This window comes from Ciconia boyciana, chromosome 14, assembly GCF_034638445.1.
Source record: "Ciconia boyciana chromosome 14, ASM3463844v1, whole genome shotgun sequence".
NCBI classification, from domain to species: domain Eukaryota; kingdom Metazoa; phylum Chordata; class Aves; order Ciconiiformes; family Ciconiidae; genus Ciconia; species Ciconia boyciana.
In genome coordinates, this window is record NC_132947.1 from 5,681,275 (window position 1) to 5,941,512 (window position 260,238).

Here is a 260,238-nt window from a genome sequence, read left to right on the forward strand (position 1 = left end):
TTTTTGTTTTCCTTCTCATTATAATTTTGTTGTTGTTGTTCCAATTATTAAACTGTTCTTATCTCAACCCAGGAGTTTTCTTACTTTTGCCCTTCCAATTGTCTCCCCCATCCCACAGGGGGGGCAGGGTGAGCGAGCGGCTGCGTGGTACTTAATTGCCGACTGGGGCTAAACCACAACAATGTATATGTTTATTATTCATTGTAGGTTACCTATGTCAGAGATCAGATTGCCAATTACAATCCCTTTTATCCTTTCACTAGCAGAAGATGAGTATAGATCACTAGCATGTTGGAGGGGTAGCACTTTCCTGTGGTGTAAAATACTACAGTGACTATGTGCAGGGCCACTTAGGCTATACTTTCAGAAATTATTTAAACCGGTCTAAGATCATGCTGTTGTCGAAAGGACTGTTTGTGGCCGTATGTTCCTATCTCCTACATTTTCTGCTACTGAAGTCATGCAGCTGAGCAACCAGTAATATCAGTAAACCAGTCCAGCAGTAAGTCAGGTCTTTTTCGTAGGTTTAAGTTCCTGCCAAATTAACCAGGCTTAACTAGAGGACATAAAAAGGACCTTTATTTTTTTTATTTGGGAATGTCTCATTGCTTTTATGTTGAGTTTTATTTAATCTTTTTGAAGTACTGCAAAAAGGGCCTGAATGTATCCTTCTGATTTGTTTCCAGCAAGGAATTCCTGTCTGGATCACATTTTAACATGGAAGCAGGGGAACAATTTATTTTTGCAGAAATACATGCAAGGGGTGGGCAGCCCCTTGAGAGTGGTTGCTGCTGGGACGCAGGATCAGAGTAGGGATCTTGTCCTCCTTCATATGGCAGTGCTTAGAGATGTGGATACTTCGGGGTGAGTTTGCCTGTGAGGCGGCAAGTACGAGTCCTGTCCTTCTGATGGAGTAACAACCAACAGGTCTTTACGTGGAGAACCTCATGGAAATCTAGCCCCCTCTTGTGGTTTTTCCACACAGAAGGCATGAATCGATTCAACCTTATTTCTGAATAAAAATATATATACCTGCAACTTTTCTCTGAAAGTTGGAATGGTTACTGCTATTTCACCTCGTCTTAGGGGATGATAGGTGTTAGTCTCAGGATAGAAAATGACAATCCGTAAAAATTTTTATTTGCATTTCATATGCAACTTGACAGACATTTTCACCAGGACATGGGGGATTAGAGGAAAGGGATTTGTTGGCTATTTCTATAATCTGATTTTTCTTCAAATTGAGGGAGGAAGAGCCCTAAATACTAAAGAATAAAAAAACCCAAGAGGCTCTCCTGGTTGACTGATAAAGTATAGAAACAAATACAGGCATTTGGTTGTCTTACAGCGATCTGTGTTTTATTTGGGGTTGAACCAAACTGCATGATACTAACAAATACCCAGTCAGTGTTTGTTAGTGGATGAAGAACAAATGCACTGAACTTCGAAAACTGTTGAATGTCTAGCTAAAACCAAGCTATGATTCCAGTAGGCATTCTGGGGCGTACACAGCACTGGCTTAATGAGCCCTGACCACTTGTTCTTGCAACCTCACTGCCTCCCCTGCAATACTAGCATGGCCTTGCTGTGATTTTTCAGTTCCATTTATGGTTCACAGTGCAGAAAACAGAAATTCAGCTGCATTGTTGCCTCATAGTGCTCATCCTGGCCATGTGAACAGCTGTTCCAGTGCAACATGAGTAGCAGCTCAAGAATGGGAGTAATTGGCCTCAGATGGCATCCGTTCCCGCCAGCTTAAACAGCTTTGACAAAAGTTGAGAAATCAGTTGTATAGAGTGTAGTTTGACAGTGCAGCTACCTTGATTGAGGCAGGTAGCTTTAAGACAGCATTAGAACTCAGTGGTCTTAAATGCTGTTTGCTGCATTCCTGTCCCTTCCCTCTGCCCTGGGCCAAATGATGAGTCCAGACCTCAGCTGTGACAAGGAATTTGGGACTACATCACTTACGAAGAAGGAAGGTGAAAGGTTCTGGAGTGGGAAACCAGCTTGCTGAAGCAGCGGGAAGCAGCTGTTAGGAGTCAATATCAGCAGTGGAACTGCTAATGCCATTCAGAGGAGAAAAAACTGGTAAAGAATGCTGGTTATTTTGATAAAACCACATTTTCAGTATTGAAGAGGAAATATTTTTATTCCATCTATGTTTCTCTGAAGAGAGGAAGAGATGCACTGAAGCATCTGAATGCTAATCCATGATAAAATTTGCACTCTGTCCTGACCCAGTAAATGTATCATCATGTAAACTCATTTGCAACTAACACCATGTTTTCAGGATGTGACACACTGTGTAGTGGTGGCATTTCCCCATTAGCATCTCCTTTTGATACTAATCAGCAATCTGGAAGGATCAAAATTACTTGAACAAAACTCCTGTTAAAGTATGAGCACAAACTAGAGCAGTTAGTACTATCCTACATTGAGATACTGCTGTGCTTTCTTTCTGAAAAGAAGGGTATTTGCTTATTAAAAGTACAGTTTGAGGTGACCTTTTCATACAGAGGTGCAGAATGACTTGCAAGGCATTAACGAGCTGATTCTGGAAGCACTGAAAAGAGAGATTTGCTATCCAACAATGCTTTTTTAAGTACATACAGGAAAATACAGCCAAGTGCTAGCAGCCTCATATACTGAATTGACTGCTGATGGTGAAAGTATGTTTATAGATGGGGTAGTCATTAAGAATTGTATAATGAAAGTCATTGAAGAGGTATGTCTGGAAAAGAAAACATTGATAATGTCAGTTTTCTGCCAGTACAACTGCCAGACTGACAAAGAGAGTGGGAACTTGTTTTTCCAGCTCAAGAAAAGAGCAAGCCTTTGAATGGTTTTCATTAACACTACATGCGAATACTATTATTTCACACACATTAAAACTTCTAACTTCAGATCAAGGAACTGGTGCAGTATTATTGTAGCATTAGCTATATTGCAGAATATGTCAGGGGAAAAAATACACTACCAAATACATTTTTCTTAAGTGCATGAAACAGTAAACTTGCCTCAGTTGTAATTTGAAAACTGTGAAGTGTTGTGAGACACGAATCAGGGTAAGCAAGCAGAGCTCATATCCTGCCTATTGCAAGGAAGTGCAGCAGTTAAATACGAAGTTTTTCCCACTTACTCTTCACTGTATCGGTCATCTGCAATCTTACCACAGTAAAATTTGGTTGCGGTGATCCATTCTGAAAGCCACTTCTGACTTGCGTTCATTTCATTCAGAAGTGCAGCTTGAATCACTGCCATTGTCCTCAAACCCTTTTCAGTTTAGAATTTCGTGACGTTCTGTACTGCAGAGTGGTCTAGTTGATCTCTGGGATTAGGGCTTTGAACCAGGATGGTGTTTGCTTTTCTAAGTGTGACACAATAGCTAAAGCCATAATTGTCTAAGCCTGAGAGGGTTTGACAATCTGGGGTTTTGGTAGCCATTATGGAGTGCATGAATGATCTGGACCTAATGCTGGAGATAAAGTGACTTTTGGTTTGTGAGCTATTTTCTGACATTTATGCTTTTCAGTCAAAATGATGGATATTTTAAGAGGCTGGCTTAAAGGGGACAACTCACACCTCCCTGCTAGCAAACATGGGTCTGAAAATACAAAATCATAACGCCTTGTTCTGCAAATAAATTCACTGGCACCTCAGACCGCTTTCAGACACAATTCCAAGAGCAATTTCAAGTCTTTCTTAGTCATGCCAGGGAGACTGCTCTGCCAAAATCTATATGAAGCATATAATCACGAGGCCCATTTCATGCATCAGTTGCATTTTGTGGAGGCATAAGCAAACAGCCCCTGAAAGATACATATGAACTAAGTAATCTCACCACGGGTTTCCACAGATCTTTGTATTCTTTTGTAGATTTCCATTATGGTCCTTAGTGATCATCTTGGTAGTACCTGGGACTGGACAGGCCTAACTGAAAGAATGTTTTCTTTGATTTCATATTAGACAGACACTGTCAACATATAGGGGAAAAAATATTGAATTTTATAGTATTAAATTCTTGGTCATAAAAATTGACACAATATTCTCAAGATGCAACATCACCAACATAAAGAATTCTAATGTTTAAGATGTGCAACTTTTTCCTCTGCAGTTAAAAATGAACATTTTATTTTCCTAAAGTCTGGCTTTATTATTTATAATTTTATTATTCCTTTTAAAAGTCAGGTTTATAAGTATTTCAGCCCTTGAACAAAACTCCTGTTAAAATAAACTGAAGTTTGTATGAGCGAGAACTGTTGAGATCTAGCTCCTAATCTGCACTGTATGTTGGCATGTCTCCTTCTTGGAGATGTCACTTTGCTTTGCTTTCTAGTTAACATTCCTTTTACAGAAAAAACTGATGAGAGGCTACAGGTAGCCTAATGGATAGATGGGTATCTGCTGAATTGCCAATGTCTGTTTAAGGGCCACCATCTTCCACAACTATGTGTTGCATTCTGAGACCTCTCAAAATGCTTAGCATTTTTAACATCTTCTGCAAAATTCTCCAGTTGCAAAAATCACTCAGTGGGTATTAAGACTACAATGGATTTAGAACTGACTTGCAATCTTCCAGAAACACCTTTGTACACTATGATAGATTACTAGCATGTTAACAATGTTTAGGAGTAGTCCCATGAGGTGGAAGAGTGAGTGAGGCAAAATAAGAGCAAGATAGGTCCCTCCAGCAAAAATTTATTCTCTTAACAGCTCTCACTTAAGTATTTGGTACTGACAAAATCTGGTAGTTTATCATTAAATAGTAGCTTCTCTGTATAATGGCTTCTGTATTTGATGCTCAGTGTGAACAACAAGAATACACGGGAATATTCACTGAATCCGAGTCTTTCCACAGACTGGCTAGGATTTCTGGCACTGCAGAACAATGGTAGAAATTTCCCTGTGTGAAGTAACCCGTTTCTGGGAAATTTCCCTCTCAACCTTTTCCAGTGAGGCCATAACTGTGCAGTTATGAGTACACAACAGTCACTCACTGGTCGAGAGTTGGGTCCATGAAATGCTGTCCTGCTGTCTCCCTGTTTGGAAAAAATACAATTTCTACACAACTCAAGGCGCTTTCAATGTTGTTACCTTGAGAATTTTAGAAGAAAAGGCTTGATGATATGCCACGAAATGCACATGGGTTTGTTTTTGCTGTAACTTACTTCTTACTGCTTCATTAATCTTGGAAGTCACTTCTGTTTTATTCTAAGCATGAGTACGAGAAACAGTTGAGGACAGTTAGTTGAAAGCCTTTCATTCTGGAACAGCCTGCCTGTTACAGAACGTCTTTCTTAACATGGGGAAGAGAGAAGAGGCTGTTTTGTAACTGTTGGTTATAAGATAACTTCCAGGCAGTGTACGTATAAAACAAGTCGGCTAAGGACAGCAGTAAGCTGGCCCGGGTGCGTCACGGGTATGACTACTCGTGCATCCGTTATGTAACACTTCCATGTGTCCTGACTTTCATGCCGTTACACCAGTGACTGACAGGATCTCTGCGCCCTCTGGTGACCGACAACCCCGTAACGATTTACCCCGAAAACGGTAAATGGCGTCACGGTGCAATACGTGGTGCCCTCAGACAACGGTAACGTTGGCCCCTTTCACCGAAGGCAGTAAGACAAGTGCTCCTCAAGGTCTGGGTTAGTATAACACGCGGATTAAATTCAACTTTAACTGATTAAGCCTCACAAAAGCTAACCGGCCATATTTAAGAAATGAGGGTCTTGTAACACACTTGAGACGTTTTCAAACGTAACTAAGACTCCGTTCTTAGTTGACGGAAGCTACTTAGCGGCACTCTTTATCCACACCTCAGCTCACAGAAGGGAGGAACTCGAGAAACGTGACCGCTCTTGCCGTAACGCCACCCTTGAACGGCGCGGCTGGTGAGACAGGAGGGCCGCCGCCCTCAGGAGACACCGCCCCCGGCAGCGGAAGCGGCCCTGCCACGCGCCTCCCGGGCCGCCGTCGCGCGCAGGCGCAGTGAGCGCGGCCAGGCCGAGCCGGGTCATCAGGCAGGCGCGTGACACCCCCCGCCGCTCGGGCACGGCGGCCGAGGGCCCTCTGCGTGATTTTCACGCGATACGTGACCCCTGACGTCACCGCAGCGCCACGCGGCGATTGGAAGCCGGCGTTCCGCGCCCTAGGGCACTGTGGCGGCTCGCTCCTCGCTGCGCAGGCGCAGCGTCAACCGGCAGCAGCGCCTGGCTCCGCGGGTGCCGGAGCGGAGGGGTACCAGGAGAGCGCGGCGGCGGCGCCGCTCCCAGCCCCAGCCCCAGCCCCAGCCCCATCCCATCCCATCCCATCCCATCCCCGCCGCCATGAAGATCTGGACCTCGGAGCACATTTTCGAGTAAGTGCAGCGCGGGGGCGGCGGGAGGGGAGAAGCAGGGCTGGCCTCGGGGAAGGCGGCCGCTCCTCCGGCGGGCCGAGGGGGCTCCGCCGCCTCTGGGCCTCTGCCCCCCGGGCCGGTTCGGCGCCGCAGCCCTGCTCCGGCCGCCGCGACTCCCTTGCCTCCGTTGACCTTCCGCCTGCGCGTCCTTGCCGCCCTGGGGTCACTCGCCGTGGGCAGCCGGTCGCCGGGTGGCGGGGCGCGGCGGGCGCAGCTCCGAGGCGTGCGGCCGCGGCGGGCACAGTACCGAGCCGGCTGTCGGCTCTGAGGCCGCTCCGCCGGGGGGTGCAGCCCGGCTACCGGAGCGTGGGCGCCGCTGCCGCCGGCGGGGTGGGCAGTGTGTGCGGGTGACGGCCGTCAGCGGGGGGGTTTCTGAGGAGAAAGCTGGCGCAGCCGGCGAGACCGTGGAAGCTCCTTACAAACCAAAGCGGGAGGCGTACCGGCGTAGCGGGGTCCAGCGGCGGTGTTGGCCGCGGTGAGGATCGTCTTCACGCTGTCCTCGCCGTCCAGGTGTGGGGCTGGCCAACGCGTTGTGAGTTGCTTCGTGTTGTCAGGGCCCAAGTGCTCCACAACACCTATGTTGAAAAAGAATTCGAAGGAAATGCTAGTTAGAGGAAAGTGACAGCGTAATAAATTACTCTAGTATTGCCGAAACCTGAAAAAAATTGCAGTCTTTCAGCGTTATGTCACAGGGAAAACGTTCTTATCAAATTATAAGCCAGAAGGTAATTGAACTCAGGATTCCTGATTAATCAGGTGTATTGCACGCTTAACTTGCATTTGCCACTGTCCAGTCCACAAAATAGATGCCTTCCTCTAGGGAAGGGTATTTCCAGGGTTGAGAACTGGAAATTGAACTGCTTAAAAAATATAAATCGATTGATGTGTTGTGTTCAGTTTTAATAGAAATCCTGTTTAAAAAAGATGTACAACTTTGTGTCTTGATTCTGTTTTGGCAGTCACCCCTGGGAAACGGTAACGACAGCTGCCATGCAGAAATACCCAAACCCCATGAACCCCAGCGTGGTGGGAGTCGATGTCCTGGACAGGCACGTAGACGCTAGTGGGAAGTTGCACAGCCACAGACTCCTCAGTACAGAATGGGGAATACCCTCCATTGTGAAATCGGTACGTCTTGTATTGCAGAGCTTGAAAAGGATGGCGGAGGGAGGGGAATCAGGTGCTGTAATAGACGTGTATCATTTCATAACTTTAGTGGTGCAAAAATGTAAGCATTTATGCATCAGGAAAGCTCAATAGCAGTATGCATAGTGACTAACTGATAGCCAAAAATCGCCTAGATCTTAGATTGCTTCTGTCTTGAAAATGAGATCTACCTCAACTTAATAGTTTTATTTTAGGCTAAACCCTAATTCTGTTGTCTCAGTGTCTGTTCAATGCAATAACCACTACTTATGCATTTATAGGCACTAAAAAAATTGCAGTTGTTTAGCAGAATTAATTCCGTATATGTTTGCCTATCTTCTAGCTCATTGGCACATGCAGGACAAAGACGTATGTTCAGGAGCACTCTGTTGTTGACCCAGTGAAAAAAACAATGGAGCTTAAATCCAGTAATGTAAGTAGCTGTGTTTATGCAATTGAAATAGATTACAAATTATAATAATTCCTTGTAAATTTGAAGAGGAAAATAATCTTGAAAATGGCTTGAAAAATTGCATCAGAACAATACCAGTTAAAGGTTTAAGTAATGCGTTTATAGTTGGCCAGTTCTGTTTTTCAGAAAAGAGCTGCTAGGTTTCTGGAACTTGTCAGGACCAAAGCATCTGAACATACTGATGAGCAGGGTAGCAGTAGTTTGGGGCGGGGGGTGTTTAAAAAAAAATATAAAAGCCATTTGGTGTACACTGTCACCATTTCTTAATCATGTAACATTTTGCTCTCTCTACTACTCCATCCGTCTGATCCCACTGTTGAAACATTCTTGTAAATGTGGTAATGTATCTTGGTAAATGATCCAAAAACTTACAGAAAGAGAACTGCAAATGATGAACTTGGAGATTTCTCTGTCTTGTTCTACAACCCTAATACTTGCAGGAAAAGTATAATGTTTAAATCAGATATAAGCATTAGTTTTGAATCTGCAGTTGTATTTACTACATTCCTTTAATATTTTTATCAAGGGGTAATCTTGTCTTATATTCTACAGATTTCATTTACAAACCTAGTGTCAGTAGATGAGAGGCTTGTCTATAAACCACACCCTCACGAACCAGACAAGTAAGTACCTCTGTTCTGAGGTTGCCCTGGAGTAGTGCAGACTTTGGCTTTGAAAATTCCCATGGTTTCCCTTGAACAGAAGATGAGGTTTACATCCCCTTTGTTATGGTAACTTGTCTAAGAAAGAATTAAATAGACCGTCATTTTCTCCAGTGATGTTGCTTCTGCAGAGCACTATTGGGAAACTTAGTGTCATGCTATGACGGAGCCCAGTTTGGATGTGCTTTTCAGGGAGTTGTCCTGTGTCCCATCTGTAACTGAGTTTGCATACGTCTTCAGTTATCGGCTCCTTATTTCCAATCCCTTCATCAGCCTCAGCACAGAACCTGCACTAGAGGCACATTTATCTGCCTTTATAATTTTGGAGGTTTGGGATTTGGTGTTTGGTTGTCTGGGTTTTTTTAAGGTGACTTTAGAGCTTGCTGCATCGTATATACTCCTGGAACCAGTGATAATTCTGAAGGACCTTTCTAGGGATTCTAACATAAGAGGTTTTTTCTCTCATAACAGTCAGAAATGTTAAATCCCTGTTGTTGAAGGGGATGTCTTAATACTCTTTTCCCAGTATATCTTCACGCCAAATCTGCTGTTTCCACTCTTAACTTGCTGCTGCTAAAGATGGAAATAGTTGAGTGCCACAAAGGGACACTTGGACTTAGGGGGGACTCTTGGTTTTTATTTTAGGAGTAGAAGCATAAAGCAGTTAAGCACTGTGGAAGTGGGTTGTGCTTATGGGGCAAGAAGTTCTGTGTTATACAACAAAGCTGATGAGGGAATGTACTTGCTGGGGAGGAGCGAGTTTCTTTCAGTAATGCATTCTTTTTTTAAACTGCTCAGAATAATTCAGTTTCCTGCTCTCTTTCAGAACTGTTTTGACACAAGAAGCAATAATAGCTGTAAAAGGTGTCAGTCTCAGCAGTTACCTAGAAGGGCTAATGGCAAACACAATTTCCTCCAATGCTAATAAAGTAAGTATGACCCTTGTGTAAAATGTGTGACCACTGGCTAAATGACAAAGGGAATTAAAATCTCTATTTTACTTTTTGGCTTTGTCAACAATCTTGGGAAGGGTCCGCATAGTTCCACTGCCTTTACTGTAGAGACTGAATGCTCAGCTTGCTGAACTCTCTCTGTTTTTTTCCCCTTGTGAATGGAGATAATAAATTATTATTGTCAAAGCTCTCTGAAGCTTGACTGGAAAAACATCTCCACTCACTTAACAGTCTGGCGCTGTCACTCTTTTGCTGCCCTCTTGATGCCATCTATTAGTTTTTGCTATTGACAAAGGATATACATCACGACAGATCTGAAGTAGTTATGTGGGAGTAACAAAGTGGTGTTTTAGTTGAGAGTCCTCTGGGAATCCAAAGTTGTGTTGAGTTCAGCATCAAGAATGATAAAACAATCTGGATAAAAAGTCTTTTGTGGTTCATAATGTGAGCACCGCTGACATAAGGAATTTTTTCATGAAATGCAAGGCAGTACATGTTCCTGCAGTACTCTGGTTATTGAAGTAAAAAATATCAGAGGCACATGTATTTCTGTACCTTTTCTTCCTCTTTCAACTACTGTGTCTTCAGTCATTTTCAGTAAGGCAGGGTTTAACCTATTTACTTATTTGTTAAGATTTATACACTGAGAAACTTTTCTTTAACTGTAGGGCCGTGAAGCATTGGAATGGGTAATTAATAGACTGAATGCTGAAATTGAAGAGTTCACAGCTTCAGCAAGAGGAACCATGAGGAATCCAATGGCAGCAGCAGCATTTGTAGAGAAATGATAGTAAATATATGTGTATTACTAACGAGGTTTAACAATCTGAAGCTTCTCTCCAAACCTAAATACATGTATCCTTTGTTATTTAAAGGCATACCTGTGTGTTAGGCATGTTTCAAATTTAATTTGGAGAAAAGCTGAATTCTTACTAATGAGGCTGATGCGCAAAGCCTAGTTAATATATTGGTTCAGCTGGACCGAATTGCGGTTACAGATGAAGAAATAATTTTCAAGTATAGTTCCTGTATTTACATGAACACTAACTTATAATGTTTTCAGATATGAAATAGCCTCATTTAGCGATGAGGCTGCATATGGTGGAGGAGGCTGGCATGTTAGGTTAACTTCAGTGGAACTTTTATTTTTGTGTGACTTATGGACTACCTCTTTTGGGACCAAGCCCAAAATTAAGCAGAATGGTTTGTTCCAGCATTGTTCTGTTTGTTAATTTTTGATAGTTGTGTGATACAACTTGGTTTAATAGAAAGTTTATTACTTGACGCTTGAAATACAAAAGAATGTACAAAGTATTTTTTGATAAGCTTTTTAACTTGTTTGACTGGTTGAGCTAACATGGTACTCAAATTGTTTTTCAGTCAATATAGGTGAAACATACAAAGTGTCTCTTATCTACTAAGACCTAAATTCTATTCCTAAATGTGGCATTAATGAGCTGGGCGTGCAGTAACTTAAAATAAAATTTTATCTTAAACTTCTAGGATAAGTATCTCCATTTCTAAAAGCCCATTAAATAAAGGGGTACAATAAGCATAGAGCCTTAAAATCTTGCAAGCTGCTAGGGCATCTAAGAATAGTAGGTGTTCACTTCAAAATGTCAAAGAACCACTTAAAGGACTAAAAACCTTTGTGAAGTTGGCTAAAGAGATACCTAAACATAAGAGGAAGTGATATTAAAGAATGTTAACGATACACTCATTAACTTGATCATGCTCCAAAAATAACCTGTTACATCAACTGAATATTGTGTTGTCCTTTAATTTAAACATAGTGTTCTAAGTTCCAGAACGTCCTTTACCTTTTGAACTAATTTGCTCACAATACAAGGCTCTTTAAATGAAAACCTTGAGAATAAAAAGTTTTCTACAGTTTGTGTTTGTTTCTTGGTACTCACTGTAGATTCTTGGTACTGTCACCAGTCATTAGCTGTCGGAACCTAATGGTCAGACCTTGACATCCTTCCTCACATAGTGTACCAGTCTGCTGGTAGTCCTGTTGACTTCAGCAGAGGCTGGCTGTCCCATGAGGCTCCTTCAGTGTGAAGGAGAAATGGAAAGACACAGCCCTGAATTAGCTGATGCTTGTATTTTGGTGCCAGAGGCTTTTCCGGGAATTTTGATTCTAAGCTTACAAGTAATTTCAAGACTCTCTCTTAGCCTTTAAGAACTGTAATGTCACTTGTTCCACCACATTTTACGTTGCATGCCATTTCTGTTATATCAGAATTGCCTATTGACTAGTGTATGCTCTAGAGAGAACCAGAGCTTATTTTAAGTGGTAAACACATGGGAACACAATCTTCTGTAAGACTGGGGGGGGGGGGGGGGGCGGGGAACAGGTGTATATATATGTATTAAAAAAAATTAACTATTCTAAATATTTTTCTAAAAATAAATGGTTTGAGACTACCTTAATAAATTGAAATCATTGAGGTTTGCCATGCTTTTACAGGAGGTTATTACAACTGAAATAGCATTTCAATTTAAAAAGTGTATGTGAAACTTCTGCAAAACTGTACCATCATTTCTGATAAAAATGCAATGCTTGAAACTGATTTTAAATGTTTGTTTAGCCATTAGCATCACTTGGCATTTTAAAGTTGATTTTTTCTTTTCCTAATTTTTGTGCACTAATGACTGTATAGTATGAACTCACAGTTTGCCCTTGCACTGAAAAAATCTTCAATTTTTGCAAGCATTCAACAACTTCTTGAAAGGTCATGATTTTCTTTGTTCTATTTTATTTATGTGTCTGCATTCTCATTCTGTCAGAGAGTATGGCTTTCTGTATGTGGCACTTCTTAAATAAAATTTTATCTGAGTTCTGGCTAGTGCCTGAAACTTTCTGACCTATTTGGGTTTTTTTAACTGCTAGGTGAGTAACCTAACATGAGGAGGGTGAAGGTGAAGAAATATTCTGGAGTTAATAGCTTCTTTTATTGACATGCATATCCTAAGATGCACATTTACAGCTGCTGTGGTCTTTTTTGCTTCTTAATAACTGCTTTTCTGCAAATCTGACACATGAACTAGCAACCAGATTTCACAGTTTGCTAGATCCTGTGGAAAGATTTTCAGTCTACTTGGACTGAGCTTTGTATGCTACAATTTACCTGTCTCTGCACGTGGAATCTAATGCTTACTGTTGTTAAGAGCAGAAGAGAACAAAATGTTTGGGTCCATACAGTCATGTAACAGCTTGCCTGTTTACTCACGATAGGAGACTGCACCTAAAGAAGCTTTGCTTGATGGGGAGTGGGGACTGTGTGTGCAGCAATTACAAAGTATGTGCTGTCCCATCACAGAAGGAAGTAGATACCTGCCCTGTGCTCGGTATGCATACATACTCAGATGGTTTCTTCACTAGCCACTTCAGCAAGTCGTATGTTCCCTGTGGATCTACTTCACAGTGCCCTGCAGGGCTGTGTCATGGCTGGCAACGCTCTGATGAATGTAGGGTGCTATGGATGAATGCACCGGTACTGCAGTGAGCGTGACCTGAGGTAGTGCAGAGAAGCTGTGTGTTCTAGTGGTTAAAAGGAATGGAGGAGGTGGGTAAGAGAAAGGAGCTACAGCTGGAGGGACAAAACTAAAGGACCAGGAAGAAAGAAAAAAGAGAGAGGGGGAGGGGGATGGAAGGGGCAGAGGTGGAGGAATGTGATGTGAGCAAATCGGTGGTGCGGTCTGTGGTGGATTCCTACCTGCTTCAGCTTGCCTAAATTGATTCATGTCTTACCTTACCTGCAGATTTAGGCTTTTAAATCAGTAAAACTTCAAACTCACCCATATAACTTTGCTGAGAAATAGAACAGAAGCCAGTAAGCTTTGGATCCAAAGCTCAATGGCCTGGAGAATATTTTAAGATGGCACTGTTAAATCTTTTGTTCTCACTGCTCACCTTCTGAAGTTTTCAGTAATGAATCATTAGGTTTCCTTGTTGTTCATGGTCTTAATTATGACTTTCTCAGGTTCCTGTGACCCTTAAGTACTCCAACACAGTTACTAAGGATGTCTGCCAGGACATGCTACAAGTCTCCAAAGCATCCTTCTAAAGCAAGTTGCATCCAGAAATGCTATTACAGTTAATTTAAAACCACAAGTTTAAATTGCAGTAGCTGGAAGTTTGAGGTCTTGGCAAGCTTAATGCCCTCTTCTGTTGAGACTAAACACTTGCATCATCTGCTGGTTCTAATGGAAACACAGTGCTCTTGAATTCTCAGATATTTGTATGGACGTAGCCATAAGCCTATGGAACAATTCTGAATGAAACTGCTTACCTGATTTGTATCTAAAAGTTGAAACAAGGAATGCAAAAATTACTTTTCCTCAGGTTTAAGAATTGGCCATACCAGTGGTGGGATTTTGGTGTTAACTTAGTAAAGGTTTTTTTACTGTAAATTACACTCACCTTGTCCTTCGCTTCTTGATTTAAACACGCTTGAGATGGCTAAAGCAGCTGTATAATGGATTAACTTGCTTTACATTAACTGCAAGGCATTCTAAGACGAACAGCTCCATAGGGTTTTACATTTTTTCAATGGTGTGTAGTTGTCTAGCTTCCATGTACCCATCTGCACTATAAACTTGTTAAAGACTTGTGTTTGTGCACCTTGCTAATTGCCTACTACTCTTGTGTTCTGCAAGGTACTGCTTTTGACAATCTGAAATGATGAAAGCTGCTACCGTGGAAGAAAGCAAAATCCAAAATTCACTGTGACATTGAGACGACTTGTGTCTATATGAACACTAAAAAATACCACTTTCTTCAGTCAGCAGTAGAAATGAAGTACTTTTTAAAAGGCTTAATCTACCTGAGAAGTATTTCTTCTTGCTGACAATGGGTGTCAGCACCTGTTCAGTCATATACCAGTTAACTATAAATGTAAACTAGTTGTTTGTTTTGGAAAAAACTTTAACCACCATTTCCTACAACATTGCTGTCTATTGTGGTCTATATTTGCAGTTAAACTGTACAGTCTAGTATATTTCCAATAAACGTCATATACGGTAAAACTAAGCACCCAGTGCCTAGCCTAGCAACTGCAACCTTTCAAAGCCCCCTGGCATTGACAGATAGTTGGTTCAAAGGAAAGATCAGCATCCTGTTGAGGTTCACATTTATAGAGGGACTGAAGAGTGCTGGTAAAGAGAGCTTGTGTGAAAGCACCGAGTAATTTTAGAATCCTTCATTTCTCAAGGTGAAGGTTGTTCTTTCACTTGCACAGGACCTGTTCGTTTCTTTCTGAAATAATTTGATAGCTTTGCTTTATATGTTGCCATAAAATTGAATGGTGAGGTTACATGTTACAACTAAGCTGAACTAATTGCTTACCTTCAGTGAAAGGAAACAGTCCTGTGTCTGTCTGCCTGCCATCTTGTTCCTGGCTGTGCTGTCCTACTTCTTCCCTTGCACTGAAAACAGTGGTCTTCACACCCTTTGTTGAGCCAAAAAAACATGACTATAAGAAGTGAGATAATCTTTATGCAGCTAGCAGCAAGGTGAGACACACTGAAAGAGGAGAAATGGAGGATCTCCTTATCTATAGCAAGCTATTAGGTGGGCTGAAATTACATTGCCTCTGCAATGTGTATTACAATAATTTCATATTGCATCTGCTAGAAAGAGTATTTGATGCTGTAAACAATATATGTTATTATAACAGAAAAAAATTACAGTTTTGTAAAACAGTAACATTGTTAAGTTAAAGTCTTTCCTCTCGGACACACGTATCGCAAGAAGTTCAACAAAAGATGGCTTTTTTACATTTTGTTTCTTTCCAGAAAGGTTTGACAGTCCTTTAATCAAAAAGTTTAAAAACACTGAACTAAAAAAATAGATTATATATTATCTAGCTGAATATATCAGCTAGAATATAATAAAATGAACAACATATGTAGTAAATATTTTCCTAATTGTATACCCAATCCTTTTTACACCAAATTAAATGAAACAATTGCCCCTTCTGTGACCTTCAATATTACTAGAGCCTGTTCAACTTTGTGGATACTCTGGTAAGAAATCTGTTTTATAATATGGCAAGTAGCATCATTTGGGCGAGTACTTGTTAACGGGTTTTTTGAGACTACATAAATATTATTTACCTGTGAGATAACCGCTTTGGTTTATCTAGATTTAAACTCATTTACATATGGCAGCTGCAACAAAATCTAGTAGGTATGTTGTGAAATTGGGAGTAAGGAAGTGTGTATCGGAATCCATACTTGGAATTTATTTATATTTTATAGTTGTGTCATATTCTGAATAATCTAGCTGAAGTACTAGAAGCACTTAACCTTCTTAGCCTGATAGTCTATACAGTTTTATTTTATCTTTTTATAACTGCCAGTTTTGAGGGACATTCAGCAAGCTATGCAATGGCCCTGCTTTTCCTGTGAAAAAATAGATAGAACAAATGGAAGCAGGCACAGATGACGTTATTTCCCTATCTGCAAAGCGAGATGCAATAATGGCCCATATTTACCTAGGATCCTAAGTCTCCCTTGTCTTTCAAAGAAGCATAAGCACCTATGAGACTTGAAAATGTCTGAAAACAGGCTCCAGCCATTGATGCCACCTAGGTGTTTTTAAAACTTTTATTCGATATTATCATCAACTGTGAAGAGATTGTTTTACATTATCATGCTATTTTATCATCAAAACATTTAAAAAGTAACACAGCTAACAAAAGTTATTAAACACATTAAAATAGGAAGTAATGCACAAGATTCTTAAACTTGAGTGTACCTGAATTCTGCTCTGCAGATCCTGGGTCCCTCCAGAGACTATTTATGCTAGATTTTGTAGAATGGACAGCTGAGAACTTGGATGACATTGCAAAATTATTTTTACTTTGAATCCAGGTGTCCAAAAGTTAAAAATTAATGTCTTCATCTGCTTCACCAACTAACCTTCAAAATGTTGTCCTGTAATAGGAAACAGCACAGAACTGCAACTTTATTTTAAGATTAGAGCTGATTTCGGAGTATGTTTTCTGCTGGTGCTCTGTGCAGAGTGCTGTACTTAGACAAGAGGCGATTTAATAGGAGATGACCTGTATTGTCATCAGCATGGCATGATTTCCAGTAGCTGTAGAACAGATTAGGGTCATCAGCAGAGAACAGCAGAGCTTTACCAGCACAGCCCAATATGGCTTACACAGGCAGAGAAAGGAGATAAATCCACAGCTATCAAAGGTAGGAAGCATTATTACTGACCTGTACATTTTATACAATAGTGGCCATAATTCCATGTTTCTTGACAGTGTTATTTCACAGGAAAATGTGCAATAACTTTGCCATTTTAAATTAAGGCAGACGGAACACAGTGAAGGGATGATGGAATTTACAGTCTGTTACAAATCATGTTGATACTGGCTTTTTATCATATTGTAATTTGCCTTTTGTGTAACTATTTGTTCTCCCCTGTACAATGCACTTGAGAATCTTTTAAGAAAGATAAAGTCAGTCACAAAATTATAGTGTTGTTAGATAGCACGGGGGTTTTTTTAAGGGGTTAGTTATTTTTGTTGTTTTATTAAGAATATAGGTCAGCAAGTAAACTTGTAATTTCATCACAAATTATGCAGGTTAAGAAAAATTCATTTGTTTTGCCTTTTGATCTATAAACATTGTACTCTTGATAGAATTACAACCATGTTGCATGAGCTCTAAAATTACAGATGCATTATGAATAAATATTAAGTGTGTTCAAGAACTATTTCAGGTCTCATCATTGGTACATAAGCAGCTTTTTTTTAGTCTGGTAATTTTTGTGTTGTGCTAAATCCCCCAATTTTAATATTTGCATAGTAAGACATCATTCCTGTCAACTTCAGTCCATGTTCAGCAGACACCTGCTTCAGTTAAGAGGTGACCTCAGGGGGAGTTCCACCCATGGTGATTATGTTAAATCCATTATATATGCATCTGGACGTCAGTTGTGTAACAACACGGGGAAAGCTTGGGTGTATTCACCTGAGAAGCTGTAGCGTCCTGTATGTGTGTATCTTTCACTTTCTTGGTCCATAAAATATTTTTGTGATGACTCTCTGAAAAACTTTACATGCGTTCCTGTGCCTACATCTGGAAAGACAACAGCAGGTTTCAACTACTCTCTGCTTTGCAGCACAGTCTTGAGACGAGAGAGGGCAGCTGTAGATCAGCCTCTTGATCTACTCATACTATAATTAGATGCACCTTTATGAACTGAAATATAAGCTGTTCTGTTCCCTTTTTAATCAGATGTCTGCCTTCTATCAGAACTTCTCTTTAGAATATTTTTATTAAACAATTCAAACTAACCACAAATTAAAAATTACTGTTATTACAGTACAGGTTTTATGTCCAGAGCAACAAATTAAAAGTAATAAAATAAGATCTCTCTGTATCCGAAAAACAAGTAGAACTGATGTTGCTGAAATGTGTATTTCTTAGTGACAGAATCAGTCTAGCATAGTGCTAGCTTCCAAAAATAAATCCTGCATATGCTGCAGAGAAAAATACTGTTTTCTTTGCCATTTTTGTTAGCATCATCAGGAAGATCCACATTTTTTAGTTAGATGCTATGAATCAAAAGGAAATAATCCCTCATACCTTTATAGTCAGGGGCCCAGTTTGACTTGTAGTTGCCATTTACAACCGTGTATTTTTTTAAAATTTCTCTCCATAATCAGTAAGCAGCCTAGTATCTGAATATCCTACGGTATCTGGACAAGAAGAACAAAAACATTTTAATTTCCATTCTATTACATAACTATTATTTTATTCCAGACCTTCAGGACAAGGAGATGGCATTTGACAGGAGGGTATTGTTTGTCAGGCTAGCATAGATGCTAAAATCTGGTTGAACAAGGAGAGACATGCCAGGACAGAAGAAAGTCTGCTACCGTACATATTATTCTGTATTTGTACTTCTGTACTGGTCCTCTGTGAAGGAGCAATATTCTAAATAAGTCTGTAAGCTCTTATTACTAGAGTTTTCTGCACCATAAGAGAAACCGCTAAGAGACATAAAGATTAAAATGGTATGCTTAGTTATTTTCCAAAGTAGTATTATTCCGGTTCATTATGTCCTTTTGTTTTGTTTTGGTGTGTTATTAGGGATCTTTAGCTTAAAATAGTTCTGATTTAACACCAGTCATGTTGTGGATTTACTTGGCTTTTCAGTGTCGTCTCTTCATCTACCTGGACCTACTTGGTCTCACTTTTTTGGCCTCCCTGGACCCCTCCAGTGTCAAGACTTCAGCCTCCTTGGAACTCTTTAAAATCCCCTTTTCAGATTCTTTGGATTTATCCAGTCTGAGCTCTTCATCCTCTGTGGAATTCTCCAGTCTCACTTCTTCATCTTCTCTGGACCTTTCAAGTCTCACATCTTCAGCCTCTTCGGACTTCTCCAGTACCTCCTCTTCAATCTCCTTAGAGCTCTCCAGTCTCACCTCTTCAGATTCCTGGGAGCACTCCAGTTTCACCTCTTCGATTTCACTGGACCTATCAAGTCTCACTTCATCAGGCTCTCTGGATCTCTCTGGCGACAGTTCTTCAATCTCCTTAGATCTCTCAAGTCTCACCTCTACACCCTCCCCAGATTTCTCCAGTCCTCCTTCTTCACCCTCTCTAGACCTCTCCAGTCTCACTTCTTCACCCTCCCTAGATGTTTCCAGTCACACCTCCTCAGCTTCCTTGGACTTGTCCTGTACAATCCCTCCATCCTCACTAGGTGTCTCAGAGCACACCTCCTCAACCTCTTCAGAATCACTAGATCTCACCGATTTTAACTATTTCATGTTTCAGGGCTCCTCTGAATTATCCTCATCAACCTCCGAGGATGTTTCTAATCTCATCTCTACACCCTTTCTGGATGTCTCCAATCTCACCTTTCAGGATGCTTCTTCCCTCACTTCCTCAGTTTCTTTGGACATTTCTAATCTCACATCTCTAGTTCCCCCAGACCTATCCACCCTCACATTTCTGGATGTTGCTAATTGCACTGCTTCAGCTTCTCTTGATCTCTGCATCTAACCCTCTTAACATACCCCTTTTTCTCTCTGCAACCTCTCTATACCTTTCTAAACTTTCCTCCTTTATGCGCTCTTTCCTAAGTTCTGAAACTTCTTATCTAAGGAAAGTTTACACTTTACAAATACATCCTAGCATCTAAACAGAACTGGGCATGAAAACAGGTCGTACAAATCTATAATGGTGCCTTGTTTACAGCTGCATAAACATCAATATATATTCTGGAATTTTTGTGGAGCACAATTTCTGTCACTAATCTAATTTTCATTCTGTCTCAGCATGGTACCTCTCCCAAAGGTCCACCTTTTTTAATTCATGCTGAATTTTTATCTTTCAAGATCAACAAATAGTAAACAGAGCTAAATGTGCAAATAATTGCACCCAAGTTGTATATCTCCATTATGGATTTAAATCTGAGTACATTGCACAGAATTGCTGGCAGAAGCATTTCACGTGGAGTTACAGAGAGAGAAGATGTGGTGGGAAAAGAAAACTGGAAAAAAAAGAGCAGGTGAGAGACAGGGGGTAGGGAGAGGAATCAGAGAAGGTATGGGGCGGGAACAGAGGAACAGGTAGCTGGAAGAAAGATGTCCACCTCTGCTAGTATAATTATTTTCTGCCAAGACATATTTGCAGCCTGGGCTGCCCATGAGGCTTTAAATAACCTTATTGATAATTATTTTACCTATCAAATGATCAGATGTTACCACTAAAACAGCATTTGTATATAACATCCCTTTATCAATATATGTAAGTAGTGCAGTTACTTGTGTGGCATCAAATATGTTGCATAGAGAGAGGGGCTTCCTTAAATCTTTGGTGCTTTCTTGTATCTTTTTCTTATCATTGTTATAGTTGGGTTTTTAGAAAACAAGTGTGTTTTGTTTCACTATCATATCACTGGCACCCTTTCTGTGTTAAAAACGCTGCCTGTCATAACAAGCATTTTTTAATTGATTTAATTTTTACAAGTTGGAAAGCTTTGCTCCAATATGCCATGTATGTCTCAAAATTAGGACAAAAATGGCTCGCACAAAAAATAAATAAGGAAATAAATGCATGAAATAAGAATTATTTTCTGCCTCATTTATACTAGTTATTTCTTTAAAATTAAGTAGGAAAGATTGTAATACATGGATTTTAGAAATGAGTCCCAAATTCAATGGAAGCAAAGTTGTTTAGCAGTTATTAAAAAAAATTCACAAGTTGTTGATCCAGATGGAAGGACCTAGTGTAATGTAGCATCCCAAAGTGTCCACTTTCAAAATGTCATCACAACTGGCACTAACTAGAGTTGTCTTCAGTAATCTCAGTAGAGGTATTAAGTAGGCAAATTAAGGTCAGGAAATTCTTTGCATCTTCCCACTCTTTCTTCCTGGTTGGTGTTCCTACTAATTACACTAACAGGCAGTCTTCTCTTACTGTCATATGCTATCCTGGAGACAGACTCTGACATATCTGGTGAACAATTGCTCTGTTTGTTCTGGTGGATCTATACTGACATTATGACGTGTGGATTGTTAATTGCAATGGCTCTGGACTAAGTGAGATCTCTAATAAAGCTGAAAAATTACTCTGTGCTTTAAAAAATGTACTGTAAGTGAAAACATCACTGTGTAGTGATGTGAAATCACTGTGTGATTTCCAGGGATTTGCACTTCAGCAGATACCAAAATTGGCAGGAAGTCACAAGGCCTCTGTGCAAAGAGGACCAAAGTCACCAGCGTTTCCTCAAGGCCTGTACAGCTTCTGGAGGATTCTTACACATTTTGTGATGTGGTTTGGCTCTGGACGGAAGGAATAGAGACAAGAGGTATACATACTTAAATGCAAGGATTTTAATAAAAACCCAATCCATAATCTCCTTAAATCCTTAGTCCTAATTATCTAAATTAACATTAGATTAGGACCAAATTGATTCCTTATCAAACATGATTCGAGTCTTCTCATAACTTTTTGCTTATATATGGAAAATTGTCGATTTTTCCATCAAGTGTTGACAGATGATGATAGCTTCTAGTTTGCTAGGTTGTCTTTTATCAATCTGTTTAAAGCAAATGACTGAATATATTTCAGGTGTACGCATAAACGGTCTTACATCCAAAAGAATCCCATGCCAAGGCATCATGTCTGATGGGCTAAAATTCTGAATATGGCACAGCTTGGCCACACGTAGATTAAAACTCCGAACTGAAGACAGCCTATGTTATAAAAATCATTGGCTCCACATGCTTGTAAATAGTTTTCTTCTTTACAGTCTTAGCTAGAAAAAGCTAAGAACTGATGGCATAGATGGGCAACGACAACTGATTTAGCTGGGAAAAAACATGCTTTTAACCACTTTCTTGGATACTTAGATTACAACAGTACTACTTTACAATGAGTTAATACATACCTAACGTGTTATATAACTAGCCATTAGCTTCATAGAAGAGTCAGGCTTTAATTTCTGTTCTTTAGGTAATTGACGTGTAGTGTTTGTGTTTCTGGCAAATTCCCGGCTCTGAATGACAGGAGACCCCCCCACACACACACACGCTCTTTTGGACCCCCGAGGCCGGTCCCAGCTGGCCACACCTGGAGGCAGAGCTGAAGCCTTCCCAAACAGGGAAGGCCCCAAACTGCTCCCGAACAGTTCCTACCGGGGGGGGGGGGGCGGGACACGACACGACTGGGAGAAACATGTCGCTGTAGTGTGGTGCTGCCCATATCCCTGTGCCCGCGGGAAGACAGCACCCCGGCCCCGCTGGCCGCCTCCAGCTTCCCCGCCGCGGGCCAGCGCTGAGCTCCCGCAACGCAGGGGAAGGCGCCGGTCCGCGGCGGGGGCTCCTCAAGAGGAACGGCCGGGAGTCGCGTGCCTTATTCTGCTCTCTGATTGGTCGCTGCCAGAGGAGAGCGCTTGTGACTGGAGGGGCGACTGGGTAGTTGCTATTGGTCAGCCTCCCTGAGGTAACTCGGATTTCGATTGGCGGAGGGATCATTCTTGCTTGTTGATTGGCTAGGACGCAGCGCTGCGATCTTTCCCCTTCCGGTGGGCGCTGACCTTGCCCGGAGCGGAGCCGCCTGTTCGCCCCCGTGTCCCTCGGACCCGCTGCCCGCAGCCATGGTGGCGTACTGGCGGCAGGCCGGGCTCAGGTACCCGCCTGGCGGCGACAAGGCTCTTCTCGCGACTTGCTTGCGATAGCTGTAACGGCCGGAGGCGTGGGCCTCGCAGGGAGAGCTGGGGGGGTCACAGGGGCGCCTCTGGAGTGGCTCAGAAGCTTTTGGGGCGCGTTTGATTCTCACCTTCGTTTTCTCCCCCCTTTTCTCCCTGTCTTTAGTTACATCCGGTATTCGCAGATCTGTGCCCAGGTTGTTAGAGCGGCAATGAAGCCTCAGTACAAAGCAGAGGCAGAGAGGGCAGCAATGGCCAATGTGAAAACTGTGAAACCCAAGAAGGAATAAAACGTAAGTTAATTGAATGGGCGGGGGTGCCTTATTGTAGCTTTTTGTACGAGGAGTGTTGGCTTCCCAGTGTGAGTCGGGTTAATGACAGTCTGTAACTGCTTGGCTGATTTCGTGCTATATGTGGAAAATCGGCTCTGATTTTCGTGTGTGAAACTGGAACGGATTGCTGGCTGGTTTAGTGCAACTGTGCGCAGATGTCTCTGCATCCTGGTGATGTGTGGGATAGGAAACTGCGTAATCTCATCAGTTCAGTAAAAGGAGATATTTTCTCTATCAAGCTCTGCTTTGAACCATTTGGGGTTTGGTCAAAGTTGTTAGGGACTTACACAAAACAGCTGAGTTCTGCAGTGATGTTCATGGGTTTCCTGTCTCTTACTTTAATAAGCCAAGAGACAGCCTCTCTGAACTACTGTTTCTCGTAATCAGCAGACTTATTTGTGTAAGGGTTATCTACTATCTGTGAAAGACAGAAGCTACTTGTACCTTTATTTGTGACATTGCATACATCATGAGCAGCTGAAATCTCTTCCGTTCTAAGTACAACAGCTTCTATTCCTGATCTGAGATTAAACAGTATTACCTTTTGTTTGAAGTGTGCCTTGTACATATTCTTGAATCGAATAACTTGTATTTTAAATCTCTCATAGGAACTGATCTGTGGTGAATACTCTTAACAGCAAACTGCAAAGCTGTAGGCAAGCTCAAGACTCTGCAATATAATGTCATCACAGTAACTGTAAAACTTGCCTCTGTATGTAAATCAGCATGCTAATAAATGTAATTTCTGCTAAACAAATGAATGTGTGGAAAGTGTCGTTCCTCTTGAAACAAAGTACTCCATTTTGCAGAGACATTTATCTGTTCACTTAAAACAGAAGACTTGTTTTTATCACGGTCTGCCATTTGGTGTCCTGGTTTTGGCTGGGATAGAGTTAATTTTCTTCCTAGTAGCTGGTATAGTGCGGTGCTTTGGATTTTAGTATGAGAATAATATTGATAACACGCTGATGTTTTGGCTGTCGCTAAGTGGTATTTACATTGGTCAAGGACTTTTTTTTTCTTCAGCTCCCCATGCTCTGCCAGGTGCCCAAGAAATGGGAGGGGGCACAGCCAGGACAGTTGATCCAAACTGACCAAAGGGCTATTCCATACCATATGATGTCATGCCCAGTATATAAACTGGGGGCGTTGGCCGGGGGATAGCGATCGCTGCTCGGGGACTGGCTGGGCGTCGGTCGGCAGGTGGTGAGCGGTTGTATAATTTTTATTTTTTTTCCTTTTTTCCCTCCCTTGGGTTTTGTTCCTCTCTCTCTCCCGTTGTTTTCCTTCTCATTATAATTCATTATTATTATTATTATTTTGTTCCAATTATTAAACTGTTCTTATCTCAACCCATGAGTTTTCTTACTTTTGCTCTTCCGATTCCCCCATCCCACCGGGGGGGAAGTGAGCATGGTGCTTAGCTGCCGGCTGGGGCTAAACCATGACAATATGTTTATTTTTAAGGCAAATAATGTTTATTTTTAAATGTTTATTTTTAAGGACTGTACTCTAATCACTCTTGTTGGATTTCATGCTGATATTTCAGGTACATCAATGAGTGAGCGATTTAAGTGTTGTTTAAAACTTTTTTGCCTACTTACTTCATTTCAATGATTAGTGATTACTTTGGAAAAAATTTTCTTCACTAAAGTCAACAGAGAATGGAGGCATATAATTTTGATAATTAAAAATGCTTCTGTCAGTTCTCTCTGCTGGAAGTGGTACGCTGTTGACTTTAAAATTCTCTGTCGTCAGGGTGTTCATCTTCCATTTGTGCTTAGAACGAAACTAACTCAGTGAAAATCAATTTGATGAGGCTTAGTGTTAAGACTAAACTGGAAGCAGGATATTTTGCCATGGATGTGCTGCAGGGGATCTAATCTCCAAAGCTGTCTGGAACACTGAGCAGTGCAGCAGGAGTTGGGGACCTGGCTTCCTGTATGAGGTGGGGGAGGAGGTGTAGAAATCCCTGGACTGTACTCTGGTCACTCAACTATTGGTTGTCCTTGTTACCACCTTGTCACTTTACTGGGAGGGAGAGGGACATGCATTCACTGGGAAAGAGTGACACTCCATCAGAATTGTTTAGATGGGAAAAGACCTTTAAGATCATCGAGTCCAACATTAACCTAGCACTGCCAAGTCCACCACTACACCATGTCCCTAAGCACCACATCTACACAGCTTTTCAATACCTCCAGGGATGGGGACTCAACCACTTCCCTGGGCAGCCTGGTCCAATGCTTGACAACCCTTTCGGTGAAGAAATTGTTCCTAATATCCAATCTAAACCTCCCCTGGCACAACCTGAGGCTGTTTCCTCTCATCCTATTGTTTGTTACTTGGGAGAAGAGACCGACACCTACCTGCCCTGTAAACCCATGCTGACGGGGCCTGGTGACCTGGTTGTCCTGTTTGTCCATTAGATCTTGGCTGGGGTGGGGGGAAGTTGTACTTTCAGCTGTGTTGGTTTGGGGGAGTGTTTGCATGTTCCTGCTGCTGTGTGTCTTCACAGCAAGGCTAACATTGTCCCACTCCACAGGAAGGCATACAGCATGCTTACAGAATGGGCTTCAGGTTTGTGTTCACCTAGACACTTCTGCTGTTGACTCAAACATGAGGCATTACTTTCTTCACTGTATAATAATAAACTCTTCTAAGAGCATAATAAAACAAGCTCAATTTTTTTAATGTAAAGTTAGTCCTTACAAGAATAAACTATGATTTTTGTCTATCAAATGTTTCAAGTACTAAAGTATTTCATAGAATGGTATATACTTTTTATTTTAACAAATACTATAAATACAGTCTTAAGTAGATGGCTGTGAATGGCAAGAAACTTTTCCTGAAGGGAAGATATGTTTTTGATGTAGTGATTGCCATTGAACTTGTATCTAACTAGCTGCAAACCATTCCATCCATTTTGCTGTACTGAATGATAGGAAGAAAATTTACAGTAGTTAGTACATGGGGAAAAAAAAAATACCACACCAGAACTTTTACACAGTGTTCACAACTTTGTCTGCTAATATGACGCAAGCTATAGTTTGAAATAGAAGCAAACCACACTGATAATGAATACAAGCTCTGCAATAATATATGCCAGCAACGTGATAAAAGTATTACAGTACTTACTTTAAAAAAAGTAAGAATGTACATGTTCAGTCTTTTGCCCCATGTTGTTTCCCCTCCCCTCCCCCTGCAACTTAAGGTACTGAACTTGTCTGCACATCTAGATCAGTCTGTGGAGTGTGTAATAAAATAGATACTGCCTGTATAGGCCTTACAGATGTGCACGTGTTCCTAAAACAGTAGCAAGTTCACAAACAAAACATGAACTGTGTTCACCTGAGAATAAATAAATCTGATCAGTTGATAGCATATTTTGCTGTTGCTTATGATCCTGATACATACACACAGGCTTTATATTACATTCAGTGTCTGGTGATAATATTCTAAAAGTGAATAAATTTACGAGAAAGGCTGTTATGAGACAAGTTGTCTTCATAGTGGCTCTTTTTTGGGAGAGATTCAGTGTCAACAGTTGTTTAGGAGAGTAAAGCATAGCTGCTATTAATTTCAAAAGCATTGTATTGTAATATTGGATATATTTTGGCCAGATGCAGAGAAAAAATTCTTAAGAAAGGTGTTACTGTCGGTATGCAGATGATGGCTACTGCTTTTTTCTTTAGTGAGTGTCAACAGGCTTATTTGGAGATTGTTTTGGTATTACCATTGTTTTTACAGTGCTTCCTTTTCTGGGCTGGCTTCCACTTCTACCTCTTCATATTCCTCAACATCTGCAGTGGCATCCTGGTACTGTTGGTACTCGGACACAAGGTCATTGGTGTTACCTTCTGCTTCAGAAAACTCCATCTCATCCATACCTTCACCGGTATACCAATGGAGAAATGCTTTTCTTCTGAACATAGCTGAGAACTGCTCAGAAACCCTGATGAAGAGCTCCTGAATGGCTGTGTTATTGCCAATAAAGGTAGCTGCCATCTTCAGTCCTCGTGGTGGTATGTCACACACAGCCACTTTGACATTATTAGGGATCCACTCCACAAAGTAGGAACTATTCTTGGTCTGGACAGCCAGCAACTGCTCATCCACTTCTCTGGTAGACATTCGGCCTCTGAAGATGCATGCCACAGTCAAGTAACGTCCACGACGAGGGTCGCAGGCTGCCATCATGTTGCGTGCATCAAACATTTGTTGAGTAAGCTCTGGCACTGAGAGGGCTCTGTACTGTTGGCTACCTCGAGCTGTCAGTGGAGCAAAGCCTGGCATAAAGAAATGCAGGCGAGGAAAGGGCACCATGTTAACAGCCAGCTTCCTCAGATCTGCATTCAGTTGACCAGGAAAACGGAGTGAGGTTGTGACGCCGCTCATCGTTAGGGACACTAAGTGGTTGAGGTCACCATAGGTGGGATTGGTGAGCTTTAAAGTTCTGAAACATATATCATATAGAGCTTCATTGTCAATGCAAAAAGTTTCATCTGTATTCTCTATTAGTTGATGGATGGAGAGGATGGCATTATACGGCTCTACGACCGTGTCGGATACTTTGGGTGAAGGCACAACACTGAAAGTGTTCATAATCCTGTCGGGATATTCTTCTCTGATTTTGTTGATGAGGAGCGTGCCCATACCTGAGCCTGTACCACCACCAAGCGAATGGATGAGCTGGAAACCCTGAAGGCAGTCACAGCTCTCACACTCATTCCTGACCACATCCATGACGTTTTCAATCAGTTCAGCGCCTTCTGTGTAATGGCCCTTAGCCCAGTTGTTTCCAGCACCTGAATTACCTGTAAACAGAATTACAGAAAGAACAGCCACAAAGTTAACAACAGAATTTTTAAAGGCTACAAAAATAAGATTTAAAAGGCCGTTTTGGGACAGTTGACTCTAGTTAGTTTGCTGACAGCATGCTGTACATACCATGAATAAAATTGTCAGGTCGAAAGAGTGGGCCTATTTTGCTAGACCGTACACTGTCCATCGTACCAGGTTCCAGGTCCACCAAGATGGAACGGGGCACGTATTTATGGGCTAGGACAAGAGAAAATGAATGCGAACAATTACTGTTAGAAGTCGAAGAGACAGGCTTATAATCTACTCTGAAAAATCCAACCCACCTACAGCGATTTGGGGATATCTCTTTTTTTAATTACTTATTTTAACCTTCATGTTGGCTCTGCAAATTGCTCTGCCAACACCCTAAGAGTGCTGAGCACTTACAGTAAGCCTCGTTGAAGTACACGTTAATTCGCTCAAGCTGCAGTGATGCATCCCCACGGTAGTTTCCAGCGATGTCAATCCCATGTTCATCACTTATCACCTCCCAGAACTGAAAAGGGGAAGAGGTTCAATACACTCACAAAGATTTATTTTTTTCAGCACAATGTGTTCAGCATCAGCTCTGCTGTGCTCACGTCTGACTGCACATAAAGTGGGAACTGTGCCTGCAGTGGGGGATGTTTTGCCATTTACATATTAGATCAGAGCAGGGATCCTCCTCTCCCCCCTCCCCAAATAAGTTCAAGGGAAAAGTTTAGTAGACCATTTATGCTGCTTATCTATCACCCATGCACTAATAGGTGGAGGCACTCAATTTGTTTCCTTTATAGTAAAGGAAAATTTATATTAGTTTAAATAACACAGATACTAGTTGGTATGAGCTTAACAAAAAAGTCGGGGGTGGACTGGGGAGGGTTGCTTTGAGGCCTGTCATGCTATGGCAAAGCTGGCTCAGACGAATTTGTATGTGCGCAATGCTTTCCACAAACAGATGTTGGTCTTAAATGTCCTATCTTGACATTCATATGGATGTCGTGTACTGGGGCTCTTATCTAGGCAGCAGCCACAGCAGTGTTAATGTAGGCACACCCACCCACTATAATGACCAGGCTATTTTAATTTTAAAGGTCTTCTGGTTTAGCATCCAGTCTTATTTTGAGTGTACAAATACACCATTGCCCACACGTGCATGGTGGTTTTGTGTGTGTGTGTGTGTGTGAGCTTTTCTACAGGTCTTATTAGATATAAGCGTTTCCAGGTCAAAGCCAACAGAAAAAAATACAAACCTTCCAACTATCACACTGGCTGCATTCAAACTATCTAGGTGTAACATGACATTCCCTGGCCATCCACAGCTTCATGTTCCAATAAAAGGAATTAAGGTGAGATTTGTGGGAGCAAGAAATGGAGGAAGAAACAATGGAACAATCCTTCAGCTATTGTGTGTCCTCAAAGACCTCCCAGACCCAAATTAACCCAGGTACTTCTTTTTGACAACTTCCTACTAATTAATAATAAAAAAAAAGATGGGCATCACACAGCAAAAAGCAATGTTTGTTTGTTTGTTTTCTCCTAGCACACAAAGTCAGCAATGAGCTTTACTTCTCTCTAAGTAACAGCATGGCAGTGTGTGAACTACACGAAAGTACTCCAAATGACATGACTACCTCTCGCAGGAGGCCAGTTAGGCAGGAATCCTTAACTGCGCTTTGTGCCACTTTTAGAAAAACTTAATTGGTCACTGATAGCACAGGTCATTCTGTTGACTAATACAGTCCCACAGCAATGATTGTAGTGTGGCAGAGTTACTGCTGTATGGCTGAACTAAAGCACTGGCATCACAACTTCACAGCCCTGGAATTACCGGCTCCTTCACTTGTCCCAGGATTTTGCAGTCTCGATTAGTGCCCCTGGGAATGTAAGGCTCAGCAGGAATGCCCTGGAGCACTTGTAATCACTGTGCCATAGTTCTTGCAGATGTTTCATTCTTTGACAGTCTTAACATTAACCTTTGCATGAGGAGCAAGCCCATCTTATGACTTTCACATCAAAATACTCATTTGGCTGCTAACGTGCCCTGCGTCCTACCATTGAGTTAACAAAGTAATTGTTCCCCCCGAAAGTCCCCATCTGTTAACGATGTTTGACCTGCTACCACTGATAGCACTTACTGCTAATGACCAGTATTGAAAAGAGACCTTACCTTAGCTCCAATTTGGTTCCCACACTGGCCAATCTGAAGATGCACAATTTCACGCATTTTTGTGTAGCTTAGACCTGTTGGTGGCTACAACCTAACACAGGTTTTCTAGTTGCAGTACCCAGAACAAGCCCTCTTTCGGCTGCTGTATCAGCTACACCCAGTGCAGTTGGCCCAAGGGGCCTTTTTATACCAGTGGGACTGTCACTCAGCCAGCAAGGGGAGTAGCCAGCTCCTCAGGCTGCTCATCAAAGTGTTCCACACGGAGGCAAAGTACCTACTCGCTGCCTGTGTACAGGGTACAAGAGCACAGGTATATTACTGAGCGGCTTGGGAAAGAAAATTGTCACGCGTGCCCCTTACAATTAATTCCAGTTCGCTGTGCAGCAAACAGTGTGATTCATGAATATCTGTGCACATTGTATTTGTGTTTGTTTCATTATTTTATACATAATATATGTACTAATATATATGTATATAGAGAGACTATAGGCAAAAATGAGCTATCTTAATTTATTAAGTACATATGCTTCTGCCACATAATGTAAATGTTAACATCATATGAGTCCTACAGGACAACATCCATAATAAAAGCAATAACAACTTCTGAGCAGTAGCTTCCTATAATCACAACATTCAGCGCACTGCCAGGCCAACTTGCAGTTCCCTAATAAGCGTCAGTCTCAGTGTCCAACTGCATGAAGGAGGGGGACAGGATCAATAACAAAAAAATACTTTGTAAAACATAAATATAACACTGCAGTCTCAGTGATATATGTTCCTTAAACATTTAATAAGGATCCATCCATTTCAGCCAATCTAAAATCGGAATCAACTTGTGACTTAACTTGCACAGGTGCTCGCTCTCTCTTCTCTCTTTCTCTCTCTTCCTTTCCTGCCATTAAGAAATACAGTATTTCTTATATTTCTTATTTTCTTATATCTGAGATGTAGTATTACATAACTTGCCAGGAAAAATGCTAGAGGTGAAAACCCAGTTCCACAGAAGTTAACTATAATGTTCACTGTGTGAAATGTTTCATTGCATTAAAGGAAACGATGCAAGGCTGAGCAAAACATGACACAGTCATGTTGCCTGCTGATAAACAGGACTGATATCACTGAGCAACAGAAACCCAGAATGGACTGTCTTCTGGAAGCTTATAGTGGTTTTATTACATATCAGACGACTGCCAGTGCTTTGCAAGTGTTCCTTTTAAGGATAGGAAAAGGAACTATAATTAGGAAAGCACCTTAAGTTATTTCATATAAAAAGATGACAGTGGAAGGACTTGACTCATTGAAAGTAACTACTTTACCACTTTATGGGTTGTTAGAGATAAGGAATGTCTGAGCTTCCATATTGTTCCAAAAGAAAAATCAGCTTATTCCAGACTTGCCCACTACAGATGACTTCCACTTCTTCCACCAGCCAATGGAGGAACAGACCACTGCTCCTAAGACAACATTTAGCACCAGAAGTGCTTTGCAAAAAAGTAGCTAGCAAACATTCTGTCATCCTCTGCCAAGCTGTGAGCCATCCTCAGTAGGGAGGAATAAAAGCAAGACTTTAAAGTCAGGTGGATTAATTTTGTTTCCTTAAAACACAATAGTTTTATCATTTTCCAAAAAATAAGTATTCCCTAAATGGTTTAGTTTACTCAGCAAGACAACATAACAGTTATGTTCCATTGCCACATTGTAGTTACTTTCTACAATAGCAGTGGACATCTACAATTTCCTAAGAGAAAATTCTGGAAAAGTTATTTGGACATTTACTTTGAAAGCAAATTTCATTTTATTCATGCACATTTCATATTTGTTTTCTTCAACCATGCTTAGCTAAAAGTAATAGTGCAATTCTGAGTTGTATATTCAACTGCTGCATTCTGAATAGGAGCTGCATTGACACAATGTGTCAGAGAGCTACTGACACTAAATAAATACTACTTAAAATATGCAATGTTTTAATCTACAATAGCCACAATTTATGAAGAGGCTGAAGACGCTAATTCACTGTCCAAAAAATTTGGCAAAATAATTTCAGCAATAAATATACTCACTGAGAGCATCTCGCAAGCAAAGAAAAAAAAAAAGGGAAGTGAAAGAAATATGCAATCACTTAACATCATTGGTTTTTCTCTTGCTAAAAATAGCTCCCTGGAATCATGCGCCTCCTCTGAAGCACTTCCTTATAGAGTCTTAAAAATGATGGCACATGCACAAAGTACCTGAGGTGCCTTGTGAAGCAGAGGTGGTTTCGTGCCTCTTTTCCCTTTCCTCCCCAACTGCATTTCTGTGAACCTCCAGGTCTTTATACCAAACCTGGTACATGACAAGCCTGTTTCTCTGTAGATTTTGTTTGCAGGCCTGTCATTCCTCAGCCCTGAGAAACCTCAAGCCTGTTAACTGCCCCAGCGCGCTTCCCAGGCACAGCCAGTGAACATGTGCTGTTGCAGATTAGCGGTGCGAACGTCAGCAGAGAAAGAGGAGATGGTGGCGGAAGGGTTGGCTTCGAGGGACTTTTGGCACTGCGGAGATTAGGAGCAGCCTGGCGCTGGGCACTGCTATTACCAGCCCATCCTGCAGTGTCTATTATCAGGCTGCCCACTGCTCCCATTGCCTTCAGAGTGGGCCCTAGATACCAAAGCCCTGGTGATGGGCATAAGACCACAAACCAGCCAGGTTTTTTTGGTTGCTAAGGGGTTTTTTGTTTCTGTTTTTCTTGGTTGTTGTTTTTTTTTAATGCCACCACAGTACCCACAAGCAGCAAATACGCATGTGCAGGGAGATGTTCTGGGACACTTTTCTTTTTAAAATATGGTTTGCTTGAAAGGAACTAACTTTTCACAGTAGCAGAGAAGATTGTTGAGAAGGCAGCCTATTCAAATTGAGATAAGCCTGGCTACAGGCCACCAGGTAATTTTAGAGAGAGCTGTGAATGGCTACAAGACGAGCTGACGCTAGTCTCAACTAATCTGGGCTAGCTACATCAGCCTTAGGAATGCTACCAAAAAACGTTGCGTTCAACAGGCAGTAAAGACTACCTACTTCACATTTTCCTTTCAGTTAGTAAGAAAAACTATTTAAAGACTGCCTCCCTCTGGCAGTGCTCCAAAGGCCATAAGGCAGGACTGCCCACTGTAGGGTATCATCAGCGTAGTGAGCCCGTATGTTTAAACAAATAAGTGTTGGTACAATGGGAGTGGACAACCAAGCAGTTCGTTACCTTCCCCACGCTGCAGATCTATGACCCGGCGCAAACTTGGGGCTTGCGGCATGTGAATTCATCTGCTGGGTAGTGCCCTTACTTGGGCCCTCCTGCCACAACCGCAGTTACTGTTGAGCTTGGATCATTCGATGAATTGCCAAGAAGGTCAGCTGCACGGTAGTCGGGGTCAGCTCTTGCTCTGCTGTTCCTTTTGTTGCATTGGTTCTCAGTGCCTCAGTTTCTCTGTTCATAATGTGGAGCTAATAAACCTCATGCCTTTTATAAAAAGTGCTGAGAGCGAAGGAAGGAAGGCTACGAGGGAAGAACTGGCTGTGGTTTACTAAACCTGTTTACCAAACATGAAAGCTCCAGCCAACGTACGGAAAAGAGACTGGTAGTCTGCTCACACAGATACTTAAACCTTCTGCAGGAAAATCAGGAAACTATTTTTACAGGTGACTAAATCCTGTAGCAGATAACAAAGAATCTTCAAATGTCCTGACCCCTAAAGAATAGCCTAAAAAACGGACACAGGCCTGTATTCCTTTGTGAATTGTACCATAAAAGGGCTCGAGAAATTCAAAACTTGAGACTAGCAAAAAACCCCAACCAAACAAAAAAGCCAGCCTGCCTGCTTTATACAATGACACAGTCGCTGGGCGCAGTCTTGTGCAATGCTGATGTGTTAGGCCAAAGGTAGAGAAACCCGTCACCCAGCCACACAGGGTCTGCATCTGTCCCAGGTACAAGTCCCCTTGTCACAAACCCTGTGTTGACCGCAACTGCATATACTGAATCATCACAATACTTTAATAGCTTTTCCTCTTCCTTTTTTTTTTTTTTTGGGGGGTGGGGGGCGGGGCGATGTGTGTGATCAAAATTGCTTCATTTTCGAGCGTGTGAGATGGAGACTTCCCCTGGGGACACCCGCACCCCCCGCAGTGCACCCCGCCGGCGGCTGCCCGTGGCGTGGGTGCTGCAGCTTTCACGGCCCCAGAGCAGGGAGCGCGGACGCAGCGATTTCAGGTCTCTCACTACCTTCGCTCCTTATCCCCTAAGAAATTAATTAGATACCATTAGGAAGGACTTAGCGACGTACACGCTGTACGTGGCGTTACTAAGTCCAGCTTCCATCAGACGCACGTCGATAAACACGAAATAAGGAACTCAAGGGAGGCTCCGCATCCGCCGCAGGTGAGCACCCACCGCCCCGCCGGGCCGTGCCGGCTCTGACCGGGCCGGGCCGGGCCGGGCCCCTCCCAGCGCCCCGGCCGCTCCGCCCGCCGGCACCGCCCACGGCCCGCGGCCGCCCGCCCCTCCGGGGTCTCCCCGCTGCCCTCAAACGCCGGGGCCGCGGCGCGGAGGAGGTGCTGCCGCTCACAGCATGGCCGGGCCGTCCCAGCGCCTCGCGTCCCTCCTGCTGCTGCTCTGGGGCTGCCTCTGCGCGCCCGCCCGCGCCGGCCTTTACTTCAGGGAAGGGCAGCACTGCTACAAGCCGGCTCCGCGCAAGGCTCCCGGGCTGAGGTGAGGTTCGCCCCCGCCTCCCCGTCCCTCACGGGTCTGCCGCCTCCCCCGGGCCCCTCCAAGCGGCGGCCGGGAGGGGAGCCCGGGGCCGCCCCGGGAAGGGGCCGGGCCAGGCCCAGCCGCAGCGCCCGGCTGCACGGGGGGCTTTGCAAACCCGGCATCGCCCGGTCTCGGGGCGGGCTCTCCGGGGCAGGCGGCCCTGACCCCCCGCTGCCCGGGCGGGGCTCGGGGGGATCCTCGGGGCAGCCCTGGACCCGCGGGGCTCGGGGGGCTCCCGGGGGGGATCGGCGGGGGGGGATGGGGATGGGGCGCAGGGGCGGTCATGGGACCGCGCGGGCAGGGACCGGTCACGCTGCCCGCTGTCACGTGACCGTGCGGCTCGCCGGACTCGCAGCCTCGTTACGAAACTCCGTGAAAACTGGTTTTTAAAAAAAAAAAAAATCCCCTCATTTGCCTGCCAATGCAGGCAAGGGAGGTAGCTCTTCTCTCTGCCTCCACGCAGGACCTACCCCCGCCCGCACGAGTACCTGGACGTCTCCGCGCTACCCCAGAGCTGGGACTGGAGGAACGTCAACGGCGTCAATTATGCCAGCACCACTCGGAACCAGCACATCCCCCAGTACTGCGGGTCCTGCTGGGCCCACGGCAGCACCAGCGCTCTAGCAGGTACGCTGTGCTTGGGGCTGCTGCTGCCTGCCCGCCCGCCAAGCCGTCGCCCCCAGTGATGTATAGTTTTTGGGAAGCAAAGGAAGTTTATCTTCAGCTTACAAAATAGCTGGTATAAAGAAGAGGTGCCAAATTACTGCAGTGACTAATGCAGCAAAAACCGAGGCTGAGACGCCTGTGAATGCACCAGGAATAGTGGGAATTCCCAAGCTGGCAGCTGAAGGTTTCAATAGAGAAAGCAATCGGTGAGACTGTCCCCACCCTCACAAAATTGTGCGAGGGGGGAACACTGGCACGGTTAAAAAGCCGTTTGCAGAAGGAATATGTTCACAGCTCCTGCCAAACTGCTGTAGGGCCTGGAGTAAGAGGTGGGTTTTCTGCCCCTCTTCTTGGAGGCATGGTGATGGTAGCAGCAGATGCAAAAGCAGTTACCGCATCTCCTTCCCTTTTTTGGTACCTCAGCCTGCTGCACTACATCTACAGCAGTGAGGCGCTGCTCCAGTGATGCCTGGATATGAGGAAATGAAAGAAGCTGCCTCTCGTGGGAAGGGCCTGCAGGGTATTAGCTTCATGAGCCCTGTCATTCAAATGAGCTGACTAGCACAGCAGACAGACAAATCTAGTTTCAGCAGATATCTATCAGCCTTTTTCTGGGGAAAAGGGAAGTAGGGGTTTGCTTCAGTTGGAGAAATATTTTCTCTAGAGAGAATACATGATCTGCATGCAACAGTAACGTGCTGCAGAAGTACTGTTTGCATAGGGAGGCTGCAAGAGGATTAACTATGAAGGAGAAATAGAGGGAATTGTGCAGAAATGGGAGGACAATGCAGGTGAGAGCAGACAGCAGGAATTGCAAAGGACCTGTTCTTTAAGCAGTACAAGAATGCAGACACGTATGAAACCTGCCATGATGTAGTGAAGTGCTAGGACAGAAAATATAGCAACTTCTTAACTCTAACTTTAGCTAAAACTTAATTGTGTATGTAGGTAGGCCAGTATTGCATCTTTATAAGTATAAAAGGTTGATTTTAAAAATCAGGATATTTTTTCTTAACTGCTGTGAATAGTTACAGCATTCATTCCTTTTCTTCTTGCTGGAAGACTAAACTGGGATAACACCTCCCAGTTCTGTCACACATAGTTGAATGCTGTTTGTACTAACAGGATTAAAAGTACTACAGTGGCATCAGTTAAGACCATTAATGCACTGTGAGAAGCAGTTTACAAATACTTATCAGGAAGCTTTTCTGCCAAGTAAGCTAGTTGTTTCTGACCAAGTAAGGCAGCAGGGTGGCAGTGCCTGTCTGAGATAGCAAGATAACAGTGAGATGTTGACATAACAGCGAGGATGTACTTCTGAAAGCTTTTCCTTGCTTTAAGGTTGTGAAGACTATCTCTCAGAGCCAGAGACCGGGCTTTGTGGGCTCATGACTCCCTGCGTGGGTTTATGCATAAATCTTTACTCCTGGAAAAGAGGCTAGTGAGAGCTGGTTTTACGGTGTGTATTTGAAAACTCCTTGCTGTCAAAGCCAGGAACAGATCTGGAACTTTTCAGAAGCTGTGACTTGAATTAAAAGAGGTCTAGGGCACTTCAAGGCTTTAAACAGATCTTACTCATCTGCATATTTTTTGCTGAGTTTTTAATGGAAAAAAATTCTAATGGAAACCCACAATAATAAGTCAGCCTGCTGGTTTGAGTTGGGTGATGCTATGTGCCTCACTGACAGCAGAGGCTTTTCCAACCACAAGTACTGTTACCTGCAAACAGTTACAGGTTCAATGAAGGAGACACAGTTTTAACACTAGTTGCAATGTGTAACCACCCACATATTCCACTAATGAAAACCAGTTTCTTATCCTTGCAGATCGAATCAACATAAAGAGAAAAGGTGCATGGCCTTCTGCCTACCTCTCTGTTCAGAACGTGATTGATTGTGCTGATGCAGGATCCTGTGAAGGTGGAGACCACTCAGGTGTTTGGAAGTATGCCCATGACCATGGCATTCCAGACGAGACCTGCAACAACTACCAAGCTAAGGATCAAAGTATGATGCCTATTTGCTTTGCCATAAGGCTTCATCCCAGATTTAGCAGATTTTAATATTAAAAAAAGATAATTTTGTTGGGTTTTCAGTGTAAGGCAGTATTTCCTGCCTTTCAGTGTTTGACTGACAGAACAGGTTTTCTTTACAGGCCTGTGTGTGTCTTCTTACTCTAGCCAGGCAGCATAGCATTAAATCATGCCCAGACAAGTTTGCACAGCTAAATAGTTTAAACTTAATCTCTTATGTCTGTGATATACAATCTCTAATGTACTGAAATATTTACAAGTGTCACCTCAAGCTAAACAAAGGAGAAGTGTAACCTTTGTCTGGTCATGTATGACTGGAATAGTTTCGGTATCTCTAGAGAAGCACATCTGAAACATTTCCTCATCAAAGCACTTATGCCTATGAAGTAAAGAATAGTAACTAGTGATTGTAGAGGCTTTAAATGTGGTTTCCAGAAAGGAATTTAGTTCACCAGAGACAGTATGTATAAGTAATTAACTTATTTGAGGCAGATATTAATAACTTAAAAGGAAAAAAGCTTAGTGCAATATCATTAATTCACTTGAAGAAAAGCATTCTCTTGCAGTGACAATCTCACTTTTGGTTTGTAGAGTGTAAGAAGTTTAACCAGTGTGGAACTTGTGTCACTTTTGGAGAATGCCATGTGATAAAGAACTACACTCTCTGGAAAGTTGCTGACTATGGGTCTGTCAGTGGAAGAGAAAAAATGATGGCAGAAATCTATACTAATGGACCAATTAGGTAAAAAAAAAAAATCTTGAATGGTAAAAAAATGTTTATTTACTAGTAATATTAGGATTGAAATACTTAAAACTCATTCTAATGACTGACGTATACTTCTCCACTCTAGCATATGTTAGCAGCTCTGCACTAATTGCAGACTTCAGCTTGTTTGTAGATAAATTGAGCTCTGAAGTCAAAATGCAAGAAAAACAATTGTTTTTAGCCAGGCCCCTGCCCTGATCCCCTTGTATCAAAATGCTTTCTCTGTTTTATTACAGCTGTGGTATAATGGCTACTGAAAAGTTGGATGCTTACACTGGAGGACTTTATACAGAGTACAACCCCTCACCTGTGGTAAATCACATTGTATCTGTGGCTGGCTGGGGTGTAGATAATGGAACGGAATACTGGATTGTTCGTAACTCGTGGGGTGAACCCTGGGTAAGGAAACATGAGAACAAACACATTTGTAGAATGACTTTAGAGGAAAGTTGGGGTTTTTCACTTGCAAACAGGAAGCTGTAAAGCTAACCTGTGGATAGGAAAAGTAAAACTTTCTTTGAACTTGACTAGCAATCAAAAAATGAAACCTAACTAATCTGAAGACAAGGATATTCAGCCAAAGTTACTTGAGTCATGTCAACCCCATCCCAAACGCTACCCTTCTGTGGACATGCAGCTCCTGTGATGGGCAACTGTAAATTACAGAATCACAGAATCGTATAGGTTGGAAAAGACCTTTAAGATCATTGAGTCCAACTGTTAACCTAACACTACCAAGACCACCACTACACCATGTCCCTAAGCACCACATCTACACGTCTTCTAAATACCTCCAGGGATGGGGACTCAACCACTTCCCTGGGCAGCCTGGTCCGATGGTTGATAACCCTTTCGGTGAAGAAATTGTTCCTAATATCCAATCTAAACCTCCCCTGGCACAACTTGAGGCCACTTCCTCTTGTCCTATCACTAGTTACCTGGGAGAAGAGACTGAACCCCGCCTCTCTACAACCTCCTTTCAGGGAGTTGTAGAGAGCAATAAAGTCTCCCCTGAGCCTCCTTTTCTCCAAACTCCAGTTCCCTCAGCTGCTCCTCATAAGACTTATGCTCTAGACCCTTCACCAGCTTCGTTGGCCTCCTTTGGACACGCAAAGCTGTTACTGTTAGCTGTAGGCAAAAATCAAGTCACATAACTGGAATAGATGAGCAGGGTGTAAATTCACCAGAGCAGACTGCCCCTTTAAACAAAGTTGCCCTGTGAACCCAGTGTTATACTTCATCTTGAGTGAATTCCTAGATTTGCTTAAATCATTCACATTTGGAAGACAGAACAGACTCACTAGCATACATTTTCTGTAGCTATGTTTTCTAATTCACAATGCAAATTAATTCTTTACAGGGTGAAAGAGGGTGGCTGAGAATTGTGACAAGCGCATATAAAGGTGGAAGAGGAACAGAGTACAATCTTGCCATTGAAGAGGACTGTGCATATGGAGATGTTGTACTGCCTTGATTCTATATTGTACACCTGTCTGTTGAGGAACTACTTTGGAAGTTTCCCAGAACAACCTTTCTCTGTTTAAAGAATAGTAGTCTAAAACTCTTTCACAGTTCAACACCATGAGGCAGTTCTGCAAAATTAGCCCAGATAGTAATACACAGTATCTTCAAAGTAAAATAAATACAGAACTGCCTCTAGATAATTATTTCCAACTTTAAAAAAAAGTAAATTTACCCACGAAAAAGTTGTATGCCTTGATGCACAGTATTTAAATTGTATTGACTTAGTCAAAGAAACTGTATATGTAAGTCTCTGTATTTTTTTTACATACAAATTATGTAGACATACTGGGAAGGAAAAAGTATACTCAATATTTGGGTCAATATTAAATTTTCTGACAGTACTGAGCAAATACCATCTCACAATGATGCAGATGAAAAAACAAAGCTAAGTCTAGACATGATATATTCAGAAACTAAATCCTGTTGTTTCCTTGGTCTCACACTGAAAGAGTGTTGTGGGAAGTCTTGTATAATGCAGTTGCTTTTATCCAACCAAGATGATGTAACAGGAGTTACTTTGATCTAAAGACAAAGTCTAAACACTTCTTAGTTATTTAAGTATCCTTTCTTTGCTCAAATTCCTTGCTTTAATAGGTGATTGGCTCTGCCATTTTTCTCCTAAGGAGGCAAAGTATGAATTGCCACAGGCGAGAACTCTTCACTACTTTGAAGGAAGGCAGCAGATTCTCTTCCTCAAAACTGAGCCAGTAACTAAGTGGCAAATCAGTGCCATATCAAGTGTTACTAACTGGCACAGTTAATTGCATTTAATAAATGGACATTTTTCTCTTACATGACTGTATGTGTATTATAAGAGCTTATTAATACATGTTTTCAGACATCTCCTATGGTTGTGCCTAACAAGCAGTCTCACATGGCAGACTAGCTTACCCAGGACAGTACTGCTTTTAGTGGACTTTTTCTTGTGAAAGGGTTGGTCAACAACACAGTCTACACAGCAACTATGATGGTTCAAACCACAACTCAAGTTAAATTACACCACCTCTACCCCCACTGGAGATTAAGATACAAGCCTCAAGGAAGCATCCAATTTCAACAAGCAAGGGAGAGAAGAGACATTCAGATGTTGTAGAACAGCGCTTTTAAATGTCAGTCTCCAAAATCTACCATAAATCAAACCAAACTGTGAATTACACCTCACTCAAACCTGTAAGTTAAAGCTTTCTAGTGGTACAGAGGAGGAAAAAAAGTCTTTCCAGAAACTCTCTATCATCTGCTACCTCTCGGTAGTTTCTGCAACTTACTTTGGTTTTATCTGTGAAAGGAAAAAGTCTGCTCCTACTCAGAAGATGTTATGTTTGGCAGAATGGTGCAGATCCATAAAAGAGTAAGACTGCTAGTTTCTAGGCTGAAGTTGAGGTGGTTGTGCTATTCTGATAATTTAGATTTCAAACAGAACAATTTTTAGTATTGTGACAATGAGCACATGTTTTAGACCTGAGGTTAGGCCATATTCCAGTAGGCTAGGAGACTTCAGAGAGTGACTTTCCTGGTTGATGTGGGCCTAATTTTGGGCCTACATACAAGAATCATACTCTGATCATTAGATATTTCTCTCTCACCCACCATTCACCTCTTAAGCAAGAAAGACAATAATACACATTTAAATCTAGGCAAAAGACAGAATTCCATCTGTCTCCTTGGCTTTGCTTAACCATAGCAAAATGACTCCATAGGGCCAACAAGGATTAATTCTGCCAAGCTGCAGTGTCTGCTGTAACTTAAAGTTCCATTGAGATGTGAACATGGTAGTATAACAGTACTGATCACAGAATCATGGAAGTTTTAACTCGTTAAAAATCATCTATGTGGATAAGTACAGAGGAACTCAAGCAGTTAGAGGAAGTGATACCAAGCTTGAACACAGGAAAGTAAAAGCATACTTTGTTTGAACAGCTGGCAAATTTTCAATGGACACAGAAACAAGCTGCTCTTGATTATCACTAACAGATGATACGTGAGGCAGGGCTGCATCCTAAAATGAAGCTCTATAGGGTGAATTGTTTCTGTAGTTAATTCCACAAAGAAAGGAAGTTGGGGGCTACAAAAAGCCAAACATGTAAGCTAATTCTACTTAAAATATTATGAAAAGTAGGTCTCATGTAGTTTAAATGGTGAGAGTTAGCTGGAACGATAGTGCATCTTCTAGTCAAAGATACACAAAGAAGTTCAGAACAGCTTGTGCAGAAGCCAGTTCTGCCCTTTTCAGGCTGTGCTTTTAAGTTGATTAGAGCACTGCAAGTGTTGTTAGGGTAAGCTCAGTCACTGTGGACTATGTACATGAGGCACTGGCTGAGGAAAGGGAAGATGCACTCCTTTTTAAAAGGAGTTAAGAATCTATACAATTGGCTGCTGTCTCCAGAATGCTCATGGTAGCTTAGAGTTCCCATTCATGAATCACTGACAACAGAGAAGAACAAAGTGATTTCCTTTTTAAATTTACATCCAGTTGGACTTAAAATGTCACTGTTTTAGAAAGCAGGTTCTTCAGAAAACAGATGTGCTTGGAAAAGCACAATGGGCTTGTCTATGCCCCCCACTTTCAAACAAACAGAACTTGCCTGTACAAAAAGAAATTCAGCCCAATGAACAGAAAGAAAGGGTGGTCTTAATGAAACTTTGAAAGAAATCGCTGGAAAAGAAAAAAACCTTTATTTAAAGGTAAATTATAACCTTGGGTGTATCCCCCACTGTTTGGCATCAACCAGGACAGAGTAGAGATAAGTATAAAAAACAAGCCACAACAAGCAGTAATGAAATTTCTGCACACATTCATATTTTTTGGACAGCAGTAGAATTCTGACATGGTAATGAAACTTACCAGTAACATTTGATGCATCTATTTAACAAAAATAGATTCTGAAAGATAACACACTCACATAGGATTCATCTGTTAATACAAAACTAACCTTGAATGTTACAACTCTACTTGTGTTACACAAACCTTTTTTTTCATAGCAGTAAATATGTAGGCTATTTAGAATTCTAATATAATGCAAAGGTGAGAAAGAGGCATTGTGGCTTCTCTGCAGCACAGAGCTAATCACACAGATTCCTTTTTTACAACTCGCAATATCAAAAACTAGAGCATTCAAGATTTAGTCTTCAGAGAACTATCTGCAAAGTGTTTTTAGCAAGAACTACCTTCCCCGTTCTTCAGGTTTTGTATATTACACAAAGAATCAGTGACAAATTCTGCAAGTAACCAAAATAACATTCTTTGAAATAAATCTGTTTCTCTCCTGCTAGCTGCTTCAGAAGATTCAGATTTATACTGATTTGTGTAACAACAGAAAATCCTTCAGTATTACGCCATTTTCCAAAGTACATTAACAGTCCTCTGATATGAAGCTCAAGGTCACCATGCAAGTCCTTCAGCCCTTTCTTCCTTGTTTTGGGTTTGTTGGTTTGTTTTCTGTGGGGTTTTTTTTGCTGCTGTGTTGCCCAGTTATAGAACGTTACTGGTGGAGAGCATGACAAAGTAGTGATCATGTGCTCTGCATTCTTGATATTTTCCGCTGCTTAGTTCATCATAATAAAGTTAGATTTGCAATGAGCTTAAAAGAAGAAAAAAAAAAAAAAAGTGTTCAGTACATTACTCTGATATCTGTTTGCATGTGGATTTCTGCATTATGTAAATAATTAGGATTTTAGGGTCTGGACAGATGTTTTTGTTTTAGGATAGGAGTGTATTATGACAGACTACTTCCCTTCCTATCCTTTCCTTACTACAGCGCTAGCTCTCAAAAAGCAGTATGTACCTCCAAGTTCCTTACTGCTAAGCAGAGACTCTTGATTAAAGGAAAATTGCTAAACACAGGCCCCTAAAAGGGAAGTTATCTGTGAAAATATCTGGCAGGCGTTCCTATTTTTAGCAATCCTCCTCCTAAACATTATTTGCAAATCATAACAAATGCAAAAGGAAGCAGCTACGTAACAAATAAATGCGACTTACCTATAAACTCAGTGACAGGATCATGTTCGCCTTCTGTTTTAATAGTACCTGCAATACTTTCATTCTCCAAGATTGGAAGAAAAAGCTGTACAAAGTCTGAGGTATATGGAGGAGCAATCACATCCAGCACCTGAAACAGCAGACAAAAATGGATTATTCTTCCAGTTAGAGGGGCAGTAGGAACAATATGTAATTCACAATACTATTTTTGAAAGCATACAAGTAGTTGCACTTAAGACCTCTTGTTCTCCATACAAGTAATTAATTATGTATCCTTGTGGTACTCTACCCAGTACCTTAATGCTTTCAGAAGTCAGGAGTCCGTAGGACTAAGTCACATCCTAGCGAATACTGATATTGCATACATTGCTCAAAATTTGATCTCATATCTTAAAATATTTTTGAATCTGAGGCAAGTTGATTCAATATCCAAACACATACAACTGGTATTAAAGTTTATTTCTATATGTTAATAATTTTTGCTGCTGACCTCTGTAACAAAGTATCTGATGAGAGAGATATCTGTATCTAGCTTCTCCAGGCATTTGCGGATATAGCTGACAACAGGCAGGACATATCCTCGACTCAGTAAGTGCACCATTCTATCCAAGAGAGTCTTCTTCAATTCCAGCTGATGGTGAGGGCCAGGGGGATGGAGAAGAAACCAACATATTAGAATATCCTCTTGAAAGTATGCATTTTTTATTGCTCATTCTTATTGATTCAATATCTGCTATATTACTTTTTAACTATGACTATATTCCTAAATTAAACTCTTAAAACTCCTGTGACAGCAAAAGCTGTTATCTTGACTAAGCGTAACGAATATGAAACAACACAAATACTGAATCCTTCGAGAATCACCTGCTCCATTACATCAAGCTGTGAATGTTCTGTTTCAAAGAGCTTGACAAGAAGTTGTAGAACTTGCGGATGAAGCAGCTGATGGCATGTACTGATCTGCAAACGAGACAAGAAAGTTAGATCCTCAGAACTTCAATTTAAAAACCAGTGCACCAGTCTTTATTAGGCAAGTTTACACTGGTGTTCAGTGCCAGACGTAAATTCTTTTGGAAAAGTATTCCACCGTTTCTTTCTTTGATGTAAAGTGTAAATAATGTAAATAGTGTAAATAATGCTGAGATGACAAAACCAAATCATTAACTCTGAACAGAAACAGATTCATCTCTGTATGTTTACTGACTTACTGTAAATGATACGCATTGTCCTGGTTTCAGCTGGGATAGAGTTAATTTTCTTCCTAGTAGCTGGTACAGTGCTGTGCTTTGGATTTAGGATGAGAATAATGTTGATAACACACTCATGTTTTGGTTGTTGCTAAGCAGTGCTTACACCAGTCAAGGACTTTTCAGCTTCCCGTGCTCTGCCGGGTGCACAAGACGCTGGGAGGGGACACAGCCAGGACAGCTGATCCAAACTGGCCAAAGGGCTATTCCATACCATAGGGCGTCATGCTCAGTATAGAAACTGGGGGAGTTGGCCAGGGGGCACCGATCGGTGCTCAGGGACGGGCTGGGCGTTGGTCAGTAGGTGGTGAGCGGCTGCATCACTTGCTTTCTTTTGTTTTTCCATAGGTTTTGTTCCTCTCTCTCTCTCCCCCTGCCTTGTTATTTTCCTTTTCATTACAATTTATTATTATTATTTTATTTTAATTATTAAGCTGTTCTTATCTCAGCCCGCAAGTTTTCTTACTTGTGCTTTTCAGATTCTCTCCCCCATTCTACTGCAGGGGAAGGGAGAGTGAGTGAGCACAGCTGCGTGGTGCTTGGTTGCCGACTGAAGCTAAATCACAACAGCATCCACTGAACTGGATGTACTTCCAGTTACAAGCGTCAAAAGTGTTTTTACTCTCCAGCAAGATTTTATATACGCTTTTACCTCATCCAATAATGCCAGATGAACCGGAGTGTGATCAGTCTGCAGCTGGAAGTATCGTGGTTCTGACACTGTCCAATCCACCCACTTTAATACACCCATTGCCACCACTGGGAACCTACAGGAGAAGAGATCACTTTAGCATAGGAACATCAAAACAAAACACCCAAAAAACCCCAAAGAACCCCAAACCAAAACAAAAAACTCCCAGTAAATTAAAAAAAAATAATAATCTTTCAGTATATTCTAATGGTTGCTAGTTTCAGTTCAACTTACAGCAGAATTAATAAAGCTCAAAAAGTTTTGTTTGAAAAGTTGCTAGCACATCAAGGAGAGGGGGGAGAAGAAAAAAAAAAAAAAAGATAGGCCAGGAGAAAATTATTTGTACAGACACTCCCTTCTCAGCACAAAATGCAAAAAATACACAACAAAATTCATGTACACTCCAAGCTTATTCCAGTTTATTCAATGTCTGCTATTTCATAGTTTTAAGAGGAAAAGAAAGGACACATCTATTGCTAGGAAAGCTTTATTACGAAGACAAAGTAATGTCATCTTTTTCCAGTGGCAGAGAAAAGCATATTCTGTGACACAAGGACAAATTGCCAGTGAAAGCCAGAATTTATGTCCTCATGAGAGAGATTCCAAAAAGTCAGAGGTACAGTTTTGAAAGCTGCTTTCAGACCACATCTTCACGTATTCTACAATGAGAATGTTCTCACAGAGTAGCCTACAAAGGCATTTCCCTTTAGCAGTACTGCCTTTCCTAAATACTTTCTAATACAGATAATAAATATATATAAATACTAATACTTTCCTTCCAACAACTGAAGCTTGGGACCAGTCTCTCCGCTCACCTGATGCACTGATAAAGAGTGCTCAGTTCTGCAACCAACTCTGATGCTCCTTTGTTCTCATTGCAACACAGATTGTGAACAGTTTCAATGGCTTTTGAAGTTGACTTGAGTTCATCCTTGTTTATGCTGACTCTCTTGTTCTGAAAAATTGCAAAGTTTGAATGCACGAGTCATGAATATACAGGATGCCTTTGGTTATTTAAGGAAAGGAATTGTAACCTGCGATAAGCCTAAGATTACATCATGTTTCTCAAAATTTAGTTCTTCTGAAACTTGCATTTGAGTCTAGGTATTGATGAGCTGAAGTACAAGGACGCTTGCTTTATTTAATTCCCTAAGAATTACTTTATCCACTTCATAGAATTAAACTCCTCTTCCTCTGAAAAAGCACATACGGTCTTGTAGCAGAGAACTGCTACTGATGACCTTTGGGGGGAGGCAAAAATACTCAGGGCACTCAGACTTTTATAGTACTATTTGATCATCAGTGATCTTCAGGATCTACATTTTTTAGTCATTTCAGTTGAAGCCAGAAACATTTCATATTAAAATAAGTAAATCAAGCTGAATACATTATTTAAACTGAGTAACTTCATGACCATACGTTTTCTTCAGCACAGTCAGGCCACTGTAGGTAAAAGTAATGTAATTCACAGAACTGAACATTACCTTTTTCCACATCTCTACTACACTAGCTGCATATGCCAGTATGTGAATATATTTATGTTTGTGGTCCTGGTTGATCTTAGCACCTGGCTTAAACAATGACTGCATGAAGAGGTCTAGAAAGGCAGGTACTCGAATCTGTGAAGAAAATGAATGGTTTATTAGAGCCTGGGAATGATGAGAGGTGACTAAAAATGTTATTTTTGCATCTGATATACCTTGCATAGAATGAGATATAACACATTCCCCCTTGGGAGTAGATTAGATAGCCATCTTTATCTCCTATTGAGGAGTTCCTTAATTAATTATACGTAAAAAGAGAACTTGAAGTGATTAAAAAAAAAAAATCAATCCACAAGCTAATGCAAAATAGAATGCAAGTAGTAGTTTCACATTTAGACATTAATTACAGAGGGATGAGTCTGAGTGCTAACTTCTATTTTATGTCACTACAACACTTAGGACAGCAAGACCTCCTATTTCTGAGTGTTCTACTATATTTCTGAGTGTTCTATTTCTACTATAATAGAAGTAAGTTTCAGAGGTTTTAAAAAGATAACTACTAACCAGTTCTACTGGAGGCGGGTCCATGCTTGTAAACATTTTGAACAAGACAGTGATATCTGCTGGATTCAGAGCTCCTTTGGACAACATCGCACCAAGAGCCTGACATGCTCGAGGATAGGAGGCTGCAGTACCCAATGCTAAAGTGATCTGACTAGCATCATGGCCTCTAGAAGAAGAGCAAACATACAGAGCAACTTATTTTCTTAATTCGGACTTTTTAGTTTTAGCCTCACTGAGTCAACAGGCCACATCCTATGGAATATAATGCCTCAGGGCAGAACCCCTTATCCTGGGTAATTATAGAAATAGGCCTGTATTTCCGTTGTTTGTTTCTAAAACGTTCGTAGAATAATGAAAATACATATTTTTAATAGACAGAAACTTCAATTCTTCGCTCTTCTTATTTCAGGTCTCCCAGTACAGGACATTGAACTTTTCTGTTGTTCTATGAATTAAAGCTTACTACAAGAACTGCTCTGTTGCAGCTAAGAATTCTCCTTTTACTGGTACAAGGTAATCAAGAATAAGCAAAAAGACAGCAGTTTACAAATTTCAGTGACTTACATTTCACTAATAATGTAACTCCCACTTACTTCTCATGAGCATATCGCTGAACCTCCTGAGCAATCCGTCTGACAGCTGATCCTCCTTGCTCTTCTTGAGCCAATATGGACATCATAGACTGAGCAAAAAGGTAAGTGTGTTCTCCATGGCACACCATCTTCTGTGAAAGCACACATCAAAAAATCTTACCAGTCAACAAGAAACACGCAAGTATGCTTCCGTGATTACATTGCCATAATAGCAAAGATTTCACTGAAATCTGCTAATCAAAAGAAACAAAACCAAAAACGACTAACCAAGAAAACCAAAAACCCAACAGCCAAGATGAAAGTACAGAAAAGCATAGTATCACTATGCATTGATACCATGCAAGAGGAAATGGCTAAATTGAGAACTTCATATCTTAAATGCCAAAACTGAGAGCAAATTCTATCCTACTTACACTCAGTACTTTCTCTGCAATATTTTAAAAGTAAGAGAAGTACAAAGCCATCAAAAAATCATTATTTCACAACACAGAACATATGCTGGGTTGATTCAGATGGCAACTTTCACACTGACGTGTATGATAAAAGAATTCTTTTAATTTGCCAGGGGACTGACTAGACAGATCTTCAGATCTTGCATTAAGTGTGAAAGACAACGGTTCTACCTTCACCTTTTTACAATCCATTTAATAAATATAAGAAGCGTCACGTAAGCAACCCAAGGAATTCTTGGTCACAGAGTGATCAAAAAAGCATAAATTTCTACTTTTGAACTCAGATATACCTTCTCTTGACAATATTTTGTAAGACTTGATAAGATTCTCTACAATCCCGCAATGATTTGTATATCCTAACTGGAAAGGAAAACACTATTTTCTTTCCACATAAAAAGGAAAAAAAAACCAAACTTACAGCAAACTCAGGGAGGTTTTTTTCAAGGTTTTCTTCTCCTCCATCTAAAATTGTTGCCAGAGATGTACGCAGGACTCTGGAAAATACTTCTAGTTGCTGACATGCTGTTGAAACACTGGTTATTTCCCCTTGATATCCAGCATCAGATATAAGCTATAAAAACAAAAACATCATAGAAAACTTGTATTATTTACATTTATATTTCAGATATCCTAACAAGTCTAGAAGAACACACAGAACGTAAGATTTGCCTCTGCATACACTTACTGGAATTCATGTTCATCTTTTAGCCTACAGAAAAGGAAACCAATAAAGATGTAGCAAAAAAAGTAAACCATAATAAAAGTAAACCAGATATATGAATACTTCAGAGCACACCACAATATATCATAACGTTCTTTCCCTGTCACAGAAGCATATAAAACTGACTGAAATGTTCCACGGCACCAGAAATCCAGAATTTTCAAATACAGATCAAAGAAAAAAAAGAACCAAACACAAACCCCAACAAAAAAACCCACAACAAAACAAAAGAAAACCCGAACAAAAAACTCAAAAAGCAGTACTTCAAGCTGGGAAACTACACTTACTACTTGCAATCTCTAACACAATTTCTCCCACCAATATGTACTTGTACTGTTCTGACGTTTGAATAAGCAGTATTATGCAGGAATACATAAAAGATACAGGCAAGGCCACAGACAATATTTGATGCCAGAACAATTAGCCCTTTATGGATATTCTCTTTTATTAACTTGAGTATACTACCTTCACAGTAAAATTAAGCATTAAACAGTCGGGATGGGCTTCTGCCAACTTGTAAAAGAGATCTCTCCACGTGGTATGTGCTATCATTTGCTCAAGCCAGGCTGGAGTCTGAAAAGATCAGAGCAATAGAGAGAAATGTAAGAATACCTAGTTGTCAAGATCATTAAAAGTAAGCCTTTTACCTCTCAGGAGTCCTGCGAGTTGTTATACAGGACTTTATTACATAGGAGGATGCAGTCAAAGTTTATAAGTTCTCTAAGCCTCTGAGGACTCCAGTGAAATACAGTTAGCTTTCTGAAACCAGTTGTTTCTTAACAAGAGAGCATGTACTCCATCAGATGAAGGCGTCTGTGTAGGATCCACTCATGTAAAGATAGCAACACGGATTCCATGCACACCTCTCCTTCCTCTGTAAAGATGGAATCTGCTTTCCGAGGGTCAAAATGCTTGATAAGTAAGCTCTTTAAATGGTTTTCTACAGTCTCCTGAACTTGCACTGGCTCAACACCTGTATAGAAGGAACAAAACACTTGGCAGATGCAATCCAATCAAACATAGCAGCAGTATCTTAAATTTTTCAACAAGAACAGAAACTACTCAGAAATTTATCAACACGCAGAAGATGAGAGGAGAGCCATCAGTTCTACTATCAAGCCACACTGATACAGACAGATTTAGAGATTCTCAATCTTTTTTCCTAAATGCAGACTGTTTAGGATCGCAGGCAGGTTACGCTAGTCCTTTCCCTCTTGCTCTCTTCATCAGTCATGCAAACAGCAATGCCAGTCATCTCACAAGACTGTCAGTGGGCACGATACCAAAATGCATATATCTTAAACACAGAAGGGATTACCAGGATTGGTGCACAAACCCATCTTACTACAGACTAAAGTCCATCCTTTCAATATAGTGGCTCTCAGTAGCATTGATAGTATACTACGAAACAATACACAAAGTAGTAATAAGTTGTTCTACCTTTCTGAGATCAGAGTATAATACTTCTCATAAAGTTTATACTAGCTAAGGGAGAAAGATGCCACAAGTTAATGCTGAACATGTCTTGCAAGAGGCTGCTGAAGAATTCATAAGCAGACCCATAATACAGAATTCTTGTCTCACAGAATACAAGCATCCATATGAGAACCTTCCATCTAACCACTGATCCACTGAAAGGGAACAGTCACTAGTAATAAGGTAATTGGTTCCCCCCCCCCCAATATTAATTATATAATACTATTACAAAATATCAAATACTGCTAACACCATCTATGTAACAGTACCCTTGCCCTCCTGCATGAAAACAAAAAGAAACTATAGTTTATGCAGTTGCTTCAACTATATTAACCTTTATAGTAGAGTTTGTGGACATTTCAACATGTCCATCAACAGATCACTTATCCTCTGAGCAGAATAAACATGTTATTATAAAGAATTTAGTCACATACACATACAGGATGACAACCTTATAATGATCCACTTCCTGAGTACGATCAAATTTGCCACCAGTTCAGATACTTCTGACAAAAGAAAGACTACAGACCCAAATTATACTGTATCACTTATCGTACCTGTTTGAATGAGCCACTCTGCCAGCAAATTTACAGTCTGTGCCACTGCAGTGTAGTTTTCAGAGAGGAGCTGGATAACATTCTCTGGAGAACCTCCTGCTTGGAAGTATCTGATGAAAGGATCAGAAAAGAACTATTTGAAAGTTATAGTAAAAAACCAAACCCAAATGAACTCTAAATAAAGGGTAAACAATAGCGTCATTTACCCATTTTCACACACACTTCCATACAAAGCAATAACACTGCATCTATAACACATAACATGCACCGTAGCACACATAAGGTTACACTCACCTCTTTAACGTGTTAAATATAGACGGCTCCATTATATAGTCTGGGGTTGAAAATTTCTTCAGGCATTCTTGCTGGACTTCAGCATCATCTTCTCCCTCTCCATCTTCATCGTCTTGCTATTGCAACCACAGTCAAGTCAGCCAGCTCTGGTCCTGTTTCCCCCCTGTACTCCCCTATTTAGGCTATTTTTGCCCACAGAAACTCACACACCGCAGTTTACCACAGCAAGCGACCTGCTCCCCAGACAAACACGACTTCTTAACAGAGAAGGCGCAAAACCAAGCACCGCTTTGCAGTTGTTTTCCTCCTTTTTAACCCCCTCAAGCCCCAGGCCCCACCACAGGGATGACTTCCCCGTCCGCCTTCACCCTCGGCGCTGCTCGCCTCAGCTCGGAGCCCCAGACGCGGCTCCCCCCGCCCGCAGGGCGAGAGGGCCCGGCAGCTCCTCTGCGGCCCAGCCGGGGACCCTCGGCGTCCCTCGGGAGAAGCCCTCCGCTCTCCAGAGCGGCGCGGAGGGAGAGCGCTCCCGCTCCCAGGCCGCTTCAGGCCCGACGCCGAGCTGCCGGCTCCCGCCGCACGACCGGGCAGCCCCGCACCGCCGCTACGGCGCCCGCAAGTGCTCACCGTCGCCCCGTCCGCCTCGTTCCCCCACTCCGCCGCGCTGCCTTCGAAGTAATCGGCGTCCTCCATGGCTCCTCCCGTCCCGCCCCGGGCCGAAAAAGCCGCGGCGGCGGCCGGAACCAGGCCGCGACCGCCCCTCTGGGCGGAGCGGCGCGGAATGGCGGGCGCCGAGCGGGAGGAGCCGCTGCCACCGCCGGACAGGGCCGAGGAAGGGCGGGATGGCCGCGGCGGCGGCGGCCCTCGGAGCGGGGGGCGGCTGGTGTGCGAAACCCGTCACCCTTCTGCCGCTCCGGGATGTCGGGGAATTTCCTGCCCCAGAGCCGTTCCCCGCCGCGGGACGTGCTGACAGGAGCCGGCGGCAGCGCGGCCTGTGTCGGCGGAGCGCGGTGCCGGGGCGGCCGTTACCTCACGCCTCGGCGCTGCTCGTCGCTGGAGCTGGCGTTCACGGCGGTGAAGCCGTTGCTTGGTGAATTATAGCTGAAACCATCCATGAACGCCAACAGATAAAAATGAAATACGGAAACGTAAAGCCTGGCCCCGTGGCGGTGGTTCCCAAGGAAGCGGAGGTTCGCTCTCTCGCGCTTCAAGCAGCTCACCCCCGGTTAGTCACTGCCGGAGAGCCAAGGCAGAAGACAGCATACAGTCAGAGCGAAAAAAATAAAGTCAGAGGGAAAAAGAAGCCAATGGAAATTTAAAAGCAAACTTCCCTACTCTGCAAAGCCTCCCAAAGCCTCCCAGCGCAGCAGCAATTAGACGGGGATTGCAAGGGAAGAGGAAAAAATGGGATGCGTTGCTCTTCTGGTTGCAGTTGTGTAACAGCAGTTTCTTTGTGCTCTCTGGAGCATGAAGAGGATATTGAAAAACAGCAACAAGTTGATAGTAATGATCAGATGTTATGGTAGAATTAAAAAACTCACAAGTAGAAAAAAAAGTTAAAGACTAGGAAAGATAACTTAGGTGGAATGGAAATAGTAAGATTTTTAGGACCAGATTTTAGCAGGAAAGTTTTAGGACCAGCATTGGTGTAACTGTGTACCCAAAACTTGCCAGAGAATAACGTTAAATAGCAGTTCTGCCTTTTCTCACTGCAAACAAATTTTTGTTTGGGTTACTTTTAGCCTAAGACAGAATCCTGAAGTCTCTGATCTAAAAAAATCTTAATAAACTGACTGTAGTCCCTATAAATAACACTATTTGCATTACAGTTAGCAGTTTCATTTCTGGGCAGTCTGTGCTGCGTGAGCCAAGTTCCCTGTTCTGAGGCTCTTAGGCCATCTGTAACCACACAGAGCAGCCTGTTACACAGGATTTGTTCCCCTGTACGTGAGGCTGGATCCCCAGAGCAGCGGTTGTGCTAACCTCGGGACCTTAGTATAGCCCTTCTTGGGGGTGCTGAGAGAGAGGGTCCCGAAGGAGAGCGGCTGAGCTGGGGTGCTGACCAAAGGCAACAAGCCAAGAGGGCCCCCAGCGAAGGGAGGGACTAGGAAGTTACAGACTAATGAAGAGGGGATAAGTCTAAAATGAAAACCGATCATACAATCTGACCTTAGGCAAGGAGACAGGCATTACTGAAATGGAGACCATGTGAGAGAAACAGAGAGTCCCTTTGTCTCTCTTCAGATCGACTCCTGTTCTTCAGTTGTGTAAGAGTTTAACTGTGAGAAAGGGGAGGGCGAGGGTGTGTTCTGGGATTTGGAGGGCAGCCAAGAGCATTGCTGATTAATTATTTAAAAGGTCCTTTATTCTCATTCAGTTTCTAACTGAAAAATAGTAAAAAGACATTACATAGTCTTCCGTGCAGTCGATGAAATCGCTTGGTAGGAAAGGCCAGAAAACCCTGTTCAGAAATAAGTTGTCGTAGGATCTTCAAGATACGCAGTCCTTGTTCAAGTGTGGTCACTGTGCTAGTTAAAGGGCTTACTGCACTTAAAATTTCGGTATAGAAAATATACACCACCACCTGAACTGCAGCACAGCGCGAGTTGTGCTGTCGTATGCTGCCCTACAGTGGTGAAGCAACCCTTTCTGAAACATTTCTTCAACATTTTTGTGAGCCCAGGATAAGGACCTTTTTGCTCTGTCAACAGAAAGGAAATTAGACTATTTCAGAATAAAAGGCATGGACTGAAGTAGAGGCACAATGAACACATTCTCTACCTGTGCTAAGCAATTGCTCGATTGCCTGCAGTCAGGAAGAAAGTAAGGTAACATTTCAATGCGTATGGAACCACTGGCCATTTTTTATGAGGAAAGAACTGGGAGTGAAGTGAGAGGCTGAGGCTGGAGGCCAATGGAAATATCCTTGAGAAAAAGTTTTTGTCTTATCTCCATTTAGTTAGCGCACAATTTCATCTTGTAGATGTGAGAAAATAATAGCGTACTCGGAACAGACAGTGTGATTAACCAGTCAAAACGCCTAAGAAAATACCGGACCTGAATTTAATCTACCCAAGCCAAGAAAGAAAAAGTATTTTCTGAGAGTCGAGTAAGAAACATCCATACACCTCCTGTGCTTCATCAGCTCTTTTGTTTTGGCTTCTAATGATGTACAGTGTTATAAGATGTAGGACAATTTCTCTGAAGGTGTTTTCAGAGTAACTATTCTATTACCCTAACAGAAGGCTCAGAAAATTTAAAATTGGAGAAAAAGTGAGTCCAGAACTTAACTAACATTCCAATGAAACTGGATGGGAAAACCACAAAGCTGAGACTTTGTGAGGCTTAGGAGGAGATGCTAGTTCTTTACAGAAGGCTCAAATAAATACGCTTTGTATGACAGATGTCTTTATATAGGTAAGAAAGACTTCCTTTCCATGACTGAAATTTGCTATGCATCTTCTAGGTAGGATATTTGGATCTGCGGTCTGGAGAATTTCATTGTGCCCGGAGCTTATGGCCTGAAATAGTACATCTTAGGTTCAGTAAAGCATCTTCAGAGCAGGTAAAAGTTTTGTCTTGTGACAACAGTTGGACTTGTAGGACTTCAATGGTAATTATGCTACGAAACTTACTGCTTAGTTGAGTACAAAAAGGGAACAGTCCACAGCACCAACTGCCAGTGAGAGACACAGTGGTATTAGACATTAATGATACTAGGAATTTCAGTGTCTGAATCTTAAAACTAGAAGTTATTTTGTCTTTATATATTTATATCTATTTTGATTGCAGTTACAGAAAATTAGGTTTTGGGTTTTTTTTATAATATAAAGAATTAACAATACACAAAGCATTTACTTCCAGCTTTCCTTGAGGAGAAAACTAGGGACCTATAACAGAGCCAGACATCTGCTGAATAGCCCTTTGCAGAAGAACTGCAGTATCTGAGCTTTCCCCACTTCAGGTCAATAAACAAGAGGCAAAGTCAGATCAAACCCAACAGTTTCAAGGTACCATTTAAACTGTGATGAAACACTAAATGTACCAGAAACTGATTTTGCAAACTAAACTTTTACAACTTTGAATGGAAACAATGTTGGTTGTCTTCTTGGATTTAACTGTGTTCTCCCATATGGATTTGTGTTTTACAAAGTTTCAGTGAAATGTTCATAAATAAAAGCACTTAGACTTACCTGAATGTCCCTGAAAGATTTGATCGTCCAGCAAATGACGATCTGCGGTCCCTAAATGCATATTTGACTACATTTTGTGTGTAAAATATTCTTGAGTCACAATTCCCATCTAAGGAGATTTTGATGAGGCAGTGAGCGTATTAAAGATAAAATTTTGAGCCCAATAAATGTACTATGAAGGCCAGCCTTGGAGTCTCTGCTGCATGCTTTGAAGAAGCAGTAAAGGCATCCTGGAAAGCAGATGTGTGTGAAGAATAGCCAGATCTAGAGAAATGTGGAAAACCACCTTCTTTTTTCTTTTACTTTTTTTTAACCAGAAGTGAAGGTTGGTTTGATAAAGGTTGGGAATGGCTTTTCTAAGGGAGTAAAGAATAAATCAAGCATCAAATGCTCAGGTTTCAATTCCACCCAACTATCAAAATCTGTTGCTTGATTTTTGAGTGAATTACTTAACAGCTATGCTTCAAGATTTCCTACCTAAAGAAGGGCTGAATATAATACAGCTGATGAAATCATCCAACTTAATTTGGTTCCTTCCTAGAATAAAAGACAAATCCCAAACAGAAGAGCAGACTTCCAACAAAACTGTTTGCCTTTTATTCATATGTTCGTTAAAAATATCCACCCTGGCATTCTCTGTATGCTAGTTACCTCTGCTCCTTGCCCTCTACAAATTCTTTTAGCACAAACCTGTATTTCGTAATCATTAGCCCTTTACAAATCAGCCAATACATTCAACTAGACATAAGGTCATAACTTTCAAATCGAGTAGGAAATTACAGCAGCATCAAGTTAAGCTAATGAGTTTTGGCTAAAGAGTTTCTCTTTCTCAAGCAGAACCTCAGCATGAAGCATTTTTGTTTGTACCTTGAGATTCATGATTACTGGTAGCAGTGTTATTCCAAACATCGAACACCATGACACTTTGCTAGGTAACTGAGAAGTATTCTGAGACAAAACAAGGTGGTTTTTAGGTTGCTGACATAATGTCATTCTAGTCTCCTTCAAACATCAACTTAAAAGTTGGAACTGTGTTTATATACCGTGGATTGCTTAAAAGCATAGCCTCACAATGCCCCAGGTACTTTTCAAGATGAGCATATAGTGGAAACATTTTCTTGCTTCAAAGCAAGTACCAGTTGATTTGCATACTGATCATTAAACTTACACTTCACTGAAGTATCTCCCAGTTCCATAATGTATGCAGTAAGCGCATTTTTTGCAGTTCTTTAGTTGGAGACATCTTGGCCTTTTAGATAAATATTCTCTGACCTTGAAAATTTGTGTAAGGATCCCAAACTGGGTCACTTTCCTGGGGAATGAAGAATATCCCCCATATATCTTTCAGTGTCCAAGGTGATGGATTTAGGAGTCTTGTTCATCTAGCTTTCCCTAGTTCCTTTGAACTTTCAGTGAGGCTGTCTCACAACTTCCTTTCATAGCTGCTCTATTCTCTCTTATCAACCATGTACGTTATAAGAGTAGGTGGGGTGGGGGGGCGAGGACAGGAGAAAGTAGCTGAATCCAAAGGTATCAGGCTTTGGGCCACGATGTTGGATTGTTCAATTGGTTGCAAGCTCCCCAGTTTTAAATCACAAATATGTTAACAAGAGCCGTTGCTTGTGGCAGCACTGGGCTTCCAGGCTGTCTTACAGAGATGAACCTTTGTAGCCCAGCAGAGTTTTGCCCTGTGGGAAACAGAACTCAAGGTTAGCACCAAAACTTTCATGAAATCTGTTACTTCATTTTGGATGTTGTGCCTTAGAGCAAAAAGAGAATGGAGATTAAAAATACTGAGATACATATGAATCATCACACACACACTCCCAGAAAGACATGCTGTCTCCTATGGCTCTAGCTTCATACAAGCTTGAAATTCCTTTCATTAATACTTTGAGGTCTTACACAGACACGTATTCGGTTCCATCACCCAACCCCTTCATTTGTCTTTTTACGGAAGCTCGTCTGATCCTGCCAACAGAAAAGAGATAATGCAGTGAAAAAGAGCTAGAACAGGCCCCCGCTCCAAGCAGCCTTACAGTTGCAGGCTGATGCGGCAATTCATAACCCTTATACAGCAGCTCCTTCCTCTGCCTGATCTCTGCCGGCACTCTAGCATTTTAGTTGCAAGAATGATACAATTCCAAAGTCATATCAAATACCAGAAAGCCTCAGAGAGAAACACTATACTTCACTATTAGTAATTCACATAGAATTCACAGCCTAAAAAACATTAATTTGCATAACAGAACAACAGAATTCCCAACAGAGAATTCCCAACATTACTACCTCTGTCCTAAGCTTGTGCTGTCTCCAAACTTGAGTAGTAGTATATTAAAAAAAAGTATTAGCCAACTCATTTAATAAAACAACTGTGTAAATTAAAGTGAAGAGATACAGTCACATTTTAATTTTGAATTTGCTTACATTTGTCTACTGGTACCTCAGCCTTAGGAAGCATGTTGTGTCACATAAAAAACCCTAGCGTCAGCATCTTCTCCCTCAAAAATGTGTAATTCTCGCTGTATTTGGGACAATGTTTAAAGGCTTTATTTTGTCCTGTCATTAAAATAAAGATTTTTGAGGCAGACTTCCTAAGTAAAAAAAATTAGAGAAACCTGTAAATTCTGGTTTGGTGGGGTTTTTTTTGTTTTTCTTCAAAATAAATTATCTATTACATTATTTGGTCAGTTACCCCTTGTTGCAGAGGTATCAGTAAGCGCTTGCTGTTGTTAACCTCAAGAACTCTGTATTTTTTCCACAGAACCAGGCTAAGTTTATAGGACCCAGAAGTTAGAACCCCCCCCCTTATATGTTTAATGCAGTGAGAGATTAGTTTGCCTCCCCACCTCCTCCCAAGTTGCTTTTCCAAGTAGACTTGTGCTTTAAACTGCACCCATTTTGCTCAGCTCAGTACATTAAAAGTAGACAGGGTAAAAAGCAGTTTTAACTTTTAATAAGATGAGAATCAGGGTTGAAAACAATTAATTATGAAGCCAGTACTCATGGCTGAAATTTTAGCCATCTCTGCAGTACAGTAAAATACTCTAAAGCGTTTACCTACCTAGTAACTGAAACGCATCCACTCACAGTATTTAAGCTAACTGGTTATGACCAGGATTAAAATAGGTTCACTCTTGGAATTTCCATCTTGTCAGTCACCAGAGAGATGTTTCAGTGTAACGGCTTTCATCAGCAGAGGTTCAGAAACCCCCTTCGTAGCTTATTTTATTTACAAAGACACTTCGAAGTTCGTCATGGAACAGAAGGACTTTTTCCAATTGATGAATTTTCAGAAATATCAAGCTGAGGAAGAAGGGTACAGTTTTGGTTTTGGACTGCAAACAGATGTTTGCTTGTAAATATTTTTACTGTTATACAAGCTCAACATGTATTTTAGGGATGAGGACCTGTTCCTGTGTGAGATTTCCACTGAATCTATGGCCCTGATCCTGCTTCTTACAGGTAGTAGGAATTTTATCATCTACTTCCATGGAAGAGGTCTTGTGAGTGCCAGCATTGTTAGAAATGCACAAAGCATGTTAGATACATACATTGGGGAAAGAAGAGAATTTACTCTCTTCCAGAATAAGTTATGTAATTTTATAACTTATAACAACTTTATCAATCTCAGGCATTTGTATAGCACCAATCACCAACAGTATTATCACTAAGGCACTGGACTGGTACTCAGCTGTCACGGGGTCTATCTCCTTATCTGTGGTCAACTCCCTGTGTAATCATGTTTACCTCTCTTGTTTTCCTGGTAGATAATTTTCGACACTGGAAAATAGGATATAATACAAAACATCCTACATCATTTACAGGAATATTGCGCCACAACTAATTACAAGGTGCTCAAATTCTAAGGTGATGAACATTAGTATTTCTGTGCATAGATTTACTGGTAAAATAAAATTATCCAGCAGGTATCAATTATGTGCAACACACTGGAACAGAATTAGCTTCAGTTCCTCTGGAGTTAATGACATACTCTAAGTTAAATCCTATCCTCGATGCCATGCTTCAAAATAGTTTTTAGATAAAGGAAGATAAGCCCTCAGGGCTCCTGTCTACAACAACTGATCCAGCATGCCTTCATACACTTTTGCATCAAAGCCTGCTCCTAACAACTTACAGAGCTCCAGTTTCAGCCTCTAAGAGAGCAGTTTTTGATGCTTTCAGAAGCAGCTGAATCTTTTTTTAGTCTGTGGTGGATTTACTTCTCCACATTGTTTAAAAAAAAAATCCCTTCAGGAGTTATCACTATTCTGCTGCATCACACTGACTGCTGAATACAATATACAAATTACTAAAAGTTCTTGGGTTGAAATAAGTTACTGCAAATGCAAGTAGCTGATTTTGAAACCACAACATCTCTACAATTTATTATTATTTTTACAAAATACCCAAAGTGATCAGACCATATTGTAGGTTACTGGCTTGCCAAAGGTTATGTTTTAAAATCAAAACCATTTCTGATTTACAGAAGTGCCAAAAACAATCTTGAACCAGGTTTGTTTGTTTGTTTTTGGTTTTGTTTTTTTTTTAAACCAACCCCCATCCAACAAAACAGTTGTATAACTTAAAACAGAAACAAGGGTTTGTGTTGGAAACTGTTTAAAAACCAACCCACCAAATCATGCTTGAGCAGAAGCCTTGTATGGCAAAGATTTAGCTTGGGGCAATTTAGTGCCAAGATATAGACCCTCTATGGGTTTATAATGGAAATACTGACACAACCTCAACTATAGCGATGCAAATGTGCCCTAAAACACTGTATTTGCTTTTATTAATAAAAGTGGTAGTGTTTACATTTGCAAGTATCTTACACTTCAGCATCACGATGAATACTGAGTAGAATGAGTTAAGTTTTGGCTGTAAGGTCAGAAGTTTCCAAACAGATGAATGAGACAGAAGTGAAAGTCCTCAATCATGAAAACAAGAAGTTCAAATAAATAAATAAAACAAAACTAGGAAGTATGGGTAAGCATTAGGTTGGAATGGTTCGATTAACTGCAAATTATGGCCACTAAATTAGAGACAGAAGAAAACACAGTTACTTATTAAATAGCAAGCATTAAAGCTTTATGTTTTTGTATTTAAAAAAAAAGAAAGCTGTTAAAAATAAGACTTGCATTTACCAGGCCACCAAACTGCATGGACTAATAAAGAGACTAACAAAGGCAATACTGAGACATTAAGACACACACACACTCCGTACTTGTGCAACTCAACCATATTCAAAACAATTGCCTTTCTCCTCACTTAAGAAAAAAAAAGCATCCCCTAAACATTTCTGTTCATATAAAGCTTTAGGTTTCTTAAACTGTTGCTGTCTTCTATAGCTCACTGTTATTATGTGTCCTTCTCATTATCAGAGGAAGAAGCTTATTTTTGTTAATGGAGGTGGCTTTGTTTCTCTCAGATGAGAGATTACATTCTTCACACCATTACAGGTTTTCCCCATTTATAAATCTGGTGTTTACACCAACTCCTCCTAGGCTTAAAAAGATAAGGGTTGGCCCTAAACTAAAGATTTTGGCTCCTGTAACTAAAATTAAGGCTCACAATGAATTTCCTCTCCACTGTGTGTGTCCCATTTTTACCTAGTGGAAACACCAGCCCTTAACCTACAGGCACTGGATACATTCTTCAATTGCAAGGGGCTATTTTCGGTCATGTTCTCCTACAGTTCTACAAAGTCCAGGTGGCAATGTTCTAAACCTGTGAACAGGAAAAATCATTTTTAAAAGATGAGTAGCAACTGCAGCTAAAATTTTTAGACGATTTAGTGTCTTCTAGAAGATCACTAGTAATTTTGGATTAAGAGAGATGGGACAGTAACTCCATCAAGTCCCTGCTCTTTATGTGAAAATGGACTAGGTGATTAATTTTCATTTAAGAGTTTAGCCACAAAAGCAATGAAAACTCACAATTCTGAACAGTTGCAGTTCTTAGTATTAAAAAGGCATCTGATACCTGAAGCAAATCTAGCTACACAGACATCACTGACCACACCCTACGTTTAATTTAAACTGGACCTCTTCCCAAAAAAGAAAGTTAACACAGTCTCTTGGGTGGAGGGAAGCTAGTGTGAAAGGCAGAGAGGCAAGTATTTTGGTGTTTGTTTTTTGTTTTGTTTCTTTTGTTTTCCTTTTAAAGTCACTGCAGTAAGATCCAGATCAGTTTAGGGGTGTAAATGAAGGGGGAACAGGGGTGTTTGAGTAATATAGGCTAACACTGTTCTAGATGTGTTATTACAGCTGTAATTTCTGACTCTGTACAAATTGTACACATAGGTTTAGACACATGAAAAAGTAACACACTCACAGAGACATAAAACACCTAGGTATAAAATATAAAGCAGTGTAGTAGTTACTAAAATTACATGCTCTCTTATTGCTACAGTGATTTTTGCTCTTTTTCTTTTTACTGTACCACGTTGTTCTAAGCATATAATTTGCATAAATTATTCAAGTTTAAGAAAAATCCACACATCTTCACTTTAAGCTACTTATATAGTTAATATAAAACAAAAAGGTTCTAAAGTATCTCTTTATTAAAAGAGAAATAAAAATGTCATTTGAAACTGGAATTCAGTGGCCAAATCCAAGGGCAGTGCACACCTTGTCATTCTGGTAGTAGTATGCCCACGCAGCAAAGTGGAGGTTGGTGGGGTATTTGGCCCAGTCTAGAGATGGTCACCAGACCTGCATGATGCCCTATGTGTCCGTTATTGTTCTGGTTTTGTCTTTAGCGAAAAGGACTATGAATGACCAAAGACTAACATTTATAATTTGTAGCAAAATTTGGTTTATGTAGAAACAAGCCATGTTTTGCATTTGGATAGAGATTTAAATGAATTAAAGCTAAAAATTAAAAAGCATGATGCTGCAACATCTGGTCACTTGTTGAAGACCTCACTTTTAAAGTGGTTAAGTTTGCACAATTTGTACTTTTTTTTTTCTTTTTTTTCTTTTTTTTTTTTTACTAAACAGTATTTTTCCTTCTTTTATAAACCAGAAAAACTAAACTACAGATAAATTTTCCCTACCTTGAGCTAATGCTGCAGATAGGGTTGACAAAGCTGTACAGCGCAATCAAACATACTTACATCTTAGCTCATTGTACAGGTACAGCCATAATCAAGGCACAAAGATCTTCTACAAGTTATTTTTTTTCAATAAAGTTGTACAAAATAATACATTTTACAGTCTGTACAAGAATAATAATCCAGCAGTAAAATAAAAAATGAGGGGAGGGAAGAAGAAAAAGAAGGGAAAGACTGTGAGGACTACAGTCCGGATAATGATTTTTATAGCAGACGGGATCATCAGTGGACAAACTGAAAACAGCGTGTGGTTAACTCTTTCTGCAATCACAGGCCATACGCAGTTCAATTCATAAATGTCCATGGTTGTCCTTAGACCACCAAGACTGGTTTTAAAAATACCCTTCTGAAAGGTAGCAGTTGGTTTTTGCACTGTCTAGGTCTGTTGTAGAATTGTCAGTATTTCCGTTCAAAGCCACATTACAGTCAGAGAACCAAACTCAAGTGTCTGTCTTCAAACTTGGTCTGTGACTTGGCACCTTCTTTAGTCTGATGCAGTGAATGATACAAAGTGGAGATCACGGGTTATATGATTATGCCCACAACAGTGCTAAATTACCTAAAGTTTTCTCTCCCCAATTTTTGTTTTATGTTTTAATTTTTTATCCCCAATTCTTTCAGGTGCTCCACATTCAGGGCTTTTAATTAATTAGTTTTTATTTCTTTTTTTTTTTTCTTTTTTGTTAATAACAGTGTTAGGGAATCCTCATGGAAATGGCCTTTTAAGTGTTAGGGGCCATCTCAAACTGTCCGAGGGGTACAGAAGCAAGCTTAGAAGTGCTGCTATTGTCCAGCAAGGAGAAAAAAGTTGAGGGGTGCAAATCAATGGGAGATTCAAACAGTTTTCTTCCACCCTATGTGGGCAAGGGTGTTTTTTTTCTTTTTTTAATAAGGAATAAGGAGTCCAAAACACAGAAAAAAGTGCTCTCCATCACAACAACTCGTATTGGCGAAGGTGCATGCGCTGAATAATGTCCCGACAGTCATTGAAAACCCTCCGGATGTTCTCTGTATCCACTGCACATGTGAAGTGAGGATAGCAATAGTGCCTTCCATCTCCACTTGCTGTGCTGATTCTCTGTTAAAAGTAAGAGAGAGATACTGGGTTAAAATAAAACTGACTGGGGAAAAACCCCCATGTTCTCAAAACCCAGATGAATGAAGGTTAAGATATATATGTGTGAGTCGTGTTTTCAGAGGGTAACTAAGTGGCAAAACACCCACAATTTTTCACTCTCTCACCTAAACCATGAAATTTAAAATGATCAGAATTATACGGTGAGAAGGACACTGCATACTGGGGAATTGCAGAGTTGAACGAGAACTCAAGAAAGTGCTATTATTTATATGTAGCTTTGGCGAATTTAGCCACACAACTCCTAGGCAATTTGTCCATGAAGAAAGCGGGATTTTGCCTCCTTGTACAAGGCTTTTATCCTGGCTTTACACTTACAGAAAGCCTCTGTCAAAGTTTTATTTTGCTCCATTTTAAAATGAGTCCACAATTTGATTGCCATGCTCACCATTACAAGTAATTGTAATAATATTTTTAAAAAACCTATGTCTATTATAGCTTCAACTGACCAGTAATGGGAAAGATAATACAAAAAGAACATTAATATTTTACAGATTATGCATATTTTCATTAGTTTATCTTTAGAAATAATGCATGGAATAAAAATCTGGCCCCAATAATAACAGCAGGACTTCACTCATCATTCTGTTTGAGGTTTCTTAATTCTCACCAATTCTGTTGCTATTTAATTACGTACTGTGTCAACAAACCAATATCCGAAGAGCAGCTAACAAACAGCAGTAAAGCTCTTAAACGTACCAGTGTTTTATGCAGTGTGGATGTTAAATATAAACAACACAAAAAGCGACAGCATTTTGCAATAGTAGAAGGTGCGTAAGAGCTTATATTTGAGAAGAAGCACGTAAGAAATACTGAAAGAAAGGAAATACTTACAAGAAACTCGTCTCTAATAAAATACTTGGCCCTTGTAACTCTGGGATCCTCACCAGGCTCTGGTGTTGCTGATTAATAATAAAATAAGTATCTCATTAAAACAGATGGGTTTTGGTGATAGCGCCTAAAAATCATAACTTGTTCTGTTTTCTGCTCACATATGATAGAAACATACTTTGCAAAACTGACTATGAGATAAGACAAAACCATAACATATTATTTAAAACAGCAAGATTTCAGGAGAACAAAGGAATATTACAGTGGCCACAGTACCAGGCACTTGGCAGGGTAGAGAAATGACCACGGATATGACTAGGGGGAGTCCAGAGGACATATTTGTGACAAGCTGTACTGTGGTCTCCACGAGCAAAGTAACAGGATTTTGGCATGATGAAATTATTAATATATTAAATGTATAAAAGACAGGATTATCTCATTATTAATACCTAAAATTTAACATTACAGTTTGGCTGAAAGGCAATGAAGATTACATCTACTTAAGAGTTTTCAAGTCTTAGCTGAAATTACCAAAAATATTACAAATGTGATTAACAAGGAAGTGATAAATTGCAAATAAAACTTAAAAATCTTACCATCATCTGGTGTAGTGTAGCGAGCAAATTCTGGAAAGTAGTCTTCAATTTTAGATTTCCCTGCCAAAACTTTCTCTGCTAGCAAATCTTGTTTATTCAGGAAAAGAATTACCGAAATGGTCCGTAGCCACCTGTAGAAAATTGAAACCAAACACTCTGAGAAGGCACAGCTAGGATCATACAGCAAAAAGAAACTGAATCCAGTTCTGGAGACAACAATCACGTGACACACTATAGTAATTTTGAAAGGTTCCTTTTATACCTGAATCCAGTGGTGTAATTCCAGGTGTACACACCCTGAGTTGGGTTTGTGTGCTTCTAACATGGGCAATGAAAGCTGCCTGCTTTCTACTGCTAATCCAAATACATCAAATAGGTGAGCATATCCACGTCTTAGTGTGCTACTGTATCACTGCTTTAATTACTTCAGCTTCAATATGGCAACTACCAATTTGTAGCTCTCCAGAGTTTTCTTCAATTAGATGAGTTATTAGACATTAATGCAACAGGTAGGCAGTTGTGATCAAAGACCAGCTTGGACTGCGCTCAGGGAAGCAAGTAACACAGGCTAGGCTGCTGTTGTGAGTTAACACCAGCGGGCAGCGAAGCACCACACAGCCACTCGCTCACTTTCCCCCTCAGTGGGATGGAGGAAGAGGAAAGGAAGAATAAAAGCAAGAAACTCTGGAGGTCAAGATAAAAAAATATAAATAATAATTGTATAATAAGTGAAGGATAAGTGGAAGAGAGAAGAAAACAAAACAAAACAAGCGATGCAAAGGCAATCCCTGGCCACCTCCCGTGGGTAGACCAATACCCAGCAAGATGGCTAACCCTCCTAAACCCCCCTCTTTTCCCTTTTATTGCTGAGCATGATGTTATATTGTACAGAACACCTCTTTGCTTAGTTTGGGTCATCTGCCTGCTTGTGTCCCCTCCCAACCTGCTGCACACCCCCTATCTATTTACTGGGGGGGGGCAGAGTGAGAAACAGAAGGCCTTGATGCTCTGCAAACACTGTTCAGTAACAACTACATCATTTGTGTGTTAGCAGTATTGTTTCGGTCAAAATCTAAAACATGGCACCATATATGCTGCTATGAAGAAAATTAACTCCGTCCTAGCCAGTACACAAGTCTGTGTACACCCAGTACACAAGTCTTGACTATAGTGTAAGACAGGATTACTAATTTATGTGATATGAACAATGAAACTTCAATTCACAGACCTGTTGTTCCAGATACTCTTGAAGAGGTTTAGTGCTTCTTGAAGCCGATTGGTCTGATTGTCCTCTCGTATAACCATGTTGTAGCTACTGCTCGCCACCACAAATATGATAGCAGTCACATCTAAATCAAGAAATACCCATTAATTAATACCAAACTTCAGAAGAAATATGCAGGAATCCCAAAGTTCAATAAAAAGCTGCCAGACTTTAACCTTCATGAAGAGAACAGGCTGGAATGCTATTGCTGACAGCTTTCAAAGTATCAGAAATAAAAAAAGAAAGTGAAGAAACCATTACAGATAGGAAAGGCAGGCCACAGAACAGAAGCTGACAGAATGACATAAAACGTAGAAAAGAAAGGAACAGAAGCAAGAGAGAGAAACTGAAGAAAGCTATGAGGAGAATTTAAAGAAGATTTAAAAGGTGTAAAGAAATTTAGAAAGCGACTCTGAGCTATCAAGAAAGGACAGGGAGGCCCTTGGGGGAAGACCTCAGGACAAATGGCACTTTTGATCTGTGTGAATAGTAATAATAAAAATAGTAGGTTGCTGTGAATTCATGATTAATTGCTCTAGTCCTCCTATAGTGTACTATACTGCTTAGAGGCCCCTATCTCTTTCCTGGGAGATATTCCCAGGACCACAGAATCCAGACCTCTGTGTGTGTGTGTGTGGCTGTGCTGCTCCAGACCCCTTACGCTGACTTCCAGGCTCATCCACCTCAGACATCAACACCAGAAGAGATGAGTCAGATCATGAGGAAACAGGAAGAGGAAGGAGCAGAGGTAAAACCCAAACAAATCTGTTATTAATAGCACAGAAGAAAATATTGCACAGTAGTTCCACACATAGATAAAGTGTTCAGGTGATACTCTATGGCAGTAACGGTAGCAAAATATAGTGACTTCTAAGTTGCATTCTACTTTATCTATTCTGTAGGATCTCATTGTAACTTTTCTACAAAAAGCTAGACTTTTGCATAGCTTCATAAATATTTTGTCCAAACAACAAAGAAAGAGACAAAAATATTTTCACCAAGCTTTAAGAAAACTTGTGGGGAGAAAGGTTTCACATCTAAACAGAGATACAGAGTAAAATAAACAGCTGTAGTAAAGGTACATGCAACTCGTCACGATACACACAAAACTACCTAATTTAAATTGTATGGGAGTTAAGAATATAATCATCTGAACTAAACTGACGGGGTTATCAGTGTTAAGACTCCAGATCTTACAAAATGCCTGCAGACGTTTCAGGTCTTACCCACATCTAGGCTGGTGCTATGTTAGTATTCTAAGGAATCTAGCTTATACACAGGTGACTTAAATGAGGGTATTTGCTTATATGTTTTCAGTAAGGGCCTTCCCTTAGGGCTGTTTTTCAAGAAATCATATTAATATGCATGGCTCCCTAGAAAAGTGCAGATCTATAAACTCCATCATAAACTTTCGACAAGGGCATTTTGGGGCTACGCTATACAGTGCTGTAGTACATTACATGCTGAATGCAACACCATGTCTAACAAGACAGATGTTCCCTACAATCTCATACTGCATTAATGGGTCGGTGCTGCTTTGGAAAGAAGCACCTGTGACATAGCGATGTGGCTGCAATTACGTGCAAAAATATGATATTCTGATTTTATGCATATATTAATTATCCTGTAATTGTATGTTTTGTATAGGCACAAATATATGTAAACCTTCACTTGGAAGACACAATATAGCTTGGAATTTAACACTCACATAGCTGGCAAATAATGCACAAACCCACCACCAAAACCCCCTAATTAAACGAAGAGAGGGAAGCCGAAGAAAACGGACAAGCTATGTTAAGTTATCAAACTTGAATTCCTTTCCACCTACATTCTCCCTAAAGATATTCTATGCATTTATAGAAGCCTACATGTCAATAAAAATTCCGTCCCGTATGACTGTTCAGATAATTCCTTATAAAGCTACATGGAAAAGAAGATGGCTTTCACACAGTGAGAAAATTAAGATTGGGCATTAAAATTTTGCAGAGAAAACAAACAAATTCTAATCATACCATTAAAACACTGGATCCATTTTCGACGTTCATCTCGTTGCCCTCCAACATCAAACATACTAAGAAAAAAAACCATAAATCAAGTCAGAATACATTTTGTGTTTGGGGTTTTTTTTTTCCCCCAAAAGCAAACAGAAAAGGTAAGAAATTTTAGGACTTCCGTGTCATAGAAGCTAAAAGAAATCAAGGATTATGAGAAGCTGAACAGGTAAGAGTCCACCAACATATGCACACAGAGCTTTCATCACAAAATATAATTATGTTTACTTTCACTAACACCTACACTTCAAGGTTAAGAAATTCTGGCATATGTACACTGCAGATTCATTTTCACCCTTACAAGCTAAGACATTAAAAAAGGTCCTACAACAAGTCATTTACTGAAACAAGTATCACAGATCTAAAGTCAACAGGACCAGAGTAAAACTCAGCAGATTTTGTTTGGGTCAAGGGATCTTTCTAACCTGGGCCAGTAAAGAGAACATGCATTTTCTGTTACTTAGATATGTACAAAGCTTTTCGTCAAATATTTCACTATATAAACTAGCAATGAATCAAATACTCAGAAAAGGCATTAGTAAAAATAGATTTAAAACATTTTGTTCTTTGTGATTTAAAATAAAAGCAGAAAATTGCACACCAATTTGCATTTCTTTTTAAAGCCAGACTACTAAATTAACAAATCATAAAATACTTGCTTTCTATTAAACATCAACTTGAGAAATACAGTAGTCTCAATGACTATACGGTAGACCGTCCTCCAATTTACCCTGGTATTTGTCTGCATTGTATTAAAAGAAAAAAATAAGGATACTTACTGAAAATTTACTTTATCCACCTGAAACTTGGTTTCAAAAATTCCTGATGTCAAAACTCTGCATCTGAGAAGATCCTAGAGAGTAAAGGAAAAGTCATTGATTAAACACAGATACTTAATAATTCTTCATATATCCATCAACAGAAATGAAAACCTTTTACCTAGTGCTGACACTGTACGCTGTACTGCAAGAACAGGGAACAGAGCATTTTGAAGCTGCATTTAAGCTTTTGATCTTGAACACGTGTGCACACATATAGGTGTGCTCAACTTTTAAAGTATACATACTTTCACAAGCAGGTTAAGTGCGAAGCTTGGAATAGGAGGAAACATTTACAGGTCACTTAAAGCAAAGGCAAATGTTCCGAACAGCGCAGACCCATTCCTAGACATTAGGCGATGCGTTCACAGATTTCAGTGGGATAGTGGCACACAATAGGATCTTTAACTACCACCAAATAATTCCCAACCCCAGAAAAGAGATCTCTCCCCCAGCTGTTCAGCGCTTGGCTATTAAAAGAAGTGTCTAGGTCTCAGAATTTTCCATTTTTTCCTTCAAAGAACCAGGAGCTCAACCACTTAAATCTTATAAGAACTGGGCTTTTCAAAGATAAAATTTGAAATTTCCTGTAGAGACGAAACTGATAATCAGAAGTTGTGAGCTACAAACGATTGAAATTGTTATAAGCACTACAAAATCCTATTAAAACCAAACTGTATTGGCTTTTATTTCCTTTGTATTGCAAAGCAGTGACAGACACACACAGTGCCTCGTGGGTGACTGATCTAGAAGAACCTAATCTGCATGGGCTGCAGACTGAGTACACAGTCCAAATACAGCTAACTACAAAATAGCACTTTGAATTCAACTAAAGGTTTTATAATTTAGGACTTAAAGTTTTGGTGTTCTTCGCAATGGGTCTAAATAGCAGATAAATTGTAACATTTGCAGCAGACAAGATCACGTAAGCGGAACAGACTGTAAAAAAAAAAAAAATTATATGCGCAATAAAAGCTCTGTTCTTACTACACAGGTACCAAACTGGTTAGTCAAAGTCAAAACCACACAAAATCCAAAGGTTAGACGACACTGTTAAATCATTAAACAAAATGGCTACATTTTAACATCAGTTTTCTGATAGTAAATTATTGTTGTCTGGGTATTTTAATACTCATATTGAAATATGTATATACTTAAACTTTGTTCTAACTTGTGTTTGAAACAGTTTGAAAATTCGAACACCACAATAAATAGAAGCAAGTTTGGAAAACTGGACTCTCTGGAGCTCTGCATCTCTAGGAATCAACACAAATATGATGTTTAAAAAAAAAAAAAAAAAGGCACTCACCCACCTCAAGGGGAAAAAAAAAAAGGGGAAGGAAGTGATTTGATTATCAGGAGTTCTTTTAGGAGAAACATGTAACATCCTAGAGGATAATCCAAATGGGCCTGTTTTTTACAGTATGCCTGTGGGGAGCTTCAATGCAGTCAATGGTCCCAAACAAGCGCCATAAGTACTTGTGCTTACTCTTACTTACAGAAGTATGTAATTATTTTACTTAAGTAACTGCTTAAATACTCACCTTACTTAAGTAATTACTATAAGTGAATTGTAAGTACTATACTTAGTGCTATATACTAAGTGTAAGTAAATACAAGTTGAACTCCTGACGCTTAGCCTCCACTATAAAACTGATACTTGTTTTAAAGTTTCATGTCTGAAGATTAGTTGCTCCAAATTTCAAATAACCTATGTTTTAATATTTTGTTTATTGAAAATACAATTATTTCAGTGATAAGAAAGCCTCATTTATAAAAAACCTCAGATTTTTAAAAGGATGAATGATTAATTTATTCTTGAACAACTTTAAAGGATATGAACTGCTCTTTCCTCATCAATACTGTCTGCGAAAGTTTTGGGACATTAATATGTTTTTTTGTTATTTATCCTATAAAAGTACGCTAGGTGCTTAATTGCATTATTTATGGGGAGAAAGTTGGGAATATACATGTGATTTTGGATTATGGATTTGGTCCTAAAAAGATCCTCAGATTATCCATAACAAAATGAAAACTACAATTCCTATTCTGATAAAAAAATTAAAATTTTCTAACAAGGTTATTTTTACAAAATCTGGTTTACAGTGGGAGCCAGTGGGGCTGAGAAGATACCAACCAACTTTGCATGAAAGAAAGTGCATGATGGTTATTCAGCATGGAGGGCAAAACATTGTAAATTACTCATTCAAATGGATATTTGAGTTTTAGTGTCACAGAAGCACGACCTAAGCCTTGAATCTAGGCAGATTTTCATTTCACAGTACATTTACATGTATAAACATAATCTCAAGGCAAATGACAAAGTAATTTTTACTGGAATACTAAATATGTACAGTACATGGTAATACCTGTATTAGTGCCACAAATGGCAATTAGAAAATTAATGAGATAGTCATTCTCAAAGACGGAGGGGGCAGGTAAATTGTGTAATTTCTTAATGAAAGTTTCCTTACCTGGTCAGACGGTGTATACTCATTTTGTTTGACTATGTCAATCTTGTCTAGAAAACTGGGGAGAGGAAAGAAAAAGATTAACTTTTCATTCTCAAATTAGACAAACTATTGAACGCTTTAGTAACTGACAGGTTACCAGATCAGATTTGTTATATTTTAATGCGCTCAGATTCACAAAATGCTGAATACACTTAAATCATTCGACATACGTGCGCTAGTATTTAAAACATGCATTTCCTAGCACCACCCAGTAGAGGGCCAAATCCACAGTTTTATTAATCAGGTCTGGTAATCTCATTCCAACCCGCTCCCACTCTGCTCCCTCCGCTAACAAACATACAAGTAGCTTAATTTAGGTAATTTATTCGTATAAATTGTACAATATAATCTGCTACTGCTAACAGTAAAGCAATGACTCAAATAAACTGCCTACACGTAATTTTCCTGAACGTAAGATGAGTATTTAAAAAAAATTTATTGTCACTATAATTCTTTTAATAAATGAAATCCCTTAACCAACTTCATTACAAATTCAGTTAAGTGAGAGGGAATACCGATTTTTCTGTCAATTGTTGGTACCAGTTTTTCAGTTTACTTTCTGGAGAAGTAGCAGTAGTGGGCCAAATGGGTAAAACAAGATATATTTTATTCAAATTCATTAGGCATTACCTAAAGAGGATATCCTGGAGTCTTTAAAATGTTTTTACCAATTAACTGTAACCTCCTAATTATCTTTCACTTCAAGTCAAAGAGCAAAAATCTCAAGGAACCAAACTGTTAACTCTGTTTTATTGTGGTGTTACTATGAGACTCGAAGATGTAGCAAATCAGCAGCTTCAGGATGCAGATTTTATGCTGTTTGCACCCCTGATCACATTGTCCTACACCAAGTATGCAGCAGGGCTACACCGTGCTCAGACATCTGCCGTTTCAGTATTATTAGGAGATCTAGCAATGCTTCTACAGTTAACTTTACCTGTAACATTAATGATTAATCACAGTCTTAAAACCAATATACTTTAAGTTTCCCTTTAAATTCCTTTGCATGAATTCTTTTCTTTATGAAGCAGAAATCACAAAGAAAAGGTCAGTTTTCCCCTCCGACCCCCTACACATAGGTAGGTACGCTGAAAGTGCATTAACTACCGTTGCAGGCAATCACTTCAAGGGGAGGAAAAGGTAGCTACGTCCCAGATTCACAAATCAGAAACCAAACCCCCCTTAAAATCAGCAGGGTCTTAGCCCTCAGTTTCAGCCCCTGCTTCCCAACTGACTTTCCAAAACACCTAATGAAGAGCAGGGGAAGGAGGAAAAAGAACTGTAGGTTTTAGCAGCGGCTTCAGTGTAACGCCCCTTTCACCAGGAACTAGATGACCATCTTGTTTTAGAGACAAATGAAAAGTAATTTTTGTTTAGTCTGAATTACAGAACTTTAAACACATTAATCTGTATCTTAGTAAGCAGGCTACTAAAAACATGAGACAAAAGTGTAAAGATCAATTTCCATCATGCAAGGTGACCTGGAGACAGCTATACAAGGATAAAATTGATGACAAAATGTGTTCTGCAATTGGCAAGCTGGATTTTTTCCTCCTCTCTTCCAGACTGTTAAGTAATTTTATTTTTCTTTTTTTAATCTGAAGGAAAAGTAGTAAAGCTCTTTGTTCGGTACACAGAGGATGTTAAATATGTACAACACTCCTGAATTCCAATTAGTACGAGTGTTTCCACATTGTATTCTCCCCTAAGACCACAGTTTCAGAATCATGTGGCAATTTCACAAGTTGGAGGATGCTTGAAAAAATGTTCAGAATGTAACATGTTCGTAAAGATATAAAGGTGATCACTACAACGACCCAGCCTTTCTGTACTGAATTTATCTAAGCATAATGTTTTATGCAAGGTTCCACAAGAGGTGGATTTTTGGTTTTGTTTTTTTGTTTTGTTTTGTTTTTAAACACTCTGCTAATCAGCTTAATGGATTTTGGAAACTGACAATTAGAAAATAACAACATGACATTGCTAAAACCTGGAACTGAAAGTACAACCCTCTTACTGTTGTTTATGCAGACTATTTTTAGGCCTATGATTTCCTTGAAAAACATCAGCCGCATAGGAGCAGCAGTACTGTACTTGAGATGAATTCCAATAGCAATGTTCATGCCAGGTAAAACAAGTTCGAATGGAATAAACATTTCTTCTCCCCCCCCAAACAAGTTCCAACATTCAGTAACACCTGATACTGGTAACAATTCTTGATCAAGAAGGAAGTTTTTCACTGTGTGACAGTTACCAGAAGACCGACCCTGCTTCCAGTGGCATTTTAGGGAAAGTGGAGCAAAGCAATACGTTAAATGAAGATTTCCTCCTGTGCATGTGCCTCTTCATAAAAGTCTGCTCTAGCAACTTTATAAAGGGATAAACACATTAAAAAAACAGTTTAATTTTTTGCTCAAACATAAAGGAAGGGGATTATTCTTTCAGTTGGTCAACTGAAAAATAAATGTGTCTGTAAGGAGAAAAGAGTAGCAGAAATTCGATCTAGTCTGATAAATCTAAAATAAGGAGCAACAGTGGGAGCATGAGAGTTCAGAAAAGATCAATACACTATGTTCAGAGACTTCTAAGTCAATGTTAGTCAAGACCAAACAATTTACCCAGCAAATTAAACTAATAATCAAGTCCAATGAGAACAAAGCCTAAGTCAAAATAAAAGCAAATTCACCATTATTAATTTCAATTTTTAATTCTTGTTATGCTCTACCTAAAACACAAGTGAGGCCACCTCAGTACTACTCTGTGTGCTGAATTCACTGCAGTTATAGATTGTTCTGAGTCTACTGGAGGTATGCCCATCTACTATGTCAGCAATGAATTTCACAAGGAGAAAGAAAAGTGACCTTGGTGAAATAATTCAAATAAAACTGTCAAACCATGAAACCAAATTTTATACTGTGAGCAAGTCTTGCACCAAGTTACAAAGTCAGTCTTCTGTAAAATTTTCCCAGAGATTATATGGGAAAGCTATTTTCCAGAAAGCAAATAATTCATTCAGCATCACTGCCAATTCTCACTTGGGGCCAGATTCTGGACATGACTAAATAACAGGATCAGCTATTGCTCTGCAAAATACTGTCACTTAGTATAAGGCACTTCTGCCTGTGTTATAAAAACACCAATACTGCTATGACACACGTTAAAAAAAAAAAAAAAAAAAGAAAAAAAAGAAAAAAAAGAAAAACCAAAAAGACTTTAGGTCATTTGTGGTCAGCAACACTGGAGAAGAAGCATCTCCAGGACAGCAGCAGATGTGTCCCTGGGACATTAAAATGTACGGTATTAATAAAAATTTAAAACAATCTAAAATAAGAGATGCACTTTATTTTTGGGTCCCATTCTCCAGCTTGGGGAAGGAAAAACAGATGTGAATGTTTTAAACAGATCTTTGTGAAGAATCAAGTGTCTTTAAGGGGTGCACTTAGGAGGCAGACTTCATACAGAGAGATACACAGAAGCTTTCCTTAGCTCCTGCAGGTCAAAGTCAGTCAGTCATACACGTATCCCCAATTCTTTCCAAATTTTTAATAAGCGTATTATGTCAAAACCACGTCCTGATTTTCAGATCAAGATATATGCCAGCCACTGATTTATTCTGGAGTTCTTTCATACAGAGAGAGTTGTTTTATCCCTATGTGGGGGGAATTTCCTGCATGAACAATGCTGCTGCGAGACTAAGAACTGCAGCCTGCACTCGTTTTTCCCCACTGAAAAGGTATATAATACATTAAATCTTCCACCTCAAGAAACAACAGAACTTCCCCGTTTTGGGAAGAATGGGGAGGGGGAAATCAGACTGCCTTGCCTTGAGCATTTCCTGACAGTCTTTTCAATAAACACTAACTTGAAATTTTACTCTTTGTGATCTGACGAAATGGTTGGCAGATTTTTTTTTTTTTGCTTTGTGAAGAAGAGCTTTTGTTTTCAGTCTAGAACAACACTGGAAAGGTCTCTTCAAACTGACAACACACCTATATTTGAAGAGCTTTATTTCCATAAGATTTTTTTTTTTGTCAAGTCATAACCTGAATTTGTATACAAAACATCTCTCTTAAAAGACATATTAAGATCTCATCTTTAGTGTCCGTAAGACACTGCAAATCAAGAATTCAAAATTTCATCCCAACTAAATACAACATTTGTTTGTAGCTTATAACCCTCAACAGTAGTACTGGAACTCCATATTTGTGAAGTTTTTTGCCTCTGAAAGCCTCAAGGTATTTTGCAGACAGTAAATCATACTCACAACTCCTGCCTGCCTTCATTCATGCTGCATTTCCTGCCTCTACCATCGCATCCTGAAATGCACACCTTATACAACCCTATTTTAAAGGTAGGCACACAGGGAGTAAGTTAATTGCCCAGAGTCCCTTGAGTAGGGGAAATGGAATTTTCATTTCCTCCGAGTCATGCGTTTTTGTCAAGATATTACTAAGAATCAACCAGAATATTACTAAGAATTATCAAGATTGTACTAAGAATCAAAGTTGTATTTGCCCATATCACCTCTAAAACAGTCTTTACAATTCAGGTTTCTATGTCTGAAAAGAAATTAGGAACATCAGAAAACAAACATTAAAGACCAAACTCTGCAAATGCCCAGCAGATTTTTATTTATTTATCTATATCCTATCAGGACTACACAACTAACTCAAAGCTCCCTGACGTAGTTTTAAGCTGAAATTTGACTCAACATTAGTAGTGTTTATAAACAAGAGTGTATTTTTTGTTTCTCAGCACAGATCGTGCTTTACTTCTACTTTAGTCCCTTTTTAGTCCTTGCCATAATCCTTTATGTTATTCAGCAACAGCTTTCTAAAAGCTCAAGAGTTAACTATTTGATAAATTCTTTCTTTAGCTATTTTGTCTATGCTGAAGCCGGCGTCACAGGATTAGTACAAAGATATAATACTCTCTTTGAAAGGGTATTTGAGCTGAGAAATAGATGATGGATGTACTGTAACTTTAACACAGTTTAAAAACATGTTAATACAGAAGAGTTTTCCAAACCCTGACCAGCCAGGTCTGTGACAGTGTCAAAGCCACGGCTTCCCAGGCAGGCCACCCCCCTGACAATGACTCCAGGGCACAGGGGTTATTTCCAGTCGCAAGCATGCACGTGCGCATCGACTGTCCCTCGACTCTGTCCATTTCTGCTGTTCCTGGGAGCAAGCAGGATATTGAGGGGGGAAAATCCTATTCCTTCAACCGGTGATAAAGATTTCTTTTACATTTCAGCTAGTTTATTTTGCGAGAGAAGCAGAAAAGCAGGCAAAGTTACAGGAAAGATGCAAAGAAAATAAGCAAACATTCGATCTGCTAGTATTTATGGTAGCCTGCAAACATGGACAGTATCTGAAACCAAACTTATCACGTTTTTCCTCAAAATGAAGTTAAAAATTAAAATTGGGACATTAGTGGACTTTTTTGTTTGTTTTTAAAGATATACTGATACTTTCTATGATTTGCAAAGGTGGAATTTTTACTGTTAAGGTGGTCATAGAAGATATGCCACAAACATATTACTGAATGATTTAAAAATATTCAGAAAAGCATATCTCTTTTTTCCCCCAAACAAAACCAGATAAGGGGAGAGAAAAAACTTCCATCAAAACCTTTGCAATTACTTTAACTACTTCACAAAGAAAGCTAAGAAGAAAACCCCAGCCTTTAGAGACCCGCACATAGAGACAGCACTGTAACAAATATTAGTGATATAATTATGAGAGCACTATACTGCACATAGAAACATCTCACATATGATGTTCCTGTAATGAAATTCTGCATGTCAGTTCTCAGACATAAGGACCCCATTCAAAACCAGACTTATATTGGAAATGAACTTCAAAATGTAGTATAAGAGTTGAACAGAAGTAAACCAACAGACAACTCTTTCTAAAACTTTCCCAAGAAGCTGCAAATATTTTATTTCCAATTTCAAGTCAACGGTTATTATGATTTCCGTATTGAAGTAGCAAGTCGCGGAAAAAGATTTAAAAACAGTCCAAAGCTCAGAATTTAGTTATAGATAGTATTAATGCGTACATATCCCAGAAAAGTGATTTTGAGAGCGGCCCCAGCTGTGATTACAGAAGAACCTCACGGCATTCCAGCCACTTGGAGGCGGAGGGGCACCGTGGGTCTAATTTTGAAGCAAATAATGAGAAAGCTGAAAGTATGACTCCATATATTTGGAATCATCTTGTGGTAATCAAGGTTACAGTTCCTTATATGGTGTGGAGAACATGAAGCACACACAAAAAATAGAATATTAAAACTACGGGGTATAAAGAACTGCAGCTATTGCAAAAACCCCTGAACATACCCCAGCAGCCAGCCAGCAAAGCCCCCTTAGTTTTGTGTTGCCATGAAATACAAACCTTGCCCTAAAAACAAGGCTGGTTACGCGCCCTGCTTCCTAAACTGCATGATTAAAAAAGCGTAATCCGCCGGGAGGCCATGAGGCATGAATGAATTTTAGACAAATCCAGCAGAAGGCAAACCATCGCTTCAAAAACTGCTAGCGATCGAAAAGAGAAATGGGGAAAAGGTAGGAGAAAAACAAAAAAATTCATTTGAAGAGGTTGTAGTTGTCTTTTTTTTTTTTTTTTCTCCCCTCTGCCTGTCTAAAGTTAGTCTGGCTTAGAGGATGCACTAACTTTCCCAATCAGTTTTACATTACAGCACAAGTCCAGAAATAGCTCCCAGCCGCCTTGGCCTCTAGCACGGTTGCCATGACAATGGAACCACAGTGCTATAAATAGCTCATCAGCACCAAATCTTGTGAGACACATCTGGAATGGGGCCAGCCCAGCCCCGGCCTGACAAATAAAAATAGGCACAGGCAGTTTCAAAGGCTGGAAAGGTACAATGCGGCTCGGCTTGTGTGGGGCGGCGGGCAGAGAAACGGTTTTGATTGCTTGTTAGCACGAGATTTATTTGATAGGGGATTGGGAAAAGTATAAAAGTTACTTTATTGCATACTAAGCAGTCAGTCTTTCTCTAAGGTCTATTTTTCTTTCTTCTCCCCTAGTCTGCAGCAAAGCCATACCGCTTTTGAAACTGTAACAATGCAGTCTTTTGCCCAGGAGACCACTAAAATAAGGAAAAACAGAAGAAAAGATGAGAGATCTTCCAAACTTCCCCCTCTAACTATTTCTGTACATTTTTGGCCCCAGCGTATTTAAGCGCTCCTGCGAGTCTGCCGGGCGTCCTGGATGGGGCCCTGCCCGGGCTGGAGCGCTTTGCTCCAGTTAAAATCATTCACAGGCTGCTCGGTGCCTCCACGAGCCTGGTACGAGGCGAGGTTCCCCAAGCCCTCTGCCAGGCTGCAGCAATGGCCGCTCTCCTCCTCACCCTCAACGTCGTCGCTTTGGACCCTCACCAGGGACGAAACTACGGCCGTGGACTACGCCGAGGTTACAGACCAGCTGCGTCTGCAACTCAGGCCAGACCTGAGCCGTGCCTTCAGAGGTGGAAGGCAGAATCAGTAGTCGCGGCATAACCCAGCCCACTTTCCAACGGCTCTGCTTGACAAAACTGCCTTTTGAGCAAGCATTTTCTTTCACTTAGTGGGTGAGAAAATGTCGTATTTTTAGCACAGACTCTTGATCAACCCATTCAATTACATCCAAATTATCTGTGTGGGAACAGAATGTTATGTCAAAAATGTTATTCAGTATATTTGTCAATATTACCCAACAGAAGACATTTGTATAATCAGGAGATTCAATATTTTCTACAGCATATGAAAGCAACAGTTCAGGAATCAGACTGAAGTTGTAAGACTTTGCTATTTCACAGACACTGGAAATCATAGTCAGCGTGATATAACACGGTGAACACCACTCCCAAAACATAAAAGCTTAGTCGCTCTATCAAAAACCAATAGAGACTACAGATGGTAATCAAAAAACTGCAACTATAATAAGCATTTAAGCCACAGTAAAATATCTTCCGTATGCCATAAAGGCACCGTGCACGCGCTCCACACAAACTGCACCATCAGCCCACAGGATTCCTTTAGGTCCCTACATGGATATTTTCATTTCTAAAAATTGTAGAGTAACTTCCACCCAGGCTTAAAGCTGTATGTAAACTTCCCTCCCCTTCCCCCTTCCTTTTACCACATCCAGTTTGCTCATTTGCCATCTGAACAATGTACATTTCAGAAAACAGCAGTTTTCACAGAAGTATTTTGGAAAACGTACTTTATAACATGCAATGCAGTGCAATTCAGGGTTTATTGGTTTTTATAAAGATACTCCAAGTTAGTTTAAGAGCCTATAATCAACTGCAAGTTTTTATTTAAATTATATAAAAAAGAACTATATATACATACATTTTTTTCTTCCTTAAGAAAGCAATTCATAAATTATTACAAGATAGCCCTTTCTGGCTCATATAATGAACAAACTTTCTGGTTTTGTCTGGGAGAATCGTGAGAGGGAGAGGACTGTAAAGCAGAAAACTCTACAAGGTAACCCAAACCTGGCCACCACTCCACTCCTTCGTTGGAAGGGCCTCCACAGCACCCCCGGGGACAAAGCCTGCGTAGACAAAGCCTGCCAGATCCCCTCTGCCATTAACTCTTCACCTTGACCTGATGCTCCTTACGGATCCCTCCTCCTCCAGTGACGGCTTTGGAGGGATGCCTCCCCCAAGCAGATCGTCTCTGCTCCTTTACGCTTCCATCTGACCGGGGGCACATTTTGTCCCGAACATTACAGCCATCTGCCTGTGACCCTACTCAATTACCACTTTTCAAATGAAAGCCCTCCCGCACAGCTTCTCCCCACCGATAACCAACACAAACCCCAAACACTTGAGGCTGCTCCAGCTGCCTTCACTCCTACTTTGCAAACTTGTACGAAGGTATTTTCACACTCTCACATCTACCAAAACAGACCAATTAAAACCAACTCACTACTGCGTGCCTCCGAGGCTCACTCCGCGATACAAGCCTGTATATGTCAAATAACTTCAGAACAGCCCCTCACCCCGCCCCAGAAAATTACTTTGCCATGCCAGGAAGAAATGTAAGCTGATCCAAAGCCAAGGCTGGGTACAGAAATGAAAGGTAACGGTATGGATGAGATCACTACGTCGTGATCTGATTCCAGGGCAAGCCCAGGGCGGGAACATGGTGTGAGTGAGTGGGGAGGAACGTGGCGCAATCCCTATTAACTTTTTCTTTTTTTTTTTTTCTTTTAAGTAGGCTGCAAAAGAAGACAAAAAACATGGGAAAAGCTGAAGCAATTAAAAAGTTCACGTAACAAAACTTCTCACTTCACTTTGCTTTCTGCCCCTCTTCTCCAACTTTTCTTCCTGAATTTTGGTGGGCCAAACACACCAGAGACTTGGATCTAACTAATGATCCTGTCTCTTGCAAAGCACTATCAAATCTATTGCTTTAGATATGGGATGTTATCTCTTCTCTACACTTGAAAACAATTTTGTTTGCCTGCCTTCATTTTTACTTATCGCTATTACTGAATCAGTGTTTAAAACACAACAGCAGCAAATTAATCAGAAATCAAAATATCAGCCATCTCTAAACAATTCATGCGTTACTGGAAGCAGAATGAAAGGCAAGTGGTACAGTGGGCCTGGAGAGTTCCCAGGGAAATCAAACCCTGGACATGGGGGTGGGAACTGGGCACGGTGAATGGGAGAGCTGATGCGGCAGCCTGCACTCCCGGGCTGTTCTGTGACTTACCTGCTGCGGTTTCTGCCTTTCCTGACGCCTGAAATGGTTTTAACCTCCTGTGCCTCTCAAAGACTGTCATCTTGAAGAATCAAACTCCTAGGTACTCCATCAAGTTTGGCATCTTTTTCAGTTATGTTCAGCAAGAGCTCTGCACACTTAAGACTACAATATGTAATTTTACACAAGGAATGAAAAGCTGAAGTCTAATACTTAATTGTAAGAAAATAACAAATTGTTTCTGTGGTCTTTACCATCTATAAAGCCACCAAGCTGGACTAGTGAGAACTCGAATATGGCTGACTGTGAACTTCTCTCCCACTCTGCCCCTCCTTAAATATCCATATTCTTAATGTATTTTTTGTTGTGCCTGTTTTCTGGAAGGTAGTAAATGGTCTCTATCTACGAACAAGGTCAGGGATTTTTCTGTTGTAAGCCGTTTCTAATTGTAAGCTAAAGTCACAGACGTTATACACAGCAGAAGAAACCAACATAATGGCATCACTGACTGCATCACTCCTGTGCTCTGGGAGGGCTGAACTTGGAGGGAAACTTGAAATTTAATCATTTGTCAAAATCTATTTAAATCAATCAGGTGCAACAGGGATCTTCTTAGACAGGTTTAAGAATATTTGCTGCTAACTTAGACTAAGAAGACTGTTTAACCAAAGTCATTTAGGCAAAAATCAATATGAATAATTTTTAATGGAATTAAAGAGTGCCTCTACAGAACATAAATTTGTTTGAAAATCCCCCAACATCTTTTGAGTTCTAATCAGCAAATTAATGCTTGCTCCAATTTCAGATGTCATGTTTAATATGGCAACAACCTATGCATTTTATAAGTATATGTCCCCTACCATAGGCTGCTCTGAGCAATTAAAACAGGTGAACCTAATGGGATATCCTTTCATTGTGTTTCAACAAAGTATTTATATGAACCTTGTCCTCATGGTCTTTAGCTCCCTCCAGTGCCATCAAATCAGTAGAATTGCTTTCAGTTGATAAAGACTATCATGTACATATAATTTCAAAATTGCATTATTCTGACAAAATTAGTGACATCACTAATAAATAAAATAAAAATTATGTTAATAATTTAAAATGTTAATAAAAGAGTATTTCCTCAATGACTGGGACCAAAAAACACAGCCAGAAAGTAAAAAAAAAAAAAACCAAACAAACAAAAAAGAAAACCCAAAAAACAAATAAAAAAAGACAACCAAAGAGCTAGATCAGAAACAGGAATAAAACTATACTATCTGACAGCCACAAAATGCTTTATAAGCATTATTTATTGGTATTTGCACCATGCCTTTCAGATGATGCATGCATAGAATTAATAAACTAATACTTCATACCAGTTTCCATAATTTGAAGAAACAGCTATCTACAAAACCAGACAAATCAAAGGTACAGACAGTTCCCACATTTTTCAGCTTGTGTGTGGCTTGTATAACCTAAACCCCAAATACTGAGAACACAGAACCAGGCACTTCCCCAACTGCTATCTGAAAAATGGGCAACATAATTTTTAACAGAAATTTTAGAGACAGAGGTAGGTGGAGCTGACATGATCTCACGTGACAGTAAAGGAATTTTGATCCCAGGCCTGAGTTTCCGCAGGAACTAGGGAAACAGTGATAGCTCAGGGAAGGAATCAGGCCCCAGATGAGCCCAAAACAATGGGAGGGCAAACTGCTGCTGGGTTTTGAGCAGGGTGGTAGGGAGGACTTCACTGCCTCATTTAAATACACTTGTACACAGGTCTTCAGAGAAATAGTTCACATGTATTTAACATGCAAGAATATAAATCCAACACTGGAATTTTGCCTACTTAGGTGCCATCCCAACTGAGACTTTTGTTCAGTATTTTAGGAAGTTAGGTTCTTTTGCAAAAAGGCAGTAATTTTGACTGTTATCCTGCTCATAGGATGCTCAAATATTTAATTTCTTTTACACCAGCGTCACACGTGATGCTTACTGCAGGCAGTCAGGACTGGAACGGCAGTCAGTGTCTTCACAGGACTACCTGTCAATACCTGCTCGGGAGCTGACAGTTTAAACAACTCTCAGCAGCTCACATTTCAGTTTCGGCTTTTCTCAGAGACATTCCCCCTGCCCCCTCCCCCCCGCTTTTTTTTAAACTTTCTTTTTCCAACTTGGGAAAAACAACTCCAGGCCTCTGTAAAAGGAGGCACACAACCTGGCATCTAGTATTAAAAGCATCTGTAAAGAGGACACCGCTTGTTCTGAAGTGAGTTATAATATAAAGTTGTTGTTCTTTTTTCTTGAAAACATTTGCTTGATCATGAAATTTAATACCAGACATACCTAAAAAAATCAATTTTAAAACAAGCAAATGATACGGAGCTACAATAGCAATTTTATACAGTTAATTTTGAGCAGTACAGTGACACTAATCTTTGGCTACTGTGAAAAGCATCGTCTGCAAATATCTGTTTCTGTGTTCTTTTGCCATACAATAAAATGAAGTCAAATTTAAGTGCTTGTCTCTCCTTGGTACACATTACATTCAGGCAGATAAAAGGAGCAAGAAATCAAGCTTGAAGCCAAATTCGAAAGGCAAACAATAAAGGTGAACATACTACTTCTGCGGGAAAGCTGTTTGCAGGGAGTGACCATGTTTCTGAAAAAGTGCAGCCCTCTTTTATTCTCATAGAAATTTAACACATCAAACAAAAAGAACTGTCAGTCATCCAGTTTCATGATTTTGCTCTTTGCTTAGATTTTCGCTATGCTTAAAAGGAAAATCTAATATAGACCCTCCACCTTTGCGTACTCACGTGTCGTTTGTGATAACATCAATACATAGTCATTGACTATGGAATATTTCCCCAAGCTGCATTTGAATATATAGTGCTTTTAAGCTTACAATTAAAATGGACACCTCACAGAATACTGTGGCTTTACAAAGGTTCACAAACAGCACTAATTTAGCAAGTGACATGATATGCTATCTTAGAATCTTTTAAATAAAATATTTTGGCCCTTCACCCTCTCTTCCCCACTGACCTGCTAACTCGACTCAACTTATCCTGAAGCAGAATTTTAATAATTATAAAAATATGAACTCCTTTAAATCTCATCTCTCAAAACAGAAGACTGGCTATAAAGGACCTTAGAAATAGTATTAAAAGCTCTAATAATTCAAATGTCTGTAAAAGACAGTAGGATATACTTTACATTTGCAAAACATATTTTAACATTTGCAAAATGTATTTTTTAACATGGACTTTTCTAAGCTGCGTGCTTTTAAGATTAAAGTAACAGAGAATTTAGAATGAAGTGTGCACAGGAAAAGTAAAATCCCTGACAAGGCACAACCTTAGCCTGTTTCCTCTCTCAGCCAAGAGTCACGTCTGCTGGTTTCGGCACAGCGAGGTTTTCCACCGCAGTTCCCTGACTCACAGATGAGCAGTCAGGTGCTGCAAAACGCGGAACCGAGATAGGACTGGAGTAAGTGTGCAGAGATGTGCGTGGGCGATGGATGTGCACGTGTGAGAAAGAGTTGTTGGGTGAGTGCACAGGAAAAAGGCAGCGAGGGGAAATTTTGGAAGGACTTTTAAAATCCCTTATTCTCCAACTAGCTTAAGACAATGTTAAAATGAGGAAGGGATAATGCAGCTGCTTCAGGCGGAATCAGTTCTTTTAAACTACCTTTATTGACTCTATTACGGTTATATAGAAGTGTTGTAATTACCTAAACAATTACTAATATATTATTCATAGAACGTAATTATTTCAGCATTATAACTTAAAAACCCTCAACAGCAGAATGGATAGCTCTATCTTGAAACTGAACCTTACACTCAGGAGAATATTAAGATTCAGGAGGTGCTAAAGGTGACACATACGCACCGCCCTTGCAGTCCCAACATCCTCACTGGCCTCCTTGTCGGCAGACTTTACACGGAGGCCAAGGACTGAGAAAGCCTGGGCAGGGAGTCTTCTCCCACAGCCCCATCCTTCTCTTCTGACATGGGTCTCTGTGCTCCCAGGCAGTGCCAGAGCCTCGAGCACAAACCACCCTTCCACCGAGGTTGAAGAGAACCTCTGCGCTGAGGTATACTGCACAAAACTCTGCTAAATTTAAATTACTGCCACGTTCTCTGGAAACCTTAACTTTAGCCCCCCTTTCCTCAGGGGACGGGGGGAAGGAGAAGGGAAGATTCTAGCCATTATGGTTGTGAAGCAAGTACAAAATGGTGCGGTGAGCTCTACCTATGCAGGTAGCGTGAAACAAACACACCGAGAGGTGGAAAAGAATTTCATCTCAGCGGGCATTAATTCTGAAACTCCAGTGATGCTGGTTTATGCTTTTTTATTTTATTACACTGACAAGAAAGTATCATAAAGCTATGAATAACAACTCATTTTTGCACCACAAGTGGGTGGACTCCCCGCCCCCACACACTCAAATCACAACTGGGCAGCAGGGAATCCGAGGGAAAGACAAGCCAAACTGAAGAGCCCAAGTTCCAGAAAATTTCCAAATGCCACTGGATGACTAAAAGGGTAAGACTCCAGTAGAGGACACACATCTTGACCATCTCTTTGTCTGCAGAGGGCAGTGTCTCATGTTTGCATTTTAAATGGCTGAAACCCTAAACCGAAATTACTTACTAACAGATTAAAAATCTCCTCTTCTACATGAAAGGAACATTTAAACAGTCTCAGGAGAAGAACTGAACTAAAACAGACACTAAAAATCATGGACAGAATTACTGCAGATGAGAAGGGGTCTAAGGAGGTATTTCCCTTCACCAAAAGTAGTGCATATTCCCACATGAACACAGGTTAAGGGGTTATGAACCCAACTGGGGCTTTGGCTGCCCTTACAAAGCTGTGCTCGATATCCAAGTCTATTATTTTGCACAAAGACATAAACCCAGCAACCCTCTTATAATGTCTTACTGCAAAGAAGCACTAAAGAATGTACAGCACCCTTCAGTGTTGCAGTCTTGGTTCAAATATGTGCCTAAAATTTTGTGGGCATCTGACATTCACAGCCCACAGATCTGGTAATAACTGTGCAATTCAAAGCTGTGCTAGCAAGCAGAGGCATGCAGCAGCAATAGTGGAACGATCGTGACCCAGCTGTAGCCTGGGCTGGCTCACCTATTGCTCTGATACCTATAACTAGAAACTATGCGATTTAAGAGTGCTGAAGACAATTCCAGGATTTCCATTTGTTCTGCATTACTATAATTAGAGCTTCCGGATCATGGTTTACACTAAGAACAGCAGCAAAGACTGCAAGGTGGAAGAGACTCAGATCAGATGGGTCAGATAGGGAGAAAGTCTGGAGAGAAAGCTCAATGGTTCTGGCGAAAAGGAGGTGTGCTCTTACATGACTTGCGCCATATCAGGTGCTTATACATACACAGTCTATAAACATTATAGCCATATGTGAAACACAGCTTTTACGACACTACAGTATTTTAACTCCACTTCCTCTACTCAGCAGCAAATTATTAGATTCACCACAAAAAAGGATGTCTAAGCGCAGCAACTGATATATTACACAGAAGTTAGTAATATGCAACTACTAAAAATAGCCATTCTGTTTTCTTCTGCATTTTCCAGCCTAAGACATTTTTGCAGCATCTTGAACACACTAGCCGCCCTGTATTGATTGTGATGCTCAAAACTGGTGACAGGTGCAGAGCTCTCAATATGGCACTTTTCCCTCACCCCATCCCACCCACGTTTAGATCCTACAGCTTCAGCTTGTAAAACTACAGTCATCTTCTTTGTATAAACGCACATGCACAGGAAGTCCAAGGAACAGACTGCCAACAAGCAGATGAGAAAATTAAAAAAGATCTGAGACGCTAATAAACCATGCCAGAATTATGCACTGCATCTAAATACAGGTTTTAAGGGAACATCAGTGGAGTAGTTCTGCAGATAAGCGTACCCTTCATTTTAATTAAAAAAGAAAAAATTCCCTCCTTTGAATGAACCCACTTCCATTTGAGAGACCTATGTTTTATTAACACATCTTATGATTTTCTGTTTCTTTGCTTAAAGACAATAGAATGGGGAAGGAAAAAAAAAAAAAGGCCGATATAACTTATGTTCGGGTCACTGACTTTCTTGATTGTGGCTCTAAACACCAAGCCTTCAAAAAGGAAAAAAAACAGCCACCCAAGCCCCACACTGCTCTGCAGCAGAACTTCCTCCTGTTACCTACATTCATTTTTATCAGCGTAAGCTGCAGAAATTCAGTGGAGTTACAGTCAAAAGGTATCCCAAGGAAGAAAAAAAATCTTCAACTAACATCACAATTGAAAAATGCAACTCTTCTAATGTATTACTGATTTCTAAGTATGTATGGCAGTTTCCCTGCATACTTTTTCATAGACATATATTTGTCTAACTCTGTAGAGTAAAAATCTGTGTGTTTTCTGCATGTCTGGCGTTAATCCATTATGATGCTTTGTGGTATGGATGTTAGGAATAAATGTAAAACAGTTCAGAATTTAAAAGATACACAATTTACATGTGGATACTACAACCTGATTCGCCCTGTAATGCATATATGTATAAAAGCAGCATACACTTGTACAGATTCTGGTAATTACAGAGCTTTGTTTCAAAAAACCGCCATGTTTCATACAATATAAACATGGTAATTATCACTTTATCTCACAATCTACACTGTGATTTCAATTATGCACAACAAAAGGCCTGCTCATGAGAACTGAACAGAGAGGGTAAATCACACCCCTCATAATAATAGTAACAAACCTGTGTTCATTAGTGTTTGTTTGTTTTTAAAAGGTATTTGTTGAATTATTACAAATATCTCTTACAGACTGGTGAAGAAAGAAAAATGTACTGGGTGCGGCACTAATCTTTCATTTGTAAGACTTGTCTTGAGGGAAATCAGTTTCATATTCTTTACAGACACGTGACTTTATCAGAAAACCACAGCGCACAATTTTGGCATAATTAGCAGGACCTTCTTAAATACAGCCCAGAAGAAAGCTCTGAGGGAAACAAACACATTTCACATCATTAGGGAAAGTCAGAGCTGAAATGGAGGTACCAGCCTCTGCACAGAACAGGAGAAATCCTACCTATTTTTAGTTCACAATTCCAATCAGAAAACAGTTGGGAGTCTAATGAACATATCTTGGTGACAAATTTAATGGACTGAACACTAAAGTTACTATTTTTAAATAAAGTTCTTAATTATCTTTCAAAACAAGAAGCAATTAAGCAGCAGTGGAGCTATGGCTTCCCAAGTGTCTGGCAAGGCTTGGCTCCGATCAGACTGAAACTGGGAAATGGCTCAACACCTTTCTGATCCTAAAAATTGGTTGAGGGCCAGGCTCGGGGTTTGGTTGGGTTTTTTTTTAGTTTAATGAAAGCAGTTCTGCTTTGACCTGTCCAGTCCTGCCTTGCCCTGTTTTTCCCTGCCTGTTCCCCAGTCACCCTCCTTATGAGCAGGGAATGCCTCCACGCAGCTGCACAATTTGCAACCTGTCCGCGCGAGGAGAAGGTGGAGAGGAAAACGGAAACGGAGCTCGTAATGGCTGAAGAGAGCTGGTGAAAATGATAAATGATAACAAACTGCTGGGATCTTAGAGTAGTTCAGATCCGTGGAGGAGAGGTGGACAGCGAAGCACTCCAGAGGCAATGGTGAAGGGTCAAGGGTCTTGCCTAGCAAAGAGCTCTGAAAGAGCACAGAGGAATTAACAACATGGAGCATATCGATATTTGCAAGTTTACTGAACGAGCCAATGAAGAGAGTTATAATCTGACACGTTATTCTCCAAATAACTCTTTAAAACTAGACATTGTAATTACTGGGTCCCTTGATAACACAATGTGACATAATTAGTCTATGTTATACTTGTAACCTCACATAAGACTATTCCACACTTCATACATACTGCACGCCTTATTTTTGAATCAAACTTTTAACAATAGGGGTAGAGAATTAGTTAGCATTGAAAATACATGGATAACATAATAATACCTATGTTTTAATGTGACATAGCAGGATCCTAGAGTCTGGAATGCCCATTTGGGGAATATATCATCTATGCTGGTAAGACAAGAGAAGAACTCTTAAATCCATCCTCTCATCCCTTCTACAAACCCATTTCATCATGTCAAGATTCTTGATGACACTGCAATACTTCTTGGCATTAGTACCATGAAAGACTGAACAATAACATCCATCACTCATCTGATTTCATTTAAAACCTCACACTATCCAAAATCATCCAGGAGTTTTTGCAGATGTGAGCTTTTATAGCCTTCTTGAAGGCGAGACATATCACAACACCAATTTACAAATGGGGAAACTAAGTTTCACCCCAGTCTGGCCTTTGATAAAAAAATGTGTGGATCCTAAAGCAGTTCAGCTTGGTGGAACAGAGGTGAACAGTGAAGTCCTCCAGTAGAAATGGTGAAGAGAAGCCATTCAGGCTGAACCAAGAAAAGAGCTGAGACCGTACACCTTAACTGCAAAATCTGTTCTTCATGGCGTACATACTGATAGGCAGAGCTAATGAAAAGACCAAAATAAAATAACAATCAGTAGACTCGAGCAAGAGTGGTTCACTCCTGAGACTCAATCTGATGAAAGAATATCCAGAGAACAGCCACACGCTAATCTAAGAAGATTGCCTTGCCCCAGGTACGAAGCTTCAAGATGCCTAACTTTTCCACACTGCCCCTGATTTTATAACATCATAAATGAGTAATTAAAATCTAACTGTCATGCCTTAATAGCAAAAGTGGTGGACAGCACGTTCCAGACATGGTCTTCAGCAACTTTGCAAGTTTTACCGACATTGGCAATATATGAACAAAAATGGCAAATTAACACAATTCGCCGGGATTTTGCGTGTATATTGCTATTTTCATTTATTTATAAAAATTACCTAGGCTTCAGAAGGTTGGTGGGTTTTTTTGTTGGTTTTTTTGGTTTGGATTGGGGGCGGCGGGGGGGGGGCACAGGGTTGGTTTTGTTTGTTGGTTTGGTTTGTGTTTTTTTAATTGTAAAACCACAAATCTCTCAGCAGAGATCATACAGCACTACCCGGCCACCTGAACCGGGCTGGATACGGCTCCCACCAGCACCACGCTCCTTTGGCAGACCCTCCTCTAGGACCCAAGGCTCTTTCCCCCCCTCAGCTGCAAGAGCCTTCCTAAAAATAGCCCTCCGCTAGCTTTTACTCTGGCTGCAGTTTACATAAGCCCTTTGGGGGAAGGGGAACCTTGCAGAGTACCCAAGGCACTTCGCAGCCTTCATAGCAAATTCACTGTGCAGCCAACACATTTCAAGTGTAAATTACCATCCAAACACTGAAAACCCTCACTTGTATAATGAATACACTACAATTTAGCTTTATTGGTGGATATCCTTCTCGGAGACTTAATTAGTGTACCACAATACAAATATAGTTAACACAGAATTATATTTAACAACTGATTTTAACAGGCTTCAGCTACAAAACCAATGTATCATATACTACAGAGTAATCAGTTCAAAAATGGTATTTCAAATCACAAAACCTATCAATGACATCCTGCCTACAAAATTATTCTTAATCACATGTAAAATTGGCTAGCAATTTCTTTCAGTTTATTTAGGACTTAGTCACATACTATTAAAAAAATACTTAAAGAATACTCAAGTTCAACTTCAGTTCAATCAACTTGTTCACCTAATATGAGCTTAATCTATTTTTTAATTTTCAGCATGCCCCTCCTGAAGTAAGGATTTTATGACCATGTTCTCTGCATGCAAGCACACGGTCTCAATAAACTTTTGAGCCTGCTGGTAAATTTATAGCAAATGTACTGCAGAAATCTTTGTCAGAGGTCTCTCAAAAATAATAAATTCAGCAATACCTGTGAATGGAGGCAAGCACCCAGACAAAAGAAATTTTAAATTTAAGTCCCCAGTGAAGGAAAGGCTTCAATGTATCATCAAACAGTGGAGTTCACAGAAGAGGAAAAGGAGGGAGAGAACATGCAAGTCAGCGGCATTGAGTGCTTCCCCTCCCTGGGACTGGCAGTGATGTATCTGCAGTGTTTCAGCTGAGGGAATAATTGGGAATCGAACCTGGCGCTTTCACATTGTACCAGCATATGTACTGGCCTCATTTCATCCTTGTATCAGAAATTTTCTGTTGCCTCCTATCTTTCGGAACGCTGTTGCTTTTAATTCCTTTTTTAAAGCAAGTCTTTAATGAGGTTTTACGATATCTTTTTAGGTCTTAGTTTGATAAAAGTATTCTCCTAATTGTCGTCTTCTAATCTTAAAATGTTCCTTTTCTGCAGCAATACAGCATGAGCGATAAGAGCTCTCATAAAAAAAAACAACCCATGCTCCAAAAGCTGTCGTGCTTGCTGACGGCGAACAGCAGAAACAGCAGATCCCAAGGTCAGGCAAAAAGTTCCAGCAGCTACTCACCCATCAAGGCAAGTAAACTGCAAAATCCTAAAAATACTGGTCACACCTGCTCCACATTCGCTGCTATCGGAGCACACCAGAGACGCACACCATCTCAGCAAGCCATTTCCTGCTGGAACAGCATTTACTGTGGCTTCCACAGCAGCAGCCAGACCCGAGGGGTCTCCCCCGGCAAGCGCCCCGCAGCCAGCCCAGCACTGCACACCGCATCAGCTATCCCAGCACTCCTACCACCAAACCCACCCGCGGAACGCCAGTCTGGCCCTTACATAGGTAACGCAGAAGTGATGCAATCAACGCCGCACTCTTTCTTGTTTCCTCAGGCAATTATTTATAGCTTGCCCTGCATTTTGCGCCTGCAGATCTTCCTCCTGCGGGAGGGATTCCTAGTGAAGGCTGCTCCAGCCCGTATGGAAGTCTTTTATTCCACTTGTTTCTGTATCATATTGAATTGTTTGTTTGAATCACAGCTCAAAACAAACCTCATTCAGGGCTTTTTCTGTTTGCACAAAGGGAGGTTGCAAAAGCATGGGAGGAAAGGGTGAGTGAAAATGAATTCTCAGGAACTAATATGAGTTTTAACAGTCGCTTTGATTGATTCTCCACACTTGACAGCTATGTTTTTTTACACCACTACAGTACTCCAAGACCACTATACCATTAAGTCTGATACTAACAATTCAAGATGTTGTTTGCTCTGTTTTTTTAAAATAAAGTTATGGGAATTTTACAGTAAAACTGAGCACATTTTTAAAATTAATGGATAAATCATCAATATATACAAAAGTCTATTACACCCTAAGTGCACGACAACGTTACAGAGTTTACACAAACACAACTCCTCCTCTTATTTGAGCTTCTCATCCTAAATAATTCATTGTAACACACAGACTGACGGCTGTCTTCACAAAAAACAGAGGATTTAAGGATTACTGTGTACACAATGATCTACTATTTTACTGTTTCAAGTTTACTCAAAGTATGTGTATTTTTTTGAGAACTGAGATTACAGAAGTTTCACCTGCAGTAAATAGTTATTTTTAGGGTGAATTTGTTGCACTTTCCCTACCATAAAAAAAAGTATATCCTGTGCCTAGTGAAAATAAAAAAAAAAAAAAACACAAAAAAAGGGCAATACCATCTGCAAGATCCATGTATAGTGAAGGCAAACCAAAGGATCTTGAGCTTTCAGCAGTCACGTAGCTCCGCCAATTGCCTGACTTTCTGAACGTGTCAAACCTTGTCAAATGTTGAGCCTGTCTTGCAGTAAATGCACCAATTGTGTGTTTATCGGCTTTGCACTAGTAGCCCGATATGGTGTTTACTACAATAGTGAGATCCCCTCACTCCAGGAATGTGTGGCATTGCTTAAAGGATGAAAGGCTGCTCGGCAGAACACCAAGGAATCCATGCAATCAGCGATGTGTGTGAAACCTGTTGTTAATGAATTAAGTCACAGTAGGAGAAACTCCATCTACTTTAAGGGAGTTCCTATAAGGATGAATCCAGGCTATTGAATTTTTACAATCATGAAAGAAAAACAAAATTATGTAGTAACGCTATGTTAGGAGCTGCATTTAATGATCTTGTGTAACCATGCAACATACTAATTTCTCGAGTAATTTTTTTTTGTGTCAAGTCTATAACAACACTGATTAATCACTCAAAATGGATTGGCACATTGAGTCAGGGCTTTGAATGCAAACATGAAATCTTGTTTACTAATATATTAGTTGTTTGAAAAATATTGGTAATTTTAATTACATGGAAAATTATTTATGAAGTCTCAAAACTTAACAAATAATCAACCAAACTAATCAACAAAAATCAACCCTACACATCTCCTTGAAGCAACTGATCTGACCCCATCCTCAAAAAATTGAATTAATAACCTTATGGAAAGGATTTCAAAGTCTCGCTTGATTAAAAGCTAGAAACACTACTTTTCAAGGTGGCAACTCTTTAACTGTTTTGCGTAACTAACCCCAAATAAGTTTAGCTTTAGGTATACACATGTATACAAATCACAGAGTTATCTGCAGAACAAGCACCCTGCCAGTGTAGGTCACCAATTCTCATTCTATTACAAACTTGTACCTATCAACAGAGCAAGAGCCCAATACGATATTCACAGCATCTCTTCCAAAACCCTCAGCAGACAAAAGATGTTTTAAAATGTATTTCTAGCATATTCTCTCACACTATTAATTAATGCCACAACAAAAACTTTGAGGACGGGGAAAGGAAAGAGTGGGAAGAAATGGGGAACCTGTTGCCATTAAAATGCCAAAGTTAGTAAAAGTTTAATTAACAGAAGATTTTGGCTTCTCCATCTCCTGCTGATCGATCTCCTGCTGTATTGCATTTCAACTCTTCCCCTTCATCCACAAAAAAATTCCACTGCATTTGAATTTGTACATTTGCAGAGAACAGTGCCACAAAAAACAAAGCAGAAGCATGGATAGGTATCAGAAATATGCTAAGAAGTCCAGATACTACCGTACCAAACAGACTTGAAAGCAATTACAAAAATATGCATTTGACATTTGCTTTGAAAAAGCTCAAGATTATTTTATTTTCTCTTTTTGAAGTAGAAATGTCAGGGCTTATGCACATTTTGCCATTTATCTGTATTATTCGTGTATTAAAATGTTTAAAATCATTTGGTGATGCAGCATAATATTCTTTATCAAACAACACAGTTGACCATTTTTACCACTAGTAACAAGGAATCTGTTATTCTCTTTAGTGAATTATTTTTAACTCTCTGTTAATTAACTCCATGGGTATAGGCAAACCATCAAGAAACTGGGCTACAGAACAACTTTGCAGAATTCTGAACTGTAGCAAAGTACTTTTAGTACAGAATTATCTTATGAAGCTGCATCATTCTTAGGTTTATACAGTAGTAGTTACTCATACATTCACACTCTTTAACAACATCAACTTTGGTTTAAAGCAGTCTATTAAAGTAAAACATTAGCTAAGAGATACATCCTGAGCAAACTACCAACTGGACTCCACATAGTATTCTTCACCGGCTAACTAAAATGTCAATATGCTTGTTATTTAGTCCTGCCTTCATGACACCGTCTTGATGTGCTTTTGCCATTCAAAATGAAACTTAGCTGTCAGAGGAAAACAGCAATCTACTGAACACATCACATGGGTGTCCACTTACGATCACAGAGGAAATCTTTTATGGACAAACTTTATTTAAATAAAATGTTAACATTCATGCCAAAGTTTCAAAAATACTCTTGAGCAAGTATGTGCTTAACGTGAGCAAATTTTGTGCATGTGAATTTGTTACTGAATGAAGGAAATAGCTGTTGTATGAGCAAATGCTCCATTTGCACATGAAAGCCAGTGTAGCACATTGAGAAATGAACATTTCCACTAAATCAGGCATCCATGAACACTGCACTAGGGTTTATCCTTAACTCCGTAACTCCTGCAGTCATTAGCAAGTGATACAATTAAACTAAAAGGCAAAGTATGACTATGTGGATGCAGGACTGGGTCAAGAAATTGGGGAAGAAGTTCCAACTCAGCTTTTTCATGCTCTTCAGATCAGGTCAGCCCTGCCTCGAGCTGAAGGCAAATCCCTAATATTTACAACTAGACACAGAAAGGAAGTTGCATTTGCAGCCAAAGGCCAGAAAGGAACTGACACATTAACAGATGTATGGAACAAAGGAGAAATAAAAGCGGCAAACGAATGAAGGTAATGGGTGCAGGGGGGATGCAAATGCAGCAAGTGAAAGTGAAGGCAGAAATCGGATTCCTGGAGCAAACAGTTAAACCCTTTCACAATAATTCAGAATAATGTGGTGGGCATCACACAGACCTCAAAAGCCTGTGGTATGACTTCTTAAATTATTCCCGTTTTGGACTTGTAAAGGTCTTTCTGCCATTACGGCTCATCGCGTTTAGTATTTTCACTTATCAGTGCTCCTAATTCCTAATACTCAAGCAAGCTATTCCAGGACACCTTTTGTTTTATCTTGCTTCATACTGGGATGTAATTTATTTTGAAGCCAGAAGTTTATCTGGGGTTGAGTGTAGCTTGAAATTATGAATTTTTGATTAGCTGTGACAACAGTGGGAACATGTGTTGGATTCATAATCCATTTATTGGCTAAATATAGGTAATCTGATTTTCACAGCACTTGCCAGCAGGCACATCCCTGCTATCGACAGTCAGCAAGAAAGCGCAGACACATGGAGTAGTCAGGTGTAATTCAGCTACTTATATATTTGGACTCATTTTGTATTGGTAGTGACTTCACTAAAGTCATGCAAAGACAGGAGTTACTGTGCTTCCCATCATCTACAACAACGTATTTCTGCACCTAATACCCCACTGGATTGCAGAGAAAATATAACCTGGGCTGTATTTTTTTTTTAATTTAAATTGAAATTTAACCTTGTTTAAAACATGATCCTCTATTCCCTCAGGCTGAACAAGAGTAGGGAGAGGACCCTAATTCAGTTATGTCTAAGTGCTCTGGAATAAAGTAAGGTGGGTTTTATAATCAAGACTAAGGATTAGAAATTAGATAATCTGCATCTATTCCTTGGCTTGCCAAAGAATTCACACAGCAGTAGCCAAGCTCATCAGTTTTAGATCAGTGAAAGGTGACATGAATATTATTCTTCCTCACGGGAATGTTTAACAATATAATTGTTAATGTCCGTAAGAAGCTCATGTATGCCAGGAATACAGGCCAGGGAAATTCCTGTCCTGTTGAATGTGAATATGCAGACATAGCTTGCAGAGCTGGAGGAGACAAGAGCAACTATGCCAAAATCACATTGAGTGGAAAGAAAGTAAAAAGGAAAAAAAAAAAAAAGAGTAATAAATAATATGAATAAGAAAACTAGACTAACAGTAGTACCACTGATAAATCAGCCACTATTTAAAAAGGTGAGACCTTCAGCAAACGCACTTTACTGCATGTTCCATGACAGGAACTTTGTTATGAAGTGAAATCAACATGGAAGAAAATCATTAAGTGCTCAGATTTGGGCTCTTAATTGCTCTCTACAAGTCAGCAAATCCAAAAATAAAACACACTATAAATCTCAATAAAAATATAAAGAATTCACAACCCATAACAAATTAGAAATTAAAAAAACAGTGCGTCCACATCTGCTGATCCTTTAGCAGCCCTGCACAGCAGTCGGCTAATAGCTGCGCTCCCCCCCTTTCTTTGATAAGTATTTTAAAAACAAACATCTTAAATACTTCTCATAAGCTCTTCTGGAGCAGCCTGGCACAATTTCAAGCTACCGGAGTGGCTCTGCTGGTGCTGAAGTTCGAGAAACGCGACTCTGCACCTAGACCTGCCACCTCCCCGTGCTTTCTCCTTCCTCGAAATGGCAGGCAGCAGGAGAAAAGCCGGCGCAGCCGGCGGCAGGAAATAGCGTGAGAATGGGCTCCCTCGTGCTGCTTCCAGCCCTTCCTGATATCGGAGGGTGCGAAACGGGTTGCAAAGACTGTCTCTCACATTACTTCCTTTTCCACCCCAGCCAAAACCAGGAAGCTCCAGCTAGGAGATACGCAGAGAAAGCACAGCGTAAATGAAGCACAAAATCAAACTGGTGGCCAAGGCTAACTAAAGCAAAAATTCAAGGATCTGTGGGCACAGCATAATATTAGCAAGTCTAGAAAAAGCACTAGGAGGCTCACGCACTTTGCTTTGCTTTTGATTTGCTACATAGCTAATCCAAACATTACTGACATCAAAGCAATTTTCTTCAGGACATCCACAGACTTTGGGTCAGACCTTACAGGACGGTGTTGGCATCCTTCATGCCCTCGTGCCACAAACAGCACATTCGTATGGGAGAAATTCTACTCACTCTGACTACTCTGCTGTGTATTTGTGAGGCTTTAAGAACAGAGCTCCTCAAATGAAAACTGAGGTAGAAGTATTAGCAACAACAGCACTTCAAAGAGATCATGTTTGTTTATATTTGACAGAAGGCATATATTTGACAAACAGGTCTTGGCACATTACAGTGGAAATGGCTCCTATATATTTAAGTAATATATTCTAAATAAAATGCAATCCTGCGCCTTCAGGGAAGAAATATGAAGGATGGTAAATCATTTATTTATCACCATTTGGGGTTTTCTATATTCCAGACACTTCTGCGTTCTTCTGTTTATTATTAGCCAAGAGCCGTTATCACATGGCAGCTTCAGTACAAACGTTCGTTCTCTTCTGTATACATCCCCACAAGATGCAAAAGCAATGAAATTTGGTCTCCTCATAGATAATGCTCCCTCCTCAAAGCTAAAATGCATTCCTCTCAGAGAGAAGCTGCTGACAACCTCGCAGACCATGTTGTTCTAAAAGCAGAATTGAAACTAATTACTCAGTAAGTCCAGTTAAGAAAAGGGAAACAGCCCCCTTTCCTTTCTCTGCCTCTCAAGACTGTAAAATATGCCTAGGCAGGAAGTACAGTAAAGCTCATGATGAGCAGAGGCAGCTACTCTTTCAAAATGAACAGGGTTCCTCCAAAGTGACATTTTCATTTAGCCAGTGAGCTTGAGGAGAAAGGGCAGGATACCAGAAGGGCTCTCCAGCAGATGAGGTTACTGGCTGGGCCTCCCAGCTTCACACCTTCGAAGCTCACAACTGCAGTTAAAGGGAAAGCCAGGACGGTACCTGGGGCTTTTGGTAAAGTCGTCTTTTCTGAGCCAATGCAACCAGGAACTCGGTGGAGCAATGATCATAGTGCATATTAATGTTAACTTCTTATGGGGAGACACTGAAAAATTGTAGCAGGTCAACAAGAAGTATTGTAGTATTTAAAGTTACTGCTCAGAAGCAGGTGAAAAATACCATTTCCAGACTCTAAACACCTACATTTGAGTTAGGCAGATAAAACACATTAGGTTGGGAATTACATTCGTTCTCACTTTCCTGGGAAAGGACAAGCAGCAAAAAGTGGCTTTCCTCTCACCCTTTGTTCATCTAGGAGAGCTCCTGACTCATCAGCTAGTTCCCTTCTTCCCTCAGCACAAACTCTGCAAGAATTGAAGCCTCCATCTCCCCAACATCTGTCTTTTCAAGATGCTTCAGCACCCTGCGGCTATGCCATACAGTCCTTAACTCTGAAAAGACCTTCTGTTGGCCTACAGCTAAGCTACCTACACGGAGAACCAGTTTTTATCCATGAAAAGCAGAATTGTAAAAGCGGCAGTGTCAAACAGTCATGGCCGTCCCAGTACCTCACTGCCACCATCGCACCATTAACAAAAGATGGAAATAAGAGGAGAGAAAGGGCTTGTGCCAGTTCCCAGAGACAGCAGGCAGGATGGCGGGTGCTGCCGCAGCCTGCTGCCTGGAGCAGCCACCACACAAGCAGACCACAAGCCCTGCAATGTGCCCGCTCCCTGAGGACAGGCCATACAGACCAGCCCCTCAACTCCTCAGGATCCCTGAAGAAGCTCTGCATACATTTCATGCAGGTTTGGCAGAAAGAGGAATGAATTTCATTTTGATATTAACATTTCTGAAAGCCAAACAAAGCCGTCTAAGATATACGCTCCTCACTGTTCCCTACTAAAGGACAGACAGCATCGATTTTTAAACATTAGGCAGAATCTCCTTGCAAAGCTTCCTATATATAACTGTGTCACTTCCAAGATTGAAAAAAACTTTTTTAAAAAATGCAGAATGTTAAATGAGCCCATACCAAGACAAACTTTACACTAAGCAATTCACACTTCAAAAAATGACAGTTTTTTTAAAAAAATTTTACAAACAACTATAAAAAGTTATTTTTTTGTGAACAAGAAACATTATTTAGAATTTTAAAGTAATTCACCAAACAAAGAATCCATTAATATTTAAGAATTTATTCCACTTTTAAGAGCAAGAACGGATTTTTGGAAGCTGGAGTGATCTTGAAAGAGAAAAGCCAGTTTTCCACCCTCCATTTTAAGTATGCCTTTCTTGTTTTAAACAGGGTCTTCGAAAGGGGAAAGTGTTTAGAACCCAAGACTTTTCTCCGAAAGAACTCACAACTCCAACACAGTTTGCTCAGCTTTCTCTTCTATTAGCCCTAATGACAATAGCTTACACATTCAAGTTAAAATAGTCTTAACTTGACAAATCTCAGCTACATTTTGTATTTTGCCTTTGTTACCTTTTTTTTTTTTTTTTAGAGTGTGCTCGCCAGGTTAATTTCAAGGTATCAATCATGTCAGATTTTACAGGAAGTAATTTTTGTCAGGTCCCTTGAAAATTTAATATGATAAAAACAAGTTCAGAATTTCAAAGTGACGTTAACCTCCAAGCAAACATTTTGCCGTTAAAAAACTCTTACTTTGCATATTCTGTTATTAAAAACAATGCCACTGCATGATCAAAAATACCAGAAAGGACAAGAACTACCACAACTAACAATTAGAAAGCTCCTTCTGCAAGAAATAATGTCATATACTTTACTATCAAATTGAATAAATATTAGATTTATGAAATATTTTTAGAAGGAGACAGCAATGGTATCTTAGAAAAAAAATACTGTAATTTGTCAGCAATGTACAAGGTTTATTTTTGGCTCAACAGCCCATGATGTAGAATTACGTGTTCCACTAGATGGAGCAGGATGGTAAAACCATCATGAAGGCCATCCCTCTTGGTGACCCATGGAAAAGTCAATGTCCAGCAATCAGGGATGATAAGAATTTTAGCTTTCTTCTGTGCATTCAGGACAGAACAAAATTTGTTCCTCTTCCAAAAAAGGGTAACACAAAACCCCCTTAGTGCTTAACAATATTTACTTCTTCCTGTCATAGAAGTTGACTATTAACAAACACTAACCAGAAACAAACAGATAACCAAACACTATCAGAAACAAAACTAGTTTTCCCCTATTTCTACCAGCTTTACACTAGAAAGACAAAAGTTACTAGATAGTTGACAGAAAATGAAAATCTTGTAGTATTTTTTATTTTGTAGCAACTGAACTTGCAAAAAGATCCATTCCAAATGATCAAACATTAGTCACCTAATGCAAAAGACATCGCTACACATCAAACAAATTCACACTAGAAACAATGGCAAAACTTCAAAGAGGCTCCTAAAGCTGCGCAAGTCATAGTAAAATTATCTCCCTGGTCTCTTTTCAAACAGAGCTAATTGCTGATTTACCTTTAAGTCTACCTAAACAAACAAACAAACAAACAAGAACCTTACAAATTTTATTTCATCAAATGTTCTTTAAGAGATGCAGTAGTAGACAAACTGCAGTTGTCTATCACATGAAGTGAGAAACCTGCATTTCCTTGACCCTTCTCCAAAAGTCGAGAGAGTATAAACTAACAAAGAACAGTTTGAACCATTAATATTCCAGATTTAAGCCCTGCAATTCTTGAGTATACACAACAAAAATACCAGGAATGGTAACAATTATCACAAACACCTTGCCATAAAAAAAATCTGAACCATACTATATTGCTATATGTGATAAATAATTGCAAACATGCAGCAGTCTCTCATGACAATACTAATTATCACAGTGGTATAAATAGCAGAAGAGAATGAATCACTCTCAGATATGTGCAGGAAGGCACACCAGCAGAAGTCTTGGTGGCTGATCACAGGCTGCTGCCCATGATTGTTGCTGCCATCTCTTTGTTTTCAGGTAAGTAAACTGCACTAAAAATAAAAGCTACAAACATGGGCATGTTTCACACCAATGTACTTTCCAACTTACTAAAACTTGCTGCAGTATCTGAAACTGTCATTTGGAAAGGAACTGGTCTAAGTGGAAGAAGCAGGAAATTTGGTCTTTGAGACAATACAACTGTCTGCTGCATTAAGGTGTCAGCCTGTATTAAGACCATCTGAAAGCATCTGCAAGGTTTTCGATTAGATATTACTGTCTAACTGAATGCCAGTTTTTCCTACCTCTCCGAATAGCTGATTACCAAGAATTCACTATGTAGCATACACTCCTTTTCCACGGAAAGGAAAAGTAAGCATCAGGACCATCCAAATCACTGTCATTAACGTTCAAATAAATAAATAAAAAAAAATAATCTGTATAGCACAGTCAAAATACAGCAGAATAGAAACAGTACTTACTACTGTGCACAATCAATCAGTTGATATTCATTAGATCTCTCATAGCAAGCTTTCACACCTTCGTCTTGCCAAAGTGTTTTTGTATGTTCATAAAACTCCTGAAAGAGTAAAAATAGTATTAGCAAAATGGATTATATATGAAGAGAATCGGCAAATGGAAACATATCATTACCACTGTAATGAACGGTAAATGGTAGCATATTTAACAAAAAACTATAAACATTTTTTAGAACCTGACTACAAGTTGAGTTGGCTTTCTTAGTTGTTTTGACTTTAATATTTTGTAACACTTAAAGAACTGCTTCTCAATCATTTTGATTGAGTCCAACTATATATTGAAAGAAGGGTTAACTTTTCATTAATGACAATTCTGTTGGCCTTTTTAATAATCAATACTATTCGGTAACATTTGTTAACTCATGATTCCATTGCATGTTATATTTATTTGTCTGTCAAGATTTTTTTTTTTTCTTCAATGAAACACTACTTCTCAGTAATTCTTAGATACAGGTAGCAAATGATGATTAGGTTTTACTGGACTTTCCAAGTTAGTGAGGATCTTTGGGGATTACATAGGCATCTGTATCTTACTTAACTCTCTATCACTTAACTCCAAATATCTGCAGAATTTATTCTTTTACAGTGTAAAAGCATATTGAACTACAGAAGAAATACAGTGATACAAAGCTAGATTGTGTTTTGATTGTGTCAACCTTAAAAATTATAAGCCAAGATAAGAAAGCAGACAGCCAAAAATGCAATGCTTCAGTTCTGTTGACCCTGTACCACCAGTATAAAACACAACCAGAAGCTCATTCTTTTTTGCATATAAAAGATGCACTTTGGCTCCAACAGGGGCGCATACAATATGTAATTGTATTTCTGGCTGTCAGTCTAAGAACTTTGGATAGACTTAGAAAGAACAGCAGCAGCCTAGTGACTTAAATACACACACCACTGTGGGCATTACTTCTATCAACAACCATGGACTTTTCTTGGCTATCTCTCAGAGCTTTTGAAGTGGTTCGGACTAAATACTTTTATTCTGATTTTAAGTGGCTCAGGTAACTTATTCCAAATCAGCTTTTTTGCATCCAGGACAGCAGATGACCTTTAAAATAGTTGCTCTATATATTCTACTTCTCCCCCCATCCCTTTTCTTTACAGTAGAAATATTTTAAAGAAAAAGAATATATTATTTTAAATAGTCATTTTACTGCTTCAAGGTTCCTCCATTAACTTAGCTTTGGAATCACTCCCTCTCTTGGGGTATCAGTCTCTTGCATTCTTTTACTATCAGTATAGTACCAAGAAAGGGGTCACATCCAAATGTGACTTCCAAGGTTTCACTTGAAAATATCTTTTTAAAAATTCACCTTCCTACCAGAATGTTAACTAACACCTGAACTGCACCAGAACAGTAGATGCTTTAAATGGCATCTTGAAGATGCATAATGGCATCTTAAAGTAAATTTAGTGATGCAGATCTTCAAATCATCCTCTTTTTGGCAGGTATAAGATGCATATGTGATTCTGTGATTATACAATTGTGAATACCAATGATGGAAACAGCCTATAAAATGTAAATTTGATCTTGCTGTCATTGCTATTGAATATTCACTAGCTGCACATACACAAAAATGATAGTAAATGCACACTACACATCTGAAAAACTCTCTATGGTAAAATTTTGTTCTAATTTCCTTTAAAGAGATTATAAAATTTATATATAGTATTAAATGTATCTTTTCAGTTTGTTCCCTGCTTTTATGAACTGTTCATGAACAAAAAGACCAGTTAAATTTCTTTCATAAGTAAATAAGATTTTACTTGATTTTTAGTATTTATAGATTGTACAAGCATTTGCTGTTAAAGGACATAAAAGATGAATCAAAATCTTAATTCCAGTCCTCAGTTTTCTTTCTCCCACTGCTGGAATTATGTTCAGTGGATGCTTTCATTTTGAAGGTTTCCAATTTTCTGGCAGTTGGGGGACTGTCAATTACCTTCAATCTTCAACTGTATCACAGTATAGTGAGGAAAATGTCTTTTCAAAGCAAAAAGGAGTAGAAAGAGAAAGTAAAGGAGAGGGGCAGAATTATCTGGAATCTCACTGTATTTGAACCAAACCCATTTAGGGGTGGCTTTATATATTTATTTTTAAAAGTAACAGTAGTCTAATGAAGAACATCTTATGACTCACTCATTACTACAAAGCTGGGAAATTGAAAAATTGAATCGTCAATTGTACGAGGTTTTTTTGCTGAAACAGCAGCTGATTCAAATGGACACACACCATTTAAATTTCCCATCTAATCAAGATTACTTACACCAGACTTCAGATAGTTAATTGAACTATTTGGCAGAGATATGGTTCTAAAATAGACATCTACTTCAAACTGGGGTCAGCATCTGCCAAGCAAATTATGTCTAAATATACCCCAAAATACTCGCTTCATCCTGCATTACAGTAAGTAAACAAATAACTAGTCAAAGATAAGTTTACAGAAAATGCAATAAACCAGAAAGATTCTTCATAATCTTCATAAATGTACATTTAAAGTGAAAAGAGGCAGTGCCTTAATGAAAAAAGTCACAGCATAGTAAAACTGCCACAAAAATGAGGCACAAAAGTCCTTCCTCACTACTATTTCTTACTACAACTATGACATTCTGGTAGAGAACTGATATAAAGCAATTATTTCAAACAACTTATTAACTCCATCGTACCTTGTGGAGAAACATTTGGAGTAGTTTCTGCAATCAGACTCTTAAAATGGGATGAAAAGTAAATCCAGTTCCTGGCCCTAGCATAAACACATTGATAATAAAAAGCCTAGGATTTAGTTTAACAGAACAGTTACATATTGTTCAGAAGAGTCCTCCCTGTGTTTTAAGGGCAGTTCTTAACTTCTACGAAAATATGTGGATTACAATACTGGGATAATGATCAATATTTGTACCTTGTTAGGCCAAATTAGCAATAAAATACATAATACTGCCTTTCTGTCTGTCCTGCTAATCTGCATTATAACCAGCAATACTTATGCAATCTTTTCAATATGGTTATTAACTGTCCATGTGGGATGGAAAAGAATTTAAGTCCACATTCTTTGAACTTTTTATTGGCATTTCAAAATCAGGATCTACAACAAGTAATGAGTAATAGATTATTACCCTAAGACACAGTGGGGTTTTTTGGGGTGGGTTTTTTGTACTTCTTTTGGTCTTTTTTTTGTTTGTTTGTTTTCATTTTGGTTTAAAAAACTGAACTACATGACTTGTGATAGCCAAATATGAAGGCCTTTTATTAATAAACAATGTTTTTGTCTTTAGGCTGCATCAAATATATCCTCACACATTTTGGGACTAATGCTGACCCAGCTTACACAATTGGAAACTAGGAAGGTGTTCGCCAAAGAAAAGTTGGAACCAGGCTTATAGAGTTCCACTCTTGCTTTATTAGAAGCCTCCTTATACTAGTGACTGATTTTGGAATTAAGACAGAGTAGTTAGTTGCAAAAAAAACAGATTCGCCCTCCTCCCCAATACACCTACACTAACCACAATTCTGAAATAATATTTAAGAAAAAGAATAACATAAGAAATCCTCAGCATCCCATTTGAGTCATGGAATGTAGCCTGGGGCTACTCTCACGGAAGGCAAGTAAAACCACAAGATTTGTTATGTATTTAGGTAAAACAGGGGCTTCAGAGGCCATTAGGAAAATCAAGGTAGCGGGGTGGGGGGGGCGTAGTTTTGAGTTAAATAGGTCTAATTTGTATGAGATCTCTAAAAATAATAAGTTAGGAAACAAATTAACCAAAAGTAGCAGGCAAATTTCCTGAAAAGAAACAGTCAGAAAACTAGTCCTTACATGTCTGGTTCTTGTTTCCACAACACTGATTCATTTGCTGGCACATTCTAATATAACAGACTCTACAGCAGCATCAACACAGGTTTCTCTTGCACTATAAAATGGAACTCCTAACAGAACAGCTAAAATAAACAAATAATACTAAACAACAATTTGGTTTGAGACGACATCCCACAATAAACAGGATTTAAATGTTATGTTCCAAACGATCCATCGTATTTGCGAAGTACGGTCATATTATCCATTCTTGCCCTATGCATACTTAAAACTGAAAATATTCAAGTTATGTCATTTTCCATTAAAAAAAAAAATGCTGCAGTTACACAATACACACCCAAGATCCTGTTTAAACTATAGCTGAAGCTGTGTAAAGCAACAAAAGTCAACATAAGGATGACAGCATGGCATCACCAAGGATGGCGAGAAGTGAATTCTTCCTAAGCATTATGTCAAGATTGTAGCATTTATTTACTACCAGACCAGACTTCACACTTTTCAAAGTGCTAACATAACCCTAAAGAGGGAGAAATCCTTGCGTAGAACACTTAGGGAAAACGATGCCAACCTAACATAAATCTGAACAGAACAAATGGGGCTTGACTTTGAATGTGTTCAGGCTGGGCAGGCATAGTTTGAATTCCGGACACAATCCCTAACTAACAGGCTACGTTCCTGTGAAACTATAAAAAACTCTGAGAAAATCCACTGTCTGGGTAAATCTTCTCTGATCTTACTTAGATAACTGAAGTATCAAGGACCATGACTTGCTGATGGCAAGGAAGCCTCATCTCTCATCATACCGTAACACCACAATACTTAAAAAGTCATATTTATGTGAAAAAAAGTGTATTTCAGTATTAATGTTTTATTTATTAGACAACACTTTCTCCACCTGCTGAAAGTTTCCCAATACTGTGAGTCAATAGGCAACATTTGTAAATCGCTTGTATTCACTTACAGGAATCTACACGGAGCTCTAGAGAAAAAACCCAGCAGCGGAAATCATCATGTAAAAGGGATGCTTGGAAAACAGTACTTTGTTCCAGAAAGATCTTACCAACACCATTTTGGATTAGAAAAGGGGCAATGCAGAGTCTAACCAAGTTTAAAACCTACTTGTATTCGAAAATTTCAGCAAATTGAATAAATGGCAGCAGGTAAACAGTGCTTTTATTAAAAATTAAACCAGATAAAGTGTTAAAGGACTTGGAGGTTGAGCGTTTTGGTTGTTAAAAAAATAATTCTCAAGAGACAAACTCCAGGCCTGGGAAAAAATAAAGGAACCAAGATCAGCTTTTGAGAGGGATTCTAAAAGGATAAAATATTAGTAGAAAATGAAAGAGAAAAACTGGACATACTGTCTACAAGGTTCTGTTCCCTCCAGATACATAAATACTCAAGAGACTTTTAAAAAAATGTTTATGAAGCAATGTTTTATAGGCATTAGGATGTTGGCAGGGAAAAACATTGGCACAGTTCTTGCCACTATGACACCATGTTCATAGGAACCTCAGCATGGACACGCAACATTACCTTTTCTTTGTAAAATATAATATAGGGTGGATCTTTCATTAGAACAGCTTATTACTAAATCCAGCAAAAGTCAATGCCATCGAAAAAAAACCTTTACCTACTAAGAGGTGTGTACAACCATTACACAATGTTGTGGTTAAAACTGGGATTCAATTCCTGGGCAAAGTTCACTGTCCCATGGAGTTGCACGTTTCATAATAAGAGTTTTAAATAGGTCATCCACTTACAAACCTAATGATTAAAGGTCAAACCAAACCAGCTTCTAATTGTAAAATTGTATCTTGGAGGACATTTGCTTCTCGATGTGTTCAGCTTTTAAAAATAATATTGACCATTGGTTTCAAACCCCTTTACAAACCTACTGTGCAAGGTGGGGGCACGTGAACTTTACTTTCATGACAGTCAGGCAGTTCTGCTGCATTCCACTGACAAACCGCATTAGAACAAGACAAGGTCACAGGACGGCATGTGCATTCCAAGACAACTGCACAAGTTGCTTTTTTCCTTCCAGGATAGGTAAATACACGACAAATTGATTCATTTTTCGTTGCTCATATCTGAAATCAAGTGATTACTATTGACTGTAAGGCCACTCAGAGAAGAAAACTGATGGCATCTTGTCATTCTCCCTGTGTTTGGGCAGGGATACTAGAATGTGTTAAATTTGTCAAATCAGACAGTTTAATAAGCCACTTACTTGAACAGGGAAACATCTGCATTCCTAATGGTGTGAACAAGTGTTAATTATTGCTTGCTATTTTAGGGAAAATATGCCAATGATATCACAAAGGAAACGCATACCTACAAATAGTTGAAGATATGCTCCAGTTACTGGCATGTGTCCAGAGCTGAATACAAAACTCTTTGGGAAAGGCCAGAGTACTCAGCACTTCCCATAACTAAGTCAGAAATATTTTCAGCAAGTATTCAGTCTTGTTATCAATAGTTTTTCGTGCTTAGAAAAGAAGAATGACGCTGCAATATTTTGGGTTTCTGCTTACACATTTCTAGCAGCACAGATTAAACTGGATGTGGCTGCACGGACTGGACAATGGAAAGGGAATTTTATTTAAGAAACTCCTGTAAAGTCTGAACTTTCATTTTCCCCCTTTGTTAAGAGTTTCAAAACACCACAGTATTTGAGAAATGTGCCAACACACAATTCCATACGCATAATCTACAAAGTGCCATTGGTTAAAAAGCCTCACTAGCATAATACCACACTATTTCTCTTATTTCTACTTTCACAAGAAGTTTAATTGCCACAGAAGCTTAATCTGTTGATACTAGAACACTGCTCAGATTCAATCCTTTCACACAACTCCTATTTAAAGCACATCACGCTCATTAGGGAGGAAGAACTCACCTTTAGTGAGAGCACCAAGATGGAAGTTGGCAGATATGGACCCTACTCCCCACTTCATCAAGATTCCTCTGCAATTTTAAACCGAGTAATCAATGTTCCTCTGCTTCTTCAGAGTATACTCATACACGGAAAGAAGGCAATTCATTAATGGATTAAAGTTACTGATAGCATAAAAGGCTCACAAAGAAGTCTTCTATACCATTCCAGCTCTCTCTTGGGGCAACAGAGACCGGTAATAGAGGCATTTCAACCATCAGCTATTTTTGTAGACCTCTGGCTAAGAGGGAAGGTTTAATAAAACTCTGAGAAGTTTCCTTTGAGCCTTAAATTAGGGTTTGGAAAATGTCTTTCATATTATGTCATTTAGTTGCTTTTTGTGTAATGAATATATAATAAACTTAAAAAAAATAGTCAAATCAAATGACATGATTACCTTACGCAGTGCTAAGAACAAACACTATTTCAAATAATGGGTTGAACCCGGGACCATACGGTTCAACTTTGCTGCCCCCTTTCAGGTTGGAAACAAAAAGCCCATTTTTGCCAGAAACTTCCACCAACAGAAAAGGGTAAAAGATAAAATAGTTCCTCCTCATTCTAAATTCAGACAAATCCCAAGGACAGATCACTAATCATCTTACAATCTTTCTGAAGAAGCAGAATCTGTGTTCATAAAAGTATTCATAGACTCATAATACAGTCTACATTAAGAAATCAGGCTCACATACACTTACAATAGATTAATTAAAAGTTCTGTTTATTTGCTGGAATTTTTTTTTAAGAGTAAAAAGCTACCCAGTTTCCTGGGAGCTTAAGAAATCTTCAGACTTACTGGAACACTGAAGAAATGTCATGTACTCTCCAAAGGCAAGTTGAAAACCCTGACAACATGCTGGTGCTCTGAACAGCAGGACTCTACCAGAAGAGATGCTTGCATTTAGAAAACACGATACCCTTAACAGCCCCAGTCAGCTACGGGCACAGCCGGTCTGTGGCAGGATCAAAACCTGGAGTCACACACGCAGCAAATACACCAGCAAATACCTGTTCATCCACACACCTTCATTCCCACACGAGCCCTCACCAACTTCCATTTGAGTTTGACAAGGGAAAAGGCCTGTGCTTGTGGATCTCTCTCAAGATTTGGGACCTGACTTGTTTTTTAAATTCTGTCGTAACTTCATAAACTAACGGCACACTCCCTGTTGCTCTGTTCCATGTAAAAGTCTCCCTGTTGGGAAGTCACAGATGACTGCGTGTAAAAGGTAACTTTGCCGTACTACAATATATTGTATTTGGTACTGGAATAATGAAAAACAACTTTAAATTTACCACTAAGGGACACGTGTAAAGAGAGTATTCCACAGAATCAAAACGTAAAATAGATCACTATTTTTCACTTTTTTCTTTTTAGCTATTTCCATGCTCATCCAAGCTCATCCTTTACTCATGTGAGATGATGTAAATTAAACTAAAATTCCAAAGTCATGATTTTTTAGAAGCATGTTTATCATCACATTTCCAAGTCTTTGTACATTACAGAGTTTTTACGGCCAAGGGCACTTTGTTGTATGCCCAAAAAGCAGGTCCACAAGGTAATCTGCACATTTACATGTTGCTTAGTCTTAACATAGACTCTCACAGAAACTCTTCTCAAGCCACTGCAATACCAGGCAGGCTCACGGGTAAAATCTTATTTCATCTATGCGTACACCATTTTGTGATAGTCTCTTACTGTGATTAAAACCAGAAAATGCTTAAGAATTTCTATATTAAATTTATGCCTATTTCCTGTTTAATTCAGCTGACAGCTCTTCTATTTCAACAGAAATTGAATTAATCTGTTATTGTTCTTTAAGACTGCTGAGGAAAACGAAGATGTATCAAGAGAAATTAAGTCACGATTTCTTCAAATGAATTTCTAATCATGAACTTATGAAGCTACAAATATGGTATGGTGGGAATTTACTGGATAAAAATACAAGTGAAGAATAAAGCATTAGCATTTACTTCAAATGCTAATCAAATAAATTAATAATAAAGCAAAATACAGGGTGGGCTTTTTGTACTATAAAAACAACTGCGTTACAGAAAAGATATGCAGATAATGCCACTGTCTAAAGTCCTGGACTTCAGATTCTCCAATTTAAGGAAATACTTTATGGAATTTCAACAGAACTATGTGAACACCTCAGTGAAAGCACTGCAGAATTAAACGGGCACATTCCTTTAATTTTCTAGCCAAAAACGTTTTCACTTCATGCACAGAATAGGTTTTATTTTATTGCATGTAACAAATGGAAGCGTAAAAAGTAATAGCATCCCTGTTTTCACTGCAGTTAGAAATTGCTGTTACTGGCAATAAAATCTGGATTACCAGAAGGTGGGACAAGAGTTGTTCCTGCAGATGCTGCCACATTTAAGAATTGAATCGGGTGTAGCAAGAGGCTAATCACTATCTAGAAAAGCAATGCTAATTAGTAAAGCTGCTTAGCTCTCACATTTTATCTCATTTCTGTTCACAGAAGTCAGAAGGGAGACTGGCTTTTTTTTTTTTTCTTTTTTAAAAATACATGTACTCATTTAGGCTATATTTAAAGTCAAGGTACTATAATATTACTGTTCTTCTGAAAGACTGGCCTAAATATGTATGTAATTTTACTGAACACAGGCGTAACAATTTATGCAATTCCTCCTACAGAGATGCTGCTAGTTGATAGCTTTCTACTTTCTTCAGAAAAACAGATTCTCAAGCTTTTTCCTACAAATTAAAACTCAGGAAGAAAATAAACTCTAAAACAAGGTGAAAACTAGGGGACTTAACCTATATTTGAGGACAAAAGGGACAAATAAACAAAAATATGCAACCTTCATTACTAGACAGCAATATAAATCAAATCTTATATATGAATCGCTGACTTAAATTACCAAAATCAAACCTACTATGCATAATATTTAAATCGGTATTTCTCAAAGCTTCATGCTCGTTAGTTGCCATCCATTAAATATGCTGATTTCCTGATACATACAGTCTGTGTGTGTTACTTTTGCTAAACAGATCAATATGGTATAAATGGATGTAAGCAATTTTATAACTTAATATGTTTTAAAATTATTTTTATTTTCTTTATTTCACCACCAGCCAGGCAGTGCCACTTTCTTATTTGCTATGTTTTCTTTTTGTCCATGAGCTTTGTTTTAGATGGAGACCAAAGTTCCATGTAAATGAAGAAAGACAGCATATTAACTTTATTTAGTAAGTAATTCTAGCTGGATGCATGAAGTATAGAAAAATTAAAGGCTTACCAAAATACATTTTTTAAAAAGAAGCTTTTTTAATGCAGCTGGTGAATTAAGTAATTGTTTCCAGTCACCACAGCATTCTGCTTTATGGAAGCAATGAGTTTGTACTTTTCAAGGATATTTTTTCTTTTTTCCAGTTTTAATATGAAACTAACCTATTTTTAATGTCTAATGTCAAATTACTGCATGGTATAGCAAACTAAATGGACTAGAGTGGTTAATTTTTCTACAGGATGCAACAAATGGTTTCTTCACTTCAAAAAAGCCCAGGTTCTTACCTAGTCAGTGCTTTGATTTCTGGAAAACTTTAGCAGTGAAAACATATACAGCACAAGTATTTATTTTTACTTAATTTAAATAGCTTTACACTTAGATGTAGAAAGAAAGAACTTCGCATATTAAAGTTTATTTACTACATATGCATGCACATAATTATACATTTTACTAAAGAATCACTTAAAAAAAAGAAATCAAGTTCTCCTCTGTAAATAACAAAAATCTTTGCATAAATTATGCATGCTCCTACAGAAATCCTGAAGAATTTATTGTTTCGTGGACCAAAAGAAACAGGACCAGTAAAATGCACGGTATTGAAAGCGGTTTGCACTGAATTCACCTACCAGCTGCTAATGGACGTAGACACCCCTGAGTGAGAGCGCACACATCCCGGAGTGCGAGAGCCTCTCCCCCATGTGCCGTAGGCAGCTGCTCCCAGCACAGCTACAGCGGCCACGTGAGACCAGTGGGAAATTCCTGCAGACCCGAAAGCTTGCCATTCCAGGTGACAACTACTATGACAACTACTGTCAAAAAAGATGGCCACCAGGAATTTGTCTGGGAACCCAAAACCTAAGTTTTGTAATAGTACTTGCTTTTACTTATTAAAATAATGTCTAGTTACCAAGTCAGTCAGATACTACTTCATGCTTATACTCAATATATTTTCATTTCAATTATTCATGAAAAAAGCTTTGTGTCAACATAACATTTCTTAGTATGATGCAATGGGCTAGTTCACAGCCTAACTAAAACTTAGGGTACTGCAGACTGAAGCTGAAATTAAAAAAAAAAACAAACAACTTCCAATAAATAGGTTAGCAATGTCAGAATTTGCTAGATATCGCTATTCATTCATAAGAATAAAACGTTCATATCGGGCATCTACCCATGTGGACAAAAATCAGAGATTTCAGGAGATTCATTTGCAAATAATTACTGTTTATACATGTTTTAATTATGAGAAACAGAAATGAAGTCAAGCGGCTGTCTACCTCAGAGTCCCTATACTAAAAGGTGGCTTCAAAAGAACTCTTTAATGAATCTGTATTCAAGAATTTATTTCTGCTATTAAAGGATAGGAAAAACAGCTTTATTTAAGTCCTGTTAAACTCTGATCAGGTAAACTCAATTGGATTATCTAGAAGTCCATTTAGAAGGAGCTGCTCTGTGTAGATAAGATAATGGAGATTTAAAAAAAGTAAAGATTATTTCAGAGGATCTAGTATTACACCACTCTGCTGATACTGTCTGTAATACTCTCCATTCCTTTTTGTTAACAACATTAACATTGTTGAGTTAGAAATACTTCACATATCCACATTTTCTACCACTTTTGCACCTCAAAATGCTTAAATTCATCTCCAAGATACATATATTATCAGTATTTTAGAGATTACAAGATATATAGAGCATTAAAAAAAAAAGAAAGTGACAGTGAGGACAGTGAGGTGACTTGCTCAAAATATTAAAGCAAGTCTGGACAAGGAAGAGCAAGAGCCCCGAATTTTCTTGCTGTGATAGCTGCCCAACTTCCATACAGTATTATCCAGACACCCAAGAAACCAGGCTCTGTCTCCCAGCTTTCCATGGCTATACCCACCAGAGAAAATGTTTTGCCTACTTCCCCACTCTCAAATCTGTGACATTTAAGACAGCCTCATGGGAAATGTCCCCCATTAGAATGAATATGTTTGTCTTTCCACTATAAAGCTAGCGATGCTGTCAAACCAGAACAGCTCTCTTCTTCCACGATGTATTTAGACAGGAATAATAATATATCTACCATTATACACACATCAGGGTGATTATCTACAGGGACAGATAATTTTGTTCCATTGCCTACATAATTAAGAAACACTTTTGGCAGCAAAGATATCCCAGTTCACATCTTTTCTTACTCAGACTATATTCTCTTGTTGTTTTCTTGAAAATTCCGGTGTCAAAATCATTTTAAGGACTCCTACCCCCACCTCTGACCCTGCTGCACATTAACATATTACACAATTTGTACCACCTCCTTTGTACCACACCGCTTACAGGCCATGTCGTAAACCAGCCCTCAGAACTGATCCCTGTTAAAAATAACCTCCCCAAAATAGAAGAGAGAAGGAGTAAGGGTTGCCGGGGTTATTTTTAACCTGGATCAGTTCAATGGTCTGATTTACGCTGGGGACCCAATGGAGGTTTTTCTGGTGCAAGCGAGGGTGGCACATCATGGTGCGGAGGAGAGGGAAGGTATGGCTGTGGGCAGAGGGGATGCTAAGCTGGCTTTGAGGCTGAAGCCAGCATGTGGTAAAGCTCAGCCTCAAAGACACCACTCAGAAACCATATAAAACTATTCAGCAGCACTGGTAGAGGGAGATTCAAAATAACTACAATGGAGCAGTGTAATAAAAAATAAACCAGGACCAAAAAACCTGCAGACAATTTCACCAACACCCCAAAAACAATCCCATCTCTTCTAAGCATGTATTTTCCTAGATCTAGAGAGCCATAGGCTGGAGTGATTCCCCAGTTATTTTGCATTTCAGTAGCTAATATTTTGATTCCACTACTTTTTGAATACAATCTTTCTGAAGTCATTATGGTATTTTCAAGAGCCATCTTCCTCAGCTGAGTCCAACTCAATTAAAAATAGGCAGCTGTAAATACTGTTCCACTATTTTGAATATTTCATTAAAACCAGAGAATTATAAAGGGACTGTGACCCAAAATAAATAGGTTTTATTTGGCAGCTTGGTTCAAATTGGTTGATCACGGAAAGAGAAATGTTCATAGAACGAGAGCATTTCCTTTCCTCTTCTAAAAGTAAGAGCAAAAGGAAAGGGATGAGAAAAAGGCCACTATTCTAGTTGGTACTAGGGATGGAGAAAATATCCTAACCACTGTCTGGTATGCAGAACAGGAATAAAAATATCACCTCTATAACCCAGCTAACCCAACCTCACCCTATAATTGAAACAGATATACAGCTAGTCAGAATTATTGAAAATACTTATGAGGATGATTTTTGACATTGAAAACATATACATACAATTGTGTTGAGCTAAATGCAAAGGACAATAGTGACAGAAATGCCATTTGGAAGCCTCAACTACGAGCGTAATTTGTTTTTGTTTTCCATTTTAACTGATGGAATAGTTGTAAAAACAGCCTGAAATTTTGATTTGTGAGGTCTTTGTTCTTACACACCACATTGTCCCTGTAAAGCATGTTTACATGTAATCAGGTTACATGTAATCTGGTTACATGTAAAATTAAAGAGTGAAATTTACTCCTACAAAGTTTAGCTAGTGTGAGATAACTAAAAAAGCAGTTCTAGCACAAACTTGGGCAAGCTCTCAAATTTACTGCTCAAGCAAACCAACTTTCCTATTTGTGTCATTAGAAAGCCTCAATGATGAGCATAGTTAATTTTATAATTTCTAAATAACTTACATTTAAAAAAAAAATATGATTTATCATGATATAATCTTAAAACACAAGCCCAGCAGCAGTACTTACGTGTGTACCTTCAGATCTGTACCAATACATCGACATAGAAAGATTATTACCTCATTTCTAAGGCTTTAACTAATGTGCTTTCACAATCAGCTCGATTATTAAAATTAAATGCTTCAGCTATCTCAACTGAGTTCAGTTTGATTAACTTGAAGGTTTTCTTACTTCAACTTCCTTTTCCTTTGCTTAAAGTCATCACGCTGGCCAGTGACAATTTAACCGCATGATAAAAACCCAGCTTGAATAAAAGGGAATGATAATGGTCCTCCTTAAATGATAATCTTTCATAAGAAATTGGTACTGTATCGTCTTAGAAAAAATACTGTACTTCTCTATGGAAAGCATGATCTCTCTGTTATTCTCAGTGTTCATTCAAACTACCAGGGCTAGACTTTTTTTGCAAGACTCAGTCATTAAATGTCCTGTCATTTTAGCAAGAATATGGTTCCCAGTGATGCAAACAGAATACTACACACAACATTTATCAGTGGTATTCATATTAACAATAGATTACATGGACCTGATTAGACTTCCGTTATTTCCATTCTGCTCTGCTCTAAGAAAAGGCTGTGCAACAAGCCTAATAATAATAAGGATAGATTTGGCCCCCACCAAAAGCAAAGTATTTTGCAAAACTAAATCAAAACGGCACTCCATCACCCATGGAGATATTATGTCCTCAAGCTATTTCAGAAGTCCACAATGAGCTAAGGCAGAATATACTTCACATAAAAACATGAACTTAGTACTCAGTTGTTTTGCCTAGAATATTACTAATTAGCATTCTCCACAGCTTTTCAATGGGGTTATGTTCCTAGCATTTATCAATTCACTTCAGTCACATAATTTTGGATTTCTTTTTGTAATTTGCATTTTAGAAACTGTCTGTTGAAAACATACCGAAGACAAGACAAACTGGACTATCAGCTGTAAGAGTGAAACTCTTCTAGGTTCTTGCCAATGGTATATACAGTATGGTGAAATGGAAGGACTACAAAACGAACTACAGATTTGATCTACTAAATATTGCAACTTTAAATCATCAGCATGGTTATGTGGACAGAATTCCATTCAGTAAGTACTACCCTCTTCCTTTCCCCATACGCTACTATTTGTATTCAAGAAATGTAATTGCTTAAATACCAAGTGTGCTGAATTAATAAATCTCCAACATACTGATTTTTCAGTTTTAAAGGGAACGTTTAACCTAGCATTGCACTGTACCAACATTATTTTTAACTTGAGTTGTTTTTTTCTTCTTTTTTAAAATTCAATACAATGCACTCTACACAAATGACAGACATTTCCTGTAAGTCAAAAACTGCAAAGCAAACACATGGAGACACCCACTAAGAAAAGAACTAGAATATCAGAATACAGAAAGTTGCTCTTTGAATCCTAGATACGTAGAGCCAGACCCCTATACTATCATCACACTGTAAAGCTCCTACATCCTTCCTTTACTTTCCTCTGCCTTTCACGTTACACTGAACCTTGCTGTTCGGAAACTTGAATTCTAGCTCCATCTGTACCACAAGTAATTATAAACACAGATTTCGGTGTGTACTTTAAACTTCATTTAAAATACTCCTTCATGTACAGAAGAAGGATGAGGCGTCTTATGTTCTAAAGAAGATCTCCTGTAGTTGGAAAAGAAATTACACAATCCTAGTGCTAAACTCTTGTATGTCTGCGCATTGCCTTCTGGAGAGCTTGCTAAATTAATGTTTACAAAAAGATGAATGGGCATTTAAAAGGAAGTGAAACGGCCTTGTATTTTAAAAGAGTACGGTGCTAAGTACTCACAACCCTCAAATAATATCTCCTTGGTACATGAGCGTTCTTTCTCCCTACCTTCATGTTCTTCCTATGGCAGAGAAGAGCAGCATATTGAGGAAAGTATGTCTTCATAACAGCTGAAATATGATTCCCCATGAAGAAAATGGAAGAGACAGAAAGCAAGTTCTACGACTCAAAATAGACAGCATTACATACTGCTAACATTGCTAAAAATTCCCCTCCCTCCTTCTGCATTAATATGTGATATAGGAAAAGGTTTAGCTGCCGGTTTATGAAATTCTCCCACCAGAGTGCTGGAGGAGAAAGTAGATAATCAAGATTTTCTTAGATATAAAGCATAACTAGCATAAAGCTATCCTTTCCACTTACAGAAAACTACTTTTTCTTCAAAGTACTTTTAATTAATCTATAACAAAGTCAATTTTATTTTAATAGAAGCACCCAAGGATCGTGTATTTTTGATACTATGCACTGAGAGCTAGCATCTAGGGACAGTCTAGATCTTAATTTGATTTAAAATACACAATTAAAATGCAGGTTCAGTTTTTCAGGTACCAAAGGACTATAACCTACATTCAGACAAACTCAGAAATCAGGTAAATACTAGCTTATATAATTACCGAGGGCCAACAATACTCCTTCAAAATTAGTGGCTAATGTATATCCAGTTTAAAACCTCAACCCTACAAACATTTACATATGAAATAGTTAACCATGCCAATGAAGCTAGCCACTAGTCAAAGTTATGCACACGCCTAAACCTCTGTAGACTCAGGGCTTAAAAACTTAACACAATAGCTTTGCTCAGAGAAGAAAAACTAGTTTTATTGGAGCACTGTTATTTCTGAAGCTGTGTGTCATTCAACACATCAAAGACTCTTCACTGAACTTGAAATTATTTATGGACCTGGTTAGTATATTTCTATTACTTTAGACATCAAGGGCTTGCTACCATGTATCCTGCCAGAGATAATACATACTGAATATTAACTGTTTTTTGTATAAAAATTAGTGTAACATATACACACTTGGCTTATTCACTTACCACTACACAATTACTCCTTGCTTTCAGGTGAAAGAAAAAAAAAAAAAATCACTGCATTCCAATTGAATGGAAGGAAAAAAAAATCCACCTCTGAGATAGAAGAGACAAGGAAAATCAAGTATTTCAGAACGAGGTAGGTCACAGGAACTTGTTACAGCATTGTTACAGATCACAACCTGAACTATCCCAAAACAATGGGCAGTAGGAGAGCTGCGGGCATGCAGCCAGTTCAAGAGCACACAGCATGGAGTAAGGAGCCGCTGTCTTTTCTCTTGAATATTCTCCTAAAACTATCTTCAAAGCACAATTTTTTTGTTGTCCTAGCAGGAGAGATCATCCATGAAGGGACCAAATATTCCTATGAATAACACTGACAAGTGTCAAAATTAAAGAGGTGTCAAGTTAAAAATCTCAAAATCTCTAATTTATTTAAGATTCTTTAAGCTAAAATGACTAATATTACGTTTTATGTGCTACAGAAGAATCATACATCCCCCTCTTCATCAACCTGTCTGTGCCTGCTGAACTTTGAGAATTACTGGATTTGAAGATTACAATGTCAATATTTCCAATTAATTGCTAATAGCACATGACTTCTGCCTTGTACACAAAGTATGTAGTTTTGGTTGTTTGGTTTTTTCTTTAATAAAGGCTGACCAAAGCAGAGAAATACCCAGAAGTGGCAACAGTTGCAAAAGGTAACTGTCATCGGTTTCACAGACTAGCTTGTTCAATAAGGTTTATAAATCAGAGTTACAAAAACGTTGCTGTGGTACGAACTATGCCACATCTTACTATTATTTGCGCTTGCATTTTCCTTTCGAGCACCTGGGACTGACTACTGCTGGAAACAAAATTCTGGTGTAAATGGATCATAATATTGATACATCATCATAATCCCTACCCTCAGCCCTCTGGAACAGAGCACAGAGAGAGAACACAAGCTTTGAAATACTCCTGTATTACTGCAAGTATAAGGTACTTCATGGTAATTAATATCTTCTCAGTGTTTAAGAGTTCAGTGTTTGCAAACTGTATTTTCATGGGCTTCTGCTACTAGCCTGGTTGAGATACAGTAGAAATTAATCACAGTGAGTGGGCAGAAAATTTATACCATCAAACAAATAATTATACTTTCTGCATTTACTCTAGGGCTGCTGGCATTTTGAATGATTAACTAGGACTGGGAAGGTTGGGGCAAGGACATAGTATGTGGAGCCTTTGCAGAAAGTCTGGCTGACACAGCTGTCAGAGGACATGTCTGAATCAGCAAGAATACTCTACTATTCTTCCAAAAGAGAAAAATACAATATCGCTAAATGCCAGCTAATTATTAGACTGCTGTGCATACCTTCACTCCTTTTGGGCAGGGCAATTCCCATCAATATCCAAACATTACTGCCAGCACTGCCCATCTTAACTGTAGCTGATGATTTTGGTTCTCTGTGTACATAAAGGATCAGCCTGAATATTGTAGCTGCGTTGCTATATACTTTATTTGATTAGCACTGACCAAAGACACCTACTGTAGTCATTCCCAAAAGAACAGCTCACTCGTTTTTGTAAATATTTACTACAGTGCAGTGAAATATAATCATTTGCAAAAAAGCATGACTGCAGCCAACTTGAACTATTTACTTACCGGTGGGAAATCAAAGTCTATCTGGTTGGCTAAATTTAAGATGTAGTCGATTCGAAACTGGTTCTCTGGATTGGCTAGTTCAACTGGAGGTGCCAAATTGCCCATTGCTGTCACTATTGTCTACAAAGGGAAAAAGAAAAAACAGAAAAAAAAAGATTGCAGAGATTGTCTAAATAGCTAGAGCTTTGAATAGTTAAAAACAATAGCTCGTAAGTTTACCTCTATAGCTTCTTTAATATTGTTTTTAATATCCTGAATTTTCATTTTCTTCTCCCTGTAATAAAAAAATACATTGTTAAATTTATAAGCCGTAAAAGCAGATCTTTTTGAAACAGAACATGAACTTGAAAAGTATTCTGTCAAAACTATATTGTCACTATTGACTAAAGTGCTCTCAGACACTGAATACTTTTATAGATAGACTTGATTAACTAACTCATAACTTTTCAACTTAAACAGTAAACATCTATTTGTATCCAAAAGTCAGTATCTAATTATGCTTAAATAAAAACTTACTGCAGTCTTAGACTGGGACTAAGACATTCTGCAAAATCAAACAGATCTTGATTCATTTGAATGCAAAATACTAGACATGTGGAAGTTATTTAGAAAAGCATAAACTGGAAACAAATGGGGGGGGAAAGGGTAAGTTATTAAAAGTAGAAACAAATGAATGGAGACCAAAGAACCTCAAAGTACAAAAAAATTACAGCACAAAAATGATGTCATAGCAGAAAAAGCTAGAGCAGAGAACTCAATCTGACAGAGACATTCAAACTAACAGTTCGGACATAAAATCTAAAATAAATAATAAAGGGCTAATGCAATATGTAAAATTACCTTTTAACTACAAGCAGAAAAGTAGGCTAAAAAACCCACTTGGAATGCTTTATATGAGTGCTATCATTTGGGATTAACTGCAGTCAAATTAAAAAGCATCAGGTTCAAGCAAGCTAGAGCGCAAACCATTGCCTCTACTATATTTGTATTGCATTTTATGTCAAATCTGACAACAGTTATTTTCAATGCTAAATAGTGCAATCGAATGAAATGCACGATCAAACATTTGGTATAAGCAGGAATTAGCATCCTAAAGGTATTACTAGTATTGAGTCTGTAAACTGTAACTTAATTGTAATACACTATGACAAAATTTTTACGTTATTAATTTCTGCTATACACAGCATAGAATTACTACTTTGAGGTAAACCAAGTTAGCCATGTAATTACTAAAAAACACGCACCTAAATTGTCTAAGTGACCTTTTAATCTTCATTAAACTGTTTTTACAGAATGCTTTCATTACCTGAATATTTATACCAACTATTTTTAATTTTTTTCATTTTGAAAACGAACATTTTCCAGCACTGTATCCCAGAGACTGGAAACTACCAACGGTATGTTTTATGTTCTTTTTTTACCCTTTAAAAGGTAGTGCTCACACTTTCAGTTTACAGACCACAGCCTGAAAACCTCATTTTACTGAGTTAAGTACTGGTATTGCAAATGCTTTTTATCACTTTTTCCTTTCTATAATCATTCACAACCAACAACCAAAACGAAACTGAAAGCATATTCACCAATCAAGAATGCAGAAGAACAGCAGAAAAAAAAAAAAAGTACTGCTTAAATAACAAGGCAGACGCAGACGTTCAGGAGTGGTGGGAATTTTGGTTATCAAATGAAAGATTAATGCAACCTTTGTAAAAGACAGGGTCAAGGAAAACACCACCATGCCAGCCACACATTACGCTGCCTTTTAGATATAGATGTGGAGGATCTTACTATACACTGTACAGTTGTGAAAGCATGATTGCAATGCAAGTGCCTTACAGATGGAGAGCAAACCACAGCATCAAATCATCTCGCTTGGGATGACTTAGCTGTGCAGAGAACATGTCTGAATCAGCAGCAGATACCAAACAGAAACATGATTATCCCTAAACATCAGTTCCTCACCACTGACCACTGTATATCTTCTCAAACCTATGGGGCAGGGAGAAAGAAAATTAAATTATCAATAGTCAGATGTAAATTCTTGGTTTCCCTAGACTTCTTGATCTACCTACAGACCACTTCATTCCTGAAGACTACCAGTTTTTTGCTTTAGGGATTTGGCACTGCTGATGGGAACAAGGCAGTGAGCCAGGAAAGGCCAAAAGCACTGAACTGAGGAAAATAAATAAGACAGGAAAAGAGAGGAAAAAGTGAGGCCTTTTCACCCTCTTCTTTCCCATCTTCAATGCCTTCTATTGCCCCACGGCTTAAGAAACTCCCCATTCCACAAACCAAGACTTACGGCAGGTGTACAAATACTGTATTTTTCAGTTAGTGCACATATGGTTGCAAAAACATCAGCCACTTTGTTTTTTAAAAATGATGTTCCTTTATTAAAAAACTGTAAATAATGGTATGAAAGCAGGAAATGTTTATCAATGACAGTGTAAGCAATTTGTCTGGCTTGATTGTGCCTCCAATTTTCAGCTGGGTCTTGAACTTAATGAACATGTATCCAGATTCTGCCCCACTGCGATCAAAAGGGCAACTGATATGCTGAAAGTTAAGCAAGATACCAGTATTTTTAAAGGATTAAGAAATAATATTCAGTCATTTTGCTTTGTTTTGGGACATCATTAGAAAGACAGAAGTTTAGAAAGTCTTCCGATTTCCCCCCCCCCTTAAGGAAACTGTAGTAATATTCTCTCCCCGAAACACTTGTGGATAACTGTCTCAAAGCATCAGCTAAGTGCACATTTACCCAACTCTTCCATACCATACAATAAAACATGTTATTTTTATTGTACGTTTCGGTCAAACTTTCACATTTACACCTCTTCACTGATCCTCATGCTACTAGCAGCACTGCAAAGTGATAATGGAGTGATGTAAAACTCCAGCAATTAACAAACTGCTTGATAACCATCATCATCTTTACAACAAGAATACTCATAGTTCCTATTTCTGGTTTTGTTGCCATGGCCCTATAGCATGCCTGGTAAACAAGGAATCTTGTTACACAGCAATGAATGTATCATGTCATTTTGTGTTTTGTAATGTTTACTAAGCATAAATTTTCCATGACAATGAGATACTTTATTCTTCTGGAACTAAACATGGTCATCAATCACCCATCCCACAGCTTACATACGACTAACTTCTCTTCAAAAAAAAGAAAGGTGAAACTCATTTTATTCAGGGACTAATGAAGTGCAGTAAACAAAAGCTAAGCCCCACCTCTGCTGTCCCTTTGCTCTGCCAGAATTGTTTCTGAGAAATCCCAGCCAGGTTGCACCTCAAATTTCCAAAAGTAATTGAACTTTATTTTCCCCAACCACAAAGACTGAATACTCAACTTAGAAACAGCTTCTTGCTGTTTTCTTTCCTCTTCCCAGGTGCTGGCACGATGGCTAAAAAACTACAGAAGAAAAAAGCTGGGCTCCCAAAATGTTTTCCTCTGGAACAGACTGAGTGGATTGGGAATGGCACCATGCTATCCTGGCTAACGAACGACTGATGTCTCTGCCGGCCTGTTCTGTATCTTTAGATGCCATGGGTTAATAAGGTCATATTTTTAATCTCGTTTAAAACTTTTGCTTAGGCTGTGTAGGGTAGGCCAAACAAAGCATTAAACTCTATTAGTTGAGGATTATAAGAAAAATCTCAAATCCTGCTGTTTTCAATATTTAAATGGGCCAAAGCAAAGCTGCACATAGCTTTCAGGAAAACTAATAAAGTCTATTTTAGGTACTATAAAAAAAGATGACATTTTAATTCAAATAACATGAAATAAGAATGACATAAAAGGTCAGGAAAATCAAATATTCCTTGAAAACAAACCTAATCAGTATTTAGTAAAGAACTTCTCCACCTGTGGCTGAGCTTCACTATTAAAATGGCAACATTTTTACTCAGACTTTATCAAATCTTATGCAATGAACACATTACCAAACAGATTATCAGAAAGCCAACTAATTTAATTTTAATGTTCATTTCTGGTTTACCTTCTAGATAATATGAATAACCATTACTTGGAACTTGGAAAAAGTATTTAAAGTTTAAAAAGAACATTCCAGAGGACCAAGGGTTCAGCTCACCCAGTATAAACATCTCACAGGTAGAAAAATTTAAAAAAATTGGTGCCGAAATGAATGTTCAAAACAAAATATGTCAAAGAACTTTAAAAAAAGAAAAAAAAAGAAAAAAGAAAAAAAAGAAGTAATAAATCCTGTGAGCCCTTTATGCCATTAATCTAAATTCCTGAAAGCAGAGAAATTTGAATTTCTTGGTCACTACTGACAGGTTAAGAAGCCGTATGCCTTGTTGCAAAGTTCTGTCCAACAGGTAGAGCTCAGACAAGACTGAAGAGGAAAATACAAAGAACCACCTAGTTTTAAATCAGAATGTAGTATATTACTTCTTTTTTCCAGCAAAAAATAGATAGATTTTATGAACAGAAATGAAGAGGTACGTTTCTTCAAACCCTACAAACCCACAATAAGATAGCTAGAAAAAAATCCAAAACATGCAGAGTCCAAAGCAACAACAATAAAATTTTTTTTTTTCCTTTACAAGGAAAGATAGCCATGATAATACAGCACTATCATTTTAACATATATCAATTATCTAAGTAGTGGGGAAACCCTCCCCACATCTCCCCCAGATCCTCTGATTATACAGGAAACTCCACACTTTAAATGTAGGAATATTTTGGGAACCAAACATTAGACGTGTCATGAAGAATACTGTGAAGAGGTGAATTTAATGCTGTGGGATGCATCATTTGAGTGAAAGTAAAAAGACTCTGATCAGATAATATGCAACAGAAAAAGGCTTTTAATGAGGGTAAATTATGATTGCCAATTAATCCCACTATGAACATGGGCTAAAAAAGGAGCATACCCTGGAACACGAATACTTACAATGTGAATACAAAATATTGGAACATTATTTGCACATTGCGGATATAAATGCTAGCTTTCATTTTTGAAAAATGTAATTTTCTCTCTCAATTTGTCTTTTAACATGATTTCCTATGTGCAGCCTTAGCATAATAAATAATGCCATGTAATGGTTTGCAATTTCATACTGTGATTACATTATTTCACCGCACGTGAGCCTGTCTACAATCCTGAAGGGTACGTAACAGCACGGGCAGAGTACACCATGCGACACAAGGACATCTACTTAAAATGACTGGGTTTATATTATATAATAATCCCCCAAACCCATGTTAAAATGTTGTTTATTAATTATGTTCCCACTTCTTTGTAGTTCTCAGGATGCTGTTGCAAATAATAAAAAAAGCAGAAAGTTTATCTTTAAACTTGTTTTGCAAAATGCACATGCCTGGAGAGTATACACAGACCATTTTAATAGGGCATATTAAAATGTAATCACATAACGTTAGTACAGACCATTAGCCTTTGTCTTCTTTACAAGGTTGTAAACAGCCTGGCTTCTATCACCTTCAGTGATCGGTATAATGCATAAATTACCTTTATTTCTGAAGCACTGTCAAACTTCGCTCACCCTTGAACTTGCCGACATAACAACTCTATCTAGCGAAAAGCTTCCATTGCCTGTGCAAAGCACTGTCAGTTAAGTGAATCAATTTGCAAGTATAAGAGCCAGAATAAAAATCTTATAAAACAATTAATTTGCCTCTGGCTTTTTATAGGAGAAAATGACATTGTTGTCTTTCAACACAGGTGCATCTCTGTTTGCTTTCAGGTATTACCAACAAACATGAATGCACAGGGAAGTCGCCATGGGCTGTCCCCTTCCTGCTCACCTTCAAAAGCCCCTCACAATTACACATTGAAAGCAAATGAAAAGTTAATATATGAGTTTCATTTTAAAACACAATTCAATTCTTTGACAGGCAGTCATGCACTTCACGGGCACACAGGCTTTAAACATAGCTATTAATCTACTTATGGTGTCTTTGATGCAGTGAAAACATGCTGATGGATTTCATAAACATTCCATAAAATCTGCATTAAAATTTGTTTACTGCACCTTGTGGAAGTTAACAAAAATGCAAACAGCACTACCTGCCAATCCACCTCATAAAAACAGAGCAGTGCAGTCAAGATCTTCAGACACAAGGCCACAAGCAAGGAAATTCAATTAGGATTTTGCTACCAATCCACATGACAAAAATTCTGCGGTACTTTACGATTCAACAATAAGATAAATTTGGTTTAGCGGCCTGGGTTATTTCTAACAGAACAACATGGCAATTATCTCAAAATATAACAGCTAGAACGGCAAACAGGGCAGAGGCCAAGTTAGAGGCACTTGAAAACGGGGGAAAATAGGTGCCTAGAGTATTCAGAGTGAAGCTGAAATAATTAATCTTAGACCTATGACAAAATACCAATTTTACAGACAAAACTGCAAAAATGCAATAGCAAAAACCACTGAACATCTTTTGCAAACCGAACTCTTCATTTATATCACACCACAGAGATAATTCTGCCAACTTCAAAGAGATTTTCTATTTCGTACTGTTCAAGAACAAAAAGGACGAGCACACGCAGTACCATGGGATAGGAGCCACCATGCATCAGCTGCACAGCAGTAACTCTGTGCAGCTTCCGACAGGAAATATGATTTAGTTGGGTCCTCACTTGCAGCAGAATTGAAAGAGATTTTCTAACCACATTAATACTTTGTTTTCAGTAACACTGTCACCTTGTAAGATGAAATAAAGTCACCCAAAGGCATAGCTAGCTGACAAAATGTAATCTAAAGCACTCTACACAATCAATGCTGTGCTGGTAATACTGACCACATATGTATCAAGCACCTCACTGAAAGCAACAGACAGACCCTTGCTGCTGCTGGATGCAGAAATGGAGTTTCCCCTCCGTAATACTATGCTCTTCCTCTTACACCACCTTTTCCTCCCAACATCTACTTCACTTTGAAGATTCTTGGTTTTATTTCTCCAAGATTCTGGGTAACAAGAAATTGTACCATCCAGCTACCAAAGACGATTTACTGTGAGAAGAAATAATAACAATAGAATAGCTATGGGGATAGACTATTTGCTTTCCCTGTAAGTAACACCTTTTGGAAAAACCCAACAGGTTGAATAATTTTGTCACGATATACTTTGATTTAAAGACACGGTTAAAAATTAATTATGTTGCACAGATCTAATTGTGACCTAAATGATTTGGGAAAACCTAGTTCAATTATCCCCTGAAGCATAATAACTTTCTCACACACACACGTGATGCAATATATAGGACAGACAATACATACAGGGCTTCCACAAGTTCCCTTTTAAATATTGGAAAAAGCACTATAAACTGCATTACCATTGCTTGTTTTAATACATTACAATATTTACCTCCATGAGTTACATGAACATCTTACTATGTGGCCATAAATAGATGAACATATGATAAGAAATGTAAGTGGAAAGAGATACCTTCTACTTATGGAATGACAGAATCATTTGCTAAGTTAAAAAGTAAGAAATACAAATTACTGAAGCGTTGATAAAAAACACATCACAGCTCTGTGAGGGCAGAGATGATGTTATTTTTGATCATTGTTTACACTGGAGTGTTAGGGGCTAGGGGTGTGACTTGTTTCTTATCTTAGGGAACAGTACCATAATGAAATTACTATAAAACTCTAAAAATGGCATCCCTAAATATAAACCTAATTAACTCAATGTTTAGGCTTATTTTACCTGTGCTCATTGTGATATCCCAGGTGTAAAGGTTAAAGGGTAACTTTATTCTGCCTCCACGGCTATCCGATGCGAGGACTGGTTGTGGGCAGCTCTGGCTCCTGACGAAGTTCAAGGAGCCAGGAGGGTGGCTGGAGGCACACCTGACGGCTCTGTCCCAGGGGCTGCTCCAGCAGGCAGGAACAGCCCGGGCACGTGGCACCCTGGGCACACCATCTGCCCAGGTGGATGTGGCACAGAGATGCTGTTCTGGCTCTAAGCCACCTCAGGGCTCCCCTTTGGCTTTGCAAATTCCTACGTAAAACCAGTTTAACTGGTTTACAGTCTCTTTATACCGGTAAGTGGCACAAAGAGACAATCACAGACCCAGTATTAAGAAGCATAATTCTGCTTATACTGCTCCATTTACTTCAGCTAATTAACTAGCAATAGTTTAGGTAAGGAATGAAAATAGAAGTGTTCACAAAGAGCTCTGTGATGTATGAGGTTGACAAAGGGCCTTTAATTCATACCGTGCAATTAAACACCTTTGTAAATTACAAACTTGGTCTCTAGCTCTTCAGGCATGCATACAGAGGATAACACACCAATTTCATTTTCTTGCTCTAAGTACAGGTAATTAAGCATATTACAATAAAGAGTGTCCTCAAAAGTTTAGTTAGTATTCTCTCTAGATACTCAATACAATCATTAACAAGGCTAGAGTCTTCAGAGAACACTTTGTGACTCTTTTCTGGTATGGAAGGACACCTCTCAGAACCAGCAGGAATAGAAGGATTCAAGTCAAAATTGCTGAATCATCTTGCCTTGTACAAGTCACTATTTTGAGATAACCATTTCAAACTGCTGTCAGGAAGCGCAAAGACATTTTTATTTATTTTAGCACTGTGAATGTGGTCATTATTAACACAGAAAAAAAGGAAACATGCACGCTGGCCGTCACCTTTTTGAAACATTTATGTCCAGCTGTGCAATAGCACTGAAATACAGCACACAACACCTCTCAGGACATACTCTCCACTGTTTCAAGTTGTCTGCTTGTGCAGCCATCCTTCACAGCAGATCTAATCTACTAGGGCCTCCTGAGTTACTCGATTGAGTCTATCGATCTCTTTGTGTCCAGAAAAAATATTGTCGTGCAAGTACATACTAACCAGACACTGCAGTATACATGGATCAACAGCACCTTCAGTTAAAACTGGGGTATTTGCTGTGTTCTTCATCACTTCATCCTTGGTACTGCAGAGACTTTGCTTTAAAATACAGGCAGGTAATGGCAATGTTACTGGGGGTCTTGTTCTTGCCTTAAGTTTTCAGGCACTTTCAAAGCACTTTTGTGTAAACTTTGAAACATCGATTTGATGAGCGCCCTATGAGTTTCATCTGCTCTGACGGTTTGGTAAATGTCTGTATTCTAGTAATTTCTTCAACCAGGATTGGGTGTGAAGCTTTCCAAAGAGGGCAATCACGTCTCAGAGCTCTTCAGGGATTCGTGTAAAAGAATGAGAGGAATAGCTCCTATAATGGCTAATGACCTCACTGCTACTTAAAACTAAAAAAGTACACAGCTGGCTAAGTGCCAATATTAAATGGAAAGAAGCCCTAAAATAAAAATGGCTGGAACACTGGATGCCAAATAAGTAAACACACAGACCAGCCCAAGCAGGATGCAATGCGGTAGGGAAGACTGTAATGAGACAGGTGGAAGATGGTCAGTCCTGAAAACCTCTTGATTTTTTTAGTGATTATGATCTCCATTACCATCTGAAACACTTCTGGCATGTCATATTGTAGACAGGCCATGCGGAAGGTGCTTGCCTCTAACAGTGACAAAACCCAAGGTTTTTAATCCAAACCCCTGCACGTTAGCAGGTAGGACACAGCTGTCAGAAGGACAACAGCACAACAGAAACAGAAAAAGGGGAAGGCTCAAATTTGTACAATGTGGTGTCCTACCAGAAACAAGGTAAATTCTACAAGCATTCACTGTAACTCTTGTCTGAATTACCTACTTTAATTCTCACTCCACCTTTCCAATCCCTTAATTTAATACGATTAAAGGCCACTAAAATATGCAAAGCGCTTCGAACAGAGCTTTCCAGTTTCACTAAGAGAACAAATAAAATAGCTACTACTTTGCTTATTGGGGACATACACGTTAAAAAAAACCCACACTTTTGTGCAATCAAGGTTTGCTAACATAACATCTGGGAAAATTATTACAATATTCAAATGCACATGTGCTCATAAAGATTCAAATTTAAGTGCAATTTGATCACAGATATTCTTACAGATACATCTGATCACGGCAAATACAAAGTGTCATTGAGTTGTCTGATCAGTAACAGGTAACAACAGGTACCTGCAAAGACCTATTTGCTACCAACTGATAGTTAAAAAAAAACATTTGTGAGTTAGGACAGAATATTCAAAACACACATTCCAACATGAAATACTCACTCAACTATTAATTTCAATTTAAAACTCAGTTCCAAATATTGGAATAAAGGAATGAAACAAAGAAGGCTTCCCCTTCACTGTGAAATGACTTGCAACATGACTGCATTTTCCCAAAAATTTTGCTTTTGCTTCACTCAAATAAAAAATAATTATCTAACATATTTCACCATTTTCGCGTTACTTTTTAAATTTTCAATTAAATTATCAATGACCCAAAACTTTACATTTTCTAAATGCTGCAGGATTTAGTATTGATAGCCCCTAAGTTCAGAATGACAGTCTGAAGAGGAAAGCAGTTAAGACAGTGAATGTAGACTTTCAGCACCCAAAAAACAGGGGGGACAATTTGGAAAGGAACACAGGAACTGTTTATTAAACTATGCAGCTGTCACTGAAAGCTGACCTTAGATTTCAGTGAGATATTAACGTTAAATGTTTTGTTCACCACGTTTCTTATGGCAGTTAGACTGCTTTCACTGAATCAACTATTTTCTTTACAGCTGTAAATCTGGAATTTTTACCATTGACAAAGTCTGAATCAAGGAAGATTTCCACAGTTATCGCCAAGGATAAAGAGCTGTCAGGTATATGCAACTTTAGTTATAAACCTTAAAGAATTGCTTAAATGCTTACAAACTCAGCATTAATCAGCAGAAACTAGAACAGTCCCTACTGATCTTAGCTTTTGGGAAGTTCAAGTTCACAGTCATTCTTAACAGTGTGTTGTCATATCTAAATGGTGATTTCCATTATACACTTTATTAAAATCCAGATTTCAATAGAAAACTAGTTCTGTGAAAAACATTATAGATGTCATGTTTCCATGTAAACAATCACCACAACATTCCCACCGAAATCCCCAGAAAAAAACCTTATTAAATTTGTCGAGTACTGCTAGATTTCAAGAGTTGCAGTTGTGTATTTATACTTCCAGACAGTGTATGAATTTACTATGACTGTGCATGTAGACTGCATTTTTAGAACACAGAGTAACTAAATATTGGAACAAGCAAATCTGAAAATCTGTCCCGTAAAGATCCAGGCTAGCGCACAGAGAGGCAGGTGTAACAGAGGACATAACAAAGCAAGGTGCTGACAACTTTGGCTCTAATCCATCAAAGCACTTAAGCACATGTTTAATTTTAAGCACATGAGTAATTCTATCAACTTTAATAGGGCTACTCACAGTTTAAGTACTGTGATGGATGGGGGCCAGAATGCGCAGACCCTGTAAGAATGCTGCATGGCCTATGTTATATGAAGAAAAAACGACATTCTTCCACTGAACAATTAAGTTATAAAAGCTTTGGAAGCAAAATCTACCATAAGTTGAACACAGCTCTGCCTATGTAAACACAGAGATGCAGGTTATTCCACAGTCTTTGAAGATAAAATACAATGCAAGTTCTCATGTGCAAGATATCCACATATCTTTAGCTTGCCCTTCTTTTTCTGACAGCTCTTTGTTATGGCTGTACATCACGTAGGCCCATCACACTTTGCTTTGAAACAGCGGGATCACAGTTAAGCAGTCTTATGCAGAAAAGACCAAAAACTTAGCTACTAGTTACACTTCTTAAATAAGACGCTACTAGATGCAGTTTGAAAACATGAATACTACAGCCTTTCAAACATAAGGTTGCCTGTACAGACACCAGTGTAATACAGTTTCAACTGTAACTGGCTTAACAGTTCAGTAACTCCACTGTAACATCAGTTATTTTGGATATTCAAAGATGTACACATGCCTCTTTCATACACATATAATGTGTGGCAAATTCAGATGGTTTTAAGTAAAAATATGATTTCTTTAAAATATTTTATACAGGCAATGTTAAAGATGTTAAAAAAACACCTGCTCTGCAAATTTCTAGCTAGGACAGCCTCTAAATCAGAGGTGACTGACTTGATCTCTAAACCACTCAGCAGAAAATTCTGGATCTTGTTTTATCTGAATATGGCTCCAAAAATTGTTACCAAGTTTTAGAAAACAGTTTTCTAAAAAAGGAAGAGAATGGAACAATTTCAAAAATCCTTTACAGATGTTTTCCAGGAGATCAAATCAGCCTCACTGAACAGTAACACACAAGAGTCATCTAGTTTTATCCCTGCACTCGCAACCTAAGTTGGAAAAGCTCCAGAAAAATTCTGGTTATATAGCCCTATTGTCCCAAACGTACAGTGAATTTTAACAGCTTCTAATACAATATCAAGTCATATCTGCTCTGAAACAAACAACGGAGAACAAGTCACAGTCAATTAAATGATCCCTGTACCCAGGAACCAACTCTCCCCCCCATACCAAAGGTAATGTTACAGTTTCTGTCTGCTTACTACCAAATCCCCAGCCAATAACAAATGCAGAAGGGAAACGCATGGCTAACTGGGAAACAAATCTCTTCTGCCAAACATTTCAAGAATTCCAAACTTTTTCCTCACTTTAGAATGGAATAAAATTGAAGCTGATTATTATTTGTCTTTCCTTCCCCATCGTATCACATAAGCATACTGTATGGTATAAACCCAAAGCAGCTAGGTAACCCGTTCTACTTATCTTGCAGTGTGGCTCAAAACTTCTTTTCAAGAGCAGGTAAAACGAAGGCCATGCAAGACCACCACTTGCAGGTCTGTCTTGATTCTAATGCTGTCTCAGACCTTTAAACTAAACTTTATTCCCTCCCTGATTGCTACCACTCAAAATTTGGTACAGTGTCGTTTTTGCTCTGACTATTCCTAATAGAACCTAAAATTAACACAGCTATTTCACTCCTTGATTTGTCAACAAGTATGATTGAGAACAAATGTGTGTTTACATTTGGGTTTTGCTATTTTTTTTTCCTTTCTTCTTGTTCTTTTTTTAATTTTTTTTTTTACTTGCTGGTGAACATGCAGCAAAGAGAACACAAAAATAAATAACTTTTGTCTGGATTATGTTTTCTGAGATATCTTCAGCAAGGGAATTATATACTACGACTTATTAGATGGAATTTATAGAAAATGAAGTACACTACTAGGGAACTTTAAAGTCCCTTAAATACAATTCAAAAAGAGAATGGTTTGAATCTATGTCACTGCAGAGTCTCTAATTTTTGCCAGAATTCTCAGCTTATTACAACAGCGTGTCTAGTGTGGTGCATCAACACATTTTGTAGTGCTACTACTGTTAACAGTTTTAATAATAATTCTGACAACTTCTAACTTAAAAAGCTTTTTATGTTATCACAATAGTTTCTTTATGATTATTTTTGTATAACAAATGAGTTTATCTTTGTCTTCTAGTACTTCTACTTCACTTGTGTACATCTATTACAGCTGTACTGTGCGAGAGCACAAGCTTATTATCCTTGTAGATAAGGGAATGGAAGTGAAGTGACTATGTCTCCAAAAGGCAATTCAGAGTAACTATGACGGAAGGAAGCTTTTCTCCAAAAAAACATTCTGGAGGTCAAAGCATCATATTAGGCTACTATATACCAGAAGCCAAAAAGCAAAGCAAACCAAAAAAACACCACACACCATGCCTCCGAAAAAACTTATTCTCTGAGCAAATTCCTCAGCATCACACACAACTCTCAACTAAGGTCGTCTTTATTTCAGGTGAGTATGTCCAATGCTTTTACCACGTTTTCCCATCTTTAAAATAAGAAATGTACTTCATCTTGTGAACTTCACTGTGCCCTCACAGCTTCCAGCAACATATTGGTTAATCAGGGCTCTGTTATTCTAGATTCAAACACAGACACAGTTTGATTCTGTTCCAAACCCGAATTCAAAGCAGTTTCTTCTTTATTCAGCATAGTTCTAAAATATTTTTTCCGAAGTCCCCATCATTGTTAAATGATCTTCCCTTACATCTAGCACAAGTGTCAGTGAGCAGGTAATCCTCAACACAGCAAGTCTACCAACATTCACTAGAAACAAAACACCTAGCTCTGTTACCCCTAAACACTGAGGTTTGTTCTTACAGCTCACATGGAGCTTCACAGATTAACACCCAACCTCATGTTTGTAAAGGACAGGTTTGTTAATGCCAGTCACACAACTTCTTGTTAATTTCTATGTAGTAAGAAGCAACTATATCATGACATGAGACAATGAGAATTAAAACGAGCAAAATTCAGTTTGAGTTATTTCCATTAAAAGAGCATTTGTATCACAAAATCAAAACTCCCGCATACAGAGTTCCAAGTAACCTGACTGCATTGCTATTTATATTGCATCTCCCATATCACTAATGTTACTACTACATTTTTACTGAGATGAGACTGTGCCAAAACTCGAGGCTGCACGAGACATGGACTGCATTGCTTACCATAGCTGGGAAGTGCTCAGACCAGCTGCGACACTGCAATGCTACTGTGGGGAGTGGGCACTGAACAAGACTCACAACAGAGAATCCAGCAGGGAAAATCTTGCTCGAGTCTTAGCATCGTTCTAAAGAATATTTCAGCAGCAAAAAGCTTGTTGATCTAAACCAACACCTGCTTTTTCTTATGAAAGGTCCCCCCACTTCACTGGGTGACATTCAGCCCTCTGCAGACAGTAACTGCAACACCAAAAGCTGTTCTGGCACCTCCTGTAACCTCACTTGAGTGACGCTTTCCTCTATGGGAACAGAAAGCTTTACCCTCTAGATTAGCCTGTTCCAATCCTAAAGCTCTGAGGTACAGTAACGTTAGCTCAGTTATAGCGAAGGGTCATTCATATCAAGTTAAGGCTGCCCTCAACATAAAAGAAAAAGGTATAGTTTATATCTGTTAAGTGAACAATTGAAGTATTCACGTCTCCTACACAGCTCACAGGGAACTTTTGTGATTATTAGCCTTAAACAAAGAAGTCAACGAAGCACAGGCTCTCCTGGTACAAAAGGATAAAAGTTTTAATATCTGATTTCTAATAAATCTCCTATTGTTACAAACAACACCTATGTCTCCTGAAACTGTGAAATTATAGGAGGAAAACTTTCCATTTCACCTTACTTGTGCAATTGGCAGTGTTTTTGGACAATCAGTTTCATGTTCTGAAAAAGTTTTCTCTGTTTTAGTCCCTCACAAAGTAACAGGAGTGAAAAATCACTTAAAGAAATTATGAACTTAAGAAAGGCAGTCTGTAGGTACAGCCAAATTAAACTTTAAACTCATCAAAACTAAATTAAAATTGTAGCTGTTAGCACACTTTCTTCATATACTCAGTAAAGTTCCAATGTATTTAAACACAGATACCTTGACACACTTACGTGAGCAAAGTTACTCTCTTAACAGCTCAAGAACTAACACAGAAATTGTTTAATTATAATGAAGTTTCCATGCAAAAGAGATCAACCATGCTGAAATTCAAAGCCAGCACTGGAAAGAGTAAGCATAAGGCAAAAGCGCAAAGAATCAAATTTGCGCATAAAGAAATTCTCCAAAAGCAACTTGACACCAAAACCAAACCGGTCTCAAAGGCTACACCTCACTGGTAACAAGCCCGAATTCTGATCTTTTAGTACTATTTACCTCTGACGGTCTGGATTTTTTTATTTGTGCAGAGTTTATGTAAGTGCCTTTATAAACCATTTCCCATGTCCATGCTTTAGGAAAAAAAAAAATATTTTTGCAATACTTATTTGTGTATGTAATTGCAATCAAAACAGCAGAGGACAGCAAACCCAAGCAGAACGTCCACTTTGCCCATGTCAATTCAGCAGAAGAGGTCTAGAAAAAATATGGCAGAGCATACTCCTCCGTGTTAACACTGTAACCACCTCTGTTTGCAACCACCTGTATAAACAGTGTACTTAAACAGGTTAAAGCAACACTTCAACTGGTTTTAATTGTTACCCCGCACTCCTCCCCCCCCACCTGGGAGGAGATGGGAGAGGAGCTGCCAGGTGCTGCTGGCTCGGGGAGACCCTCACATGGCAGCTGAGAGTCTCTGGACCAGAACTGCTTTGCTGATAGGAAGACGACTCACCCCATGAGAACCCCCCCCAACATATAATCAATTAAAAAAGCCAAACAAACAAAAACTGGTCTTCTACCTGGACTTTGTTAAGATCATAGTCTGTTTTCTACCTAGACTGGAAGGCAATGTTGAAAACTGAATAAAAATCAAATACATAAATAGTTCCTGACAGTAACACAAAGGTTTTTCTGCGAGCAGATTAGCAAGAGGTATGGCCCAGAGTTCAACATGCATCAGGCAACAGCTGCCTTTAAAGTATCACACTGATTTCTATAGTTATAGTTAATATGATATGAAATCTTTTCATTTCTTTTCCAGTTATTAAAAGTTTTGCACTACCAGAAGTGAAGATAATATAAGCAAAATATTTGGAAATAAACATCAAATATTACCGGGCAACAACAACAAAAATACCCTCACTTCCTTCCAAGCACAGATATAGTCATCATCACATTAAACCCACTAGCAAAATTCTTCAGCCAGCATCAGGGAGTATTGTTTCAGGCAACAGGTTCCACCTACCTGTTCTTCTTGCCGGCCTGACTTTAGAAGACACTGTAAACTAAAAGATGTCAAAAATACATATTTTATTTCTAGCTATCTAGGGCTCTATTTACAGAAAAGTTGGAGTCCATTTATTGAAAGAAGCGCCAGTTTCTGTGCTGCTACTTCTGAAATAATTTTGCTCTGGATTAAGTCAATCTACATAAAACTGTACTACAAGTTAACTGATGAAATGTTTTAGTAAACAAATCCCATACATTTAACAAAATAGGGGAAAAAAAATAAATCTTCGTTCAGTACAGAGGAGCTGTAGAAATGAATCTGAAAACATGATACACAGTTCCCTTACCTAAATATTATATTTCCCATTATGCCCATTCACTTAAACTGCATAGTAAAATAACAATACTTTCACAATTCAATTTTACAGTTCCTTAACTGTGTCGCAGCAAGCTAGTTTTAGTTACAAAAGCTTAAGTGAATACAGTACACAACTATGGTTTTTAGGCATACAGTTAGGACCGACTCCTGAACTCCTAAGTTAGCCCCAAACAGATGGGTAGATAGAAAAAAACTCTCTCCTCAGCTACTTGTCTCATGTGCCTTACAAAATCTGCTTCTGCGCCAGGCAGTTGAATCTTACAAGATAGTACTTTCTAAGCAATTTTTTTTAAGTTGGCAGAGTAGTTTTTCCACACGAGTTTCCTCTTACGCAGATTACTTCCCAACAAACAGCAAGAGGCTGAGTCTTTGCTCCTTGTGGAGTTATTTATATTCAAACTGAGCACAAAGCAGATACAGAGCATCTATAACCTGATTCATTGCCTTAGTTCCCACTGTGCAAACTTAAGCCTGAATGTACGAGGTATAAAAGAGAAGACTTGAACAACTGCTCAGGTTAACAAATAGGTTGTTGAAAACAAACACCACCAAAATGAAAGTCTTTCCCATTTAAAATATTAATATTTAAACCCCAAACATTTCAGGTAAAACACAAAAAAATGTTTGTTTTTTTTTCAAATCTGCTTAGGAAATGCTGTTTCTGGAAGTGAAGAACGTTCGCCCCAGGCCACAATCTACCACAATCCTGGACTTCCAGGGAACCCCACCTTTAGTACCAGGACGGTTCATTTAACCAGCAAGGTACCATTTAGAACCAGGAAGGTTCGCTGATGTTTTGGACAAACATTCCAGATCCAAATTAGCGCCTTCTCCAATGCAACACAAGTTAACTGGAAAAATTCCAAACAGCTCTTACTGAGAAGTCTGGAAGTCACAATGGATGCAGTGAAGAAACTCTCACTTTACTGTACTCAACATCTACATATATTTGGATTCAACCAGTAAGAAGAATGACCGTTTACTGAGCTTAAAATTGGAAATTAATTATACCTGAATAAGCACATTTATTACCATTTCCCCTGATAAAAGGGAAGTTATACTGCTGTAATTTAAGCCAAACTATGACAATGGCACAATTATCATGTCCTGGCCCTGACCTGACATTTCTAAATGGTAACAGAAAAGTAAAAGATACAGTTCATACTGACAGTATATAATAAATGAGAATGTTAGGCCAAAAGTTATGTGAGAAATCATTTGCTGCTACTTAGCACATCAGTTAGAATATATAGCACTCCGCTATAATTGTCCAATTACTTTCACAACATATGGTCCTTTAAGTATTAATAATATTGTTTAAATGAGAAACTTGTACACAGCTGAAGAAAACAATCTCAAGAGAGTGTGTATATTGCTATAAGTTATAACACTGCAGATTACTTAAACAGTATTGCTTGGGCACAATCATTGATGCGACCAGCTGCTACCTTGGCTGCAACAAAAACATATCAAAAGCACTGAGAAGCTGGAGATACTTTGGCTCTATCTGAATCTGATTGACCTCACTGGTGTCCCAGCTAATGCGGAGGTATTAACCAGGCAGCACAACCAATTTGCAAGATTTGCATTCTACTCATGGACAATAAAATGAAAAAAGGAAAACAAGAAACTTGAAAGGAAAAAGAGCACTTTTTAGATTATTCAAGTATTAGTCTTTTTAAAGAAACATAAAAACATACTGAATGTGACCTTAACTTCAAAACTTGTTACAAATCTCGCTTCTTGGAGTTCCTAAAGTGCCAGTGGCAGAACCTGGCAAGAGACCTGAAAAGGAATCACTGTGAATCTTTCTCTTACACTTTTTCCCTAATCCTCCACAAGTACCATTTCTGACACATGATACTGGTCTGACACAAACCATTGGTCTAACCTAGCATGGCATGGATTCTTAGAAATTCTCTTCCTAGAAATTTCAGCAGACCAAGATGCCACTATGTTACAGAAAATGTGTGCTTAGTACCACAAATTTGATTAAAAAAATTAAAAAGAATTTGGCGAATCATCAGTATCTATAAAATTTTAAAATATATTATTTAGCAGATATATAAAACAGACTACATGAAACATTTCTTAATTTAAATAAGAGAAGCTGCTTCTCAGCCAAGGGGTCAAACACAAGGTGGGGTGGAAAGGGAGAAGGAGAGAGAGAGAGAACAAGAGACGAAATAAAGCATGTCTCCTCTCTCCCTCCCCCCTTAATAATAATAATGATAATAGAACAACTTGCCTCAATAAAGAGCCAAAACATTTGTCTTTGGCTTGTACTTTTATATACCTGACCATTCAGAGCAGTCCAATAGCAATTTACTGAATGTCGCCAACCTTGTCAAGGGTACTGCTGTAACTCGGCTGCTGCAGCAGCGCAGCACAGCTCACCAGTACAGCTCTTTCACTCAGTCGTCTGCAGCTGCAGTTCTCAGCGCTGTTTGTCAACTTTCTGAAACAGCAGTTCCAAACTTTTTTGTTCCTCCCTATTTCTGCTATAAGAACGGCCTGGATTGTACGTGGGTGAAGGTACACTGTTAAAAGTTGCTGAAATGCAACGGGGAGACACAGCTTAGGAGAGCCGAGGCTGCTCTGGGAAAGCCACGTGCCGGAGAGAAGGCTGGATGAGCAGGAGCTGCCCTGCCAGGAACCGCTCAGCCTGTCGTGGGTCCCACAGAGAGGCGTGAGGACGGGCCCTGTGGCTCCTGCTGCACTCCTGGCCCTGGCAGACCATGCTCCTTCCAGATACGTTCCCAGCCACTGGGAAGAGAAAGGGAAGAATGTACCCCACTTTGGTAATCACTAACATACAGCAAAAAAGACAAGGCTTTCCTCCAAAAGGTTTAACATACAGAATTACAAAATCTCTTTCTCCACAAAAAGTTTAGCAGAAAGAGAAACCAAGTTTATTCCCACAAGCTACAAGAGCATATTTTCGACACATGCAAACAATATGCAGAAATGTCCTAGGAATCTACTACCTGGAATCAGATAACACCATAGATCTACCTACAGCATAATGATATTCGCTGGCATCTGCTCACGTACTTTCGTGGAGGAATTAAGCAAGACTTCAGGAGTTTAGACCTCCTATAGAACACAACACAACCAACTGCATATGCTGCGTGTTCCAAGTACATTTATGAAATGTTTAAGTCATGTCTTTTAGTAGGTTATTAATAGTTGATGTTGGCAGAGAAAAGCTACATTTCTCTAAAAATGTAAATCATGTAAAACTAGTCATAAACGTTTTTATGAGTAGGTTTTTTATAAAGCCCTGTACTGACATTAGCTAGGCAATCCTCAACCTTTCCTAAGGGGTAGATTAAGTATTAAAGTACATCCAAGGTGTGGCATCGTATCAGTTTACCCTCAGTGGCAGTTACAGTTGCACAATTAGAGCAAATTCTCTATCAGCTTCATCATTCAAAACCATAAGCCTATGACAATGCTGAATTTTATCAAGTGATTCTGAGGGAAAAAATCCCAGTAGATGACTTACAGTCTGAGTTGTGTAACTACATATTAAATCACTATGGGGAAAAAAAAAATCATCATTTTCACACTACATGATAATCATGCAATCTGCAAAGTACAAAGGTAGTGAAAGCATTCTGTCTCAAGCACCATGTCTCAGAGAATACTTCAAATATTTGTCTGACCTAACTATGTATTTCTCATTTCTGCATTAGCAATCGATAAAAGAGGAGAGGGGAGAGAATAAGTAACTGGGTAATAATTTCACCTTGGGCAATCACCATTCATATCCAGCATTAATATTCAGGAAATGCCCCAAGTCCCAATCATTAATGATTAAGTATCACCACACCCTGGAATATTTTACTACATATCTGTATTGACATCATGAGATCCAAACTTCAAACATAATTGCCTGCCATTTTAAAGATCTTCTCAGAATTAAGGGATGCTGGCTATAACATTACATATAAACTACACCTCTGTGCCAAGGCAACAAACAACCGCATTAAAAAAGTTGTAGTCTCAGCTTCCAACTCCTCAACAGTTTGAGGACATATTAGGACATTCTTAAATATAAACAACCACCTTCTGGAAGACCGAATTTAGAAAATTTAAACCTTAGACTAAGAGGGACTCCTTGTATTTAATGAGAAGCAATCCTTTATAATTTCACCTCACTTAGTATTGTACATCTGCTACACAACTTTCCAAAACATCTACAGCCACACTCCTGAGCTTACGCAACCCAGCTTTTAGTGAACATTAAGCACATGCAAATTACTCTAGGAATCAAAAAAAAACCTCGACACCCAGCATCACACAGGAGTCCCATGTTACAATTCAGTGCCAAGTGCTTCAGCAGGCACCCGCACACTAATGAATCCTTCATGCCATGAGCTGAGGGAGGTCCGAAAGGCAGGCTGCTAGCGGGTATCCGCAGGCCCTTCATGGCTGCTCCTGCAGCAGCTCAGACGCTGCCCCTGTAGACGAGAGGTGGGCCTGGACCCACACCTCTGACTGTACTCAAGCCCAACTAACCTCTACAACACCTAAATGGCTGTGGTGAGGTCCTGAAACAGTCAGTTTGTGAATGGGGATTTAACCCGTGCTTCCAGCAGTGACGGAAGTACAGGATGGCAGATGATGCACTGCATCTGCCAAGCCCCTTCACATGCACCAACTGCAAGGGGTCCTGAAAGTTGTGTTCTACCAAATCTTCATTCATTAGATTTCCTCAACAGAATTAACAGAGAATTCAGAAGTCCAGAGACATTCAGATACAATTCCATTGTAATCACTTTTGTAATACCTTCAAATGAAGCTTCTTAAAAAATTCTAATCCAAGAAGTAGATATTTCAGTGTTTAAATGTTTACCACCTTTTGAAGTTTTATTAGTTTTAAAGATATTGAAGAAAAATCTAAAATAAGTAATGTATTTACTTTCATTTTGCAAAAAGGACATTTATTTTTGTGACAAAGATGTTCTCCACAAAGTAACTGGGTGTCCTTTTTTGCTGAAACAAAAGCAACAAGCTCACTGTGAATACTATCAAACTAGATGACACATTTGCTTGAAAACCTAAAGTTTAAGGCACTGCAGTCATATTGAGTACCATTCCATATACAACTATTGTATACAAAGGGTTAATGTACAATATGTAGCAGTTAATTGTCATAGATAACAATAGTTAGAATTCAATAAATTGGTAGAAGGATTATAGTGGAGTTTTATTACTACCTCCAACACTTTTACTGATGTGCTTATTACTTTCTTTATAGCATACTGCTCTTGAGCAATCAGTTTATAATATTTACCCTTTTAAAAATACGTATACAGAGAATACATATATATAAAAAAGGACAACTAAGTTTACATGGCAATACTGGTGCAGCAGCTCACACATCACACATATATAGTAATTACACACATCTTGCACGGACAAACCTACTTATAAGCCTAGAGGCAAAAGACAGCTGCCAAAATCCACGCATTTTATGCATTACAAAAAAGCATGAACTAGGACTGGTCTTTTTCTCCTAGAAGACGAAGATAAAAATACCACCACTACAAACAGGTTTTGTGTACACATCACACATACAGACACACACACAGACTACTTTTCTATCTCTAAATTACCTCTATTAGCTGCAGTATGTCAAAAAAAATTTTAGTCCAACACAAATAAACCTTAGATGTTGAACGCGGTAAAAATACTACATAACACTGGGATGTTTTTTCATTATGTTTTAACCATTTCCAAGTGTAGTTCTTTTGTACGCCTTCATTAATTTAATTTATCCTTAAACCTAGAATTATCTAGTATTGTTTTTAGTCCTCACATTAAAAGCAACAAGTAACCTACCACCAGCTGACTCAAATTCACTGCCACTGCAGTTGGTGAATAATGTACCACCCCTCCCACACATATGGCAAAAAACAACTCTTCTCAGGCATGCACTCCTTTAGGTCTGTGATGCAGATGATAAACATACAGACTGTAATTCAAAATGTATATGTTCTCTCTGTAACAGCTTAAAGTATCATACTACCTTTGAAACACCTTCCACTCCTGCGGAAGCAGGATAGCAGGAAGTCGCCTTGCAATGATAAGCCGTGAATTTGCACGCTGAGTGTTCATTCTTTGTGTTTATCTGCATCACACAGAAAATGCCTCCTGTATTATACTGTTTCTTTGTGTTCTTTTTATCCTGAACAACAGCAAAATGGAAGCCTCTTGACAAAAACACCTATGGAGACATCCAGTGTGTAAACACAGACTCAGCACAAAACACCCTGCTTTTATATAAAGCCTCGCTACGTCTGAAGCATATCCAACATGTGTTATGTGTCTTCCATGGACACTGCATGTGTAATTCAGAACACATCCTAGTTTGTGTATAAATTGAACCAGGGACTTGACATATCCGCATTTCTGACACATTTGCAGTACAACCCTTTTTTACTACTCTCACCCAGAACTGGAATAAGCACGTTTCTAAGACCACCACCTTCAGAAAAAAATGAGTGGGAAGGAAAGCATTACATTGTGACTGGGACCAACAGTCCTCCAACCCAAAACTTGTGGGATAGCTTAATTCACTGACAGCTTAATGGCACACAACTCGGTAATTCCAGACAGACTGTGACTGAGGCAAAGTGCGTGTTCACAGTGTCAGAACCTGCTTTAAAAAAAAAAAAAAAAAAAAAAAAAAAGGCATTAGAATTACTTACTGCTTTTTAGGAGTTAGTTACAGAATTTAAAATTACTTTTTCACAGAGGAAGTTGTTGGCAATGGTGTCCTAAATTAAAATGAACTCAAATTAAAGCAACCTTAATTCAGATACTAACTTATTTGTGTCCTCAATAACATTGCTTTAGTCAGTCTACATATAATATATAGTTTTCTTTTTGAACTGAAATGAAGCTATCATAGAAACTTAATCTAAAACCAGAATCATCTTCCCAAATCAGATTTCATTTTCATTACAAAATCCTTTGCTATGGTAGTTTGTTTGCTGCTCAGATCACATTTCACACAGGAGACAGAACACAAAAATGAGCTCTATTTATTGCTTTATAAGCATTACAGCATTATCAAGTAATAAAGGACCTACACACCATCTACCATACTTCTAGTTTGGAAGACCGTCCAGGTGATAAATATTTTAATGAAACTCAACACACTGCAGGTGCATCAGCATGAAATTAATAGATAGTGACGGCTATGTATCAGCAAACACACAAACAAAAATCTTCCCAAACCCTCCAGTTAATCTGCAGTCCAACTAGAAACACAGGAAGTCAATACAGGTCAGAGAAAGAAATACATATACTAAACTAACTCCTGCCCTCTTGGGACTAAATCCTGCCCCCTGGTCTATGAAGCATAAACATAATTGTGCTTCACTCACTGAAAGGAAAAAAAATAGTCTTTATTTAATAATCTTACGATCGCTTGATTAGTACTTGGAAAATAAAAAGCATTAAAGTGCTAAACATTATTAGCTTTTTCAGAACATCAGCTCCAAACTCGCCACTCCCCATTTCCTTCTCTCGTAACTCTTTTCATTCATGTCATCAGAAGGCATCGTATTTTCAGCAACAACTACTCACTTTTTTTTTTTTTAAATGCTGCTGGATGTGCAGAACTACTGTTGAGGTTGCTTGGCAACTGGTGAGACATATCAGGAGGAGAGATAAGGTCCAGAATGAATGGAATTGAAGAGAACTATATTTGGTTTCATTAAGAGATACTAATGCACTCAAACTATACCAATTTGAATTATCCACACTAAGGTAAAATTTTGCTATTTCTTTCAAAATACAGACATCCATAATCACAGAGTCCCACTAAATCCATTAAGCCACCTCCTCAGGCACATACGTGTCTGCCTGTACAGAAGACTTCAGAATCAGGGCTTTTACCTGGGTTAGCAGTTTGGTACAGCAAGGAACAATCAAGTAACAAAGACATTTAGTAAGTATTTTGAAGAATTTTAGGCCAGAGAGGACAGTTGAATACTTCAGTCTGCCTTTCAGTGTACCATAAGCCATTGTGCTTCTCCATATACTTTAGTATCAAGTTGAAATTTCAAATGAAACAATTTTTCCTGAAGGTCACAATTTGAAAGGAGATGAGATTGAGCACCCAAGACTCCTGCAATGGCAGAGAACTGATTACAAAAAGTCTGCCCTAATAACTCAAGGAGGTCAAAAAAGCCTTATGCAGCAGAAGATGGAAACATGCCTAACAGTTCCTAGTGAAAGAGTTTCTTTCTTATCTCAAGCTCTTCAACTAACTTTATCTGGATCATGTGAGTAAGAATCAACCAGTCTGGCACAAAAGAGGATCTTCTAACATCACCTCAGACCCTGGCCAATCTTTGATGCTTCAGAAGGAAGTGAAAACTGACAAAACACAACTAGCGAACTATCTAAAGGGAAAAAACAAAACCAAAAGTCAACCCCCACACTTCCCCGCCTCTCTGATGCCTGCAGGCAAACACAGGACTCCAAGGTTTCAAGGCTTAAAATACCAACACAGAATTGCATATATTGTAATGATGTTCAGGGTAATAAAAGCAAAAATAAAAGCCCATAACTGCAAAGGAAGTGCGTAATTTGCAGCACATGAAGGAGGCTTCGTGCTTTCCAAGGCCAGAGTGGCCACCACGAGCATGCACACTTGCATCAGGAAAGCTGTATCTCCAGAAGCGGGACTGAAATACTGTCCTTCCCTGAGAGAGCTCAAACGAGGCTTCCTCATCCCCAACAACTTATTTCGATTAAAGTATCTCTAATGCTAAGGAAGTGAATCTCACACCTGCCTTCATTTTTAGGTACCTTTCTCGCGTAACACTACCTCTACATGGCAATGAAATCATGTTTGGACGCCCTACTTCTGAACCTCGTACAACTCCTGTGGCCATTCTTTTAAATTCTTCCCAGTAATTCCACATCCTTCATGAAGTGAAGACATCAGCATGGAATACACTACTTTAGTAACATGCTTACCAGTGTTGGAAGTCCACTTTATTACTTATGTTGCACTTTCCCTTTTTTCAGGCACCCAAGCCTGAATTTGTCCTTTTGGCACGAAAAAGCATACTAAGGTAATTAACTAATTGACTTTCAAGTCCTTTTCCAATTTTACAGATACAATCTACATTCTGACTCCTGTGAGACTGTCTTGCATTCACCTGTATTAAATCAAATTTCTGAAGTACAACTTTTAAACACGTTATTCAGATCACCCTAAAAGAGTAACCTGACCTTCCCAGTATTAAGAACATGGCCTGTTCGCAGAAAGGAGCTTCAGATCGAATCGGGCCAGCAATCTAAGGAATGATTTTATGTACGTAACCACTAGTTCCCCAGAGCCTTTCCAAGAAGTGGTCCCACTCATTACCTCTATTAACCACTGCACTAAGAGATCTATCAGTAAGCCAGCTTTTACATTCCTGTAATATACGCACTGTTAATTTCACACAATGCAATTTTAAAAATCTAAATACAACGTGATATTACATCAAATACCAAAACAGTTGATTTTATCAATCAGATCTATAATATTTCCAAAAAGGCAAAGGTTCATTCAACAAGATCTTACTATATGTGAAGCTAAGCTGACCATCAATGACATTCTTCCTATACACCCTTGTTGCAAGAAACCATAATAAGTAGTAATAATAAATTAAAATGCCTGTATTTGATGCCAAACATCTGGGCAATCTCTTACTTTAAGCAATGGAATTGTTCCCCTTTCTCTAAGAATTATAAAGAAATTAACATTACTGCTTCCCATAGTTTCTCACATAGTTCCTTTGGGATTCTTGTCCATTATTTATTGAAAATACCCATATTCTAACAGAAGATCCTGATATTTGCCCTTCTCACAGATGCTAAACTTCCTTTTCTATTTGCAGGATGGATACATACTTTTTTTGGTAAGGAATAAAATATTTATAGACTATTTTTGCTTTCTCTACGTAACTATGTATCATTTTACCTTCTGCATTCAGTAATAAATGCAATATGCCTAAACAATACTATTAAAAATAAAGTGAAAAACATTACTGTTTTCATATTGTCCAAAATTATCAGAATGTAATCTATTAATTTTAATTAACAAAACAGAGGTCTCAGCTGATTCCAGTTAATCCCAGAGAGAAGTAAATTTTTAAAAATTATTCTGGGACTGAATTGGGTTAACTGTCCATTTCTGTCTCAGGGCGATATATCTAATGGGCTTTTTAAAAATATAATGTGTGCATATTAAATATTACTTATGGACATCATCTAAGACTATCACTTCTGTCTACTTTCCCTTCTCCCTCCCTCCCCCTTTTGGACAATGCTTTTTATGTTTCCAAAGGATGAATAACATTGTGAGGAAAAAAGCCAGACAGTATGTTACCTACGTTATTTCAAAGTGTTTTTTCTGACTCCCTCCGACTGTGCAAAATAAGCAGAAATGCTTTACTAAACTCAGTCTTTTTTACTTTTTTCTAGCCCCTTATTTTTCAGTGGTGTCAAAAAGATACTGAGGTAACTGAACGCTATGAAATTCTCTGGTGATGAACATAAGGAAAGTAAATATATGATTGCATACGATGCAATTACATTAAATGAAGACTATCCAATTAAGTGAAGGCAAAACACAGAGGCAGTATGGAGCATCCCAAGTTCGCAATGGTTTGGTGAAATTAGAGTCCAGTGACACAGTTCCCTCCCATTTTCAATTCAAAAAAACTAAAAGGCAAAATAGTTACATTTTCAATTTTTAAGTGTCTTATGTGTAAGTTATGGAACATATTTTTATCTACAATGTTCAGCATAAGCAGAATGTGTTCCTATGAGTAACTATTTTGAAACAACATTAATCATTTTTACATACCAAAAGTAAAAGGTTGCATCTAATTTACAGGCATCTATTTTCGTATGCTTCAAAAGCCAGTACTGAAAATTCAGTAACTTCCTACACTATAGAAATTTAACTACAAAACCCCCCTAACAACTCCATAAAGCAAACCTTCCAGAAAGTTGTATAACATGCTTGCTGCAAAATACATTGAGACAAAGTATCAGAAAACTTAAAATTCTTACTCACACTGATCTCTGCAACTGTTTTGTCAAATATTTGGAAGTGCAGAAAGTGTAGGCGAGGACAGGAGAACCAGAGCTGCTCTTCCTGACCTGCACATGGACTTGGGGCTTGTATAGTTGATTGGGTCAGAGTATTATTAGCTTTCCCGAGAACCCCGAGTCTTAACTGAGCCATCCTCCTTTCAGTTTTCTCACACATTTAAAGAAAAAAAAAAAAACCCTCAGCTTTGCATTGTGCTTATAGGTTTTTTCCCATAATGCAGTGCTGTGATTATATTCTCATTTCAGAAAACAAAAAAAAATTAAATAAAAGGAATTTAATAAAAACTTTTCAGTAAATGGCTATGTCCTTATGATTATCTTTTGCTTATTTAAAAAAAAAGTTATTAGAACTGTAAGTTTTCATCTTCATCTTAAATGGTCTTAAACTGTTAAAAGCAACACAAAATACATGAAGCTATGCCAATCACTGTTATGCAATTAAATTAAAATTCATGAAACCAATTAGTTTAATTTTTCCACAGTAATGCCACATTAAATCAAATTTAGCTAGCATATTTATGTTTAAGTTATTTAAATTATCATGGTTAAAACAGGTATTACACATAGCTTTCTGAACTTACTGTGCTAAGTGTCCTGTTACACATTTTTATCTATTTTTAAAAAATTTAAAAAATTAAAAAAATTTCAAGCAAGATATAAGCAAGGCATCCTTTCTCATTTCAAACTTAAGGAAGAAACCTACTTCATTGATATCCATTTCCTTGCAACATTTTATAATTAATATGAACATTTATATTATATAGATAATTCTATTCACAAAACAATAAAGATATCTTAACCTGAAGGAAATGAAAGTGTACCTATGCAGTTAGACCTATAGACAAGAAGAGAGTATTTAAATCACAATGATTAAGAAGCCAACAGTAAATCCCCCAGCTAGCTGTGAAGTTGCCGTTCAAGGTTAAATGTAAGGTCTACTGGGAGTACACTAAACCTCAGAAGGAAATACTGCATACCTCTGCCTGCTCCATTAGTTCACCCACCACTCTTGGGAGGCTACAAGGGTGCAGTTGGGAGAGATTATTATTTTCTGGTGCCTTAACTAAAAAGACAAGTGAACACAATGACTTATTAAATAGCCCTTTGGAGAATACAGTCAGCAATAGGTAGCTAATAGAGAAGGTCACAAGCTTTCTTGTACTGTTGTAATAGCAAACACCTTAAAACAGAACATCTGATCAAGACATTCCACCACTACATTCCTCAAAAAGCAGATAATTTTGCCCCTTAGCTGTCAAAAAACATACCTCAATGTATTGCTGTTTCAAAGTAAGCAAGCTCAGCTGTAAATAAGTAATTCTAATTAACTGCATGTTTACATTAGAGTACAGTTGTAGAAATAACTATTAAAAGCTGGTGCAGCTACACTTGCACTGTATCCTAAATACTCTTGCATTTACTAGGAACTCAAGATTCAACTGTCAAAGTAAAATGGAGGGCATATTATTTTTGACATCAGGATTCCAGTTACATTTAAAAAACAAAAACCAAACCCTCATCAGTGGAAATTCCTTCATTTCAACTTGAGAGCTCTGAATGACCAAGATTAAGCTTTTTGTATCTCAGCTCTTCATCAGAGATGGGACTTGGGCAACCTTAATATACAAACACATGATATATCTAAAAATAAAGATAGTGACAAGTTTGCCTGCTGGATTATAATTCAAAGCATTAACTATGCCTGCCTTGATCTAGGAGACACTTGGGAAAGATGCTTACAAAACTGGAGCAAGAGTAGTGTTTTTCATTTTTTAAAAAATCCCTCAGAACCCCACAAACCTGTTCCCCCAGCCCAAGAGAAGAGAAACGACAGGACACATCTTCACTCTTACTGAACCTATCCCACAGAGACCATAACAACGCAGGAAGCCCAGCAACCTAAGAAACAGGAACAAGAAATAACACTCATATCTAGAATGCTAGAAGGAGCTGAGAAAGGCACAGCATTTATTAATAATAAGTTATATCATACAGGACAAACACACTAGGTTTTAACATAATGAAATTGAAAAAATTTCCCCAGTTGGAACAACTGGTAACAGATAAAACATAGCTGTGTAATGAAGTAAGGGGAATGTTCAGGGATTGCAATAATGTGAAGGTATAGTTTTAATACCAAAAAGGTAACCTTCCATGAGCTTAAGACGATAAAAAGTATTCCGTTCTGTCATGGTTCAGCTGAAACCAGGACACGTTCATATGTAAAGTAATTCAAGCATCCATCTAGATAAATTCGTAAAACCATTTTTTACTGGGAAAATCACAGTATTGCCCAGTCTGCCCATCCAAAATATATGGGACAAGAAGAAATCCAGTGAGATACTATAGAAGAAAATTCTTCACCTAGTACTGATTCTGTAACAATGGCTACAGAAAAGGTAGTCACGCTGCAAGTCTAATTCTTGAGAAGAGTTGGGGAAAACCTGATGCACTGGATTTTTTTCAGAAAGGACACTGAAGTGTGGAATATAGATATATATTTAATATTCTCCATACAGAGTTACATTTTTGAAGTTATCTAAAGTTTTTTGCGGGTATTTAACATAGTTTGTGATTTATTAAATAACAAGTTAAATAGAATATGATACATTGCTTATCCTGGTAGATGTTTGCTTAAGATAAGAAAATGGAGAAAAACACATGACTTCCACTTTAACTCATGAATGTGCAGAGTAAAAATATTTCAAAACATATTCGGAGTGAATTGAGGAAGAGTAGGACTTTTTTCATCTGTTTTCTCTCAGTCTCACCCTCTCCTCAGATACTGTTGTCCACCTTCAACCAAACTTGAAGGAGGGTTGCTGTTGCAGAGATTAATTTCCAGAAATGAAAATCAGAGGCTAAGTAGAAGACAGACCAAAATTAGTGTTCCAGTGAGGAAAAGGGAAGAGTTCATGTAGATCTACACCAGCCACAGCACATGCTGACTTTGTCCAGGTAGCAGGAAAAGCAGAAAAAAAGGAAGATAAAGGACAGGATGGTCCAGGAGTATTTAGGGGTCAGTGTTGCAGGGAACATCAGGGCCACGGACTAGAACGAGGACTGCATTGGTTGGAGGAAACAGGAGATCCTTGGAAAGCTACAGGCCCCATGGGGAGGAACTGCAGATGCCGTAGGGGACTGGGAGGGACTATTGCAGAAAAGATTTGGGAGACGCAAAACAAGTTACAGAAATCAGACTTCAATAGCTCAGCTACCCACAGAACAGTTTATTTTCTGTTTTGAAAAGGTAAAAGGAAACTTGCAAATTTTGTAAAACAGGTTTTGTTTGTCTTTACCAAAACTAATGGGTAAAATCCCACATCTACCATCAAAAGTCAAAATCCTCCCAGACCCATTCACAACGCTTTCCACATTGTTAAGTCTTAAGCTCTCTTCTGTCTCTCTTTTGCTTCTCAGATTACATCACTCGTGCTTATTCCACTATTCATAGTTACTGCCCTCCAAGCTCCCTACAACTCTAACTATAAAGCTTTCTACTAGGTTGATAGCTGCCTATGCATACTTAAAAAGCTTTTATGAAATTTAAACCTCAAAACAAATAAAACTATTGCCATATTTTTGGTCAGTCCCTTTACATGCCAAATCATGTCTGCAACATATGCAAATATAGCTTAAGGGACGAGTTTACTACTGGGTTGTTTGTTGTTGTTTTGAATCTGAAAACTGAAATATTTAGCTGAAAGCACAAAACGTCAAGTTGCAAGGCCAGGAACAGTAATTCAGAGGACAGAGAGCTCTCAACATGCAACGACATAAAACTGGTAGTTTAAATACTGCTTTTCTAGGAGAATTCAACATTTCCCACTAACCAGTAAATGCAGATAAGATGCATGCTCTGCTATGAGCAACACCTTGTTTCCCATGCAATTATAAAAATAAAGAAATCTTTATGTTCAATTCTCACTTTCCTTCTTTTACCTAAGTAAGAATTTCTTGAAAAGGCAAACACACAAAACAGGCAGTTGAAAATAAAGCATAATGTAAAAATGAAAGTCTATGCTTTCTTCCAATACTGTGTTGTCATCTCCACTTATGGTTAGCCTGAGCCTACCACGAGCATCTAAAAACACGTAGAACTGACCAGCTTTTTAAACTTTTAGATTCCTTCATGCATTGCTTTTCTGTAATACTTTCAGGAACCTAAACAACATTATTTTGCACCCTGAAAAAAAAATAATTCCCTTCACTTGCACATGAAAATATTTTAATGACTTGCTTTCAGAATGCCTCTGAGCAAAGTAAAGGAGTTATTCCATTGACTATTAGAATATTTATTCAGCACCACAGTATGTTAATACTCTTTGCCAAATAAGGGCCAGTGTAGGTATTATAAACTATTAGAATTTTCTGAAAACTCATCTTACAGTATTTAAAAATCACACCTCAGTAGTATATTTAAATGCAAAACATTTGCACATGTTCCTAATGGAGAATCTCTCATATCTTAGGGCAAGATACCACAAGAACCTTGAAAAACCCAAAAACTGGAAACTTTTTTTCCTTTTGTCTTTATAACATAACGAAGTATTAATGCTGCTTCATTGAGTTCAGGTTTACTTTCTCACAGAATGGAATTTTCCCCTTTGTAGAAATAAAAGTATTTCCAAAGAAAAGATAATTTCAAGCACATAAACACAACATTAAACATCCTAACAATTAAGGACTTTCTTGTTTGCTTAGGTTGTTTAATGTCACCAGATATTACCTCCCATTTCTTTCCAGTTGATGGAAGCTATATTTAACTTGCATAAACATTCTGCATAAACTTTTACAAGCTATATGCAGTATTCAGTCCTTAATCATAGTATTTATTCACAGTTGGTATATTCTTGTCTTTTGACAAAACTCAATTACACAACTGTGTCAGCTCCTAGGACAAGACCTAAAATAGACTGAAACACATATCCTGCTCCCCTCTCCGCCCACACCTTCACTTTATGTTCTACGGCACAAATTTTGATCAAAACCCATAACTAGTTGTTCAGCGGGAACGGAACTTTTCATCGCCTTGAACAGACGTGTACACACAAATTTTCCAGCACAGTAACACCTCGTCTGCGTCCTGGAACAGGAGCTGAGAAAAAAAAAAATGCTCTCTGCCTCAAATCTGCAGAAGCCTCCTGATATACACTGTGATGGAAAGAAAAGAAAAGGGAAAGAAAAGAAAAGGGAAAGAAAAGAAAAGGGAAAGAAAAGAAAAGGGAAAGAAAAGAAAAGGGAAAGAAAAGAAAAGGGAAAGAAAAGAAAAGGGAAAGAAAAGAAAAGGGAAAGAAAAGAAAAGGGAAAGAAAAGAAAAGGGAAAGAAAAGAAAAGGGAAAGAAAAGAAAAGGGAAAGAAAAGAAAAGGGAAAGAAAAGAAAAGGGAAAGAAAAGAAAAGGGAAAGAAAAGAAAAGGGAAAGAAAAGAAAAGGGAAAGAAAAGAAAAGGGAAAGAAAAGAAAAGGGAAAGAAAAGAAAAGGGAAAGAAAAGAAAAGGGAAAGAAAAGAAAAGGGAAAGAAAAGAAAAGGGAAAGAAAAGAAAAGAGGGGCAGGGAATTCATTATTTTAAAAGACTTAGTTATAAATATTACACTTTTTCCTCACTCATAATATTAAGTTCCCTCCCGTAAGATCACATACATAAAAAGACCAAAGTTAGAAAACAAAACACAGTATCAGATAGCAGAAGAGTACAGTTACAGAGACAGAAGTCATTTCAGTCACAAAAGAGACTGACATTGATCAATGTGACTAGATAACATCATTTACTGGTTTATGTGAAATAACAGTGGTACTGCAGTTCAACTTTTGGTGGACAAGAAAAGATTAGAAAGCATCAATGACTGCTTTTCCTTCCTCAAACTACTAAATCTAGGTGAGAAAAGAGAAAAAGTTCCAAACCTTTAAGAGGGTGACTTGGCTTTCCTAACTTCCCCACTAAGAGAAAATAATCTTTAAAAGTACAAGAGAAATGCAAATATATTTGTCATCTAAGTCTTGAAAATAAAGCTATTCAGTTCTGCTTCTGCCATCACCATTAACAGATTTGATAAATACACAAACTCCTATTCAACACTTCAACATACCAGTTTAAGAAATAAAGTCATCATTATACAACATCATTTGGGAAACCGAGGCTGAGAAGCATTATCTGAAATTCCCTATAACCTCAAGACTTCCTGAATCTTAAATACTATCCAAACTTACTAATCACAAAGGCACATTCCCCTTATTTGTCAATCTTCGTAGTGGATTTCGTAAGTCACATTTCAACAATTTATTTCTATCTAAATATTTCTGCTTGTCCCAGTTTTTCCCATGACACTTCAAAATTGTCCATCACCCTTGCCAATTTCCCACTTTCTAAAATCATGCATGACAATGACCCTCTCCTTAGAGTCTGTCAGCCAAACCCACAGTGATCACAGAGGGGAAAGATAACTTTAAAAAAAAAAAAAAAGTCAGTGAAAGGACATCATCTTAGAAGCAAAGAACCCCAGCCCCCAGATAACACCGAAAAGAGTTATTTTTTTTCCTCTTCAACCCGAACTATACATTTACATTAATTCTTCCAACTATATTCCTTACTCCTCCTGTTCTCCCTTTCCCATTTTTAATCCTTTCTGGTTTATAAAGATTGGCATCTGAACTTCCGCACAGTGAAAAAGACTGTGCTCCACTTTATCAGTGGATGCTCACAAAATGCAGTATGCAACAGCAGAGACCTGCTCCTCTGGAGTAGCCTCATGAAAAGACAGCTGAAGTGTTGAGGAGGGAGGGAAGGAAAGGAAGTCACAGGCTTCCTGCTATTACAAGCCAAATTTAAAGCCTTTCTACATCACAAGGGGCTCTGTTGTTGGCAGTAATGCAAAGAGTAGAAAATTTGGTTGATATGGAGTCTTCATTATGCTTAAAATTCAGCTCTTCTGGGTTAAAGATGAGGCACACTGGAAGAATACTGCGGGGAAGCCACACTCCCATTACTTATGAAATTGCTGTAGGAAGACGTCAGTTGATAGCACAGCCAACTGAAGCCATCCTGAAGAGCTGGAAGCGGGCTAAGCCCTTCCAAAAACTCCATCCAGAAAAACCCATGCTGTAGATCATGCCTTGCCTCTCCAATATTCTACTCCACTTACCAATGCCACAGCGCTGTTACTTCCCACATGCCACCTTCACAACAGGAACAAAAAAAACAAATATATTTGTCTCTAACTCAACTACAGATTATAAAAAGAAATGAAAATTACTGAAAATTTTTTAAACAGCCTTTACTGTAGTTAACTTGGCTAGAACTTTAACCACCTTCAAATTCACCTTAGCATTGTTAACTATTAAGCATATTAATTACCTGGAACACTTGATTCCATACAGTTCCTCAAATACTTAATTAGCTAAAGCGATCAAGGATTGGAGTCCCAGAGGAAATTCTTCTAGTTTTGTAGAAACTACATAGATTTCACCTTGTTAAATGCTACAACTCTATGTGAGGCCAATTCACCTATATGCACATGACAACTGTCCCTTCATCTGTTTAGGGGCAGAATCCTAAAAACAAAACAAATAAAAAATCGCCACACTCACTGAAGGAAGCTAGTACATTTAGCACTGTATATCCTGTTTAGTCACCAGAAATTATGAAGAGTATTTGCGTAACACTAAAGAAAAACTTTTGACTCCCTAGTTCGTAGCACAGTAGACACCTTTTGTAACAGGTATCCTCTCTCTGCTTCAAACATCAATTATCACAGGGCAACCAAATCAAAGGCAAACAAGTTTCAGACAGGACTTTAAACTGGATTTCTTTCAAGCCACAGGAACAAGCCACATCAATAGAAATAATTCAAAACTACAGTTATGTACATGGACACTAACATTTAAAAATGTCTCTTCATCTCCAGCATACAGTTTTCACAACCTCTCTGCTGTTCTTCATCACTTCAACTGTGGTGCTGTATGCAAACAAGTTTATGTTCTAGAATGACTGATAAGAACATTAAGAGAAATAATGCTTTACTTTTCCTACTCTTCCAAAAAACTCTGAAACTCTTTTCCTACCTTTCCAAGAAACTCTTCCTACCCTTCCCCTACTCTTCCATGGTATCTCTCTCATTAGCTGAATCCCACATCATTTTTCCACAAGGTAAGTAGGGCAGAAAGGGAACGAATCAGGCAAAAAGGATAGCAGGGAAAGCACGACAACGTAGGGAGCGGTTAGTTACTTTGAAGAAAATACAAGTTACTTAAGGACTAAGGACTAACGTGTAACTTGCAAGAACTTCAAAACACTGAAAAATAGCCTTCTCCCCCATGTAAAGTGTATGTTATGATTTACTGATTATTTTTGGCAACAAAACCCTAAAACTAGATGCATTATAACTTATTTCTTGTACATTTTATATACCACTTTTTAGTTTGACTTTTATGCACCTGAATGTTCCAACACATACCACCCACAAAAGAACACGCACAAAGGACTGACTGCAAGACAATATGCTATGGGGTGGACAACCTACGGCTCCTGAGCTGCGTGCAGCTCCCCAGCAATTCAAGTGTGGCTCCCACACTGGGGTATGCTATGTGATTGGCAGCAGGGCTGTGCTGGCATAGGGCTGCTAGGTAATCCAAATCCCTTGCTACGAGAAGGCAGAAGCCAGCAGAGGCTCCCGAGGCCAAATTTGCCATGTTGCCCTGGAATTCAGCTGCATGCTCAGCTCAGCCCCAACCTACAACACAGAAGGGAGATACTGAAGGAACGCACTGCTGTTGCAAATCCCAGAGTGTGTACCAGTCCTTCCCCAGCTCTGCAGGCTCTGTATAATGGGTCTCTGGGCTCCCAGTTTCGCACAAATTTGGGTATGCAACTTGCAGAGTTGGGAAGGTTATCTACCCATGTAATACACCATTCTTTACACAGCAGCAGCATCTCTTTAAGAGCATCTGTACGCTTAGAAAACTTAGAACTGTGTTGGTTAAATGGATTGATACTTTTAAAGGTGCCAGGGATCCTTGACTTCCACTTTCATTGATTAACTTTTTACTTAGCACCTAACGTTGAGAGCTGCTACATCAAAGTCAACTTATGCAAATCTTTTAAGTCACGCAAGTCTTTTAAGAGGTCTTTAGTAACAAGAGCAGCCAAAATACTGAGACAACTCAGCAGTAACAGGATGCAGGTCTGGGCACTTATGAAAAGGAGTTGTCTTGGGTATAGGGAATATTCCCTATAAAGAGAAGCTAAAAACATGTAGCACAGAATGTAATTTATTATTAATCAGTCTGAACTTCCTTCCAAAAGACTGTGTACCTTATCCTGAACTAGCATTTGGGGATTAGGAAGAAGTATTGTCCAGGCTCCTTGGCTAAACTTTTAGCTCAGACATTCTTACTAAAGAATTAACTACTGAAAGACTAGTGAAAGCTTAATCTTCCCAAAAAGGCAGGATTCACAAAATAGATGATACTACTAGAAGCTAGAGGATGCCAATACAAAAATATTATGTTTGAGAACAAGACAGACAAAAGCAGTAATATAATTTCTAAAGAAATTAAACATAGAGAATAAGCTCTGAAATTCCAACACCTTAATGCAATTAGAATTAATTTAGCAGGTTTTGGTATACACACACACGCGCACAGACTCTTGCAAGCGAAAACTAATATGCAGAAGAATCTCTTCCTACTCCCTAGCAAGGTTAGACGAAAAGTTAGCAAACACAAATCCTTCTCAGACAAAATAGTAGATTTCCATTTTCCTTATCCTAATGCCATTCCCCTCCTCACAACTACCAAATAATTGAATAGATTTTAAGCGTAAACAAGAAAAGCTTTTAGAAACATAATTTAACACAAACCTCTGGACAAACAAACACAACAGAAGAGAGAAGAAAATCTGACCCATTACCCCCAAAATTCATAGTACAGTCTCATTTTGTGAGGAGACAGAAACAAAAGCCTTACTTGCTGTAAATAAAGAAAATTGCATTCATTTGGTATACTAACAGGAGGCATGTTTACAGCAGTATGAATCAATGTGCTACAGCAGAGGTAAATCAGTGTCAGCCATGTTGTGAAAGAAACTGCAGTTAAAAAAAAAACAACCCCAAAACTTAAGCCTTAATCAAATCAGCTATACTGAACCTTGATATAAATCATTTTATACTGTTAGCTTGTACTTATTATTGGTGCATGACTTCTTCAAGTTCATGTCTATTAATCTCATCTAAAAATACACATCCAAATTCTAGAGACCGTGGAACAGTAGCAAGAAGAAAATATACCAAGATATAAAACAACAGCAATGACTACTGTGCGGCACACAGACATTAGGTAGGTTGTAAAGTGAAAAAACAAATGCACTTACTCAGCATTAAATCCATTCACATGCAAGATCCTCATCTGTTTGACTATTGTGCTTTTACCGGATTCACCAGCACCTAGAAAATGAAAGTAAATCAATTTCAGAAGGAAGCATGAGTGATGAAGGGACACGCTAGAATTTTTTCTTCAGGGTAAAATCAAGAAAGTTGGTTTCCTCAGTGCAAGAGTGAAAAGTGAAAGAAAAAGAAATAATTGCCACTGGAAACTTCAGTTGTAGCTAAAAATAAATGCCGAGCTCAAGTCATGTGTCAGATCTGAATCTTGGATCATTTCACTGTCCATTTTTCCAGTGTCAACGTTAAAAGCAGATTGCAGGGTTTAGAAGGAAAAAGGACAACTTCAACATTTTATAGAGAACAAGATAGGGAATGTCAGAATCTGCCTGTCTTGTCACTACTACTTGATGGAGAGAAAGACTGACTGAAGTCCATACTAAACTGAAGCATTTTTGTTAGATCCTTAAAATATTTTAAGTTTGGCTGCAGTTATCATCACACAGTTAAAAGACTGTAACTTAAATCACAAGAAATAAAATACGTGGATACTCACATCTAAAAAAGGAAGGCATCCCCTTTAAGCCTCTACCCACAAAGCTACAGAAACCTCCTTCTCTAATTTGTGTCTTGTAAGCAACCTCCCACCCTCCCTACATGTTCCAAATCAATCACACACGCAATGAGATGCAAAGACCACCTTTTGTGGCTGCATGCTCCAAAAAGCCCCCCACAGCTCTCCTCTGATTCCCTTATATACCTGCAGTACAAAAAAACCACTCCACTTTACTCCAGTTTCCATAAGTAGCTGTATGCTATTTCTGCTGTGCTGCACGGATGCCAGTGCACAGGGCAACCCATCTGCCTATAGTACCTGTTTTTCCATGCACGCTAAAAAGACTCGAACAGCAGCATTTAATTGAGCTGCTCCACGCTGCCAGATCGGTAGCTTTCTATATAAAGCAAATATATTTTCGCAGGAGTAGTATCATAACATGGCAAAATTTAGAAAGATTGCCCTTCACATCTCTTGGCTACTCGTTTATTCCTCTCATTAGCCTACGTCTCAACAACAGAAAACGTTATGTCTGTGGCAGAATGGGTACAGAGGTACAGTTTGTATTTATAGGATGCCAGGTCTCTGCTAGCACACAGTAACAGCACAAGCCTCCATTTTGAGCCTCATGTTCAAAACTGTATTTTAGCAGTTATATTTCAAAGTTCATTTTCTGACAGATGCTTTCTCCCTTCCTTTCCTTCTCCCTCATGAATTCCTAACAGTCCTGCTCTTCTCTCCATAAAACCTGCTTGTACATTTTGCCACCTTAATACCAGAGCCTTACTCCTTTTTCCTCTCCTTACTCACTGATGTTCTGTAAGCATTGAGAGCAGTTTTTATCTACAACTCTTTATGCAAGCACCATTTCTCCCCTAAACTACTATTTTATAACATACACACTCTGTCTCTTCAGGCATCTCTTATTGCATCATGCAATAAAGACAGGCAGCAAAACTAATCAAGAATGAGTAACTCGGGTTAAGATATAGATTGGGTCCTCTTCACAACTAAGAATTATTCAAGAATAGTGGTATATGCTACAAGCATATTCCCATTCAGAATAATTAATAACAAAATTTCAGGTCTAACTCCAAACCACATTTTACAGGCATCAGGAGCCAAAAGCTTTACTTTGCTTAGGCCAAGAATTGGGGGAGATAGTTGTTGCTTTTGCTATAAACGCATACAGTTTGGTATTGACATATCCAGATTCTCTGGATCAGATACAACACCAGGGAACCAAAATGAAGTATTACATCTAAATTTCTGAATCGGTCTATGTCTATATTTGGCTACTCATTAAGGCCCTACTCTTACCAACAATTATGCATACATTTAACTTCACCACCAAGGAGAGTTCCATTAATTTCAGTGAGTTTGCTCATGGCAGAAGGGGCAAGCATGTGTACAGCGGTGGGGCCTACAAAGAGTAGTATAAACCTGTTAGAATATTTAGCAGCTCTTCTTTGTTGTTATTTGAATATAATGTGAAAATATTAAGAATACTTCCAAAGTACTTGGTTTTTTATTTCACATGTCTTATAAAGTAAACCTAACACAATAATAAGGACGTGACCTTTTTTACTTTTTACCAGTGAGTTTGTGTTATACTGTCCACAATTCATGACAGCTACCATTAGAAACTGCAACAGCTGAACTATCACTTTAAAACACGCACACAGATGACCTTTCAGCCATCGCTAAACACACCCAAATTTTAATTTACAAGTATCTAAACTATTTTTCAGCCACCAAAACTAAAGAAAACATAAAGAAAACCCAGGCGAGCCCATCACGCTTCCGTCTTCTGAAAGTCTGCCTCTGATGACAGTAACCCATCTGACGACAAATGGTTTCTACGTATCTATGTAATGTTCAGCCTGAAATCTGGAAGTCGAAGACATTCCACGAGAGCTGAAGTCCAAATTATCCTGTTAAAAGATTTCTGCTGGAGCCCTGGCAGACTCCTCAGTGCTGCAGGTGCTCCTGTAGTCCCAGTCACTCTCCATTTACGTTACATCTCTCTCTTCAAATTAGTATTTGGAAGATTTTACCGGTAAGAGTACATTTCCAAATTTACAACCTTCACATTTTTTTTTCCCCCGATTACGGCTGTTTCACACCAGAACCGAGTCGGCTCACTGAGGCCTAGCCTCTGCTACACGCTAAAACCCTGCATAACATGCACAAGTGGTCCCTCGGCATGACCAAAACAACTGAGATCTCGTAACCGTAGCTTATTTTAAAACACTACTTTAAAATACTCTGAAATAATGAGCCTGACAAACATTTTCTTGTTCTCTCCGGTAACGATTTTTGGACCGTCCCCCTCCTTGAAGCCATAACTTGCAATTCTAAACATATCTCCTGAAAAACATGACACAGGCAGGTAACCTAAATTAACCGCTGAAATAATACCCGAAACCAACGTACCAAGCTACAAACGTTCCCCTCCCTCCAAACGCGCGATACCTTAATTAATGGTGCGACAGAAGTAAGCCTAACGAGCCTGCCCAGGGACAGAGGACGTGCCCAAGACACGCCGGGCCGCCCGCTCCCAGCCCGGCGCCGGCGCTGCTCCCCCCGCCACAGGCACGGAGCTCCCTCATCCCCAACGCCGGCCGCCGCGCTTCCCTCCGGGACCGACATCCTCCCTCCGTTTCCCCCAAACGATTCCCCGACTTCCTCCCTTCCTCTTCCTCCTCTCCCCGGCCTGGCCGCACATTCCTCGGCAACCCCTGCCTCAGCGCTCGGCGAGGGGAGCGTCCCGGGCCGGCCGAGCCCCGGCCGCCTCCCCCGCCCGGCCCCCGGCTCCTGCCAGGCCGCGGTGACCGGCCTTCCCCGCGGCAGCTGCTCCCCGCTCCGCATGCCCGGGGCAGGCCCGCGGCCCCTGTCAGCGCCCTGCCCTGTTTATCTCCCAGGTTCCCCCTCGGGCCCGACGCTCCCGCGCCCCTCGCCGGCGGCCGGCCCGGCATCCCCGGCCACCTCCTCACGCTCGGCCCCGAAGACCACTCCCCGCCCCGGCCGGCCTCCCCCCTCTGCCCCGGCGGCGGGGCGCTGGCCCCGCGGGCGGAGAGCGGCCCCGAGCCGCAGCCCCGTACCTGCGGGGCCTGCCCCCGGCCCCCCCTCCCGCGGCGCCCCGGGTGGTGCCCGAGACCTCGCCGCCGCCGCCAGGCCGAGCAGCCCGGCAGGCTCCTCCGGACCGCACCGGTCTCCTCAGCGCCCCCGGGCCCACCTCCCCGGGCGCTAGCGGATCCCCGCGGCCCCGGCGGGAGCGGGGCTGGCCGGCCGCCCCCCGGCCCCGCGGAACGGGTGGGCCCTGCAGCTCCGCTCCCCCCGGGCCCCACCTCTCCCTCGGGCCTCCCCGTGCCCGGGCAGGGGGCCGGTGCGCGGCCTCGCCGCACTCTCCGCTGCCCTCCCCCCGGCGGGGAGGGGACGGCCGCCGGCCCCCGGCCCGCTGCCCCGGCGCCGCGCTGCCCGCGGCCCCCTTACCCAGCAGGAGGAGCCGGTGCGTGGCCCTATAGACCTGCTTGTCCTTCTGCAGCTGCTTTTCGATCTTCTTGTTGGCCTCCCGCTGCGCCTTCTCCTCGTTGCGCTGATCCTCCGTCTTGCTGTTCCCTAAACAGCCCATCTTGGGGAGGGGGAGGCCGGGGACGCGGGGCGAGGGGACGGGAGGCGGCCGGGGCTGCCGGGGGGAGGGAGGGAGGGAGGCACTCTCCCGGGCTCCCTTCTTCTTCCTCCTCCTCCTCCTCCTCCTCCTCCCCCCCTACTCGCTGCTGTGGCGGCCGCTGCCCAGAGCCAGAGACATGGAGAGAGCCGAGCTCGGAGCCAGCCAAGGGGGGGCCGATGGCGATGACTTTGCTGCTGCTCCGCCGGGCCTCCTCCCCGGCAGCTGCAGCTGCCTCTCCTCCCCCGCCCCCCCGCTCAGCCCCGCGCCGATCCCCTCAGCGCACCTTTCCCCGGAGGAGGGTGGCGGCAGGGCCCGATGCGGAGCGATCCGCGGGGATCTCCGCGCCGCCGGCCGGGCCGCCGGCTCCTCTAGAGGGAACAGAAATGCCCCCCCCCACGCCGCACGCACAGGAACAAATCCAGCTTCAGTGCCACCCCCAAAAAAATAATCCTCTTTAGATCCAAAGGCACGGGCTCCAGGCGCGGAAACCTCCCCAAATCCTCGGCGGGGAGGATCGGGAAACGTCTCTTCCTCGCCTCTCCCCCCGCGCCGACGGGCTGAAGCGCCGAGGGGGTTTCGCCAGCCCCGGCTCTCGGCGGAGGTCGGGTCCCCTTCCCTCGCCGGGCGCCGCAGCTCCTCGCCCTCCGGCCGCCGCGGGTCCTTCCTCCCTCACTGGGGCGGGGGGGTCCAATCCAAGCCCCCCCCCTTTTTTTTTCTTTTTTTTTCTTTTTTTTTTTTTTCCCCCTCTCCTTGCTGCTGCGCTTTCACATTAGGTTTCCAGGCGGCTGAATCCTCTCGGTTTCTCCAGCGAACGGGGAGCGGGGGGAGATGAAGAAGAAAAAAAAAAAAAAAAAAAAGAAGCCCTTTTGGTCTCTCTCCCCCCGAGCAAAACCTGTCCCTCACGGGAGGATTTTCCCCCGTCTTATTTTTCCTGCTCTCTCCCGCATTTCTTTTTTTTTTTTTTTTTTTTTTTTTTTTTTTTTCCTTCCCCCTATTGAGCTGCACCGAGGCGGCAGAGCGGCGGGGTGGGGCAAGCGGCCCACACTGAACCCTGGGAGCGGGGCCGCTCACATGACAGCCCGCGTCAGCCCGCGCCGCCGCCGGCGCCCTCTTCGAACCGGCCCCGCCGCTGCCGCCCCGCGCCGCCGCAGGCAGCCGGGCCCCGCGCCGCGCCGCGGGTGCTGCCGCGCAGGGAGCCCGGGGACGGCCCGGGAGTGCGGCGCCGTGCTGGAACTCGCGGCACGCCACGCCCTCGGGGCTACCGCAGTCGCTGTGATGGCGAGTGGTCTTCAGGAAGGGCTTTTCGGGATGAAAGCAGCCGAGGAAATATGTGCAGGGGTTGGGGGTTAAAGTCATAGAATTCTGAATAAGTTTCAACGGAGTCGTGCCCCGGGGCACTTTATACTACACTTGAAAAATAATTATTGCAGAAGTTACTGGACTAAATACGTAGTACATAAGTATTTAGTCCAGTAACTTCTGCAATAATTATTTTTCAAGTGTAGTATAAATACTTAGTAAGTATTATACTTAGTATTATACTACATTATTAGAAGTATTATAATACTTAGTATTATACTACATACTATAAGTTTACTAAGTAGTTATTAACTAAGTTAATTTAGTAGTTACTTAGTACTAAGTAGTTACTATGTAAGTAATGCATAATACTTTAGTATTGATGTAGTACAATACTTCCTACGTAGTATTATACTACATTATTATAAGAAGTATTATAATACTCAGTATTATACTACATACTATACTGTAACTATAAATAAGTACTTACGTATTTAGTATTTCTATGTTTTCTCAATTGATGAACTTTGAATATCCACCTAGTGACCTATAGAACGATCCTGCAGGTGCTGATGTGCATGAAGTAATTTTTACCAATGCGGGTATTTCTGGGCAAATATGCTTCCCGAGCGGTGGGCAGCTCCCTCGCACACAGCAGGGTCCCCAGGGCGCTGGGGTCTGGCGAGCCCATGCAGTGCTCTCTTCGAGGCTGTGGCCATAGACCCGGGTGGGACAGAGGGAAACAAGCTACCAAATTATGCTGGGTAGACCAGGGGAGCACAACTTGACGCATGCAGTTGCTTCCACATACGGTTTTGCCAGCTATCTAGCTCCATTCTATTTTCTAAAATATTTTTTGGAAACCTCATTATATAAATGACACAGTAGTTTTCACGCACAAGCTTATCAGCTACATCTGGAAAACAAAGATCTGATCCTTTGCTCTTTGTAAAACCTGGTTCCCTAAAATACACAGGTATTTTTTTCTCTAACCCCCTGAGATTAGTGAAAGGCCCTTTACTATACATAAATTATTTATCCTCATTTGCAAAATTCAATTATCTGCAATGCTATTCCCATGAACACACCTTCTTACGTCATCCAGTTACTATATTTAGAACAACCTACAGTAAAATAATTATGTCAATAGAGCAAACAACTAGAAGGTCACAGTCGGTGTCATCAGGTACATCTGTTTAGTTGCCCTTGCTGAAACAGGGGTGGACCTCAGGAGAAACAGGGAACACCACCACCAAATCTTGGTCTTTGAGGAGCTATTGGCACTTTCAGTCTATTCTTAAATGCCGCGACTTTGGGGTACACAGAGCCTAAGAGCCTTGGAGTCAGTGGAGAGCCTCTTACTGACTTCTCCAGGTGGTGTTTTAGGCCAAGGCAGTTTTAAAAGGTCTTAGAAAGACTTGGCTCAGCAACGCCCAGATTCATCTGAAGCAAAGATTATAATAATTCCTTGTACCTTTTATAGGTCTTTTATTTATTTGTATTGTTTCCATGTAATATACATTATTCAAATATATTTTAACGGTGGTGTTTACAAGGCATAAAGGACTCAATAAAGCAGAATTCAGACTGAAAATTATAAAACCTCATAGCTTTATTATGGTTGCAAGCATGAAGAGAACGCAGAAATGCCAGCATCTGCCACCTTACACAGCAGGGAAGATCTGCCCCAGCCTCCAGGCTTTGCTTCCCTCCAGGTCCCCAGCTGGGGGGGAAGGGAGCCTATCTCAGGCTCTAAACACGAAGGAATACACAAACAAGATAAAAATTATTGCTGGAGATACACAAAAGGCTAAAATCTTGGTGAAGGGCGAGCAGTGTTAGCATAGGGACAGGGGCGCAGTAAATATGCCGAAGCATCCGTGGACAAGGGAGCCCTTGCTGTGTAAATGCCCCTGTCCAGCAGCGCCCATCCATCCCTGTCCCCAACGCCAACCGGGACGGGCTCTGCGAGTTAAACTCTGACGGTCGTCAGCCACTGTGCTGGGGCACAGGAACTGCTGCCCTCCTGGCACATCTGCCCTGTGCCTCTGCTTCCTTAGGCTGAAAAAAGCGTGAGGTAGTTGAAAAGGGAAAACACACTCGGCTAGTTCACAAAACTCCCAGTTACTTACAACAGAATTGAGAATTGGCTCCTTGTATTATTAATAACAAGTGTTATTGAAGTGTGAAAGTGTCAAAAGCTACAGAAAACAAGAAGAAAACTCCCAAATTGTTAAACCTATCAGCAATTACAGACTTTTTTTGTCTTTCTGAAATACGACAGGACACAAGACATAAGGCACCAACCGTACTTCACAAACCCACCGAATTGCCATGATTTTTTCTAGTGCTGTCCTGATTAGGAGAGCATCATTTGAAGAGCGAGCATACCAACACGTTAGCTGTTCTCATTCTTTGGTATTTGTTTAAATAACATAATGTTGCTGATGTGCCTTTAGAGTAAATTGTGTTTCTTATTGGAACTACTTGCATTAGCTTCCATCTTGTAAAAATCCATGAACTTCCGTTTCACAAGACTCCTGCGATGGCAGGTAAGTACAGGCAAAACCTGACCCCTAACTCACCGTAAAATTAAAGCTCCCTTCTGAAGAACCTGCAGCCTTAGGAACTAATAAATGCAAAGATGAAATAACTATATGTATGGGCATAGTTCCTCTGTGATAAAAGTCTAACTATTCGAGGCTTGAAAATACCCAAAAGAGGGTGTTAAAGGACACTGCTGCACCTTAAGCAGAAATGTTTTCCAAAAATGCAAGGTAACATGAATGTGGAAGTGGCTGTAAGAGACATTAGAAGACTTGTGTCTATCGACTCAGTCCTGCACTATTTAAATTAATGGGAGGTAAGAATTTACACACAGAAGATTGTGAGCATTGCACACTTACAGATTAAATTCAAATACATTGATATTCCTTCTGGGTCTGAATATAACAGCCAACAGCCTCAGATTCTGTTGCTTTTTTTTTTCAGTCTAAAGTAAATGCAAAGTGTCTGAGACACCAACATGCATCTTAGCCTAGGGATTTCATGAAAAGAACAGGGGGTTTGGCAGTGTGAAACAATATTCTGCTGTTTCACTTCCCAAACCAGAAAAGATCTCACAAGGAGAAGCAGCAGGATAATTGAAAGTGAATAATATTTCAATGGAATATTCATGGGGGACATGTATAGGAAAGTTTCATGTATCTATAATCTATTTCAGTCCATTTGATAACTTTAGTTAATGGCTCTGTCCCATTGGCTTAACTTCTATTACATTCCAATGAAAATTATCAGATCTCTTAATTTTCTTTTTTTTTTTTTTGAAAGAGGAATTTCATTGCAATTCTTTTCTCCATTTTCTCTCCACAGCTTTTGCCCCCCAAACTACTGTGTGGTGTCTGAGACTGAGGGAAGATTTGTAGCAATAGCCTGATCCTGTAAATAAACATGTACTCTACTCAGTTGAGTAGTCCTATTGAAGTGCATAATTTGGAGTTACTATTTTCTTAACAGGGTAGATTTTGAGCCTGTTGAAAAAATGCTTCTGAGACACATACTTCATGTCGTTCCATTCTTTTCTCTTTCTAACTGAACGGATGAAACTTTCTGCTTACAATTCTGATGTTGCATCAGTTTTACTCTCAATCGATCAGAGTTAGGCTCCGAACTCACTCCAGTTACTCGTTTTTACAGGCGATTACGAGACCCAGGCCAGGATGTCCATCTTACACCACAGACGCCTTCCAAACCCTCCAGGTGACAAACACCCTTACTTCCTACTGCAACCCATTCCCGTTTGTCACAGGTTGAAGGTACTGAGCACTGTGGATGCCCCAGCCTCCGGAAAAAAGAAACGGTTCGTTAGTTTTCAGATGGGACGGTTGTACAGCTCCTGATGGGCGCACGCTGTCCACAGCGAACATGACCTCAGAAACTTTTGGCTGCGAACTGTGGGGGTGGAGTTGTGACCAAACCAACGCGCTCATTTGGAAGGGGAGATACAGACGACATCGCGCTTGAGCATCCCTTAGCAACCGGACTGAAACGGCCCTGCAGCTTTTGAGGAGGTTGTCAGCCTTCCTGGCTCTGGAATAGCCTCTATTTCGGGTCACATCACGGCTGAGGAGACACAGCAGAGAAGACAAAATTTGTAGCTCAAAAAGTAAAAGCGATAGTGGTGATCTAACTGTACAATTTCCTTTGTTTTTGTTTATAGGAAATAGCCTATTTTCAGCAAGTCTTTTTCATGGAAGGATACAGAGCTCAATTAATCTGGGGAACACACAAAACAAATGTTCTTATAGCAACACCTTTATCTCCGATTTCCTTTAGACTCCTTTCCACTTGAAAACCTAGACTGTAAACTTTGTAACATTACTCTCTATGATAGGATGAACCAAAAGAGAGATAGGCTTGCATGGGTGGGGAAAAAAAAAACCCACAACAGAAAAACACTCTGATTTAAAGTCATCAAGGAGTGGATCAGTGAACAACAAACTATGGGTCACTTAATTACAAACCTGAAAATGCAATTACAGCCAGGCACCTCTGTTCTCTCCTCTCCCTCGTCCTCACACCTGTGAGACAGTTCTACTCCTCAGAGTTTGGGTCAGAGCTGCTAATCATGTCAAGGTGAACTCTCAAGGGGAAGATAGTTTAATCTTTTTTCACTGAGAATCTGCAACCCTGTAATTCCCCCACAGCTGAACATATGCTATTGTAGGATAATGTCTATACTTTGCTTTGTTTTAAAAAAATACAAAAATCTATGCATTCTTCTCCATGTTGTGATTCATTCAAAATTTATTATCTTTGTATATCTTTGTAAGAAATGAAGATTTTAGAGGTGCTTTTTTTTTCTTGCTAAGGTTTTCAAGGGATTTAAAGTACTGGGAAAAAATAAACAGTGAGTGAATTCATATCAGAAAGGTGCAGAAGAAGTTCCCCCTGTGCATAGCACCCTTGAGGATTAAAATCTTATGCAGAAATAAGAAGTAGCTGTGACTTTTTGTTACGGAGCCTACATTACCCCACGCTTTGTTTTGCTGTCCTACAAATTCACAGTGCCGTGGCTGAGCAGTTCAAACAGGCTTCCCTCTTTTAAAAGCAGGGATTACCTCTGGGACAGATGGACTCTTTCAGTTAAAGGACATTTTTTAATAGCACACACTGTATATTTTTGTGTACTGATACCTCTCTGGTTTGAAGTCTGTTAACATTTTTAGCTTTAGAAATACAGAGCTGTGGGCCTTCATCCTGGGCCATAGAAGTGACTGGTAGTTGAGTATCAAATCTAGCATTCTCAATGTATTTAATCCCCAGTAAATTTAGTCTTTTAGTTAGTTATATATAAGGATTAATTAAGGTTCAGATTTAGACTTAGATCAGTGTTTGTTTCATCTGCTTTGAACACTAAAAAGGCTCCCATGGCCTCTTGCAATGACTCAGGTCTGCTGCTCATGCTCTCCTTAGATGGAGGCATCCTCCGTGAGCTATCGTCCTGCAAAATCCTTTGGACTCTTGGAAGAACGAAACTTGGTGATAAAAAGGGAGACGGTTTCAAAGTCTCCAAGTTACCCTTTGACCTGCTGAACAAGGAACCCTTGAGTAATCTCAAGCCTGTTTAAAGGAGAAACAAACAAATTGAAGCCAAACAATAATCTAAAAAGGAAAAACAAAGCAAACAGATTGGAATTGGAGCAAGAATCCAATGTGGGGTTTTTTTCAGTTGTTTCCTTTGTGGAGGCCAGAACAAAAATCACTTTAAAAAGCACTAAAAGGTAAACAAGGTAGGAAATTAAGCCTTTATCAATCAAACCCAGGGAGGGTAAAGCAGTGTGATCAAGTAAAATGACAAGTTTGTCTGTCATATGGGAAAGAGTGAGCCGATCCGAATGCAATGAAATGAGCATTGTCAGGAAGAAATTAATGCACCACTAATGTATTCAATAAAGAACAAACACAAAACACTTAAGTACAGATAATCCAAAACAAACAGAATGAAAAGGAGATACTTCCCTCTCTGGCAAAGAAGAAGAATTTTTCCATACAGAAATTCTAAACTTGAGAGGGATTTTTGTTTTGTTTCTAAATAAAAACAAGCCCGAAGTCTACTAATAGAATTAAGCAAGACCTCCCTTTAAACCAAAGGAGAAAAAACCCCTTGCCTCCCTCCTTTCACTTTGAGGCTTTTCCTCAGAAACATTAAAAGAGACTTTAAGGAACTCATGGAATTATGGAAATAACACACTGAGTAAGAGCTTTTCACCTAGTAGCTTTTCTTATTTTGTTGCAAGTCTTTTTCCTCATATTCCTTTTCACTACTCATGCATTCTGCATTGCACTTTATTAAAACAACCCTCTTATGTAACAGAAGTAGCAGCACATCCTAGCTCTCCGCATAACACATATGGAATGCCGATTACAAAAAAAAACTGGAACAAGTCTTTTCTGAGATTTAGTTTCAATATTTGTCAACATTCACTGCAGACCTATCCCTGACTGCAAACTTCTTTATAAAGAATTATTCTGCTTTAATCCTTGTTACGTTTGGGTCACAAAACCCACGGAGGCAGTAGTAGTAGAGGCTGTGTTTTCTAAATACCGGGTTATAGTTAGCTCCTGCAAAGCAGCACGAAACTCCCAAGCCTTTCTCCTGCCGAGGGGGTGAGCAGAGGAGGAGAGGCTCCCGGCTTCACCTCCCCAGCACACAAGGCAGCCCAGCAGCCCGGCACCGGCCGCGGTTCCCACCGGAGCAGGGTGGGAGCTGGGGCTGAGCGTAGCTTAGGCTCAGCCTGACCCAGCCTGCTCTCCAGCAGCACGGTGAGCTATCCCTCCGCGCTAATATTATTTATTACTGACACTGGATTCTCATTTTATGGCGCATAACAGGAAGGGGAATAAGAGGATTGTTAAAACAGTTCTTGCTAAGTTGTCACACAGGTTTTAATGTGCTGTAAGCATTCCTCTCCTTCTTTCACATTTCTTCAAACAGAACGATTTTCAGGCTTTCACGGTCAAAATAACTTTACATTTTAGTGCCAGCAAACCACAATACTCTCAATACCAGGAGCCATTATTAGAGACGATCTGCAAGGCAAACAGAACTGTGATTTTGCTCCTGTCTCTGCACTGCTAAAGGCCTGAAAGTGTTCCCTTTCAGAAAGGGTATTTTCTCCCATCTTTTTCTTTAGACGGAAGAACGTTAAGCCTAGATTACATACAGACACAATTACATACAGACACAATTACAGAATAGGGGTCTTTTGTACCCTATTTTTCCTGGAAGAATCCAGCTGTCTGGCAAACTAACAGCATCATTACTTCTTAAGTGCCTTGATGTTAAATTAGAGTGCCCCACACAGCCTAGGGCAGTTGCAGAATTTAGACCCTTTCCCAGTGTTCCAAATAAGTCTTTCTGGTGGGGGGTTTTTTTGGTGTGTCTTAGATTTTAGAAATGTATATAAAGCAACTGATTATCTCCAGGTCTTTAGGTGTGCCATGAAAGGTTTCCCTTGTTGCTCTACCTCAGACAAAGCCAGGAAAGACATCCATTGCCAGGGCTGTGGGAACCAGGCAGGAGTCGGGGTCTGGACCCAGCTCCAGCCCCAGGCTGGGTCAGAACCTCTCATCCAACACTGGGATTTTGCCTCTGCCACGTTAAAACCCGCAGAGGTGAAGGATTATCTCCTATGGACCCAGCCCAGGGGGATGCCCGGGCCTGTTTGAACGCTCACAAAATGTCAGTGGAGAAGAGCTGAGCATGCAGATCAAACAGGGGAACAGGATCCAGGAGACCCGATCTACCGCAGATGGTTCGATCCAGCACAGCCACCGATCTGTGCGTGACCTTGGACGAGCCACTTCCCCTTTCTGTGCCTCTTTTTCCAACTATCTTTTATCTGCCTCTCTCATATAGGTTGTAAGCTGTTTACTTCCGACATGTCTGCACAGTATCGAGAACCAAGGGGCTCTGATCCCACTGGTGACCTTTAAGCCCTTCTGCTACACGTTTCATCATAAAATAATTATTCAAAAAGGAAGCGGTTTTTTTAATAGTCTGTCTTCCTTTTCTTAACACCTCTTTAACTCTGACATTCTCAGCAACATTAGATGAAAAAACAGGCTCTGTTCAAAATCTCAACACTGTTTTTCTTAAATGAAAATGCTGAGAAAGCTCCTAGTATTGAGTCCTTCTCCCACAGGCCCTCCAGCAAAACCAGGGAAAGCTAGAATCAGCATGCTTGCTACCTTCAAAGTACCAGACAAAGATACTTTTTTATTTTGAAAAGAGGAAAAAAAAAATGCCTGCACACTTCTCAATCTTTCTTTGTACACCATAAAGCACCAAACAGGGCAGAAACTCGGCGCTGTGTTCTTTTGCAGGTCACCTCCAGGTTTGCTTTATGCTCTCTGGTGTTACAATAACGAATTTGTTTTTCCATCGCTCTGTGCATGCTCTCTTGTCTAAGAGTGACCTATTCGCTTCTGAAGCAATCGGCTTTTTACAGCTTAATCTACGCTATGTAAACAGAGAGCAAGTGGCGCGGCCGAGCCCCCGGTCCTCCGAGGCGAGGAGCACGCTCCACCCCTGGGACCCGAACCAGCCTTGGAGCTGCTACCCGCTTGCCGGGTGTCAGCCCCGAGCGACTGAGCTCCCCGCAAGCCCGGCGTGAACGAAGACTGCAACGCTGCAGGTGGAGAGCCCCCTCCCCTGTGCTCAGCGGGATCAGAGCTATGTCAGCAGAAGGGCTTCGATGGAAAGCCACCTTGCCCTTGGAGCGGCCAGGGATCCAGGGATGCTGCAAGGGGCAAGGGATCCAATGGCTTTTACCCCGCGGCACCACCACTGCCTCCTTCGAGCTGCGGCTCCTCTGCCCGCCCTTAAACAAGAAGAGTGGCCGGTAACCCGCCCTGCCCTCAGCCAGCAGCCCTGGGTGACGGCACGGGGACACCCGTGCCCCCCCGCCTGCCCTGTGCCGTGGGGCATTTGGAAGACGCCGAGCCCCTCCTGGCACCAGCAATCCCAGGCTGAAGGCAGGGCCCTCCTGCATGGCTGCATTTCACACCCTATATATAAAATACAGAGACGTACATTTATTCTGAAAAATTCTTTCTATGAATTGGTGTTACTGAGGGATATATATACTAACTCCATACATGTGAGAGTTAAGGAAGATTTGTCCAAGGAACTACTTCCAGAGGAAGTGCTGGGCAGCCACATTATTTGTTTTGTTTAAAATGATTTCAGGCTCGATAATGTCTCTTTATCAAAACTACACATGTGCTGAGCATGCACAGTGCTGTGTGTTGTGAGGCATACAGGAAGGGGTGGATTTAATTTATTTCTTTATTATGAATATCATGGTGCTGTAAGGAGAATCCTGGCCGACAGCATGAAATAAAGCCAAACTTTCAGAGGATATTTTGGGGCCTGAGGTTCCTGTGCTGCCTTTTCGAATTCAGTCTTAAATTCTGTATTCCTAACCCTCTGTTCTGTCTGGACCATCTCATGAATGGACATGTGTATTATTACAGAGCTGAGCAAGTGCCTCACAACGTTTGCCATTAATATTCATTTGAAAGAAAAATGGAGTTTAAGCTTCCTGGTTTTGCTTTCCTTGAGTGAGGAAACTAGTGAGGGAGTTTATAAATTCACAGTTCTGGCAGGCAAAAGGGACCAAGGCAACTGTTACCCACCAGAAATAGTTCTCCATCAAAATGATAGCCCCGTTTTATTTTGTGAGCATCATCTTGGCTATAAGGTTTGTTTACATTTATTTGGTATCATACCCTCCGTGGTGGATCAAAGCATTCACGTTGCTGGAGAGACTCTACCCAGCTGAACGACGATGGCCACAAAGCAGAAACAGAGCCACCATGATCTACCAGCACAGACCCTCTCCCAGCTTTCAGCTTAGAAATATGAAGAATTAATTATTCTCCACCCTAAAAGCTGGCTTGGAGGGAAGAAAGGGGGCTAGAAAGAATGGACTTCAGACTCTCTACGAAAGGGACTGCATCAGCCCACGCTGGCCAAGCTAATCAGAGGGAAGGCATGAAGAGCTGATGGGCTTGGACCCAACCTAAGACACATGAGCTACAAGACCAAACTGCGCAGTGAAGACTTGCAAGAATGCTATTTTTCAGTGATCTATATATCCTTAGTACTGTTTAAGAGTAAAGTTTAAAAGGCTAATAAATTCCTTGCCTAAGGATGAATAAAGGAATTCCCATTACCAGAGAGGTGAAACTGAGATTATATTATGAAATTAAGAATGTGAAGCGCTGAAGCAGTGCTTTCACTGGCTAAGAAAATGGACTGAAGGATCTCACTGCCCCAAAGAGTGTCCTACAGGAGGTCTCTTTATAGAAGCATCAATGTGAAACCTGTAAGCAGGAGCAAACGACTCATGTGGGAGGTAGTAGAAGCACACAGATTCACTGGCTGGATCCAAACACTCCAAACTGGTCTGCATGCAGAGAAGATGACGGGGCAAGACATGACAGTAATAGTCTACCATGACTTGAGACCTCCTGCCCTAGTAACAATTATGTAATTGTTAGAGACTCTTAATACCTGAGCAAGAAACCTTTTTATTGCATCAAGTTCTCATGTCTAGACAGATATACATCATGAATGAATCACTACTGACTAGCTTTGAAGACCCAAGCTGAAGAGCACTCCATGGTGTAAGCCACTATCTGGACACATCAACACTTATGGAACAATTTTCTGGAGACAGTGCTTTCGGTACATTACCCTAGGGTATATTGGCTGTGAGAAACTCTGGTTTTCCAGTAGTATCCTTAAAGGACTATGAAAGAAAGCAATATAGGCTTAGCAAAGGAACCTCTTCATCATAGAGACCTAAGTCTTAAAAAAACCCCACCCCCCAAAAAAAAACCCCAATAAAAAAGCTAAAAAAAACCACATAAGCAAGGAAAAAACACATGGAAAAAACCAAACAGGCTTGAATTCACCTCTTGGCCTGATTATGCCATTTCTAGCAGCAATGAGTCTGCCTCTGCTCTCTCTAGAATGTTTTGCTTCTTTGTGAGAGAGTGTCTCTTCCCTAAATAATTTGAACCCCTCTTCTGCCCCTCTGCTTTAGTTTCAAGGTTCTTTGTTTTGTTCCTTTCCCAAACTGCTAATCAGTTTCTCTGCAAAATGGTCATGGTCTTACGAAATTCTGTTCCTCCGTTATTCTGAACGATTCCCAGCTTTCTCATTTCTCCTCTTGGAGGTGCTCCTCTCCTGGGCAAGGACATAGGGCATCTCCAACACCGGCCTATACTTTAATTCAGCACAGACATTACAGCACCGGGCGAAGGATTCGGTGAAGGTTAAGGTGTTCTCAAAAATTTTGTTCTCAAAACCACAGTTTGACTCACATATGCCCCCAAACAATCATACATTAGCAATTATAATGATCTTTAATTAAAAAAAGAAATATGTTGCTGTTCTTACAGATAAGGATCTATAGAAATACTTGTATAGGTGCCATGAAAGTCTATTTTTCAAACTACATTTCAGTGAGGGAATATTTAACTGCCTTACCTACATTACTTGAATCCTACTCTAAAATGAACCTCTTTGAAGTTTTCTTATTAAAAAAGCTTTAAAAATTAAGCAATTTGAATTATTTTTCTATGAACCATATAATCTTCTTAAGTACTAAAAAGTTAACTTCAGCTCAAGTCATTCCACTTGGAAAAAGGTGATGAAAAAAGCAGTAGATTCATGCATCTCGCCCTACATTTTCTCTAACTGTAACATCTAACCTCTGATTGTTATAATTTTTCATGGTACAGCTTTCTAAGTGTTTATAGCCAACAGACTTTGGCTTTTATACTGGAAAGTCTGTTCTATAAACGTCACTCTCATTTATATCCTCAGTTATAACAAAATCATTAATGCAGCTAATTCCTAAGAAACCTTGTATTTTAGCAACTTGTCCTCACTCTGGTACTGCATAACGTAAACATGTCTAATGTGTAAACATGTCTTTTTCATAAGAAAATTATACCTTGGAGATGCTACATTTTTTAAACCAGGGGTAGAAGCTAAATTTGCACACTGTTCTTGATATGAACATCAGTTGTCAGAGTGTTACATTTTATTTCCAGAGAGCCACGATCACCTAACTACATTTTGTAGCTCCACACAAATTATTTTGTAGAGCATAGTTATCGAATGTTTGGTACAGACTGAAGAAATGACGCTGGGCTGCGGCTTGGATCCTGAGGTCCCACAAGACGAGAATTTGGGCTTGGATGCCACAGCACTGAAATTGCTCTTCAGAGATTCCATCGTTGTCGAAACCAGAACCCAAAAAACCTCCCCTCCTGGTTTTTAATCCTGCTCAAACCCAAATATTGGAAGCAGGTTAAGATCTATGAACTAACAGACCTGGCCTCTTGCCACGTGCCGTATTAAGATGCCATATTTAGCTCCTCATTCCCTAATACTCAGGCATTTAACCTGTTCCCTCCAGTCCTTTCATCCACTTCCAGTATACTGCTAACCAACACGGCTTTCACCCTTCTATTTCTTTCTTCCATTTCTGTTAGCTGTTTTACACACAATTAGTGCTGCTATCCCATGGCACTGGGAAAAGTGACTGTTAACTTGTGCTCCCTCTACTGTCTGATGGGCTTTGCAGCAAGAGCAACATACTGTGAGGAAACTGCAATTTCTTCTTGGCAGAAAGGTCTATTACTTACCATAATGTGAAAAGTTACCCTGTTACACTTACGAAAATGCATACTTAGAATATTAAGGTCCTAAACATATAGATCTTCAACTAGCGTATCACTTATCCAGAACTCCATAAATGATGGACATTTTGTCTTGCTCTCCTGAGGCTGTCCAGTGTGAAATGAGGGAGCCGCATGAATCAACTATGGCAGCTGGGAGAAAATACTTTAGAACAGCCAAGCAGCCACAACTCCCATCAAAATCAATATGTAAGCCACAAATACTTAGGTTCCTCCCTCCCTTAAAAGGCCAGGCCCTTTCAGTTTTGATTATTAGACCAGACAAGTCCTTGATAAGAGAACAGGAGGCTCAGTTCCAAGTTCTGACCCAGGGATTTGTGCTATGCTTACTTAGACCCACGGCTTTTGCTTGACATGGCCCCTCACTCCTTATTTGTCATGGAAAAAGCATCTTCGTGTTTTACACTGGCAGTAAGCATCCGTCAAACAGGGAGAGGAGGAGTAACAGGAAAAGACCTGGTGACCCTTCTGTGATTCCTTTTGATGAACATGGGTGTTTCCCCCTGCTTTTTGCAAGACATGAAAGTGGTGAAGACAACTTTAAATTACAGTTAGAAGCTCCTATTGAGGACTATGAAGCATGGAACAGAGAATGAGCCTTGGAGTCAGCAGATCAAACAGTGAAGCACCACAGCTACTTACTGCTGGAGAGCTAGGCTGCTGGAGTACTTCATCTATGTTTTGATGTGGCTCATGCTGATGGAGACCAGCAAGTAGCATCCTCTCAGTATAGTCAGGAGCATTAACTGAAAAAATGATACCATACCTTTGTATTTTTTTCAGATATGATCTGACCAAAGGGCCACTGTGGACGTGCAGAACAAACTATATACACAAATACCATTGGTCTGGTTGTCCAGCCTCCTAGATGAGAAGGCTACCTATGCCAAATGGATGCATCATGTGGAACACATCTGAAGGTGTCTGATTCATTATGCGTATGGTACATGAAGACTGCCTTCATATTTACATGCGATGCCATAAGAAGGTAACATCTGTGAAGAAAATGAAACAAAACCCAAAACCAGCAAGCAGTGAAACCTCTTCTCAGTGTTCTTGAAGGACCTCTTGTGTGGCTCGCATGTAAAGCAAAGAGGTAAGGGACTCATGCCAGTCCCTGAAAGGTGTAGGGAAGACTGCCAGTAGGGAGTAAAGAACGCAAATGGATGGGACAGCTGAACAACACTATCCAGCTTTGATTTCTGGCCATTCCTCATGGAAAGCGGGACAGCCAATTTCTAAAGATTAGTTGCAGTTTGCCTGTTACGTGGTCCTTGACACTGCTACTGAACCTGCTGTCTCTGGGAAGAAGCCTGTTGCAGAACACCTTGTGCAAGAAGGTTAGCATCCAGCTGATGACAGAGGTTTAAGGAGGGACATGTCTCTTCACTTCTGTTGAGGAGGGTATTTCCAGGGCTAAGAGTATAGAGAAGGGCTGTGGACAGCCAATTACCTAAACAATTCTCTTGAATTCTTAAGGGCGGGGAGTACTTCGTCCCTTACTTGCTGGAGCGCTCAGTGCCCACAGTCTGGGTGCTACATCCATCCTTCCCATGCGTGATTCAGCAGCAAAGAATATTTACTGTTATTTAACAATGCAGTGGTCTACAGACTTGACTTATGACTCAACAGAGAATATATTGGGTACAGACCTTTTAAAGAAGTGATCAACAGATTATGCCTTGCATTTAAAAAAAAAAGGAAATATTTTATTTCTTTTAAGAGACGAGCACGCAAGAAATAAATGGATGAAGTGGAAGATACCTTCATGCTGTCTTTAGAAATGACAATTTTGGTTGATTACTTTCAGAAATACTGAATTAATATTTAGGATATTATGGATTAAGTGAAAGGTTTACACTGGATTCTGTCTGAAATGTCTAAAAAATAAGCCTTTAAGTCTTTGTTTATGTTGGCAAGTAACCTGGCTGAGTATAAAAGCCAAAGGTATGACTGACTACCTCACATATTTTACAACTGTTACACTAAATAGGTATTTCAGAATTTATATCCTTACAGAAGAATCCTTAAATAGACTTTCTTACAAGGCTTAAAACAAACATACTTTGGGACATATTTCCTGTTTTGTTACTGTATTTAACTATACTTTAAGAATTAAATCTACTTTTCCTTAAACAAAGATCCAAAAATTTAACTTCAAGAGTATGGAGATCACAGAAATCTATCCTGTTGTTTTTAATGCACTGAAATTGTTTAATGAATACCCACAAATCTTTCTAAAACTCAAAGCAGTGAACACTTATTAACATATTAGTAGTAGGAGTATTTTTAGCCCTTAGACACAAAAGGCATGCCTGCAGATTGCCCAGAATGGAAAACTTCTGCAAGTAAAATTCAAATAATAATTAAATCCCAGTTTATTGATTAGTTGTGCCTGTTACTTTCTTCTGCTTTTTAGATACTGAAAAAGATGATACTAACATTCAATTTCCTCTACCCCCTCTAGCATTGTGTGGGGCAAATTCACAGTGAAAATTCATGCAAAAGCATGCAAACTGATTTTTTTGCAGTATTTAATATTCATCACCAACTTTCAGTGTTCATCAGCAGCTTTCATACTACCTGTAGTTAGAATTGCATATCAAATCTGGCACTGTGAAGACCTTGAAGTTAAAACGAATGAGATAGCTTTTAAAGAAACTTATGGGTTACCATACTCAGGTTTCCTGAGTTTCTAGGTGAGCAAACCAACCGTCCCACCACGGCTCGCGATTCCCTTTTATTTTCAGTGTCGTTGCCAGTTGATCGCACACACCAGTTATGCACCTTCTTAATCCTTCACAAGGGCTTTGCAACAGCTTTATAACGTTCTTATTGTTTATTAGCAAGAACACTGATGTTCCTCCTCCTCCCCCCTAACTGCTCAGCTGCACTTTTCATTTACAAATGGAAAATAGAGCCTGTTTCTACAGTGAAGGAAAAAGAGGATACAGTCTTATAAGCCCTTGGCAGTGAAAGGAATCTCTCCCAGCACTTATTTTAAGAGGTGAGGCTCTGTTACTGCAAAACTGGTTAGAGCTAGAGAAGTCGGTGACATCCTGCAGGAGCCCATTTCTGCAACAAACTGAAGAATTGTATTTTAATCAGAAGTCAGTCACGGCTTCTACTTTAATTTGATATACTTGAAGGTACTTACAGTTCTGGGAACTAAATCCTGCTTGTTAAACAAACGCTTCTTCTGCACATTTTTTTCTGTAATGTGTGATACGACTTCTTCATACAAAAGTATTGGGAAGGAACCAGATTAAGTTGATACTCAGGATGGCTGGGTTGGTGAAATCCCTTGGGGAATAGTTTTCAAGAGCACCTGGAGACCAGATTTCAAAAAGTACCTTTGTATCTAAAGATGGAGGTAGACCTCCGAAAGGGCTTCTAGCTGCATCTATTTGCCATACCTACCACAGTATTTGAAAAAGACTCCCATTAGGAACTTTGCTGTATTTTTAGGCAACTAAATGCCTCTAAATACTCCACGTTATACGACTTAGAATCTACCTTTTATTTTTAAAAGATGGTCAAGCACGACTCAGAAACGTAAGGCTATAGTCGCACCAGTTGTTGCAGGAACACGCGTTCCCGCTCCCCGTGCTGCAGGGGCCACCAGCTGAGCGGGGCTGCCGACGGCCCCGGCGTGCCTTTTGGAGTTGTACTTCAGGCTTTCGAGCTCTTTGCCTGGATTCAAAGAGGGGAGGCTGAGTGTTTATGACTGCTCCTCCTTCTGTTTGCGTATTTCAAAAAAGCACCCACAAACGGATACTTGGGGAGATATTTAACTGGGAAGCTTACATGCTATGCATGCATAATATTAATGCACAGCAAAAGGTAATGCTGTATATTTAATATATCTAAACGGAAAAGTACCTGCCAGCAGGCACAGAAATCCCATCATTGTTTCAAAATACTGTTCTGAATGTTCACTGATTGCAGTTGGTATTCTGTTGGTTATTCAGCTTTTTACTTCCTTTTTCTGTACCTAGAACTAACATTTTAACTCGAACCCCTCTGAACAGTAAGCTGTGCCTTCCTTTCCTCAAACGATCACTACAACTCTTCTAACTAACGTAGTGCAGAATACATCTTGTGATGCATGGATATTTTTGCATTTCCCAGGGCACGATTCTACTAGAAATTACATCTATATGATTATATCTGAGGTTGAAATAAGGATTTACCCACAACTGCAAGCACAGAGTCCATCGGGAAGGGATTCGGTGTTCCCTCAACCATCCAGGGAGCACCCACCAACGTTCATACCCAGGCCAGGCGTGTGTACGTAATTCGACAGCAATCTGCTTTATTCGCAAGTATTCTTCCGTTGTAGTTATTATCTCCTATGAAAATGTTCTTTCTGTGGCCCTCACAATTTTCAGAATAAAGAATCCAAAATTAGTTGCAAGACCTGTAAGCATTCACTGCAAATCAACAAACTGTATGTATAAATTTAGCCTGTATAATATCCAGCCAAAATCCCACAAACTGCTCTGAGCTTTTTTTTTCTTTCTTTTTGCCAGCTATCTTTTGCAAAGCTGCCATCTTCTGCTTTCTTGCAAATTCATGGTTTTCAGGGGGTTCTTGTTTCTGCTGCCTTCTCAGATTACAATTTCTTTTGTGTTAATTAAGCTGAAAAATTGAAAGAATGTCGCTGACTCTACAAAGAACACAAAACAGGCTTGCTTGAAAAGCTAAAAATAGATTATTCTGTTTGGAAGACAGACGACTCAGTCTTCAAAGTATTTGTACAATGCGAATTAATTGCAGATGGCCAATTCATTTATTTAGACCTCTGTGACAGAAATTAAAAAGTGCTGCTGCGACTGATTATGTGCATAAAGCTCCTTTCAGGTAGCTGGGTCTAGTAAAAAACGGAGGTAGCATATTGTTATTTTCTGGAAGTCAATTTGTCAAAAAGTTTTTTGATCTGATTCTCTCTCTCCAGTCTCCCGGTCTCTCTCCCAACAGCTTGGATTTAAGACGCGAGAGTGATGTGCACAAACTAAAAGTTACAACAGCCTGCTCACTTTACCTCTAGCATTCACAGTATATGTTGTAAACCAGCTACATTCCTGCGATTAAAATTACATTTTATTATGATGTAAATGTTGTAACAAAACCCACCCAGATTATTTAACTTATTTGAAATCAATGCTGTGTATCTTTTTTATGCCTCAGTATTTGTTTTAAATAGTATTTTAATTTTTCCTTTTTAGTCATTCTCCTTAAAAGCAAAAGAAAGTTTAATTTAAAAAAATGTTATTGATTTAATGGGAGAGAATTCAGGAAAATCTAAATGGAAGCTGATATTCCACCCTGGCTTTTATTGTTAGATAAACAGGAGGTTTCCAAAAATACCATCCATTAGACTAGGGTCTATAAACTGTAGCTGTGAAATAAAAATATCATTGAACTAGATAAATTGTTTGGGATACAGAATGATCTGTACTAGAACTTTACAGGAGATCCTGAACAGCATGAGGCCTCCTTTGTGCTAGAAAACTAGAAACGTTGTCATTTGGGAATCTAAGTAATGCCAAGAAAAAGAAACTAAATATCAGAGTCCCTTTTCTCCAACTCCAGTGTCTCTCCTTTGCAATTTTACTACTTTACAGTCTCTAAATCCTTGTTTGCAGTCTTGCTGACTTGAAAAATGTGCAAAAGTTGATCCACACAGGGTCTGAGCTAACAGGGCTGTAAGAAAACCTCCCAAGAAGTTTCAGGTGGTATGCTATCTGGCATGCTGATAGTATCACAGATATTACATTTTTCTGTTACTTTTTTTAAACAACATAATGTTGCTGTCTGCGTTTCAAAGCATTTATATTACATCTTAAAGTCTTTAAATCAAGACTGGTGTTTTTTAAAGGCATTAAGTCTTATAAGCCAAAAATACAGCTTGATGCAGAAATGAATTAAATTTTCTGCCCAGACAAACGATCATAATCTATTAAAATTAAAATACCAGTCCTCTCCACTGTTCAGGCTCCTTCTGCAATACTTCTTATGAAGTTACTTGAGCTTATTGGTTATCATAGATTTAAAAGGGGGCAGACATCATCCTCTGCCCTATATTTGAAGCCATATTCCTTTGCTGCGACTTCATCCAAACTCCCACCAAGGTCAAGGGAAACAATTTGTTTTCAAGCAATACAAAACAGGCTGTGCAGTTAGGCTACAGCATCTTCCTTCTGTTTTTATGGACTACAAAAAAAAAGGTTTAAATAGAGCTACAAGCTTCCTAACAAGAAACAAATCCTTTCCAAAGGAAAAAAACTTTGTAGGTTGCCTCTTAAAGATGACCTCCGTCCTGCATGCTTCAAAATGTTTTTGTACTTTTCCTGGAAATACAGGTGATACCGAGGTGGAGCAGAGGACAATAAAGCTGCTAAGTAACAAAGGTCATAAATACCCTGCCTTCAACTACACCTACAAAAAAAGGTCGAGATATCCCGTTGGTTCAATCCAGGCAGAGATTTACCAGGGCCAAGGTGATGGGGAGAGGAATACTCTGCAGTGTTGCTATACACAACCCGCTCATGTAATGAAGTTACACGTGCCCTCATTTAATTTTGGTGGAAAACTGAAATTCTTTGGCCACACGTGTAGAGGAGGAATCTGCTGTTGTTCTTCAAGACATCTAGTAAGGAAAATGCTATTGGGGAAAAACCGTCAGGCAACAGAACCAGAGCAGGGTCTGGGGCTGTGATATAAACCAGTACGTGTATCCAGCGTCAGGGCGGCAGAAGAGGAGGGTTGGACCCAAATACTGCAGTTAAGGGCTGGGTCTCCTCTCAGTGCTTTCTAGCCCTGGTAGGATTTGCAAAACCTCCAGCATAACAGACACAGTACCCCATGCAGAGCTGGAAGAGCATTTTTTACAGACACTGACAGAGCCTGACCTAACACAAATAACCAAAGCACCGGCCCGTAGGGTGATTTTACTTGGGGTGCACATGCCCCATTGAAGACCAGGCTAAGAGGGTTGAAAGTTCAAGACAATGCACAAAACGCAGGAAAACACATGTGGAATACCCCCTACCTACACACAAACTGTCTGCCCTGCAACTAAATACCCAAGTGATGAACCACTCTGTCCCTACTGTGGTAAGGTAAGAGCAAAAAGGCAAGGAAAGTAAATTAGTTGTTGGAATGATATTCTATAGGCTAAGTTATTACGTGAACACATTTCTCTGATTGCAAAGGCTGTTACACATTCATAATGAGAAGAAGAGTGGTTAAGTGTCTGTAATTTATTAATTTCTCGCCAGGACACCACAAGAAGGTCCAGCTTGCCTGCAAATCGACAGCTCAAAAGAAGGCACACCAACTCACTTTTCAGCAGTGACATCTTTGTTACAAAGCCAGAAAGTGGTTTTTCTGTTGAAGTAGCCTTTAATGGGTAAAAATGAAAATGCAGTGTCTGCGTTGTCATTCTGATGCGGGAGGCGGGGGAGAAGAGACAGCAAGACAGAGAGTACTTAGTGCTTTAGCATTTTTTCCACATTTGTAAGATTTTGGGCTAGCAGGAATTTTAGTACACCACCTCTCTAGCACTTTGACCATATGTTCTTAAATAATTGTTAAACCCGGAGTGCTAGAACTTAGCATCTTCTCAGTTGACAGCACAAATAGGAGAAGTGTCAGCCCAGCACTCCTCCTCTGATCAGATTTGTCCCTTCTCCGGTGCCCGACATTGGCTTATTGAAGCCCCTCTGCGACTCCTGAAGGAGAATGTTCTTGCACATCTACAGCTCCTGTCCCAGCAGAAACTTGTCTCTCTGGATGTAATTAGAGCTCAAGGAACAGCCTGTCTTTTAAACCAAGATGACAGAAATCAGATTCCGCTATTAAAAAAAATAAAAGGGAGAAAACCCTCCTTTGTACAGACTGCAAGATTTCTCAAGTATTGAAAATCAAGATATCCCACTGTTATTCAGGATGACTGAGGAGCTGCAGCATTCATGTTCTCAAAGGTCAGTCACTGTCTTGTTTTTATTTCCCCATCAGGTTGCATGAAAGGAGCATTTTCTTTCATTTTTTTGAAAATCCAAACCATCAAATAAATATCAACATGGTTAAACTAAAATAAATCCATCATCCTGTAAATTTTTAAATAAATCAATATATTGTTATGTTTTGAAATGGTATAAGATAAATTTCTCCCCCTCTATAATTCAAAACCAGCCCTAACCAATTACTTCAAACTTTTTCCCAGACGAGACACATCTCCTTTGGCTCAACGTTTCACATGAGCATTTTCAAGCCAAAAAGAGTTTCTTCCACAGACAAAATTGGAAATGAGAGATTAAAATCACCCTAATGATAGGTACTGGGTTATGCCTTTCAACTATGGATCCATGCCCATATCTCTATAATTGTGACAATATTTTTCCAAGCAGAGTATCGTGTTGTATGTAACACTGAAACTTCCTGGTCTCTACTCCTTCTCTGCTGCATGGTTACCATCTTATTTTTATAAGCATTCCATTCTGGGGCTGGCCCTTCAGCTTTGGCAGAGCCAGGCAGCTTCTGCTTTAAAGCGGCTATTTTGCAACTAGCTGCTGCTTGCTGCATCTTTCTTTTCCAGCCAGCAAGTACCTGGAATGTTTTCCTCTCCAGCGACTGAGAAAATGGCACATTCTCACAGGTGCTGCCCTACAACAGGGCACATGGTGGGCACAGGGCACACAGGGCACATGGCCCAGTGACCTGGACCACGCAAGGAATTGCCAGGGTGGGTTTCATTTCTGGTTTCTTTTTGGAAGGACTGCAAAATGGCTGGTTTTAAACAAGTTAATAAAATTTCTAGATTCACATCCTGCTCATGCTGGCACTTCTGTTGCTGGACTAGTCAGGCTTGCATCAAAGGAAAGTTTTCATTGCCACCCCAAATCAATGGGTAAATATCAGGGGAGCCACAAACAGCACCACCAGGCATTTCTGAACACTTGATGGCTCCAAAATAGTGGTCAGCAGGGCAATGGCAGCAAACTTTGCTTAATATTTTAAGCAAAGTAACTACTGTATGATTTAACTTCACTTGGGCTGTTCTGTAGTGAGAATCTAGCCCTTCACAAATAATAATTAATGTTCTATTTTTTCCTTAAAAGCAAACAAACAAAAAACCCAAAAGAGTGGATTTAGAGCACCCAAAATGCTAAGCAGTGCCTGGAGGGGAGGTCTGCCCGTCCCGGGCTGCCAGGGCAGGAGCCTTTTTCGTACAACCATTTGCCCACAGGACAAAGCAGCCACCTTGTCCTCGAGGTAGACATGGTTGTTTCCTTCCCATTTTCCTCAGCCTTTTAATTGCTGTAGGTAAGAGTCACACACACACAGGTGAACACCAACCAAGAGAAAAATTCCACCATGGACACAGTCCCAGAAGCACCTCAGCCTCCTGATACACCCAGGAGCCCTCAGGAAATTTTTAGCTGATCCTTACTCCAGATCAGACATCTGCATCAAGGCACTACATCATGCATTTTTAGCAGAAGTTACTCGCTGCTCTGGCAGGCAGTAATTAGATTACGAGAATTACAGAAATGACAGGCTGGTTGTCTACTCGCTGTATGAGCAGCCTGCAACGGCTTGGATAAGAGTAAAGCATTCAGATTAGTATAGGGATGAGCTCAGTGTAAATCCAAATAACACGTATTAATAAGTAATGCCTCTGAACCAGCACATTTACTGCTGCAACGCTCATCCTTATCCTCTACTGGCTATCTCATAAAACTGCCAATGCAAAGTGTCCTGTGCACGGGGCCCTCTTGTCATTTGCTTTTCTACAGCATCTCAGCACCATGCCTTCTCCCGTGCAGTATCCCTGGATCACACTTCTTATTAGAAAATTCTAAATAGGTGGGAAAACGCTGGCAACCTGCCTGCGTAAGGGCTGCAAGCATACCTTGCCGCGGCGACCGCAACGACAGCGTTCCAGATACTGGCATACAAATGAACATAACAAGCATTCAGCTTTGCTTATAAAATTCCCATATTCAGCACTGCCACAACACACACAGAGCTTTAAAAATTAGAGCAGGGTTTTCCCATATATGGGAAAGCTGACCTGCCGCTGTTGTACCAGCGTCAGCCCGCTCCCCGGGCAGCGTGCAGAAGAGGAGCTGGAGCCTTACAAACCCTGCCTGCCGCTTCGTCTGCGCTCAGTAGAAAGGATGGGTGCTCCCGTGAGTGGTCTGGGGTGACGCTGCTTTGCAAGAAGTCTCTGGCCACATTATTTCTGTACTGGGTTCACTTGCCAGCTTGACTGAACCCATAACAATAAAGCTAGTACATTTTTCCAGTCCTTCTATCTAAAGTTGCATTTGTACATGCATTACTTCTGTGCCTAAAGCAGGGCCGACACCGAGGTCTAAGCATCTGCATCCTCCTCTGGGCTTGGGCTTTACTCCCTTCGGAGGCTCCCTGGGGCCCGTCGGGCTCGGGAGCTCCACCTGAGACCCCTGCGTCGGGTCGAGGGACCCTGTTGGGCCAAATTTTAATGCTCATGCGTGATGCATGAAACCCCAAGAGTGGCTGTTTGTAGGATGAGCGCTAGCAGACAGCTCCCTCGAGCTGCGTGAAAACATCCGAGCAAGCACGTTGCTGCAGACCTTGTGGCTGCGGAGCCCCCGACGAGGGCAAAGGACTGCGCGCGGGGGCTCCCTCTGAACCACTGGCGGCAGCTGTCAGCGTTTTTTGGGAATATTCCATTGTTTTGAATGTACAGAAAGCGCAGAGAAACCTGTGCCAGCGACCGCGGCGGAGCGGCCAGGGCCACTGCCGGCAGCTGGAGAGTTTTCACTGGGAACAGTTTCTTCCGTGGGTTCGGTAACGCACGTTGCATTCAGTACTTTTGACTCAATCACACAGCCTATCTGCTCACAAAATCGTAACTCCGGGTGACTGTATGAGCAGCAGTGTGTATTTATAAACTCCTTACAAAAAAAAGCAGGATGAGCAGGGCTGGGACTATCCAGCTGCAGCTCTGGTTATGCCAGACAGCTGCTCTGTCAAAACTGCTGGGAGAAACCTGGTTTCTTTGCAGGGGATGCCCTTTGATACTCAGCAGGAGTCTGTTTTGGCAGCTATATGCTGCCTAAGGGAGAGATCTTTGAGAGGTGATTTTTTAAGATACCAGTGGTATGCGCTGGATACCTGGCTACATACTTCTGACTGCGAGGATTTTGCAGAGTGGGGGGAAAAAAAATCTGGGTAAGCACTATTAATCACTACATAATCAGGACTACATATTTTTTTTTCACAGTTGTTAAAATCAAGCACATCAATCACATGTGACTTTTGAGCTTCCCGACACACATTTTAGATTCTGCAGGTTTCAGCCCTGCACCGGGGGAGCCGGGGCTGGGGGCTGCCCCGCGGAAGGAGACCCACCGGCAGCTCCCCATCGCCCAAACGAGCTGTGCGGCAGGGGTTCGAGCTGCAGAGCTAGTGAGCAAGAGTAAAGGCTTCAACAATTAAAACTAGCATCTCAGTCTAGTACAGAACCGGCACAGTCTGACAGAAAAAAAATAAAATTGTAGGTTGGTAATCTCTCTCAGTTTTGTTATTAACATGGAAACAAACTCTTTAGGTAACTGAAAGCCTTGCATCACTTTAGGAAATGTTAATTACATCAGTGGTTTTACTGTAATAAGTTTCTTTTTCCTTTCCAGTTTTCTAAAGCCTTAGGAATATTTCAAAGGGAGCCCTTCCCAAATATGTAAACAGCAAGTCAATACTCTGAGGTTTTTTGCCAAGCTTCCTTCTCCCTACATCTCTCACTCAAGAAAATGATTAAAAATACATTCAAATACATAGAAAGGGACCGGAGGACTAGAGTTTAGCAGGTCTAGTATTGCCAAACAGTTATAGATAACCAAAATCATGGCTAAACTAGTCATACATTGACTCATCCAGTGTGGCCTCCTGACATTAACGTGCTCCCTTGTAATAAGTAATTTAAATGTCTGCTCCTGCTATTGCACACAGGAAAGAGAAGCGCAGAAGTTGGGAAAGTGCGAGCAGATCTCCAGCGAGCTCCTGGCAGAGGCCGTTCCAGCGAGCCTTCTGGTTCGAGACACTGCTTGGTGGGGTTTACTGTTTGAATTGTGTCAAGGATAAGTTGGGTTCCTGTTCCCTCACCAAAGACCCTCAGCATTTTCCTTATTTTAATTAACTAACTTTCCCTGGGGAAAAAAAATACTAAGGATCAATAACTATATAGTGAGATACTAATTATCTCACTAATTGCATTCCTTCTTTTATTTAGAAATGCCATGCTACCGCTTCTCAGCATATTAGTTTTCCTTGTGCTCATTTTTTAGTATCTAGAAATATGCTAAAAAAAAAAAAATCTATTTTCACCAAGATTTAGGAATTTTAATTTTATTTTTAGAGTTAAAACCCAAGTTATTTGGTATTACTTTCTCCCATCATTTAAATTTCTAAATTTCTAATCACAGTTGCTGCTATCAAAATCCCTACTTTTCCTTTAAATATAGATGTTGCAATTGCATGTTTACTGCTACAGTTGCAGTTCACATTTAGGACAAAGCTGACTCCTTAGCACTGAGCCAGTATAAATGTACAGAATAATCTTCAAATATATGCAAAGCAGTTTCATGTGCCTCCATGCCTTTTAGTACTGAGTTTATAGTAATGCTGACAAAATTCAGTATACTAATCTGATAATCATGTAATACTATTTACATGAAAAATTGGACCAACTTTAAATTCATTTTTAAAACTACATCAAAATTATGAAAAACATTAACTATACCCATCTTATTCATCTATGTATAAATTTGTAACTATAATATGAGGAAGAAACATCCAATAATTTAAATTAACAAATTTTATTTATGCCATCTTGAACTCAATGCATTAAACATAGGGGGGGGGGGGGGCAGGTTCCAAGGAAAAATGCAAGTATCAAAAAGGTTGATTCAAAACTCCCCCCTCCCCCCTTTATGTCCTTACTGTGATAACATGCAATAGGAAAAGTTTACCAGGAAAAATGGTAATCATCTTATTTTTAGATATTTTTGGCTTTGCAATTACTGTCTTAATTTTTTCTAAGAAAATGTAATTCTTCTGTTAAGTTTCTAGAGAACAGTATTGAATTCCCTACCACACATCCAAAAATTCTACTTCTGTAAAAATCATTCTGAACAAACAAGGAATGCAAGACCTCAGCTGTGACTTTCCAGAGATATTCTATCTTTACACTGTCAAAAAATTACTAACATTTTACATGTTCTCAAAACTCTCTCTATATTCTCTCTATAAATATTCTATATATATATATTCTATATATATATATTCTCTCTCTCTCTCTCCTATCTATATATATTTTTTCTCTATATATATTCTCTCTATAAAACAAATGCAGTTTATCTGACATTTTAATAATGTAAGTTATCAATTTAAAACAAAATGGGAAGTTATTACTGCGCTCTAGATTCTGATACTTACATATTTTTTACTATTTTAGAGGGTAGTAAAAATACCCATGAGTGTTTAAGTACTTACTGCGTATGTTTGCACTCTGTGTACAATATCCTCACCATCACACCATTGGCAGGAGGGGGGTTAAATTTTATTACTTACAAGTAACAATCACAGGATTGATTTCTTTAAAGCTCAGGCAAATGAAAAAACACAATTATGGAATTCTGTTATCTAAAATAACATAATCCTAGGAGTTAATCTTAGCTAGCTGTTATCAATTACCAGCATGAAGAGACACGCCACCTGCGTTCTCAAAGTTGGGAAAACGTAACAAAATCTTAAAGCAGTTATGAACAGGAGCAAAATAACTTGAAAGGCAATGCTAACAATTTAACAACTAACAAGTTAGCAGAGCCATCTGTAGAAATACTGGAATTTCATATGCTATAGGTAGACACATTTATACTACAGTAGTGAGAAAAATTTTTCCCTGTTTTTACTTTCACTCCTGTACCACTGTCCAATTTTGAATTAGACATATATAATTCGACAATCCGTTAGCACAATCAAAACCAATAAATGACTAACCAATGCATCACTATTTCTGAGAATCAAAATCTTTTTCACCTATGCTAGACAGTAAAATACTACACTTTTTAAATAACTCTTAAACTCCTTCACAAGATTTATCATCTCAGTTTAATTTCTTTGCAGACTCCCAAGGGATTAATTTCAACTACATTTGAGCTGTTTTCTCCTAGTTCTGACTTAATAAATTATGGAGAGCAACAAATAGTAAGTATGTAAAAAGGTAACAATTTAAAAATGACAATTCCTGGAAAAAACACTCTTTAAATGTTAAATTCCCTAAAGAACAGAAACGGGCAAGATGTGTTTCAGATGTCTGACTATTAGTCAACTATTGTTAAAGTGATCCAGTTATTAAATAGGCAAGAATTATTTACTTATATAAACTATCCCTCCTCGATGGGTCTGGAATAAATTAACACATCCACATGTTTCTTTGCTTACTATGCCAAGAAGAATGACTAATATTTTTCTATAATAATATTTTGATAAGAAAATGAATGTTCAGCTTAGATTCATAACAGGAGTTCCTGCTTCGTTTTTATGTGCTGAATCAAATATGAAATGATCAGATTAGAAGGATATGAACAACCTAATTTAAAAACAAAACAGCTTTGCTCAAATACAAAAAGTATTTTTTTTAGCTACTCTATCAAATGAAAGCGTATTTGTGCTTTCAAAAATATACTGGTTAAAGGATTTAGACAGGCTTCATATGAAGTATATTTAAACATCAAAACTAATTTAAAATGATCTAGAGAAACAAGCTGTGGAATGTCCAATCCTTTAAAAAAAAAAAAAGTAATTAAATGCTCAGGGCTTAGCTTGCTAAATACAATTAAGGACATTCGCCTCCTTTCTCACTTGGCCAGATAAAATGCCCTCCGCTTCACCCCCAGCCATGGCAGAAGCACTTGCAACCACCTTGGAGGCTAATGCCGGACCTGAAAAAAGGGAGAGGCATCAACCTGCCTTTTAAAACCAGTGATTTCCAGATGCATCAGTAATGTCTTGATACAGAAACTCGCGTAATCTCATTTATTGTGTTTGCTTTTTCATGTTTATTAGCCGAGGAGCATACAAACACATGGGTTCCATGGGCAGGCCAGGTTATTCTGCGCAGCTCTGCTCGGGGCGCAGAGGAGGCTGGGTGCAGTCCCCAGGGCTGTGCCACGTCCAGGCTGCCAGCCCTGCCAGGACGCTTCCTCCATCCAAAGCCAGGAAAGATCACTAACCAGAGAGGAGATGTTACAAAATGCACCCCTAAAACACCCGGAGTCTTTAACCCGGGCGATAAAGAGCCAGGTGGAAAGTTCCAGCTGCTTAGTTAAAAAAAAAAAAAAAATTCCGATTAAAATTGTAATTGCCTCTAAACTACAGGACTCTTCTGTTTGTCCCTATCCTGTGGTGGGGCAGCTTCAGGAACCAGGTCTGCCTGTCTGTCACAACAATTGTTTCTGCCTCAGTTATCTAGTCCAGTCAAAACAAGCCAAGTTTATAGCCAGAGCTGCAGCAAGATCTCCAAGGAGATTTCCGCAATCCCTCCCGAGCATCTCCCCTGCACCCCTGCCCATCCCACCCCAGCAGCCTCTCCTCCTCCCTGACCCCCTCCCGGCCCCACTAAGAGAAGGCTCTGGCCAACCCTTTGCTCCACAGAACGAGCTACTCAAGGTCTCTCCATCCTTTCCTATCGCACAGTCTGCTGCTCCCTCCCTTTGCCACCCCGCCGTCCCCTGGAGAAAAGCCTGCACCTTCTCATCTGCAGGGAGCCCCGGAGCTCCCCGACACCCCCGGGCTGGCCGCTGCCCCTGAGCCGCAGCTCTGCACGTCTGCGGAAGGTTTGCCATCCGTCGGCCCGGTGGGTTTGCTGCTGCCAGGGCTGAGGGGCCGGAGCAGGACGACAAGACTGAAGTCTGCACTCCTAAAAGCGACAAGAGGATCTTAAAAACCAAAGCAAGAGCACCACCGTTTAAAAAAAAAAAAAAATCACCAAAAAACCCACACCAAAAAGGTGAAAAGGAAGGAACAAAAAAGTCAGGAACAACCCCAAAGACCTTCTAACGGGTCTGTCCCAGGACTACACGAGAGGCTCAGCGAAAGAGGAATTTGTCCCCCTTCTCTGGCACAAAGTTTCAGCAAACAAACAAAAAATCCATAAAAACGTCAAAAAGCAACCAAAGCTCGTCCTCTGCAGTGTGCAGGGTGCTGCTTTAACGTTTTCAGTCTGCAGAGGGGTTTGCTCTGGGATTTCTTGCTGGAGAAGGAACAGGGAGCAGGGCAGAAGCGGATCAGAAGGGAGAAGTTCCCAAGAGGGTTTCAGAAGTTACTGCACATTTATTTCACCAGATGCTATTTTTAACCCCGCTGTTACTATTTTTACCCATGTCAGTGTTTTCCATTTGCTGAACTCTGTCCCCATGCAGGCAGGGCTCCGCTCCTCCCCGTCGCCCACCCCGGGGCCCATCACAGCGGCCCCGCTCCCCCCGGCTTCCTCCGGCCCCCGCCCCGGCCCCGCTCCCCCCGTCCTCCCCGCAGGCACAGCCCGCTCGCCCCCCCCGCTTCTCCCTCCAGCGCTTGCATTTCATTTCAGGCTGCACTTTTGGATCTCTTTCAACAGCATCAGAAAAGCCTGTACTCCCCTCCTCCTGCCCCTCCTTTGTATGGAGATATGTATGTATAGATATAGAGATATAAAAAGTTGCATGCAGCGCAAAGTCCAAAGGCGATCACCCAGCAAATCTCCTGCTTTAACTTCATTCCTCTCCAAACACATTCCTGCCAACGGGGAGGGGAAAAGAAGAAAAAAAAAAAAGAAAAAAGAAAAAGCAAACAAACGCCACTGTTGCTAAGTTTTGCACTTTATACCCTTTTATATTTACAATCCTCTCTTGGCTAAAAATAGCAACACATGATCCATTTATAACTGGCCGGACATGCCCCGAAGCCGCTGGCGGGGCCCTGGCTGATGAAAGGAGCTCTTTGCGTTCCTTCTACCTGAGCTCATCTCCCGCTTAAAGGGCTCAGACAGCTCTGCTTCCACAAAGCACACATTGAAATGACTGCTGCTTCCAGGGGAGAGCAGGATAAGGGATGGGGGAAAAAAAGAAAAAAGAAAAAAAAAAGACAGTAACCCATGCAGGCTGCCCCATGCCCTTCTTGGCACGCTTGAAAAATGTGCAATGAGGGAGGCAGCACGGAAAGCAGAGGTGGTCGGGGACTGGCAGGCAGCCCCAGCGCAGGGCAGGACCTCGCCTGGCGTACAGCAAAGGGTGGGCTCCAGAGGCAGCTCCAGCTTGGCTCCATATGCGATCCACACATTCATTCACTCTAGAGGAGCGGTGGGAGCGACTGCAGACCCGGACCCGGGGGCAGGTCGGAAGGTTGCTCTGGAGATGACTTCAGAGTTGCACTCGGAGGTGGATGCTGGAAATGACTCTAGGCACGGCTTTAGAGGTGGCTCTAGAAATGATGCTGGAAACGGCTCCTGCTTTGACGCCAGACAACTCTAGCCATGGTTCTTGGGTTTGGGGATGGAGAGGGGCTGGAGCCGGCCCGAGGGCAATGCTAGAGTCAGCTTTAGGAGTTGGTCTACAAGTGGCACTGCAACTGGCAAAGACAGAAATACACAGCGTTATCTGCAGTAATTATTCGTGCAGATTTTAACAATGTGGGATTAATTCCTTCACTGTTACTAATGCCTTCTGAATCTGATGTTAAAATTTTCCATTAGCACCTGTGCAGGACTCACAAACTGCATGTGCAGCAGAAAGAGCTGCAGGACTAAAATGAGTCCCAAGGGTGAGGCACAGCACCCGGTTCAGTGGAAGCCACACCTTCCCTCTGAGGGAAACCAGGTGCCACACTAGTGCCACCTCCCATCTAATACCGACACGCTTCGGAGTTTTAAAATTTCCTCTCTTGGAAGCACAGGTTTCCTTGCTTTACTCTCTTGTTACTGAAGCAAAGAATCCTGGTTCAGAGGCAGGATGACAACTTAGGCATCACCCAGCAGCGGCAACAAAAACCACCAGTAAACAACACTATTTTAGTGCAATTTATCACAAATGTGCAAATCCCAGCCACTTAAAAATAAGGGGTCAAACCCTCCCAAAGTTATGAGACTTTAAAGGAAAATATGCCTTCCAGTTACGAGTCTTTTGGGTACACTTGAAACATTTCTCAGTACTCTTAAGAGCAAGAAAATGTGGTTTGTTTGGACTGACAGCAGAAGTTCAGTGCCAGTGCTCCACAGATTGTAGCTCTGAGGAAAAAAAAAAGTAATAACCATGGTGGGACCCAGAGAAAAACTGATTCCAACAGTTGGCAACATCATTACCTATGTTTATTCCTCCTAATAGCCCCGTTTCAGTTGCTTTTCTGATATTCTTCATTTTGGCTTCTCAGTGGGAAATCATATCACCTCATGCCTTGTCTGCACAAGAGTTTTCAGGCTGTATTTTCCCTCCATAGCTCTACCACGTATACACCCACATCGCTTTGTTTATAGAGGAACAAAAAGCGTCTATGTGTACTGGAACCTTTCCAAAATTTCACCTATCGCCAAAACAGACGTGCAGTGAGCTGGTCAGCCTTTTCTTGGAGCTGTGCTCATTGTATGCATGATAAAATTTTTATTGAAATATACAGATTTCTACCAATTTCCACTAGCTTTTAGGTGCCTGCTACAGGTAGGAGTTCACACTAATCACCTCCCATGATCTGACATTAGCTATCAAGTGCCATTTTCAGGCTGCTTTCAGAAAGGCTAGAAGCAAAAATCACTAAAAACCATGATCCTGAAAGTCATTAATATGAGAATGCAGCAGTGGTTCTGCAAATGCCTTTCTGGGAGGAGATGCTTTAAGCAGGGAAATGGAAACTTAGCTGGCACATTGCTATCAGTGCTGTAACCGTCTCTGTGTTTGCAACAAACCCAGATTATCCTTTCTTTCAGTCTTCACTGAGTTGCTGCAGAATGACAGTCAAGCATGCATTCAGAAGACACAGGAAGATATAAGCATCCCTGGACAAACCTGTCCTGTCGTGGCTGCTGTGCAAAATATTTTTCTGAGCAAGAGAGAGGGTTCAGCCCAAGCGGTGGGAGTACTTTCTAACCAGGCAGAGAGTGGAAATCTCTGCAAAAGGCCTGAATTTGCCATGGAAGTGCTATGCCCCCGGGTTTCAAAAGCAGAAGCAAGACAGAGACAAAAAAAATACAACTTCACCCAGGCTATGAATAAATGCTTGTGCAGTAACGTTACAGAAATTGATATTAAGGTGAAGTATAGCTCAAGGAACTTTTTTTTTTTCCCCCAACTGAGTTGCAAATAATAACCCATTGCAGATGTAAAAACTAGCCAGAGCACAGTGGCAGCCGTACCCCAGAGCGGGACAGGCACGGCCCCAGCTTCCCTGGGCTGGCTGACCGCCCCCCCCGCAGAATGCTGTTTGGGAGAGGCTTGTCCTCTGCACCCAGAGACCCAGGTTTTTAACCAAAAGGACCCAGCTGGGTTGGGCAGCTACAAAATGCAACCAGCTTTTCCAGTATTGACATCTTTCTTCTGAATGTGCCTCTAAAAGGTTTTTTTGCTGAGGAGTGCCCTGAGCCAGTAGGTCCTTATCCCACCTGGTGTAGGCTCCTGGATCACAGCCTCCCTGGTACTCCTGCCCTACGCACGTTGCAAAGCCAGCTGCCTGCCTCCTCCTCTCCAGCCAGGAGCTCCTCTTCCTCCCAGGCCACTCCTCAGGCTCCATTTTCAACTGCTTCCCAGACACACAAGCTTGCAAACCTCCTCAGTCCTTTTTTCTGCTCCTTCACTTCCATGGCTCCTTCCCATTTTCACCCTCTTTCTTAACCTGAAACCCACCCTCAGTCTTTGCAGCTTTGGCCCCCTCTTCTGTTAGCAAAAACAGACTCCCTGGTCATGTTCCCCTTGGAGGTTTGCCAAGTATTCATTAAGTGGCCACTTCTTTTTTTTCCCCCCCTTTTTTTTTCCTTCCCCCCCCCCCCCCCCCTTTTTGGAAGGTGATGGTAGAGCAGGTGCAAAGAGAACAACGAGACAATGCCAGTTGTCCCTGCAATACTGTAATACAGGGCGGATGTTTGTTGGTGTCCTCTGCAGCAGAGCTGCGTGGGCTCCAACACAGGTTGCATGGCCATTTCTGGTGTCAAGAATGCCTGGCTTGGAGTTCGCTATATTAAAGAGTAGTCTTGTAGAGATCTCATCACTCAATGTCTTGCAAATATCCACCTCCAGCCTCGCAGAAGCAAAGGGGAGGAGAAAAGGGAGCATGTGTATCTCTTGTGAAGATACACTCCAGTTCTTAATAACAGGCATCCACCCTGGAAGATGTTCTTGGAGACCATTTCTACCCTGAGGCACTTCCACATTTCTGCCAAAGCTCCTGACCAGGGAGTGCCCCTCTAGATTTGCTATTGCTGCTTCCAGATGTCACAGTCCAGCGTCCCCTGCTAAGACTTGACTGGGGAGCAGTCAAGCAGACTCTTGACTGCTAAGACTAAGACTTTCACTTTCAGAAAAAGACTAGAAATCTAGCATCTCTAGCTGTGGTCACATAGGATTACAGGGCAGCATTAGGGATTCAAGGTATATGAAACCGTGACCGCAGTGGTGCATTTAATTGCATGCCAGAATTCAAGTGGCATGGGGACATCCAGGGAGAACAATCCCAGAGCTGTGCAGGGTACGGAGACAAACAGACAGGCTGGTTCCCATGAACCAAATTGGGTGTGATAGCAGCAAAAACCCGGCTTTGTATGAGGCCATATTTATTCTGGGATAATTCCTTCTGGAATGGAGTCATCTTGCTCCTTAAATGGATTAGTATGTAATAAACCAGAAATAAATATGTAGAAATATGTAGATAAGTCCTCTACACTGAAAAAATAAATTATGCTGGGGGAAAAGAAAGAGACAATTAAGAGACATCAGCTTTCCCATGAATACAAAGCTCACCATCTTTTATGCCTGCCTACAAACATGCAACATGCAGTATTTCACACATTGCCCTTGTGTTTTGGCCCAGACAACCTAAGGAGTCTGCACGGTGTCTCACCTGGGGAGGGGGCAAATCTACCTGTAATAATTAGGAGCGTCTTCCCCAGCCTGTACCAGGGAGGACCAAGGCAGCTGTAACAGGGACCCAGTCAAGTAACTCAACTCTTCACCGCACTGCTCCAGAGCGGTAAAACTCTCAGCAAAAGAAAAGCAGTCACTTTTACTTCGTGCAAATCAAAAGCAGCCCAAGGTCACCTAACCAAGGAGTCATGTGAAACTCCACGTGTGTAGCGGAGAGCAGCACTTGGGCCAAAGGCTTTAAAACTTCCTTGTTTAAGTGGCCAAAAAAAGCCCAAGTGATCCTGGGCTACTGGATCTCCAGGGGACCATTGACCTTTATATTTATTTTAAAGATGTGTCACTATTTTATTTTTCTCATAAGTCAAACAATTGAATGATTTCTAAATTCTCTTCCTTCTGACCTCTTATTTTCTTCCTCTTTTATTCTAGAAATACTCATTCAAGACTCAAATATTAAGAGTGGGTATGGCGCAAATGTTGCAATTCTTCATTCCACAGATTGTTATCACTATTGCAATTGCTATTCCCTCTGGATCTGGAGAAACCCACACAAAAGGACACTATAAAATACACATTTGAATAGTACATGCACGGAATATAAAATAGAGACTTTGCAGTATCTTTACAAAAATAATCCTTAAGAATTAGGAAGAAAAGGCATTATTTTTACAAGGGGGGGGGTGTTATAATTGATGCCTTCTGCTCTCAGCAATGCCTTAAAAGTTCATTTTGTGGATCCAGGTAATTATTAGGTACTATGATTGCATTACCCCCACGGAATCATTCTCTCGGGCTAAATTCGCTTCTCCAGACACACTGGTATCACTCGGAGATTCTGCTTTTGAACAAAGATGACTTGACCTGCTTTGATCATACATGCTGGGAGACAAGAGGTGGAGAGCTTAACAGAAGGGAATTCTAGAGAATGGAGGAAATCACACAGCCAGCTTTGTCAGACAGCTAAAATAGATGCTGCAATTTTGGAAGCAACTGTGGCTTTATTGCTCAGAAGTTGAAGAGCGGGCTTGCAGCCCGGGCTCCCTCCAGCAGCTGCCTCAAGGAGCGCTGGAATTCTGCTGGCAAAACCGCAGCCCAGCGAGCCCAGGGGCTACAGGCTCCTTGCACAACCGTAATGATGCCGGTATGTTTAGGATGGTGTAACACCTCCAGCAGACCACAGTTGCTTTAGACTGCCATAGTTATGTCCATACAGTTTATACCATTACAAATAGCGTACTGGTCCACAGCCTACCAGATACGGTTATCCCAGTACCAAATGAATACCACATCTAAATCCAGACAAATTCTTCGTTAAGGTAATAAGTCACACCAGAGAAGATTCTGCTCTGTTATCATCACAGCCTAAACTAAGAAGGGGCCATGGGAGCTGAAGAACAGTTCATAAAGCTATGCACTGGGCTCTGCTGGCACTGAGCATCCCAAACTACAAACGGGCAGGACCTGGCCCATCACTGACCTGAAAGCTGCTCTGCCCAGGACTCCTTCCGTCGCTTCCAACCAAACTAGTCCTGACAACACCTTCCTTACCACAGAGCAATTAAAAAAGAAAAGAAACTCCAAAACCAGCACACTTCCCTTCATGCTATTATTAATTTAAATAGTCTCACAGATTTGTGTGAGCACTCAAAATTTGTGTGAGCACACCAAAATAATTTACACGCTCTCGCTGGGCTGAACATGCCAAAGAATCAAGCCCCAGCCAATAAACCCCCGTGTCCTGTGGGAGAGGCATCGTCAGACCTTTAAAGTGTCGCAGCACTTGAGGGCGCTGCTGCAATAAATTTAACTCACCCTAAAAACCTCCACTTAGTTTTATTATAAATTAAAGTCTTCTGTTAAAATATCAGTGCCCCGTGTTGACACTTATACTATTGCTGTTACACAGTGGCCCTACTATTTTGGTAAACAATGAGGAGAAGTTAGGACTAACATTTAACATTCAAGGTTAGCACCAAGTTATCCTTTCAAATATTTGCACAAAGTGATAAAGTGGAAGGAGGACAAGAAAACAGTTTAATACAGAATTATTTTTTTTCTTCAGTATAATCTATTTGCTCTGGGTGAAATGAGAAGGTGTGAGAAGTCGTACCTGTTCATGGAACTAAAAAACCAAATTGGGGGTGAAGATGCAAACACCACTTTCTCTTAAGGGAGATATACAAGTTGCTGTTGTCATTTATGGGCAGACTGACTACACTGTTTTGCTCCGTCTTCCCTGGCCTTTAATAGCATCCTCCCTGCAAAGGCTCTTGGCCCTCACAAATAAACCCACATCCCTCCTGCACCTTCCACCTGCTCCATCCTCCACTGCATCCTTCCCACCTTCCTTCTTGCAGGAGCCAGGTCCTGCAGGATGCTGATATGCAGTTTGGGATGCTCAGCATCAGATCCAAGATCCACCCGTATCAGTGATCATTTTCTTCAGATTCTACCCCAAAGTGCACATCTACCTCCAGTGTTGGGTTGTGGACACCTCTGTTCTCCATGGGTTATGGTAATGTTTCATCTTTTTCCGAGTTCGTGTAACTAGTTCCCCATTTTTTTTTCCTGCTCCAATGTGAAACAAGCTGGAGAAAAAACAGTCTTTTGACTGAAGTTACAACTTGCCAGCCTGAGAAGACTTTCTGTTCAGAAGTTCTGCCAACGCAACGCTGCGTTTGATAACATCTTTTTTTAATCACAGGACTTCTGTATTTTGTCGTCTTCCTCAATTTTGAGCAGTATGCTCAATATTTTTCATTGTAGTAGTTCATTACTTACATGGTAAAAAAAAAATATGGGGGGGGGAGAAAACTGACAATTTGACATGTGAACTCCTGTTTAATACTGACTGCTTAACAGAGCAAGAGCAAAGGGAAAAAGTGAAGACTGAAAAAAGCTTTCACAACTTTTTAAAATATTCCTGCAGCACTGTATTTCCCCATCATTTTATTCAACAGTTGTCTGTGTCCTTAAGAATTTAATATTAAAAACCATCCCTGTCAGCATTTCAGAAAATGCCTGACCTTAATTTTGAGAAAGCAGAAATATTGTCAAGCACACCTGCTTTACAACACATCCTAAAGTATACGGTCTGTTTTGCCAAAGGTTAGAGACAACTACAGCATCAATCCTATAAAAATACATTAATGTAAGGACTATTGCTTGTATGTCAAAAATAATCTGCAAGTGTAAAAAGCCAGGGACAAAGTTAATAAAGGGAAAGAAATCAAAGAAAGATGCCCTAAAATCCACATTTGTCAAGAAAAGGTAAGAAAACAAAGAATAGAGCACAAAGTAAATCAGTACTTCATTTGCAAATGAATTAATCCTTTCTTCTGTAGTGTTCTGTGATTAGTTAAGGGTAAGAGTTAAGCTTTAAAAATAAGTAATAACAAACAGTGCATGTCCAATTTTAACAGTTCTTCTAGTTGTGACATGATATTGATCTCTGTGTGTATAGCTGGAAACCAGAGGAGCACATTTTACCCTTGAGTTTTGGCTTGCTGAAGCCCTCGAGAAGGCTCAGCGTGACTTGAGACGGTGGGCAGACTGACCGTCGAGCTGCTCCCTGGGATCAGTTACCTACCAAGAGATCTCCATTTGGCGGGGGTGGAAATCGTTCAATCTCATATCTTTTCCTGCCAAACCAGCATAGCTGGAATCTTCTGTTAACAGCCAGCATAGCAATTTGCTGAGCTTCAGACTTAGCATTTTACCAAGACATACGAAAACCTCATACATCTGCTAAGTTCAAACTTTCTAGGAACAATTCCAGTAAGATGCTTCACGTTTCCTGCTCCATGCAAAAAAAACCACCACCTCATCTATAATTGACCTTGACAGATATTGAGAACATTTGGCACCTATTAAAACCCCTTTAAGTTGAGACCCTCTGAGCTATAAAAAGAAATGTAAATGTGAACTTTATACCACATTTAGTTCACTGGAAACACTACCATGGTAGGTTCAGTCAGTTATTTTCCATTTAAAAGTTATCTTAAAATATGTCCAGAACTAACTTTTTAAAGCAGGAGCCTTCTGTTTCATCCTACACATCTGCTTTTTGCAGACAAGCTATTAAAAGAAACACCTGACAGAGTGATCTGTGTAGCATTGTTGTTGTCCATCTGTCCGGTCCACAGATATGCACAGGAGACAGTTGGAGAAATACAAAAATCCACTTAATTAACTTCTGTACTGAGAATTATTCCTACTTACGACTTACAAGATCATTAGAGCCTCTATCAGACCACATCTAGGAAGCAGGGACAAAGCCAAGAACTAGCAACAGTGAGAAGCTCTGTCTTGGTTGACACAAGGGCTGCTGTCATTAGAGTCACAACCCACTGAAGTGTCAACAAACAAATCCTTAATCAAAGGACAGGAGGAGAAAATATATTGGAGGTTTTAGAGGTCCAAGAACACCACTCCCACTTGAGAAATGGACAGGTCCAGCTTGGAAATAGGGCCAGCCAGCATTTGGCTCTCCCTTACTAATTAGAACGGAAGTGTTTGGCTGTTACTTGAGTTAACCCAAGGAAAAGCCCTCTTCCCCCAACACTATCCTCACCGCCATGATCGGCTCCTGCGTGTGAGGGTCTCTCCCAGAACTCACTGTGCTGAGACACTTTATTTTCCATAAGCATCTGGGGCAAATGTGACATCTCTTTCCGGAGGGAATTTGGGGAAGCACTGGAAAACTGCTGCTTCCCAAGGTGACAGAAGCAGGATTTTCTTTATGCACAGTGGGATGCAGGTGGAGGGTAAAGCTAAAAAGTAAACAGAACTCTCATCTAATAATGCAACATGGACAAATTCCTAATGACCAAGACACGCACTCTTCTTGTGGCATCTTCACAGGAGAGCTCAACTGAACCAAACCGTCCCCACAGATGTAAGCAATTCATGCACTCCCAGCTCTGTTCCCATGGGGAGCTGGCGGGGATCCCTCCCACCCCACAGGCACAGCTTTAGCACTTCGGCTACACAAAAATCCCACTTTCTCTCCTGAAACACAATAGCTCCAACAGCATCTCACAGGCCTGCAGCGTGAAAGGATGAGCCATTTCTGTACTCCAACACAAAATGTGCTCAAACTCCGAGTGCACAAACACAAAGAGCTATTCTTGCTCGGAATCAGGTCTTGCCCGGTGCCTTTTGCTGTCATCACTCTCGAGCTGGAGCACGCTACCCCATACCAGGCTATTCACCAAAACGTAGCGTGTGAATCACGAACTGGGCAATAGCTGCGCATCCTCGAAAGCGCAGACGTTGCAATGCTGTGGGGCAAGGCTTGAAGTTGGTTCAGGGCCTTTCACCTGATGAAATTGTAGAAAATTGGAGCAGTCCTTCTGGTTTTGGCATTAAAAAAATCCTGTCTAGCAGAGGGAATGCCCGAGTGTACTGGTGGCTCAGGACAGATGTGCCAGGATGGACACAATGCTACAAGAAGCATATGGGACCGAACTGCAAACTCTCCAGCTCAAAAGCAGCAGACAGATCCTGCAATCTTAAAAGACTTAGATACAGCACAGGTTTAAGTTTAACAGTTAGCTATTGACCATGCCAATGATATTAGGTGAATAACCATCAAAAATCTTAGAATTTCTCTGGAATAAATTAAATCCAACTATTTAGGAACTGATATTCTGAAAACTAAGTAAGAGCTTTCTAGCAGTTAAAATAAAGTTTCACCATCACGTGGATTACCAAACAGCAATTCATTATAACAAAAATCACTCATTTGTATAAAATCATTGTAAATAAAGCTTATTTATTATTATTAATAAAGATTATTTGAAGCCTGGGGATTAAAAAAAAAACAAAACCACAAAGTAGCTACATTTAGGCACTGTACTACCAGTGGCACAAGACCAATTCTCACTTTTCTTGTGATCACCAACATTCATGGTTTTTCAGTACGCCAGTCTGATATTATTATTCTCGCCACTCACTCTGGCAAAACCATCTGTAGGGAGAACTGTATCCTTACGCTGTGCGGGGTTCCCATACCCTCCAGGTTCTTTAAGGGGCAGCTTTCCTTGGTGTTAAGCACAGCACTAAAACCCACAGGCCATACGCCTGTCAGGTTACTGAATGCTTTCCGTTCTGAACAGATCTCGACAGGTGTCCTCCAACATTTTCCAGGGTCACACAGATGAACTCCTAATTCCCCAGTGAAAGACAATTACCAAGTTAGATCTGTTGCAACTGTTAAAAAATGTAGGGTTTAGGATTATATGGAACTATACAACTTATCTTTGTCAAAGGTGTTTAGGTGGTGTTTTTTTAAAAAACAAAACCAAACAAAACAGAGTTTCTTGTTCTCAGCTTTTTCGTTTGGCCCTCTCATATTTCATCTACCAACTTCCCTGCTATTGCAGGGGGTCAAAGTCTGGTCCCTTGATCACTTCCCCAGCCATTCTCAGAAACTCTGCGTTTTTGAGGCTTCTTGATTTATTTTTTGTCCATAGGATTTCAAATTTGTAAGAAGGTGCCTGCGATCCTAAGGCTTGTAGTATATCCTGGTGGATTTTTCATGATTTACTGCGTTTTCCACATTTGTCTGTGACAAAGGGGAACTCAAGCGAATGCTCCTGAGAGTCCACTCATGTCTTGCTAAAGCAGCCACCACCAAGGAGTTTGCTTGCTAGCCTGCAGCATGGCTGGTTTAGATAAAAAAGTCCTCTTCACCCTCCAAGGAAGTTTCAAGTGAATCAATAACTCTGTTGGACTCGGAAGCAAGTTGTCCAAATTAAAAGTGCATTCTCAAATGATTATTTTAAAATGACAGAAAATTAACCAGTCTGAGGTGTAGTATCTCTGGTGGCAGAGAACTGGGCTTTCCACTCGTGATGCGGAGAAATATTTCAATTGTTTCAAGACACATTTGCCATAATTTAACCCTTACATTAATACATAAGCCTGCATGAAAATTCTGTCTGTGAGAAAAATATACCAGAGAATATTCATATTTTCAATCTGATTCTAAAGACGCAGCTTCAAAATGCAAATGCAGTACATTAGCAAACTTCTTTTGACTGTACAAATAAATTTTTAAAAAATTGTTTCTGGAAGCCCAGCAAAAGTTGGGCTTGAAATCTCTCAGTGGAATTACATTTTCATTCAAGCAATACCACACAGTTTGGAAGCCACAGAAAATATCTATTAAGACAGTTGCTAATTTAGAGAAAAAATGACCCCATCTGGAACAGCGTCTGCAGTGCTGCTCATTGCACCACAAGAAAAATATTATTGTACTGCAGTGTGTGAAGCTTTGTAACAAAGATGACGCCAGGTCAAAAGAATCTAACTTACAAAGAAAGATTGAGGTTAAGGTCTTGCTTTTACTGTAAAAGATTAAGTCCAAAAGGAAGTTTAACACGATGGAAGGGCTGGAAAAAAGATGAACTGAACAGACAGCTAACAAACTTTTTTCCCCTGTGAACAATAAAGGCTTCCAACTCCAGGAGGATGTCTTCCAATAATGCAAATTGAGCTAAATAAATTAAGAGACCTTCGGAAGCATTATTTTGAACTTAAAAAATATAAGCATAGCGAGAGCATTATCAGAGCAGATTGCTTAAGTAAGGCTTAAGTAAATGCAGAGACCCCCAAAGAGAACCTAGGGGAAACTACATCCCCAAGTTAGAAACTTCAGTGCCTTAACAACGGAGAGGATGTCAGGTATTTATGAACAACAGCTCCAAGTCAGGGTGAGTAAGGGCATTCCAAAACTACCTGATGGGAAACAGGTAACAAAGGGGGTTTGGCATTAGGCACTTGCCCGTGCAGCAGTGTTGAGTCTTGGTCAGCCCTGGGCATGTGTGGTAGAAGACACAGTTACCAAGAAAACTTCATGGAAGCAAGAGAGGTACCAATGAATTCAGCAATCTCCATCATTAGGAAACAGCTGAGTGAGATGCAGAGGACCTGAAGTCCTGTAGTGCAGAGCATCAGAAAGGAAATTAGGCACTTATCCCCTTTAGCTGAGTTAGTTCTGAAATAAGACAACAATAGAAAGGACAACAGAAAACCCAGCAGTGACAAGAAGTTCACGAGGTGCCGGTTTTGTACTGATGACAGGAGGAGGGAAGGGAGCAGGCTCTGAACGAAGCAGCTGTAAGGTGAACTGAGAGTCCGGAGAGAAGCAGCTGTAGAAAAAGAGGTTCTGATAGAGCATTTGTTAAAATAAAAGTAAGATAAGTTTTTGGAAAGCATCCTGTCAGTGGTAAGGTTTCAGAAATGCCAATGTATTTTTCTGAAGCAGATCTGACATACTGCAGCTGTGGAAAGCATGCTAGGGAACGGAGCAGCAGGCAAACCAACAGGGACAACAAGGCAGAGTAGACAAGACAGAGACCAACTAGTCATGGACAACACCCATGGAGATCAGCAGTGGTTCAGGGGAGATCACCCTTCTCACAGGACCACAAGCTGTAGACCACAGATAACTCAAGCCCCGTGTTTCTAATGGCATGCTGAGCGTACGCCAAGGAGCAAGCTGGTGAGCACCCCAGCTAACAGCTCCAGGGAGGAGAACCTGGGGGAAGCAGAAGCTGTCAAGGGTGGTGAGAGCAGACACAGCTTCCTCCTCTCTTCTCTCCAGTACAATACTCTGCTCACTTCATTCATCCAGCCTGTAGCCTGTGAATGGGGACATGGAGTTCAGCATCCATGGCTTATGAGTGGATGCTCCAGCTGAAGATGCTTAAAGGTTTTAATAAGGACCAACTAAATAGCCTTTAACAAAGACCTGGTAAAAACTGACAGAAACTGTTCCTGTTGGAACACTGTTGAATTTTCTAATGTTGCACATGTAAAAATCTTAATTATAGTTTGGTATTAAAGTTGGCATAAGGATAAAGCCCTCCATTCATATATGGCTTGCTCATATCTCCTGCATTCCTCCACAGCCAAAGCAACATGTGACAATATGCTGTCACATATGCACGTGGATCGGCCAGGCATCAGCTAAGAAATAAACACACATCACTAACGATAGACTGCACCTCTGCCTCCAAAAGCCGGGCCATTCGCACCTAAACCCACGAGCAAATTTCTCCTCAATTGCAGCATCGTTAGCCATAGAAATCTCTCAATAAGTCATCCTCTAAAGGAACTACAAATGAATACTGCCCATCCTCAAGCAATAGTAGCCGGGTAGCGCCATGGTGCAACAGAGATGTACTGGATTGCCCAAAGAGATGACCGCAGCTTCCCACGCTGCCTCTCTGGGTCTTGGCTAATGCTGTCTGCTGTCACCACGTTGACTGTGATTTCCCAAATTCTCAATTACAATTTCAGATGAAATTACTCCAGTGGTATTCCTAAGAAAGAGGTGATCTGTACCCAGCGACACTAGTGGGAAATGAAGCTACTAAGCATTCGAATACCTCACCAAGCCTGTTGTTGAATAATCCAGATTTCAGATGAATCAAACAGCACGCAGTTATACAGAACTACAAACATCTGTTTTCAAGGTGTCCAGATCATTAGCAGCTAATTCTACATCTCTGTTACATTCCCTGCCATATGCTGGGGGATAATCTCAGCAAGCAACAGGGGTTTTAACCTCAAATCCTAACAAATCTGCTCTGCAAGGCTTCATGGTTTTTCTTATGTCACTTATTAGATAATACCTCTCAGCTGCTCCTCTCTGCTCTTTCCATGCCTCGTGTCTATTCTTTCACAGCACCCAAAGGCTCCTGCAACCTGCCTAGTAACAACTGACAATTTCTTCACGCCATCCTAGAAAAAATTCCCTCCAATGCCAAGGGTAAATACAAAATTTACCTCTGGATAAACTCAGACTCAGGCCGTCCCCTCCCCAGCTAGCGCTGCATCCTGCAAGAGGTCTAAGGCAGGACAGTCACACGCACTGGGCAGGCCTCTGAAAGATTTTGCCCTTCGTTGGTGGGAGCAGCCTTCTGCTCTCATTCGAGCTCCTGGTTAGGGCTATGTGTCTCTGCATGTAGCAAACAGCACATAAAGAACAAAGGGAGAAGATCTGGTTTTATAAGCAACTTCATTAACTGAAAATCAGAGATCTTTTTGGCACTTTGCTTGGCAAAATCAAGGTGCCTACACCGAAAGCTGTGATGGCACTTTTGTGGCCATAACAAATGTGTATATAAACAGAATTTGATCTTTGGCATTAAGCAACAATAACAACAAAACTGGAGGCGACTGCAGTACTGACAGAAGACAAGGGACGGACTGCTCTGGAGCCTGAACTGACTCCCTTCTCCAGGACGTAAGCAGAGGCATCATGAATCTGTCACATTCCCCAACCTGGTGGCATCCCTTCTCTGCACAAGGGGGTACAAAATCTCACTCAAGCTTTGGCCCCTTTGTTCCCTAGCAAGGTGTTATCTGTGCTGGGCTTTCTGACAGACCTACCAGTTGCTTCAGCCCCAGGGGCATCTCCTGAATGCCAGCTGGGAAGAGCAGCAGCTGTCAGCAAGAGCTGCTGGTGTTTCCACCCCACACGCCCCGTCCTTCAGAGGAACGATGGCAGTGGACTTGAAACGATCTTGAATGAACTGTGGCAGACCAGGCTCAGGGTGGGGAGAGCGGTGAGGATTTAGCGGTCCTGTCTCCTGCCAGCCCTCAAAGCAGCAAGCAGGGCGATGAGAAGTTCCTGCAATCCCATAGCTTCCACCAAAGCCATGAGTGGTGCTGCTGCTGGCAAGGAGGGATATGCAGCTGGGATATTTTTATCTCCTCTGCATTCGCATCCCTGACAATCCAAAACAAACTTCAACTAGTCAGAGGTGGGAAAGATGGTTCACGATGAGAAAAGGATTCCCTGGCTCGATTTGCGTGCCACCACTGGATATGCGGATACATGCCACTGCGGTGCCACAGCTGCATCAGTCCTGCTTCCCAGCTTCCAGTAACCTTTCCAGACTAAAATAGCAGACCTACTGCTTGATTTTTAGCAGCTAAAGGGCAGCAGTAAACCACATAAGTATTATGTAAAATGATCTTTTCTAAGTATATGTTTATTGTGCACAGAAGAAGTGGATTTAATTACAAACAACTGGAAGTTTTTAACAGTCTGGATTGCCCCCTACTCCCTTTCTAAAAACTAAGGTTTGGCAGCAGCCTTTGGGTTTCATTGCAAGTCTTCTAAGTATTTCCTTGGAAAGACTTTACACTTGGTCCCAGGCAAGAAGTCAAAATCAACATTTAAAAAGCATGCCCTGCATAATTTCCAGGATTCAGCAGCATTAAGGTATACTTATGGAGGCCAGGAGGAGAACTGCTTTTTGTGCTTTTTGACTTCGTGCATAAAGCTGGTCTTCAGACAAGGAAGTTTATATTCCAAATAATATTTTTAACTACATGCGGTCAAGTACATAACTTATCAGGCCTTTCCTCATCCCCCTCCCAAAATAAGCCTGAATGGTAAATATCTTTGCAGTATTTAGTTTTTGCTTAGACCTCTACTAGGAGCAACAGATTCTCAAACCTAACACGGAATTATTCGATGGCAGAAAAAGTTTCAAACAACATTGTCTTGAACTCCTTTATACAGTAAAACTACAATTGGGGCCCGATAGCGATACCTAGGCTAAATTGGCTGGTTCTGCACTGAAGTGAATTAAGCACGATTTCACGGTGCGTCACCGTGCCTTGCCCAGGGAGGGAGTGCTGTCCCCTTGCCGACGGGACGGCAGCGCACAGGTGACTCACTGTTCCCGTGGGCTCCGAGAGGGGACGGCTGACACTGCCCTCGCTCGTGTGAATAATCCCATTGACATCGCCGGGACTGCGATGGAGTCTGCAAGACTGAAACTCCTGGTTTGATCCAAAGGCCAAGAATGAAGTTGCACCCGTTTCATCTATTTGCTAATCAAACAGGCCTGTGCAAATTGCTTCTGACTGTCCAAAAGCAATGCACATGGCACTTTGGGATATGCATGTTTAAGGACTATGCGCTAAAATTTTATCTCAATTTTTGTTTTGGGGAAAAACAGACAAGGAGGAGTATTTTCCAAGGAGGAGTAAGTGTTTTTAAAAACAAATACATACTCTTCTGAAATGTCTGCAAATCGAGTCCTGCATCACTCACCACTTAAAACCATGAAATGGTACAGATAAGAGATTAAACTTCACAGAAGCTGAGAAAAATGAGAGCACAAGTAGTGTTAAGGAATCAGGCTTAGAGGAGAAAATATCTTTCAGCTTTTACAGTCTAAAAGACATTTGTTATATGTTTTTAATCACCAGAGAAAAATCGGGTCTATCAAATTGTGAATTTCCTGTGTGGAGATAAGGCATGGAAAGCATCAAGAGAGTATTTTATGCAGTATTTTTCTTCCAGACAGTATGCAGACAGTTTTAACTGGTATTTATAAAAAACAAAATCTGAATGCAGATTTTCAGCTCACAATAGCATGCCCTTCTCCTCAGTGTCTCCGTTTCCTCCCCTTGTAAAGTCCCAGTCCCACAAATCCCACAGCGCTCCAGAAAACCTCCCGGCTCACCAGCAATCCTGAGATTTCAGCATAGAAAACAACCAGGAAAAATGCAAAACCAAACAAATACAGCCCACATACTAAAAATTTTGTTCAGTAGGGGGTGGGGAGGGGAAGAGGAAGAGGTTGTGGTGTAACGCGTGATGAGGGCGTCACTGAGAAAGAGAAAGACAAACCCTATGAAGTGGACGGTTTTTTTTTCCCCTCATTTCTGCAGCAGCATCTCCCCATCGGAGCTGCTGATCAGGCACAGCCCGAGCTCCGTGCCCTGCACGCCCGGGGGGACCGGAGCCGCTCTCCGGGCCCTGCCACGGGGCAGTCACGCTCTGTAATAGCTTGGGGATAGAAAAGCAAGACAGCTGCTGGTTTCCACTACGGGCATTCTGTGCTCCAGGCTACGTGGACTCAAACCTGTTTGTTATCTCTGCCAAGAAGCCAGCAGAGCTCATGAACTCTGAGAAAGTAAGCGACGGGATTGCACAGTTGTCAGTGTCCCAGTCAAACTGCCATAAGCAAAATTAGAGAGTCAGAAAGGACTAACATAAAGCGGTCACCTTGCTTCGATGCCCGAAACTTGTCTCCTAAAGTGCAAGGCAATATTAGAAGCTCAAAGTAACACTAAGCATATCTTCTTTGGAGATGACAACTGTGCTCTCTGAATGGTTCCCAAGCGAGTACACGTAGCACAGGCATCAGTTAGGGTGCTCACCCGTACACTAAAATTAAATCCATAGCTACTCCTCACTTACTCAGCTGACGGGTGTGAGCCTAGTTGCTGCACTGCCCCATGGCTCCTTTCGTCATGCAAAGGAAGATGGAGGTGAAGATGGAACCCTTTCAGTCTCAACAGGGATGAAGAACACAGCCTGATCCCTGGGGCACTCTGTTATTTTTGCCTTGACAAAAAGAGAAAGGACACTTAGAGTAACAGTAAAAACGTCGTTCTGAGCTTATTTTGATTTGCAATGATGAGAAAACAGAGCTGGGCTCTCCACAAACATGTGCCAAGTAGTCCATGTTGAAAAGCTTTAAAACTGTCTTATAAACAGTAGAGCTGGAGCCTGGAGAACCCCTTCCACCAGGCTTTGTTTCCTGCACATGTTGGCACACAACACACATTCATCAGTAGCAAGACCATGATCAGAATTGTTTCAGTATATCGGGGAAATCTAAAAATCTCTGCAACACGACAGGGACAATTTATAGTTCAGGCTCATGTTTCTGGCTGCCCCGGCTACCCCCGAACCAGTGCTGAACGGCCCCAGGGAGCAGCGCACATGCACTGCGCCTTACAAGCTCCTCTGCAATGCAACCTGCTCTTCAGCGGTCAATAACAGCACTTGGTCGAGGCACCACTGAATTCCAAAATTCAATGAATGTTCCCAAAAATGCGAGCCTTAGATTTTTAAAAGCAACTTATTTGGGGTTAGCGTTCCTATAATTTAAGGGAGAGGAAGCCTGTGGTAGGCACAGATGTGAGAACGGCTAGGGACGCAGGGCTGGGATCGCAGCACTGCGCAGCACAGCCCAGGGCAGGAGGATCCAGCGCGAGCTCAGAAAGCTCTCCGATCACGTCTGAAATTAGCCTCCAAAATGAAAGCCTCTTCCATGAAAAGCCATATAAAAACACTTTTCCAGTCACACTGGCAGAATTCCACCTTATGCATAAATCGCGTTTGGTTGATGGGGGAAGCTGCAGGGGACATTCCCCCGAGCAGCTCCCACAGCTCGTTTCCACTGCGGCTGTGATAAATGCCATCCCCGCGCAGGGCACTCACATGGGATGGGTGAGGGGTTGGGCACTCCGTTCATTTGTTTTTCCACTGAACCCGATATACTTCCTTGAGGTCAAAGTCACGAAGTCGCGGCAGCATTGCTATGCGCAAACAAACCTGTGTGAAGCTGCGCTGGGCTAGAAGCGTGTGGGTTTGGTTTCTGAAAACAGCGCCGAATACACTGACAGCCTAGTGCCAAGCTAGGCGAAGGAGTAGTCCTTCAGTTGGAGGAACCTCCCCCTAATTCTTCCTCCAATTTGAATTAGAATTTATCTGGGTTTTCCCAGGAATTTCAGCATTCCCCCCCCCTCCTCCAACACACTGCAGTGGAGACTACAGTGGCTAAACAGAGCAAGACTGTAGATTGTAAAACTGCATCTTACTCCTTGTTAGGAACAGACCCATCCTCCTCAGCATTCACTTCCTTCAGTGGGCAAAATAAATAGTAGTGACTTCCTGACATCTGTTTAACACCCTCTGCCTCCCCACGTTCCTCAATGCAGAGAATATTAATCTTTTTTTTTCTTTCTTTCTTTTAGTGACGTGCAAATCTTATAAAACGCTGCTCAGAGACAGATACCATGGATTTTCTTTGCAGAGGGAACACATTAGAGGAAGTAAAGAAAACTTTAGCTGAGCTATTTATAAAGCATACAGTGGCTTGTTCCTCAAATGCTTCATTGACCAGGGGAACAATGAGAATAAGTCATGGAGTTCAAATTGCCTTCTTGAGACACATCCTTCAGGTCCAAATATCTGAAGTATTATGGATTTATATGCCTGGTAACCAGTCTTTCTTATGACAAGTATCATCTGAGTTGTCCTCACTCCAAGGAATTGCCAAGCCTTTTTTTTCCTTGCCTTTTCTAAATTATAGCAATCAGAAGGAAATTCAGTGAAATCATGCATATTTGTGAGTGAGTACACTCCCAAATTTAAGGGAGCCAGGGAAGAACTGCATGTAATTAGAACTAACTGTGTTTTTCAAGGTTTTTCCTCAATGAACGTGAGCACACCTTATGGAGATGTGTGGGTATCCATACCACACAAAATGGTCATAAAGCCACTATCCACACTTCTGTTGGGATGACTATTAATCCCTTTTTTCTGACACTACAGGTTCTGATCAAGCTAGGATTGCTGGCTAACACACTTTTCAGCATCTTGCTAGGCGCCTGTGCACAAGTGGGGCTCCAGAAGCCGAGGTACTGTCTGTATGAGGCTGTTCAAGGGCAGACAGCACTGGAAAGGCACCAAAATTTTGTGCAAAGGTGGCCCACATTTCCATGTAAGAAGCTCACCTAGGCATAGTGCAATGGGGATTAGCTCATGCAAATACCATGAAGCCCACCCTTTAGATTGAAATGCTATAACCAGGATGGGTGTGCAAGTATCTCTCTTCTATTATAAGGTCCAACCCTGCTGAGCAGTATGTTGAAGTGATTAGTTATTCATGAGGAACACTCAAAGGGCGTAAGCCCTTCCCCTGCAAAGGGTAAAAATATTTAGTGATTTCTGGAAATGTCTCTTAAGGTTACAGGAAGAACAAACCACCAGCTAGTACAAATGCTTTCAAAAATAACACTTGAAAGTGTTAAAAATTGAAACATCAGCCATGTAGTTTCAGCAGTGTTACTGGCAGACTAACAGGCTAACATACACACAAGCCCTTCTAGTTTTGCATGGAAATTTTTGCAGGAATAATAACATGCATGACCATGAAGGTGTAGTCTATATTTGGAGTCAAGGTGGGATGGCATTCTACATGTCTCTTCTGAGTCTCTCCCACCCCTCCTTCCCAAGGAAGCTATATGAAGAACAAGGGCTAATAGGGAATTATTAGATTCTTCTAATAGAAAAAAAAAATGGGTAGACATCAGGTATGAAAGCCAGAGAGGTCATAGCTGGAGGCTACTTCCCTGACCCTGACTGCAGGGTTTTTACCCAGCCCAAGGAAGGAAAACAGAATTTCTCTATAGTCCAGATATTCTACCTTCAGGCACCTGCCAGTCCTGCCTGAGCTGCCTCAGACGCCTCTTTAAGGCAGCATACAGTAACACAAACACAGTTCCAACATGTACATTGGAGATAAATGCTGAGAAACATGACAGAATTTGAACCACATTTTTGTAGGCAGCTCCAAAAACTTCACAAGTGCCTCATGAATCAGACAGAAGGAGTTTGCTTGTACTTTATTAGAGCAGTAAAGTTTGAACTATATAACATTAAGGCACTTGGTCTCCTCTCTCTTCTGTTCCTGTTCTTTTTTTAAATTTTATTTATTTCCAAAGTATTTTTTCTTTTAAGAAGCACCAGGTCAGGTTCAGCCCTCCTGTCTCTCTCCTTTCTTCACTGCTGGTCCTTTCCATCAGCTATTCCCAACCACGACAATGCCAGGTCTAGAGAAACCCTAGGAGACAGGTCTAGAGAAACACAGGAGACAGTTCAATTCAAGATGTCCCAGTGCAGAAAGGAGCCGACAGTTGCACAGAAGCAATCAAGACAATTTTTCTGCTCTGGAAACAGATGATGCTGACTGAGCAATGGGATGACAAGCTTCTGCCACTCCTGTTGCACCTAAACCAGCAGCAGTTTGAGCCTACGATGCCAGCCACTAGTTAAAAATATAACAGCACAGGTGAGACCTCAGTGTCACCATTTAATAATTGATATTGTGCTCAGCAGGTAACCTCTTTGTAACTATAAACAGAGGCTATAGATAGATATTTCCACAACTTTGCATTTCTCTTTCAAGTCAGGCGACCCATTCACCCCTGAAAACCCTCTTCCCCGACCTCTTCCCACTCCCAAAGAAAAACTTCATAGGACTCAGCTGCCCTAATAACAAACTCCTGACTCCAGTCAACTTGCATGCTAGGTGAGTCTTAAATTCTTTTAGGCAAGAAATGTGGTGGTTTCACTCACTACTTGTGATGCCATTAGGTGCAACAGCCATCCTTTCTACAGGTGGAAAGGAAAAGCTGCTACCTTCCTTCAGAATAACAGAGATGGAACAAACAGCTAAAAAGCAATAGTCAAAAAGAGAGCACCCGCTGGTGATAATTCTGAAATTAGGTCCATGGCTACACATGAATGTGGCCTCTGTATAGTGATGATGATCTTTATCCCACCAGGCATTCAATGAGTAAAAATACAGATTACCACTAACAGAGAGATTGCATATATGCTGGGGAAGGGGAGAGATGATGTACATTTACGCTGCTGTGAGACTGCACAGCCATGGTTGGTCCTAGGGATCAGGGGGTCCCCCAGAATCCTCACCCCCTTCCCACAAAAATCCATGCTTACACATGCACAGAGCATCCCTTCAACATTAGCTGTAACTGTGAAAGTAATTATTTTGGATCTCTCTACAGAGAGCATCATCCTAGCTTCAATACAGTATGCCATCCATTAGCAGCCCTTCATCATAACACTTTTATAGCAGTGCTGCTGTAGGTTTCCCGACACCTTTCATTGCCAGGCCCTGTTTGAAGCAGCTCAAATTTTGCCAAACTTCAAATATGCTGGCTGAACCTCTCCATGCCATGTGTCTGCCTGAGGCTAATGATTTTTTTATTTATGTGGAGGTGGTACAAGGAAAAAGTCAAGGTCAGGAGCTCTCAAGGAAAAAAAAAAAAAACCAAACCCAAAACAAAGAAAAAAGCAGGGAATGACGAGTAGCTTGCCTGTCTCCTTTCTATGAAATTTTAAAATGGGAGCAGGAGAGAAACTACTTTAAGTGATCTAAAGCACAGAGGTGCCAGTGCTGAAGACACTACATTGCTCTGAGTTTCAGCAAACGTTCGCCAAATCACACCACAGGTCCTGGAGCCAGCATTGCTTGCATACTGGGTAAAGCCTTATTAAAGTTTGCAAAGCTTTCCAGGTATTTTTGTTTGGAGTGAACATACTCCAGACCCAGAAGATCTCTCTTTACCAACTGAACAGGCAGCACTCTATGCCACAGAGCACATTTTGTATACAGCAGTGGGAACTGAGTAGGACTCCTCGTCTTGCAGAGGCTCTTCATCGTAAAGGAAGACCCATAATTAGCATACCACCTCCTGGTGTCCACAGCAGGATCATCATGTCTGCACTGGAAAGTACTGGGCAGATGGAAACCACAGAGATTCCCATGTCCAAGTGTTCTTGTAGTATCTGGTAATTACTGGGAACCCTATTGGAAAATATTGTAATTCCTTCACCACTAATGACAGTCCATTTGGAGAACAACCCCATACCGCTGCCCTGCGAGCTGCTGTCGCAGTGCGCAGGGGCAGGTTGTTCAGCAGAGCAGCCCATTACAAGATACTCGCATCGCAAGCATCCCCTAGGATTGAACCCAGGATTTTTGGGTTTTCCTATTCCTGCTTTTCTTAAAGGGGAAATTAAATACCAACTTGGTATAAGACACTTAGTTTCTAAAATCCTGTTCTCAAGAATTAGGAAGTCCCAGAATAAAGGTTCCCTCGACATTTTTAGTCTGTTCTGTACGTCTTTTACGCAATCCTTCTAATGAGGACCATACGCTTTTTTGCGGGGCTTATGCCCCCTCTAGCTCACAATACATGGGGCACAAGAAACAAATCAGTTGTAAGTGAATGGAACTATTGTCAACAAGGACAAGCTCCTATGAGATGGAATTTGGTCAAGTACTTGAACACATGCCTATCTTTATAACTCAGTGTCTTCCCTTCCCCACCTGCCCGATCCTCGAGAGAAGCAGTGTCAGGATAACCACCTCGCTGTAAGCAAGCAAGACAGGAAATCACAACAAGAGAAAGGATATCTTGTGGGATTAAATGCTGCCCTAGAGAACCAGACCAGCTTCATTCTGTTGCAGAGCTACCATGGCCGATCAAGGAGCACGCAGCTTCCATAGCGGGCGCCCATCTGTGCTTCTTGCTCCCTGGACTGCACTTAAGAGCATCTAAAGCTCACCTTGCAAAAGGCTGATTGTTTACAGCCATGAGGTCCATGCTCTAAACACAAAGTGTTATTAAAAAAAGCTGAGCACCATGGAGAAAAATTAGAGTTAGGCAAAGACTGGGCATTTAAAATCAGTGGTAGCTTTGGACAATTTTAGCTTTAGTCTTTCGAGGCATTTCCCTCTCCAGCATCCACAAAAGAAGGAGAACGATACCACCTCATTTCACAGCAGTGCCATGCACTGACATTTATGAAGCATTCAGCCCCTGCAGTGATCAGTACTACAGAAAAGCCCACGAGGAGTTCAACAGTTCTTTATTCAGTACAGGGTATGGCTGCTGTGTCGTAAATAGGGCACAGGGTGACACATTGTATGAGGAGGATAAGAATATTGAATAGCTGCTCATTCACTGCACAACATCCATCTTGTGCCCTGAATGAAGTACAAGCCATGTGGAAAAAAAAACACAATGTAAACCATACAAGACAGTCTTTAATTATATGGTATGGAGGGGCTTACCATGCAGCATACACACAGAGAGGGTGACTGTGGTTAGTCTTCACACTGATATTTCCTAGCTTTTTAAAGTATGTTTTTCTTCCTGTATAATATATTCCCCCTATAAAAACTTCAAATTTGCATGCCCTATATTCATATTTGTACCAATATAAATATTACTGTTAGAAATATTTTTACTTAAGCACTGATGTAGGTAAGATTCAGAATGGCCATTATTTAATATATTGTAGTTTAATATAAATACCGAAGATGACAAGTGCATATATCTATATTGGTATATTGATATCCATGTTTCCTTTTCAACATGGGAATAAGCTATAAGTACTTTTTACATGGGTAAGAGGTCAGCCTGAGAGAGTGAAAAAACTAAGTACACAAAGATTGGCAAAGCACCCAGAGGAGATCAGCCCAAGTTCACTCTCCTACAGCAAACCAGCTCACAGAAGAGGAGGAAGACCATGGTAAAGCAATACATACACCAGGAGAGCTGAGTAACAGTTTTGGACAGAGTGGGTTTTTGTTGGAAAATACTAACTGATGAAAAGCATTAAAACCCCTCAGACAATTCTTTGTTTTCATATAATAATACTAATAAGTCGTCTAATAAGTCGTCTAATAAGTCGTCTAATAAGTCGTCTAATAAGTCGTCTAATAAATAATAGTAAGATAAAAACCACAATTTAAGTTGAATTATACTTTAAAGTCTTAAAAAAAAAGATGGAGGAAGACCCACATTACTGTCACCAATGAGAAAGCACACACAGAGTGGAATCATTTTATGGCAAAGTTTAAAATCCTTTCCCCCATAAGTACACACTTTCAATTTTAAAGCTAGGATTGTTCTCAAACAAAAAACCCCACGCACTGAAAATCACCCTCCAATACCCAGTAGTAACCCTGAACTCACACTATGTTGCCAACATAACAATGATTGTAATCTAGAAGTTGTGACTTGTACAGTACACTAAACAAAATCCAGTGAGATTACCCCTGATTGTGCATTTTCCTTTCACAAAAACAAAGCAAAAAACTACTCTCCTGCAAGTACAAAGTCAGATTATTGCTTTAAAAATAGAGCTGATGAAAGATCTTTGCTCTACTGAAATTAAGAGAAGTTTCAGGAATCGTGAATTTACCTTATACATCTGTGGTGATGAAAAAGGACTGAAAAAATGATGAAAAAGACCTAAAATCAAGTAACAGGACATACAGATATCCACTGAGTAACTACATCCGTGCACTGCACATCCCTGAGCACTCTGATAAAGTGAGGAACTTCTCCTTCCAAAAAAGGAACTGCAACATGGGAACGTAAGTATCAGTTGTGCTAAAGAGCACTCATCTGAGTAATGCTGTGAGTAACAGACCAGAGCTTACAGCTGTAAGGTATGTCATATACACTACATCAACAGCCATGCAGGCACAGACACCTGCGACTTTGGGCACTCCCGTATTCTGTACAGCTGAGCACGCGACAGGAGGAAACACTCTAGATTTGCAGTGCAACTTTTCAGCCCTTTAAAGTATACAAGCTAATGCAGCCATACGTTAAAAATAATTTAGACTTGGGGACAGACCAGACCTGAAGCATAAGTGCAGTTTTCATTTAAATTCTGTTACTCTCAAAGAAAGAGCAGCCACCCGTGGTGTCCTTTGCCGTCCACGTCAGCGATACGCTCCCGGAGGAGCGCATCAGCCTAAAAAGTTGGGAGCACAAGTAAGAAACCATTCAAAAATGGCTTTTGCCATTGAGCCTTCAACCCCAAGCAAGGAGACATCCCTGGCTCTGCACTTCTTCAGTCTTTTTTTTTGCCCACCCTAACTCCATTCCTTGGAAGACGACTCAGTTGTAGCTTTAAATCCCAGCTAGCTGCTCCTGCCCCCCTCATTCAATTTTACCGTGCTGCACAATTTGCATGTGCAATCCATAAGCATCTAAGCCTCAGCACAGAGATGCTCGGCTGTGGCAGCAATACTTTATAGTACATAAAGTATAACCAAGTATACCCCAAACTTCTTATTCCAGCTTAGAAATAGAAAATACACAAAGTAACAGTGAGAGCGGGATGCAGGGGAGAAGCAGCAAGGGAAGGAAGCTAACTGGAAGACTGACAGTCCCTCTGCAAGGAGCAGGGAAATTGGTCTCTTAGGCATCCCAAGATTTACAAGAGCGCCAAAAAGTGACTTCCTGCTATTCAAGTCCAGGCTGAAATATAATAAACGACTGCCAGCATAACACTGACTCATATCCATCAGATTTATAAATCAGTACTTTGACAAAGAATGCTCTCTCTGTTGGCTTCACCACAGATAATTTTAAACTGCTAAGATATGTTGTTTAACCCACTCAATGTTTAACATCATTTCTGCAAAAACCGGTTCTGTGGTACAACATGTTAGAAGCAATATTAAAAACCAGGCAACTGAAATATTGCCTACTGCAAATACAGAAGCCTATCAGATAGCCTTTATGACTTAAAGGCTTGCAGATTAACATCAAAATTAGCCCTACTCTTTTTTTCCCCCCTAACTATTTAATCTACAAAGAAAAACCAATTCTCACAGCTCCTTCTTCAAGCACTTGTTCACTACAGAACAAACTCGAAATACGTTAAAAAAAACACCAAACCATAAAATACCTACAGCGTAGCCTGTGCTTGAAAGAAAAGCCACATTGGTTAGAGGTGTGATTTCTTACCAATACAGCACACAAGCTTTAGTCTTCACACAAGTGTTGCTCACGCCCCTTCTCATAAGAAGAAAGTACACCTTTATGAACACACATCGGTATAGCTATAACCACATCAAAAGAGGCTGTACTTCTAGAATAAAAACTTTTACCACTAAGACTCAGAAAACTATGTCCGACATTGTTTTCTAAAGCTCCTTAAAATTCAGCTCCTCTATTACAGGCTACAAACGCATACCGAAAAGATCAGGGCCAAATCTTGCCGTTTACCACATGCGGTACCACACACGCCTCAGGGGGTAGGAGGCTCTTAAGTTACTTGCAGACATTTGAAAATATTCTCTATTATTCCAAAATGTTCAGAGTTTAGCAATCCACTTGTGCAGGATAATCTGTGCTCCACCTGCAGCGTGCTGGGGGAAGGGGGAGTAGAAACATTTACAGACCCCTTTGACTTACCTGAGGGCCAATACATGACTTTCCATGACCGTTTGCGCTGGGGTCACGTACCAGACAAGCTCAGACACCACACAACACAAGTGGGTGAGGAGAAGGTGCTTTTCCGTTGGCCCTCCCCCAGGACGGGAGCCCAGTGCCGGAGCTGTCGCCACGCAGAGGCATCTCCTGCCCGGAGCCCTGCCCAGCCCGGGGGAAGCGGCCGTGCAGCGAGCAGGTGCTAGTGCACGGGAGCGCAAGGCAGCGGTGAAGCGAGGGCTCTCGGCCTGAAACTTCCCCGGTGCGTATTTTGGGAGGCAGAGAAGGCGACAGCAAGAAATCAGCGCACGTATAAAAACTTGGGCTTTCTGTGCACAGAAGAATCGCACCGGCTTAGAGAACTCTCCGCCTCCTGCGGACCCAGCGAGTGGCTTTATGTCAACGACTAGGCGGCGGGGAAGCGGACATAGCGCCTTTGTGGGGACCCAGCAAGTGCCTTTCGGGGGGTGAGGAGAGGAGGGCTGTGCCTTCCCTCGGGCTGGCTACAAGCTCCTACCACGGCGACAGCCGCGTTCATAGCCCGCCGCGCCCCAGCCGCGTCCCCGCGGCGGCGGGACCCGAGCGCAGACTCCCGCCGCGGCGGAGGGGCTCCGGCCGAGAGCCCCCCCCACCCCGCCCCGGGGCCGCCGACCCCGGCCCGCCGGCGGCAGAGCCCGGACGCGCTGAGGCGCGGCCGCCCACGTGAGCGCGGCGCCCCGGCCCACCCGCGGCCGCCGCCCACTTCGCGAGCGCGGAGCCGCCGGGCGCGCGGGGCTCCGGCGCTGACAGCGGCTTCCGGGCCGCCCCGCACCTGCCGGGCCGGGCCGCGCCGCCCCGCTCCCGCCCTCGCTCACCGAGCAGCAGCAGCCGGTGCGTCTGCTTGTACTCCCGCTTCTCCGCCTTCAGCGTCTTGTCGATGCTCTTGCTCCGCTTCTTGTCCGCCCGCTCCTTGGCCACCAGGTCCTGCCGCAGCCGGTGCCGCACCTGCGGGTCCCCGTGCTCCCCCGCAGCCGCGGAGGGGGGGACGTCCGCCTCACCGCCGCGGCCGCCGTAGGGCGCGGAGGGGTGCGCGGCGGCCAGGCGGGAGCGCAGGCTGTAGCACAGCCCCATGGTGCCGGAGCTGCCCGCCCTACCGCGCCGCGGGCATGCTCTCCGCCGGGCCGGGCAGGGCGAGGCGGCGGCGCCCGGCGGCCTCTTAAAGTGGCCCCGCTCCGCCGGGGCTGCGGAGCGCGGTGTCCCGTCCCGCCCCTCCCCTCGGCCGGTCCCCCGCGCCGCGGCCGGCGGGAGGCGGCCACACGTGATGCGGACATGTTTACCGTATTCTCTGGAAAGCGGCCCCCGCCGCAGCCTGCCGGCGGTGGCGGTGGCGGTGGCGGGGCGGGGAGGGGGGGGCACGGCCGCCGCGCCCCTCCTGCCCCCGTGGGGCGAAGGTGCTCGGCGTCCCGCTGTGCCCGGGGCCGGCTGGGGCGCTGCGGGCTCCCCTCCTCGCTCCTGCCCCGCGGGGAAGCCACCGGCCAGCCCATCCCTGCGGCCAAGGCACGGGCTGGGGGAGCCGTCGGTCAGCTCTGCCCGTTTCCAGCACCCCAAGCCACCGTAGCTGTCGCTCGTTTGGTATTTCACCCCGGCCTGGTGAGGCTCTCGCCCCAGCCACGGATCCAGGCCGGGAGTTGAGGGGACATCCCAGCCTCTGGGATGTCGCGGGGCTGCTGCGGCGGGCGGGAAGAGCCCAGGGCCACGGCAGAGCTCACGTCCAGTTGGAACCCTGCGGCTGAGCTCCTCCACCACAACATCTCAGCCCCCTGGAAATAAGGACGTGACACTGAGACGTGCGCCATTCTCATGCCTCAGTTTTTCTTTACTTCCTGCCACACACGCTCGTATTTGTCAGTGGCTTCGTGTTATTTTCTGTCGACACCGTCATCCAGTGGAGAAGTTAATGATGGAGCTTGCGCTCTCACTCTCCCCCTCTCTTCTGGAGGCACCACATCTGCTTCCTTACAACAAACTTTGAATTCACCTCCCCTGTTGCTATCAATTTACCTGGCTTGGGGTGATGATGCTGGTTGTGGTAATAAGCCCCTCTCTGGCAGCACGCTCCATGCACAGTACTGCCAGCTTTGTCATACTGTATTTTGTACTCATCTCCGGCCAGCTCTGAACATTCACTTACAGTATGACTAATACTCTCTGGGGCCTGGCCACACATCCTGCACTCTGGAGTTAGATCTTTCCAACCAGCTGTGCTGTAGCCTATCTTCTGCAAATAACCTGTGTGGTTCTCACTGAAATCTCCATTTCTCCTTTCAGTGCTTTCTTGTAAGTGAGATGCCTTCCTGACATAAATTTCTCTTTCAAAATCTTCTGCGAGTCTGTGTCAGCAGGATAGATCTGTTAAGAGGGCTGCAGTGACCCTCTCTTCCCTCTTTAATAACACCATCCAAAAGGCTGAGCAGGTCAAATCCTATATGAAACCTTCAAGTGTTTCTGTTGCTGACTCAGCAGGACAGCTTTGACAGGGTAGGAGCTGCCCTGCAGGAATGGCAGAGCTGCCCACGGAGGTCACTGTTAACCAGGTGAGCTGAGCAGCTCTCTTTTTTGTACCTTTTGTTACTCCTAGTCTTGGGAGCTAGGCTTAAATCAACCCTTTTGACTTTGCGCTGAAGCAGAAGAGGAGCAGTGGTGGTGTTTCGGTGAGGCTCACCCCGAGCCCTGTCTTGCAGGAGGGAGCCTGGGCTTCTCTGCAAACTGGCTCCCTGGCATCCTGTTCCCAGAGTGGTTCCAGGAACAGCCAGTGACGGCAAGTGGAGATGCCAGAACAAAGTTCAGGAAACGTGTTTAAATGGTCTGCGAGTTTGGGCTCAGGCAGAGACATGAGCAAATGCTTCACAGTGGGAACGTGCCCGGAAAGACTTGCACCTATTCCGTAAGGAGGCACTGTGTGTGTCCCTCGTAGGAAGGATGTTAGTTATTTCAACAAGTTTATTTCTATTTGACTCACTTTCACTCAGATCTGGTAACTGATGGCCAGGTTCTTACCTCTTCATTCCTGCAAGTTATGCTGTGGAAAGTCAGTGGGTCTCTTCCTGGAGAAAGGCATCACCTGAGCAAAGGGAGAGAACATCTCCTTCTTCCCATTTATTGTGTCACCTATGCACCTCTCAAGGCACCTAATCAATACCCTGCTGCCTGGCTGTTACAGCAATTAGTAAGTGTACAAATTAAATCATTATACAGCAGACAAGTTCACTTTACACATCACTATGAGCCCAAGCTTCAGCAACAGTTGCAGGAATTTATTATTTATTCCTGTTGCAGGAATAAATATAATTTATTATTTATTCTTGTTGCATTTATTCCTGTTGCAGGAATTAATCCATCTCGCATCAGGCTGGAGATGCCCACATGACTCACTCTGTCTCCACTGCTGCAATGCCTTTTCCTCTGGGACTGAGAGTTCGTCCTTCTGATGAACACACCCCTGAGAATGTAACATACCAAGAAAATGTAAAGGTCAGCCTAGACGATTATTAATAGCGGGTTTCTTTTTCTTCCTGTGCTTTTTGGAGAGGCACTGGACCAAGAGGAAAGTTATACTTACAGACAGGACAGTTCTCTGAAGCACGCTCTGTTGTGGGGACCTATGGATGTACCGCCTGCAAAAGGCAAGCAAACTCTTAAAGGCTGTGAACTAAAAAAAAAATCCAAACAAACCCAAAAGGTAAAATGTGAAAGTGGAACGCAGCATTCAGCCTGTGAATTTGTTCCCCTGGCTCTGTAGGTAGACAAGCAGAGTTTTCCTGCTTGTGCAGTTCATAGCAAGACAAGTTTAAGATCAGTCCGTCTTGGTTTTGTTACTTGGAAAACCTTTCCAGTGCAGGTGACAAGTTCTGCAAAGCACACCAAGCCTATCTTCACTGTAATGGCCATCCTCTGCCAAGTACGATCTGAAGTAGAAATCTGAAAATGAAGTAGGATTTCAAAGTGGAAGACAAGCTTTCCCTCATCCTATTATTCTAAACCCCTAGAATAACTCATAAAACTATGAATTACTTGTTTCAGGAAATCAGAAAGTTCACATCCTGGTATAGTCCTGGCTACAGCCCTGCTTATAGTTACAGTACAGATGTAGTTACTCACATTCCAGGTGTTAATAATGTCAGAAGCACAGTTCATCGGCTTCCCAGCTTACACCAGTTTTACTTGGTGGCAAAAAGTGACAGCAAGGATAAGGTCACATATTTCATCTGAGCAAAGAGTGCATGACACAGGATGACAGCTTTTTGAAATCACACACAATTTCAACGATAGCAGAGGAAATTACTTTGAAAAGCAAACCGTCTTCTGCCATATATGAATATTGTTCATCCGCATTGTACTTGGAGCATTTATGCTGTGGGACAGATTCAGGCTTAAAAAGCACAGATTAAGTGGGTTTCACAAAATGCAGTTAAAGAATATGTTTCCAAAGGGCACTGGTCATGCCCACAGACACAGACTACATATCTACCCCACTCCGCCTGGGCACAACAAACGGCATAGCTCATGGCAATGTGTTCAGCGTCATTCAAACTCCTTAAATTACAAGTATCACAAGAAGCAAACGTCCATGCGTACTGAAGTGACAGCTTGTAAAGCTCAGCTGCCCGCTGGGACAAGGCAGGGCTGTACCAGCCCAGGAGGAGTTCTTCACATCAGGGACATAAGAGGGCTTTCTGAGGCGCTGAGTCTGCAGCAGTGTCCTGGCTGTAGAGTTTGCTACGCCTCCATGCATCTCCTCTACCACTCCTGCTCCTCTGGCAGCTAAGCAGGGTGGGGATGACTTAAGACCCTGCCTCTTCCTGACTCCCAGCAGGGAAGGAAGGGAATAGAGAGTTGTCCTTCCCCGAGCACTGGGCTGCAGATCTTTCTATATTTTTATTCTGTTGTTTCTACCATCTGCAACAGGGGGAAAAAAAAAGTGGAGAGGTTAAAAAGCAGAGCGGGCCATCTGGGAATGCAAAAAATACCAAGGAAGAGAGGGAGAGAGGCAACAACTGTGAGACTGTGGCGTTAAAAGAAGAGACATGGACGTATAAGCAAAAAAATTTGGATCAACACCAGGAAATATGTCAGCAAGAGAAATGTAAATGAGGAAAATTTGCATTTCTTTATGCCTTGGGGGGGGGGAATAATTGATTGAACTCAAACTCCCACCCCTGTTACTGGAAGTGATCTATACATGCAACATTCACTTCTTGTTGCAAAACACTCGTGTCAGACCTGCTTATGAGCTTCTGGTGCTGCCCTCCCACAGGCAGTCCTCTCTCCAGTGCGCTGATTTGCACTCAACTTTTCCAATGTAGGTGGCTGCAGCCTGGCACCTCTGTTAAAGGCATCTCAAGTAAAGGAGTTAGCTTTTCAAACAGGCCCTGTGATTGCTGTTCACGGTGTGGCTGGAGCAACAAGGGGTGCTGAGCACCCCTGAAAAATAAATCGTGCCACCCAGCTGCAAAACAAGGCTTTTAGGGCATAAGGAGAGGAATCTACATTTGTGGAGTTTGCTCAGTGTCTATATGATCGAACGCCCGCTACAGACTGTGAGTGTTTTCCATTAATTTTAGCTGAAGCAGGTTCTATCTGGTCTCTGCTTTGGTCTTTGCTTCAGGTCAATACTTATTTTGCTGTCATTCCTCTGTTTCCTACACTGAAGTCTAGATTTAAAAGGGTGACTAAGCACCTAATTTCAATCTTGGATTCCTAAATCCTTGTTTAAGTATCAGTCTAAACTGTTAACTTTTTGTCTTCTTTCAGAAAGTTTGAGAGCCAGGAGTTCCTGATACCTATAACCACAAAGCCACCGTCAGTGGCCTTGTCACATCTCCTAGTTCATCTGTAAAATAAACATCATGATACACAGATAAGGCATGATGGGCAGAATTAGCTACATTTGAATTGTATTTCAGATATAAAATGACAAAAGGTATTAGTGCTTCTAGTCATGGGAAAGTGTTCTGAAGACATGGTCAACAAATGCAGTATTGCACAGCAGGCTTTCAGCTTCCCACCCTGGGCTCATGAAGACATAGGCTGAGCAAAGCCACCTTCATCTAGGAAGATATTCAAGTCCATTCCATGTATAAAGAGGGCAAAGTCTTTATATGGGAAGAATAGAGCATATAGATATGGCTGTGGGAGGGGACAACATCCTGGTCTAAATGTCAGTTCTGATTGATACCCTTCCAGTCCATCTTTGGTTCCCATAAGCTACAGGGTAAAGTCCTGCACTCCAGGAGCTAAGCTGTGCACTTTGCTGTGTGTAGTTGAATAGATAAACATCCAACTTACTAATATCCTGATTGATTTTATGGACATGTTAGTTATCCTGAAGCAATTTCCATGAGATCCTTCATCACCTCACCCAGCATTTGTCTCCTCTCTGGTCCTGACAATGCAGTGAGGGATAAAAGAATGGCTGTGCCAAGAAGAAGGGCAGAGCATTCAGAGTTGGCAGTGGGACTTGGATGTCTGTATCTGAGAGTACTGCGTTATTGGGTTCAAATTAACCTGGTGGGTATAAATTAAAGTGTGACTCTTTGCTCCTGGCTCCATTCCTCTTGCCAAACTTCTGAAGGCACTCACGTAGGTGTCTTTTCGTAGTAACGATAGCCTGTGCTCTGGGGAGGCTAGCTGCTCCCTGACAGGTAGGCTTCACTGGGCACAGAACCAGCCGGTATCACCATCCAAATTCCAAAGTACAAACTTTTCACTCTGTTGAATACAATAAATCTTGCTACCTTTCCCCTTGACTATCTTTATGGTTGGTTCCCCCTTGACTATCTTAGTTGGTTTTCAGCATCATGCCCCAGTTTTCCTTCAGGAATATAAAAATATTTTCCTTTTTTTTTTTTTTTACCCACTGAAGACCATGTGTAAGGTTTCCTACAGTGGCTTTCTGGGTCCTAGAGATGTCACCTGAAAAAATATTTATGGCTTCAGGTGGAAAAAGAGTACAACACATTGTCAAATTCCTACCATTCAAAAATTACTTAACCAGATAGAATCACAGAAATCATAGAATTGTAGAATTGTTTAGGTTGGAAAGGACCTTTAAGATCATCAAGTCCAACTGTTAACCCAGCACTGCCAAGTCCACCACTACACCATGTCCCTGAGCACCACATCTACACGTCTTTTAAATACCTCCAGGGATGGGGACTCAACCACTTCCCTGGGCAGCCTGGTCCAATGCTGGACAACACTTTCGGTGAAGAAATTGTTCCTAATATCCAATCTAAACCTCCCCTGGCACAACTGGAGGCTGTTTCCTCTCGTTCTATCGCTTGTTACGTGGGAGAAGAGACTGACACCACCTGGCTACAGCCTCCTTTCAGGTAGTTGTAGAGGGCGATAAGGTCTCCCTGCAGCCTCCTTCTCTCCAGGCTAAACAACCCCAGGTCCCTCAGCCGCTCCCCATCAGCCTTGTGCTCCAGACCCTTCCCCAGCTCCGTTGCCCTTCTCTGGACACGCTCCAGCCCCTCAATGTCTCTCTTGGAGGGAGGGGCCCAACACTGAACACAGCATTCGAGGTGCGGCCTCACCAGTGCCGAGTACAGGGGCACAATCACTTCCCTACTCCTGCTGGCCACGCTATTTCTGATGCAAGCCAGGATGCTATTGGTCACCTTGGCCACCTGGGCACACTGCTGGCTCATATTCAGCCCACTATCAACCAACATCCCCAGGTCCTTTTCCTCCGGGCAGCTTTCCAGCCACTCTTCCCCAAGCCTGTAGCGTTGCATGGGGTTGCTGTGGCCCAAGTGCAGGACCCGGCACTGAGCCTTGTTGAACCTCATACGATTGGCCTCAGCCCATTGATCCAGCCTGTCCAGATCCCTCTGTAGAGCCTTCCTCCCCTCAAGCAAATCAACACTCCCGCCCAGCTTGGTGTCATCTGCAAACCTACTGAGGGTGCACTCGATCCCCTTGTCCAGATCCTTGATAAAGATATTAAACAGAACTGGCCCCATTATTGAGCCCTGGGGACACCACTTGTGACCGGCCGCCAACTGGATTGAACTCCATTCACCACCACTCTTTGGTGCCAGCCAAAGAACCCGGCCAGCCAGCCAGTTCTTTACCCAGCGAAGCATATACCCGTCCAAGCCATGAGCAGCCAGTTTCTCCAGGAGAATGCTGTGGGAAACGGTGTCAAAGGCTTTACTAAAGTCTAGGTAGACAAGTATAGGTAGACTAAAGTCTAGATGACCTACCCAATTCCACTGATTTTACTGGGCTTTATACACATATCTAGCATTAACCTGCCACATAAGAGGTGCCCCAAGTTGGGCTAGAAAGCCATGGGGATTGCACTTGTGAAAACAGCAAAGCAATATTTTGATAAAGCAGCTTATTTCCATTTCTTAACTGCTTTTCCTACAGCCTGCAGATACTTCCTGCTTCCCCTCTGTTCCTCTCCAGCAGATAAAGTGACAGGTTTGTTGTTGAGATCATTGTGGCACCTTTAGCAAGCCGGGGTTGTCATGGGACTCCCTGCATAAACAGAGCAGGTTTTCAAGGATAATACACAGAATAAATGAGCAGTCTTGTTCTGTCAACAAAAGTCTGTGTGTTTATAAGGACCCTCGAATGTGTTTTTAAAAATACTTGGGCAGGTATTTTTAGCTCTGAGAGCCTCTCCAGCCTCCCCTAACACACCGATACTGTTCTCGGCGCCATTCTCCCCCTCTCCCAGGCAAGCTGCAGTCGTCTGGTGGTGAAACTCCCACCGAGGGATGCTTCTGCAGAAGCAGAGCCCTGAGCAGCAACGTGGGCTCTTGTTGTTCATGCTGCACTGACATCTGTTGGCTCTTATCAACCAAGGTAGGAAAAAACAAACCCGGCTGGTTTTATACACTGAGATAGCACTCGCGGGCAGAAACAAATAACTGGGCGAGCAATCCTGCAATAACACTGGCTTGCATCCAGGAGTGATAAGTAATTCATAGACGGTACTGTCCAGTGGGCAGGGTCAAATAAGTTTAAAAGCTCAGGGCCTCCTATACAGTCGGCTGTGTACGATGTTCCCTATGAAACATGCAGTTCCCAGCGATCATCCTTCCAATTCTGTGGCTCTCCTTGTATCCTGAAAGAGCACAAGAGTCGCCTTTCTGAAGGAGAAGGCTCAAGGCAGCTTGAAGAAGCTGTGTGCTTCACTGCAAGCATGTTGTTCAGTCCATGTGACTAATTAAACCAGTAGGACATGAACACTCATTTCTGAATCAGTGTCTGAAAAGATCACACAACCTTTTGGAAAAAACAAGTAAGAACTGAGCAAAGCGTTTCTCTTGAACTAGCAAAGTCTTACTCAGATGTACAATTTTGATAATTTAACTGTACATTCTGCGTAATAAGCAAAGAACAACTGGATGTCCTGGAGTTTAGCCAGCATCCTGCTTTGGTTAAAAGCTCTGTCCTGCAAATACTGTACTCGTATGTCAATGCTCTTATTCACAGAATTAACACGAGACTTAACTGAAGTGTCTAACAGTGCTACCCACTTCTCTGTCAGGCTTAGCAATGAAGCAATTACAGGCTTCTTTTTTTTAAGTGACTAATGCCAAAAGTATGGCAAGTCCCAAGTCTGACTGTGCAGCCCAAGGGGTTTTTCTGAGAAACGCTCGGCAAACAGGCTGCCCAGCTGATTTGGGCACTGATGAGGCCGCGGCGCTTTGTGAGCGAGAGAAGGAGCAAGCAGTAGCATGGAGGTATTGTGAGCATGGGAGGAAGTTACACGGAAGAGAACTTTTAGGATAGTATGGAGTGGAGGGGCAGACTTGAGAGAGATGGAGACTACCATCAATTTCCTTTTTCAGTGGAAACAATTCCAGAAATTCTTCTCCCTGCTATTCCTCACAAATATTTGTTAAATGCTTGGGTCAACAGCATTTAATTTTGGCCTTACAAAGTATAATCTCATTTTTAAAACTCAAATCTGCCCTTTGATTTTAAAGACAGTTTGTGCTGTTCAGTTTTTGAAATAATTTAAAACAGAATTAGCTTATTTTACAGCTTTATAAATCTCTCCTGGTTGGCTCCAGCGTAAGTAGGTTGTTAAATTCTACCAGTAAAGATTTCATCATTTCTCTGAGCACTGCAGTTTAATATTTCCCATGGAAGCACTGGGCCAGGCTGACTCTGCCTGCTAGACTTCGTTGTTCTCATGCAGCTTTAAAGGAGAAAATGGCAGAGAAACAAGGGATCTACTTTCTTGGTAAAAAAAAGCACTGAACATGAAAGCATTGCTGGCTGCGCAGGACAGGGGAGGTGGAGAAGGCTGGTATCTCCACCGCCGGCAAGCCCCGGAGCAGCCTAGCAGCTCTGCGACTGAACAGTTCTGTGCCAAGACACTCAAGAGCCAAGGTAAAGAGTTGGAGCTGCCAGGACCATGGAGGCTGAGCAAACCCAGGGCTCTCAGGAAGGTACTGCAGCAGCACGCCTCAAAGAAATGGGAAGCAGCAGCCCTGCAGAGGAGTTGAAGCTCCCACTTACACCTTCTCTTTATGTACTCACATTGCCTGAACACCTCCCTGTTGCCTCTCGTTAGAAAACAGAGGCATCAATTCACCGTCGCTGCAGTTGTAGTCATAATTCTGATTATTCTTGCACTGCTTCCAGGGCAAGATACCGTCGGTGATCGGGATGAGGAGTGGGAATACTCCGCAGAGCACAACAGTGTCGGAGAGTTTCCCCAGACACGGGCCTTCTGATGAGTCACTCAATCACAGCAGCAAAGTAACGGATTTTGCCCCTCTATTCTTCTCTTGCAGTAGTACAGCTCACACTATTAGTTAATGAAACCTGAAACTACAGTGAGCGCTGCAGAATGAGGAAAGCACAGTCTTTTCTCAGGGGGCAGTTACATGTGCACACGGAGTGGTTTTTAATGTTTTCCTCTGCTACGTCACTGTGAAATTAGTTTAGCTGGCAGCAGAAAGTGGCCCATGGCTGGAAAGGCCATCCTTCCAACAGCGCGAAGCTGCGGCCGACGCAGAGAGCTGGAATCCTCTAGATGTCACCACTGCCACGGGCTTGCGGGTCTGGTCCTGCAGTGACACAGCCCCGAAAGTGTCCACCCAGAACTGAGGCAGGGTGACTGCCTTTGAGATGGCCAGCTCTAAAGCTGTGTTTTAGTCGCTAATGAGGCCCCAGTGCGTTAGCACCAGCCTCATTAACAGCTAAAAAAAGAACAAAACCACTTCATTTCTTTTTCGCCGTTTAGGCTGTTACTTCACTACTTGCTTTCTTCCGTCTGGTTTCTAACCAGTCCAGGTGTCTGCATCTTCTCCAGTCCTAGCTAATGCTGTGCGTTGCAGGCACAAAAGGGGAGTGATCAGTAATTTACAACCTTTCCTCTTCTGGTGCAACAAAAAAACCCCAGCCTTGGAAACAGACAATGTTCCTTCTCATCCTCCTCACAAGATGTGTTTTGCTTATCTCTTGCTGCTGTATTTTTCAACTTCCCAATGGTTTCCATAGAGTGACAATTGGTTAACTCTTTGCCTGGCTTGAGCCAAACCACATCTGGTTGGAACGTCCAAGGAAAAGACTTGTGTTTGTTGGGACAGACAGCTGCCCTTCACTCAGGAGGGTCCTTCCATGCTGAGCTGAAGACCTACAGTATCCACTGAACCAAATGGAAAGGCCACAGTTGTTCTCTCTTTCACCTGGGTCGAGGAAAAAAACTTCAAGCCTCTCATTTATAAAGCCCTCCTGGAAGTGCAAAGCATTCATGATTCCCCTTGCTGTTATCGCTATTGAAAAAAATACAAGAGAATGGAACAACGAAGACAATGAAGTCTTTTCATGTTAAGAAACTGTTTCATCTGTCAAAAAAGACACCAAAGACTGTACTGTATTACACTATCAGCAATGGGTGCAGAGGCCATAAGGGGAAAAAGACAAAAATCTCTCATTTTCTGGACATGAAAGCAAGTACTGCCAAAGGATTCTTGCTTTCAGAGCTGCAAGCCAGAATTTTAGTATTCTTCACCAAGGAGATTTTTTTGCCAAACCTATATCTACATTATGAATTCAGCCATCTTTTGTACAGCTATTTAGAAAACATGAAAATAAGATTTTAAAAACATGCCATTTTCTCCAGAGTTAGCCTTTGCTAACTCTTAAACAAGACCCAAGGGTCTTTTTTAAGAGTAGATTTTCATCTATTTCTGAAGCAACTTGTTCAAAATTTTACTGCAACCTCTCAGTGACGCTAGAACATACCCAGGACGCACAAAGATGACACCTTGCTGAGAACTTACGCAACCTCCAAGTTCACAGGGGTTGTGCCTTCCTTATAGTCCCCTATTTCTCACTTCTCTATAGCCATAAAAATCAAGCCATAAATCCCTGTAGCATTTTCCTTTAAAGCACTCGAGAGCCTTTACTCTTTCCACAGATTGAACAAAATACTTTGTGCTATTACATTGGGAGAGCTCAGCACGTCTGGCTGGAGGCGAGGCACGGGCAGCTTTCCTTCGCGTTACACCAAGGTGGAAGTGCCAGAGCCTCGTCCCTGTCATACGCTTTCTATGCAAAAGCATGCTGTGTTTTTATGCAGCCACAGGTTTTATACTTGGCAAATAAGGGATGATGAATAAAGATCTATGTGCTGTAAAATCAAGAGCTGCTCACTAGCCTGCCATGCAGAAAGCTGCACACAGGGATTTTCTGAGCACAGCAATGCTCTCTGTGCAGCTGGGGGGTGATGAGCTGGCCTTATCAAATAGCACTCGGGTCCCACCGACGTATTCATACTGTTTCATACTAATGCTGAGTTGCTTTTAAAATACCTTTACCTTCCATAATGTAAATATCCCTCAGATGTTAGCTTGCTTTAGCTTTTGGATAGAATGAAATTTCTGATGATATTTAAAAGTGCACATTACGACGCATTGACTAGAAACCAAGTCTGAAACCCTGTCCCTGCGATGGCACCACCAAGTTTTGCACCCAGGGTCAACCACAGCTACGCCAGCCCTGCTGGAGGGCGAGGACGAGTCAGGCAGGCAGCGCAGAGAAAAGTGAGGCAGAACAGTGCATTGGTTTCTACTAGTTTCTAGAAACTGCTCTATAGGAAAGGGCAAACATTTGTATTTTGGATTATAACATCTTCTTATCGCCTCAATATTTTCTTTGTTTCTATGATACAAGAGACTTTGTTTTCTGTTCCATTTAAAAATGTGCTTTTCCTTGCGATGATGTCAGTCATATCTTAAGTGGTATTTGTCACGGGACAGCAAAGGAAGTTTTGATGAGCTTTATTAATTTTTGCTGATGACATTTACTTGCGCTCCCATTATGAAATAATTCTTTCTACAGGCAGTGCCGGAGTAGGTATCTGCGGTCTTTCCAACAATATTTTAGGTGCAGAATGCAATGTTAACTATCATTCAGCCTTCACATGTTGCAGAGAGGTTTATAGGACTGAATTAAATTCCACTGAGAGCAGAAATAACTTGGAGATGAAATACATAAACAGACGAGTGCATATAGCCTGCAGAGTGTCGTTCCTTAATTGACTCACTCACACTGAGGACTTTAGAAAGCCTTGTTCTCTGCAGGACTGATACTCTACAGAGACAAACTCCCTTTGGACAGTGTGTAGTTAAGGCATCAGTCCCTGAACTAATTCCCGTTCCAGTGTGGGAGTAGCACGCAGCTGCCCAGGGCTGGAGGAAGCCCTGGGAATCGATGTGACTCAGGGTACAGTCCGGCCACCTGCATTATTTCAACTGAACATATGCATCCATTTGCTGGCTAGTACAAACACGTTACAGCATTCTGGCTAGTCTCTGGGATGGGAGCTCTGGTTCACCCTATGATTAATTTCCTTTAAAGCTAACAATAACGTAAAAGGAGACTGCATACAAGTACCAGCCTCAAAACAGCTTGTAATTGCTTTTTGGCAAATTATTGTAGAGAGCTCTGTGTTTTCAGAGCTGCAGAGTTCACCCACAGATAAATTTGGCAACAAAAATCACAGACCCACCACATACTCTCTGTTGGATTACCTACTACAAAATCATTAGCCAAAGATTAAAAGGAAAATTCACAGATATATTTCAGCTTTCACAGTTTAAGTAGTAAATGGCTTCAGCAAATAACTAATAAGACAGAAAGAGGATTTGCTGAGTGAGGCAGCAGTACCAGTATTACTATATCAACTTAACCGTGTTCTGCCTTGCTAGTTAATCCTGCTCTGAGTATTACTAAGGTTATAAACTCAGGCGAAGTACTGTGCTGATGTACCTCTACTATTCCCGTCTCCAAGCTAGTTTGCTGAGAGCTGGGTTGGTGTCTTCCTGCAACACTGGTCTGTGTGAGCTCAGAGTTCACCTTGGAACTACACCTGATACAAACAGCTTCTGCTCCGCTGAAGTGGAAGCAGCGATATGGGATGAATAGGTGGAAATCTGGAATATTTAATACTGTTTGCTAAAAGCATTTGGGTTAATTTTGGGACATAATCATGTCCATAGACAGCTGTTTTCTGTTTCACTCCAAACACTTGTGCCCATGTGTCACTGCCTTTCTTTGGAATAAACTTTCTGGTGGATAATCCAGGCAGCTGTATGTGGCCTCTGTGATGCTTGGGTTGCTGCTTAGAACTTTCTTTAAAGCTCTTCACTTGGCCTGTTGAGCATTTAAGGATACAGACTGTCTTCATTCATCTTAAACTCAAGAATTAGACTTCTGAACATTAATGAAAAAAAGAAAAATCAGAATGTTATTTGCAATTTGAAGAACACTTTTGTTCTGACTAGTTATTTGCATCTGGAAAGAAACCAAGCAAAGAAACTCTAATTTAGAAAGAATGATCCGACAGCCACATTTCAGAATACTTGTTCAGCAATAAAGACTCTGGATTCAAGGGAAAGAAGGGATCAATAGTTCCCATTTCAGAGAAAATGAGGATTATTGGACAGAAAACAAATCTCAGCATTTGGTTTGATGATTAGAAATGTATACATTAAAAGTACCCGCAAAGCAATCGATTAACACAGTTTGTGCTTTCCGTTTGAGAGAACTAAAGGGGAAGAAAACAGAAAAAGCCCACTGTAAGGTTGCTCTCCCTTTTTTAAGCAATGTAAACAATTGCTGCTAGGCCAGATTTTGTGGAAGCCTTACAGTTTGCTACACCAACCAGAGAAGTGACATGACAATCATGGAGAATAATTTAGCTTCTGGGTTGATTTTTCAGACTAGTTTTGCCATTTGCCTTGATAGCAAGTAAGACAATTTATTCATGGCTAGAATAATGCAGCAAGGTGATGGGAAGAGTGGGCAATACTTATTCCTAAAATAATCACACAAAGTGCAAGGAAGATGAAGCAGGACTGAAATTGAACCATGTATTTAAAATGTAGCCAAATGTTACTAGAGACAAGAAGCAAAAAAAGAAAAAAACTTGAGATTTAGAAATACGATTTTTAGGAGCTACATTCACTTAAGAAAAACCCCAGCAGCATTGCATTGTGCGGAAAGATAAGGCATGGCCTGAACAAAAGAACTGGGCAGATCTGGAAGGAGAAAGAACTAGATGCAGGGCAGCCTCAGAAGCTCTTCAGTGCTCAGAAACTCTCTGACATATTTTTTTTGTCAGAACCTTGGAAGATGCTATTTTTTTCAGAAGAATTTTCTTGTAGATAACAACTTCAGAGAAAAAGAGAGAGCGAGGGAGGGAGAGAACGATGATGCTCGGAAAGGAAGAGTTGCTGTAAAAATGTCATGCTGTTGGCACAGGGACACTAGTTGCACCTCACCTTCATCAGCACTTGGATTTCTTTTTTAATAAAGGATTTCTTCTCCTTAAAACAGCCTTACTCATAAAATGTACATGGTTAAAATTTTAGTATATCATATATAACTTCATTTATCCTGCTGAAACTTTAGCATTCATACAGTTCTTGTACATGAGGGCAATTTAGCATGGAAAGCTCCCCTGGAAAAGAAGGATAACTTTTTCTGTTGTTCTATTATAATAAATTTCACAAACTTACTTTAAATTCTAATAGCTTAGTTTTTAATTATCTGATATGAACTTGTTTTCCTGTGCTTGTTATTTTTGGAAACTTGTTTTGAAGAATAGTCTGTATGATATACCCTTGGTTATTCTTGACACTTAAAGAAAATACTAGCTTAGTAGACCTTGCAAATAATAGTACAACTTTGTACATGAAACAATTGGACAACATGAATATATGGCCTAATTTATGAATGTTGCTTTTTTTGGCACAACTTACCAATTATTGAAAGTAGCACCCTGTAACTGCATTATTAGCTAGGCAATACCTAGCACCCTGAAGAGGTAGCTGAAACATATGCCCCTCTGTTTCATTAATAATCCAAACTCTTTACAGACCCACACCTTGAAGGAAAAATTAGCAATAAAAATTTGTTGTGTTATAAAAATGTGCCAGTTCTTTTCTTATTTTAAACTGGCATTTTGTCAGTTTTGTATCTGAAGAAACAAAATTAGTATTTCAGGATTTTTCATGTGCTATTGATTAATTTCAAATGCAGGTTTTGTTCATTAAAGGCTAGCGCAATTCTACTTTCATTGGTCAGGCAATACCACTCTGATTTCAATAAAAGGTGTTTTACATTTTGGGCAGAAGAAAACCCAGGAAAAACTGTTCCTCTTCACTTTAAAAAGCAAACCAAACCCTCTCTTATTATTTTAAAGTCAAAATTTACACGGAGTTTCTTGTTAATAGAATTGAAAATAAATAAGTTGTTTGCATTCATATCAGCCTCTTGCTACCTCCAAACCTTTAGCCTCACGTTATCAGAGAATTTCCCCTTCAAAACGCACCAGCAATCCATATTTCCAGTTTGAACGTGATCCAAAGATCAGGCAGTCTAAATCATAAAAAGCATTTCAATCCTTCTAAAGCTTCGGAGTCCCTACGTTAATTACTTAGCTTTTATAACTACCGACTAGGCAATTAGAAGATGCCGTCGCCCCCACTTGTAAGGGGAAGCTAACGTAAGAGCTGGGGTGACTTACTCTATACCACACGGAGCCTGTGGCACCGCAAGGAGCTGGTACATCTCAGGCTGGAACCATCACCACTGGGCAACTCTGCTCTTTCCTTATCCTTGGTGTTGTCTTCAAACTGCAAGCACTCCAGGGAAAGGGTCTAGGACATTCTGATTATGACAATTAAGAAAAAAAAAAAGAAATATAGAATAATTTTCATGAAGAGATAAAATGTTAAAGTTACAATAAAAACTAAGTAGTAGAGAAGTCAAGTTCATGTTCATGGCTGTCTCACAAAGGCATGGTATGGCTTATGGAAAGAGGCGGAGAGGAGAGATGGCTTTGAAATAAAATACCTCATTCCCAATATCAACAGTATTGCTGAACAGATGTAGGATTTCTTTTGATTCCACCATCCCTCTCAATTAGTCACATCTTATTGCAGAGCTATATCATCCTAATACAATGGACTTCCTTGCCTATCTCATCTTCCTGCTGATTTTCCCACTGTTTCCAAGACCATGGAAGCTGACACAGTGAAAGGTAGAAGACCTCTGTCGAATTCTTGATGAGCAATACTGCATAATTACACATTAGTTACTAATCCACTCAGTTAAGCATTGTGCACTGGACCTATATAAATGCATGATCTCCTGTGTTCTTACAGACCTTCTTGATATGGTGTCTAAGGAGCCCAGCTCTGGCTGTCTCGTCATTATTTCATTAGCTTGTGCATTTTGCTCACCCGCTGCCCCTGCAGTGGCGACAGACGGGAGAGCTTCCTCTCCACAAGATACGCCAGGCTTTTCTGGTGTGGTTTTATCTGAACTGTGCTTGAGAAGGGCACATGCTCTTGGTTGCCCTGGGGCAGTGTATCTAGATGGCGTAGCCTATTAAATCCTCGGAGCAAGGTACTTACTTTATCATATGTTTTGTTTTATATAATACACATTTTTCTGTTGGCACAACAAAATCAGTACCTGCTGTTTCAGGAGGCACCCACGCCTTACTCAGACCAATCAGTTTCAGCAGGTTCTCTTTCCTTACGATCCGAGTGGCATTTCAGATCGCTTACCACTGCCTGCTGCCTAATAATAAGGGCATTTTTCACAGCAGTTGGTTACTTGGTAGTAAAAGCCTCAGAAACTCATTTACTGGAGCAAAGTGCCGTCACTGATAGCCTTGTTCTAACCACCCCCAAGTTAAAGGACTTTGGATACTGATCCCACTTTTTCATCTGATGGCATTTTTACCTGGACAGGGTCCAGATGTCACAGTTCAGTGACATCTCTAATCACTACTGAAGCTGTTTCTGTAATGATTTGATTCACAGGGCATTTAAACACAAACTGCAGTTCCCAGAATTGCTGGTAGAGAGGCAAATGCATCATTTTGACTGCAGATAGCATCAGTGTGTTCTTCAGAAGTTTCTTGAAACTCCTTGAACCAAAATCAGATTCTACTTCTGTCATTCTCTTTTTATTGTGACATAAAAGGACTTGTACGCTGTCCTGACCAAAGCCAATGGCAAATTAATTGGGGTGTGGGAAGGGAAGAAACATTTCATGTTACTGCTTGCATGCCGCAGAGCAGGATTTGTCGTAATTCAGGCTCCCTTTACAAAAGCATGAGGACAGAAATGAGAGGCATAAGCCTACAAGACGCATGTGTTTGGGGATTTGAAAATGGGAACATATCAGTTCATAAACACATCTTTTTGTTCTTATCTACTAGACTGCAGTCAGGAAAATTGGCTTTGTGATGTTGGAATTGTAAGGTGGGATACCGAAGCATGGCTCTACTTCTGAAATGCAGTACAAAGAAATGGTGTATTAAATACATCAAACCATATTCAGTGTTGGCTATAAAAAAGAAAACAAAAGAAAGGTATTAAATTGCACTATCTATTAGGTTATCTGATCTTTTCTCTCCAAGAATTATAATAATCCTTCTGAAAGGACTGATTGAATCTTTCCTTGGAAGAGAGAAGAAATGTTTTACTGGAGCAACTTTATTGCACTTTTGATTACTGTGATGCAATTTGCTTTGTTTTAAAGCATACGGGTGCTTTTTTCTGTATTACTGCAGTTACATTTCTGGGTGGTAGAAGTAAGAGAGATTTCAAGTTAATTATTCAAAAGAATACATGGAAAATGATGAAGCTATGCATTTTTAAGCACTGCTTTCTGCTCGGCAGGCTCAGCAGAGTCAGTGCTGGTGATATCTTCTACCTACTGATTCCTGATTTTGGAACATTTCTTAGTAGCATCACAGTTACAAGAATTTGCAAAAAACCCTGACAAAGCCCTAAGTTCCCAAAATACCATCTCATTTTGAAGATAAGGAGGAAGAGGAGGAAGAGGAGAACAATGAAGAGGTACATGTAGTATTCCACTACCTGAATTAAAACTCCCAACACATAACAAAAATGCAATTGGGATAAATTTTGTTCACAGCATATATAGGCGCTAAAGAAACAGTTCTGGAGAGAAGTTTTGCTTTGTCTAGTTCATCTTGTAGTCTGAGAAAGGGTTCTCCAAGAAAAGGTTCTCCCACACCAGCTGTGAATGTTCACTACAGCATTTAGAGAGTCAGATGTACTGTCACCTTTCTGGAGACTCTTGTGTACTGTTCTGCATGTCACCACGGCCAGACCGGATCACATCTGCCCTAATGAGAAAGTGCCCCAAAGACATTTTAAGCCTTGTTTAGCAATAGCTTGGTTTTCACATTACTCGTCACACTGATGTTTGCCTCCTGCTTTTTATGGGACTGCCAATAGAAAAAATTTTGGGGAGTGTTGGTGAAACCGTACTGTTACTCTCAATACGTTGGTACTGGATGGTGTCCAGCTGTGTTATAGGAATATGATATCCTGGTGGGATATTTAATGCAGGAGTGCAGGCAAGAAGCCCTAATGTGACCAACTGAGAGAAGTCTGGAGTAGGATAATATGCTACGGCTGACCAAGAATGAAGAGAATAAAGTGGACTAGCATTATCTCTTATCAACACAAATGTGTTCAGAGAACTTGAGAGCTTTTGTTTTTCCTTTCCTGCTTTTTCCCTCCACCCATTTGAGTTTCTTAACAAACAAATCCAAGATTCAGAAAACTAACACCTTGATAGCCATGCCAACACGCAGGAACTGTGAGTCATTAGAGAGCAGTTCCAGCTTCCTGTACCAGTGCACTAGAAACCTCTGTGGGAAGATGAGGTTGCACCTACAATATTCTTGTGTTTCATTTTTAGGCAGCTCATTTTGCAAGTGGAAGCTGGCAGGACACTCCCTTTTTACCATGTGTACACAGCATTTCCCGCATGGCTCCTGCCAACATCGGCAAAGTACGCAGCCCTTCTTTATCAGGTACAATGCTCTAAGAGCGATAATTACATGACTAAGCGTGACGCAGACCAAAGCACAGTTGCCACCTAATCCCATCTTAAAAATGGAGGTGGTTTTCTTGTAAATTCACAGCCTTGGGGAACACAGAATCATGAAGGCAGCTTGCCTGCCATTCATGGACCAGTACTGGTCAGCCATACACACGCTATAGAGGGACTCATTTCCCTTACTATTACCAACACAAGCAAACACAAATTATTCTTTCTTAAGGTTGGGATTTTGAGGGGGGCAAGAGGGGAAGGGAAACACATCTGGTTTCATGGCAGGTGCTATATCCATTCACTTTTTGACTACTGCCAGGCAATATATGGTTGACAGAGGAAGTTCCAGTGTCAGGCAAGGTCTTAAAATAAAACTCCACTTGGCTGTCATTTGCAAGAACTTGATGATGATGATGAAGAGCATACAGATAAAACATGCTCACCTGGTCAGTTAAGTCTATCTAACCTGACTTTGCAGCACACTAACTCCATATAATTTGTATAATGTTTGCAGGTAATTTTAATGTACCTTCCAGTGTCACATCCAGTTCCTACTGAAATGGGACAATAATAGTATTTGGAACAGAAAATGAAAGGCACAGGGACTGAGTACACAAGCTCTGTAAGTGTGCTGGAGATCACGACTAGAGGGGCCAAGAAACATGTTTAAAAGGGTGCTGACCCCTGGTTCCCTAAGGGACTATCTGTCCCACCTCATTCCTTACAGACACGCCAAATTAGGCTTTGGATGCCCATTTGTTTGGGGCAGACACACAACATTTTCACTTTGGAGCTGATTAATCCTTAGTTTTGCTTTGCACAAGGGAATCAAAAGGGATAACATAGCGCATAGCTTTTCTGATATATCTGATTTTAAGGCCTATTGAAATTTAAATGGCAGCATTTCTTCCATTGCGTGTTTCTGTTGCCTTGCAAGTTTGGAGCATCGCGCATTACAGCTGTATGACTTTTGTTCTGCTGATTTGGTCCTGCATAATTTGGATGGCTCGTGACTAGAGGCATTATGCCTTGCGTAGTTCCCCATTCCTTCCTGCTTATGGGAACATCCTGCTTGTCCTAAGTTTCTTTGCAGGGCTAAATGTCTCCCCAGAGGAATTCTTCCCTACAATCCCACAATCAGTTCTCATCAGCTTTGGCTTAAAACCATAATGACTGCCAAGCATGCCTCTTGGCATGAAGGTAGGAATTCCACATTTTCTCTTTCCCTAGTTAGGTGAGCCAGCCTTTGAGAGAAAAGAAAACTGTATTTTTATTCTTGTGCTGTATTGTACTCTCCCTCAACCTGCGACACACAGCTCCATCTTAGGAATGATATGTGGGACAAACCAAAATTAATTGGCGAAGGCATTCATGAAATACATGCACAGTTTGGTGTGTATGTTTTCAACCTCTGAGGGCAGGCCACCTGCAATGTCCAGTTCTCCTTGTTAAAGCCTGGGAGCTTGTTCCAGGCCTATCAGTTTATCGTAGTACAAGAATTTGGCTGTGTAAGAGAGCCCAGAGCGGTGAACCTGGACTCTGCACAGGAGAACGCTGTGTTGTTGGGAACACTTGTCATTTAATTTGTTGAAGACACTTCAACGCAGGATGTGGAGTTTGGAGGGGATCGTGCTCTATAGCAAAGTTAAACTTTCTTCTTCCTATGCTAACTTAATTAGCTGTTAGGGAAAACAGTAATTTGTTGTTACTGGAGAAAAAGTACAGCAATTACACTTCGCCCCCATTTTCTGATAATGCTCAGATTCACAAAGTTCTGTGCAGCACTGACACAAAGCAACTCTTGCCTCCAAAGCCTTTGCAACCTGAACTCCCTAATTTACACATATATAAGACATAGGCACTGACTCCCCTCTAAAGCATGCTACTTTCTTGAATTCTTTAGATAGAGCTCTAGATCCTTACAAACCATCAATTAGCAAACAAGGAAAAGTGTTGCTTGTATACATCTATGAGTTCTGTGGAAAAAAATAAGGTGCAAATGTGGTTTCATTGCAGATCCTCTATGCATTCACAGTCTGGCTGTTGCTAAGGCAACATGCGATTGAGAGACATATGAAGGATAAACAAGAATCTCTCCAAGAAGTGATATTGAATGAGAACAGTAAGGAAACAACCCAAGTTCATCCTAGTGTCGTCCTCTGACCTTCTCTTTAGCGCTACAGTTAAGCATTTAGCCTTGCTAAACTAAAGTTGGAACCTGTTATCAGAATACTCTAAGGATAGTTTTACTACATCTCAGTTGTGCGGATGTGAGCACTTGATTTGCGCAGACAGCCACCTGGCTTGTCCGTGCAGTTGCACGTGTGCTTCTGCAAACAGCTCAGCCGTGCGTTTGCTTCGGTGGTGGAATGAGACCCGACTTCTCGAGTGTCACAAGCTTCATAACAACATGTGGGGCAGAGATGGGTGATGCATTGATGCTCACAGTACAGACCTTCCAGCCATTCTGTGAGCGACACAGAATATCTGTGAGGACCGTGCACAGCTCCTGAAGCAGCAGTTTCTGCTGCCAAGAGCATACCTCTGTTTCCACCAATTGTTCAGCTCACTCTGGTTGCTGTTTCGAGTAAGTGAGTTTTGGACCGACAAGTGGAGGCCTGCCATCGACAGTAGAAGAGAGCATGTTCCGTGTATTCAGGAGCAGCAACTGCTTTATGGGACTGCCAGTCCCCTCTGCATTTTCGGCCTCCGTTGCTAGGTGACAATGTTTAAGGCAAGATAAGTCACCTACTAAGGGAGGCATTTGCAGCCATAGGCAGGGATAATTATAAAAAAGGTGTCAAGATGGTATGGTGATAGCATCGTGCCCAACAGATTTGTTTTCTTCTTATTATAGAAGGAGACAAACCACATAATCTTCTTTTGGAAGTCCTTGGCTCTCTGCTTAAGAGAATGCTAGTTAAATACTGGAGCTATTTCTGTGCTGCCATGTTTTTAATTCTCAGCAGCATCATGGCGTATGAAATTACGCTGTGCTCTTTCAGTTCCGTGTGGCTCAGTATCAGGTAAGCAGAAAAATCAAACTAATACTGTCCTTTAGCACAGATTTTCAGATGGAGTAAACTGTCACATCTCTATTGAATTTTGCTGGGGGGGGGGGGGGGGGGGGGGGGGTGTCTTCAACTTCAGTTTAATTTACACCATCGTGCCAGCCTGAACGAGCTGCCGCACAAATCTGCGCTGTGCCGTGCTCCTATTGATCCTGCAGACTGGTGCGGAGGGCTCCGAGAGTGCGATGGCTCTTTTACCCTGCCTCAAGGTAGGAGCCTTATTTCAATAACTGAAAGATTGCTGGAACAATGTCATAGGAGGTCCAGGCAGTACCAAGCTCTGCTGCGTATCAGGCTGTGGTGTTTACCAAGAGAAGACAGTCCTTGCAGTATTAGCAGGATTTGCGCTTATTGGGTTTTTTAAAAACATGGTGCACTAACTTTTATTCTTCTATTTTATTTGGTTTTCTCTTTTCAAGAGAGCTGGAATGTATTTGCCAGTTGGCTAGAAATTATTTAAATGACCTCTGGTTCAGTCAGTAGGCCAAGTAATCCATTATTTGCATGGGATAAAGAGGGTATAAAAGATTCTTTAAAACAAAAATCCTGTTTAGATCTTTGTGACAGCAAACGGAGGAGAGAGGAGATTTATGAAACAAATAATATTTTCTCAGCTTAGTGCTTAGTTCACTTTGCTTTAGGCCCTCTTCCCCTAGGATCTTTATTACACAACTCCAGAAACATTATTCCTTGAAATTGCCACTGGCCCAAATCCTTTAGTTACTGTTTTACTGCAGTACTACGAGGAGGATCTTCCCACATCACGATATTGCACGTGTTCCAGGCTGGGAATGGGCTACGGGTCATCCAGTTCTCACTGGGCTCCTGTTCCTAACAACAGCCCCAGAGAGCAGTAAACACGGCTTTATTTCCTAGCACGGGACAGCACAGAACAGCATTTTAGACTCTGTGAGTTTTGGCCGTCCTCACCTTTCTCAGTACTTCTTGCTTAGTGTCACATTTAGGATTGCTCTACGTCTGAGAGCATTCTGCACTGATCTCGAAGAACCACACAATTATTTGGGGGCTAATGGCAATGGAGATGACAGCGTATCGCCATCAGTTTGTCTACGGGGGTCAATACCAGCTGCTACCACCCACGGCAGGGATCATATTTGAGAGCATTACTTGGGAGCACTCGGATGATGGGTTGCTCAGCCGTGTCAAATATTCTGTCAGCTACAGTTTTTACAAATTTGGAGTGAAGGTGAGGAAATACAAGGAGAGGAGGAGTTGTCTTGGGAAGCGGGCACCAGCAACGGTTTGCTGAGGCATTAAAACACTCATAGTTAACTCAGTTAAACAGAAGCCAATTTCTGGTGCCGTAAGCATACACAACAGCAGCAACATACAGGTGTCTTCTCTTCCCTTGCTCTCTCCCCATGTGGTACCAGTGATATCAGACACTGCAGGTGCACACTGCGCTCCGAGGGTTGCACAATACAGCAGGAGGAGGATTACGGTATTTGGGGTTCCCATCAGTTCTCAGGGCTATCACCCACTCGTACAGAAAAACAGAATATTGCTTTTAGTGTTTCACTCTAAGTAACAACATTGCTTTCTGACTTCTATAAGCACAGGTCTCACTAATATGGCAAAATTTATAGTTTTGCAGTTATATTACTGTTATATATACTGTTAATATACAGTTATATTACTGTATAATGATACCACTGTATTTATACAAGTAACCTCCAAGTATAGACACTCTTATTCCAGGAGTCTTTTTTTGTTATTGTTGTTCTTAAGTGTTTCTTAAAACTGTTCAAGCTGCACAAGCCAAGTCAGGATAATTTTCTAAATGACAGTACATTGTAACCTACAAAGCATGCCTTCTTGTTTACTTGGCTCGCTGCGTTCTTGCAGATGCACCTCACTGCTGCCATCAATGTTCTACAGCACCATATGGATTTCTATGTGCTGCTCCATGTATGTTGGCCAATCTGTCTGCTGTGGTGCCAGAGGAGGAAAGCAGTGGCTGAAGTCTGGCCAAGATATTGCTGTTTCCTGGCCACTGTCATGGCCTTCCAGTACTTGCTGTGTCTTGGCCCCATTCCAGCTCTCTGCAAAGGTTTGTGCAGTGCAACTTTTAGGTTTGGAAAATTGAGAATGCAGAAGAGACCCAAGGAAGAACTGGGCAAAGCACGTCAGAGACGGGCTGGAGGGTTACTGCCCTTCCAGCTCTGCAAGAGCAGAGCACCTACACGGCAAAGCAAGAGCAGGAGGTGGGATCGCAGTCGATAGTGCCCCTCGCTGTTCTTTGAGCTCCCACGGGATGCTCGTTCAAGAGCAGTGGTAGGCTGGCGAGAGGACCCCACCAGCAAGTGGATGGAAATGGCCCTCCAAGCCTCAGGTCACCAAGGCTGTTTCCTCAGGATTGGTTTTTATCTGCCCAACAGTCAGAAAAGCAGTGATCAACTGTGATCTGCACGATAATCACCAAAATCTGGTCATGCTCTGGAGACATGCCTTTTGTCTCTGCTCCCCTTCAAGCAGCCTCCCCTCCCTTTCTCCCCTGCATCCTAAGCACCCATGTTTAAAGAGGGGTTAATTCCTCATGGTAGCAAATCACCATCCAAATAAAAAATTTCCAAAGCCAACAGCTAAGATGTTAGGCTGAGGCCCACATACAAAAATGAATCACTGACACAGTATTATGCTCCTGACAACTTTATGGCCACAATTAAAAAGTCCCTTTGCACGCCACATTCTGCTGGAAGCAAAGGACACACAGTGCATTTTGGAAACCTGTAATGCAAGTGTATAAAATAGCGATCACTGTTGTAAACCATTCTCCCATCGCTCACCTTTCTTTTTCTTGACAAAGCAAAATGAAGAGTGTGAGACTGAGTTCCTCCTCTAGCACAGCTGAGTCCCCAGTTCCTCTCCCTGCCCACAAGCAGTCCAGCATTCAACCACCATTCTGTAGAGCCCAAAGAGTGGCAGAAGGTGGCAGCCACTGCAATGAAATACTTAAAACAAGGAAGAATAAAGGGGGAAAGGATATCCTAGAGCTCAGTTAGCAATTGGCAGAGTTCAGCTAGTGCTAACTAATGGTAAGAAGAAACCAGAAAGCATCTTGGAATAGACCCCGATGAGCTCTTTCCATTATATCCCCCAAACACCAGTTGCTAGGCACTGAACCACACGCAGAGCATGCAGCTGTAAACATCCATCTTCCATTACAAAGGCTCCTGTTGACTTTTCCCAGGGTCAACTTACATAGCATCTCCCATCACTTGTCACCGGCATTAGAGCACTGTGAAGGTAGGTGCATGTTTATGGGCAGCTCTGCACGCCTCAGACACATCTTTTTCCTTTAGTGAAATGTCTGTGTTCCTACATGACAAGTACAGAAACCAGTTTGAGGCATTGCATGTGACGCATATAACCCCTCTGCTAATAGCTTACCCATGGAAGGGCTCTCACTGGCCCATCCATTCCAACCTGGTTGAATGGCTTTACCTGCCTGACTTTGCAGAGAGACCTGAAGCCACCTAGTGCAATCCTACAGCTAAAGCTAAACTGTGACATACTGTTCTGGCTCTTCTGTCTTTCCAGACGACTTTTGACTTCTGCTTTCTGCCTCCCTCCAGTGGCAAGTACTCGAGGACGAGAGAGTAAAGCCTGAGTGAGAACAAGGGCAGGAGGCAATGTGGAGATCAGTCATGATTTAGACCTGGCTGCTCTCAGCCACTACAGTGCTGCACCAAACGTGGTGCACTGCAGGTGAGAGCCAGGGAGCAGACAGGTGGAGAGGAAGGATCTTTTCATACTGGTTGAGGAGATTACAGAAGAGAAAGGCAAATACTACCAGCTCAGCCAGGACTAACTCAGAGATTGGTGTTCTGCACAGCAGATGCCATCATGAACTCTTCTTTTTTCCATTATCTCTCATAACATGTTTTTTAGGCTAATTTTACATATGTTTTGTGAGGTTTTCTTTTTTTTTTTTTAAATTTATCCTGGTTATCCCACCACATCATTTCCAGAAAAATGAAGAACTGACTGCAATTTTCTTGAGTCATTACCTTGCATTTGACAGCCGTATCTTCAACATATAGTCTTAGCCTGAAGAAATTGGGAGACACTCCCATTTCTCTGGACAGGTCGCTCTACCATCTAATGACTTTTCTCCCTTTAAATAATAAGGTAACCCAGTGTTGTCAAGCTCTTCTCCCAGACTACAGTCCTAGTGTGAACAATCTAGCAGAGTGCCCATGTCTTATGTACCTTGGAAACAGGCAAATCACCATCTAATTATGTGAAGCCATAATATCAGAAAATGGACTACTAAAGAATCCCCAATGATACATCAAAACAACATACTGTACAAAAATTTTGAGCATTTTTAGGTATAGTACATGCTGCATGGAAAATTTCCAAAGAGCACTTTTCTCTATGTGATATGTCTACAATGAGTAGATAAAAATATTTATGAAATTTAAATCATCTTTAAAAGCAGCATGCAAATCTTTGAACTCCTTTCCCTTGATGGTAGTGCTGTCTTGGGATCACAATTCTGTAATTCTGAAAAGTGGAAGCGTTTGGCAAGCATATTGTCACAATTAGGAGTATATTTATGCATTCAGAAAACATTAGCATTTAAAAAAGAGAAAGCTACCTGTTCTATGAGGACTCTTGAGGAACGGCATCTGAGCCCTTCCACTCCCACTCCTGTGATTTACCACAACTTGTGCAACTTACTACAAGTCTGGTTGCTCCCTCTCTCCTACTACTACTCTGTTCTATTGGTAGAATCAAACACCTAATGCCAGGCCTTTGTTATGGCCTATTGACTCTATCAACCAGCAGAGTAATGTTATTGTGAAATCTCCCAGTGGATTGCCAAGAGCTAGGCTAACAGTCCTTGGATCTACCAAATTGAAAACCGTAGTCAACTGTTCTGGGTTAGCATGGTCTGCTCCTTTGTGGCAACCCAGGGGTGGCTGCCTGCTGCCCAGAGGAGCACTTCACGAGCAGCCGGGCTCGTGTCACACCTACAGAGGAGCCGAGCTCTTTGCAGTCAAGCTGAAGAAAGATGTGTTGCACAGAGTGGAGGAAGAGAACAAATCATAGAATTGTTTAGGTTGGAAAGAGACCTTTAAGATCATTGAGTCCAACTGTTAACCCAGCACTGCCAAGTCCACCACTACACCATGTCCCTGAGCACCACATCTACACGTCTTTTAAATACCTCCAGGGGACTCAACCACTTCCCTGGGCAGCCTGGTCCAATGCTGGACAACACTTTCGGTGAAGAAATTGTTCCTAATATCCAATCTAAACCTCCCCTGGCACAACCTGAGGCTGTTTCCTCTTGTCCTATCATTTGTTACTTGGGAGAAGAGACCGACACCACCTGGCTACAACCTCCTTTCAGGGAGTTGTAGAGAGCGATAAGGTCTCCCTGCAGCCTCCTTCTCTCCAGGCTAAACAACCCCAGGTCCCTCAGCCGCTCCCCATCAGCCTTGTGCTCCAGACCCTTCCCCAGCTCCGTTGCCCTTCTCTGGACACACTCCAGCCCCTCAATGTCTCTCTTGGAGTGAGGGGCCCAAAACTGAACACAGTATTCAAGGTGCGGCCTCACCAGTGCCAAATCCCTACAGGCTATGAGAAGACAGCAAGTCTCCTGTTCATTTAAAACTGAATTGTAGAATACACTGTGTATCCAGCTGGTGAGCATTTAATCTTTTTACTTCTCCCTGCCTGTTTGCTTCTTAGAGCGTAGCTGGCTCATCCCTGGTCCCATTTGTCCCTCTGACCTATCCCCAAGCCACAAGCTGTTAACCTGGCATGGTGGCTGCTACCTTGGAGGAACTGTCTGTGCTCACCAAGGCGGTGTTTTTCTGCTAGGAGACACCTGTCTGTTCTGTCCAAAGGGATGGTGGCTTCTTCAGTGTTTTGCAGCCAAGGGCAAATGGCTCAGTGATCAGATTGAGGCCATCTGCACATTAAAGCTTTAGTTGACACCGTAATTGCACTGGTGCAAACAGCTAGCATAAACACACTGCATTAGCATAAACTGGGATTGACCCCTGTATTTTCTGTCACAGGCTCTCCAAAAAGCCCTGGCGCTAAGACAGTATGTTCTGTAGACATACCAGTGTGAAAGCCTTACAATAAACAGAGCTCGTTGGAGTCCTCCACTGGAGATGCCTCTCTGCAGAGGAAGAGGGGACGAAGTAGTAGAACTTCCCTTGAAGAGCAAGGGGAAGAATGTTAGATCCAGATCTGCACAGTGACCCCGATCCACGGCCCAGCAGGGATGCAACAGGGTTGTCCTGGCCCGTGTTTATCTGCCTGGGTGCTACACCACCACTTCTTGGTGGAGCACCATTAGGGACAGCACATGGGCTTTCCGTGTTGGAATAACGAGGCGCATGTTGATTTTACAGTTAAGACTGAGTGAAGCCTTCTCAATGCCTTTCGAGGTGAACAAAGATTGACCAAACATTTCGCGTTATCTGCTGCAGAATCTCACAGATGTTTCCTTGCAGAAACATTAAGCAGAATACCAAATGTTTCAACATCACATACAAAGCTGGTCTAGAGCCAAACCTTTACGATGTTACTTTGTGTTTGCCTATAGTATTGCATGTGCCTGTCAAATCCGCTTCCTGTTTTCGATATTAGATCTCGGGATGGAGAGCTTCCAAATACTAGCCAGGTCCAAAGTAAGCTGTGCTCCACAAAAATAAAAACAATAATATCAGAAGAAGTATAAATACTCAGTTGAATAATTGTCTCTATTATTTCCTGGCTTGCAAGCTTACATGTGTTCATAGGAGGAGGCAATTTTAAAAGACGTATGTGAAATTCCTGCTGGCCAAAGATATGAAAGTCTCTGTTACTCTCACAGCCTTTATATCTTACATGTCAAAGTGATATCCAACAAAATATGCATGCAAGACCCATCCCCATCCCTTATGATATTCATACAATGGGCTTTGGATTAGATTTGTGAGTTTGTCCACTGTTAAGTCTGCTGAACTTAGGAGGGATGGGAGGAAAAGGGAATGCTATTTTGCTATCACCGGCAGTAATTCAGAAGATATGAAGAGTGGCTAAATGTTATGAAGTTGCTTGTGAAGTACGATTCAGAAAGAAGCACATTGGTGGGATACGATTCTTGTGAGAAAGAGTGTGACAGTCCGATGGGGAAGAAAGTCACGTGTGTGGAGGTGAATGCCCATAACAAACAAACGACTGGTACTTTAAACACCAGACCCAGAGCCAGCGTCTCCTTGGCTTTAGTCTCAACCTTACGTCTTTGGGAAAAATACTTCCAGATTTACAATTTATTCATTAGGGCTGGTTTGATGGGAAATAAAAAATGTTGTAAAATAAAATATAATAAAAGTATTTGACTAGTTGAAAAAAATTTTAGACTAAAAAATGAACATTTCTCATTCCTTAAGTAATTTCTAAATCAAATCAGTTTTCTGATAATTTCTATAACACTGAAGTTGCAGACTCTATGCTGCAGAGTTGTCACGAGGACAGTGTTTGTAACATACTGAATTCAGATAAAGTGCACACTTAATTTAGGGCAATTATTGCCTTAAGTTTGTTTTCAACCAGTAGGATGAAACTAATCAAAATAAGACAGAAGAAACGTGAGAGTTTGAAGCAAACCGCTAGCCCTGTGATCCCACCAGGGGCAGAGCAGCATCTCCAAGATGCAGGTAAAACAGCAGCATCACGGTGTGTCTGTCCCTGTTCTCTCCTTGGGTTCTGCAGAAAAATAATGGCAAATAGAAATGGTGGCAACCCTGGCGGAACCACACCTCAGGGAAGTTAAAAGCCAACGAGCCATTACTAGTAGGAGAGATGATGCGTAGAAGTGGAAACAACACACCGTGCTGGAGACGTGTCTCTGCACACAGCCACGACCTGCAGGAACGAAACCCCGCTGCTCTCCAAAAGCTGCACCAAGAGCTGCCCTCATTTAAGGGGAGCGTGTGTATTTTAGCAAGATGTGTACAATTTTCCACTCTGTCCCTCCCAAACACTACCATTGCCCAACATACTTCAATGTATGTGGAAAATTATTTTTTTCCCCAGATGTTCCTATTTAGAGCTCAATAACTGCCTTAAACTATATTAAAATTACATTAAATCACTAGTAAAGAGAATAAAAACATTAACTGTATGTTCCATTATGCTATAGTTAACTTGTACTAAAAAGCTGAACATATGCACTAAGATGTCCAACAGCACACGCATGATTTACAGGCACAGTTCCTTTAGATTTTGAGGAGAACTGTCTTTCCAAATCATCTACACAGCTCTGAACTCCACTGGTTTTCAGATTGTTTTAGTGATTTGAACCGGTGGCTAGCACCTCTTTGAGGCTGAGCGTGAAAGGAGGAGGACCCAGGGCACGCAGGAAAGCACAGGGGAGATACTTGCCACTTGGCAAGAGCCTTCTGTTATCTCTGTCTAAAATTATCACCACCTATTAATTTTTTTTTTCTGATAGGTTCAGAGAAGTTCAAAAGAACACACTCGAGCCACGATGCTGAAGAAGTAAGCGGAGATGAAGTGGCAGAAAAGATGGAAGCTGAAGACAGCATCTAAGGCAAGATGCCGGAGGTGAATCCTTCACCTGCTTCCTCTGCTCAGCTTCCCAGCCCGGAGAACCGTTCATTACCTGCAGTAGATCATATCCTTTCCCCATCAATTCAGAGGAGTGAAGAAGCAGGCAGGCCATTAAATGAAGTTCCTGTTACGATCACTGCCAGTGAACTGTTTCTGAACAGGCAAGAAAAACCTAAAAGCAAACCCACCTGTTACAATAAGCATGTGATCGGTGCAAAATATCTTAAAAAAAATTAAAATAATAGCACTTAATAGTTTCCAGTCCTCCAAGAAGGACTTGAATCACATGTGGACAAAAAAGATGGTGTAAATCAGTTGTCCTAAATCAGCATTACTGCACTGACAGAGCACGCGTGCCAGTTGCGAGCGCGTGTCTGCCTCTCGGGATTACAGCCTCTGCCAGGGCTATCGGGAGTGCCATATGCAGGAACTATGCTCATATTTATGCTCATTTTTACACTATACATATGCTCATTTTTACACTATACATTGTCTCTATGGCTTTTTAAAGAAAATTAAACTTTTGACAAAGTAATCCGGCAACTGTTTAGTGCCCTGTTTGAAGTGTAAGTGTAAACACACCCTTGTAGGGGGGTTGCTGAGCAGGTGCAATTTAGATGATTTAACTCATATCCTTTTAGTACCTATAAAGCAGCCGAGTATAAATCTAGTATCCTGGACTGTGATATCAGTGACTGAGTCAGCAAAAGCTTTTATGAAAGACTTGGTTAATGCGCTGCTACCGCCTCACGCCTGCAGTTCTTAAGAGGTTCCATTATGCCCTCCTCTGGTCTGATTTACTTTATTGTCTGGGTTAAAAATGCTGTTGAGCAGTCTCACACCCTTTTTCCTAGAAAATAAAAATTATTCATTTGAACTCCCCCTCCCCCGTGGTTCAGGATCTTTCATGACAATGAACTGGAGGAGTCAGAGAAGTTTTATCAGCCTGCCTTGTGCTTCGCTGTGCACGGTGCTATGGTGTCCAAGTCAGAAGGACTTTGCTATTTCGTGATCATTCTGAATCGCAGGATTTCTGCTTCAATTCTCACTTTGGTTCTGCCCATTTTTCTTCTGGGTCATTTTATCTGTTCCAAGGCCAACAAAATCCTCCTGGATGACAGCTATTATTTATACACAGGTACCTTTTTCTTACTACTGCTAAAGTTTTTCTTAGTATTGAAGTGAGTAACTTTGCAAACAAGACATTTTTAAAGTACAATGAATGTCCTTTAGGACCAATGTTAGAGTGGATTAGCAAAGATCTAAGACTTAAAACATTTTGTTCATGAACTGTAGACAATTCATTGACTTGAAAATGACAACTAAATTGAATAAAAAGGGAAAATATTTATCCACCCTAAAGTTTCACTGACTTTCAAAGCAAGACATGTTCTCCAGAGTTTCAGACCATTAAGAACGTCTGTTGGAACCATCCCCTATACTTAAAAGATCTGCAGATTCCTCTGAGAATAATTATAGTGCAAAATTCCAGCTTTTTTTTTTTTTTTTCCCCTTTCTAGATCACAGTAGTTGTCAAGTATTTTCACAGTTCGGATTTTTTTCCCTGAACCACTAAATTGTATTGTGCCACAATGCAGAAGACCCATTCGTTCTGCCAAATATTGTTGGGATTGAGAAGGCGGCTGGCTACGTGCACTTTGCTCTCATCCAGCTGCTTGCTTTGTCATTTCACAGGTCAATTCTGAAGGTAAATTTTTGTACATACAGAGAGGAATTTATCTTTTTTCTTAACTCTGGTGCATGTTTGCAGTTTAATTAAGGGTCACTGAATGTACTTTGTCTTAATAATTGTTATAAATCCAAAATTGCCTTTTTTGCTTTACAATACAGCCTCAGCATCCAAACTTTGATTTGAAGGTGAATTTAATCTCTGTCTCTCAACTTTGTAAAAGGCTAAATCACACCTAAGCACCATTGTCCCTACTTCTCATACTACATCAGAAGAGGCCTGAATAAGAGATACGCTCTATTCCCGTTAGCTGACTGCTTTGCTCTACCACTAGAGACACGATGGGAATTTCCTCTAATCTACAGCCACTCTTCTTTTTTGTCTGCTTGTCTTAACAAAGAGGTCAAATCTGTTACTTTTAAGTAGTCACTTTTTTTTTTCTTTGAAATGAAATTCTTTAAAATACTCCAGCGAATCCTGTGCTCTGCTCATTTCCAGGAGGTTTAACAGAAACTACGTGGCTCAGCTTTGGTACTTGGCCAAATGCATCTATTTTGGTTTGCCAGACTATCAGATCAAGTGTGGCTATAGCCCAGCCCAATCCTAGGCATCATTCTGATGGAGATGCAATTGCATCAACCCTTATTTCAGGGGTAAGCACAGCAGTGACATTCAGCTTTCACAACAGAGTATGAAAACTGCAAGCCCAGTCCTACCCACAAAGGAGCCCACCGTACAGTCATGCCGTGGTTTAGCCCAGAACATTTGCAATTTATGGAAAGTGCACCAGAAATTCTTTGCAGAAAACAATGTCTGAACGCTATTGTCTGACCCCTATATAACAACCATGTTTCTTACTGCTATGGTAAGCCTTCCCCCTTCCTTCATGGAGGACTGGTCCAATTCTAAATAATTCCTCCATGAGTATTTCAGACACATGGTCTCATTTCTGGCAGCCTCTCCTACGCTAAATTCTCTCTGGTGCCTGGAACAGCTGCTTATTCCTCCAGCTTGGGCCTTTGAGATGTAAATAGTGTAATCCAACTTCAAGAGGCAAGGAAATATTAGTGGAATTTAATGTAAATATTGTATAAATCATCCCAAAATAGCATGGCCACAGGATGAGCCAAAGAGACCAACTGAAAGTTAAACTGACTAAGTAAATATAGACTAAATATATTCCTCTCCTGGAATTGCTGCTGGAATGGATCCAGAGAGGAAATAGGTTAAAACGCAGTCTTGTGGCAGTGATATTAAAAAGCCATTGGCCCATTTGGTGACATTTATAATGAATTTTATGTACTCCATACATTTTTAATACATGCCGAGTTCAATATTATCAAATCTATAAAAAGATTATGGAAAAAAATGTCTGGTTTCATATGGGTGGACACTGCCTGGAACTCTCTCTGTGGGTTTTGTGTAAGAGAAGTGTTTGAAAGAAAACATGAAAGGGAAAAAGAAAAAAAAAACCCTGCAGTGCAGTTTTTGAAAACTGTTACTTGCCCATTTGGAGCCTAGAAGTCATCACACATCAAGGCAACAGAATTTCCAGGACACGAACCACAATGGGGACTAAGGAATGAGATGTATTAATTCCATCCCTTACACATGCAAATGGAGAGAAATCAATTTGATTGTCTAGTGTGGCTTTGTGCAGCTTCTGGTTCAGCGTAATATAAGTATAAAAGGACCCTTTTCTTGTATGGCTTTTTTAGCAGGTCCCTAGCCACTGCTGTAGCAAACATCATTAATAGTAGTTTTGTGCATAGGTACCAGAAGATAAACAGATGCCCTGACTCACCTAGAACAGTCTGGAATACAGGCACTTGTCTTGATGTCCCAAAGACTATTTTTCAAAAAGCTTCTTTGTCCAAGATTTTGTCCAAATTACAAGCAGGATGGGATTTCCATGCCTCCCACTCTCATACTGTACCCAAAGAAAGCAGTAAGCTCCCAGACACCCAGTGTGGCTCAGCTACCCAGCAGAATTCAAACCAGAAGCTACAGGTAAAGTCCAACACATCCAAAGGGAACCAAGATGGGTCTGAACTGACAAAACCCTCAGCTTCTCTAGCTGGATCTGTGTTGATACGATTTATATGTTAACATTTTCATTATGAAAGGCTGGAGAGACTCCAAGAAGGTGAGTGACTCCCATTGTGCAATACCTTTTCACAAAAACTTCCAAAACAGCTGTGGTAAATTAACAAAAATTTTCTTTCTTTGCAGAAATATCCTCAGGCTACGGGGCAGGAGAGGAAAATGATTGCGCAATGCAGAATGGGGGGCTGCATTATCCTCGTACTGATCGGTACCACGTGGTCTCCTTTGCTCCTTATGTCACGTCTTCGGTCCGCGGCAGGGGTGACCAACCAGCCCCGGAGGTCTCTGTCAGACTCCCAAGGAGTGGTTACAAGGTAAGGGGTTCCTCCGACTGAAGCGTGACACACAACTACGAGTTCAAAACTCAACAGCTAAGAGACAACACAGGAGAAAGTCCTTTAACCTTCCTGTTAAGTGCAGGCTGTTCAGTCCTACGGGTAAAGCAGCAGGGAGCAAAATGATAGAAAAAAGGCAAGGGAGAATGAGAAATGTGGATGCAGTGAGTCCCACTGAAGCTTCTTTCTGCTTTCCAACATTACAGATTTTGTTTGCTTTAGTAAATGCTGTCCCAGACGCAGGAGGAGGTATTTGCAAACACCCACCAAACAGGTTTACCAGCGAGGGTTTACCCTCATTGGCAGTCAGACCACAGCATCCTCCAGAATAGCTTTTTTCTCTGTATTTCTGGTAAGAGACTAGGCTAATTCACCTCCTCAGGCTACAGGTAGCCCTGGTGCTATAAAGGCTGCGCTTAGAGCACCGTCAGACTCTTCTCCGAGTCATTGTTCGCCACGAGTTCTCAGCAGAGGACTTTGATCCTTTTTACTCAAGCAGCATACAACGACCTGATACATCCCTATGCCCTTCACCCCATGACTGCTGTGCAGGAACCCAATGCATACAACATGCGAGTGCAGGACCCCTCTATGATTTAAAGATGTGCACACAGCACAGCTCTGGTACTCGTGCATGGCACTGCCCTCGCTCCTCTACCAGAGCTCTTGCGGCTACACTGGTACCGTACTCGACCTGGCTAATGCATCGCATCCAGCAGCGTATGAGACGCTGTGAAGTGCTGTGTCGGTGCATCAGAGGGAGCACGCTCATCTCTACTGCACCATGTAAATGCTCTCCCAGGGGCAGTACTGCCCAGCAAGGGTTAACCCCCAAGCAGTGTTTTGGGTAGGTCCATCTTTCCTCTGAGGGACTGAGCCCTCAGTAAAAATCTTGTGATGTGCCCGTCCCCAGTCCCCAGTTCAGACAGCCTTTAGCAGTGCCAAAACGTGGTAAATATGCTGTTAGCTTAATTTGCTCCAAACAAAATGCAGCGCAGCCCTGTGGAAAGGTTTACAAGTTGAGGATAAATCAAAACATCACAGACAGGTTTTTTCCTGACTGAGCACATTGGTCTGGGACAATCCATAAAACACCAACTCGCTCTTTGCTTTAACAAGCGAACCAGATCACCCTTGTCCTCCCCTCCCAAGTCTGCCACACAGTCCGTAGCAAACTACTGCCCAGAGGACGTTGTTGTCACCAACGTAAAGAGCAGCACTGGTCTGCTGTGGACCATCAGCCCCAGCGCCGGGTGGCCATGGCAGAGGAGCTCGCTAACTCACCTGCTGCCTATGTCAACTTCCACTGGACCATCCTCAGGTAACAGCAGCACAGCTCCAAGGCAGAAATGAGAAGGAAATGAGGAGAAGGAAATCTCCTGGGGAAGTATATTAGCTTGTGCCTAATGGTCAACCTCCTCTTAAAAGTGCTGGGCCCACAGCTGTAGTAGTTTAAGTGCTAATTCCTAGAAAACAACCTAGAGAGGCACCTCCCTGGCTTTGTGCTGCTTCTGGAGCCTGGTGTCAGGTCCTGTGTGACCCTGCTCCACCTCCTGTAGGTGCTCAGAAGGCAGCCGAGGAGTGGGAGGACATCTGGGAACCTGGAGCTTGGGAGCCCCCGCGTTTCAGTTCTCTGCTTAGATACTGAGGTGATCTTCAGCAGCTCACTGAGCCCTGTGCTGCTTTGTTATCTTCGAAGGGCTGGTCCAGGGTACCCGGCAGCGTGGAGGACCCAGGCCCTAGCAGAGTTTTACAAAACAACGCAGGTGCACACTGCCCATTGTAGGAGTGTTTCTATTTAAAGTTGCTCAGGTGGTGCCAGAGGATACCTCAAGTGTAGTCACCTAAATTCACTGAGGTCAACGTCTGGTGTCTGGAACTGTTTCCTGTGAATAACTGAGCTGCTTTGTCACATGGAGGGGACTGTGAAGCTAAACGTGTTAGTAACTGTGGAGCACCTGCTCAGGATGGCCACAGAGGCACTAAGAACATCAGATAACTTTTGCAATGTGCTTATTTCAGGCTGCACAGTGATT

At 41.0% G+C, this 260,238-nt stretch overlaps 7 protein-coding genes and 1 long non-coding RNA gene across 23 annotated transcripts; 4 read left to right on the plus strand and 4 right to left on the minus strand.

Moving 5' to 3' along the window:
* Window positions 1-6,125: 6,125 nt before the first annotated feature.
* PRELID3B (PRELI domain containing 3B) lies at window positions 6,126-12,495 on the plus strand. The gene is made up of 6 exons (XM_072879273.1): window positions 6,126-6,361; window positions 7,360-7,528; window positions 7,890-7,979; window positions 8,571-8,641; window positions 9,507-9,609; window positions 10,302-12,495. The coding sequence occupies exons 1-6, from the start codon at window positions 6,330-6,332 to the stop codon at window positions 10,419-10,421; spliced, it is 585 nt and encodes a 194-aa protein (XP_072735374.1). The 5' UTR covers window positions 6,126-6,329; the 3' UTR covers window positions 10,422-12,495.
* Window positions 12,496-22,665: 10,170 nt separating this feature from the next.
* Window positions 22,666-23,911, plus strand: ATP5F1E (ATP synthase F1 subunit epsilon). Its single transcript, XM_072879143.1, has 3 exons — window positions 22,666-22,803; window positions 22,989-23,115; window positions 23,763-23,911. The coding sequence occupies exons 1-2, from the start codon at window positions 22,772-22,774 to the stop codon at window positions 23,110-23,112; spliced, it is 156 nt and encodes a 51-aa protein (XP_072735244.1). The 5' UTR covers window positions 22,666-22,771; the 3' UTR covers window positions 23,113-23,115; window positions 23,763-23,911.
* Window positions 23,912-24,705: 794 nt separating this feature from the next.
* On the minus strand, window positions 24,706-30,232 carry TUBB1 (tubulin beta 1 class VI). The gene is made up of 4 exons (XM_072878739.1): window positions 30,167-30,232; window positions 28,405-28,513; window positions 28,105-28,215; window positions 24,706-27,971 (listed from the first exon to the last, which is right to left on the minus strand). Exons 1-4 carry the CDS (start codon window positions 30,221-30,223, stop codon window positions 26,899-26,901), a joined length of 1,350 nt encoding a protein of 449 aa, XP_072734840.1. The 5' UTR covers window positions 30,224-30,232; the 3' UTR covers window positions 24,706-26,898.
* A 4,435-nt stretch (window positions 30,233-34,667) lies between these two features.
* On the plus strand, window positions 34,668-40,717 carry CTSZ (cathepsin Z). Its single transcript, XM_072878738.1, has 6 exons — window positions 34,668-34,898; window positions 35,401-35,564; window positions 37,430-37,609; window positions 38,227-38,377; window positions 38,638-38,800; window positions 39,762-40,717. The coding sequence occupies exons 1-6, from the start codon at window positions 34,759-34,761 to the stop codon at window positions 39,873-39,875; spliced, it is 912 nt and encodes a 303-aa protein (XP_072734839.1). The 5' UTR covers window positions 34,668-34,758; the 3' UTR covers window positions 39,876-40,717.
* Window positions 40,718-42,358: 1,641 nt separating this feature from the next.
* NELFCD (negative elongation factor complex member C/D) lies at window positions 42,359-54,235 on the minus strand. Its single transcript, XM_072878729.1, has 16 exons — window positions 54,147-54,235; window positions 52,605-53,078; window positions 51,981-52,096; window positions 51,687-51,796; window positions 50,517-50,626; window positions 50,119-50,226; window positions 49,351-49,503; window positions 48,481-48,611; window positions 47,888-48,053; window positions 47,324-47,458; window positions 46,655-46,794; window positions 45,801-45,915; window positions 44,766-44,861; window positions 44,392-44,532; window positions 43,902-44,031; window positions 42,359-43,503 (listed from the first exon to the last, which is right to left on the minus strand). The coding sequence occupies exons 2-16, from the start codon at window positions 52,668-52,670 to the stop codon at window positions 43,469-43,471; spliced, it is 1,752 nt and encodes a 583-aa protein (XP_072734830.1). The 5' UTR covers window positions 52,671-53,078; window positions 54,147-54,235; the 3' UTR covers window positions 42,359-43,468.
* Window positions 54,236-60,921: 6,686 nt separating this feature from the next.
* Window positions 60,922-223,240, minus strand: GNAS (GNAS complex locus). 3 transcript variants are annotated; one of them, XM_072878731.1, is made up of 12 exons: window positions 222,842-223,240; window positions 159,637-159,709; window positions 121,357-121,411; window positions 121,138-121,257; window positions 102,791-102,888; window positions 72,454-72,508; window positions 69,941-70,014; window positions 69,123-69,181; window positions 67,075-67,195; window positions 65,847-65,977; window positions 65,254-65,321; window positions 60,922-64,362 (listed from the first exon to the last, which is right to left on the minus strand). In XM_072878731.1, the coding sequence occupies exons 1-12, from the start codon at window positions 223,095-223,097 to the stop codon at window positions 64,216-64,218; spliced, it is 1,257 nt and encodes a 418-aa protein (XP_072734832.1). In that variant the 5' UTR covers window positions 223,098-223,240; the 3' UTR covers window positions 60,922-64,215. The 3 variants fall into 3 exon arrangements, with proteins under 3 accessions (XP_072734832.1, XP_072734833.1, XP_072734834.1); XM_072878732.1 differs by lacking the exon at window positions 222,842-223,240 and adding an exon at window positions 163,698-165,064; XM_072878733.1 differs by lacking the exon at window positions 222,842-223,240 and adding an exon at window positions 163,441-163,531.
* Window positions 185,428-202,161, plus strand: LOC140659288 (uncharacterized). Of its 14 annotated transcripts, XM_072878735.1 has the most exons (6): window positions 185,428-185,945; window positions 186,188-186,298; window positions 186,560-186,706; window positions 189,961-190,058; window positions 192,136-192,216; window positions 199,539-202,161. In XM_072878735.1, the coding sequence occupies exons 2-6, from the start codon at window positions 186,292-186,294 to the stop codon at window positions 199,686-199,688; spliced, it is 483 nt and encodes a 160-aa protein (XP_072734836.1). In that variant the 5' UTR covers window positions 185,428-185,945; window positions 186,188-186,291; the 3' UTR covers window positions 199,689-202,161. The 14 variants fall into 14 exon arrangements, 2 of the variants coding, with proteins under 2 accessions (XP_072734836.1, XP_072734835.1); XR_012045081.1 differs by lacking the exons at window positions 186,188-186,298; window positions 189,961-190,058; window positions 199,539-202,161 and adding exons at window positions 191,073-191,168; window positions 193,708-199,496; XR_012045077.1 differs by lacking the exons at window positions 186,188-186,298; window positions 186,560-186,706; window positions 199,539-202,161 and adding exons at window positions 191,073-191,168; window positions 193,708-199,496.
* Window positions 223,241-225,126: 1,886 nt separating the features above from the next.
* Window positions 225,127-232,788, minus strand: LOC140659605 (uncharacterized). The gene is made up of 3 exons (XR_012045166.1): window positions 232,536-232,788; window positions 225,586-225,640; window positions 225,127-225,465 (listed from the first exon to the last, which is right to left on the minus strand). It is a non-coding gene; the product is annotated as an uncharacterized lncRNA (long non-coding RNA).
* Window positions 232,789-260,238: the final 27,450 nt, after the last annotated feature.

Bases quoted from the DNA above. Each gene is read 5' to 3' on its own strand.
- PRELID3B (XM_072879273.1), top strand. From the start codon at position 6,330: ATGAAGATCTGGACCTCGGAGCACATTTTCGA. The intron at 8,642-9,506 runs GTAAGTACCTCT...GCTCTCTTTCAG, and splicing joins CACCCTCACGAACCAGACAA to AACTGTTTTGACACAAGAAG. The intron at 9,610-10,301 runs GTAAGTATGACC...CTTTAACTGTAG, and splicing joins TTTCCTCCAATGCTAATAAA to GGCCGTGAAGCATTGGAATG.
- ATP5F1E (XM_072879143.1), top strand. From the start codon at position 22,772: ATGGTGGCGTACTGGCGGCAGGCCGGGCTCAG. The intron at 22,804-22,988 runs GTACCCGCCTGG...CCCTGTCTTTAG, and splicing joins TGGCGGCAGGCCGGGCTCAG to TTACATCCGGTATTCGCAGA.
- TUBB1 (XM_072878739.1), bottom strand. From the start codon at position 30,223: ATGCGTGAAATTGTGCATCTTCAGATTGGCCAGTGTGGGAACCAAATT. The intron at 28,514-30,166 runs GTAAGGTCTCTT...TCCCCTTTTCAG, and splicing joins GGAACCAAATTGGAGCTAAG to TTCTGGGAGGTGATAAGTGA. The intron at 27,972-28,104 runs GTATGTACAGCA...TTCTGTTTACAG, and splicing joins ACCTGACAATTTTATTCATG to GTAATTCAGGTGCTGGAAAC.
- CTSZ (XM_072878738.1), top strand. From the start codon at position 34,759: ATGGCCGGGCCGTCCCAGCGCCTCGCGTCCCTCCTGCTGCTGCTCTGG. The intron at 35,565-37,429 runs GTACGCTGTGCT...TTATCCTTGCAG, and splicing joins CAGCACCAGCGCTCTAGCAG to ATCGAATCAACATAAAGAGA. The intron at 37,610-38,226 runs GTATGATGCCTA...TTTGGTTTGTAG, and splicing joins CTACCAAGCTAAGGATCAAA to AGTGTAAGAAGTTTAACCAG.
- NELFCD (XM_072878729.1), bottom strand. From the start codon at position 52,670: ATGGAGGACGCCGATTACTTCGAAGGCAGCGCGGCGGAGTGGGGGAAC. The intron at 50,227-50,516 runs GTGTGCATGGAA...TGATCTTTTCAG, and splicing joins TCTTTACAGAGGAAGGAGAG to ACTCCAGCCTGGCTTGAGCA. The intron at 45,916-46,654 runs GTGAGCGGAGAG...CTTCTCCTGTAG, and splicing joins ACTCTTTATCAGTGCATCAG to GTTCCCAGTGGTGGCAATGG.
- LOC140659288 (XM_072878734.1), top strand. The intron at 190,042-192,135 runs GTTCGAGACACT...ATTTCTTTGCAG, and splicing joins CCGTTCCAGCGAGCCTTCTG to ACTCCCAAGGGATTAATTTC. The intron at 192,217-193,077 runs GTAAGTATGTAA...CATGTTTATTAG, and splicing joins ATTATGGAGAGCAACAAATA to CCGAGGAGCATACAAACACA.
- GNAS (XM_072878731.1), bottom strand. From the start codon at position 223,097: ATGGGGCTGTGCTACAGCCTGCGCTCCCGCCTGGCCGCCGCGCACCCC. The intron at 69,182-69,940 runs GTAAGTATCCTT...TTTTTTTCTTAG, and splicing joins GTGGATAAAGTAAATTTTCA to TATGTTTGATGTTGGAGGGC. The intron at 67,196-69,122 runs GTATGATTAGAA...TTCTTGATTTAG, and splicing joins ATGGATCCAGTGTTTTAATG to ATGTGACTGCTATCATATTT.